This window comes from Prionailurus viverrinus, chromosome A2 (genome assembly GCF_022837055.1).
Source record: "Prionailurus viverrinus isolate Anna chromosome A2, UM_Priviv_1.0, whole genome shotgun sequence".
NCBI lineage: Eukaryota > Metazoa > Chordata > Mammalia > Carnivora > Felidae > Prionailurus > Prionailurus viverrinus.
In genome coordinates, this window is record NC_062562.1 from 162,488,304 (window position 1) to 162,733,832 (window position 245,529).

The 245,529-nt window shown below is 49.5% G+C and overlaps 6 protein-coding genes, 2 long non-coding RNA genes and 5 other non-coding genes across 27 annotated transcripts; 7 read left to right on the forward strand and 6 right to left on the reverse strand.

Moving 5' to 3' along the window:
• The first annotated feature begins 8,388 nt into the window (after positions 1-8,388).
• On the forward strand, positions 8,389-42,437 carry ZNF398 (zinc finger protein 398). Of its 3 annotated transcripts, none has more exons than XM_047848557.1 (6): positions 8,389-9,321; positions 14,335-14,730; positions 22,603-22,729; positions 23,277-23,390; positions 33,830-33,943; positions 35,033-42,437. In XM_047848557.1, the coding sequence occupies exons 1-6, from the start codon at positions 9,298-9,300 to the stop codon at positions 36,184-36,186; spliced, it is 1,929 nt and encodes a 642-aa protein (XP_047704513.1). In that variant the 5' UTR covers positions 8,389-9,297; the 3' UTR covers positions 36,187-42,437. The 3 variants fall into 3 exon arrangements, with proteins under 3 accessions (XP_047704513.1, XP_047704504.1, XP_047704499.1); XM_047848548.1 differs by lacking the exon at positions 8,389-9,321 and adding an exon at positions 9,355-9,938; XM_047848543.1 differs by lacking the exon at positions 8,389-9,321 and having other exon boundaries at positions 13,758-14,730.
• Positions 42,438-46,450: 4,013 nt separating this feature from the next.
• ZNF282 (zinc finger protein 282) lies at positions 46,451-73,192 on the forward strand. Its single transcript, XM_047843314.1, has 8 exons — positions 46,451-46,615; positions 48,907-49,326; positions 57,896-58,022; positions 58,545-58,664; positions 60,467-60,586; positions 61,831-61,944; positions 63,414-63,527; positions 69,942-73,192. The coding sequence occupies exons 1-8, from the start codon at positions 46,451-46,453 to the stop codon at positions 70,715-70,717; spliced, it is 1,956 nt and encodes a 651-aa protein (XP_047699270.1). The 3' UTR covers positions 70,718-73,192.
• A 5,760-nt stretch (positions 73,193-78,952) lies between these two features.
• Positions 78,953-95,713, forward strand: ZNF212 (zinc finger protein 212). Of its 2 annotated transcripts, none has more exons than XM_047843302.1 (5): positions 78,953-79,179; positions 90,570-90,959; positions 91,092-91,218; positions 92,815-92,904; positions 93,668-95,713. In XM_047843302.1, the coding sequence occupies exons 1-5, from the start codon at positions 79,156-79,158 to the stop codon at positions 94,522-94,524; spliced, it is 1,488 nt and encodes a 495-aa protein (XP_047699258.1). In that variant the 5' UTR covers positions 78,953-79,155; the 3' UTR covers positions 94,525-95,713. The 2 variants fall into 2 exon arrangements, with proteins under 2 accessions (XP_047699258.1, XP_047699261.1); XM_047843305.1 differs by having other exon boundaries at positions 78,954-79,179; positions 93,671-95,713.
• Positions 95,714-99,908: 4,195 nt separating this feature from the next.
• Positions 99,909-121,767, forward strand: ZNF783 (zinc finger protein 783). Of its 2 annotated transcripts, none has more exons than XM_047850245.1 (7): positions 99,909-100,268; positions 106,426-106,827; positions 106,915-107,041; positions 107,206-107,334; positions 115,502-115,630; positions 116,677-116,769; positions 118,567-121,767. In XM_047850245.1, the coding sequence occupies exons 1-7, from the start codon at positions 100,263-100,265 to the stop codon at positions 119,403-119,405; spliced, it is 1,725 nt and encodes a 574-aa protein (XP_047706201.1). In that variant the 5' UTR covers positions 99,909-100,262; the 3' UTR covers positions 119,406-121,767. The 2 variants fall into 2 exon arrangements, with proteins under 2 accessions (XP_047706201.1, XP_047706202.1); XM_047850246.1 differs by lacking the exon at positions 99,909-100,268 and adding an exon at positions 102,906-103,093.
• Positions 121,768-133,990: 12,223 nt separating this feature from the next.
• Positions 133,991-134,062, forward strand: TRNAC-GCA (transfer RNA cysteine (anticodon GCA)). Its single transcript has one exon. It is a non-coding gene; the product is annotated as a tRNA-Cys (tRNA).
• Positions 134,063-135,567: 1,505 nt separating this feature from the next.
• Positions 135,568-135,639, forward strand: TRNAC-GCA (transfer RNA cysteine (anticodon GCA)). Its single transcript has one exon. It is a non-coding gene; the product is annotated as a tRNA-Cys (tRNA).
• An 8,434-nt stretch (positions 135,640-144,073) lies between these two features.
• TRNAC-GCA (transfer RNA cysteine (anticodon GCA)) lies at positions 144,074-144,145 on the reverse strand. The gene has a single exon. It is a non-coding gene; the product is annotated as a tRNA-Cys (tRNA).
• A 2,367-nt stretch (positions 144,146-146,512) lies between these two features.
• TRNAC-GCA (transfer RNA cysteine (anticodon GCA)) lies at positions 146,513-146,584 on the reverse strand. The gene has a single exon. It is a non-coding gene; the product is annotated as a tRNA-Cys (tRNA).
• Positions 146,585-151,909: 5,325 nt separating this feature from the next.
• Positions 151,910-156,371, reverse strand: LOC125159542 (uncharacterized). Its single transcript, XR_007149814.1, has 2 exons — positions 156,266-156,371; positions 151,910-152,548 (listed from the first exon to the last, which is right to left on the reverse strand). It is a non-coding gene; the product is annotated as an uncharacterized LOC125159542 (long non-coding RNA).
• Positions 155,704-155,775, reverse strand: TRNAC-GCA (transfer RNA cysteine (anticodon GCA)). The gene has a single exon. It is a non-coding gene; the product is annotated as a tRNA-Cys (tRNA).
• Positions 156,372-160,994: 4,623 nt separating the features above from the next.
• Positions 160,995-163,201, forward strand: LOC125159529 (uncharacterized). 4 transcript variants are annotated; one of them, XR_007149809.1, is made up of 5 exons: positions 160,995-161,151; positions 161,586-161,700; positions 162,062-162,164; positions 162,261-162,477; positions 162,621-163,201. It is a non-coding gene; the product is annotated as an uncharacterized LOC125159529 (long non-coding RNA). The 4 variants fall into 4 exon arrangements; XR_007149810.1 differs by lacking the exon at positions 160,995-161,151 and adding an exon at positions 161,371-161,503; XR_007149808.1 differs by lacking the exon at positions 160,995-161,151 and having other exon boundaries at positions 161,371-161,700.
• A 5,972-nt stretch (positions 163,202-169,173) lies between these two features.
• Positions 169,174-197,474, reverse strand: ZNF777 (zinc finger protein 777). Its single transcript, XM_047847721.1, has 6 exons — positions 197,319-197,474; positions 192,441-193,292; positions 191,087-191,213; positions 188,911-189,024; positions 174,215-174,466; positions 169,174-170,788 (listed from the first exon to the last, which is right to left on the reverse strand). Exons 1-6 carry the CDS (start codon positions 197,433-197,435, stop codon positions 169,632-169,634), a joined length of 2,619 nt encoding a protein of 872 aa, XP_047703677.1. The 5' UTR covers positions 197,436-197,474; the 3' UTR covers positions 169,174-169,631.
• A 13,038-nt stretch (positions 197,475-210,512) lies between these two features.
• On the reverse strand, positions 210,513-234,162 carry ZNF746 (zinc finger protein 746). Of its 8 annotated transcripts, XR_007149786.1 has the most exons (8): positions 230,847-231,069; positions 230,381-230,680; positions 230,167-230,293; positions 229,048-229,161; positions 214,857-215,048; positions 214,246-214,371; positions 211,818-213,315; positions 210,513-211,256 (listed from the first exon to the last, which is right to left on the reverse strand). XR_007149786.1 is itself a non-coding variant. In XM_047847763.1 (7 exons), the coding sequence occupies exons 1-7, from the start codon at positions 234,032-234,034 to the stop codon at positions 212,258-212,260; spliced, it is 1,893 nt and encodes a 630-aa protein (XP_047703719.1). In that variant the 5' UTR covers positions 234,035-234,162; the 3' UTR covers positions 210,513-212,257. The 8 variants fall into 8 exon arrangements, 7 of the variants coding, with proteins under 7 accessions (XP_047703719.1, XP_047703714.1, XP_047703707.1 ...); XM_047847763.1 differs by lacking the exon at positions 230,847-231,069 and adding an exon at positions 234,011-234,162 and having other exon boundaries at positions 210,513-213,312; positions 230,167-230,248; XM_047847758.1 differs by lacking the exon at positions 230,847-231,069 and adding an exon at positions 234,011-234,162 and having other exon boundaries at positions 210,513-213,315; positions 230,167-230,248.
• Between the last annotated feature and the right edge of the window lie 11,367 nt (positions 234,163-245,529).

Genomic DNA, 245,529 nt, shown 5'->3' on the forward strand with positions numbered 1-245,529 from the left:
CAACAAAAAGAAATAAAAGGCATCCAAATTGGTAAGGAAAAAGTAAAACTCTCACTAGATGCAGATGACATGATACTATATATAGACTACTAGATAATACAACTATATATAGTATACTATATATATGTATAGTATCTATATATATAGTATAGTATATATATATACACTATATATGTATACTATATATAGTATATATACTATATATATACTATATATAGTATACTATATATAGATACTATATATATAGTATAGTATCTATATATATATAGATACTATATATACTATATATATAGTAGTATATAGTAGTCTATATATAGTATCTATCTATCTATATAGTATATATACTATATATACTATATATATATATCTATATATACTATATATATATAGATATAGATATATATCTATATATATATAGAAAGTATATATAGATACTATACTATATATATATAGATACTATATATAGTATATATATAGTATATATACTATATAGATAGATAGATACTATATATAGACTACTAGATAATACTACTATATAAATACTACTAGAACTGAGAAACAATTCAGTAAAGTTGCAGGATACAAAATATACAGAAATCTGTTGCATTTCTATACACTAATAATGAAGGAGCAGAAAGTAAAATTAAGAAAACAACCCCATTTACAACTGCACCAAAAATAGTAAAAAACCTAGGAATAAACCTAGTCAGGGAGGTGAAAGATCTGTACCCTGAAAACTATAAAACACTGTTGAAGGAGACTGAAGTATCCACAAAGAAATGGAAAGATATGCTATGCTCGTGGACTGGAAGAACAATATTGTTAAAATGTCTCTATTACCCAAAGCAATCCACAGATTTAATGCAATGCCCATCAAAATACCAACAGATTTTTCACAGAACTGTAACAGAGAGTCCTAAAATTTGTTTGGAAACACATAAGACCCCAAATAGCCAAAGAAATCTTGAAAAAGAAAAGTAAAGCTGGAAGCATCACAATTCTGGTCTTCAAATCATTAACAGAGGTGTAGTAATCAAAACATTATGGTGCTCGCATAAAAATAGACACATAGATCAACAGAACAGAATAGAAAACCCAGAAATAAACCCTCAACTACATGGTGAATTAATCGAGAAGTTAGTTGGGAAAATTGGACAGCAACGTGCAAAAGAATGAAACTGGAACACTTTCTTATGCCATACACAAAAAGAAATTCAGAATGGATGAAAGACCTAAATCTGTGACCTGAAACCATAAAAATTGGAGAAGAGAGCAGGCAGTAACTTCTCTGACATCAGTCATAGCAACCTTTTTCCTAGATAGGTCCCCTGAGGAAAGGGAAACAAAAGCAAAAATAAACTATTGGGACGACATCAAAATAAAAAGCTTCCACACAGCGAAGGAAACAATCAATAAAACTACAAAGCAACCTATGGAATGGGAGAAGATACTGCAAATGACATATTTGATAACGGGTTAGCATCCAAAATATATAAAGAACTTATAAAACTCAACAGCCAAAAAACAAACAATCCAGTTTAAAAATAGGCAGAAGACATGAACAGAGATTTCCTTAAAGAAGGAGTACACATCGGGATGCCTGGGTGGCTCAGTTCGTTAAGCGTCCCACTTCAGCTCAGGTCATGATCTTGCAGTTCGTGAGTTCGAGCCCCACATTGGGCTCTGTGCTGACAACTCAGAGCCTGGAGCCTGTTTCACATTCTGTGTCTCCCTGGCTCTCTGCCCCTTCCCCTCCCCCCCTTCTCAAAAATAAACGTTAAAAAAAGAAGAAGAAATACAGATGGCCAACAGACACGTGAAAAGATATTCATCATTGCTTATCATTAGGGAAATGCCAATCAAAACTAGAAGGAGATATCACCTCACACCCGTCAGAATGACTAAAATGACACAGGAAACGACAGGTCTTGGCAAAGATGTGGGGAAAAAAAAGAACCCTCTTTCATGCTTGTTGGGAAGGCAAACTGTTGCAGCCTCTCTGGAAAACATTATGGAGGTTCCTCAAAAAGTTAAAACTAGAACTACCCTAACGATCCAGTAATCACAGTATTGGGTATTTACTCAAAGAATACAAAAACAGTACCTCAAAGAGATACATGCACCCCTATGTTGATAGCTGCATTGTTTATAATAGACAAGATATGGAAGCAGCCCAAGTGTTCATTGGTTGATGTGAGCTAGGTTTGTGTGTGTGTGTGTGTGCACAATGGAATATTATTCAGCCTTTAAAAAGAATGAAGTCTTGTCATTTGCAATGACAGAGCTAGAGAGTATAATGCTATAATGCTAAGTAAAATACGTAAGACAGAGAAATACAAATACCAAATGATTTCATTCATATGTGAAATTTAAGAAACAAAACAAATGAGCAGAGGGGGAAAAAGAGAGAGAGAAGCCAAGAAACAGACTGTTAACTATATAGAGAACAACAACAAAAAAACCATATAGAGAACAAACATGCTTACCAGAGGGTGGGTAGGTGGTTGGGAGGATATGTGAAATAGGTGATGGGGATTAAGGAGGGCGCTTGTCATGATGAGCACTGAGTGATTAAAATAAAAACTTGAAAAAAGAGAAAATACCAACAAGCCAGAAAAATGCTTAAAATGTGAACAGTTCAGAGAAAAGGAAATTCACAAGGCTTTTAAGCTGATGATGTTCAGCTTTACTCATAATAAGAGAAATAAATACAAGTAATACTAAATGAGATCTCACTTTTTACTCATCAGGTTGGCAGAGATCAAAAAAGGTCAGGATACAGTGGATTCACGTGGGGAGTGAAACAGATACTCTTATACCTCATGGATATAGACCTTTATGGATATGACCTCTACAAGTTGTTGATATACTTCAACATTTTATGTATACATACCTTTTGACCTAACAAACATTTCCACTTCTAGCAAAGTTTCCAACAGACCTTATTATACCTATGCACAGAGAAGTATGTTCCAGGATATTTGGGACAGTATTGCTTACATTAGTAATATTGTCTAATTAGATTAGAAATAACCTCAGTGTTTCTCCATAGGGGATTGTTGTCAAGTAAGGAACTGTTGGTTCTGGGGTTTATCCGATTTGTAAATTCACAAGTTAGCCTGCTATAGTTTCCAGAGACGGTGGAGAAGACAGGAGACTCCTGGGTCAGAGATGAGGGACTTTATTACTCACAGAGCAGCAGAGAGCATAAGCTTCACATTCCCATCAGTTCGCCCATACAGACAACTCAGGTGGCTCAGGTGGCTGCTGTACACAGTGTGGTTCTGTGTCACAGCAGGGGGACAGCAAGCTTAGGAAATTCTCAACGTAGAGTTGCCAGAGTTAGCAAGTAAAAATACAGATGTCCATTAAATTTGAATTTCAGATAAACAACAAATAATTTTTAGTGTAAGTATCACACAGTCCACACTTGTTGTTTACCTGAAATTCAAATTTAACTGGGCATCCTATATTTCACCTGGCAGTCCTATCCTAATCTTATGAGGGTGATACTAGCATACTTGTGCAACTTCTTTATTTTTATTTTAATTTTTAAATTTTTAAGTGTTTATTTAGTTTTGAGAGAGAGAGAGAGCACACCAGCAGGGGAGGGGAGAAAGGAAAACAGAGAATCTGATCAGCATAAAGCCCAACGTGAGGCTCAAGCCCACGAACCATGAGATCATGACCTGAGTTGAAGTTGGATGCCCAACTGCCTAAGCCACCCAGGTTCCCCTACATGTGCAAATTCTGACCTGGGGGAAGACAGTATCTTTATTATCCTAATGAAGAAACAAATACGCCTTCTTCCCCAGAGGAAGACACTACCTCTGTTTCACAGATTATTTGCCAGACAAATATCCTGGCAAAACTTGTCCGGGATAAAAGGTGTCACAACACGTGTAGAGACACGTAAAATTTCACATAAACTGAGGTGTAACAACGGCAACATCTACCTCATGTGGTTGATGTAAGGATTCAATTAGATGATTGTCTAAAGTGCTCAATAAATACGAATCACCAGTTCAATGTTAGTTTTTTGTTTTTACAGACAGGTTTTTTAAAAACATCCCTTTTTGAAAAGTTTATTTTGAGAGAGAGAGCGAGAGAGAGAGATAGGAGCAGAGAGAGACAGAGAGAGAAAGAGAGAGAGAGAGAGAGAGAGAGAGAGAGAGAGAGAGAGAGAATCCCAAGCAGGCTCCATGCTGTCAGTGCAGAGCCCAACGCAGGACTCGACTTCACAAACCGTCAGATCATGACCTGAGCCAAAATCAAGAGTCTGGCTCTTAGCCGACTGAGCCACCCAGGCGCCCCTCAATGTTAGTTTACTTCCTGTTTGGTAATTGCCGTTTTTAATTCTTTCCATCCTCTGTTGTCGCTTCTGTGAGTTCACAGCTTGCAAGCCTCTCTCATCATGTGCGTCTGCGCTCTCCTCCCCACGATCCCACATTTTAACATCTAGCAGCACTGCCCCATTTGGAGTTCTCTGGACCTCCCTTGCCGAGCACACCTCCAGGACTTTGCATTGCTGGAATGACTGTGTTCCCTTCTCAGGACATCTGGTAACTTCTGTTTTTCCTTCAAGACTCAGCTATCAGGTCACCTGCTCCAGGAAGCCTTCCCGGAAACTCCCTGAAACACAGAAATACTACAGCTACTGTAGTGCAAGCATTTCGTGTTTGTATCTCTTGTGGGTGGAATTACGGAAATTTTCATCTACAACTCCAGGAATCTGATCACTGCACAGTTGCCCGATATTTCACGTATGCCTAGACGAGAGCTACATGCACTTGTACCAGGGGCGTGCTGACCTTTGGTTTTGGACTCAGAGCTTGACCAAATTCTGCCATCCGGGCTTGGCCATTGCAAGGTGGAATAGCTGAATACTTGCTCAGTGTCATTGCTGGTGTTCTTAGACCTGTACTTGAGTCATGACCGTACAATTGGGTAGATTTCTATCATGTCCCATTGGTGCTTCGATCTCAGTAGCATGAATATGGCATGTCACTTGTATTTATTGTTAATATCTGAATATCTACTTTCAAGTTTAGGTATTCTAAATTCTTGGTAACTTGGAAAGCTAAATTTGGTGATGTCCTTTATATGTTGTACTGCTAACAGTCAGTTGAAGTACATATGATTGGATTTTTAAAAAATGTTTATTTTGGGGTGCCTGGGTGGCTCAGTTGGTTAAACCTCCGACTTCGGCTCAGGTCATGATCTCGCGGTTTGTGAGTTCCAGCCCCGCGTCGGGCTCTGTGCTGACAGATGGGATCCTGAAGCCGGCTGCAGATTCTATGTCTCCCTCTCTTTCTACTCCTCCTCTGCTCACACTGTGTCTCTCTCTCTCAAAAATAAACATTAAAAAGATTTTTTAAAAATGTTTATTTTGAGAGGAGGGGGAGGGACAGAGAGAGAGGTAGACAGAGAATCCCAAGCAGGCTCTGCACTGTCAATGCAGAGCCCAATGAGGGGCTCGAGCCCACGAACTGTGAGATCATGACCTGAGCTGAAGTTGGACATTTAACCGACTGAGCTACCCAGGCCCAGGCGTTCCTGCCCAGATAACTTTAGAAAGAACACTGTTATCTTTTTTGAGCCTACAGATGTTTATAAAAATATAAATATGAACACAGGGCAAAATAATAGATTAGATTATATCATAATTCTAATTACTGTGGAATTCTTTGGTGCAGTGGCATTCATAACACTAAATAAAATCTGTAGAAGTGCTCCTGGCTGGCTTGGTAGGTAGAGCACGCAACTCTTGATATCTGGGTCGTGAGTTCAAGCCCTACAATAGGCATACAGCTTATTTAAAAAGAGATAATAAAATAAAATAAAATAAAAATACTTTATAAAAAATACGTAGAAACTAATGTCTGCTTACTTAATTCCATTTAGTCTGTGAATCTCAAAAAGCCCTATTTGGTAATTTTTCACATATTAGGAGGATAAATTAAAAACAGAATGTCGGTGGGGAGCGATGCCTGGGTGGCTCAGTTGTTAAGTGTCTAACTCTTGATTTCGGCTCAGGTCAGGATCTCACTGTTCCTGAAATGGAGCCCTGAGGCGGGCTCTGCCTGCTTGGAATTCTCTCTCTCTCCCTGTCTCTCTTTGACCCTCCCCAACTGTGTTCTCTCTCTCTCAAAAATAAATAAACACTAAAAAAAAAATAATAAAAAGCAGAATGTCAACATGGCTACCTCAAAATTTCACGAAGACAAAAACTCATATACAACAGATGTATGATAAATCACCTTTTTTTTTTTTTAAGTTTATTTATTTTGTGTGAGAGAGAGAGCACCGCTCAGGAGGGGCAGGAGTTGGGGGAGAGACAAAGTCCCAAGCAGGCTCCATGCTGACAGCCCGGGGCCCAACATGGAGCTCAAACTCACTAACCATGAGATCATGACCTGAGCTGAAATCAAGAATTGGATGCTTAACCAAATGAGCCACCCAGGTGCCCATGATAAATCATCTTTGCATCATGATTAAAAGTATAAAGACAGAATGAAAAAAAAAGAATTTTTAGATAAAATGAGACACCCAGAATACATTCGTTCTCTCTAAATAACGAACTATTCAAGAATGGTTTTAATAAGATAATACCTCATGGTTTGGGATCTGTGAAGGCTAATGCTTTTTAAAGCTTGTAGAAACAATTGCAATAGAGTAATAACCGTTTCTGCATTTGAAGAGAAAGGATTTTTGAGATTTGCTGAAGCTATGGATTGTAAATATTGATTTATTTTAGAAAACATTCCTAAAAACTGTTGCTGGATTTATATTTTGTTATACACAAAAAGGTTAATGAGAATGTTAAATATGCTCCCAAAGTATATGGTGTGACCTTTGGACACAAGGTTGGAAGAATCAACCTTAATTTTTAGATTTGACAACCAAGAGGATTAAAGATTAATTCAACCATGTTTCCACTTTCCTTACTTGGTGAAAGATTCTTGTGTCTCACACAGTGGATCTGACGTTGAGAAATATTTACGAAATATAAAATCATACAGACCAATGCATGAAATTATCATTGACTACAGGACACATACGGTAAAAGGCTATGAACACAAACACACCGTAATTTGTTTACACCCTTCAGTTTTACATTCATAAAATGGTCATGGCTTAAAAAGATGTAACAAAAAATGACTGGCTGCAAGCAGAAAGACTGTAGACCACTTCCATAATTTTTCTTCAGCCAGTAACAAATTATATGATATACAAGAGATTGTGAGATTGTCAGTTCATATACGAGATATTTACACAAGGTGGAATAACAGCTATTATGCTTTTCAAAGGTAATGAATAAGGCCTTAATTCTGTATTTCCCAAAGAACATTACCAACATAGCAAGACTTACTAATAACCAATGGTTAATTACATAGAAAGCAGTTTGCTTGTTGGAACTTGATGCATAAATTGATGTGGCTTAAGAGGGTAAGTATTTCCTGCATGATTCCCGCTGAAAAGATCTTCCTTTGATTCTACTCCAGGGAAGATGCTGAAATTGATGTGCATACAAGATAAGCTACAGACGGAACTTCGATTATTTTCTTAACTTGAAAGGTAATTAAATCGCTCCATTGTCACATTTCTAGATCCAAACTTTAAGGACAAATTCATCTCTGGTCACTGTGTATAGTGGCAAGAACAGACAAAAATATTACAACTTAGAATCTAAATAAATGAGTACAAGCATCTTAAAACCTGCTTCTGAAAGTATCATGCCTTTTCTTGAAAGTGCACAAAACTTTAGTCAGTGAAATTGCTTCAATGGAATACTGTCATTGCCCAAGAAATTGTCAAGGCCAACAATTAAAAAGGAATAAAGTCTTTACCATAATCAGTTCCTCTTAGAGGAAGAAACACATAATTGGTGGCAATATTACCATATTATACTGGCAGATGTAGCCTTGCTGCTCCTTGAAGCCCAGTTGAAAGTATCTTATTTGGTGATGCAAATGAACCTGTTTATTGGCCATAAGCATCCAGCAGTCGCCAGGGCTGAGAAGTTACTGTTCTTGCCTTACAAAGCCAAACTTTAACATTTTAACTGCTACGCTTTTAATGATAAAACCATAAAAACTGAGTTTCCAGGGAAGTTCGTATTTTTTTTCTTTTTTAAAAGCTCACTCTGTTATGGCGACATTCTCATTTAGAGAATAGCAATTTTTAATTTTTAACTATCAAACATTCACCACTTGACCAAAATAGATTTTCAGGTATAGCTCCAGTCTAAAGATAGTTTGTATGCTCAAGAGCAGGTGCCCCAACAGGATGGTTCTCATACTTTTGTGATTTAGCCTTACTTTGACCGTTACGGGCATTGACTTGATTCATTTGTTGAAATACAGGCTCGGGAGGATTTTCATTCACGTCGAGCATGTTTGAACTGAGGGCTGTGCTAGAAACTCAGGATTGTGTGGTTGTCTTAACTGTAACACCCACGACCTCCATAATAACACTCGGCTCTCTCCTGTTCATCAGCACAGACGCAGCAAATCGCAACCTCAATAATCCGAGACTGCAGACTTCACTTTTGGTCCTAACACAGGCCACATGAGACGTAAGCCGCTTCACCTTGTTAGCCACAAGTGCTATGTCTGCAAATGACGGACGTCTCTTCGTCGCAGATTTGTGCCTCTCGGTCACTCGTCGTAACGCACCGGCTCGCTCCGGCCGGTCTGGCTCTCGCACTCCGCCGATCGCCACCTTTCCAAACTGGGCTGTCTTCCCGCCGGTGCGCCTCCCGTCGTGCGGTGCCCGCTAACCGGGCCCTCAGGAAGAAAGGCGATCCCGGGAACGAGCCCTGGGTTGGCTGGGTCCTAAACTCCTCTCTGATAGATACAGCCTCTGGGGGTAAGCGGGAAACCAGAAGCCTCGGGCGCCGCACCTCCACCGCCGGGACGGAAGTGGCCGCCGGGGCCGGCAGGGGGCGCGCTGCGGCGGCGGGCGGGCGGCGCGGGCCTGCGGCGCGTCTAGGCCGGAGCCGTTTCCAGGGTGCGCTCGGTGGCCACAAAGCGCCAGCTGAGGGGCCGCTGCGGGCCGAGCGCCGCTGAGCCTGCCCGCCTCCTAAGCTTCACCGGCCGGCCGCCGTGCCTCCGCTGCGTCCCGGCGCCCCGAGCAGCCGCGCGAGTCCGGGCAGGGAAGGCAGAGCCGGGCGGGCGCCGCCTGCGGAGAGACCCGGGGCCGGCCTGCGTGGGGCCGCGCGCGGCGGCGGCGGCGGCGGCGGCAGCAGCGGCGGCGACGACGACGACTCCGGCCCGGGCCGGACAGCGCAGGGCCATGGCCGAGGCGGCCCCGGCTCCGGTAAGAGCGGCCCGCGCGCCGAGCGCTGCGAGCCCGGGACGGTCTGGGCGCCTAGGGCTCGGCGCCGCGGACCCGCGGGAGGGGAGGAGGTCGGGTCGCCCGGCCTGTCAGGCGCGGGGCCCCGGCGCAAGGGCGCTCCCCGGGTCCCGCCGGCGGGGAAGGGCCTGAGGCGCCGAGTGGGGACACCGACGCCGAACTCCGGCCCGGGACGGCGGCGCCCCCTCCCCCATCGTGCGGTCCCGGCGCCTCGGGTGCGAGGTCCGGGGCTCCTCCTTCCCATTCGGACGTTTAGAGCCGAGAGCGCGTCTTCCGCTAATGAAAGAGGAATGAGTGAAGAGGGGCTCCTCCCGCTCGGTGTCAGCCCCGCCACTGCCCGCCAGACGCGCGGCGGGCAGGAAGCTTGGTTGGGTGTTTCCATCGGCGTTCTCCGGCTCCGGCAGCCGTCCGCACGGAATCACGTTCGGGGCCGTCCGCCGGAGCCGCGCGCGGCCGCGGATGCGGCGCGGACGGTAGCCCCCGGGCGGGACGAAAGACTGCGTGAGCGCCGGGGTCCCCAGCGCCCGGTGGATGACAACGCGCGCCACTCTAGGCCCTCCGTCTGTGCTGCTGAACGACTGGTGCGGTTCCGAGGACCAGATAGCCTTATACGTGTTCATTCGTCCCGCGGCTATTTCCCGCAGGCCGGCAGCGAGCCAGGCCCTCTCCCAGTTGCTAGGGCCGCGGAGGTGACCAGCGTAGTCCCTGCGCACGAGAGCCACGTAGAAGGAGCAGGGACCGGCCCAGTAGCATAGGACTGAAACGGACGCCGTGCATTTTGTCAGCCAGGAAGCCTGTGGTCGCCCCAAGGAGAGCCGTTTTAGTGAGTCAGGAAACAGGATGGGCAATGGAGTGCCTGGAAAGTGAGGAGGGAAAGAGGGAGCAGGTAGCAATGGGGTGGGGAGTAGGGTAGAGAGGAACGCAGTGTCTGCCTTTGGATCCGTTTTCCTTTTTCCTTTTTTTTTTTTTTTTTTTTTTTACCAGGGTAGAGATGATCAAGCCTCAATGCCAACCCTATTTAATAGAAATAAAGTGGACACTACATATGTACCTTTAAATTTTCTAGTACTGGCATTTAAAAAATGCAAATAGATGAACTTAATTTTAATATATTTTATTTAATCCAAAGCATACGGAATATTTCAGTGTGTAACCAATATTGAGAATGTTTTTTGTGGGGGGCAGGTCCAGTCGATTAAGGATCTGACTGCTGGTTTTGGCTCAGGTCATGATCGCCTGGTTTTGTGAGTTCAACCCTCCCCCCCCTCCCCCATCTGACTCAGGCTCTGCACTGGCTGCATGGAGCCTGCTTAAGATCTTCTCTCTCCCTCTGCCCCTCCCCCACGTGCACTGTCTCTCAAATAAACTTAAAAAAAAAAAAAAAGAATTTTAGAATTTTAGAGCACACACTAGTCGGGGGAGGGGGAGAGAGGTAGAGGGACAATCCCAAGCAGGCTCCATGCTCAGTGCACAGCCTGAGCCAGAGGCAGATCGTCACCTGAGCCAAAACCAGGAGTCAGATGCTCAACCCACTGAGCCACCCCAGGTGCTCCCAATATTAAGAACTTACTAATGAAGTTTTCCATTTTCCCCCCTCATACTAAGTCTGCAGAATCTGGTGTGTATTTTAAACTTCCAGCACGTCCCAGTCACAATACCCACATTTCAAGTGCTAATAGCCACATGCGGTTCCCATTTTGAATGGTGGTGGCTCCCATTTTGAATGGTGCGGGTCTGCCTTTACCGAGAAGAATTAGGAGACATTGAACTACTGACCATAAAAAAGAGAAAAGAACAATGTCCCTAAAAGTGTGGAAAGCGTTGGCATTCAGAGCCTAAGTGGAGAGATTAGTTTTAAATAGGATGCGTGCAACCTTTTCCTGTGGGAAGGAAGGAAGAAAGCATGGATTAAGCTACTGATGAGTTTGAAGTGAGAAGCCAGTGTAATAGGAGAAAGTTGAGAGAGTTGCAGGCTAATTACTCTTTCTTCTCAAAGTAGGAGGCCATGTTGTCCCCTGAGGTTGAGGGGGCCTGCAGTGGACAAGGGTCTCATTGCCCCACGTGTGCTCTCTGCACCACCAGCATCAGCATCACCCGGCAGCTTGGTAAAAATGCAGAATCTCAATTTGCCTCCCAGGCCTGCTGAATCAAAGTCTGCATTTTTATTTCTTAGTTTATTTATTGTAGAGAGAGAATGCGCGCGTGTGCAAGCGAGCAAGCACGAGTGGGGGAGGGGCGGAGAGATGGAGAGAGAGAATCCTAAGCAGGCTCCACACTGTCAGCGCTGAGCCAGATGCGGGGCCGATCTCATGACCTGAGCTGAAATCAAGAGTTGGACGTTCAACCGTCAAAGTCTGCCTTTTAACGAGATCTGCAGATGATTCTCGGGCACGTTAGTTTGAGAAGTGTTGTACTAAAAGTTTAAGGGGTGTGTGTGTGGGGGGGTTGCAGTGGCTACTATATGGAATGGGAAGAAAAGCGTAGGGGGCACCAGACAATGTTGAGTTCCTGCTGAGCTTAGAGACCACTGGTGTGGGGTGACACCAGTTTTCCCTGTCGTGTGACTTCCTTTAGTAGGGTTTACCAGCTTGCTTACAGGAACAGAGAAGGAACAGTTAGACTGATTCAGAGCTGGAGCAGGTGAGGCAGAAAGACAGAAAGGGGTTGAAGGTGGTTGAATGATGCACCGAGGAAGGAAACAAAGCCTGTAACGGGCTGGGAAGCCAGGAGCAAATGGCTTGGGCAGGGGTTTAGTGGGATTGCAGAGCAGGTGGTGGGTGAGCTGGAGAGATGGGAGGTTGTGGCCAGGGAGCGGGTTGTCAAATTCATAGAGTCGCAAGGCTTTGTGGAGGTCATTCTGCTCCAATCTCCCCTATGTTATAGGACCTTCCTTCCTTCCTTCCTTCCTTCCTTCCTTCCTTCCTTCCTTTCTTTCTTTCTTTAATTTTGGAGAGAGAGAGAGAGACCATGAGCTGGGGAAAGGGGCAGAGAGAGAGAAAATATTTTAATGTTTTATTTATTTTTGATAGAGCGCAAGTGGGGGAGGGGCAGAGAGGAGAACAGAGGATCTGAAGCAGGATCTGCACTGACAGCAGTGAGCCCGGTATAGGGATCGAACCCAAGAACCGCAAGATCATGACCTGAGCTGAAGTCGGATGATGAGAGAGAAAATCTTAAGCAGGCTCCACGCTCAGCGGGGGCTGTGTCTCATGACCCTGGGATCATGACCTGAGACAAAAGCGAGAGCTGGACACTCAACAGACTGACCCACCTAGGTTCCCTGGAATTTCTTTTTTTTAATATACATTTTATTTCACAGCATTTTCAGTGATGGGGCAGCCTGGTATTTTCTTGGAAAGATCTAGTTTCAAAAATTATTTATGTAGGACAGAGTTTGCCTGCCTGGAAATTCCATGTTCTAGTTCTGCCCTCTGGAATAAATGCAATATAATATTTAAAATATCAAACATTAAATAAAAAATGATAATGTTCTGGGGGCACCTGGGTGGCTTAGTCAGTTAAGTGTCTGACTTCAGCTCAGGTCATGATCTCACGGTTCGTGAGTTCAAGCCCTACATTGGGCTCTCTGCTGCTCTGCTCTCAGCGAAGATTCAGATCCTCTGACCCCCTCTCTCTTTGCCCCCCCCTCCCTGCTCTCTTGCACATGCACCCTCTCTCTCAAAAATAAATAAACGTTGGGGCGCCTGGGTGGCTCAGTCGGTTAAGCATCCGACTTCGGCTCAGGTCATGATCTTGCAGTCCGTGAGTTCGAGCCCCGCGTCGGGCTCTGTGCTGACAGATCAGAGCCTGCAGCCTGTTTTGGATTCTGTGTCTCCCTCTCTCTCTGACCCTCCCCCATTCATGCTCTGTCTCTCCCTGTCTCAAAAATAAACGTTAAAAAAAAATTTTTTTTTTAAATTTTTTTTTTTTTAACGTTTATTTATTTTTGGGACAGAGAGAGACAGAGCATGAATGGGGGAGGGGCAGAGAGAGAGGGAGACACAGAATTGGAAACAGGCTCCAGGCTCTGAGCCATCAGCCCAGAGCCTGACGCGGGGCTCGAACTCATGGACCGCAAGATCGTGACCTGGCTGAAGCCGGACGCTCAACCGACTGCGCCACCCAGGCGCCCCCCCAAAAAAATTTTTTTTAATAAAATAAATAAACGTTAAAAAAAATTTTAATTAAGGGGGCTCCTGGGTGGCTCAGTCGGTTAAGCATCCGACTTTGGCTCAGGTCATGATCTTGCAGGTTTGGGGGTTCGAGCCCTGCATCGGACTCTGTGCTGACAGCTCAGAGCTTGGAACTGCTTCAGATTCTGTGTCTCCTTCTCTCTCTGCCCCGTCCCTCCTGCACTCTGTCTCTCTCTCTCTCTCTCTCTCTCTCTCTCTCAAAAATGAATAAACATTTAAAACATTAAAAAAAATTTTAATTGAAAAAAGTCTGTTCTGCCTAACATTTTAGAACCATCAAATATTTGAAAATATGTTTTCTCCATGCTCAATACTCTCAGCTTTTTAAAGTATTACAGAATGGTACGGTTGAGGTTCGTAAGCAGGGTGGTGGACAGGGCTGGAGCATAAATCAATAAAGGTTTTATCAGAGGGCAGTGAGTTCAGAGGAACCTAGAAAGATCTGGTGCACGTAGGCCTTTTCCAGAAATAGAGGATGCAGCAGCAACCCGAGCCTCTGGACAATTGGCTCTACAGCGTAACACCCCAGGGGATAGGCCAGGCTGGTTCTGAATCCAGTGTCCCTCACTGTCTGACTTCATTTATCCCTGAACCGCCAAAGCAGTCCTCTTGGCTTTTGCTGCTGACGAGCACCATAAAGATGAAGCTTTTGCAGGCAGTGCTAAAACTGTATTTAGATGAATCACAGCTGGTTAACCAGCTAACCAGTCCTTCTTTGATTTTAGTTTGGCTTAGGGTTCCTTCCAACACTCAGTGTCTTGTCTCCTCTCTCCACCGCGTACAGACTTCTGAATGGGATTCTGAATGCCTTACCTCCCTGCAGCCCCTTCCTCTTCCCACGCCCCCGGCAGCAAACGAGGCCCACCTGCAGACGGCAGCCATCTCCCTGTGGACCGTGGTGGCAGCCGTGCAGGCCATTGAGAGAAAGGTGGAGGTCCACAGCCGGCGCCTCCTGCACCTGGAAGGACGGACGGGGACGGCGGAGAAGAAGCTGGCCAGCTGTGAAAAGACAGTGGCTGATCTCGGGAACCAGCTGGAGGGCAAGTGGGCCGTGCTGGGGACCCTGCTGCAGGAGTACGGGCTGCTGCAGAGGCGGCTGGAGAACTTGGAGAACCTGCTGAGAAACCGAAACTTCTGGATCCTGCGACTGCCGCCGGGGATCAAAGGGGATATCCCAAAGGTAATTCCCTCGCCCCTTCTGGGTGGAAAGTGGTACCACTAGTCCATAGACTAGGAGTAAGGGATCCTGTTGGCCTGTCAGGCTAAAGGAGCAATTAAGTTGGGTTTTGTTCATCTATTTGGGAAACATTTCACGTTCAATTTAGCTGTGATTTGAATTGAAGTGTCCGACTGAAGATTAGAAACCTCTTTCCAATTCAGAGTTGGCTACCTGGCAGATAGATTTTGTTTTTCTCTTCAGCTTTCTCCTGCCCTTTATCTCCGAGTCCCTTTTGTCTTTGTTAACCTGTCTGCTTCGTTCTTGGTGCGGAAGCTAAATTAAATATCATTTCAATCAGCCCTTATGAATTTGTTGGTAATTCTGGTGAAAAGAGGAGTCTGGGGGAAGAGCTGGCAAGTAGATGGTTTGGGGCTCTCTGTAGGCCTAAGATTGGCATGATCCTGCCCTTTAGTACCCTTTACGGAAGTATGTTGTGGGTCTAGGGCCCAGCCCTTCTGCAGGGAGTGGCCCATACACCAGAAGAAAATAAACTTCATTCTTAATCTATGGAACACAGCCTCGAGGCATCTGGTTTTCCTGAGCACAAACTGTCTACTGAATATCTATATCCTGGAGGCACAGCACTGAACAATTCATGTAAGCTTCCCTGGAGCTTAAATTTTAGTGGAGAAAGAAAATATAAACAGACAAGAAAATAAATCCATTTAGGTGTGAGTAGATTAAAAAAGTGCTATTCGGTGATTTAGTTTTTGGTGGGTTTTCAGAGCAGCTCTCATAAAGGTGCTAATATTTAGTCTGAGACTGAATGACAGGAAGGACGCAGCTGTGAGAAGATCTGAGGAAGAACTTTCTAGGCGGTGACGATGCCCCGTGCAAAGTCCTGAAGACAAACAAACGTGGAACACTGAAGGCAAGGGGAAACCCATTAGCTGGTATGCGGTGAAAACAGGCCTGTGCCTAGAGAAATGGATGAGGTCACGTTATTTAGGGCAGTGTTTTTCAGCACTGACTGTACACAGGAATCACCCGAGGGCTTTTTCCATTTTGGTGGGCATCACACCTAGAGATTCTGATTTAGTGGGTCCTGGATGAGGCTAAAACACAAATCTTAACATCTCCGTGGTGGGGTCTAATGTGCAACCGGGGCTGTGAATCACTGATGTAGGGGTCTGAGACCAAGGTAAGGAATTGGTTTTATCTTGGGTATAATGGAAAGAAATTGAGGGTATTAAACAGAGGAGTTCTATCTGGTTGATATTTTGAACAAATCACTTTGGCTGCTCCGTAGGAGACGGATCGGGTTGGTAGGAATAGAAGCAGGGAGAAAACAAGAGGCAGCTGCAATAGTGGGAGGGATGAGAGTGGCTTGGGTCAGGGTAGCCGTGGTGGAGACGGATAGTGGGCAGATTCCGGACTTTTGGCGGAGATGCTGGGTAGGAGTCACGGATGGGAATTTGGTAATGAAGAACAACGATAATTTTAAATTTAGTGTGTGATAGGGGCGCCTGGGTGGCGCAGTCGGTTAAGCGTCCGACTTCAGCCAGGTCGCGATCTCGCGGTCCGTGAGTTCGAGCCCCGCGTCGGGCTCTGGGCTGATGGCTCAGAGCCTGGAGCCTGTTTCCGATTCTGTGTCTCCCTCTCTCTCTGCCCCTCCCCCGTTCATGCTCTGTCTCTCTCTGTCCCCAAAATAAATAAATGTTGAAAAAAAAAATTAAAAAAAAAAAAGTTTAAAAAAATAAAAATAAAAAAAATAAATTTAGTGTGTGATAATTTACGTAGAACTTGTTCTAAGTGCTTTGGTTATTTTCATAGGAACCCTAACTTGCCCAAGATCATTTAGTTACTAAATATAAGTAATAGAGTGGTATTGCAACCCAGCTGGCTCCAGAGCATATGCTCTTAACCACCTTAGGTTTACTGACTGTTAGGCTTTTGGCTCCAAGAACCCGATGGATGGTGGTGACATTTACTGAGATGGGGACTATCTTGAGGAGTGGGAAGGAATTAGGAGCTCTCTTTTGGCAGCATTAGGTTTGAGGTGCCCGTGATACAGTCAGGAGAGATGTTAAGTGGTCCCCGCAGCTCAGAGAGGAGTAATATTTGGCAGTCATGGGTGCACAGACCCTGTTGAAAGTCCTGAGACTGGAGGTGATTGCCTCAGGAGAAAGCATGGCGAAGCAGGGAGAAGAGTCCAAGGACCATGCTCCAGGGGCAGGCAGAGCTGGCAAAGGAGACCAAAAGGAGTGGCCAGCGAGATGGAAACAAGATAGGAGTGTATGTGGCATCACAGGATGAGGAGGAAAAGCATTCAAGGAGAAAGCTGTCATTTGGATTGCATGTCACTGAGAGATCTAGAAAGATGCAGACAGAGGATGATTTGGCAACACAGACCTTGCCGGAGACCTTGCTAAGACGCGGGGCCTAGAAGTCTGGGAAGGGCAGGTTGAAGAGTGAGTGGGAAGGGAGAAAAGGGAGAGAATGATGACCGATGCCTCTTTCCAGGTTTGCAGGGAGGGATATCAGAGTCAGCATCTGATAGAGAACCTTCCCCAGTGTGTTTTACTTGTGTGTCTGGAGCCCCTCCAGGAGTTCTTTGGGATAATTTATACTTAGTATTGCCATAAGATTAGTAGAAAAGGTAAGTTAAAGTGTGTACCCATTGTCTTACCTAGATAAATGGATAACGTTTAAACTCTCCATCTTAAACTCCAAAATCGTATAGAAGGCAATGTGATATTTCTTTAAGATATCTTCATGAAGTTAGAACATATTAGAGATTTATTAGCTTTAAATATGGGAAGCAAAATTTGCATCTTTGCTTTGTTGAAAATACTCTTCTTATTCTGTCTTTATTTTTTTTTTTATGTTTGTTTATTTCTTTTTGAGAGAGAGAGAGAGCGAGCGAGCGAGCGAGCTGGGGAAGGGCAGAAGGAGAGAGAATCCCAAGCAGTCTTCTCGCTGTCAGCACAGAGCCTGACTCAGGGCTCAAACTCATGAACCATGAGATCATGACCAGAGCCAAAATCAAGAGTCGGACACTTACTGACTGAACCCCTCCCCCCCACCCCCGCCGCCAGGTGACCCTGTCCTTACTTCTGAGTGCCAAGTTCAGAATAATCTTCCCTCAGTTTTCTTCTTACTTTCAATTTTAAACTGTGGTAAAATGTGCACAACCTAAAATGTACCATTTTCGCCACGTTTAAATGCCCAGTTTAGTGGTACTCAGTACATTCACATCACTGTGCAACTACCAACACCATCCATCTCCAGAACTTCCCAAACTGAAACTCTGTCTCCATTAAACGCTAATCCCCCAGCCCCTCCGCCCCGGCCCCTGGCGCCCACCATTCTGCTTTCTGTCTCTGTGAATTTGACTCTTCTGAGTCCCTCATATAAATGAGATCATACACTATTTGTCCTTCCGTGACTGGCTTATTTCACTCAGCACAATATCTTCCAGGTTCACCCATGTTGTATCAGCATTTCCTTTTTAAGGCTGAATACTCCACTTCTCTCAGAATTTTAAAGGCATCGGTCCTTTGTCTCATAACATCGAATGCCATTGATGATAAACCTTAATACCAAATCAATTCCAAATTAATATTTCAGCATTAATTCCAAATGAACACCAAATCCGTTTACAAGAAATCTGTTCTCTAGAATCTTCCCATTTGTACTTGGTGTTTTTTTTTTTTGTACTTGTTTTTCTAAAACGTGTTGAGGGTGTGTCTTCGTGTAGGTCTTTTAACATTTGTGTCACACACTTGGTGTTATCTTTCATTCGGAAGATGGGTGTCTTGTTCGGCTCTGGAAACTTTTCTTCCATAATCCTATTTTTAGAATATTTCATCCCCATTTCTCCTGTATTATCTGGAACTACCATCTGACTCATAGTGGGTTGTGATCTTTGTCTCTAACTTTCCCTTCCTATTATTCACCTTTTTCTTTTTTTTATTTCAAAAGAATTTTTTTATGTTTATTTTTGAGAGAGAGAAAGGGCGTGAGCAGGGAAGGGGCAGGGAAAGAGGGAGTCACAGAATCTGAAGCAGGCTCCAGGTTCTGAGCTGTCAGCACAGAGCCCGACAGGGCTCAAACTCATGAACTGTCAGATCATGACCCGAGCTGAAATCAGACACTTAAGCGACTGAGCCACCCAAGCACCCCCTATTCACCTATGTTTATTTACCTTTGAGACAGAGAGAGAGCATGAGTGGGGGAGAGGCAGGGAGAGAGTGAGACACAGAATCTGAAGCAAGCTCCAGGCTCTGAGCTGTCAGCACAGAACCCGACGCGGGGCTTAAAGGCACGAGTCATGAGATTGTGACCTGCGCTGAAGCCGGTCGCCCAACCGACTGAGTCACCCAGGTGCCCCTCACCTTTAAAATTTTTTTTTAAAGTTTGTTTATTTATTAAAAAAAAAAAGTTTAACATTTATTTGTTATTGAGAGACAGAGACAGAGCACAAGCACGGGAGGGGCAGAGAGAAGAGGAGACACAGAATCTGAAACAGGCTCCAGGCTCTGAGCTGTCAGCACAGAGCCTGACACAGGGCTCGAACTCACAAACTGCAAGATCATGCCCTGAGCTGAAATCGGACGCCCAACTGACTGAGCCACCCAGGCGCCCCATATTTATTTATTTATTTAGAGAGCGCACTCATGTGCAAGTGGGGGGAGGGGGAGAGAGAGAATCCCAAGCAGGCTCCGCACTGTCAGTGCAGAACCTGATACTGGGATCAAACCCACGATCCATGAGATCCTGACCTGAGCTGAAATCAAGAGTCAGATGCTTAACTGACTGAGCCACCCAGGAGCCCCTTGTTCACCTTTTTAGAGTTTCATCACCTTCCCTTCCAGACTTTCTCATTTTTATTTTAAAAATTACATATTTAGGGGCGTCTGGGTGTGGCTCCGTTGGTTGAGTGACCTGCTTCAGCACAGGTCATGATTTCATGGTTCGTGGGTTCGAGTCCCGTGTCAGGCTCTGTGCTGACAGCTTGGAGCCTGGACCCTGCTTTGGATTCTGTGTCTCCCTCTCTCTCTCTGCTCCTCCCCCACTCATGTTCTGTCTCTCTCTCTCAAAAATAAATAAACATTAAAAAAAAATTACATATTTAATTTTCAAGAATAGTTATTTCTATCTCCTTTTTTTGAAGCAACCTGAATTTATTTAAATGGATGTGATATTCAAATGTCTCTGGGAATATGTATTAGAGGCTTGTTTGATTTGTTCATTGTTTTTTTGTTTTTGTTTTTGTTTTTTCATGTTTGTTTATTTTTGAGACAGAGAAAGACAGAGAATGAATGGGAGAGGGTCAGAGAGAGGGAGACACAGTGTGAAGCAGGCTCCAGGCTCTGAGCTGTCAGCACAGAGCCCGACGCGGGGCTCAAACTCACGGACTGTGAGATCATGATGTGAGCCGAAGTCGGATGCTTAACCGACAGAGCCACCCAGATGCCCCTATTCACTGTTTTTTCTTCTAGGATCATTTGTAGTGTTTGTGTATCCTCACAGCATCATTTTTTTTTAATATTGAGTAAACCTAGGTTGTGTATCCATAAGTGACAGGCTCAACTGATTAATAGGTTAATGACAGGAAGCTGGCATGTCTCCTCGGCCACCGTGTGAGTCTGTTTAACCAAAAGATCTTTCCTTTACAGCAGAGAGCTGCCTCCGTTGATGCTAGACATAGTTGGGCTTTGCTTTGAGGTGCCCTGGTGAGGAGCAAGTAGGGGGTGCAGGGACCACCCAGAGACCAGGAGGGAAGCGGTACTCTGTGTCATCACATGCCCCCTGGAAGTGCATGCTGTCTCCAGGCAGGCTGGGCTGTTAGATGTCCTTAGAGGTGATGTCTGCCGTTTCAGCTCTGGGGTAAACGCTGCCGCTTCCTCCCTCTGCCAGGGCAGTGAAGGGGTCCCTGCTAGTCCCAAGATAGACCTTCAAACTCCAACCCATAATCACTTTTCTTCCCACTCATTCATTGTCTCTGCCGGCTTTGAGCTTGGAATTCTCTGGATTCTTCAACTGCAGTCTGTCCTTCGCGGAGTAGCGGAGCTGCGGCTTCCTCCCACACCCTGGACCCCAGCGCGTGCCCATCGTTTGGGTCTCGGTGCGAAACTCATCAAAAACTCTGGTCTAGTGATGGCTTCTCCTTATTCTTGGCACTGCTTTAGATTTATGGGGCGTCTAGGTGGCTCAGTTAAGTGTTTGACTTCGGCTTAGGTCATGATCTCGTGGTTCATGAGATCAAGCCCTGCATTGGGCTCTGCACTCCCAGTGAGGAGCCTGCTTTGGATTCTCTGTCTCCCTCTCTCTCTGCCCCTCCCCTCCTCAAAAATAAAAAAACATTAAAAGAAAAAAAGATTTAGTCCCTGCTGATCTTATTTACTGTCATTTCAGTAGAACTCAGGGAGGGAAGGAAGATACATATGTGTTTAGTTCATAGCCTTGAACCAGAATCCCATCCTGATCCTTTTTTTTTAATCATTATTTTGTCATGTGTTTTTGTTGTAAGGTATCAGAAATCTTTTGTGTAGTGACATTAGATACAATTATGTCATCTACACTTGCCCTCACCCTGGCTTTAGGTGCTGAGCAAGTGTAAAGTAAGTAATTTAAAGTTCTAGCCCCTAAAGAACAAAATTTCTAGTTGGAAAATGAAGCAATTAGAAAATAAACCCAGTTGCCTCATAGTATTGCATAGACCTTTGACCCTTAATGAGTATGTTAAGTTTACGAAAATAAATATGTATGGTTTTCATTGAATTTTTTAATTTTGGGAAAAAAATGTGTGTGTGTGTGTGTGTATAGTAGATACCAGAAATGTTTCTTCTTCTCTGATATTCCTTTTTCCATAGTATCCTGTTTTTATTTTATGGGTGGTGTAATATCTCTCAAATCTTTGTGGGAATACTAGTTAGGAGGTGGTGGTGGTTTGTTTTTGTTTTTTAAATTCTGTTGCCTGGGTATTTGTTTCCTTCCACATTTTCCTCCCTTATTTTAGTCTTTCTTGTTCAAGTGGCCGACTTTGCTAACTGGGCATTGACACTTAGTGCTTAGCTTGTATTTCAGAATTTAACTACAGGAAGCTGTCCGGTGACAGGAGGGTGAGCTAGCCTTATGATCAGCTAGATGCCAGAATGAGGCGATAGTGCCCGTACTAGGTACCTTAAATTCCCCAGGCAACTCTTATACTTCATTACAGAAGAACCTTCCAGTTTTTACCTAGGGAAAAGTGCCTAGCTTTGGACGAAACGTTGCCAGAGGGTGGGGGGATTCTGTTCTGCGTATGACCATTCCCTACATGAAGCCCGAGCTCCCAACTCGGCAGGCTTCATCATTGTCGTCTGAAAGTAAATTCCAGTTTTCCATGCTTACATGTTTTTCCTGTTCCCATTAGGCCTGTTAATAACCCACCAGAGCCCCATCTCTTCTGGACTCATTCCAGCCCTATTATAGCTCGATATCCAAAATTTCTGGCCCATGTCTTCAATTTGAATGTGACCATATGCTTATTTTGGGCAGAAACTGTATTTTTGTAATCTTGGCACTTAGGATAAAGCTTGTACGTGGTGGGTATTCAGAACATGTTGTATTGTGTGAATTATATACTGCTTTGCATCTGCGCCTCTCTCCGTGAGGGACTGTTTACAAGTCATGTGCTCCAACCTCCCAAAACTCGTCGCTCTAAAGTTTATTGCCTTTCTCCTTGAAAACATCTTCAACTCCTAGAGGTCGGGTCTGTGCCCTGTTTTTCCTGTATCCCTCCTGCATCCCACACAGTCTGTGTGTGACAAGTAGGCACTTAGTAAGATTGGCTAAATGACTGAATTGCAGTGGGAGGGACTAACTCCAATATGATTATAATTTCAGGTGCCTGTGACATTTGATGATATCTCCATCTACTTTTCCACTCCAGAGTGGGAAAAATTAGAAGAATGGCAAAAAGAGCTTTACAAGAATATCATGAAGGGCAACTACGAGTCTCTTATCTCCATGGGTGAGGCTAAGTTGGCGCCTTTTGAATGAGGGGACCCCAGCCCCACGGGGGCTTAGAGCAGTCCCTTTCCCTCCAGCGGTCCCCATTTTCCCTCTGTCCCCACACACTTCAGATTCTAGGTGCAAGCGAGAGATTTCCAGTTCACCCTTCCCAAGTAGGAAATCATCATCTCTCCTGCCAGTTCATCGGATGGAGAATGAAGCTCAGGGTTAGGGGTCTCCCAGTTGCAGTGGTTTCCATAGGTGTTCCTCACTTTGAAAGGGCCTTGTTCTCCCCCTTGAGGCAACTGTCCCTCTTCCTCAGTGAAAGTAGCAGGTGGGCAGTGCTAAAGCGGCACGCATGCCTTTCCCATCACCTCTCCTCTGTGTGCGTTCCCAAGAGATGTCATCCGTACAGGAGGGGAACGGAAGGGGAGGAGCGCTCTAGAATCTGAAACAAGTTCCCTGGGACTGTGGACCTCAGAGCCTACAATTCAGCTTTAATGGCGATAAGTTGTCATCCTCATTGAGCTCTTCGTCATACCTCCTTTCCCTTCTTCCTCTCCTAGATTATGCCATGAATCAACCTGATGTGTTATCTCAGATTCAGCCGGAAGGAGAGCATAACACAGAGGAGCAGGCAGGGCCAGAGGAGAGTGAGATTCCCACAGACCCCAGTGAAGGTAAGTAGGAGAGGAGATGATCCCCTCCTTGTCTCCCCTTCCTGGTCAGAGACGATGGGGCTTCTAGAGCCTCTCCCGTCTCAATCAGCTAGACTGTGAGTAATGCCTGACCCTCAGACACTTAAATAGGAGGGAGTATTAGAGATGGCCGGTCCATGGCCTGTCCCCACGACTACCGCACCTCTGAGGGCTGTTCATGGTGTTCCGTGACTGGTTCCCACACCTAATTATCTGGTAAAATTAACATCCTTAGATGGCAGGGGAAGCGGTAATGCTTTCCTGGAGGGAAGTGGCTTCAGTGAATATACACTGGGCGGGTCAGAAATGATGGGGGCGGTGGGCGTCCGCAGGGTCCCTCGGAGATGCACTTAACGGGCGGAGCCCAATGATGGCCACCTGGGCAAACTTCACCTGGTTTGGGAGCCAGCTGTCATTAATGAGCCATCCCTACTTTATTTGGTTGGCAGCTGCCTGCTGTCGTGTGCAAAGACTGCTCAGCCACGTACAGTTGTAGTGTTTGTCTCAAGTCCCACCTCTGCGGTCAGAAAAAGCTCACCATTTCGTTCTTTGTTGGACAGAAAGCTCACAGAAAGTTCATCCTTCAGACCACTCTATTAGATGAACTTTTCTTGGAACCCACCCCCTCTCCCGGGCACTATTTTTTTTCTAACGTTTCCTTATGAAAACTTCTAAATAGAAAAGTTGAAATAATTTTACAGTGAACACCTAGATACCTACCACCTAGATTCTGTCACTAACAGTTTACACGTATTTATCCATCTCTGCATCCCTATCAATCCATCCTATTTTCAGTGTATTTCCAGTTCAATACACACATCAGTACATTTCCCCAGAGGGGCGCCTGGGCCATCTCAGTTGGCTTGGCGCCCAACATTTGATTGCGGCTCAGATCATGATCCCAGGGTTGTGGGATTGACCCCACACTCAGTGTGGAGCCTGCTTAAGATTCATTCATTCTCTCCCTCTCTCCCCCCTCCCTCCCTCCCTGTCCTCCTTTTCTTCCTTCCTCCCTCTGCCCCTCTCCCCTGCTTGAGTTCTCTCTCTCTCCTTCTTAAAAAAAAAAAAAAAAAAATCCCCATATGTAGTTCAGTATGAATATCATTAGCCTAGAGTTCAATATATTTTTTTAAGTTTATTTATTTATTTTGAGAGAGAGAGAGTACGAAGAAGAGCAGGGGAGGGGCAGAGAAAGAGAAAGATAGACTCTTAAGCAGGCTCCGCACTGACAGTTCAGAGCCCAACACGGTGCTTGAACCCACGAACCACGAGATCATGACCTCAGCTGAAACCAAGAGTTGGACACTTAACCGACTGAGCCACCCAGGCGCCCTGAGTTTTTTATTTTTAAATGTCTGTTTCTTTATTTTGAGAGAGTATGTGAACAGGCGAAGGGGCAGAGAGAGAGAGAGGGAGAGAGAATCCCAGGCAGGCTCCACGCTGTCAGCACTGAGCCCAGCTTGGGGCTTTACCTCCCAAACTGAGATCATGACCTGATCTGAAATCAAGAGTTGGACATTTAACTGACTGAGCCACCCATGCACCCCAACAGTCTCTGAATTTTGAAGAATGTATATATCTGCCACACATTATGTTATTCTACAGTCTCTGTGGGTGGTGGTATTAAGCAATCAAACAGGTTGAATTTGATAAACCTTTATATCATGGATCTAAGTAATGAATCTAAAATCATATCACAAAGATGGGTGACTCGATTACAGAAATTATTGGAAATTATGCCGTAGTTGATGTTATTGGCTATCTAACATAGTTTTCAACCAGTATAAATCAGTGTGTCATCTTATTTTTGAGGATGAATGGAAAAGGTGTAAATAATTTGGTTTTATAATAATATATGAAAATTTCATTTAGTTGCCATTTTGTCTATTTTTACCATGGCTTTTTTTTTTTTTTTAAAGTTTGTTTATTTTTGAGAGAGAGGGAGCGCAAGTAGGGAAGGATCAGAAAGAGGGAGACACAGAATCCGAAGCGGGCTCCAGGCTCCGAGCTGTCAGTACAGAGCCCGACGCGAGGCTCAAACTCACGAACCATGAGATCATGACCTGAGCTGAAGTCGGATGCTTAACCAACTGAGCCACCCAGGCGCCCCTTATCATGGTTTTTAAGGCTCCATTTGTGGGTGGTCAACCAAATGTATTAATACATGTTTACGGAAAATTAACAAACAGTGTAAGCATTGAATTTCTTTAATGCTCTGGTTTGATTCCGTACAGTTTTAGCTTACATTGGTGATTATCAACCTAGGTACTTACTAGAACTTGAGGACAGGCTTCATATTATTTGGGCAGATCAGTATATAGCATTTTTAAAACCCCCTCAGATGTGTCTCTACTTTAGAATCCTTTATATTTCCCTGCTTATAGATTTAATCATATATTCATGCCTTTTCATTCATTTAAGCCTATTTTCTTTTGGTTGCTGAAATTGTCAACTTGGCAAGTGAGATGATTTTTAAATGGTTTCCTGTGTCTTTCCAGTACTGCCTCAGTACTTGTGTTCTTAAAAAAAAAATATGCTCCAGTCTATTCTGGGGGGTCCCCAAGGCCACCCCCAGGTTCGGTCCTTCACTAGGAGGACACGCAGGATTCAGCATAATGTCATGCTTAGGGCTGAGGTTTATTACAGCAAAAGGATACAGAGCAAAGCCAGCAAAGATAAAGGGTGCCCAGGGCAAAGTCTGGAGGGAACCAGGGGAACCTTCCAGAGTCCTCTCTCAGTAGAGTCTCACAGGACACATGCGGTTCCTCCAGCAGGGACTTGTAACAACATGCACAGCATGTTGTCTCCCAAAGAAACTTAGAGACTTAGCATTCAAGGGTTTCACTACGAGCTGGTCACATAGGCATCCTCTGCTTAGCATATTCCAAAGTTCTGGACTCCCAGAAGGAAAAGAAACGTTCAGCATAACCTCCACTGCACAAACAACTAGGCCAGGCGAAGCCCTCCTAACATTTGGGGGAAGTTTCCAATTGGTGTAGGGACGTAAACCTTGCAACAGGCGTTTCTGATGACAGCCAGGCTCAGGCTGTTGCCTTAACACAGGCCCAGCAGAGTTCTCTGCTCCTAACACACACACAAAATCCCAATTCCTTTCAGTGGAGAATAAACTGGTTTTTAGGGTGCATACAAATACTAGGCAGAGGTACTCATTCTAGGCCACTTTAGTGACATAACTAATAAAATATCTTTTTTTTTTTTTTTTTTCAACGTTTATTTATTTTTGGGACAGAGAGACAGAGCATGAACGGGGGAGGGGCAGAGAGAGAGGGAGACACAGAATCGGAAACAGGCTCCAGGCTCTGAGCCATCAGCCCAGAGCCCGACGCGGGGCTCGAACTCACGGACCGCGAGATCGTGACCTGGCTGAAGTCGGACGCTTAACCGACTGCGCCACCCAGGCGCCCCAATAAAATATCTTTTTGATAGATTATTCTCCATTTAGGTTTTGTTGTTGTTGTTGTTTTAAAGTAATCTCTACACCCAACATGGGGCTTGAACTCACAATCCTTTGGTCTCATGACCCTGAGATCAAGAGTTGCATACTCTACAGAGTAAGCCAGCCAGGCACCCCTCTTCCCTTAGAGTTCTAACCATTTAAATCCTATTTTCATCTTGTTCTAATGGAAACACTAATCATTTTTGTTTTGTTTGTTTGCTTTTTTACTTTTGTGCAAGCAGCTTTTCTTCCATAAAGCAACATCATATTTTTAAAAATCAATTTTAGGTGTGCCTGGGTGGCTCAGTTGGTTAAGCATCCAACTTTGCCACAGTTTGATCTCAAAGTTTGTGAGTTCGAGCCCTGCATCGGGTTCTGTCTCCCTCTTTCTCTCTCACTCTCTTTCTCTCTCTGCCCCTCCCCCCTCCCCCCGCTTGCACTCTGTCTCTCTCTTTCTGAAAAATAAACTTTTTAAAACTTTTACTTATTTTTTGAGAGACAGAGAGAGAGCATGAATGAGGGAGGAGCAGAGAGAGAGGGAGACACAGAATCCAAAGCAGGCTACAGGCTCCGAGCTGTCAGCACAGAACCCAACGCAGGGCTCTAACTCATGAACTGTGAGATCATGACCTGAGCCGAAGTCAGATGCTTAACCATCTGAGCCACCCAGGCACCCCTAAACAAATTTTCTAAATCAATTTTAACACATTGTATAATTTATTATTGTCAGTGTATTTATATTGGAATAATTGATGGACTCCTAGAAACCTTAATCTTCTGAAATAATTTGGATTTTATCCATATTTCTCATAAAATAAAGCCCATAATGTATTATTGTATTACATTTTAGAGCTTTAGAAAGAACTGTGCGTTATAATAAAAATATGTAGCTAGAATGGATTTGAGGATAGTAATGGTACCATGCGAGTCCCCTTCCTTTTTATGGCCAAATATCTTGGAATTAATGTTACATGCTGTCCCTATCACCATCATCTGAATCCGATGAAAGGAAAGAGAAATTGTTATACCTCCCTAGGGAATGGTCATGGATACCTATTGATGTGTTGGATAAAATTCCATACACTTAGTAGAGAAGAGTGGTGAATGGGAGAATACAGAAAAATATAATCTTGAGATTTTCTGAAGTTCTTCTTTAACTCTATTATTAGGGCCAAGTGCAGATCAGCTGTGGGGGGGGCGGGGCATGGCCATTATTTAGTCCCTAACGGTTTGAATATTGAACTCCCAAGTTTTTGCAATTCTTTGGAGAAAAACTACCCAAGAAGTTCCAATGGAATAATTACTGAAAGTCCATTATCTTTGTCCTTCTTCTAGTTCAGAAGCCATGAACTCAAGCAATGATTCTAAAATGACCCAAAAGTAAAACAAATTCGTTTTTAAGTCTTACACTTCTGGGGAGATCTCCTTGGTCATGGTTTCAGGTGCATTGCCATTAGCCCCTGTTGATGATGCCTGTTGACCCTAGTCCAGTGAGGCCATCGTTTCCTATACAAACTCAGTGATTAAAGCACATCCCAGTATGATACCCCTTAGATTTTGCTTTATCCTGTTTAAAAACAAGAATCATCCTGGGAATGATAAAACTCTGAGGTTTTAACTCACACAAATACTTAACACCTTCACCTGGCAACGTTTCCATTCCACACCTGTTTCACAAAAAGTTTTAAAAAATTTTTTAATGTTTATTTATTTTTGAGAGAGAGATGATGGAGTGCAAAAGGGGAAGGGGCAGAGAGAGAAGGAGACACAGAATCCGAAGCAGGCTCCAGGCTCCCAGCTCCCAGCTCCCAGCTGTCAGCACAGAGCCTGACACAGGGCGCGAACTCACAAGCTGCGAGATGGTGACCTGAGCCGAAGTTGGACGCTTAACCGACTGAGCCATCCAGGCGCCCCTCACAAAAAGTTTTAAAAGAAAATTTTTGTATTTTTACCAATGGTTGTTTCATGTATCAAGTATTGTTCATTGTCTGTTTAAAAAGTCAGATCTCTGTACCATTTGTAACTCAGTTTATAACACCTTTGTATATATCCCAAAACCTCAAGGTTCCAGCTCCTTTTCAGACGGCATGGGCCCTTACCTGTTTCACACACACACACACACACACACACACACTCACACACTCACACACTCACACTCCAATTTCCTCATAGTTAAAATAATATTTAACTGGTGTAGACATTAAATTTTTATATTTTCTTGTGATCAGCTTTTCTATTTTTAACTGCCTCTCAGACCTAGAACCTCAGCATTTTTTGACTTCCTCCTCATTGCTATTCAGGTTTTCTCTATTCTCTGGCTTTTCCAAAGCCTGCTGCTTGCACAAACCTACGATTTGACTTTCATTTTATGTTTCTGTAAGTATCCACCGTTGGGACTCCGCAGGCCTGTGAGGAATGTGCTCTGAAAGTTGTGGTGGCCCGGCCGGCAGCTGCCATACTGTCACCATGCAGGTTTCTGTCTCAGGCCATCACAGTATTCACGTTCTGCTCCTTTCATTTCGGGTCCAAAAGGTTCTCCGGCTACACTCCCACCACTCCCACTCCAGCATAGGACATACCACAGTATTCTTTGCATTCTGTGACTGGAGTGCCGAGACCGAATTATTTAACAAAATCAGTATGTCGTTATTTGTACTGATCTAGCTAAATGACCACAGGAACTTTTAGCATCATTATTCCACAGGAAAGGTTGGCTTCCTACGATTTCCCAAGTTCAGTGAAGATATACTTAGCCAGTGGGTTTTTTTTTTTTTAATGTTTTTATTTATTTTTGAGACAGAGACAGAGCATGAGCAGGGGAGGGGCAGAGAGAAAGGGAGACACAGAATCTGAAGCAGGCTCCAGGCTCTGAGCTGTCAGCACAGAGCCCGATGTGGGGCTCAAACTCATGGACTGTGAGATCATGACTGAGCCGAAGTCGGACGCTTAACCGACTGAGCCACCCAGGCGCCAGTGGGTTTTAATAAAGTGGAGAACTGGGTTTTTTTACCCTTCCATAACTTTTATGGTTAGCTGCTGACAAAAGATTGGACAGAATCCAAATGCCCATCAGTAGGGGACTCTTGAATAAACAATGGTATAGCTACCTAGTACAGCTCTAGAAAGGAATGAGAAAGATCTCTGTACATTAATTTATGTTTTATCTTTATTTTTGAGAGAGAGAGCGTGAGCAGGGGAGGGGCAGAGAGAGAGAGAGATACCGAATTGAAAGCAGGCTCCAGGCTCTTGAGCTGTCGGCACAGAGTCTGACGCGGGGCTCAAACTCACACACTGTGAGATCATGACCGGAGCCGAAGTCGGACGCTTAACTGACTGAGCCACCCAAGCGCACTACCTTGTAATTATTTTATATAATTAAAAAAAACAATTAGAATTTAAAAATCAAGCATAGGCTGAAATAATTAAACTATATAATTCATGTGTGACATAAATACATAAAATAGATTTCTTTCAAATGGCTTTAAAACATAATATTTGAGGTGCCTGGGTGGCTCAGTTGGTTAAGCATACGACTTCGGCTCAGGTCATGATCTGGTGTTTCGTGGGTTTGAGCCCTGCATTGGGCTCTGTGCTGACAGCTCAGAGCCTGGAGCCTGCTTCGGATTCTGTTTCCCTCTGTCTCTGCCCATCCCTCACTCATGTGCTGTCTCTATCTCTCAAAAATAAATAAACATTAAAAAAAAGTTTTTTAATAAGTAAAACGTAATATTTTAACTATATATCCCTAGAGGATATATAAAAGAGTCACAAAATAATCTCAAATCTAGTTCATATTTTTGTTTATAACATTGCTATTATTTTGACACACGTCTTCAGATAAAGCAAAGATTATATTAATGTCATTAGGAACCAAAATTTTCAAGGTAAGGGAGAGAAGATACAAGTATAAAATGAAAGGATTTAATGAAAGCCGTGTAATCTTATATATGAATCATGAATATGAATGTAAACTCATGACATTTTTTCTAAAAGGTATGTATTTCAATAGCTGTGTCCATTGAAAAGAGAAGTAACAACAACCTGTTAACTGTTGGCATCCTCATCATCCAGATTGCGGTCTCTAAATTCTGTTTCTCAGATCAGTGATTGTGTGCGTGGAACAGGAAATGTCCAGGATGAACCTGGGATAGTCTGTCATGCCAGAAATGGAAGAAACTAGATGTCTGATGATATGAAAAGACATGGAGCCGCTCTGAAGAGGCTCCCACTGGCCAAAGAAGGCACAATTTGAGCAATGGATTGAAACTCATCAAATATATTACACACACACACACCCCCCCCCGCAAAAAAAAAAGTCAAAACCACTTGAATCACATGTAGAGGTTTCTAAAGCACTGTTTTAAAAGTCTCATCGTTTTTTAACATTTATTTATTTTTGAGACAGAGAGAGACAGAGCATGAACGGGGGAGGGTCAGAGAGAGAGGGAGACACAGAATCTGAAGCAGGCTCCAGGCTCTGAGCTGTCAGCACAGAGCCCGACGTGGGGCTCGAACTCACGGACCGTGAGATCATGACCTGAGCCGAAGTCGGACGCTCAACCGACCAAGCCACCCAGGCGCCCCAAAAGTCTCATAGTTTTGATGAATAGTTCATCCTCTGGATGTCTGTAAAAAGACCCTCTTCGTTACACCTAGTCTGTCCCCTCCTGCTCTTTTCCATATATGTGTGTGGGTATAAAATCTGGAAGAAAAAAAGATCTGGTTAGATAGACTATGTTTAGTACATTTCAGCCTGTAGTTTAAAGCAGGAAGTTGGAAAGGCAACCTGCTGTGCGCACTAGAACCTGTATTTTCCTGGTCTTTCTGCATAACCTGAGAGTCTTTGGGGCCTTAGTCTTGTCCACCTCATATTTCTGCTTTAGGCACACCAAATTTCAGTGGACTCTAACTGATTTTAAAGGCACTGGGCAGAACAGTGAGTTCTCATTTGCTACAAATAAAACCAGAACTTACCTACAAGGCTTTTTTGAGAAATAGTATAGTTTGAATTTACTCTCTGTACCTTCTCAGTTTGCCAGCTTGTCCTTTTAGGCCAAAAAAGGCCATATAGGCCTTGGCTCAAATAGCAAGCACAGCTGTTTCTGTACTGACCAAATGAGGCATGTTATGTGCAAAGTGTTTGGGGGCTGTTCTTTTTTTCTTTCTAGAAGAATCCACTAGGCCTGAGGGACTTGGAAATACTATTCTTCCCTCTCCTGGGGGTTCAGGGAACAATGAGCTGTATCATTTAATAGGCAAAAGTAATATGATCTTGGGGCACCTGGGTAGCTCAGGTGTTTAAGTATCCAACTTCAGCTCAGGTCATGATCTCGCGGTCCGTGAGTTCAAGCCCTGCATCGGGCTCCACTGACAGCTCAGTGCCTGGAGCCTGCTTCAAATTTTGTGTCTCCCTCTCTCTGCCCTTCCCCCGCTCACACTCTCTCTCTTTCTCAAAAATAAACATTAAAAAAATATTTTTAGGGCCGCTTGGGTGGCTCAGTCGATTAAGCATCTGACTTTGGCTCAGGTCATGATCTCGTGGTTCGTAGGTTCAAGCCCTGCATCGGGCTCTGTGCTGACAGTTCAGAGCTCAGATCCTGGAGCCAGCTTCAGAGTCTGTGTCTCCCTCTCTCTGTCCTTCCCCTGCTTGCTCTCTCTCTCTCTCTCAAAAATAAAGAGACGTTAAAAAAAAATTTTTTTTTTTAATTTTTAAAGTACTATGATCTTTTAGAGCCTAGAACTGAGAACCTGAAAAGTATGTTTCTAAGGAGTCAGATCTGTGTTTAAATAGGCCTAAGTTGGGGCGCCTGGGTGGCTCAGTCGGTTAAGCGTCCGACTTCAGCTCAGGTCACGATCTCGAGGTCCGTGAGTTTGAGCCCCGCATCGGGCTCTGGGCTGATGGCTCAGAGCCTGGAGCCTGCTTCCGATTCTGTGTCTTCCTCTCTCTCTGCCCCTCCCCCGTTCATGCTCTGTCTCTCTCTGTCCCAAAAATAAATAAACGTTAATAAAATAAATAGGCCTAAGTTTGTAATTCTGGGAATGTATTTGTTTTTTAATTAACATCTAAGAAAAACTTGGTCAATCTTGTTTCTTCTGCCTTTTTCCTGCTATGTTTTAAAGCAGACCTTTGCTAATATGGCATTTCACCATACATATTTCCTTACTGGCAATTTATTTAACCTCTGGGGGCCCTCTCTACCGAAATGGAGAAAACATTCCCTGCTTTATTATTTCATTAAAAAGCTGTGAGAGGTGAAAACATTTTGGAAGTAAGAGTGCTAACAAAATGAAAGCACTACTGATTCTAGATTATGTCAGGGTGTCCTCTCCAAGGTAAAAACTCTGATTTGTTTTAAAATGAAAGTAGTGAGGGACACCTGGGTAGCTCAGTCGGTTAAGCAGGCAACCTTGGTTTTGGCTCAGGTCATGACTATCTCACAGTGTGTGGGTTTTAGCCCTGTGTCGGGCTCCCTGCTAGCAGTGTGGAGCATGCTTGGGATTCTCTCTCTCTCTCTCTCTCTCTTTCTCTCTCTCTCTCTCTCTCCCCCTCTCCCCCCCCCCCCTCCTCACTTGCCCTCTCTCTCAAAATAAATAAACTTAAAAAGTATTCTAGAAATGTGGGTGTGCCTAGGGCACTCATACTGTATTGAAAAAAAATGAAAATAGTGAATCAAGGGATGCTTGGCTGGGTCAGTCGACAGAGCATTTGACTCTTGATCTTGGGGCCACGAGTGAAAGTTTACTAAATAAATAAAAAAACAAAATAGTCAGGTTTCAGTATACCATGTAAAAATACATAAATATGGTTCTCTAGATGTATGCCTTTTTTTCAAAGGCTGGTTTAGTTTTGGTTTTCCAGTTGGAGATAAATATTTGGGCAAAACATAGTGTTCAGCAAGCCAACCCGATCATTTTCACTTTTGGAGTCAAGCCCTGAAGGCCATTCTCTTTTCCCCACAAATAGAGCCTGGCATTTCAACATCAGATATTCTGTCTTGGATCAAACAAGAGGAAGAACCCCAGGTTGGGGCCCCACAGGAGGCTAAGGAGAGTGACCCGCACAAGGGTGCCTATGCCGGTGAGTGAGGACTCGGAGATGCCCCCGTCCAGATTCTGCTCAGGCCAGGACTGACTGAGGAAGCGGCAGGTGGGGGCCGGGGCGGGGGGGGGGGGGTGTGTTGTGGAGGCAAGGACGGGGAAGAAGACGGGAAAGGGGGAAAAGGACACATTCAAGTAGGTGAGAAATAATGAAATCAAAGTGAGATGAATTTTATGTGTGAAAACACACCCTTTTAAGTGTAAAGACAAAGTCGATTTGTTAGAGGGAGAAAGATAAGTGCCCACAGGATGGACCAAAAGTAGGAGGATGAGGAAAGACCGAAGACCATCTGAGGATTGTGTAGAAAGGATAGAACAAAAAAGGGGGGAGGAGATGAGCCATAGAGACAAGAATGTCCTTGGAGAGGTGCAAGTGTTGACAAAGCTCTCCCGTGGGACAAAGTGATGGCAGAAGCAGCAAATAGCTTCCTTCCCAGAGATTTAGCACCATCTATATTTTGCCATCTGAATTGTAGAAGAGAATCTCAAGGTCAGAAGGAACCCATTCATATATATGACTTGATGCAGCCTGTTTGAAATATCCTCTATGCCCTGTGTTCCATTAGACTCTAGGAAACAAATAAAAAATACCAGTTGGTGCTCTTCCAGATATTTATATCGGACACCTCCCCCCCCCCCCCCCAATGCCCCAGGACTGGGCATGCCCACTGTTAAGTCTCCAGGGTGAGTGAGGTGGATGACTTCTATAAGAGAAATCAGGAGTTTGGAGAAGATCTGTCAGTTTTAGTTTAGGTGTTTAGTTGTGGCCTCCAGCCAGTTGTGAAGCCGGAATTGGGCCTTGCGAGATTGGCGTGACATGGTCGGGTGTGATTTGGGAAGATGGGAAGAGACGGATGGAGGCTACAAAAGGGAGGGCAGAATGAGCAAAGATTCAGAGCCAGAAATGACTGGATTTTCAGGCAAAGTAAAGAGAGCTAATAGTCATGAAGCATTTATCTGGCCGACCGAAGAGAAGTCAGAGTAGATGAATGTGTCATTTTTAGGCCTTGTACCGGGAGTTGCCATCAGACGACTATTGACGGGGGTGACCCTGAGTCCTTTCTTTCAGATGAGGAGCTTGTCATCAAAGCTGAAGGCCTTGCCCGAGCCTCCCTGTGCCCCGAGGTTCCCGTCACCTTCTCTTCTCCACCACCGGCAGCGAAGGACGCTTTTTCCGATGCGGCTTTCAAAAGCCAGCCGTCTGCGTCCATGGCACCTTTTGGACGTCCAGCCGCAGACCTGGCCGAAGCCTCTGAGGGACAAGTGACTTTCACGCAGTTGGGCAGCTACCCCCTGCCGCCTCCGGCCGGGGAACAGGTATTTTCATGCCACCACTGTGGCAAGAGCCTCAGCCAAGACATGTTGCTGACCCACCAGTGTAGCCACACAGGTGACCACCCCTTGTCCTGTGCCCAGTGCCCTAAGCACTTTCCCCAGCAGGCCGACCTCAGCAGCAGCTCCCAGCCCCACGCCAGTGACACGCCCCCCACCTGCCCGCACTGCGCCAGAACTTTCACTCACCCGTCAAGACTCACCTACCACCTCCGGGTCCATAACAGCACCGAGCGCCCCTTCCCCTGTCCCGACTGCCCCAAGCGCTTCGCGGACCAGGCCCGGCTCACCAGCCACCGGCGAGCGCACGCGAGCGAGAGGCCCTTCCGCTGCGCGCAGTGCGGCCGGAGCTTCAGCCTGAAAATCAGCCTCCTGCTGCACCAGCGGGGGCACGCGCAGGAGCGGCCTTTCTCCTGCCCCCAGTGCGGCATTGACTTCAATGGCCACTCGGCCCTGATTCGCCACCAGATGATCCACACGGGCGAGCGCCCTTACCCGTGCACTGACTGCAGTAAGAGCTTCATGCGCAAGGAGCACCTGCTGAACCACCGGCGGCTGCACACGGGCGAGCGGCCCTTCAGCTGCGCGCACTGCGGCAAGAGCTTCATCCGCAAGCACCACCTCATGAAGCACCAGCGCATCCACACGGGCGAGCGGCCCTACCCTTGCGCCTACTGCGGCAGGAGCTTCCGCTACAAGCAGACGCTCAAGGACCACCTGCGCTCGGGCCACAGCGGGGGCTGTGCGGGCGACAGCGACCCCTCTGGACAGCCGCCCGACCCCCCGGGGCCGCTCCTAACTGGGCTCGAGACTTCTGGCCTGGGCGTTAACACCGAAGGTCTAGAGACCAGTCAGTGGTACGGGGAAGGGAGCGGAGGGGGGGTTTTGTAAATCTCGCTCCTTTCGCGGTTCTCCGTGCCCGCTGGCCCCTGGGCCCTCCGCAGTGATCGCCGTGTGGCACGTCCGTGAGTTTGGGATCTTACACACTTGACTACAGACACGCCGGAATTTGGAACTTGACAACATTACAAGAACACCACACTTTGAAACCCAGAAAGACCTGGAAAGGGACCCAGCATCCCGATCGTTTCAAAAGTATTACCTAAGCAGAAGTTGTATAAGAATGTTACATACGAATGTTGCAGAGAGGTTAGGAAGCAAGATTTGTCCTCTGGTAATCCATCACAGGGTCCTAAGGTAATAATGATTGTGGCTCTAGGTAGGAAGAGCCTCCAAAGTTCGAAGCCCATCCTGAGGCATGAGAATGTCTCACCGAACCTCTGGTTAATTCCTTGATGGTGAGATGGTTGTTAGGAGGGAGTGCTGGAGCCTGGGTCGCGTGCGCCCCTTCCTGATACCAGCTAAAATCTGCTCCTGTGCTGATGTACTGCCTCTCCCGAGATGAGAATTCAAGACTGCCTTCCTAGGTTTCCTAGATTAATTCTTCTAATACGTTTTGTTTAATATCCGGGGAGCAAGAAGCCTGACTTTAAAAGCTTCTTAAGGAGAACAGTTCCTAACTTTGAATAGTTTGATTTGAAGAGTTCAGGCTCTTATTGGCATTTAAACTGCTAGGAGCCTTTGTGGAGGTCCTCGTTAAAAAAGCGGGAGCAGTGTCCTTAGCCCCAGCTTTAAAATCTAGAGAGCCCAGAGAAATGACAGAACAGCCTGAAATTTGTGCCTGAACCATGACATAAAAATTTATGTCAGATTTTCCTTATTTCCAAGCTAATAAGCTGGTTTTTCCGTTCCTGCTGTCTCATCTTCTTGACAGTCATCAGCAGAAAAGATCACGGCGCTTTCCAGAAGTGTTACGGAGTTTCAGAAAGTGCCCGTGGCTCTCAGCTTTCCTTTCCTCAGTAGTGAGATGATGGTGCTCTCCTGCAGCTTTCTTGAGTTACCAGTGTCTGCGTGCCCCTTCCGGCTCTCCCCATTGGCAGTGGGCAGACTGAAGGGCTTTGTGGGTCCCTGAGCACTAAGCACCAGTACAGACAAGGACAGCCCCTTCTTGCCTGTTCTGCTTTTAGGGACCTTGGCTCCCATGTGCTCGAGATCATTCAGTCAGAGGAGGGCATCGGAGTGTGGTCCTGCTACTAAGTGGCTTTGCAGTGGGACATAAGTCCCTTTCCCTGTACAGACTGCAAATTTTCATCTGCAAAATGATGAGGCTGGTGGAAGGAAAAAAAGTGAAATTAACAAAGAAATTAACAAAACTCGTGGTTCATTTCTTCTGCCAAAATTCTATCTCTAACTCTGGCTTCTCTCCAGGCGAAGCCAAATAAGACCCCCCCCAAATCCAAGCAGAGACGTTCTTGTTGAAACTTGACCAAACTCGATTTGTTTTATTCCGGCTGGGAGCCTGAGGTGGGAGAGACTGCCCTAAGTCTTGGGCTGTAACGCTGTTGATTCCTACCCTCTCTTGTTTCCCCTGAATCTTTCTCAGATGCCTGGAAACAAGGTCTGCAAGTACTTAGCACAGTTTCTTGATGAAATGATAAGGGAGGCACCCATTTTTCCCTTATCACCTAGCCCAGCCTTCACCCAGCCTAGCTATGCATAAACACCCTAGGAAAAAGGTTTTGCCCTGGCTAGCTTTGCTCCTGGGAAGGCTCTGTCTGAACATGCTGCCCTTAGAGGACAATTGCATTTATGAAACATCTGCTCTGTGGCATCCACAATACCAGGGATCACGGGAGACCTAAGAATGAGTGTGAGACCCGATTCCCTGCCATAACTTATAGTCTGAAGGCAATGAGAAAATCCAGTGTAGAACAAACCAGGACAACTGATGAAAAGAACCCCAGCATATTGGGATTAGTGCTTTCTAGTTAGAATCTAGACCAATACTATAGGTAAATGTAGGGGCTCTGGGGCTCCCAAAGCCAGGGTTCCAGCTTCACTGGTGACCTACTAGGAACTTGGTGTGAGATCCAGCTCTGGTTTGAACCTTGTCTCCTCATTAAAGGGGACAAGAATCAAAGCACTACCTTTAGGTGGTGAGTTCCCTTTTCTGGAAGGATTTGAATATTTGCCTGGGTGTGCTAGAAAGGGATTCCTACATTAGGTGTGGTGCTGGTCTAGATAACGTCAGAAACTCTCTACTCAAAGATTTAACGAGGGTACAGAGCTTGTTAATGAGAGAGACCTGTGGGTTAAAATGCTACATATACATCCCACAGTCTTTTCTGCAAGGAACTGTAGTCAGCAGGGACCCACACTCTGGCAAGAAGTTGAACACGGTTCAGATATCAATGAGGTGGTTCAAATGCCATGGCAATAGCCATGAAGCTGAATGACAGGGAATGGGCAGGGCCATGCCAGAAAGATGGAAGTCCGTGTTCTAATCCTCAGCCCCATACACACCAGGGGTTTTCGATTGTGCATTCTGGTCTCCTTTCCCTGCACCGATCCTCTAACAGGTAGAACTCCGGGCCAGCTCTAGACTTTGTTTGCTTAAGATTCCTGAGCGGATGCATAAATGTATCAGTGGAAAACTTAAGCCCAACAGAAAGGTTTCAGAGTGTGGAGAAACTTGGTCCATCGAGGGCTCTTGAGAGAGACCATTTAACTGCAGTTGAAGTAGCTGAGGATTGGTTGTCATGACCAGGCAAGATAGGAAAGACGAGAGCCCAGAAATGTGCTCTCCGTCAGTCTGCCCCTGGGCTAAGAGGTCTGTCACGTACAAATAGGCATATCCCCTTGGAGTAGATCCAGATACTGACTCTAACCAGATTCACTCTTTGCTTGCCAAGTTTTTCATCGTCACCATTAGATGAGCCTCTGTTTCAGCCACAGGTGTGAAAATAAATGGAAGTTGATTGCTTGTCTAGAAAGTGAAAGAAGACTCTGGTCCTTTCTGCTGGAAATTTAATATTGGAAACACGGTAGCTGGGCTCTGGCTAGAGCAGTGCTTTACGTAAATAAGACTGCAAGGTTCCAGTGGGAGACTGCTGGGCTGCTTTTTGGAGCGTTTTGGAAAGACTTGGGTGACCATGCCCATCTCAACCAGGATGAGATCGGATGGCTGCTCACTGGGGAATAACAAACGTTCACTGTCTCAGTCCGCAAAAACTTTGTTGATAATAAAAGACCCGGGTTCCTTTATTCATAACAAATGGGATGGAGAACCCAGTTTCTGCTCAGGTTTTCTCCGAGGAGAGTCAGAACGCCCTGGTCCTTCCCCCCCACCTTCCACCCCATATTGAAGCTTCTTAGACAACAAAAAGCTGTCTGAGGGCTGCTCAATAGCAATGAGTCAAAGCAAGTCTTTCCCCAAATGGCTCTTATAGATGAGGAACTCTGTTATCATCAGATAGGTTTCTTCTCTGTGTTTGGTGGATGCTTTGACCCTGTTCCGTTAACTCTACAAACTCACAGGGTCTATACATAGGACATCCTTTGAGTAGGGAAGTACCAGGTTCTTTAAGCAAAAGAACCTCAAGTTAGGTCAAACTGGCAGGGAGGGGAGGAGGGGGAGGGGGAAGTGCACAGCACCTTAACTAAAGGACACACGTGGGTTAGTAGAGCTTAATGGGCACAGACTCGGAGTCAGACCTGTATTCAAGTCCTAGCATCATCAGAAATATCATAACATATGCTATGTAACCATCATGAGCCTAGTTTCCTTATCTGTAAAATGGAATGACATCTAGGTCTCAAGAGGGTTTGGGGCTTAGAGGAAAAGGAAGCCTGTGTGAAGTGCTTAGCTCAGAGCCTGCCAACACAGGGGTCAGTATGGAAACTATCCAGAAAGGTTACGGGACCGACTGGAGAGACGATCCTAAGTCTGGGCTGCTCTACAGAAGCATTTAATTGCCTGATGTCTCAGCTTTTTGACTGCTGTCTTTTGCTTCTGTTTAACCTGTTCTTGTATTCTGTCTTTCCTGTACCTCCTGGTTCCCACAGGTTTCTGTGTACCTTGACCCCACGTGGCTCTGATTCTTTTGTTTTTTTCTTCAGATTCTAAAGCCTGCGATGTGGCCCAGCTCCCCTTTCTATACCAGGTCACACAGGTTTCCAGCCAACCCTTGGATTGGCTGCCCTTGGGTTGCACGCTCATCTTGGTTCAGTCAGCTGTGGTCAGGAGGAAACGTCCTGTGCTTCCTGCACCAGGGTCTGTGGGCCTGGGAATGGGCAAACGGTGGCACAGGGTTGTATTTCTGGCACCACCAGGACAGGGGACAGTCTCTGTTTCAAAGACGTCTACTTCATTAGGACTTTAAGAGACCAGAGCTTATTGTCCCTACCATAAGGGAACTAGAAGGTACTATTTATGTATCTTGCAACATGAGCAATCTCTTACCTTCTAAGGTGTTAACTCCTCCCTTTCTGGCCCGCTCTAGTTTCTTTTCAAATGTGTAACTCTGGCCATGATCCTATATATACGCATACACAATGACTTCTGTCAGCTAGGTCAAGTTGTCTCTTCAAAACAAAAAAGTATTTCACCCCTAGGGCCAATCAACCACTAAAGGAGGCAGAGAGATACGGCCCAATCAGAGAAGCCTCAGAAGCAGCGTGCTGCAATGCTCTCAAAAACTGCCAGGTACATTTGAAATATTTGATAAAGTCTCATTGAGCTATGTGGCTTTAATGGCAAAGCCATTATTTACTGTAAAATCTTGAAACTGGTCTAAAAAGTGAGCTAATAACCAAGAACACAGGCCATATCCTGTTTCGTATCCCTCACGGGCCACGTGCTGATAGGGACATGGGTGTTCAGTGCATAATCATCCAGTGGAAAGACCACCTGAGCAGGAGTTAAAAACGGGATTCTGGCCTAGCTGAACACTGTTTTCTTGATAGGGAGCAAGCCACTTAATTTGTAGGTCTCATCTTCCTAATTCTAATATGCAGACAGAACACAATGGTTCTTCCAACTCCAAAATCGTGGAATTTAAACATTTTACATCTGGGTCCTGTTTTCCTTGTCTGGTTTCTCCCCAGATTCTGCCCTGTTGAGAGATTGCATCTGACACAGTAGAATAAACACCTTGGAGAGGTATGCATTCTTAGACTCCTATTCTAACCATATTATAATTACTCCAAAGCCATACAAACTGACAAAATTCCAGCAAAACTATAACATTTTGTTTTAAATACACAGTACACATTCGACTGCATTTTACTTAAAGCACAAGAAAACAAAAAGAAGGCATACCAAAATAACAATGATGGATCTAGGGTGCTGGGGCCATTCAGTGGTTCTTTTTGGAAAGTGGGTTCTTCCTCCCCGTGTTTGTAATGTAAAATACTTTATGTCCAGCATCTATAATGCTTTTATAAGAATAAGGCTTATCGTAATGAAAAAGTTCTTGGAAAGGAAGTCAGGAGGCCAGAATTTGAATCTCATTTTGGTTTTCTCATTCCTAGTATGAGGATAATGCCCACTTTACTAACTTTACATAGGTCACTCAAATGAGGAAAGGTCTTTGAAAGCATTTTGAAACATACTGCAGGCCTAAGAAAGTGTCGACATCGATGCAGAATTACTTGTTGACCAGTTAAACAATTTCCTGGATGTTGTTGGTGCATCTTTTCGTTCAAGGCCAGGCAGCGGTTGTTTCTTCGCTTCCAGTCTGCCTGCCTGTGCTGGGGAGAAGCTGGCCCGAGACGGCAATTTGGGAAGCAGTGGGAAGAACAGTATGTGTGAGCAGAGACTGAAAACAAAGCTTGATGCAGAAAGTGTCAGACCTATCTATATAATGCGTTCACTTCTACCAGCAACTTATGCCAGATAACCAGTTTTATGTATATGAGGAATTGTAACAAATTAGAAAGGCGGGCACATTACTGGAGAGACCGGGCTAAACAGGCTGAATTCAAAATCAAGGAAGTACAGAAAGCAGTCTACATACGGCAGTTCTTGGCGTTGAATTGTAGTTGTAAAAAAATTGTGTAAGAGAAACAATATCTACAAGCCAAGCTCACTGAGTAAACAGCAGGATAAAAACAATGGACAAGAATAGTTCAATCAGTCCCATGTTTATTAGCCAATAAGTACTAATTCGGGATGCTCATTGCCACAGGGTGATCCTGTAAGGCGGAGACAGGCACACTGTTTTGATCTCGGCTGAACGTGAGACGAAGCCGGGGACCTTAAAAAATAAATTTGTGCCAGGGCCCACCCTGGCATGGTCTAATTTGCCTGGGGTGGAGCCTGGGTGTTTTGTTTTTTTTTAAGTCCCCCCCCCCCCCCCCCCCACGCGATTCTAATGTGCCTGCAAGTTTAGAAGATCCTAGAACAAGAAAGTGAATTCTTGGACTGGAAATGAGCAGTTAGCCTGCTTTACTGGAGCAGGGAGCTGTGGATCAGAGATTCATAAAGGGTCACTGAATCCACAACGGGCCGTCCTAATTTCGTAGGAAGTAAGGCTGTGGGCATGGTGGTTGAAAAAGTTCTGACTGATCGCAGTCGGTAGGACCTCTAGAGGCCGCGGGAAAAGCCGCATTCTCTCTCCTGCGCCCACTGCGGGCTCTGGCCAGAGAGACCGGGTGTGTGACACACTGTCAGCATACCAGACGAGCCCAGATGGGATCCGTTCTGGTGCCTGCAGCGTACCCTGACTCGCATTGTGACACTAGCAGTTTGATGAAGAATGAAAAGGGATCTTGGTGATGTCCTTACCGGCTCGGCTTTAACAATAATACGGGGTTTCACACCTTATTTGTCGCATTTAGGAAAACCAGTATTAACTCTGTAGGAGCACTGGACTTCATTTGGAATGAATTTTGACCATTTTTAGTAATCAAATCCACACTTAAAAGTTGAAGTGACGCCCGTCGGGAGGATTCAAGAGAGCATACTGCGATTGTTAACTTACCAACACAAAACCTGTCTTCTGCATGCACAGAGTTTCTAAGCCCTGGACACCTGTCGCAGTAGAACTGTTGAGTAGCTAACTCAGGCACCCAAGCAATCACATATTTATTGACACTGAGCAAAGTACCGTAGTCATTAAGAACTGAAGAAGAGCCAGGGAACTTCACTCATCTGCTGTGCCAAGACTTGTTAAGAAGGTGACGAAATGCCTACTTGAAGTAGGCTAAGAATAAACTCAGGAGGGAAAAAGTAGTATTTTCTCTAAACTTTCTGCAAAGCAGGAATTCTCAGAAGTTAGTGAGAAGGAGGGAATGTGTGTGTGCATGCACGCACACACTGAAGTTTGAATAAAAACGTTGGCAAAGGTGGGTCTGAAAGGGCAAGTGTGTTGGAAACTCATTAGCGAGAGCAAACTGACCTTAAAACTCTAGAATACAAAACATTTTGCTGTGACCCTCCCATCAGCACTCTGCCTCTTTAAGTAGCAGGAGCTTTATCACCTCGCCCCGCAGTGCCCGCCCCTCCATAAGCCCTGCCTGATTTTTAGTCACACTTAGGATATCAGCGACTTTGACACCCACAGGTTACCCTTCCTTGGAGGTTGGTAGCACTAGAGCCTAACGTGAAGACAGGAAGTTGTCACCACAGACACGCCAGCGGGTGAGGGGACCTGCCGCTGCTCTGTTCTCCTTCCCGTGGGTTACACTGTAGGCCCTAAGCCTGCTTGGTAAATTAGGCGTGGGGAGACAACCGAGATAGGAGTGCAAATCCGGTTACCGTGTTGGCTTCGCTGAGTGAATCTGGAGGTTCCCTTCCTCAAATAAAGCTTGTGGTTGTTGAAGGGGCGTGGAGTGCATGGGGGCAGCAGGAATACCTAGGAAGTGATAGACACACGTGTTGGGATTCTCCGGAGAAAAAGAACTAAAAGGGTATATGGAGATACATTCTAGGAATTAGCTCATGCATTTACGGAGGTCCCGAAGTCCTATGATCTGCCACTTGCAAGCTGGAATACCAGGAAGGCCAGTTGTGCAATTCATTCTGAGTCCAGAGGCCTAAGAACCCGGAGAGGTGATGTCCAAGGGCGGGAGGAGATAGATGTCGCAGCTCAAGGAAGGAGTTAATCTGCCCTTCCCCTGCCTCTTTGTTTTATTCAGGCCCTCAATGACTTGGATGAGGGCATCTTCTCCATAATCAGTCTACCTATTCAAATGCTAATTTTTTTTTTTCTGGAAACACCCTCCTAGGCACACCCAGAAATCATGTTTTACCAACCATCCGGCCATTCTTGGGCCCGACCAAGTTGGTGTGTAAAATGACCCATCACAACACATAAATGTTCTGGCATTTATGAATGCCCTCTCCTTTGGCCTCTCCCGCATCCTCTGGTTCAGCATCTATCACTTCAAACACCCTGGCCAGAGCAGTAGTTATGGAACTTCTAGTGAGGAGATGAAAAGCAGTTCCCACCAGAGAGACAGAGGGTCCACAGCCTGGGTCTCTTTCCCTCACAAAAGCTGTTTATCAACAACGATACTTGACATTTTATAATCCACATTGTCCAGCTGCTTACTCTGCCCCTCAATAATTTAAACTGCCTCTTGGTTACCCAGTGACTCAGAGAAACAGGTCTAATGACCAGACAGCCCTCCCAGTATGAGATCTCCCCGCCTTCCTGGCACAGCCCTCAGCCCCATCAGGCCATCGGTCACTGGCGTACCCATCAGAGAGGGTCTGTGGGCAGTGCTGCTCCAGCAGCCCCTTCCTCGGGCCCTTCTTGTTTTCCTTTTGGGAGGTGTCCCTGATCCATTCTCCCCCGCCCCGCCCTGCCTCCCCTTCCCTCCCTCCCACCCAGCTGTAGCTACCACTGGTTTTTGTGGCCTGTGGTCACCAAGCATGGTGGTTCTAGAATAATGCTGGTACAGTGAAAGCTGTACATTTAAATTGTTTGAGTTCAGTAGCTTTGAGCTTATCATGCAGGGAATAGAACCTTCACTAGCCTGTAAGCTCCTTGAGGATACGACTGTCCACAAGAGACTCATTCTGTATCTGGAAAGGGTGTCTAACAGAGAAACCACTTGATAATTATTCATCGGAATATGATGCTGAAAGCACAGGTCTCACCTGGGCCGACAATGCCCTTTATTTTACTAAGTGCAATAGGACCAAAGGGTACCAGTCTGGGGTGATTCTGTGGTAGGCCTGCCTCTACACAGGGCAGTAAGTAGCTTTGGAGATCTTGGTCTTTGGAAGAGAAGAACCAGTCCTTTAAAAAGACAAAGTAGATACAATTTTAAGGATAATTGTAAGACATCTTTGGGGGGTAACTACCTTAGTTGGGTGCCTATTACGTGCTAAGCACTGTTCTCGTCTCATTTGATTTTACAGCTGTGGAGTAGACATTTGCTTCATTTCTATAGGAAGAGACCGAGGGGAAGGTCAGAAGTTAAACTGCTCACGGTCACAGCTAGCGAGTGGTGATTTTGGAACTTAAACTCAGGTATATCCAACTGCAAAGCCCACCCTCTGCCTAAGCAGTACCGGGCACATAGTAGCTGCTCAGTAAATATTTGTGGAATGAATGAGTGAATTTCCCCCTCACCCTAATCTCCATCAGCCTACCAGGGCCTCCCCCTGGTTCCTCCTCTGATTTAGCTTGACCTTTCAAAGTGATGTTGACCTGTATTTAAAGGTTTTGGAAGAGGCTGCTATTAAAATACGGTGCACCTTACCTGGGAGGAAGAGTTCGGCCCTCTTCTGACACGTTGGCCCAGATCACTTCTCTGTCATCCAGACCAATGCAAAGGCCTGGAATCGGTCGCGGTAAATTTGGATTGGGAAGAGGGAGAGTGGGAGGTAAAGCCCGTGAAGGAACGAAGGAAGGGGAAAGGCCAGAAGATACAGTCCGCAGGCACAGTTACTCTTGCAAATTTTTCAGTAGGGTCAGACACCATTTCCCTTGGGGATGCCCAATACATATTTGCAGCATTAACAGAAATCGGGACGCGGCATTGTTTGGGACTCTGGGGCCAGGCATCCCACACGCAGGGATCCAACGAGCATATCCACCCAGGGCCACCTGGGGGGGGGGGGGGGGCGGCGGTGGGCGTGGCCCAGGCCCCGAAGTGGCCCCCGCCGGTCCCCGCGGGCGGGCAGGAGCTCGGAGGCCATTGGCTGGCGAGCTGGCGGCGCAGGGGCGGGGAGCGCCGCCGAAGGGGACTGTTTGCTCCTACGGGCTGTAGATGGAGCTGTCCGGCCCCGGCGAGGGGGAAGGCGCCTGGAAAACGTTCTTCTTCTCCCTGGCCGGCCCGAGCGGGGAACAGCACTCCCAGGATGCAGTTTGTGTCAACACGGCCGCAGCCTCAGCAGCTGGGCATCCAGGGCCTGGGGCTGGACAGCGGGAGCTGGAGCTGGGCCCAGGCTCTGCCCCCGGAGGAGGTCTGCCACCAGGAGCCGGCGCTGCGCGGGGAAATGGCCGAGGGAATGCCGCCCATGCAGGTGGGTGCAGCCCCCGCCCAGCGCCATGGCCGCGCCGCCTGGCCGTGGGGGCGGGGCGCGGGGCTGCGGGCGCCCGGGGGCCCTCGGCGTGCGGGCGCGGCATCGGAGGCCCCGGTGGGCCCGGGGCCCGGGCGGACTCGCGCGGCAGGCGGGGCGCGGCGGCTCCGAGCAGGCCCGGCCCCGAGTCCCGCGGCCGGCCCCGGCGCCCGAGCAGGCCCGGCCCGCGCGCGCCGCCGAGCAGCAGGCCCCGAGGCCGCGTGCACGGGGTGCGGGCGCCCGGAGGAGGCCCCGCGGGGAAGGGGGCCGAGACCTGGCGGAGCCGTGACCGCGGCTCACCTTCGCGCCTGGCGGCCGAGCGCTCGGCCCGCCGCACTCGTGCCCCGGCCCCCGGCGTGTGCGCACCTGCGTACCCCAACAGGTTTACACCGTAGCCACTTTGACAAAAAGATATTTTTGGATGTTGTATTGCCATCTTGCACCAAGTCTAACGAGTCATTCGGTTTTCCCTTGCACCGGGTGTGACGGAGGAGAGGGGCCGTCGAGAGGTGACTTTGCCTTCTTTTCAGCCGTTGGCAAACTTGGCTGCACGTTAGAGTCACCCGAGCGTTAAGACTCCTGACGCCCAACTTGGCCCCAACCCAGTGAAATCAGCGTCTCTAAGGTTGAGAGGAGACACCAGTCAGTTCTTTAAAGCTCCGTGAGGATCTCAGTGTGCAGAGGAGTTTGATAGCCAGTGCTTGGGAGCTGTGTACTGTGTAAAAGGCGAGGAGGTGGTGCCCATGAGACCTGGACGGGTCTCCCCGCCCCCGGAGAGTGTGGGAACCGACTCTGGGCGGATCCCCCAGAAGCCCACTCTGTTCCTGGCCTGCTTCTCGACCGGGTTCTGACAAGTTAGCCGGGAGCTGCTCCGTTGTGTTGGATCATTTTTCAGCCTTAGGTCTCCAAACCTTCCAAAAGCAAATTGGGCCTGGGGACGCTCTGAGCTTCCGCTGTCGGCCCTTGTCTCCTCCTATGGGCCCGGAGGAGTCAAGCCTAAATCTGCTCAGATGGATGGCTTTGATGGAAACATCGCCTCTTTCTTCTGCAGGGCCTGGCATTCAGGGCCCTGTTCCCCTTTATCCCAGGTCACCGAGCGATTCCCTGGAAGCTGTGGGGTGTTCCTCTGTGACGGTCACAGCTGCTTAGAGTTAGGGCAGTTGGCATGCCTGTCCCTAGCCTGCCCGGGTCACCCCTAAGCAGCAGGCCACCACGTTGCCCAGCCTGAGGGCCTCTTCAGCAGCAACAGGGAGAAAGGAAAACGATACCTCCTCCCATCGCACATGTAAGGAGAATTGGCTTATCATCCCTGCTGTTGTCCATTATTAAGCCCTGGTTGCTGCTATGGTATGGGGCTGGTTCCCAGGTCACCAATGAACTGTGACCACCCCCTCTTGGTCACAGGGTTTAGCTCCCAACTTGTACCCAGGCGGCCTCACCTTCTGGGGGCAGAGCTGCACCCTGGGGTGCCCCTCCTCCAGGAAGCAAGGACGGGACTGGGAAGTCTCCTCTTCCTCTTAGGCACGTCCTCCTCTCCCCTCGTCAGTGAATGTTTTCTGGCGAGCCTATTTTCATTTTAGAAAATATGAATAAGTAGTTGTGTATGGAAAACAGGCTGCCCTTCAGCTCACTCACTGGGGCTCTCTGGTGGCTCCTTGGGTCACAGCCCTGCTGGGTATGGTGGCACTTTCCTCAACTGTGTTTTTGTTCCCTGCGGCACCTAGAGCTGCCCCATTTGGCGGTGAAACCAGGTGCCATAGAATGACCACCACTTCTCCGTGCCTCAGTTCCATCATCTCGAAGGCGGAGATAATCATTCTTGCCCCAACCTGCTTAGAGATGGCTGGGAAGATTAGGGTCAGATGACTTACAAGAAAATTCTTACTCTGAAACAGAAAGCACTAGGCAACTCCAGAGAGAGAGTTCATCACTAAGTCTAGCCCCTGAGGAAAGCGCTGTTCTGTGAAAGCGATATGTGACATTGTAGGCGGGGGCGGGGGGGGGGGTTGTCCACAGCCTTGACCTGCCAAGGGTCGAGGTAGGTGAACCAGTGACCATGGCAGGAAATGGGAAGGTTGGCTGGGCTGTTTGAGCTGTCACTGGGGACATTAACGAACACCGTGGCCTGGAGGGTGGGGGCATGGCGGAAGGGCGAGAATCTGAGGCATTTGATTCGTTGTTTCCTGTTGTCAGGCCCCACTCCCCACTCACATAGGGTCTCATCCCAGGCTGTCACTTTCTCGCTCCGCACACAGGCTCAAGAATGGGACATGGATGCCCGGCGACCGATGCCTTTTCAGTTCCCGCCCTTCCCAGATAGGGCACCCGTCTTCCCTGACCGCATGATGAGAGAGCCCCAGCTGCCCACAGCAGAGATCTCGCTCTGGACCGTGGTGGCCGCCATTCAGGCCGTGGAGAGGAAGGTGGATGCCCAGGCCAGCCAGCTGCTAAATCTGGAGGGGCGGACGGGCACCGCCGAGAAGAAGCTGGCAGACTGCGAGAAGACGGCCGTGGAGTTCGGGAACCACATGGAGAGCAAGTGGGCCGTGCTGGGGACCCTGCTGCAGGAGTACGGGCTGCTGCAGAGGCGGCTGGAGAACATGGAGAACCTGCTGAGAAACAGGAACTTCTGGGTGCTGAGGCTGCCGCCGGGCAGCAAGGGGGAGGTCCCCAAGGTACGTAGCGGTCCGCGCGGGCAGAGATGGAAGCGAGGACCCGCACATGTGAACCACTCTTGATTTCAAATTGCCAGTCCTGCCCATGAAACTCTCTGGCTCCCCCATGTGGGATTTCAGTTTCTCTTAAAGCCTGCCTCCGCTTAAACAACCTAGTCTTGAATTTTCTAGCTCCGTGAGGCTGCCCTCTACCCATTGCCCGCGGAATCCGTGTGCTGCTTCTCTCTGTTGGCCTTTCCCGTCACCTTTCCCAATACCCCCAAGGTACCTGGGTGTCAGCAGGCTCCTGCAGCTCTTCACTGCTTGGGGTTTCCCCTTGGCACCTACAGAGGACCATGAGTCATTGGTTATCTTTGGATGAACTTATCCGAGCGTGGCTGAGACACACCCCAAACCATGCTAACTGGAATTGCTAGGAAGTTGTGACCGTCCCCTCTGTGGGCCCCTCTTGCAGCTCAGAATTCATGCTCCATCTCCCCCTTCCATTTGCTCTCCCACTGTCCCTCTGGATCCTCAACATAGCACGGTCGATTGATGACCCAGCCTTCTGGTCCACTGAGAAAATGGGAGTCCCCAAAAGAGATGCACGTGAAGCCACCACATTCATCCGATGCTGCCTCGGGCCTGCTGCCTTCCCTGTTCCTGCGGCCTTACTGGCCCACCCTTCACCGACCCCGGGGTTCACTCTGGCCTTCTCCCCCTTTCTCCTCTGGGTCGTCCACTCCCCCCTCTACTGGTTGCTCTAGACATCTTCGAACATTGCCTGTCTCTGTCATGAAACCGTCCCTAGACCCTGCCTCTCCCTCCAGCCCGTGCCTCATTTCTCTGCTCCTCATTAGAGCAGAATTCCTTAACCGAGTCATCAGTATTTGCTGTCTCCAGTTCCTTCTCTCCCTCCCCTTTTTCATCTTTTTATTATAGAAAATTCAAATATACACACAAGTAGATAGAATAGTGTGATGAACTGTCCTGTGCCCGTCATCCAGTTTTGTTTTTTTTTTAATTTTTTTTTTAATGTTTATCCTTGAAAGAGGCGGGGGGGGGGCGGGGAACAGAGCATGAGTGGGGGAGGGGCAGAGAGAGAGGGAAACACAGAATCCAAAACAGGCTCCAGGCTCTGAGCTGTCAGCACAGAGCCCAGCTCGGGGCTCAAACTCACGAGCCGTGAGATCATGACCTGACCTGCGGTTGGACCCTTAACCAACTGAGCCACCCAGGTGCCCGTCCTTTGTCCAGTTTCAATGGCTGTCAGCCCTTGGCCCATTTCCTCTAAATCCCTACCCACATCCCCTCCCATTTTATTTTGAAGCCAGTCTCAGATATCAGTCTTTTTTTTTTTTTTTTTTTTTTTTTTTTGTAAATATTTCAGTGTATAGCTCTAAAAAGTAGAGTCTTTTTCTGAAATAATGTCTCAATATTGCTACCACCACAAAAGCCTCAGCCCACTCAGACATCCAGTCAGTGTTCACATTTTCTGGTCTTCCAAACATGTTATCATTTGTTTTCTATTAATTTGTTTGGATCAGAACTTAAGAAGGTGCTATTTTTTTTTAAGTCTTTTAAAATCTGTCAGTTCTTCCTTCGTCTCTTTCATTTTTCCATGAAAAGTGTCTGTAGAGGGGCACCTGGGTGTCTCAGTTGGTTAAGCATCTGACTTCGGCTCAGGTCATGATCTTGTGGTTCGTGAGTTTGAGCCCCATGATCCCCTGTGCGCTGATAGCACAGAGCCTGCTTTGGATCTTCTGCCTCCCTCTCTCTTTGTACCTCCCCAGCTCGCTCTCTCTCTCTCTCTCTCTCAAGATAAATAAACATTAAAAAAAAAAAAAGAAAGAAAGGTGTAGAAGAAAGTAGGCCGTGTGTCCTCCCAAGTTTCTGACTGTCTGGATTCTGCCTCTGCGTCCTCCATGGTCTCGTTGAACGTGTTCCTCTATTCTCAGTATCCCAGTACCTTGGTAATTGGATCATTCTCCCTGGAACCTCTGCCCACCAGGCTTTTGCTGTCACCTCTCCATCCTGTTCATCTTGCCAAAGCCTTCATGATGTCCACAGTCAGTTCTGTCTTCGTCCTCTCTGCCCCGAAGGTGGCAATGCATACAGGAAGCCACCCCCTCCTTGAAACACCTTTTCACATGGCTCCCAAGTCACCTCTCTTGATTCTGCTCCTATCTACTCGTGGCTCCTGCTCAGTCTTCCGCACTGGTTCACCTCCACTTCCCGACCTCTTCTGTTTGGAGAGGTCCGGAGCTGGGTGTTGACCTTTGACTCATTATCTATGCTCCCTCCCTCATGATTTCATTTCGTCTCGGAGTTCTGAATGCAGCCTGTGTGCTGTCGGCTCCTGAATGCAGTCTCCCCCTCCCACACTCTCTCTCTGTCTCTTCCCCAGTCTTCCTTCTTAAATGCTAGATTCACATGTCTACCTGCTAATCCAGTGGTATTCAATTAGTATCTTAGATTTAACAGGACCAAACTGAACTCCCATCTTCCGCCTGAAATCTGTTCTAACCGAATCATCCTCGTCTCCATGGAAGACGACTCTACCCTTCCAGGTGTTCAAGCCAAAAACCTTGGGGTGACGTTTACTTCCTTTCTTTCTCAACCCTCCTTCCAATAGATTGGTAAATGCTGTCTGCCTGACTCTTCTTCAAAATACTATCCATGGTCTAATCTCTGCTTTCCATCTCCACTGCTCCCACCATCATCTGGTGGGAACCTCTGTCGCCATGGTCTCCTGCCTGGTCTCCATCCTCGTCCCTCACCCTGTACAGTCTGTTCTCAGCAGAGCAGCCAGAGCGATCCTTCAAAAATTTAACCAGTTAGTGGCACCTGGGTGGCTGATTTAAGCCTCTGACTTTGGCTCAGGTCATGATCTCGAGGTCTGTGAGTTCGAGCCATGAGTAGGGCTCCGTGCTGACAGCTCAGAGCCTGGAGCCTGCTTCAGATTTTGTCTCTCTCTCTCTCTCTCTCTCTCTCTCTGCCCCTCCCTCAATTGCGCATGTTCTCTCTCTCTCTCTCTCTCGAAAATAGACATTAAAAAAAAAAAATCAGTTACTTCTGCTTAAAACCCCCAAATGGCTCCCCCCTCATGCAACATAAAAGCCCCTGTTCCATCAGGAGCCCTGTCTCCAGCTGCACCTTTCTGACCTCCTCTCCCCTCCGCCCTTCCTGTCCACTCCTTCCCAGCCACGCAGTCTTACCTCAGGGACTTTCCTCCACTAGCAAGCTCCCTCCCTGAGTACCTACCTGGCCCCCTCCCATTGCTTCCATCCATCCGGGGGTCTGCCCTTCCATGCCCCTCCCCCCAAACAAGAAAACCACGCCCCCCCCCATCCCTACATGCTCTTTTCCCTGTCCCTGCTCTGTGCCATTGGGCACCGTAAGTATGTACTTTTTTTTTTTTGGTCCCCTTGGATGGTTTTCTCTGACCGGAATGTCATTTCTGCATGGTTCACTGCTGTGTCTCCTTGCCTATAGCTGTACCTGACTTTAGTCAGTATTCCAAAAGTATTTGCCGAGTGACTCTGTCCAGCTGGAGAGCTCCCACCTCCAAATAAGGGATTGGGTCTCCTCTGTCTCCATATCTGCTGAGGCAACCAAGGCAGTGACTTTGCCAGCAGAGTGGCGTGACAGCAATTTATTGCGGGCTCCTAGAACTGAGTTGTAAGAGTGGTTTGGTTCCTCCCGCGAATACCCCATCCCGCTGCGGCCACAGACGCTCCTTCTCAGTGTGGTTTGGCACACTGCTTATCTGGCCCAACCGGCATCTCTTCACACACTGCCCTTTCCCCTTCTCTGTGCCGCATGCTTTAACCCGGCTCCATGGCCTCCGGTGGCACCTTTGTGTGTTCTGTGCATCGGATCGGGTATTAGGCGTTCCAAGTTGACATATGCCCTCGCAGAACGATGGGATGGGTATGGGGTCTGGGATCAGAGGACTAGGGTGTGAATCTCGGCTTTTGCCACGTACTGTCTTCCTACACCTGCTGAAGTCTGTTTTTGGTTGTCGCGGAGCCTCCTCAGTCCCTCTTTTGAAAGAAGTGAAGGAGAAGTAAATGATTCTGTAGGTAAATGCCCAGCTGGTCCTTCTGAGTTTCAGTATTCTCATGGGAAATGAAAATGATGATACGTGTGTCGCATGAATTGTGAGGATTCATTGATTTTGTTGATGGGACAACACTGTGTAGCTCGCTGTGTGTTAGTTACCTGTGGCTGTGTAACAGATTACTCCAAAACTTAGCGTATTTACCATCTTGTGCTTTCTGTGGTTTAGGGATTTAGGGAGTTCTGGCTGAGTGGTTCTGGCTCAGAGTCTCATGAAGTTATAATCCAGTTTATGGTCACCTGAAGGCTCGGCCGAGGCTGGAGACCCTGTCTCCAGTATGGCCCACTCACTTGGCTGATGGCAGGAGGCCTCAGTTCCCCACCATGTGGACCTCCCAACACGCCTGTTGTGTCCTCACGACATGGCAGCTGTCCCCCAAGACTGAGTGACCCCAGAGAGAGACCGGCACGGAGCCGTAATGTCTTTTATGACCTGGGCTCAAAAATCGTACACATCACTGCTTAATTTGTTTGTTAGAAGTGGGTCACTGAATCTTCTGCCCACACTCAGGGGGAGGAGAATTGGGCTGTACTTTTGGAAGGGACGGTCACAGAATTCGTGGGCCTATTGTAAAACCCACGCCCGTAAAGCACCATGAGAAAGTTAATTAACGTTGCTAGTAATAGTTAGAATTCATCGTGTACTCTTGGCCGTGCTAAATGCATCCGCTTTGTCAGATCCAAGGAAGGCTGTTGTCTCTCAGATCCTCTGTGCCTTTTGGGTTCTATTGTGTCTGTTAATTGGCTGACAGATAATTCACAGATAGTCTTTTCTGTCTAGCCAGACTGTAGGCTCCCTGTAGTCTCCAGCCATGTCTCAGACTGTATCCTGGCCCAGGGAAGTTTTTATGAAGGGATGTCTATTTCCGACCGTGAGAATATGATTCCAGAATTGTGACTCTTCATAGAAATGATGAAGTGAGGCCGAGGAGTCGGCCTGTTGGAAAAGAGAATGAACTTGGTTTCGGATACATGTAGTTTGAGGTACCTAAAAGGCGACTGAATGGAGCCACTCAGAGGGCTGTGGAAATCTGAACTCTGAAGGCAACAAGGAAAGCCGAAGAGTGTCATGTGCAAAGAGGTAACCACTGAGGTGGTGCAGGGGATGAATTTGCCGAAGAAAAAGCGAAGGAACAGGGAAGGGGAAGGGCAGAGCCTTGGGGTTGGGGGAGGAAGAGGAAGCAGTAAGCTGTGGTGGGCGGGAGGAAGCAGAGTTGTGGAAACCAACAAGGAGAACATTCCAGAAAGGCGATCTGCCCTTTCAAAGAGGTCTGAAAGGGTGAGGGTTAACAAGAGGCCACTGATGACCATCCAGGGTGTGGTTTCGGAGTGTGAGGGGTTCATAGCCGGATTGTAAAGGGTTAAAGGAGGCATGGGGTGTGGAGAAGAAAGTGCCAAGTGTGTTTCAAGCGAAGAGGGAGGGTAGGGTCTCTTGACGCGGCAGAGTTGGGCTCATCTTAGGTTGGGTGACCCACATGGGAGAGCCTGGGATGTCAGAGAGAAAAGATTGTTTGGGTTGAGTTTCCCGGGCAGGAGATGGAGGAGAAATGAGGGGCACATTAGCAGGAGGGTTGGCTTGGTGAGACCAGCAGCTACCTGTGATCAGAATCTGGGACCGATGGGGGGAGGGGAGGGTTGGGAGGAGGGAAGAGTTTGAAAGATGCCTCCCAGGGAGCGCAGCAGATGTCAACAAGATCAACGAGAGTCTTCCAAAGCAGCCTTGGGACAAGTGGCACGAATGTATGGTGGGCGTCACCTGCAGAATTTTGTGACTTTCGTCTAGCAGCAGGAAATTCAAATGCGGAAAGTGGTCTGTGTTGGTTTTCCCAGGTTGGGGATTTGCCGAAGTCTGGTGGAAGATCCAGGAAATTAGGAGTTCTGTTCTGTCTCTAAAGATGGGTGATGCGTGAGCTATCACTCAGCGGGTGGCATATAGGTGTGCAGGATGCCTGTGAGGTTATGAGCACCCGATGTGAGAGCAGACAATTCTGTCGGTTTTTTTTAACGTTTATTTATTTATTTTGAGAGAGAGAGAGAGGGCATCATGTGTGAGAGTGGGAGAGGGGCAGAGAGAAAGAGGGAAAGAGAAAGAGAATCCCAAGCAGGCTCTGCACTGTCAGCATGGAGCCCGACAAGGGGCGTGAACCCACAAACCGTGAGATTATGAGCGGAGCAGAAGACAGACACTTCACCAACTGAGGCACCCAGGTACCCCCAAGACATTTTTAAATTATATAAAGCCTCTGCCCACTCACTGAGCTGGGCACCAGCGGGTCTGGTGTTTTTGTTTTTGTTTTTGTTTTTTTGAGAGAGAGAGAGAGAGAGAGTGCATGAGCGGGGAAGGGGCACAGAGAGAGGGAGACACAGAATCTGAAGCAGGATCCAGGATCTGAGCTGTCAGCACAGAACCCGACATGAGGCTTGAACTCGTGAACCACAAGATCATGACCGGAGCCAAAGTTGGATGCTTAACTGACTGAGCCACCTAGGTGCTCTCTTTTTTTCTTTTTTCTTTAATGAAAGTTTTTTTTTTTTTTTTAAGTTTATTTATTTGAGAAAGAGAGAGAGAGAGACAGCACCAACGGGGGAGAGGCAGAGAGAGAGAATCCTAAGCGGGCTCTGTACTGTCGCTGCAGAGCATTATGTGGGGACTTCATCCCACGAACTGTGAAATTGTGACCTGAGCCGAAACCAAGAGTCAGATGCTTAACTGACTGAGCCACCCAGGGACCCCTAGACATTTCTTCTTCTTCTTCTTCTTCTTTTTTTTTTTTTTATTTTTTAAGTGTTTATTTATTTTTGAGAGAGAGAGAGAGACAGAGCATGAGCAGGGAAGGGGCAGAGAGAGAGGGAGACACAGAATCTGAAGCAGGTTCTGGGCTCTGAGCTGTCAGCACAGAACCTGACTCAAGGCTTGAACTCGTGAACCACGAGGTCATGACCTGAGCCGAAGTTGGACGCTTAACCGACTGAGCCTCCTAGGTACCCTCTTTTTTTCTTTTTTTTTAATGGAAGGTTTTTTTTTTAAGTTTATTTATTTGAGACAGAGAGAGAGCGTGCACCAGCAGGGGAGAGGCAGAGAGAGAGAATCCCAAGCAGGCTCTGTACTGTCGCTGCAGAGCCTGATGTGAGGGTTGATCCCACGAACCGTGAAATTGTGACCTGAGCTGAAACCAAGAGCCGGATGCTTAACTGACTGAGCCACCCAGGGGCCCCTAGATATTTCTTCTTCTTCTTCTCCTTCTCCTTCTCCTTCTTTTAAATTTTTTTACTGTTTATTTATTTCTGAGAGAGAGAGACAGAGACAGAGCATGAACAGGGAAGGGGCAGAGAGAGAGGGAGACACAGAATCCGAAGCAGGCTCTGGGCTCTGAGCTGTCAGCACAGAGCCCTGTGCAGGGCTTGAACTCACGAGCTGTGAGATCATGACCTGAGCCAAAGACTGAGCCACCCAGGTGCCCCTAGACATTTCTAATTCATGTAAAGGCACTGCCCACTCACCGAGCTGGACGCCAGTGGGCCAGGCGCCCCGAGGGCTGTCCTTACCTAATGTGTCCAGAGGTGCCGCAGGGGCTTGCCTTGGCCGTATGTGCAGGTTCAAAGCCTGACCCGCTCCAGTTAGGGCCGGGGAGAATGGAGGGTGGGAGGCCAGGGTGCGAGCGATGGCGACAAGGCCGTGTGTCCCGGAGGGGAAGCTCAGATAATAAAGTCATGAAGCGAAACCATTTTGAAAGATTCGGTGCGAAGCTGGGCCATGCCGGTGAGCGTCCGAGGGGAGTAGAGACAAGGACCCTTGTCATACCGAAATAGGAGTCCTGGAGAACAGACTAGACTGGGTGGAATCACTAGGGAGCCGCACTGGCGATGGGTGAGCCAGGCTGCAGTGGACTTAGCTGCCCAGTACTGGCAACAGCCGTTCGACATATTCAACACACAGTTACTGGCTCCAAAGCAGGTGCCTCCAGATGCTTGGGATCTAGCGTTGAACCATCGAGGTCAAGGTCCTGCAGCTTTAGCACACGCCCTTAGATTTACGTGTTTTGGTGACAAAAACGTAAGTGTGTACCTCGAGCTAACCTGACTGGAAATACAGGTTTGGGGACAGGGACCCCCCCCTCTGAGAACCTTCCACACCTCCGACACCTGGAGTGCCAAAAGCAGCATGTGGATTTCAGCTCTGCCTTCAGGTACCCAGTTTACCTGAAAGCGAACTTACAAAGGATATGGTTAAGTGTGTTAAAAAAAGGGGGTGGGGCAATGGCATGTTGACCATCCTGTTTTGGAAGCATAAGAAGATCGGGAGTAGAGTGGACTGTCCCCACTGAGGTGGACTGGGCTGGGATCTGGGGGACAAGGAGCCGTGGAGATCGAAGGCCAGGCTCTGGGGTGAAAGGGTCCCCGTGGCCCCTGGAGGGGAGGCTGTGGGGACAAGCAAGCAGGTGCCGGACTGTGACTCTTGTCGGCCCAGGTTCCGGTGACATTTGTCGACATCGCTGTCTACTTCTCTGAGGATGAGTGGAAGAACTTGGACGAGTGGCAGAAGGAGCTTTACAACAACCTTGTCAAGGAGAACTACAAAACCCTGGTGTCCCTGGGTAAGAGCGCCCTCCCTCCTCTGGGGCAGGCAGCGTGTGCAGAGGGCAGTGAAACGCTTCCCAACTCACGTTCACACCACCCAGGCAAGGTGTTCGTGTTTATCCCTCAGGGAAATGCAAGAAACTCTGTGCTTATAATGCCCTAAAGATAGAATGATTCTAACAACACGATGGTTGAAAGCCCAGTTACAGGAACTGCCACTATAGCACTCAGCTCGGGGCTGCTTTGTTCTGGAATGTAGCCAAACCGCATCACTGGCACCTGACTACACGCCTCATCCCAATAGCCTTGGACGAGCCACGGTCTGTCTGCTGCTGGCTTTCAGAGTCCAGCTGTTTCTACACCAGAACCTGGGAATCCGTTCGCTGGTTCTCAAGGTTCCTCATAAGAGATTAGCTCGTAATCGAGGGGCCCTCTGGTGGGGAGGGCATCTGGGGTGAGGGAGACTTCTGCCAGCACCCTTGATCGGGATCCATTGGTCAACTTCGCTGTGTCCTTCCTTCCCCTCCAACTCATTCTAGACGCGGAGGGCGCAGTGCCCAAGCCGGATGCGCCATCCCAGGCGGAGCCCAGGGAAGAGCCTTGCGTGTGGGAGCAGCGAGACCCAGAAGAGCGAGAAATCCTAATGGATCCAGACACAGGTGATGGCAGCTGAAAAAAAGTCCCGGGCCAAGGTCAGGGCAGGAGAGAAGCCTCACCATCCTTGCTTGAGTTCAAGACGGGCTTCCCTTGAGTCGTTCTTGGGGCCGGTTCTGCCACCACCGAAATAATGGCAGTCACTTACAGGAAGAGGCTTCTGGGCCCAAGGAGCACCGAGCTTGTCTGTTGGGTCAGAGCCAGGCAGCTGTGGAGGCCCAGGTGAGCTGGGCAGAGAGAAGAGAGGAGCAGGCTCGCAGCCTCCCAGGCCTGACCTCCGCCTGCAGGGAGAGGCTGGAGGCCTGGGAGCAGCCGGGCCTAGCCCCGGGGCAGATGGGGAGCCCGCATGGATACGGGGTTTTGCTGGGGCCTCACCACAGGCAGATTCACACTTCACGCCTTCCTCACTGCCTTCCTTACTCAAGAGGGGATGTGTGGTCCCCAGGAGATCTAGTTCCTGATATGAGTAGGGGAGGGGGCGCGGGGACAGAGGATCTGAAGCAGGCTCGACACTGATAGCACAGAGCCCAACTCGGGACTCGAACTCAGCCATGAGACCGTGACCTGAGCCGAAGTCGGACGCTTAACCGACTGAGCCGCCCAGGCGCCCCTGAACTCTGTCCTTTTTAAGGAAGCTCCCTTAGAAGGTAGCGACCCCTCCTTGCCAGTCTGTTCTCTTCATTGAGATGTAATTCATGTGCCATAAAGTCACTCTTTTATGTATGTATTTATTTATTTTAAATTTTTTTTAAGTTTATTTTTGAGAGAGAGAGACAGAGTGTGAGCAGGGGAGGGACAGAGAGAGACAGAGACACAGAATCCAAAGGAGGCTCCAGGCTCTGAGCTGGCAGCACAGAGCCCGACGCAAGGCTCGAACTCACTAACTGCGAGATCATGACCTGAGCCGAAGTCGGACGCTCAACCGACTGAGCCGCCCAGGCGCCCCTAAAGTCACTCTTATAAAGTGTGTAATTCAGTGGTTCACACAGCTGTGTGACCGTCCCCACTGTCGAGTTCCAGAACATTTTCCTCACGGGAGACCCCGGACCCATGAGCAGTCACTCCTACTTCCCCTGCCAAGCCCCCGGCCCCCAGCCACCGGCCACCACTGCTCAAGTCTCTGTCTCTGGACAGTTCATCCGAGCGGCCCCTTCCCTGCCTTCCAGCGCTGCAGGCGTTCACGTTTCAGTCCGGTACATCAGCGGTCTCCCCGAGTTCTCATCCATCCCTGGGCGGGAGCTAGAGCCGTGATCGCTATGCCCACATAGTGGGGGGAACGAGCAGGCCGAGAGAGAGGTTGGGTGACTCGCCTGCTGGGCTGTGGGCAGTGTTGAACCCAGTCCCTCATCTAATCTGTCCCCCTCCACCCAAGCCGCCTGCTGCCGGGGCTGGTACATCATGCCATGGAACATCAGAAGGACCTGGCGCGCGCGTGTGTGTGTGTGTGTATCTGGCCACCTCTTTCTGACTGGCGTGAAAAGTGAAAATCAGTGACTCCTACACGGAGGTCAAACTTCTGACCTGGTCCTGATTAGCACCGAACCCAGCCTGGGCTGTTTCTGGAACTCTCTCCCGGCCTTATTACACCTCATCTTGTGGCCAGGCCTACCCCTTTGTCCTGAATACTGATTGTTTCTCTGCTCCCAGGACCTTCTGCTTCTCGGGGTCCCCTGCAGTTGCCCACCAGGAACCCGAAGCCCCCGTGTCCTTCCCTCACAAGTGCCGTCAGCCGTGCTCCTGACCCCAAGAACATCCGGGTGATGTTGTTCAGAAAGGACACCAAAATGACATGATTCCCTCTCCCCAGGAGCGGAGCCCCTGGTGCCTGCACAGGATTCGTCCTCTCAGGTAAAGCGGGAGGAAGCCCTATGTGTCCGGGGCCAGCGGGGCCTGGAGGAAAGAGCCATCCCCACGGAGTCCATTACTGGTGAGTGAGTCCAGGAGCTGCCCGAGCCAGGGAGGGAGAGGAAGGGCCCGGCATGGTCTGACGGCCCCCAGCATTGTCCATTGTGTGTGCCAGGCCAAAGGCCAGAGCTGGAAATGGAGAAGTTGGACCTCGGGCGGGCAGAGAGACAGGGTTTCCTGAAGGGGCACGAACATGGCTCCAGCAATCTGCCGCCCATCCGGGCTTAGCTTGTCCTGTTTCTTGTCTTTTTTGTATCAGTTTTCAACTATTTTAACTATTCCCGAGAACCCACAAGGTGAGTGTGGGTATGTGTCCGGGTGTGGAGAGAGACAGACTGATTGATTTTAAGGACTTGGCTTCAATGATTGTGGAGGCTGCCGTGTCCAGTCTGCTGGCTGGATCCCCTCTTCCTTTGGGGGTGCTTGGTCTTTTTCTATGAAAGCCTTCAGCTGTTGGCATGAGGCCCACCCACGTTGTGGAAGGCAGTCCATTTGACTCAAGGGTTCCTGATTTAAATACCAATCTCTGAAGAAAAAAAAAATACATTTACAGAAATATCTAGAATGACGTCTGGCCAACTATGTGGGTTCCATGGCCTAGCTGTCACAAAATTACCCATCACAGGATCTCGTAACATACTATAGCTCATTACTTATCCAGAGGTTAGAGTTCCACAAACCTCAGCCCCCACTTAGTCAGAGCCTCACGCCCACAGGTAAGGGATCACATCATCTGAGTGGGGGAAAGCCTGTTCCCTTTCCATCAGGCATGCTCCCAGACGGCATCACAGTATTAGTATCTTCAAAGAGAGCTTTGAGAGATAAGAAGACAAGAAAGAGTAAATGAGGTTGAGCAGACTGCAGAAGAGAGAGCATACATCTTAGAAAAATCCCAATAAAAAGGTGAATCTAAAAGGCTCATGGAAGGCCTCATTTTCCTGGAAAATCCCCTCGCGAGGAATACCTCTGGCCACGGTGGAGCTTTGTGCTCAAATGGGACTCTTACTCTAACGACTGAAGTTCCCGAAGCACAGAAAGACTCTCGAAGTCACCGGTAATGATGCTCGCCCCACAGTATCCACTCTGCCACAAAAGCTCCATTAAATGGGGACAAGCTGACTTAAACCTTTAATTAATTAGTGTGATTCAATTATGCCTGAATTTTAGGGGAAAAGAGATCGTTGCAGGAAATGAGAGATTTACTCAGAGCACAGACTTGCAGGCCCCCTCGTGTCCCCTGAGGCCTTTGTTGCTGTATCCCCACAGACTCACCAGCCTCCGCCCAGGACCTCTTGTCCCGGATTAAACAGGAGGAGCACCCGTGCGTATGGGATCAGCAGGATCTGGCAGAGAGAGATATTCCAACGGACCCCAGTTCAGGTAAGCAAGATACCAGGATGAATGTCAAGGACACGGAGACTCTCCCTGAGTTTTGTAACTGCTGGGAAGTCAGTCTGATCACTTTTGGTTAAAGGCCAGTGAAAGGCTCAGGGGATAGAATACAGCGTGTCCCTCAGTTAGCAACTTCATACAGATTTTGGAATCTAACCATTCGTAAAGTACAGAGGGCTTTTCTAAAAGAATCATTACATTGACAGTTTATTGCGTCAACGTAACTGACGCGACAGTTATTTCAGCAATGACAATTTTTGAGCAATAAATATAACCAGAAAGACTTTTAGAACTGGTGTATATTTCTGTGACAGAATGAAAGTAATTTACGTTTTTTGGAATTTTTCATGAGTGGACGCTAGTTAAATCTCTTCTGAGAAACTTCTGGGTACGGTCCACGCATACAGAACAGTGAAGTTGCACCTGTCTGGGACCTGTGTGTGTGTGTGTGTGTGTGTGTGTGTGTGCGCGCGCGCGCGCATGCGTGTATGTGTTTTCACGTGTGCTTGTAGAGCTGGAGAAGTCCCGTGTCCTCATATTTGGTAGCGATGACCCCAGGGTCTCAACTGACCCCACACACCAGGAAGACAAGATCAGACATAAAAGCTAGCATTCCTGGGGCGCCTGGGTGGCTCAGTTGAGCATCTGACTTCGGCTCAGGTCATGATCTTACGGTTCGTGAGTTCAAGCCCCGCATCAGGCTCTGTGCTGATAGCTTGGAGCCTGGAGCCTGCTTTGGATTCTGTGTCTCCTTCTCTCTGCCCCTCCCCTGCTTGTTCTCTCTCTCTCCCTCTCTCTCAAAAATAAAATAAACATTAGAAAAATTAAAAAAAAAAAAAAAGCTAGCATTCCTTGTTTCAACTTTAGAACTTAAAAAATTTTTTTTGTTTAATGTTTATTTATTTTTGAGAGAGAGAGACAGAGACAGAGAGAGGAAGCACAAAGAAGGGAACAGAGGATCCAAAGCAGGCTCCATGCCGATAGCAGAGAGCCCAATGCGGGTCTCAAACCCGGGAACGCGAGATCATGACCTGAGCTGAAGTCAGACGCTTAACCATCTGAGCCACCCACGCGCCCCTGCCATTGCTGGTTCTTAAGTCCTATTACTCATACCCCGGTCCCATGAGCCGTCAGACACCAGACCTCCCTCTGGCCTCTTGTGGACCTGCAGGCAGACAGATTGGAAGATGCAGGTTCTCATCTGGGTTCTGCAGTTGCACAGACTTTGGGCAAAGCCTCCTCCTCCGTGGCCAGCTCAATGTCTCGAGCACAAGCGAGATCCCATCCGTGAGGGCGCTTGGGAGGGTGAGGAGGCCAGGAAATGAGACAAAGATGCCCCACTGCCACGTGCCCTGTGAGCCGGGGCGGCGGGCCTTGCATGTGAGGGTTTTCTAACCCTTGATGGGCTGCTCAGTGGGAATGAACAGAATCTCAGGCTGCCTTCTTTCCACGAACAGAGTCTCTGATCTCAGCACATGACATTCTGTCGTGGATCAAACAGGAGGAGCAGCCATACCCGTGGGGCCCACGTGACTCCATGGAAGGAGAGCTCGGATTAGACTCTGGCCCCAGTGAGTAACGCGTCCCCTGGGGCCCCTGGGTATGTCGTCCACAGGGCTGGTTGCTTGCCTTGGCCTACCCCCTGACAGGGTGATGTTCTGTATCAAAGCACTGTCTCCTTTCCTCTTGGAAGACGGCAGGCATGTTTGTGTCCTTGTGCTGTCGTCTTCTTTTTTTTTAATGTTTATTTATTTTTGAGAGAGAGAGACACACACACAGAGCACGAGTGGGGGAGGAGCAGAGAGAGGGAGACAGAATCCACAGCAGGCTCCAGGCTCTGAAGTGTCAGCACAGAGCCCAGCGTGGGGCTCGAACCCACAAACTGTGAGATCATGACCTGAGCCGAAGCCGGCCGCTCAACCCACTGAGCGCCCCTCCTAGCGCTGTCTTAACAAGGCACCACAAACGGGGTGGCTTAGAACAACAGAAAGGTATTGTCTCCGTTCCGGAGGCCAGAAGTCTGAAATCAAGGGGTCGGCAGGGTCATGCCCTTTCTGAAAACCTCCTAGCTTCTGGTGTTTGTGGCAGCGTTTAGCATTCCTTGGGCTTGTAGATGCATGGCTCCACGTCTGCCTTTACCCTCGTGTGGTGTTCTCCCTGCGTGTCGGTGTCCTCTCCTGGCCGTCTTCCTTTAAAGACATAAGTTAGATGGCGTCAGGGCCCACACTACTCCAGTATGACCTCATCTTAACTAATTACGTCTGGAAAGAGGCTGTTTCCAAATAAGGTCACTTTCTGCAGTACCTGGGGTTTGGATTTCCACCTCTTTTTGGGGGGCTGTAGTTCAGCTCGTAACAGCAGGGAAAGGAGAGGGGGCTGGGAGAGAGCCGAGCCACTGGGGCCTGAGCAGGAGTTGATGACACCAGGTGGCTCACGTAATTAGAAGATGCTGGCCGTAGTCCCAAGCCAGCCCTGAGCTGACCTCCCGGAGTAGCTGGTAAAGATACTAAAGCTCCAACAGGCAGAGGGGATTTTTTTTTCCCCCAGTAGGTAAGGGACCAAACGTCTCACATGACTTGGGTCTCCTGGGTCTTTTTTGAAGTTTCACTTATTGGCCAGTGACCTTAGGCATATGTTCGCAGATCATTTAACACCCTTAGCGTCTGGCTGGCGTTCCTTGCCAGACTTAGCACTATGTCCTTGCCCTCGAGATGGCTGACTTAGTGTCTTCTGGTCAGTATGCTCCCTGTCCATACTCCTGAAACCCTCCAAGAGCCTAGAATCCAGGGAAGAGCTGAGCACATAGATGATTTCTGATCGGGAAGGCCCTTTAAAGCCCAGGCAAGTGGATCCCGCTCTCCGTGAGACCAGTTGAGTCCAGTCTGGAAGAGTTGGCTGGGGCTGGAGGACTGGTCAGGGAGCCGGAGAGGAGCCGCGTGTGCCCTTGTTGAAAATAGAATTTAAAGTGGTCCTCTTCCGACCTGCTGCTGGGCTGGGGTGAGACCGGGCAAGCCAGGGGACTGACTGAGGCCAGGAAGAAGTGACCGCAGTTTTCCACTCCCTTCTTGATGGTGCTGAGGCTGTTTCTGGCCTCGAAGACGTAGGTGCTAGTTCATCAAACCCCGTGCCAGGAATTCTGCCCAAACCTTCGTCCCTCAGCACGACCACTTGATTTCTCCAAGTTGCCTGGGGGTGCGTGGGCCTGGAGGAGCCTTTTCCTGGAGACCTTGTGTGGCCGTGGGAATGATCGAGGGGTGTCTATACAGAGACTGCAAAGCTTTGCAAGTGAGCAGACCATTTTACCTACTCGGTTTGGATATTCTGAGTCACAGAACGATTTGCCTCGTGCTGTTTTCTCTCTGGGAGGCCTTCGAACCTTGGCATTTGGGAGGCAATGCCCGGCGTTTGGGAGACGGGAGTGTCGGGAAATGCTCCCGCCGGCCCGGTCACCAGAGCCTCTTATCAGAGCTTCCTGACTTTCTCCCAAAGGGGGGGCCCGCCTTCCGCTTGTTCGTCTTGAAATTAGTATCTCACCTGTGGTATCGCTGAGGTTTAGAGAGTACACGTCCTTTCTCAAGGACAACAGGATGGACTTTTGGTGAGACGTGGGATCACGTCTTCTGGAGAGGGTTTGGGACTGGAGAGGGTAGTGGAATTAGAGTAAAACACAGAACCCTAGGATGCCCGTCTCTGCCAGCCTCCTTCCCCCTGCCCCGGGGTGTGCAAGAAAGACCTGGTATCCTATTTGACCCAAAGTCAGACTTCGGCCTGATTGGACACTACATTGTAGTAAAAGGGATTCCTCAATTATATCTGATAGCTAGTGTAAGACAGGAAGAAAAATCTAATTCAGCCAAAGGGAAGGGAGTGTGCGTGAGGCTCCATCGAAGCAGGAAGTCTGAGGAGGACTTTGGAGTCCCGTGGCTACCAGATGCTTCTGGAGCGAGTGGGGTCAGGAGCCTAGAGCCAGACTCCCCTACGCAGATGCCAACACCTACAAAATGCAATTTGAAGGCCCACTCCTGAAATTCCCACGTTGTTCGCTGCCTTGGGTTAAAGCACTGGTCCCCGCCTTTTTCAGTTTCTGTTATTTGAGAAAGATTTCCTCAGTGCCTACTCTGTGCTATGCAGTATTACAAGTACTTAGGAACAGCAGGGAAAAAGAGCCTGGGTCGCTCCTTATGTGGGAAGGTGATGGGGGACAAGCAAGTTCGAGAGCATACCAGATAAAGTCAGGGGCGGTCCGGGCTCTGAGGTGATGACTTGGTGGGGGGGGGGGGGGGGAAGCAGGCAGGTGGGGGTGGGGGCCAGGGGGGTTAAGTCAGGAAAGGCCTCCCTGGGGAAGAAACAGGTTAGTGACATGATCTGGTTTCCTTTTTTTTTTTTTTTTTAATGTTCATTTATTTTTATTTATTTTTGAGAGCGAGAGAAAGGGAGGGACGGAGAGGGAGTGGGGGGACAGAGAGAATCCCAGGCAGGATCCATGGGGTTAGCGTAGAACCCGATGCGGGGCTCGAACTCACACACCGTGAAATCAGGACCTGAACCAAAATTCCGTTTCCTGGAATGGTGAGTCCTGGGACAGAGCCGGTTCACTGTGTAAATCAAGTGCTCTACTTTGGGCCTGTAAGATCTGAGATGGCATCCAAGTAGGCAGATGAACACAGGAGTCTGAAGTACAAGAGAGAACTCGGGGTTAGATTCACCTGGGGTTGTAGGTGGCAATGACTTCTGACAGCAGCTCCCTGGAATTAGACCAGACTTCCCAGGTGAAGTGCCCTCCTCCATGAGACTGCTCTGACTTCAGACACCAGCTGCAAATTTGAGGGTCCCCAACCCACTCACTTGTGACCATCTGGGTACACATCCAGGGGTTCCCATTAGCCCCTGGGGTTCAGTTCACTAGAACAACTCACAGAACTCAGGAAGGCATCTATACTCATAGTTAGTTTTATTAGAGCAAAAGGATTCAAATCAGAACTAGCAAAAGGAGAGATCCACAGGACCAGTTCTGGAAGGGTCCTAAACATTGAAGCTTATGGAAGCTTATGTTGTCTGCTCCCTGTGGGATCAGGAGTGTCACCATCCCAGCACAATGATGTGTGACAATACACAGTATGTATTGCCTATTAGAGAAGCTCACTGAAGCTTCTGTGTCTAGAATTTTTACTGGAGTTTCTTTGCATACTTCTGATTGACTGAACCACTGGAGGTGAGGTTGAGATCGTTCTCCAGCCTGTCCCCTCTCTCCAGTCGTGGGGACGGTCTTACTGGCATAGGCAGCCCAGATCCTGAGTCATCATTTTTTGGCTTCCACTATCTAGGCACTCACCACGAATTGCCTCATTAGCATAACACCAGAGCCTACCTTGAATAAGAAAGACACTCCTTTCACCCTGGAAATTCCAAGGATTTAGAGGCTACCTCCTAGGGACCAGGGACAAAGGCCTGCTAAATTATTATACATAGGTTATTTTAAGGCTGGGGACTCTAAGAGATCTAGGGAGAGCGCAGACAAAGAATTAAAGAGGCACGAGGTATGAGCCTGGAGGAAATCCAGAGGCTAAGAGAAGAGACTCTCAAGGGAGGGAGGGTTAACTACAAACACAAAGGGGGCCTGAATATGCAGGACTGCGAAGAGGCCATTGGATTGGGCAACTTGGAGGTTGTTGATGACCTTGAAAAAGTTGTTTCAGCGGGGAGAGTTTGAAAGAGATCAGTAAAAGCAAGGGTAGATAACTCTTCAAGAACATTGGTATGAAGGGGCGCCTGGGTGGCTCAGTCAGTTGGGCGGCCGACTTCGGCTCCGGTCATGATCTCGCGGTCTGTGAGTTCGGGCCCCGCGTCGGGCTCTGTGCTGACGGCTCAGAGCCTGGAGCCTGTTTCGGGTTCTGTGTCTCCCTCTCTCTGACCCTCCCCCGTTCATGCTCTGTCTCAAAAATAAATAAACGTTAAAGAAAAATTTAAAAATAAATAAATAAGTAAAATTATTAAAAAAAAAAAAAAAAAAAAAGAACATTGGTATGAAAAGGACCAAAGATGAGGTGAGATGGGGTAGCAGAGCCTGGGAGCACATGGGGTCCGGGGAGAATGTTCTCTTAAATTGGGAGATACTGGACCACCGTGCCTGGTAGGCTGTTCTCCACTGCTTTAGACCCCTGATTGAAACTGCCCTCAACAATGAAGACATTTATTCCACTACGTAACTAAGAGGCAGTTGAGGTTCAGCCTCAGGTTGATTCAAGGATGAAGCTACGTTATCCGGGACCTGGGTTCTTTCCAGCTCTTTGTTCAGCCTCCTTGGAATGGCTGGAGCAAGATGGGCACAGCTCTTCCAAAGCAGTCACATCCAGACCAGAGGGAAAGGAAAGGCCATCTCTTTTCCTACACTCGAAGGAGTGAGGAAGCACCCAGAAGCCTCCTCCTCACGTGTCATCGGCCAGAACGAGGTCACGTGCCTAAGTCTGAATTCATTACTGGCCAGTGAGGGCGGGAACAACAGTTCTCAGGCTGGCGGCTGGAAGAGGTGGGATGTATGCCCCCTAAATCAGGGCACGCTGAGAAGTAGAGTAGGGTGACAGGCTGGGTGGGGGCCCCTTTTGAGATCTGTGCAATTTTTGCCAGCCGTCTTCAGCTGCTCAAGCATGGTTGCTGTGTTGGGGTTCCCCAGGCAAGCAGAGCAGAGGCATAAAGGGTGTTTCGTGGCCCCGTGACCCCGGTGCTGACCAAGGGAGGGCAACAAGGGGAGCGGGTGCATGACGGGAAGGTGAGAGCAGTGGATTGATGCGCACACCGAGTTGGAAGAATTATCAGAGTAGAAATTAGGACTGTTTCAAGTTGGGTTTCCTGGGAAACAGGCCCTGAAATGGAGGCTTATGTGCGTGTGGTTCCTTGGGGTCCCCTTGGGAATGAAGGGGTGAGAGAAGCAGGTTGGGTGGAGGGAGAAACAAGGCCCGTGGTGCAGCTGCGATGGAGGCCACAGCCCACGATCAGTCCTACAGGATTGAAGGCCTGGCACCCTGGATCGAGGCCGGGAGAGTTACTGAGGCTTTGGCCCCTGGCCAGTGTCCTATGGAGTTGGCTCTCTACCTCATCAGTTTTTTGGGGTTTTTTGGGGTTTTTTTTAAGTTTATTTATTTATTTTTGAGAGAGAGAGAGAATGCTTGGAGGAGGGGCAGAGAGAGAGGGAGACAGAGAATCCCAAGCAGGCTCCACACTAGCAGCGTAGAGCCGGATGCAGGGCTTGAACTCACGAACCACGAGATCATGACCTGAGCCAAAATCGAGAGTTGGAGGCTTAACTGACTGAACCCCCTCCCTCCCCCCCCCCCCCCCCATTGTCTGGTCAGTTTTGATGGGGACAGAGACGGCAGGCTGGGCCCAGTGGTCCGGGCACTGTGCTGCTGTTCAAGTCTGAAGGCCAGTGGCTTGAAAGAAACACGACTGAAAATGGCCGTGTGGTTCTGGTCCCCACTCCCTGCATTCCATTTCTGTAGGCCCCCAGACAGGCTTTCGCCTTGGATAAGTTCTGGTAAATTCTTTCCCTCTGGTCCAGAGATTCTCCTTAGATAAATTAGCATCAAACATCAGAATGCGGTTGTTTTCTTATTTCCTGGCAATTCGGCTTTCCAACGTGACTTCCACATAGCCCAACCCCCACCCCACCCCCCCATCCCTGCCCCTGCTTTCTGCAGGTGTTTCCTCTCCTAACTGAGTGCCACCTGCTGGACCTGCTTCTGGTGCTCTTCAGCCAGCGGGTGGCTTTGGGCATGTCAGAGGGTCAAGGAGCCCCGGAACCATAGGGAACATGCCCCCTGCCCTTGCTCAGTCCCCTCATTTTTTCGGAGAAGCTGAGGCCCAGATAGCCGCAGAGGAAATCCGTTAAGGGCCTGGGCCCCTCTCAGGGAGGGTGTGCGGGGGGGGGGGGGGGGACCCCGGACAGAGCGCCATCAGCATGTCACTTCTCCGTGTGTCCTCCTCTGCAGGTGACAGCCTGCTGCTGGTGAAGAACCCGCCCCCCGCCCCGCAGCAGCCGCAGCCGCAGCCGCCGCAGCCGCAGCCGCAGCCGGCTCCGCCGAGCCTGGCGGTGCTCCCGGCGGCCGAGACGGCGGCGGGCGGCGGGCCCCCGGACGACGGCTTCCCCGCGCTGGCCGGGGAGCGGGGCGCAGGCGGGGCGCAGGGGGGCGGCGGGGGCGCGGGCGGGGGGCCCGGGGGCGGCGGCGGCGGGGGCTGCGGCAGCTGCTGCCCGGGCGGGCTGCGGCGGAGCCTGCTCCTGCACGGCGCGCGCAGCAAGCCCTACTCGTGCCCCGAGTGCGGCAAGAGTTTCGGGGTGCGCAAGAGCCTCATCATCCACCACCGCAGCCACACCAAGGAGCGGCCGTACGAGTGCGCCGAGTGCGAGAAGAGCTTCAACTGCCACTCGGGCCTCATCCGCCACCAGATGACGCACCGCGGCGAGCGGCCCTACAAGTGCTCCGAGTGCGAGAAGACCTACAGCCGCAAGGAGCACCTGCAGAACCACCAGCGGCTGCACACGGGCGAGCGGCCGTTCCAGTGCGCGCTCTGCGGCAAGAGCTTCATCCGCAAGCAGAACCTGCTCAAGCACCAGCGCATCCACACCGGCGAGCGGCCCTACACGTGCGGCGAGTGCGGCAAGAGCTTCCGCTACAAGGAGTCGCTCAAGGACCACCTGCGCGTGCACAGTGGCGGCCCGGGGCTCGGCGCCCCTCGGCCTCTCCAGGCGCCACCAGAGCACGACTAGGGCTGGGCTGGGGGAGGGGAGGGCCCGGCCGCAGGAGCAGGGGGTGGGGAGCGGCCCCGGGCTGGGGCAAGTCCGGAACACCACCCCACCCCCCCCCCCAACCCGATCCTGCCCGTGGTTCGTGGTTCTCGGCGCGCCTTCCCTCCCTCCACCTGCCGCCCGCTGGAAATTGGGAAGAGGAATTGCACTCCAGACAGGGTCCTCCGGGGGGGGGGGGGGGGCAAGGGGGGGTTGGGCAGGGGGCCCCTAGACCTGTCCGGCCTGAACGGACGGCCAGCCCATCTCATAGGGTGGACCAAGGGGCCAGCTGAGCGTCTTCCCCAAGGGAAGGTGCCAGAGGGACAGTGAGGAGGCGACAGTCTTTGGGCACTCCCCTCAGACACCTGGCGCGCCCCATTGGCCGCGGGGGTCACAGACTGTGATCAGGGGAAGCAACTAGGGAGTCCCAGAAGCCTTCTGAGCGAAAGAAATGAGGTCCTAAGGTTAAGAGATGCCGAGTAGGTTAGCCAAAGTGTGTCGGTGAAATGAGGGATGGGCTAAGGGGTAACGTGTCTTACGACAGCACTGCCTCGCGTTCCAATAGCGCTTTGTACTTTTTTAAACGTGTTTTCTATCCGTCAGCCGTTTTTACCCTTAGCCTGTCCCTCTGAGGTGGATGGGGTAGGATCGTCCCCACTTGGCAACTGAGAGAAGAGAGACCCCAGATGGATGGCTTACCCAGGATCCCGCAAGAAGAGTGGCAGGGCTCCTGGGCCCCAGAGCAGTGTCCCCCACCACACACACTGCCTACCTCCCGTGTCTGAGAGACTATTCTGGCCTGGCCTCTCTCAGTCTCTCTCCTGCCTCCTTCCCCTGACCCACCAGAAATCAGAAGCAGCGGGGGGCCAGCTCCCCCGGTTACCCCGAGGCGGGGGACCAAGCAGCTCCGCGATGCCCTGGCTGGTGCCTCCCAGAAAGGCTCTTCCTGTGTAGGCGCTCCCGGGCAGTAGGTCCCCTGCCCCCAGCCTGTTCTTCCCACCTCCGGTCCTTCAATCGGTGCGTCTTTTTACTGCACAGTAGTGACCCGGCCCTCCAGAGGCAGCCGGTGCCCTGGGTCAGACCTCACTTTGTTGATTCACTCCAGTTGATTTATTCCCAGGGTGAAGGGGTGAGGGAGAGGCTGTGGCCGAGGAGCAGCAATCAAGGAAGTGAGTCTCTTCCCGGGAGGGCCGGGCAAGCAGGTGCTAGAGTCTGAGAGCCTCGGTCTCCTGCCCTGAGCCTCCCAACCGGTGCTATCTGTTATCTGACCATGCTCGTGGACAGCATACCCTACTCTGCCCCAGACCCTGCAGGCGCCTCGGGAGGCGCCCAAAGGACTCCCTTCGGTTGGTGCATCTGCTCCGTGGTCCTGAGGGGCCACGGTCTCCATTTCTGCATCTTGCATGACCAGGCACTGGGATGGGGTGGCGCGCCCCAAGACCCTTGTTTGCGTCAAGAATGACTTGTTCTGCCCCTCCCGTCGCTCCTGCTTCTGTCCCAGTCGGGGCAGCCCAGCCGGCACCGGTTTGCGAGTGTCCTGCTTCCACCCTCCCCTCATCTGCGCTGCGCTGCTTTTGCTCAGACCCCTTTCCGCCAGGCAAGGGGAGTTCTTGAAATTAAATAAAAGGTGTCCAGATTGCAGACTGCATTTTCACAAGGCCAGAGGGCTCTGCAGCATGGCTTCCTACGGTAAAGCCTCGAGGAACCGGAGCCCGACTGCGATTTTCTTTTTTTCCTTCCTTCTGCTTTCTGAAGAAGGCAAATCTTAAGAAGAGGAGTTGAAATGAGAAGTTAAACAGATTCCGTGGAGTTTTGGTAGAGCAGAAGGGAACCTTCTAGTCCAGTGTTTTCCTTTTGGGAGGAGGCAGTATTCTGCTTGTAAGAGCTTATGCAGGAAATCAATATTTTCAGAATCTAAATCATGGAGAATAAGACCAACTTTTTTCTTTTTCTTTCTTTTTTTTCTTTCTTTTTTTTTTTTTTTTTTTTTTTTGGCTGTTGAGAGTGTGAAGAAGGGGGAGAAGTCACTGTTGAGACATGGGTTTGAAACACCTGAACACATAGCCGGAGTCCCTCCCTTTATTTTAACCTCAAGGAGCTGATTCCCAAAGAGGTTTAGTGACTGAGCCAGTGAGGGGGGGGGCCAGGGCTGTCTGGTTCCTGCGTCCTGGTCTGGTGGACGCCACTGCATCAAGTGCCCCTCGGCTACACCACGAGACACCCCAGCATCTGGCACCGGCCTCGGGCATGTCCTAGAGTGAGCTCCACCCCAGGAGCTGATCAAAGGTGGTGACACTCAGTGTGGACCTCTCCCAGGCAGCAGGGGACCTCAGTGTGGACCCTGGAGTCCACTTACTGAAGCAGGACAAAGGTCAGGGGTCCTGCTTTGAAGGTGGATTTTTATTTTCCTTCTGACGATGTGTTAATTAAAATTAACTATTTTAATTTAAAAATTAATGCATGCAGTAAAACTTTAAATGGTTAAAAAAAAAAAAAAAAAAGACACAAGAGTAAAACTCTTTCCTACCAGACTCCCTGTTAAGAGATAATCCACGGCTAAGAGCTTCTGTCTCCTTCCAGAACTGGAGAAGTCACCGCTTGCAGGATGAGTTGGATGGGGCAGGGGGAGGCGAGGTGGGAGGCCATGTGGGGGAAGGATGAATTGAGATCACAAAACAGCAGTCTGGCCTGGCCATACCTGGGAGATGAAGAGCTGATCAGTGATGCAGTTTTAAGGTGAGTCAAGGCCAGGCCATGGGAGGACCTTGAATGCCAAGACTATTCCATAGACAGGCTGTCAATTAGTCTGGGGTCTACTGGGCCACAGATTCTTCATAGGACCGTTAGAATTCTTGGGAAGCCCAGGGGTGCCGGGCTGGTTCAGTCAGCAGAGCACGTGACTCTTGACCTCCGAGTCATGAGTTTGAGCCCCACGTTGGGTGTAGGGACTACTTTGAAAAAATACCTATTTTTTTAATGTTTATTTTTGAGAGACAGAGACAGCATGAGCGGGAGAGGGCAGAGAGAGAGGGAGAAGCAGAAGCAGGCTCCAGGCTGTGTGCTGACGCGGGGCTCAAACCCACAAGCTGTGAGATCGTGACCTGAGCCAAAGCCAGACGCTCAACCAACTGAGCTACTCAGGCGCCCCAAAAATCTTTAGAACTCTTTAGAAGCCCAGAGTGTATAGCTCTGAGAGGTCAGAGAGGGTGAAAATGGGACTCTTGAGATAGCAAGTTTAAGCTAGACCCCATTGAAAATGAGAAAACACACAAGGGGACGGTTCTCTTACCAGCAAGGATCTGGGCACCATAACTGACTCTGATATTCCAGGATATTGGGTGTTGTTGGAAAGTAAGGTGAAAGAGGAAACTTCACCCCAGGGTCAAGATGAACCAACCTATGCTTGTATTTTAGGGTATTGATCTCTGGTGGTTATCGTCAGGAAAACGTGTAATAAAAGCATCTTATCAGCCTGGGGCCCTGACGGCACCATTTGGGGGAGGCCACGACTGGCTCTCCATCTGCCACCAACTCAGGGAGCCACTGTGGAGGGATATCTCTAAAAGAGTAAAAAAAAAAATTATGTTTATTTTTGAGAGCGAGCAGGGGAGGAGCAGAGGGGGAGACACAAAATCTGAAGCAGCTCCAGGCTCTGGGCTGTCAGCACAAGCCCAACACGGGGCTCAAGCTCATGAGATCATGACCTGAGCGGAAGTCCTGAAGTCTAACACCTAACCGACTGAGCCAGCCAGGTGCCCCTCTAAAAGTAGTTCTTGAGAAGAGGGATCTTGGGTGTGAGGATCTCCGTCTCCCTGCCCACTAAGCCTCCTATAAGAATCTTCTAGTGTGATGATTGTGTCCTAAAGGTCAAGAACCTCTACTCAAACTTCTTTAGGTGTATTTTATTATTTTCATATTTATTTTTGAGAAAGAATGTGAGAGAGGGGGACAAAGGATCCAAAGCAGGCTCTGTGCTGAGGGCACCAAGCCCAATGTGGGGCTCGAACTCAGAAACCATGAGATCATGACCTAAGCCAAGGTCAGACGCTCAACCAACCGAACCACCCAGCTACCCCTGGGTGTGTTTTAAACCCACCTCACCCCTGACTGTAGTAATTTGTCTAGGTTTATTCTCTCCTGTTACAAAAGAAAACGATCTTTGATTAGTATCCCATTCAAGATTCAAGGGAGCTCCCATATCCATTCTTGGAAGTGAGAGCCAGTGTTGGTTACCCAAGCGTCCCCCCAACTTCCATCCCTAGGGGTCAATATCCTCTAACTATAAAATGGCTTAAGTCCCCATCCTACAAATAATGTCAAAACGAGCAGCCCCTGCCCCACATCTCAAGGATGTGGGACTGAGGAAAATTTCCTTTTTCTTCATTAGCCCACGCTTCCTGGATTCTGAAGTTCAAGTATGTCTGCCTTCATGCTGCTGTGTCCTCTCAGTTCTGCATTAGCCCAGGCAGCTCCTTCCCCAGATAAGATCTTATGTTTAGTAGACTTTTATACTTTGGTGGTTACAGAGAGGGTCTCATCTCAGCCTAGCACAACATATGGCCCAAAATTTAGACCTAAAATATCCACTATCTCTGTTCTTAAAAGACCTTGAACAATTTTCACCATCAGCAATTTCTCGGAATTCAATATCTCCCACTCTTGGTCTTGTATCACCTGCCTCTTGGAAAAGTAGCTCTCCTCCTCCTTTCTGAGGCCCCTCACCCCCTCCCGGAGTATCCAAGGAATTCCCCAAATCCTAATTGATTAAGGAGAGCAATTTAGGTGTTTTTTTTTTTTTTTTAATTTTATGTATTTATTTTGAGAGAGACAAAGAATCCTAAGCAGGCTCCCTGTTGACAGCGTGGAGCCCGACACGGGACTCGATCATGACCTGAGCCAAGATCAAGAGTCAGATGCTTAGCCGACAGAGCCACCTGGGCACCGCACCCCCTCCCCCCTTTGAGACCAATTTAGATTTTTGGTTTTTTAATGTTTACTTATTTTGAGAGAGCGTGTGAGCGAGTGGGGGAGGGACAGAGACAGAGGAGAGAGAGAATCCCAAGTAGGCTCTACACCATCAGCACAGAGCCCCACTCGGACCTCAATCCCATGAACCGTGAGAGCATGACCTGAGCCGAAATCAAGAGTCGGTGGCCCAACCGACTGAGCCTCTTAGGCGCCCCAAGAGATAGCAATTTAGTTCTATCTTTCCTTACCTTCTGACTTCCAAGCCATTCCCTGAGGCCTATTTTCCCACAATTAAAATGACCAGTAAAACTCTTTTGCAAAACAAAATGCTGTTTGCTCCCTAAGAGGGATTCTTCGGCACCAGGTTTTAATCCATTTATGGGGTTTTGAATAGATTTTACATTAATAAATTCAAAATGGGTAAAAGGATATGCTTTAAAAAAAAAAAAAAAAAAACAGACAAAACACAACTCCTTGTCACCCAGTCATTCAGTTCCTCTACCTGAAGCAGACTAGTCGACTATGGAGAAAGGGGACATTTCTGGAAGGAAGCTGGAATCATTCACACACTCAAAGGTACAGTTGAACAACGAATCCTGGACGTAGACAAAAATGTATCTCTCGTCTCTAATCTTTTCTATGTGTTGGGATCATTCTTTCAAACCACTTACCCCCCAAAATGGGGGACAAGACTGTTCCTGACTCATATATTTATAACTTCACCAGAGAGGAAAATAACCTGTCCTCTCAGCTCCAGTTAGAAAGACCCCAGGGAAGAACTCTGACTGCTCCAGCTTAGGTCATACGGCCACCCTTGGCTCAATCACTGTGGCCAGGAGGCTAGGGTGCTATGATTGGACTTGAGTCAGGTGCTTCAGCAATCACTGCCAGCAGCCTGCAATTGTCATGCAACAGGATGGCACTACCATTTCCAAGTACACATGGCTGGAGCCAAGGGAGGAGCCGTCCCCAAAGAGAAGAAGGTGCGTCTATGCCCAGAAGAAGAAGGGAAAAGTGCTAGACTGACAAAGTTAACAGATGTCCACTACACGTGGACACACTGTGTGTGTCTGTGTGTGCACATGTGTGTGTGTTAACTGTCCACTGTGTCCGTACACACATATATGGGGGCCAGAGGGTGGCATGCAGTTTGAACCAAGATGTATTCATTCGAGAATTCTCCCTGACCTGGAAGCCTAGCGTGCTCCCCAGGAGGGTGTTTATGAGCGAGAAGGGGCACACAAGACATTGTCTCTGCCATCTAGAGTCTTGCAGGATAGTAAGGGGAGCAGAATAGAAAGGGTCTCAACTAAGTGGAATAAAGCCACGGTCTATAACCTTTCTTGAGTAAAAAAAAATGTTTGGGCATATACACACATATATATGTTAATATGTAGGCTATAAATCATATGCATGATAGAAAATTTAAAGGACAAGACATTTCTGAAACATTATCTCAAACTTAATTTGTATTATAGGTGATTCAAAGGATACTTTTTTCTGTCACTAGAAATGAGGGGGTGGGTGAGATAATGTCTAAGGTCACCTTCAGCTCTGCATATTACATTCATATTTTACAGACGTAGAGATGACTATACTAAGAGATGAATATACTAAGTATATTTTCAGACATAGAGGTGAATATACTAAGTATATTTTCTTGGTTCCTTTGGTACCACTGCCACCAATGAGAACAATTATGAGCCTTATTTAAACGTTTATTTAAAGGCCTGTGTCAAGATGTGAGTGTCATTGGGAAAGGACAAATAGGAAGCTTCTAGGAGACCAGAGAAGGTACCATTAACCTTGGTGAATTCATTGCAGCTCTAAGCTTGGACCCCGCCAAAGCACAAATGTACCAAACAGGTGAGAAATCACCTGTTACTGAATGCTTGCTATAGACCAGGCATTCAGCTATATCAACACTTTACTTACACACGTTATTCCTTTTAATGCCGTGAACAACCCTCAGGTGTGGTGTTTGTATTCCCAGTGGAAAGATACTAATTTGTGTCAGCCTTCCCTGCATGTGGTTGCCCAGTGGCCACATGGGAACCTGCCTCATCAGACTGCCCGGTGAACACAGCAGCAAAATAGAGAGTTCTAGAACTGAACCGCTTGGTGACCTCAGTATCCTATGTCCTGACATGTCTGTCTCCACAACCATGATCCATTTTTTTTCTGGGTCTAAGTGTTTGTTGGTCTGAGAAAGGAGGTCAGACCCTAGACGTATGTCAACGGCTGACTAGTTTCCTCGGCTTGACCACCCTGTTGATCTGGTTAGCATGGATATCCTACCTTGTCTTGGAGGTGAGTTTATCTATTTCTATTCTCTGATTCACCATTCAGTAACCCAGAGATCTTTATGAGCACATCGGTGTGCAAGAAATGGCATGTACTGTGGAGGGACATTTTAGTGAGAGACGTAATTACCATGTAAACCAATGACAAGATGAAGTTACTTCAGGTAGTGATCATGCTGTGAAAAAATTTGATCAGAGTATCAAGATTGTGTGTTGGGATGGGCTATGGGCAGGGTGGACCGAGAATGTCTCTCTAAGGAGGTAAAGTCTGAACTGAGCCCTGCATGCTAAGAAGGAGTCAGTTACGTGTGAACATAATTTTCTGTTGATCTTAAGAGTTTAGTTTTCTGGGGAAGAGCCTCAGGCCTATAATTCAAAGTGGAAGTCCATTGCCTGTCTCTATAGAGACAATGTGGTACAAATTAGGCAAGTATGGTTGCACTCGTGTTTGGTATTGGGTGATCAAATGGAAATGCAGTCGTGCTTTCCAAATCAAAATTCCAAAGACCTCAACTAACAGTAACATGTGGACTGGATTAAACACTTGAAATCAGAGCCATCTTGGATTTTCCATGGCATGTGATTACCATAGTTAATAGGATACAGTGAGTTGGCCTGGGCACCTTGACCCCACACTGTTGATGTGGAAAGTGTATTTCTAGTTTCTAGAAAATCAAATGACAGATGAACTAATGGAATAAAACTACTTGCCATTTGGGACCGTATCTCTTTTCCCCGACGAAATGACATACTCTTCCCTCAGAGCAAAGTCTGACTTGTATACATTTTTATATCCCTCAAAGCACCTGGCCCAGCGCCCGGCACGTAGAAGAGGCCCGCGTTCGCCTTAAATTCTGAACCTACCCTTGACTTGGAGGGACAGAGCCCTTCTAAGGTCGCACAGTCTGGGCCCAAGGGCCGAGCTGCTGTTCACCCTCCGGCCGCACGGAGGCGCCCTAGAAACCCCGCGCGGTGAGGACGAGCGGCGGGAGCAGCTCTTGGCGCCGGAGGGCCGAACTCCCACAATGCACCTTGTATCAACACGGCACTGGTGGCGGCTTCGAGGAGGGGCAGGGAGCGCCCAGGGGACCGGCACGCAGCCCGAGGGTTATCAGGCGGGGCCCGGGTGTTGAGGGGCGACTGGCAGCCATGGCGGAGTCGGAGCCTACTCGGGTAAGGGTCCTCCTGGCACCGACTGGCGGGCGCGTTCGGGATGGCGGAGCTCCTGGCCGGGGCGGGGCTTCGAGGTCCGGACTCCGGTGGGGCTGGGGGTCCGGGGGGGCTCCCGGGCTGCTGCTGGCGAACGCCGACCTCCTCCCGCGACCCCCGGGCTCTGCCCTCCCCCTCTCCGGCTCCTTCCGCGTCGGGCCGGAGCCCCAGCGCCACGCACCGTCGCCGAGAAACTTCTCCGAGGCTTGTTTCGTGTTCTTGGATTTGCGACCGTCCCCACACTTTTTCGTCATGCGCTTCCAGGCTGGAGAGGTGGCGCGCTTTGGAAACCCCGGGTCGCCATCTCTGCCAGCGAGCGCGCGTGGTGCCCCGGGACCCCAGGACTCACGGCCTCCCCGCATGTTCTCAGCTTGGTGTGTTTTGCTCGTTCTTTCTGTCACTCTCTCCTGCTGCAGACTTCTGTACTTGGGTCGCGGCCACAGGGTGAAATCAGGCCGGGCTTCCTCCCTTTGGGGACAGGTATTACCCCACAGAGTAGTTGCTGCTTTTGCCTGTGAAGCTCTCGGATCTCTCCCCCTTTCCCCGGTCCCCATTCGCCCCCATTCGCCCCCATTCGTCCCCATTCAAGGGATGTCAAGACACGGAGCTTGGGGGTGAAGAAAATCCCGGTTACGGAGTCAGGAAACTGGGGAACTCGGCTCTCAAATACCCATTTGACTGGTTTTAGGCAACTGTGTTTACACCCTGGGCCTCCCTTTCTTTGGCTAGAGATGGAGAGTTTAGGACTGGTTTACTAGATGATCTCAGAGGATCCTTCTAGCTCTGACATTTTCTTACTAGCGGTTACTTTGGTAACACAAGGAGGTTTGCTCTGGAAAGGACAGAGGGAATTAAATTAGTTTTTGACGAAGCATTTCTGGGTCTAGAAACACTTTCGGAATGACGTGAGATCTTTGTGAGAATTGGGCGCTAAGGAGAGCCTGTGGTGAGAAGTTTACCATGAGCAGGTTAAACTTGCTCCTTTTTGATTCTTGTAGAAGGTGGGTGAGAACTAGGAGGGAAAGGATTGGAAGAGAGAAAGGACTGGAAGAGTCGGAGAAGGCAGTGTTTGCTTTCAAGAAGTTACAGTGGAATTGCAGAGACACAAATGTTTATAATATTTGCCTCCTCTGACCCTTTTCATCTCAGCTGTTGTAGTCAAAGACTTGGCTTTTCCTCAAGACCAAATTGGTACTAAAGTGGGGCAGGACGACAAGGTTCTAACCTCCAGAGTACTTCTTTCTGACTCGTCAGTGTCAGGGCACCGTTCCGTGCGTGTCACCAACAGACCTTGTCAAAAGAGCCTTAAAAGATCCACCAAAATCCCATAGCGCCCTTTAAATAACTTGAAGATCTGTCATTGTAGAATGTATTTAAATCGTTTCGTCTGTTCTCAGATATTACCGCTTCAGATGAGGATTCCGTACCTTTCCTTTGACACTGACCAAGTAGGCACCCTGATGAAGACAGCTAGAAACAATGGGGGTGTGTGTGTGGGGGGGGGGAACACCACTTAAATATATCAGAAATGTAAGTTAATAAAGAATACTTGGAGCCCAAAGATGAGTTCTGAGGCCAACTTGGAGGGCATTTGCTAAACATTCATCTTTGGTGTTTATGGTCCCAAAGGACCTGAAAACCAGGAGACAAAACTTAAGGGGCGGGTGTGTGTGTGTGTCTAAGAAGCTTCCTGCCCCAAATCCTTAAAATGGAGACTTCAAAGGGCAGCATTCAGCATGAACTGAACGTAAGCTCTTAACTCCCAGTATTACACAGAAAATTGTGTGAAACCTTGGTGCTGGGAGATAGATGCAAGATGTCCCTTGAGAATTTATGGTGACTCTGATATGGGTTTATTGCCTGAATACATGCTACCTGGATGGTCTAAGAAACCTCAAGCCAAGAATGTAGTTTATATTTACTTAGTTCTTTTTTTTTTTTTATTTTTTTTAAATTTTTTTTTTTTTTTCTTTTCAACATTTATTTATTTTGGGTACAGAGAGAGACAGAGCATGAACGGGAGAGGGGCAGAGAGAGAGGGAGACACAGAATCGGAAACAGGCTCCAGGCTCTGAGCCATCAGCCCAGAGCCTGATGCGGGGCTCAAACTCACGGACCGCGAGATCGTGACCTGGCTGAAGTCCGACGCTTAACCGACTGCGCCACCCAGGCGCCCCAATATTTACTTAGTTCTTATTTTAAGTAGACTCCATGCCCAGTGTGGGGCTTGAACTCAAACTACCCTGAGATCAGGAGTTGCATGCTCTACTGACTGAGCCAACCAGGCGTTCCACCCCACCCCACCTCCCAAGAATGTAGTTTAAAGTACTGCTGTGTATCAGAAATAAACACAGATCTTCTCTGGAGGAATCTGCATTTGACTCCGACTTCAAATAATTCCCCTATATAAAATTACAGGAAAATTGAATTTAAAAAAAAACATTACCAAATAAGCAATGAAAACTACAAGGAAAAGGCAGTAAAAATAATGGACAAAAGTAGACCTTCAAAGATTCTGGATATTGAAATTACATAAGAAAAACATATTAAGGGGTGCCTGGGTGGCTTAGTCAGTTAAGCGTCTGACTTCAGTTCAGGTCATGATCTCAGGGTTTGTGAGTTCTAGCCCCACATCAGGCTCTCTGCCATCAGCTCAGAGCCAGCTTAGGATTCTATGTCCCTCCCCTCTCTCTGCCCCTCCTCCGCTCTCTTGCACATCTTTTATATCTTTTGCGCTTTCTCTCTCAAAGTACGTTAAAAAAAAAAAAAGAAAGAAAGAAAGAAAAACACTGAAATTCCAGAAGGAAGGTGCATGCACACTTAACACTTTGCACTGAAGGCTATATTTGATAAATAGCTAATGACTGAGGCTATTTAGGACCGATGCAAACATTAATACATTAGAAACCCAGGGGATCCCAATCCGGATAAACGGAAAAAAATCTCGGGGCGCCTGGGTGGCGCAGTCGGTTAAGCGTCCGACTTCAGCCAGGTCACGATCTCGCGGTCCGTGAGTTCGAGCCCCGCGTCAGGCTCTGGGCTGATGGCTCAGAGCCTGGAGCCTGTTTCCGATTCTGTGTCTCCCTCTCTCTCTGCCCCTCCCCCGTTCATGCTCTGTCTCTCTCTGTCCCAAAAATAAATAAACGTTGAAAAAAAAAATCTCTACCTAGACACATAATAGTGAAAATAGAGAATACTAGACAGAATTCTTTTTTTTTTTTTTTTAGACAGAATTCTTTTTTTTTTTTTAAATTTTTTTTAACGCTTTTATTTATTTTTGAGACAGGGAGAGACAGAGCATGAACAGGGGAGGGTCAGAGAGAGGGAGACACAGAATCTGAAACAGGCTCCAGGCTCTGAGCTGTCAGCACAGAGCCCGACACGGGGCTCATACTCATGGACCACAAGATCATGACCTGAGCCGAAGTCAGCCGCTCAACCGACTGAGCCACCCAGGAGCCCCTAGACAGAATTCTTTTAAAAAAAAATTTTTTTTTAATGTTTATTTATTTTTGAGACAGAGAGAGACAGAGCATGAACGGGGGAGGGGCAGAGAGAGAGGGAGGCACAGAATCGGAAGCAGGCTCCAGGCTCTGAGCTGTCAGCACAGAGCCCGACACGGGGCTCATACTCATGGACCACGAGATCATGACCTGAGCCGAAGTCAGCCGCTCAACCGACTGAGCCACCTAGGCGCCCCTAGACAGAATTCTTAAAAGTAGCTGGAGAAAAGAGATTACCTTCAAATGAAGTGTCACTAGATTAATGTGGTCCAACTTCTCAACAGCAACAATGGAAGCCAGACAAACTAGAATGATGTTAGTAAACTGGAAGAGAATAGCTGTGATCCCAGATTTTTATACTCAGTAAAAGATCTTTTAAAGACAAGGGTAAAAAAAATATTTTCAGATGGGGGAGCCTGGGTGGCTCAGTCAGTTGAACGTCCAACTCTTGATTTTGCCTCAGGTCATGATCTCAAGGTGGGATTGAGCCATGCGTTGGACTTCACACTGAGCATGAAGCCTGCTTGGAATTCTCTCTCTCTCTCTCTCTCTCTCTCTCTCTCTCTCTCTCTCTCTCTCCCCCCCCTTCCCTACTTGTGTGCCATCTCTCTCTCTCTTTCTCTCTTAAAATTAAAGTTAAAAAGTATTTTCAGACAAAACTGCCATGTTACTACCAATACATTCTCAGTAAAGGAAATTATAAAGGGTATACTTCAGGTAAAAGGAAAATCTTCCCAAATGGAAAGTCTGAAAATGTAAGAAAGTATGATGATCCATGTAAATGGGTAAATCTGAACAAATATTGACTAAATAAAACAATCTTTTGTGAGGTTAAAAACAAAGGCAAATTAAAATACATGGAAGCATTCATGTAAACTTAGAGATCAGAATTCAGTTATTCAAAAGCCTTTATAAGTATGCTTACTGTAATATCTAAGATATTTGCTAAAAGACTAGAACTTGCCTGTAAAACCTGCAAGTTAGAAGGGAGAATAATAGAATAAGGAAAAAAAATCATCTACAAGAAAACAAAGACAATGAAAAGAGAAGAGAAACAGTACAAGGTAAAAATCAATAAAAATAGGTCAACAGTTACAATAAATGTAAGTGGACAAAATGTTCTAGTTAAAAGGCAATATTTGTCAAGATGAGAAAAAAATCCAACTATCTAGTTTATAAGAGATACAACTAAAAGATAAAATTACAGGAATGGTTGAACATAAAAGAATTTGAGGGACGCCTGGGTGGCTTAGTCAGTTAAGCATCTGACTTTGGCTCAGGTCTTGATCTCATGGATCTTCAGCTCAGAGCCTGGAGCCTGCTTCAGATTCTGTGTCTCCCTCTCCCTCTGTCCCTACCTCACTCATGCTCTGTCTCTCTCTCTCTCTCTCTCAAGAGTAAATAAACATTAAAAAAAAAAAATTGAAAACATACCAGGCTAATATTAATCAAAAGAAAATTAGCTCAACTATATTAATATTCCTAGAGCTAGAGGGGTACTACTACTTTTATAATTGTCAAGATTCAATTTACCAGCTTGATATGACATTTCTAATATTTTGCATCTAATTACATAGCCTCAAAATATATAAAACAAAAGCTGACAACTACAAGGAAAATTCACTAGCATAGTAGAAGACTAACAAAACTTTAGTTTTTATCAAGCAGAGAAAAAATTAGTAAGGTGTGGCACATCCAATAGAACTTTCTGAGATTATGGAAATACTCTGTTTTGCATTGTTAAATATAGTCACTGTTCATATAGTCATATATATATATATATATATGGCTATTAAGCACTTGAAATGTAACTAGTATGGCTGAGAAACTGAATTTTTAATTGAGTTTCTGTTAATTTAGATTTAGATAGCTATGTGCTTCTAGTGGCTGTCGGACAGCACAGATATTTTTTTAGCCATATATCTGTCAATATATAATATCAACATACAGGCATACCTCAATTAATTGAGCTTTGCTTTGTTGCATTTTGCAGATACTTTGTTTTTTTTACAAATTGAAGGTTTGTGGCAACCCTATGTCAAGTCTCTCAGTGCCATTTTTCCAATACCATTTCCTGACTTCGTGTCTCTGGGTCACAATTTGGTAATTCTCACAATATTTTGAAGTTTTTCATTATTATTATGTTTGTTGTGAAGTTCTGTGACTGGTAATTATGACTTGCTAAAAGTTCAGGTGATGGTTAGCGTTGTTTTTTGCAATACAGTATTTTTTTTTTAATATTATTTTTGAGAGAGCGCAAGCAAGAGAGGGGCAGAGAGATGAGGACAGAGGATTCGAAGTAGGCTCTGTGCCGACAGCAGTGAGCCTGATGTGGGGCTCAAACTCATGAACCGTGAGATCACGACCTGAGCCAAAGTTGGACGCTTAACCAACTGAGCCACCCAGGCGCCCCAGTAAAGGAAACTTTTTAAATGCACAAATAAGGAGACAATATTTGCAACACATATAGCATGGATAAAGATTAGTTTCCAGAATTTTCAGAGAAATTCTGACATGGTAAGGAAGTCAGATAACCCAAAAGATAAATGGATAAAAGACTGAGCAAGTAGTTCACTGAAGAAACTTGAATGGCCAATAAACATTTAAAATATGCTTACCCTTAGTAATCAAGGAAAATGGAGATGGAAACCATGAGGACATGTCAATTCAGACCTGTTAGGACAAAATACTAGTTTGACAGGAACACATAATTGGGGAACATCTAGAATATGCACATACTATTGATAGGAGTGCAATTGATACAACCACTTTAGAAAACATTTGGCATATTTACTGAAGTTCAAGATGTTTACCCTATTAGCCGACAATTCCCTTTCTAGGACTATACCCTCAGGAAACTGGGCTGTGTCTGTTAGGAGCCATGCACAGTCTGGTCCATTGCAGCACTGTTTGCGATGACAGAGGTGGAGGACATGTCAGTAATGGGACGGAAAAGTAAATCGTGGTATCGGCACATTGTTATTTAGAAGTGAAAATGAATTAATTACAGCCATCTGCAACAACAGGATATTCTTAGGAGTTGTGAAATAAGGATTCTATTTGTGTAAAGTCCTAAAATATGTAAAACTAAAGAGCATACATTGTTTTGGAAACAAACATTTGGTGAAAACATGAAACAGAAAATAGTGAAAAATCAAATTCAGGATAGTACTTCAGAGAGTCATACCGAGGACTTCAGAGGCTATATATCTGTAACTGAGTGGTAGTTACGTGCTTTGTTGCCACTACATAAGATGTATAAGATCTTATGCATTAAGTAGTTTATTTAAACTATTCAGTATTTAAAAATCATGGTATCTCAGAGTTGGAAGTGACCTTAAATATTATTTAGTCCACCTTAATCAAATACCACTTTAGGATGTTATTTCATTATTTTGTACTTCAGTCAAGCAGATTGCAGGTTCCTTAGCAAGGACTGTGTCTTATGCTTAATGGTGACGGGTTTCAGACCATAGCTGCAGTCCCATTGTATGAGACTTGATCTCAGTATAATAGAACACTCGAGCAGGACTGCCCTGGAATATCCAGAAGTATGGGCAACATACGAGTACTGGTTGGTTGGTTGGTTGGTTGGTTGGTTGGTTGGTTGGTTGGTTTTTAATGCATATTTTTGAGAGAGAGAGAGAGTGCGAGAGGGGGAAGAGATGGGCAGAGAGGGAGACACAGAATCCGAAGTGGTTCCAAGGTCTGAGCTGTCAGCACAGCCTGACATGGGGCTGGAACTCATGAACCACAAGATCATGACCTGAGCCGAAGTCAGATGCCTAACTGACAGCCACCCAGGCACCCCAATAAGTGTACTTACTGTATTTTTCACTGCCATCAGGAATACTCTTAAATATGGAAGTTCTGTAAAAAATAAATTACAAAAGGGGCGCCTGGGTGGCGCAGTCGGTTAAGCGTCCGACTTCAGCCAGGTCACGATCTCGCAGCCCGTGGGTTCGAGCCCCGCGTCAGGCTCTGGGCTGATGGCTCAGAGCCTGGAGCCTGTTTCCGATTCTGTGTCTCCCTCTCTCTCTGCCCCTCCCCCGTTCATGCTCTGTCTCTCCCTGTCCCAAAAATAAATAAATGTTGAAAAAAAAATTTTTTTTTAAAAATAAATTATAAAAAAATACATGTTTATTGTCGAAGTCAGACGATAGTTGACAAGGAAAGGTTAAAATCCCTCCCACTCATCTCCTTGAAGGTAAGTGGTGTTAACAGTTTATTGAGTATCTTTCAGACCTCCCTGTGTGCTGAAACAAACATATACTTGTATATCTTCTCTTCTTTAGGAAAGTGGGATCATAATAAATATATTTCCCGGGGAGCCTGTGTGGCTCAGTGGGTTGAGCTTCTGACTCAGGTTCAGGTCATGATCTTGTGGTTACTGGGTTTGAGCCCTGCATTGAACTCTCAGCTCTCAGCACAGAGCCCACTTCAGATCCTCTGTCCCTCCTCTCTCTGCCCCAACCCCCGCTTGCACTCTCTTTCAAAAATAAACATTAAAATAAGTCTCTTTCCCTAAAAGTTGGATTTTTAACCAGCAGTGTATGGTGAAAACTCTACTGAATCATACACATAGATCTAACTCATTATTTAAAAAAATTTTTTTTCAATGTTTATTTTTGGTACAGAGCATGAGTGGGGGAGGGGCAGAGAGAGAGGGAGACAGAATCTGAAGCAGGCTTCAGGCTCCGAGCTGTCCAACAGAGCCTGACTTGGGGCTTGAACCCGTCAACTGCGAGATTATGACCTGAGCCGAAGTCGGAAGCTCAACCGACTGAGCCACCCAGGTGCCCCTAACTCATTATTTTTAAAGGTCCTGTTTGGTTGTGCCATAATTTATTTAACCATGAACAGACATCTGGATTATTTCCAGGCTTTGACTATTCCAAAGGATGTTACCAGTGATCTCTGTGTGGATGTCAGTAAATAATGCCATTTATTTTTGTAAGATGGATTCTGGTAAATGGGATTGCTAGGTGAGAGGGTTTTTAATGACTTTTATGAGATATTCTTCCCTGAAGTTTGTAGTAGTTTTCATTCCTTCTGGGAGTGTTATGAAAGTGCCAGTTTTATATCCTAGTCAGCTCTGAATGTAGCTCCTTATCCCTCTTTTTCAAGTTTGTCAGCCTGGTGGGTGAAAAGCAGTTTTACTTGGTTATATTTGCACTCCTGACTGCTTCTTGACCACTTGCGTTTCTGCGCTCACAATTGCTTACTTTGCAGTTTTATTTTGGGGTTGTTATCTTTTCCTTCCAGTTCATACCCTGTTTACATATATTCTCTCCCTGTCTGTTTTTTTAGACTTTGTTTATGGCGTCTTTCATGGCAGCTAACATTTTCTTCTCTCTTGGCGTTCTAAGTCGTGCTTACTGAGATGCAATTTACATCTGGTAAAATTCGCTCTTCAGGCATACAGTTCAGTGAGTTTTGACAAATGTGTAGCTATCATCATGTTACCAAAATATAGAATATTTCCATCATCCCAGAAAGTGTTCCTTTGCATTCACTCTCCTTCTCCCCTCCAACCCCCTTACCCCCCACCCCCACCCCAGCCCCTGGCTACCACTCCTCTGTTTTCTGTCTCTGTCATTTTGCCTTTCCTGAATGTCATGTAAATGGAATAGAGTGGGTGGCATTTTGTGTCTGGCCTTTTTCACTTAGCATAATGATTTTGAGATCCATCCATGTTGTTACATATGTCAATAGTTTGTTTCTTTTTATTGCTAATGTATGATTAATACGCTAATTATTAATATAGTAATAATGTATTAGTATTCTATCGTATGTACCCTAGGGCTGCTGTAACAAAGTACTGCAAGTTGGGGGGCTTAAACACCAGAGGTGTATCGTCTTCACGGTTCTGGGGGCTGGAAGTCTGAAATCAGGGTGTCCACCGAATTGGAGAATCAGATATTCCAGGCTTTTCTCATTGCTTCTGGTGCCCCAGGCGTTTTTTCTTGGCTTGTGGCAATAGAACTCTGACCTCTGCCTCCACCGTCTCGTGGTTGTCTTCTCCCTGTGTGTGTCTTCACATCGTCTCCCCTAAGTACACGTCTGTCTCTGCCCAAATTTCCCCTTTCATAAGGACGCCAAATCATATTTGATTAGAGCCCACCTAATGACCTCATGTAACTTGATTATCTCTGTAAATATTCTTATCTCAAGATAAGACCACATTCCGGGGCACCTGGATGACTCGGTTGATGGAGCATGAGACTCTTGATCTCGCTGTTTGAGTTCGAGCCCCATGTTAGGTATAGAGATTACTTAAAATAATAAAATCTTAAAAAAAAATAGTTACACAGATAAGATCACATTCTGAGATACGGGTGGTTGGGACTTCAACATACCTGTTTGGGGAAACAAAATTCAACCCGTAACATAAGAATGGACCCTAGTTTGTTTATTGATTCACCTGATCCGTAGACATTTGAATTGTTTATTGATTCACCTGGTCCGTAGACATTTGAATTGTTTCCATCTCAATAGATCGTTCCAAACAGAAGTAGCAGCTTGCCTTAACCACTCTTTTCAGCCTTTTGTTATGTACGAGAGGAGAGGAATTACTCCTTTGCTCAGATCCTGACCCACCTGCCCGTCTGCCTGAAGTGCTCAGCAAGCTGCAGAAAGCTGGCGGCAGAAAGGCAAGAGGGGGCTCCACGAAGCTGGAGAGGAGCGAGTGAAAGTGAAAAGCAGAACAGGCGATGAAATGAGTCTGTCCAAAAGCCATGTATCGATCTTTTAGGTTAAACTTTCATTTAAATCTTTTTTAGGGGCGATAGTTCAGCTTTTAACCCACATGTTCCATAATGAACTGAGTTGAGTAACTGGAGTAGGTCACGGCCAAGCGTATGTTTTGAGTTTGGGGCCCATCGGTTGCATTTTGGCCCCTGTTTCTCCAGACCCTAAGTCCTGGCCCCAGCTGTTCTTCCAAAGATACTTCCTCTCAGTGTCTTGGTCTCAGTGGATGGAGAAGCAGCCTTGAACAAAGTGTATGCCATATAAAAGAACATGAGCCTCTGGGGGTTTCGGACTGAGATCAACTTGCAGTGGTCCAAGGGGGGGGGGCGGAATAAGAGGGAGTGGTGGGAAGACTTCCCAGATGTTGGTTTCAGTCATGTCGAGCTTCAGCTGTAGTGATTTTCCTGCTGTTGGGGACAGATCATAAAAACGAGAAGCGTAAGGCAAATGTCAGTAGACTTCATCACGTCATGTCAGTGAACATATATGAAGGATTTAGGAGGTGTCACTGTGCTAACCGCTTGGGCACAAAGATAAAGGAGTTGAGTCCTGTAGGTCCTACTGGGGATTTGTGTCTTTGTTGGTCTTAGAGAATATGATAAGAGTGAAAAACAGGTAACAAAATATTATGTACAATATAATTTCAACTTTGTGGAAAAATAGATAAGTTAAAAGATTAACAAAAACCTTACAGGGGCGCCTGGGTGGCTCAGTCGGTTGACCATCTGACTTTGGCTCAGGTCATGATCTCACCCCCCTGCTTCGGATTCTGTGTCTTCCTCTCTACCCTCCCCTGCTCATGCTCGCTCTCTCTCTCAAAAATAAATAAACATTAAAAAAAAACCCTTACAGAAATACACCAATTTCTAACAGCTTACTTCTGGATGGTGGTATTTTACATAATTTTTTTCCTTCTACTTTTCAGTATTTCCTCATTACAACGTACATGTATCATTTGCAGTATCAGAATGTAAAAGAGCATGCTTTAAAAAAAACAAAAGTAGAAACTAGGTAGCTCTAAACACTCTTGGACCCACTGGACCCATTGTTTCCTTTACGTGATGTTTGGAAACGACACTGACCCTGTGTCTGATTCTTCAGCACAGGAGGAAACGCCGCTCCACACCTTTGACTCCTTCCATGTTGCCCCCACAAGAGACAGAGAAAAGCTCCTATTTGCAAACCACAGAGATCTCACTGTGGACCGTGGTGGCCGCCCTTCAGGCCGTGGAGAAGAAGGTGGATGCCCAGGCCGCCCGGATACAGAGCCTGGAAGGGCGGACGGGCACCGCCGAGAAGAAGCTGGTGGACTGCGAGAAGACGGCCGTGGAGTTCGGGAACCAGCTGGAGGGCAAGTGGGCCGTGCTGGGGACCCTGCTGCAGGAGTACGGGCTGCTGCAGAGGCGGCTGGAGAACATGGAGAACCTGCTGAGAAACAGGAACTTCTGGGTGCTGAGGCTGCCTCCGGACAGCAAGGGGGAGGCCCCCAAGGTAGTCCCCTTGGGGATTAAGAATTAGGCTAGATGGGAAGTCCTGCCTTTTCTTCTTTAAGATTCTGACTTGCTGGCTTTTCTTTCGTAGCCGTGGCTGGAGGCGCTCACTGCGCAGTGTTTGTGATTTCAGGTGCCCAGGTCACTTGAAAACGATGGAGGGTGCTTTTCGGAGCAGGAGTGGGAGAATCTGGAGGACTGGCAGAAGGAGCTTTACAGAAATGTGATGAAGAGCAACTACGAGGCCCTGGTCTCTCTGAGTAAGTAGCAGTTTCTCCCTGGAATTCTCTTTCAGCATCTTACATCCCTGGCCAAGTAGCTTGTGACTCAGACCACACCTGTGATTCTAGTCGGCTTTGGCTCCTCTGTCGATCTGGGCCAGGTCGAGAAACCGGAATCTCCAGGTCCTCAGTTCTTGAAGACTTTTAGAAAGGTCTTGGTGTTGCATATTGTGTATTTCTTCTCTCCGGTCACATAGTCTGTTCCTGACAATATTTACTAGTAGATAAGATGTCATATGCATTGTAGTGTAGTGTGGCCAGGGCTCCTCATGCTGTTTTTAAAACTTAAACTGTTTGACAAGAAATCCTTTGTTACCTAAGATGAGGCAGGCAGCACAGGCTAACCAAAACATTTTCTTGGCATTTGGCTGGACTTAGATCCAGTCACTGTGAGCTCAATGTCTATTTTGTGTTAATTACAAGTGCTGCTTAATAGATGTATATCTTTATATATAAAAGACTAGCTTTTACTTAGTAAGTAGATTTTGGTAAACAAAATCTTTTAAAACTGAAGTCCATGGGGGGCCCTGGGTGGCTCAGTCTGTTAAGCGTCCAACTTCGCCTCAGGTCATGATCTCACAGCTGGGGAGTTGGAACCCCACATCCGGCTCTCTGCTGTCAGCCCAGAGCCCGCTTTGGATCCTCTGTCTTCCTCCCTCTCTCTGCTCTACCCGCCCCCACCCCCAGCTCTCTCTCTCAAAATAAACATTTAAAAAAAAAAAAACACAAGAATGTTGTATGAATGTCTCCCTCTTTCTCTGCCCCTCCCCCACTAGGGCTCTTTCTCTCTCTCTCTCTCTCTCTCTCAAAAATAAATAAACATTAAAAAAAAAAAAAAAAACAACTGAGTTCCATGGAGGAATGTCAGAAAGACCAGTGTGTGGGGCGCCTTGGTGGCTTAGTCTGTAAGTATCCAGGTTCGGCTCAAGTCATGATCTCATGGTTCGTGAGTTTTAGCCTCGCCTCGGACTCTCTGCTTTCCTCCCAGGGCCCGCTTCAGATCCTGTCTTTCTCCCTCTCTATCCCTCCCCCACTTGCACTCTCTCTCTCTCTCAAAAATAAACATTAAAAAAAAAAAGCCAGCATGACTGGAGCAGAGAGGGAAGTAGCAAATGGGCCAGAGAAGGGACTGCTTGACCTCGGCTGTTATGTGTTCTAGTGGCAGGTTCCTCGGCTGTCCTAGCTGGGGATAATGGTGCCTGCCTTACCTTGCAGTATGTCAGCATGGTTGAAATTAGATACCCTGAAAGGAAGCAGCACTTGAAACCCTGTACAAGTGAGGGCAGGGTGGTGCTGGGGGAAGGGGAGCGGGCTCCAGAGGCCGAATACTTGAGCCATGGTAACGCATGAAGGAGCGTGGAAGGCAGCAGCAAACTGAATAGATCTTTCTAATCGTCTCTAATTTTCCAGTTGTCCCAAACTGCCAGGGGAAAGTGGCAAGAACGGTAGCCCTTTCATCTTTTCAGCTTTTAATATCAACCCTCTGGCAGTGGTCACCTTGTTCGTTGGCAAATGACCAGTGCCCAGTGAGCTTTTACTCTCTCCTGGGCTCACACTTTGCCTATTCCAACGCAGAGGTTCTTGGCCCGCCAGAAGAAGAAGCGGAGTTGGGTACAGGGATGCTGGGTGACTTGGAGGAGGAAGGCCCTGGTGATGTCCACCCAGGTGAGTGGAACCAGAATATTCCATTCCTCTCCCTACTCCCTGCAGCCTGTAATGAGCTTTCCTACTGCTAAACTGCCAAACATTGTCAGCAACCTCATCTGGTATTACTTCTTTTAGATTCCTTGATGATTTTCATTAGTTCACCTGCTAAGGAGTCTTAACTCCTTACCGCTGTGAAGGTCTTGAGTTTCGTGACCATATCCTACCTCATGCCTGCTCTACTGTAAGAGTAGTGTACGTAATAGTTCTAGTTAAAACCCACTGAAGATTGAAGATAGGGTTGGTCAGATCTTAGGAGTTGGTCAGATCTGGGTGAGAGGCAGGCAGAGCATTTATAAGCCAGGTAATTTGGGGGGAATGTGCAGGAAGATTGGGGCTGGATACGTGAATATTGAAGCTTTAGGTTTAAGGGTTGTTTTTTTAATCATTCACATTATTTTAACACTCTTGAATTAGTACAGTTTTTATAATGTATTTTGCCATTTTTCATAGAAATTGAATACAAATTTGTGGACAACCTTAGAGAACTATCATTTATAACATTGTTCTAGAAAAATAGTATTCAGATTTTTCTTCATGAATATAGGTTTAGTTTTTCAGGTCTTAGAACCCAGTCTCCTTCTCCTCCAAATTATCCTAATTCCCTTGATCCTGGGATGCTTTGATTTGAGCCCTTTTGAAATTCACGGATGTTTGTTTAGTTCTGAAGAAACCGAACGTGCTAGAATGTGATCTTTTTTGTTGATCTTCTTTCTCTTGGCAGCAGAAGGGGTTATGATCAAGCAGGAGATACAGTATACTCAGGAAGGCTCTGCGGATCTTCCTGGAGAATTCTCAGGCATTGCAGAAGAGCACGCTTTCCTGAGCCCAGAACATACTGAACTCTGGGGTGGTCAGGGTAGTTCTGTCTTCTTGGATCCAGGCCCTGGAGACACTAATCTGGAGGATCCCATCGAGGGCAGTAGAGACTCTGGCAGTGGCGGCACTCTGGGCTGCCCCCCGAAGCAGGAGCCTAGTAGGCAGGTACAGCTGGAACAGCAGTGTGGCCAGGGCGTAAAGCTGAAAAGGGATGCTTCTGGCCCTTACGAATGCTCCGAGTGCGAGGTCAGCTTCCGCTATAAGCAGCAGCTAGCCGCGCATCTGCACACCCACTCGGAGCCGGGCATGGCCTCGGAGCCAGAGGAGAGCCTTAGACCCAGGCCGCGACTTAAGCCCCAGTCCAAGAGGGCAAAGCTGCATCAGTGTGACGTGTGCATGCGGAGCTTCAGCTGCAGGGTGAGCCTGGTGATCCACCAGCGCTGCCACCTGCAGGACGGGCCCAGTGCTGGCCACTCTGTCCAGGAGAGGTTCTCGCCCAACAGCCTGGTTGCCCTGCCCGGCCACATCCCTTGGAGGAAAAGCCGGAGTTCCCTCCTCTGTGGTTACTGTGGCAAGAGCTTCAGCCACCCATCTGATCTGGTGCGGCACCAGCGCATCCACACGGGCGAGCGGCCCTACAGCTGCTCAGAGTGTGAGAAGAGCTTTGTCCAGAAGCAGCACCTTCTGCAGCACCAGAAGATCCACCAGCGGGAGCGGGGCGGGCTGACTCTGCAGCCGGGAAGGCCCAACGGCCTGCTTTAAGGGTGCCGGCCCCTCGTCTGTCTGGGGGGCGAAGGGGCTGGCATCGGTCCCCCTGAAGAGACACTGTGCAGAGTCAGGGACTGACTTCTTCCTGAGGGGAGTCGCGTTGATTTGCCTTCCCTTGGCCAAGCACCAGGCCGAGCCCAGACACTGTGCTGAAAACTGTGGAGGAGGAGGAGTCGGGGGCCGCGCCTCTCCCTGCCGTCTCTACCCTGCTGTGGAGCTTGCTGTCTCGGGCACCTTCACGTCTCTGGTTTTCTCATTCGGGCTGATACTCGTGGGCTGGGGTTGGCCCTCTGACCCTGCAGGGACCGGTGGCTGCTTCTAGGGCCTGTCCCAGCATCTCAGGTCTTCCCGGGAGGTTGGGTCAGGTCAGTGGAGCGAGCAGGTGGGCAAAAGTGTTCTGGGAAGCATATAACCCTCTCTTTCCTCTTCTTTTGTAGTCTCTTTGTTAATAACAAGTAGAGGACATAATTTAAATGACTGCTTACCCTGTTCTGAAGAAACTTTTTTGGAATTAGATTTTAGTTGATTTAAAAAAAAAAATACAGTCTGACCTTGTTTTCTAAATTTCCAGCATTGTAGAGGTTGTTCCTAACATGGGGACTGGGCCTACCCTCTAGGAGGGATTTGTTTATGGGGCTCTTCTAGCCCACCCACACTTAGTTAGGCCAGAGATCAGGGGGCAGAGTGCTGGGCTCCCTGTCATGGGGGTCCTTGGCAGTCTCACAAGGGGCTACCTGAAGCCAGAGGAGCCAGAGGAGGAGAGCGGTAGGAGTAGACCCCCAAAGCCCCTGCTGAGAACAGAGTCCCTCATGGAGCCAAGAGCTCACTGCTTGGGAATCCCGGTCTCTCACCGTAATCTTCCTCTTCCCACTGGTCCTCGCTGGGTTCTGCAGCCGCCCAGGGTAGAAGACTACTTCGTTCCTTATGGTTGTCTGACTCGTTCCGGTGGGTGTTGGAGTTTGTTCTTACTACACCAGTTGTTGAGATTGTGCAGATTACACATGTTCCAAATTAGTTCTGGGATTGACTGTTCCAGAGACGGTGGAGAAAAAGCGCAGAAATGCTTATTTCTCAGGAGTGTTGAATGCTTGCCTCACTGTTGTCTGGGGAGATGGGAGTGGGCTTCTGGGTCCTATGTGAGTGTCCCCTTTGATGATTTGCAGTTGCCTAGAATAAAACTTGCTACTAGCAAAAAAAAAAAAAAAAAAAAATGCTCATGTTGGATATTTTTCTCCCTTTGTCAAGAATACCGAGATGGAGGGGCGCCTGGGTGGCTCAGCCAAGCGTCCGACTCTTCATCTCAGGTCGTGGTCTCATGGATCGTGAGTTCAACCCTCGCTTGAGATTCTGCCTCCCTCTCTCTTCTCTCTGCCCTTCCCCTGCTCTCTTTGTGCCTCTGTCTCAGTCTCTGTCTCTCTCTCTCTCTCTCCCTCTCTCCAGACAAATAATATGGAAGAGGTGGCTGACCTGGAGCAGTGACAGAGGCATAAATTCACAGCCTGACCTGCATTTTACTTCAGTTTAGGACAGACGAGAAGAGGGCATGTACGAGGATATTCATGGGACCTTGTTTGTGATCGAGGGCCGCACACAGTCTGGGTGTTGGTTGTTGGGAGATGGAAGGAAGAGAGGGCAGGTAGGGTGTGATCTCAGGGGGTACTGGGTAGCAGGAATGTCGGCTTGGATATGCATGTGGCCACATTGGTGGTTGATCTTAAACATGCAGTGCCGAGTGGGAAAATGTAAGCAACTGGACGAGATCTACGACAATACCATTTATATGAAATGCACGTACACAAAACATTTTGTAAGAACACCTGGAAACCAAAAGTGACACCTTAAAGGCATTACAGTTGCCTATGGGAGCGGTGAGAGGGACGTGGGGATAAAAAGGAATAAATAAATAGATAAAAATAAACGCAGGTCGCTGTAAGGTGTAGGACTGGCTTGGTGGAGAAATTGAACATGAAGGGAATGCAGGCGCCGTGTTCAGCTGAGGTGTCGGGCTTCGTACATATATGTAGGAAAAACCTCTGGAGCTACTCCAGGTTCCTTCTACAGGCTCCGGCCCCCAAGCTTTTTTGCATCCTGGATTCCCCTAAATCCCATCCTTGCATATCCTTACCTGCCAGTTGAGTGTCTTAATGTGACCAGTCTTTGGCATTGTGGGGAGAAAAACAAAGGACAGGATAGGATTCTGGTTCTCTGGCAGCCTTTAAGTTTTCCCTGAGGCAGGAGAACAATTTATCAGGCCTTTGGACTACTGTAATAATGGCTGATAATTGCTGAGCCCTCATGTGTGAGGCACTCTTTTAAAAGTGAACTCAGCCCTCACACCAGCCTCTTGGGGGGTACGATTATACCCCGTTTCACATCTCGCATTCTGCGAGATGAAGTGACCGGCGGAGGTTGCTGGCAACCCAGGCCATCTTGCCTCAGAGCCCATACACTTGACCATGGGTGCTTCTGGTTGACCGTAACCAAGCACCTCGGGTCCAGGCTGGGTTCTGAGTCTTTGTTACCCAAAGCATGGGTTGCACCAGCGGCATCGGCATGGCCGGGGGGCTTTGTAGAAATGCAGACTCAGACCCACCGAAGCCGAGTCTGCAGGTTTTAACAAGATCTCCGGGTCTGTGTCTGCGTCTGTGTCTGTGGTGCCTTCTTGAGTGTGATACAAAATACCAACCTTTTGCCGGCTCTGCTAGGTGCCGGGAGGGAAACGGGAAATGGAGCTGTCGGAAGGACAAGGATGATCAAGTTAGAAAGTTTTAAATCGACAGTAAGGAAGAATTAAATGCCGAACATTAGTGACTCTCATCTGTCCTGTCTTCTCTCCTTCCTTTCCTACAGATTAGGGTCCCGATTGTTGCCCACCTAAACTGTCCGGTAGCCTAACTGCTCTCCTGCCCTTCACCACATCCTTTATGCTACCAGAGTCATTGTCCTGGCACACGAATTGGAGAAGGGCTTTCCTCCAAGACAAAGAGCCGGCTTTTTAGTATAGAACTTACACTTTGACCGCCTAAAACCTAACCTGCTCCGAGTTTCTTCCCCTTTCACTCTCTAAAGTATCCTTGCTGCTGCCACATTGGGCTGCCTGCCACTTAGTGAATAAGCTGTGCCTTCCATTTTCCAGGAATTCCCTTCTTTGTGAACTAAATACTATTTATTTTTCGCTGCTCAGTTTAAATTTTTTTTTTTTTTTAATGTTTATTTTTGAGAAAGAGTGAGACAGCGCGAGCAGGGGAGGGCCAGGGAGAGGGAGACACAGAATCCAAAGCAGGCTCCAGGCCCCCAGCTGTCAGCACAGAGCCCGACGTGGGGCTGGAACCACGAACCGGGAGAACATGACCTGAGCCGAAGTCGGACGCTCAACCGACTGAGCCACCCAGGCGTCCCTCGCTGCTCAGTTTATAAGCCCCCTTGTGTGAACGCTTCCCTCATGTGTTTCTTTTATTCAACAAATCTATATCACACCTGTCATCTAGGCACTTTTATTTTTATTTATTTTTTTAAATTTATTACTTTTTTTTGATGTTTATCTTTGAGACAGAGAGAGAGAGATGATGTGAGCGGACAAGGGGCAGAGAGAGAGGGAGGCAGAGAATCCGAAGCAGGCTCCAGGCTCCGAGCTGTCAGCACAGAGCCTGACGAACAGCTGGAAGTCAGACGCTCAACCCACGGAGCCACCCAGGCGCCCCGAGGCACTTTTAAATACTTGGGATATTTAAGTGTACAAAACAGATCTTTGCCCTAGTCGAGTTTGTATTCTATCAAAATCTGTCTCCTCCTTGTGCTGTGTGTTTGCATAACCCTTTCCCAGACTGGTGCAAGATTCCATTCCACCTGAGAGTGTGTCCGCTCACAAGTATCTGAGTAGCCTCCGGGTGCAAGGTCTGCAGAGGATGTGGACGGTTAAATCAGACAGAGGTCTTGCTCTTGGGGTTTACAGGCTGTTAAGGGAATCTAATACAAGGTTAAATTGTATTTCCCAAGTGAGGCTGAAGGTCTGTTAGAATTCAGAGAATTCTTAAGTCGGTTAAGCATCCAATTCTTGGTCTTGGCTCAGGGCTTGATCTCTGGGTTGTGAGTTAAGGTCCCGAATTGGGCCCTGGAGTGGGTGCAAAGCCTGCTTAAAAGAGAATTCAGAGAACAATTACATTTAGTTGTGGGGGTTGAGGAAGGCTTTATGAGAGGTGAATTTTTTTTTTTAATGTGTGTTTATTTTTGAGAGAGAGAGAGACAAGAGTGCAAGCAGAGAAGGGGCAGAGAGAGAGGGAGACAATCTGAAGGAGGCTCCAGGCTCCACACTATCAGCACAGAACCCAGCGTGGGACTCGAACTCACGAACCACAAGATCATGACCTGAGCCAAAGTCAGACACTTAGCCGACTGAGCCACCCAGGCGCCATAAGACAGGACTTTTGGACTGGACCTTTAAGGATGGGAAGAAGGATGGGGTGCCTGGGTGGCTTAGTTGGTTGAACATCCAATTCTTGGTTTCAGCTCAGGTCATGATCTCTCACAGTTCATGAGTTCAAGCCCCGTGTCTGGCTCCACACTGACAGTGTGGAGCCTGCTTGGAATTCTCTCTCTCTCTCTCTCTCTCTCTCTCTCTCTCTCTCTCTCTGTGCCCTTCCCCGCTCACTCTATCAAAATAAGTAAGTAAACTTAAAAAAAAAAGGATGGGAAGAAGCAACATAAGCAAAAGAGACATTATAGGGCATGTACAAAGAAACACCAATTCATAAGATTTGGCTGGAGGGTGGGATGTGAGAAGAGGAATAGTCGGGGATGTGGTTGGAAAGATAGGTTGCAGTCGGCCTCAGGAGTTTGGATTTTATTGAGTTAGTAATGGAGAGCTCAGAGTTTGAGCAAAATGGTGAACTGATTCTAGCTGTGATTTGGGAATATTAATGTAATGAGAGTTACATCATGTGGGGTGGGGTGGGTTTTTTTGTATTCTTTCTTTTTTTGGTTGGGGTAAGGGGATATGTTAGAAAGTTTCTGAGGCCAACAAGAGCCAATGAAGACCTGACGGTACAGCTGCGATGGGAAGAGAGTGACGGACAAGGATATTGGACGAGATCGCTAAGGTAGAGTCAACAGGATGTGATGTGTTTTGAAGACAGGGACCAGACTCTACAGCTCTGAGTACCAGGGCTTTGCACTTACATGCTCACCACGGTTGTTGAATGATTCTGTATAATGGGTATTCCCGGGATAGGGAGCTCAGTATTGTCTACACTAGGCTCCCGGGAGAAGGGGGGGGGGGGGGGGGGGCGTGGTTATACTTCTGGTCTCCCTCTGCTAATACTTCCCTTCCTAATGCTTTATAATTCTGCATGGGCCCATTTCCTAATCTAAGTTACAAGCTTGGAAATAGGGTGTGTGTGGAGGGGGGCACAGGAATTCTTTTTCTGAGCTGTGCCTATCCTTTGGCTCATAATGTGCCGATAGGGCACTCGCACTTGAGTATCTTGACCCCAAGCTGAGTGACCCTAGGTGGTGGTGTGGTGGGCCTCAACCTCTGACGATACCACCTTCTGCAGGAGAGGCCTGAGGATACACTGTTTCAGAGTGACCTACACCTTGGCAGAGTCACCCCTGTTCCTCCAGGGTCTGCGCCGCCATTTTGGAAATCCGGTGTTGTCAGCTCACCGAGAGGTATTCAGGCCCAGGAGATCTGATCCAAAAAAGAGCAAACTCACCAGAAACATTAATAATTAAGGATGCAGGTAATTGTAACTTCTATTAGAGCTGCACAAGGGGGTTCCTGGGTGGCTCAGTTGGTTAATCAAGAGTCAGACTCTTGATTTCAGCTCAGGTCATGATCTCCTGGTTCATGGGTTTGAGCCCCACGTTGGGCTCTATGCTGACAGCATGGAGCCTGCTTGGGATTCTCTCTCTTCCTTTCTCTAAATAAGTAAGTAAGTAAGTAAGTAAATACATACATACATACATACATACATACATATATACATACATACATACATACATACATACATACAAAAAAGCTACACCAGGCTGGTCTGCCCAATAAACCACATCGTGGTGTAAAGTTTTTGTGTTTTTTGTTTAATGTATTTATAAAATCCGAGCATGGGAATGGGAGGCAGCTGTGGGAACCTGATAAACAGGGCAGTGATTCTCACAGTATGATCACCACATCAGTGGAATCAGCATCACCGGGGAGCTAGTTAGAAAAACAGATTCTGGGGGCGCCTGGGTGGCTCAGTTGGTTGAGCAGCCGACTTCGGCTCAGGTCATGATCTCGAGGTCTGTGAGTTCGAGCCCCGCATCGGGCTCTGTGCAGACCGCTCAGAGCCTGGAGCCTGTTTCAGATTCTCTCACCCTCCCCCGTTCATGCTCTGTCTCTCCTGTCTCAAAAATAAATAAATGCTAAAAAAAAAAAACAAACAAAAAAAAACAGATTCTGGTCACCCCCACCCCCACCAGCCTCAGACTTGGGTTCATGTCTCAGACTCCGAGACAGGTGCCCAGCAGTCTGTGTCTTAAGCGCACCAGGGGAACATGATGCACACTGAAGGCTGGCTACCACGGACTTCCAGAAACTTTCTAAGAATCTAAGACGGCTGTCAAAAATTAGAGCATTCTTCCCTGAACAGAGTTTGTTAAATACTAATGTTTTCTTCTCCAACTCATCTTCCAGACTCTTTCTGTTTGCATTGGACATTAATTCTTATTTTATAAGACCACAGCTTACCAGGATTTTATAATCCTTAATACATTTGTCTGACCAACCCCTGATGAGATGCTAAGGATGCTCTTAATGTTTTTCAGCACACATTTGCAAATTCTTAGGCTGGGTTATCTCAACAAGGATCTCCACAATGAATGAGGCCATATATTAACTTGATTTTTTTTATTAAAATGACACTTCCTGTAGCACCTGCGTTGCTCAGTCGGTTAAGCGTCCGACTCTTGATTTCGGCTCAGGTCAGGATCTCACAGTTTACCGGTTTGAGCCCCCCACTGGGTTCTGTACTGACAGATGGGAGCCTGGAGCCTGCTTCAGACTCTCTCTCTCTCTCTCTCTCTCTCTCTCTCTGTCCCTCCGCTGCTTGTGCTCTCTCAAAATAAAGAAACATTAAAAAAAAAAAAAACACTTCCTAAAAAAATAAAAATAAAATAATGCTTCCTAACCTTGCCCCAAATTATAGGGGTGCACCTTACTTGGAGAAAGTCAGTTCTTTGTTGTAGGTCAGTTGACCACACTTTTGCTTGGATCAAATATATCGGCAAATAATTTTCTTTCCTCCCTCCAAAAACAGGAAATACTAAAAAAAGAAAGAAAACTGCAGAGTAATTTCTAGTGGGAACTGTTTTCCGACTTGAACAAAAACTAGGATGAATGGGAAATGCAGAAAAGATAGAGAATAAAACTTCAACTGCATAAGCACATTTTACTTTATATTCAGTGGTTAACTAGATGAGGAAAATGGGTCCCAGATTGAGTGGTTTACTCAAGATGTGTCAGGGCCTGAATTAGCGTTCGATTTACTCTTGCTGCACACCCAGTCGGGAGCCAAAGCTACAGAAGATCCCCAGTTGGTGGCTGATGGGCAAGTGAAGACTGGGTGTGGCACAGAAGGCTCCAGAGAGCTCTGCAAAGCGTGCCTGAACTGACGGAGTGTCTGCTGGGGAAGCAGGCCCCAGGGAAGGAGGAGGAGACCCAGGATTCCCCGGGGGGTGGGGGGGTAGGTGGGTGTTGGGGAAGGGATGGAGAGCTTTTTGCCTTTTCTTTTCTTTTCTTTTCTTTTCTTTTCTTTTCTTTTCTTTTCTTTTCTTTCTTTAAATGAAATAATTTTTTCCTGAGGGCCTTCTATTTGCTCTGGAAAACTAAACAAGTAGTTATCTGTCCCACACTACCCCACCGCTGGGCAAAACGTGTATACCAAACTAATAGTCACTTTCGGTCCATTAGAAGTGTTAAAATGGTAAATCTGCATACACTTCAGATTCCCCGCTGAGGACGGCCCTTCCTCCCCCACACAAAGGGAAACTCCCACATTTTCTTAGTGTCCTGAAAGCTTGTTTCGTTAGTAACCTGATCCGATTCTCCCAAGAGGGACGCTGGGGCCCCAGCGTCCTAGAGGGGTTAGGGGCCAGGGCTGGGTCCACCAAGCTGCTCCTGCACGGGGTCCGCGGGTCGCTCCCCCTCCCGCCGAAGCCGGGCTGGAGGGGCCCGCGGCAGGTCCGCCGCCCGCGTCCACTCCCGCGGCCCAGGCCAGGGCGGGCGGCCGCCCTCCCCCGGGTGGGCGCGCGGAAGGCCGCGGGCCGCGGGCGTGCGGTCCTTCGGGCTGCAGGGGGCGCTGTGCGCACCCTCGGGCCCGGCCGCGAGCACAGCTCTTGTTTAAAGGGCCGGCGGGGCACGTGGCTCGGACGCAGCTCGCGGCCGCCCGGCAGGAGCTCCGAGGCTGGGCGGCTCCGCTCCGCCTCCGCCGCCGCCTGCGCGCTGCGCCAGGCCCGACAGGCCAGGCCGAGGAGAGCCGCCGAGAGAGGGACGCGAGCAGCCATGGCTGAAGCGGCGCCCGCCCGGGTAAGCGCCCAGGCGCGCAGACGCCCAGACGGGCCGGGGCCGCCGCCGCCGCGAGGGCCCGCGAGGGTCTCGGCCCGGCCGGCGTGGGGCGGCCCCGCGGCGCGGCCTCCTGGCCCGCCGCGCGGCCTCCTGGCCCGCCGCCTCCGCCCGGGCCTGCGCCCGCGCCCGCTCGGTCCGCCCCGCCGACCCCGTCTGGCGTCCGGGCCGGGCTTTCGGGCCGACCGGCAGGGCGGCCCAAACGGGCAGGCGGGGCGGCGGGCGCCGGCCGGGAGGCCCGACGGCGGGGGACAGGCCGGGCTACCCAGTAACACCTCAGATGACAGGCCTCACATTAGAACCGAGTAGCTGTTCCCCCCCTCCCCCCCCCCCATTGTCTTCCCGGAGGCGCGCACGGAGGACAGGGTCGCCAGCCCCCAGCACCATGTGGTTCTGACAGCCGCAGAGTCTGAGGGAAGGGACCCGCCCAAGGTCACTCACCTAGTCGAGGCCGCGGCCAGGACTTTGGAATTACGCCCCCTCGGAGGTACCCAGTGTTCTACTTTTACCTGAGAGACAGGTATTGAATGCTGCTCAGGAGAGGAATTGTAGGTAGATTTTTTTTTTTTTTTCTACGATTAGCCTGTTGGATTAGATTACTTGTATTCTTTTAGAATATTGGCCGATAATGTGCAGTATGCCCAATTCGGAGAAAGGAATCCTTTGGCTATTTTTGACACACCAGAAAACCACTTGCAAACAGAGCTCAATAAATAGCTTCTATTAACGCATCTCAGTGAACTTTTTGAAACTTTGAGTTTTGTGGATCCTTTTACAGGAGAAACTTCCTCTCCCTCTTCTTTAATGAGTTTGGTGTGTGCTTCCCTTAGGGTTCCCCGAGTGCAGGGGAGAGAGAATGAGGGTGCCAGTACTGTGGTTACCAACCCCCACCCCCACCCGCGCCCCCCCCCCCCCCAAAGCATTTTTGTGACGACACTGGTGACAGCACCAGCTCCCACCCAGCCCAGGGCCACTGCCTCAGAACTTTTTCTGGCCATTCCTACCCACTCCCTCCTTTCCCTCTGCCATCATACAGTACCTGAGATTCCCCAGAAACTGCCCAAACAGGACAGAGTTGCCCCCAACTCTTGTTAGCCCATCATATACTATTGTTTATCATGACGGTTTCTGTACGGAATTTTTCTCCCGGCGAAGGAAGAGCCACATCATTTTTTCTGCCTTCCCACCTTGTACCTTTGCAACGACAGGTGTTCAGTAACTGTTAATTAATGTTGTTTCATTGTGTAGTCCTTCATTCATTCACTAGGTATTAATTGAGCATCCGAGGTGAGAGAGGCGCTCTTTTAGAAGCCGGAAATGCAACTGGGAATCACAAACACACTCTCGGGAACTCATGTTCTGGGGGAAACAAACCATAACACAGATAGATGGGTAGAATCATCACGGGTTATTAGTGCTGTGAAAGAAGGAACCCACCGCGGCGTATTTTAGATGTGTTAGTCGGCGAAGGTCTCCATGGGGCTTTGAGCTGGAGCCTTAAAGATGAGAGGAAGCCAGACGCGGAGAGGTGCAGGGAGAGCCAAAGCCGACATGGAGGAGGGTTATGTGTCCCAGGAATCCAAGGAGGCCGGGGTGGCCGGAGTGTAGTAAATAAGTGAGGTCGGGGGCGGGGGGGGGGGGGGGGGGGCAGGCTGAGGTCTGAGAAGCTTAGATTCTGTTCTAAGTACGCTGGGAAGCTGTTGGAGAGTTTTGAGCAGGGGGCTAAAATGGTCTAGCCTGTTTTTTAATGCTTACTGACTACTCTGTGGAAAGTGTATGGAGGAGAAGGGGAAATTAGCATTGCGGCAGCTGTCTGGGTGGACCGGGTGACGGCAGGGGAGAGAGACGGAGCAAAGAGGGTGGGTTTAAGTTTGGAAGTGAAATGGATAGGACTTGATGGTGGTTTGGCCGTGAAGGAGGAGTGAACTGGAGGAGTAAGAGGTCAGTTCATCCTTCCAACAAGGCTTTTAGCACCATGTACCGGGACCAGGCCATTGCACGTGCTCCAGAAAGGCTTGTGCACCAGGCGCTGAGCTAAGGCGCCACAGGCTTTCAGGACAAGGCTCCTGTCCCCTCTCCATCTGGGTTAGGATGTCCGGTTTAGAGATAACCTAATCTGCGCACAGAACGGAAACGGATTCCACACCGGGGCGCCTGGGTGGCTCAGTCGGCTGAGCATCCAGCTTCGGCGCGGGTCATGATCTCGCGGTCTGTGAGTTCGAGCCCCGTGTCGGGCTCTGTGCTGACAGTTCGGAGCCTGGAGCCTGCTTCGGATTCTGCGTCTCCCTCTCTCTGCCCCTCCCCCACTCGTGCCCTGTCTCTGTCTCTCAAGAATAAAGAAACATTAAAAACAAATTTCTAAATAAATAAATAAAAAAGAAGCTCTTTCCCAGGGTGTCGAAGGATGATGAAATGAAAGAGGGGGAGAAAAAAGCCCATGAGAACTGTTTCATGCTGTGTCCCTGAGCCCAGAACCGTTATCATTGTCAGCATCCTGATCATTATCATCTTAGCTGAATCAACATAGGGCGCAGGCATGCATGCACGTATTGGTATTGCGTATTGCGTATATGATGCGGTGCTAAGTGCTTTCAACAAAGATTGTGTCATTAATTCTCAGCACCCTACCACCTGAGCACTATTATTGTTCCATTGTCTAGATGCGGAAGTGAAGTTGAAAGATGTGTCAAAACCTTGCCCAAAGTCAGTGGGCGGAGTTGCCAGTTGCACCCAGGCTCTCTCACTGCAAACCTCATGTCCTCTGTGCTTTAAAGCCTGTGCCTTCATTTGTAGAGGAGACTAAGACCCAAGGTGGAAGTCACCTGAGACCCATGCCTTTGGCCATGTTTTTTCTCCTGTTTCCCACTTGCTAACACCTTGGTCCAGCCGGTGTTTCCTGTCCCTGAGGCTATGCTAACTGATGTCCTAACTGATGTCCCTGCCTCCCATCCCACACTGCTGCCTGGCTGGCCCTCAGGATCCCAGACGGGGCTTTATCAGGGCAAGTGTTATTGTGAGGCATTGGATTGTGTATATTTTTTTAATGTTTATATATTTTGCGGGAGAAAATGTGTGCACCTGTAGGTGCAGAGCGAAGGGCAGAGGGAGAGAGAGGGAGAGAGAATCCTAAGCAGGGGCCTCACTGTCAGTGCAGAGCCCTATGTGGGGCTGGATCCCCTGAACTGTGAGATCATGACCTGAGCTGAAATCAAGAGTTAGACACTCAACCAACTGAGCCACCCAGGCGCCCCTGATCGTGTTGTTGTGATACCATCTCCCCTTTCTCGTGTGGACAGGCTCCAGAGAGGGACAAGCAAACAGGGGACGAAAGCCCTTCGACACCTTCTCTGTCACCCCAGCCAGCTGCTGAGAAGAACTCATACCTGTACTCCACGGAGATCACACTGTGGACGGTAGTGGCCGCCATCCAGGCCTTGGAGAAGAAAGTGGATTCCTGCTTGGCCCGCTTGCTGACCCTGGAGGGGCGGGCGGGGACGGCCGAGAAGAAGCTGGCGGACTTCGAGAAGACGGCCGCGGAGTTCGGGAACCAGCTGGAGAGCAAGTGGGCCGTGCTGGGGAACCTGCTGCAGGAGTACGGGCTGCTGCAGAGGCGGCTGGAGAACATGGAGAACCTGCTGAGAAACAGAAACTTCTGGATCCTGCGGCTGCCCCCGGGCAGCAAGGGGGAGGTCCCCAAGGTATCCCTTGGGCACTGGGGGTGGGACAGCGCGTGGGGCCCTGCCCGTAAGCGTGTGGGTGAGCGCACGTGGTGCTTGTGGTTCCAGGTGCCCGTGACCTTTGATGACGTGGCCGTGTATTTTTCCGAGCCGGAGTGGGGCAAGCTGGACGAGTGGCAGAAGGAGCTCTACAAGCACGTGATGCGGGGCAACTACGAGATGCTGGTGTCCCTGGGTAAGGCTGCGTAGGTGGGGATCTGTGTTCACAGATTAGCCTCCGGCAGGGCAGTCTCTGTCTTCGCTTTGACTTCGGTTCTGCTCCGTGTCTCTCCATCTCTGTGGGTAGCCGGGTGGCGGGTGTCCAGTCTTGACCCAGCTCTCCTTCCATTCTGTGCGCAGATTATGCTATCTCCAAACCAGACATCCTAACCCAGATGGAGAGGGGAGAAGAGCCTTGTCCTGAAAGCCTGTGGGGTCATGAGGAGGGGAGTAAGAGAGAGGCAGCACATCCCAGGAGGCCAAGCCCTGGTGAGTGGGGGCGGGGTGGGGGGTGGGCACACCGAATTGGAGCCCTGCTCTCCGGACGGGCTTTCCAGATGTGCTGTGAGGCCAGGAAGGGAACACAGGCCCCTTTACCCAAAGCGGGGCCCACTCTGTCCTAGGCCGGCCTGGTCACAGGCTGTTGGGGGGGAGGGGAGGGCTTTCGCCTTAGAGCCACAGGGGCCGGCAGTGGTTGGTTATTGTGAGGACCGCGTGGCAGACGTAAAGTAAAGCGCACGTGTGCTGCGCATCGTGTCAGTGGGGCCTTATTCCTGACAGTGACCCTCCTGGCACCGGTGCATCACGGGCCTCCCACCTCTGCTCCCCGACCTAAGCGGTGGCTGCGAGGCCTGTGGTGCACCGGCTTCCCTTTGTGGCGACGGCCGTCTCGGAAGGGCGGCCAGGGCGGGACCCTAGCTGGCCAGCTGGCGCGCTGTAGGACCGTGGTTCTAGCAGGTCAGAATCCTCTGGAGGGTTGTTTTTGTTTGTTTGTTTTTGTTTTTAATAAAACGAAGAAAGTAAAGTCGAGAGAAGGGCAAGCGCACCCCCCGAATGACGGTCACGCACATTCAGCAACGATCGGGAGTTTGCCACCTTGGCTCCATCCGTCTCTTTCTTTCCTTTCTCTGAACATAAACACCAAAATACCACTGTCTCACACCCAGCAGATTAGGATCTCCTCCCAAGTCCGTGTTCTGATTTCCCCGATTGTCTCCAAAATATTTCCTATAGGTATCGGGTTCTATTTCTAGCCCACCAAAGTCCACGTGTTGTATTCGGTTTATAAAAAAATCCGTAAAACAGCCTGGGAACACCTCCTCCTCCGCCATTTAGCAGCTTTACTGAGATATAGCTAACTTGCCAAACCATTCGTAGACGACGCAGTCCGTGTTTCTACTGCATTCAAGGTTGTGACGGTTGTGACCATCACCACCGTCTGTTTTTAGAACTTTCTTGTCCGCCAAAGCCGAACCTGTAGTTGTTAGCGGTTCCCTCTGCTTGCTCCTCAGCCGGAGGCCAGGCTGCTGACCTGCTTTCCATCTCTGTAGATTTGCCTCTTCTAGACGTTTCTTGTCAATGGAATCCTGCTGGGTGTGACCTTCTGTGTCCGCCTGCTTACACTGAGCTTGTTTTCCAGGCTCACCCACCTCTGCACTGTCCCCGGGCCCAGCTGGGCGGGTGTATATTACACATTCTGTTCCTTCCCGCTCTTCAGTTGATGGACCGGCCCCACCTCTCCCTCTTTAACGTCATTTATTTGTTTGACCTTCTAACATCATTTATCTTTTGAATAGTTTTGTGTTTTTTTTAAAGTTATTTATTTCGAGAGTGAGAGTGCACATGCACGAGAGCCTGGAAGGGGCAGAGAGAGGAGAGAGAATCCCAAGCAGGCTCTGTCAGCACAGTGCCCGACGTGGGGCTCGACCTCCCGAACCGTGAAATCATGACCTGAGCTGAAATCAAGAGTCGGGGGCGCTTCACTGGGCCACCTGGGTGGCACAGTTGGTTAAGCTTCCACCTTCGGCTCAGGTCACGATCTTGCAGTTTGTGAGTTCGAGCCTCCCCCCTGCTCCTGCGTTCTCTTCTCATAAAGAAATAAACATTAAAAAAAAAAAAAAGAGTCGTGCACTTAACACATAACCGACTGAGCCACCCAGGTGCGCCACGTCATTTACCTTTTTAAATGCCACTATTTCCCATATTCTGGATTTGGTGTCATTTATTGTTCTTCCGTTTTTTTTGCATTTCCTATAAACTGGTAGATCGGGAGGCCTGTTTGGGTTCCGGCAGACTCTTACAGGCGGGATTACTTCAGAGGTGGTGCTGTGTGCTCCATGCTGCCCGTCAGGAGGCACAGAGGCTCCGCTCGCCTGGCTTTCCAGTGCTTTCCTTCCCCTGCTCTTCCAAAGCTCCCCGTCACCAGCTCACCTGATGACATCAGTAGTCACTGAACATGATTGCCCGGATTTGTTATTCCATTAGGGGTTGCAAAATGGTGAAATCCTGTCCTCCTTATGCACCGAATAGCTGAAATTCTTTTGTAAAGAGTAATTTCCTGAATCAACTCTTTTAGTTCCCCGGAAATGCAGTCTGTACAGAACAGGCAGGAGAGATGCTGAATTCTTTTCCTTCGTCATTTTTTTTTTTTTTAATTTTTTTTTTCAACGTTTATTTATTTTTGGGACAGAGAGAGACAGAGCATGAACAGGGGAGGGGCAGAGAGAGAGGGAGACAAGAATCGGAAACAGGCTCCAGGCTCTGAGCCATCAGCCCAGAGCCCGACGTGGGGCTCGAACCCACGGACCGCTAGATCGTGACCTGGCTGAAGTCGAACGCTTAACCGACTGCGCCACCCAGGCGCCCCTCCTTCGTCATTTTTCAGGATGAAGGGCTATTGCCTTAGAAACCTGCAAAGGTGACCAATACTTGAGCTTTTTACGTTATTATCATCATTGTCGTTGTTGCTGTTGTTACTGTGACTTCATAGACTGTTGAATATGTTATATGTGCCAATCCTTTGCAGTCATTATTTTTTGTGCTTAAATTGTCCCATCTTGGGGCGCCTGGGTGGCGCAGTCGGTTAAGCGTCCGACTTCAGCCAGGTCACGATCTCGCGGTCCGTGGGTTCGAGCCCCGCGTCGGGCTCTGGGCTGATGGCTCAGAGCCTGGAGCCTGTTTCCGACTCTGTGTCTCCCTCTCTCTCTGCCCCTCCCCCGTTCATGCTCTGTCTCTCTCTGTCCCAAAAATAAATAAACGTTGAAAAAAAAATATTAAAAAAAAAAAATTGTCCCATCTTCAGCTCACAGCAGCCCCCTTACGTTGGCCTGTAGGTCATTTTGGTGTGACTTCAGTGGCTTTTCAGATTCAAGATGTTCTAGAATCATTTCCTACCCCAGACCTGGAATACAAATTTCTCCATGGAGTTTTTTTTTTTTTTAATTTTTTTTTTTTCAACTTTTATTTATTTTTGGGACAGAGAGAGACAGAGCATGAACGGGGGAGGGGCAGAGAGAGAGGGAGACACAGAATCGGAACCAGGCTCCAGGCTCTGAGCCATCAGCCCAGAGCCCGACGCGGGGCTCGAACTCACGGACCGCGAGATCGTGACCTGGCTGAAGTCGGACGCTTAACCGACTGCGCCACCCAGGCGCCCCCTCCATGGAGTTTTAATTCCTTTCAGTGATGAATGATATTTGGAGACCACAGTATCAGTGCTGGTAGTGGCTAATTTTTGGTATTACTTCTAAACCTTTTCAGAAAATATGTGGGGTTTTTTTTTTTTGAGAAAACGGCTATTTTTGTAAAGAAAAAAAATCATGAGTTCATAGTGATATTTCTAACTCAAATTTAATGTTCTTTGATCTTATACTTGTGTGTCACTTTTCTTTTACATGGGAATGTTAAACAATTACACTTTTGATTAAAGCCTGATTTTTTTTTTTTTTTTTTTTTGTGTATAGCTCTTTTGGTCTTCTGAATGCATTCCATTCGGGACCTACAGACAAAATAATGCCTTTTAAGGTCCCTTGAAATAATTATTTTCTCTATGTGGTTATGTCATCAACTTGATATACAGTTAAGTTCATTTGCTTCTATTTATTTTTAGATTTTTAGAAATGGCTCTTTTTACTTTTTGATTTAGCCATTTGAGTATGTAAGGCATGTTGTGTTTGCAAAGTCATATTGGTTTAACAGGATACATTCAGGGAAGTCTTATTTCCATCGTTGTCCCCGATTTGTATAACGGTTTGGATAACGATTTGTATTAGTTTCTTGTTGGTACTTCTGGTGTTTCCTTTTGAAAAGGTCAGTAACACAGAGATACATCCCTGTCTTACACAGTCTGCCCTGGGCATCGCTTCACACGTGTAGGTAGAGATCTTTCTCCTTTCTTTTGTGGATGTGGAATGTTCTGTGGCGTGATATACCATAGTCCGTCTACCCAATCCCCATTGGCGGACCTCTGGGTATTTCCAGTGTTTTACTGATAGAAATCATGCCGAAGGGACCATGTTGTGCCTAAGGCAGTTCGTATTTTTGCCAATGTATCTTTGGGATAGATTCCTAGGAACTGTGCTGCAGGGGAAGTAAAGGCATATGTAAATTTGCCAGAAGTTACCACCAAATACCCCTCCGTGGGGCTTTACCATTTGCATCTCCCTCAGTGTTGTGAAAGAGAGCCTCCTTCCCCACTGGCCCGCTAGCAGAGAATGTGGTCAACCTTGTAGAATTTTTGTCTACCTAATAGGTAAGAAGTATGTCAGTGTAGTTTTTTTTGTTGTTGTTGTTTTAAATAACAGCTTTATTAGATATAATGAACTCCCCACGCAACTCACTCATTTAAAGTGTCCAGTCCATTGGTTTCTAGAATGTTCATAGAGACGCGCAACCAGCAAACACGGCAGTCAATTTTACAAAACTTTCATCACCTCAGACACAAACCCTGTACCCTGCAGCTATCACCCCCAACGCTTTCCCAGCTCCCCCAGCTCTGAGCAACGACACATGTTTCTGACGATACACTTGCCCTGCCTGGACGTTTCATATAAAAGGAATCTTAGAATCTGTGGTCTTTTGACTCTGGCTCATTCCCCTTAGCATAATGTTTTCAAGGTCCATCCGTGTTGTACTGTGTATCAGTATTTCATTTCTGGTTTCTTTTCTCTTTTTCTTATTGTGGTCAAATGCATATAACATAAAATTTACCATCTTTGCCTTTTTTGGGTGTGCTGTTCGATGGTATTAAAAACATTCATAAAGGGGCGCCTGGGTGGCGCAGTCGGTTAAGCGTCCGACTTCAGCCAGGTCACGATCTCGCGGTCTGTGAGTTCGAGCCCCGCGTCGGGCTCTGGGCTGATGGCTCAGAGCCTGGAGCCTGTTTCCGACTCTGTGTCTCCCTCTCTCTCTGCCCCTCCCCCGTTCATGCTCTGTCTCTCTCTGTCCCAAAAATAAATAAACGTTGAAAAAAAAATTAAAAAAAAAAAAACAAAACATTCATAAAGGCGCGCAGTCGTCACCTCCACCCATCGCCAGAACTCTCTTCACCTTATAAAACTGTAAACTGTAAAACTGAAACACTATTCCCGTTAAACAGTACTCCCTCCTTCTGTCCCCCTCCCCTAGCCCCTGACAGCCACCATTCTACTTTCTGTCTCTATGATTTTGTCTACTCCGAGTCGCTCGTATCAGTGGAATCATACCGCATCTGTCTTCTTGTGACTGGCTTATTTCACTTAGCATGATGTCCTTAAGGTTCACCCATGTTTTAGCCTGTGTCGGAATTTCTTGCCTTTATAAGTCTAAATAATATTCTGTTGTATGTGTGTACCACATTTTGCTTAGCCATTCATCCCGTCGATGGACACTTGGGTTGTTTCCATGTTCTAGCTATTGCGAATAACACTGCTACGATCGTGCACATACAAATACCTCTTAGAGACTCTGCCTTCAGTTCTTTTCGGTGTATACTTCTAAAAAATTTTTTTTAATGTTTATTTTTGAGAGAGACACACAAAATGTGAGCAGGAAAGGGTCAGAGAGAGAGGGAGACACAGAATCCGAAGCAGGCTCCAGGCTCTGAGCTGTCCGCACAGAGCGCGACGTGGGTCTCGAACCCACAAACCGTGAGATCAGACCTGAGCCGAAGCTGGACACTTAACTGACGGAGCCACCCAGGCGTCCCTCGGTGTATACTTCTAAATGGAATTGCTGGATCATATGGTAATTCTATTTGTAATTTTTTGAGGACTCTCACACTGTTTTCCTTAGTGACTGTACCATACACTCACCTACAGTGTGCCAAGGTTCCAGTTTTTCCATGTTCCTACCAAGTTACTATTTTATGTTGTTTCTTTTTGATAGTGGCCATCATTTCCCTGATGATGGGTGATTCCAGGCATCTTTTCATGTGCCTGTTGGCCATTCCTATATCTTCTTTGGGGAAATGCCTATTCAAGTCCTTTGCCCATTTTTGAGTCAGGTTGTTTGTTTTTCTGTTGTTGAAGTTTTTTTTTTAAGTTTATTCATTTACTTTGAGAGAGAGAGAGAGAGAGAGAGAACACCAGTTGGTGAGGGGCACAGAGAGAGGGGACAGAGGATCCCAAGCGGGCTCTGTGCTGACGGCAGAGAGCCTGATGTGGGGCTTGAACTCACGAGCTGTGAGATCATGACCCGAGCCGAAGTCGGATGCCCAGCCAACTGAGCCACCCAGGTGCCCCATCTGTTTTGAGTTTTAGGACCTCTCTATGTATTCTGGATATAAATATCTTGTCAGATATGTGATTTGCAAATACTTTCTCCTGTTCTGGGGATTGTCTCTTAACTCGATAGTATGTTTTGATGCACATATTTAAAAAGTTTGCAGGAAGTCTTGTGTGTCTCTTTTTTTCTTTTGTTACCTGTGCGTTTGGTGTCCTGTCCAAGAAATCATTGCCAAATCCAATGTCCTGAAGCTTTTGTCCTATGTTTTCTTCTAAGACTTTTGTGTTCTAGGTCTTATATTTAGGTCTTTGATCCATTTTGAGTTAATTTTTGTATATGGAGTTAGGTAAGGATCCAACTTTATTCTTTTGTGTGTGGATGTGCGATTTTCCCAACACTATTTGTTGAAAAGTCCTTTCCCCATTGAGTGCTCTTGGGACCCTTCTCAAATATCTTTTGACCAGATATGTGAAGGTTTATGTCTTGGTTCTCTGTTTCTTTAGGCTGCATAGTAAGTTCTGAAATCAAGAAGTCTTTCAACTTTGTTCTTTCTTCTCAATATTATTGTTGCTATTTGGGGTCCCTTGAGACTTCATATGAATTTTAGGGTGGGTTTTTCTCTTTCTACACTTGATCTTAGCCAAAAGGCTGAGAAGTGATGGGGTTTTCTATTTCTGTAAAAAATATCATGGAGGCTTTAATAGAGATTGTGCTGAATCTATACATCGGTGTGGTAGTATTGATGCCATAATATTAAGTCTTCCCGTCCAGGAACATGAAATGTTTACATTTATGTATGCGTTTAATTTCTTTTTTTTTTTTTTTTTTTCAACGTTTATTTATTTTTTTTGGGACAGAGAGAGACAGAGCATGAACGGGGGAGGGGCAGAGAGAGAGGGAGACAGAATCGGAAACAGGCTCCAGGCTCCAAGCCATCAGCCCAGAGCCTGACGCGGGGCTCGAACTCACGGACCGCGAGATCGTGACCTGGCTGAAGTCGGACACTTAACCGACTGCGCCACCCAGGCGCCCCGCGTTTAATTTCTTAACGCAGTGTTTTTTTTAATGTTTATTGTATGTATGTATGTATTTTGAGAGAGCACAAGTGAGCCTGGGAGGGGCAGAGAGAGGGAAAGAGAGAATCCCAAGCAGGCTCCATGGTGTCAGTGCCGATCCCCACATGGAGCCTGAACTCACGAACTGTGAGATCATGACTTGAGCCGAATTCCAGAGTCATATGCTCACCTGACTAAGCCACCCAAGTGCCCCTCTTTCTGCAGCGTGAGTGGGGGGAGAGGGAGACACAGAATCTGAAGCAGCCTCCAGACTCTGAGCTGTCAGCACAGTTCCAGCGGGGCCGGAACTCACAAACCATGAGATCGTGACTTGAGCCAAGGTTGGAAGCTCAACCGACTGAGCCACCCAGGCGCCCCATACAACAGTGTGTTTTTAATGGTACCTCTCTCATTATGAGTGTGGTCGAATATCTTTTTATGTTTTCATGGGCCATTTAAATTTCTTATTCCATAAACTCTTTGTTCATCTCTTTTGCCCTCGGAAGCCTTTTTTAAAAATGAATACTTTCTAGGCCTACCCAGAAGTCACGGTGATGAGAATCTTGGGGTGCTTCCAAGGGGATCCTTATACATCAGCCTGGTGTAGGACTTGTGATTGGGAGCCACTGTAGTACCGTTCTGAGCTGGGAGTCTCCGAAAGCCAGATCGTTGGCCCTGCTGTGTCGTGACCTGTCTGGGACTATTGCACGAGTTACTGTGCTGTCCCTTTTCCTTCTCTTTTAGCCACTAATGGTCAGTGGAGCCCACTGCATGATCATAACCTGGGTTTGACCCGACGCCCCCCGGTCCCAGTGACTGCGGGTAGCCGTTCCTCAGAGGCTCCTGCCACGTGGGGGATCCCTGTGTTGTCCTTAGCATCCCTGATTTGCATTCTCCAGGCCTCCCTCCACATCCAGAGCACATCCTCAGCCCCGTCAGCCCTGCCCAGGATGAGCCAACAGAAGGGCGGGCCCCCAGGCACCAGCAAGACCCAGAAGCAAGGGGAAGCATGGACGGAACCATCGCTGGTGAGAGAGGGCCGCCTGGCAGCAGCGCGGACGCCACCTCAACAGCGGCCCCAGACAGGCGGTGCTGAAAACGGGGGCTAAAGCTGGCGGCTGGGAGGGGTGGTGGGGACCGGGCTGCCTGGAAAGGGGACCCCTGAGGCAGGCCTTAGAGGAAGAGTAGATTTTGGCTGGGAACCGAAGGCATTTTCAGCAGACGATGGTCTGAGCAAAGGCGTGGGTCCCTAAGGCCTGGCTGGGCTGAGGGGAAGGGCACACGGGGGCAGGCGCTGGGCCTCCTCAGGCTTCGCACACGGGGCACACGAACTGGGCAACCTGTGTCATATGCCTGGAACAGCCCTGGCATGGGCATTCCTCCGTAGATGTCCTCTTTCTGGAGCCCGTGAGGGGCTCTGTGCCTTCTGTCCCCCCTTCCAGTGATCTCTGCCTGCTTATGTTTGAAGGACATTTCTGTCCATCCATTCCCAGAAATGGAGTATCACGCAGAAGGCATGTAGCATAACGTGTGGCATACCAGAGCCTTGTTCTCTGCTTCCAGACTGTGCTTCGCCAGCTCCCGCCCCCATTCCTCCTCCTCCTCCAGGGGCCTGACTCTTCGGGCTGGGTCACCTTCTCTCCAGTCATTTCTGTGACCCTCCCCCAGTGAATATGAGCTCGCTGAGGTTGGAGGTGACCCTCCCTCCCTCTCCCGAGTCCCTCCTTCCCGGCCAGTGTGTAAGGAGAGGGAGGACCTTCTCACTGTCCTTGTTCCCCTGCAGACCTGGCACTGTGCTCCAGGGGCCTCCCCACACCCTCTGGGTGACAGGGAGTTGTCAGCATTGACCCAGACGGGAACCGGGGCCATGGCCTTCTCGGCCCTCCTCTCACCCCTGACGCAGAGGCCGTGCCGTGGGCAGTCCTCCAGTGGATCAGGCAGTCCTTCGGACAGAGCCCTGGAGCCCCCTCTTCCTGGCAGGTGTTCGAACATGTCTGGGGGCTGCTTAGAGATACCTTTGCTGTCCATCAAGCGCCCGCTGTTGGGAAAGGCCCTCACGGAGTCTCTCTCACAGGTCCACCAGCCTCGGTTAAACAGGAGGAAGAATCTTCAGGTGGGGAATCTCCAGCCTCCCCTCCCAGGGACAGCCTGCCCAGCAGGGGGCCAGGTGAGTGAAGGGAGAGGCCCCGTGGCCACAGCAGAGCCTCGGAGGATCTTGGGGGCCCTTGGGAGTGGGGTGGGAGGTGGCGAAGTGGGACCTGGTGAGGGGCTTCCTCCTGAGGGGTCCCTTCCTCATCCCCGGGTACTGGTGCCCTGGGGCTCTGGCGACCCAGACCACGTAGGTCCTGGTTTCCCCCCATCACATGTGACCTGGTGGAAAGGTGCTGCTTGAAAACAAGCTGTGTGCACCCGGTCTGCGGTCTGGCGACAGAAAGGCCTCCCAGCAGCCCTGGGAAGTGGTCCAGGCTCACAGCTTCCAATGTCTCCCAGTTTGTATGTGGTAGCCTGTGACTTAAATTTCGTTCCCTGGCCTCGAGTCCGTAAAACCAGGCTTACAACCTGATGAGCAGGAAAAAAGAGAGCAATTGTTGCCCATTCTGGCTTTGGGGTGCTTTTCTGCCCTAATAGAAAGGGATCCGGTTCTCACCTGGTTCCACCCTGGTACCTGCTTTGGTGGGAGCAGAGGTGAGATTTGGGCCCACCTCGGGGTGGTGGCATGGTGGGAGTCCAAGCTGGGGATGGGCTTCAAACCAAGAGATCTGGGACCCTTGGCCTTCACAGGGAATAGGGCCTGAGACCCCCAGTTGGGCCATTTCTAGTACAGAAATAAAGTTCTGTCAGGAATTATCTGTGCGGGTCACCAGGAAGCTGCATCAGGCAGGGAGCTGCAAGGTCCTGACATCAGGAGGTTCAGCAGTTAAGGGTTCACTGCATTCTGCCGGGGTGTGGTTTCAGTTCATGCTTCAGCAAGAATAGAAATCCCTCTTGTCCCTTGGATGTTTCTCGGAAAGGGCTAAAGGTTTCATCTTAAAGGGCCCAGGGTAAGGTTCGCTGTCAGCTTTTGAGCCTCAGCTGAGCTCCTGGGTGCTGGGGGAGGTCAGAGAAGCCAGTAGTTGGGGCTTATTCCAGAGAAGCTCAGAAGGGAGCGGCAGGTAAAGGATTTGGAAGAATGCAGCGTTCCAGCAGGGCTTGTGGCCGGAACCTTCCTTCCCAGCACCAGGGACCCCCGAGGGCTGTTGCTGCGACCGCTGTGCTGCTTCAGGTCTCCCTTCTCTCCTCTGTTCTGGCAGTTCCTATGCCTCAGTCCCGCCTCAGAGTCCAGGGTGACCCACACTGAGGCCCAGCCAGGAAGCCCAGGTCCTCGCGCCTCCTGCCTGTCACTAGAGAGCAGGGCGGCAGGCAGGTGGCGGTTGCTCAGTGTAGATTTGTTATGTCCATGAGTAGCTCAGGGTGTGGCTACGACATCCACCACTTTCGGGCCTGAGACTTCTTACTTAGTCTGGCTGCCCCAGGGTTCACTGTCCTTCATAGATGGGAACTAAAGTTGTCAGAACTCTTGGGGACCCTGCATGGCCAATGTATCTCAGGGTCCACAGTCTCCCCTGCCCCCACCTACCTATTGTCTTTCATTCCGCCTGACCTCCTGGGTCCTGGTTTTGCGGCTCTGTCTCCTCTCTCCTGATGTCCTTAGCTTGGCCTCCCAGGATGGGCCATCGGAGCCTCTGGGCTACGTGACAGTAAACAGACTGGACGATGTTAGGAGGCAATGCCTGCTTGCTAGGGCCAAGCGAACAGAGTCCCTGATCTATGCTGTGAGCTCGTGGAGGAGAAAGGACTCTGTGCAAGTAGGTGCAGGACGGGTGCAGATGTGGCCAGAGATGTGCCCGGAGGCAGCACCGGGTCGAGTGGCCTGGGTGGGGGCCCGTGTGGCCCACTGGAAATCAGTGGAGATTCCTCTGTCCAGGTGGTGGTGGCGTGGTCATCAAGACAGAAGCACAGTCTGAGGACGAGATGACGCCTGAGCGGCTCTTCCTGGGGGAGTCCCGGAGCCAGACCGTGTGTCGAATGCCCAAAAGGCCCAGGAGCAGGACTGGGGGCCCTGGGCGGCTTCATGCCTCCGGGGTGCCACGGGTGCGGGCGGGGAACCCGCGGCCTGGAGGGGCCGCCGGGGAGCCACCCCGCATCCTCCCTCGACGCCGCGAGCGGACCTTCCCCTGCCCCGACTGCGGGCAGAGTTTCCGCCTGAAGATCAACCTGACCATTCACCAGCGGAGCCACGTGGAGGAGGAGCACCGGGAGGCCCCGGGGAGCTCGCCCACCGGCTGGGGGGAGGACCACTCCACACTGGAGCCGGGGGAGGTGGTGGTGCCGGGCCCCGTCATCCGCTGGCTCCCCGACGATCCCGGAGTGCGCCGCTCGCTGGCAGGCCGTCCGTTCATGGGACGGAGGCCGGAGGCCACCAAGGTATATCACTGCAGCGAGTGCCTGCGCTTCTTCCAGCAGCGGAAGACCCTGCTGCTGCACCAGCGCCTGCACACGGGCGACAGTCAGGGCTGGCCCGCCTGTCCCTACTGCGGCAAGGCCTTCCGCCGGCCGTCCGACCTCTTCCGCCACCAGCGCATCCACACCGGCGAGCGGCCCTACCAGTGCCCTCAGTGTGGCCGGGCCTTCAACCGCAACCACCACCTGTCTGTCCACATGCAGACTCACGCCCGGGGCCAGGCGGGCCCGCACTTTCCCGCTCTCTCTGCCGTCGCGGGGAGTCCACCCCGGCCCAGGCCCAGCCACACTGAGGAGGGCTGACCCGGCAGGAGCCCTGCGGGGGGCGGGGGGGGCCCTCTTCTCTCCTGGGCACCCCCAGCGGGACTGCTGTCCGCCTTCAGGCCTTTCCCCTGGTGCCTGACGCCCGGTTCCTCATTCTGGGAAGCTTTGGAGAGGTTATTTGTTTGTTTTCGTTTTTCATTCAGATGGGAAGCGGTGGCCTTTTTGGTGACTGTCTGTGTGTGGCCAGATGCCTGAATTTCCTAAGTTTCCTAAGTTTGTCATTCTTTGCTGCCTTTTCTACATTCCTGACTTAGACAGGATCCTCGAAGGTTTAGAGGATGTCCAGTTTCGGTGAGAGCCTTTGGCAGGTACGGGAGGCGGGCGGGGGGACTGGAGACAGTGGCCCTTGCAGGTAGGGAGCGACGGAGACACCGAGGGCCTGCAGTTTTGTTATTGTACACAGAGGTCACAGCAGAGTGGACAGTTGGAAGGGTGGGCACTGGAAATTTGAATTTCCTACTTTTGTTATTTGAAACCTTCCCCAACCCCCCTCCTTATGGAGCTTTTCTGATGCTTTTGTAAGTATTGTGTGTGGTTGCAAAGGGGACCAGGAGCCCCCAGGGGCAGGAATTCTCCTGCCACCTTGCGTGTGGGGACAGCAGGGGGGCTCTCCACATCAGCCAGGGTGTTGACAGGGATTCCTTGGCTGCTGCCCTGGAGACCAGGTGCCTTCCCAGGTATGTGAGTCCCCGTATTCCAACATCCATGATTGATTTCGGTTATTAGTTGAGAGCGGGAAACAAGTCGAGAGTGGATGACACCTCCTCCAAGGTCTCAGTGTTAATGGGTATGCACGCTCCTTGCTGGGAGGGGGGTGGTGGCTGCTTTGAGGGGAGGGATGCAGACCCAGCCATAGGAGGCTCTTCCCCACCAGGCAGATCCCGGTGTGGGTGAGGCTGGCCAGTCAGCCTGGACTTCTGGGCTGCCGGGCCTGTCTTGCCACCTTAAAAGAGGGCTCTGTTTCCAAGAACTTGGGGCCGGTAGCAGAGAAAGGCCAGATCTGGGTGAATTTTTCTTAACCACTTCCATTTCAGGTTCCTCACTTGTCAAAGGGGGTAATGACCCCAGCGCATCCTACCTCACCTTAGGGTTTTCAGGGTCATAAGAGATTTAGAGGCAGTGGGGCAAACGGGGAGTGTGGTTTGATCCTGCAAGTTCAGGGCCCCCTCTCTGTCCCATTCCAGCCCTTCCCCCCCCCCCCCCCCCCCAGCCAGAATCCCTCAGAAAGGACCTTTATTTTCTGGAGTGAGTGGAAGGTCCTTTGGGTGCAGAGTGAGGTGAGACATTCCCATCGGCTACATCCCCTAGGAGCCCTTTGTATTTCAGCGGAACGAATTCTTACGACAGCAAGGAGGTTCAAGCAAGGAGGTTCAAGCCGTGGAAGCTGGAACAGCGTCAGGCCTCCTGGAAACATCGAGGGCAGCTAGCATCTTGTGCCTCTTAAGTAACACCACCGTGGGTGCTACCTAGAGACTAGCTCTTGGTTTGGGTGATTTTCAAACTGGAGTAATGGGTCCTTCGCTGTTTTGACTGTTGTCTTACTTTTCTGGCACTGTGTGAAATGGCTGGCATTCAGGCCTGCTTCCCGGTGCCTGGGTCCCTGGCTGGGCCACTTCTTGTGGCCCCCTCTGCCCTCACGCCTCTCCCCAAATCATGAACGGAGCTGGGGGCAGATGGGAACATTGCCATAACCTTTGGGGCAAGAACGAGTAAACAAGTCTGTGCGAGCTCAGCCACACTCCCCTGGGCTTTGGAAGAAGGGGTGCCACCCTTCCTACTGTGCATTCTTGCTTCTCTGCTCTGACACTCCCAACCCTCTCCAGGGGCCTCACCAGTCAGGACTGGGCTCTGACTGGATATGGTGTAAAGGTAGCTGCTCTGAGCCTGCCCCTTAGCGCTCAGAGCTGGTCTCCGGTGTTTCCTGGGGATGCCTCAAGGGCTCCGAGTTCCTAGGCCTTTCTAATGCTAAATGCCCTGTGTAAATACTGGGACTTCAGTGGTCGCGCGAACCCGGGGTGATCCGGGTGATCGCAGGGCACAGGCTCCCCCTTCTTCCAAAGCTAAGGCCTTGGGAGTTCACCTGGCACTCAATCGGTGTTCAAGGATCATTCTTTACACCAGATGAATCAACGGATGCTGCGTGGTGCAGAAGCAGAGGGGTGCTCCAGAGTCCTGGAGACTAGCACTTGGTTTGGCTCTTAGACTCACTCCTAGCTCTGGGTCTCGGCTTCCTCCTTGGTAAACAAGGAAGGGTGGGGTCCTGGCGCTTAAAGGTCCTTAAGAACTGTGACGGTGGCGGCCCTTTGCCTTCATGGGTGCTCAATAAATATGTTGGACTCAATGAGTGCGTGCGCATGACCTGCTTCCTGCTTTCCGGGAGTCGGCCCTACGGCGCAGTCTGTCCGCCCGGCTGGCGAGCAGCTCCGAAGGGCCGGGCCTGGGCCTGCATTCGCGCACGAGACCCCGGTACCCGCGTAGACGGGGCTTCCGCCGCGGGGGGGCGGGGCCTCCTGGGCCAGCCAGTGGGGGACGGGCTCCCAGCCCGCGGGGACTAGCCGCCCGCGCGGGCCGGGGGCGGAGCTTCCTGGGCTGGCCAATGAAGAGCGGGCTCTGGGCCGCGGGGCGGGTCCCGTACGGGGCTAGTGGCGCCGACTGCCAGGGCCGCCGCGACGCGCCGCCCTGGGCCGCAAGGTCTCCGCGCGTGCCCGTGGCAGGGGGGCCGGGGCCGGTAAGGACGGCCCTCTCGGAGGATGTCCTGGAATTGGGGAGACTCAGCCTGAGGGGAGGGATGACGACCGGGACGCTTGAGGCCGCAGCGGCCAAGGGGAGCTGTCTGAGGTCGAGGATGAAGTATCCTCTCCTTTCTTGGCCCCAGTTTACTAGTCTACGGACGTAGCCACAAGATTTCCGAGGTTCCAGCCAGCCCTGGTGTTTGGTGGACCAGCTCTGTGGGGCAGGGTGTTGGGCGGTTGGACCGTGAACGTCCTCACAGGAGACACCCTCCAGGGCTTTCCTTTTGGACCTGTCCTTCAGCCCACCCACCCTGTCCCCAACACTGACACCTTAGAGAGACCATCACCCCATCCTCACCCCCTTTTCCATGCTGAGACCAGTTGCTGTTGTCTTGGGAGGTTATTTTCAGGCCAGTCTAGGCCCTCGCTTTTTTCCTGTGGCACAGTCTTGCACCTGATTCTCGGGATCCCATAAAACGCTAGGCCTGAACTCTGACTTCAGTGAGGATGCATTTGAGTGCCTCCTCCCTCTTTTCCAAAATGCTCCGAGAAGTCCTTCCTACTGCTACTGGGAGGGGGTCTGCATTATAGAGGAATTTTGGTTCTGTGTGTTTCAGCTCGGATTCCTCTTAGTCCGTCCCTGGCCTGTGTGACAAGAGGTGTCAAGATGAGATTTTTCTCTGTCTCTGACGGTAGGGTGTCCTCCCCTGGTAGAAATAGCTTGGAAATGATTTTAGATACATTCCTGGGTGTCACGTTTGTGACAGGGCATTACAGGAATATAAAATGTGCATCCTTAGTGTGCGAAGGCCGGATCTTCCTCCACCAGGCTACACCTTGTACTGATCAGAGGCCAGACTCAGAGACAGAACAATTATGCTGTGAAAGAGAGAAGGAAGTACTGATGTCTGATGACCAGTACCTAGTATGTGTTGGACATTTTGCTAAGTGCTTTTTGGAGGAGGTCGTGGGGGAACCCCAGTCACATAGAATTGGACTAATCAGTCTTTGGTTCCTAACACATTCTGATTGTTGGCCCACAGCCTTTTATGTCTATTTCAGTAATAGAACATGGGCCAAGGCAAGTAACGCGCGCTGAGTGATTTTCTACACCTTTAGTGCACTGAATCCTCACAACTACCCCAAAACTTGCAGGAGTCAAATGGCAGGAGAGGTACTGAGTCGAGTTTGTAGAGTTCCATTAAAAAAAATTTTTTTTTTAATTTTTTAGATGTTTATTCATTTTTGAAAGAGAGAGAGAGAGGGAGACAGAGCATGAGTCGGAAAGGGGCAGAGAGAGAGGGAGACACAGAAACTGAAGCGGGCTCCAGGCTCTGAGCGGTCAGCACACAGCTGGACGTGGGGCTCCAACCCACGAACCGTGAGATCATGACCCGAACCGATGTTGGATGCTTAACCGACTGAGCCACCAGGAGCCCCAAGAATGTTTCTGTTATACCTTGGCCATCTCTACTGAGCCATTCCTGAATTTCTTATTTTATTACTTCTAGTAATACATGATCAATATTCCATGCCCATGCAGGATATGTTTTTGAAATATGTCTTTGTTCTAACTACTCTTAAGGGCTGGCTTTCAACATTTTCTAGCTTTATTTCCTGGCAGCCAGGACCTGGTCTCCTAGTGCGGAGGGTGCTCTGGGGCTGGTCAACAAGGCACCTGGGTCACAGGGACCTAATGTCCCAGACAGGTCAGTAGGTCACAAGCCACTGAATGTCAGAGTGGGAGGGCCTTAAAGATACCAAAGCCAGAACAACAGAGCCTTTCCTCTGAGTCCTGAGTATGGGGTGGTGTGCTCTAGAACACTCGATGGCTGAAATAGCATTCTGAGTGTGCATTGGTCCCCTGGGAAGTTTTCTGGATCTGACTGTCTCACTCACTTCCTGGCTTCTGCTGGGCTGTGTTCCCAGATGAAGAAAAAAGGTTTGGTTAAGTCATTACCTAAGCTAATGTCACTGTTAATGTGGCAGAGCCGTGATTCGAATCCATTACACTCTGTCCATTTATGATGGTAGTGCTTTGTTATTTCATTTTCCATTGCCCCTGGGTCTTGGTTCAAGATTCTTCCCATGAGGGCTCTGTAGTGCCCGGTGTCTGCTGTCTCTGAAAGTCGGCCAGCTCGGGTCTGTTTGGGGGTCTGACCGGTGAGGTCTTCTGGTGCCCAGAACAAGTTAACCCCGTTCCAAAGGACCCTGGCATTCCTGTAGCTGGGAATGGCTCTGGTACCTCTCTTGTGGTGGCTGACCCACCTCCTTGTGTCTAGTTGCCATAATGGCGTATGGGGACTGGCCTCCAACCAGAGGCCCGGATCCAGTCTGCAGAGATCTTCCTTCTGGCCATCTTGACTGCCGTTCAGATTGTGGAGAGGATGGAGTCCCACGGCTGCCAGCTTCAGAGCTTGGAGAGGCAGACAGAGACGGCGGGGAAGAAGCTGGCGGACTGTGAGAGGACGGCCGTGGAGTTCGAGAACCAGCTGGAGGGCAAGTGGGCCGTGCTGGGGACCCTGCCGCAGGAGTATGGGCTGCTGCAGAGGCGGCTGGAGAACACGGAGAACCTGCTGAGAAACAGGAACTTCTGGGTGCCGAGGCTGCCCCCCTGGGCGACGAGGAACTTGGTGCCGGTGGAGAGGGCTTGCTTGCCTTCAGCAGGGTCCTCAGACTCGTAGTGGGGGGAACCCCATGTCTGCCAATGCTTGACCTCCTGGCTCTTAATGCCAGCCACGAATTGACTTGAAAGGGGTCGAAAAAACCTCAGAAGATAAGTGACACAGCTGAGACGTCTCTGCCGTGGCAGACGGCGCAGGGTTTGTTGGGAGGGGTACGGTTGTGCTTGCTGCTCCAGAAGGGTCTCTGAGGGTGAGGGCTGGCTCAGGTAGGGGAATCACAGAAGATCCATGTGACCCTAGGAGAGGGGACGAGCACCCAGGAGCCCGGGTCCCGGATCCTTTCAGCCGCTGGGCCCTGCTCTTACCTGAAGCAGATGCGATGGAGATGAGACGGTATTTGCCCAGTGGTTTGGCCAGCGATGCCCTGTGGCCTGGGGGTAGGGAGAGGAGCTGGAGCTGGTTTGAACCATTCTCCAAAATGGCACTAACCCATGTTGGCGTGGGCGGCCTGTACTTCAGGTGTCCCTGACTACTGAAGATGTGGCCGCGTGTCTCTCAGGGCAGGAGTGAGGCAGCCTGGAACACAACAGAAGGGGCCCTGCGAGCACACGAAAAGGAGCCAGGAGACACTGGTCTCCCTGGGGAAGAGGCTGGCGCCTGGGCGCTTCCAAGCCCAAAGTCCTTGGCTTTATTCCTTTATTGAATCCAATGGGCCCCTTGGATTTGAGAACCCAGAGCACTTTGAGATCACCTGATCAGCTGTCTTCAAGCAGGAAGCAGGTATTCTTAATTCCCATTTTTTTCGGTTTAATAGAATGCAGTGCGATGCAGGGAGGTTCAAAGACTTGCCCAAGGTCTCACGGAGACTAAATGTGAGTTGGCAACTGCTCTTGGCCACACTGCCCTTCCCGTGGCCTCAGGGGCAGCTCGTACCCACACATTTACTTGCCAGCCTGTTCGTTTCTGGTGGGCGGAGGCCGCCCCTGGTTTGTACTTGCACGTCTAGGACTCGCTGCACACTGTGAGTTCTCAGGAAGCTGCTGCACGAAGGGTTTATTGTGGGCCTGCTCTCCAGGGGTGCCCCAAGTCCAGAAAATGAGGTCCAGTCCTGGAACACGAAGTTCTTCGGGCTGTGGGCGGAGAGCCAGTGCGCGGGTGCTCGCGCGTCGGTGTGGGGCACGGCTGGGCCGGTTTTGTCTCTTCCACACTCCCCTTCCGTCTCAGCTTGCACACCTGAATCCTCCCACTGCTTTGAGCGGCTCAGCAGTTAGCTTTCTGTCCTCTCTCCTCCTTGGGAGGCTGGGGCCCAGAGCCTCCCTTCCCTTTGCCTGGCCACAGGTTTTCCTCTTCCAGAAGGTGGACCCGGGGTGCTGCGAGGCCTCCGGCTGAGGGGAGCGCGTGGAAGGGAGGGCCTCAGTAGACCTGTGCCGCAGGGTACACGCACCGAGAGCTGACCTCCACGTGGGACTCGCTCCCCGTCCCGGGCCTCTGTCTCCCCATCTGGCAAGTTGGGTGGCTGGACCAGGTGACTTTGGGTTCTCCCTGCCTTTCTTGGATTCCACTTTGTCCCCTGTGGGGCAGCAGGATCAGAGCCTTCTTCCCGGCCTGGTCACGCGCACTGCCTGCCTGGGGAGCACCGGCGCTCTGCTGCGCCCCAAGCTCAGTGCTGTCCTCCACACATCTTGACGGGGGTGGACCCTACTCCGAACCTCCGGCGGGCACCCTTTCCCTGCAGGGCCTGCGGAGGCGAGCCCCATCACCGCCTTCATGCAGCCTAGGCCCCCTTTCCTCCCTCCTAGACTGTGCCACCACCAAGCCTCTGGACCCCAGGGGAGGGGGAGGCAGAGCGGCGTGAGAGCCCCCACAGCCTGTCCCCTCAAGACGAGTGCAGGCCCAGCCCCCACCCTCACCTGTACGGGCATTCTGGTATCGGGAGTCCCCTCTCCCCCCCCACCCCGTGTGGAGAAACAGAGACAGAGGAGGGTGCAGTGAGCTGCCGACTGGTGGGGCCACATCCGGGTGTCATGGCCACCCTCCCCGGGACCCTGCACGGCCCTTTGGGCAGTTAAATGAATGATGAGCCAATAGTAGCTCGGTTTTCTTTCTCTCTCAGATGACCACAGTTCATCTGATCAATATGCAGTTTTCAAAGCCTTTTTTGGGAGGGGTGGGGTGAGGAACCCTTGATTTGAATGACAGCTGGGAACATATAACCCAGGGCAAGGCGGGACCGCTCTGGTTGAAGCAGGGCACAGTACCCTGGAGGCCCCTTCTCTCCGAACCCCAAGGTCATGCATGCCAAGACACCTATTCCCTGCTTTCTAGACTCAGATATTTTACTGGGGAGAAAGGCTGACTTTGGAAGCAGGTCCTTTGAGGAGGCGAATGAAGTCACATTGACCTCAGAGCTGGAAGAAGGCGGAGACTGAGCAGGATGCCGAGTCTCCTGTAAGATGAGAAAGGGGAGCCTAGTACCTGGGCCCTCTGCAGCGGGACGAAGAGTGGGAGAGCGGGTAGGCCGTGCTTTCCGTTGGCCTCTGTGAGCGCTCCCACCCCAGGAGCCTGGGGAGGTGGTGTGGGGCTCCCGCGGCCGCCAGGCTGGGCCCCTGTGCCGTTGCGGGAGGACTGGGCTGTTCCTAGGCCGCGGCAGCCACGGTTCCAGGCGGCGGCAGCTCGCAGGGAGGTACCCCTGTGCCAGAGGCCCCAGCCCCAGCTCTGCCAGGGCGCTGGGGTTTGCTCCTTAGTTGGGCTCAAGTGAGCACTGGGGAGGTGGGGGAATGAGGTCCTCGGGGGGCACTCGGGTCTGTCCTGAGGCCTGAGAACTCCCTGCCGTTTGGACAGTTACTTTCTTGCATTCCACCTTCTCTGTAAGCTTTTCCAGACTCCACAGGAGAGAGCTCTGTTTCCTCCCTGACCCCCAGGACAGGCTTTGCCCTCTGGGGCTGTTTTTGTACCCTCTGCTGTGAACACGGGGGCGCCGGAGACCTCTTTATTTACTGGACGCTTCCACAGGCAGGTTCTTCCTCTGGAGTCCTAGGAAAAGTGCAGATGTGGTTCTCGTTCAGTACGTCTGGGTGGGGTCGGGGTTCCCACAGGTTCCTCAGGGAACCCCGGGCAGGTCCACGTTTGAGAACCAGGGTCGGCCACCTTGAACAGAGACTACCAGCCTCTACCCTTTGCACGCGTTTGCATTTTGACTCTGCAGATGTTTTCTCACAAGAGAACATTCTCACGGAGAAATGCAAAGGGTGCAGGTGAAGCTGACGGGCTCTCTGTGGTGGCCGCCCTCCCCACCGCACCCCTCCCGAGGGCCCCCACACCGTCACTCTGCCGTGTGGCATTTCGGGCTCCTCTGTCACGCAGTTTCACACACGTGGGAACGGGGGAAAGACACAGAGTTGAAACGACAGGGAGGCAGTGCCGTGGGTACCGACCTGCAGCTTTTCACTTAACAAAATGTCCTAAGAACCTTCAGGAAAAGGTGGGGTGCGTTTTGATCCGCGTCACTCTCTGGGAGCCTGGGCCGGCCGCACGGTGGGAACTTGGTGTCCGGGGCCCGGTCCGTCGTGTAGCCAGCCTGGTGGCCCTGCTGGCCGTCTCCCCAGCATGACTGTGGCACCGCAGAAGGGGACACACTGAGCCCTCCTAGTCCTAGGGGCAGGATCTGGCTCAGCCTTGCATGGTGTGGATAGCCATGAGACACTGGTGGCCTGGAATGTTCTCCATTTGCTCATTTATGTAACAAAAAGTGAGCCTACCCTGATGCCTGAGGCAGGAAGGAGGGGCAGGAATGACTCGCTGTGCCCACCTTGGGTCTTAGAGATCTTAGAGACTGGTGCCCTTGGTGAGGTCACTTAGCCCTCCGAGGACATTTGCTCCCCACCACTGTGGCATGCAGGCTGTGTGACGGGCTGAATAAACAAAACGAAGTAATGAAACAGCAACTTAGACAAGGTAGTGGTGACTGGTGCTGTCCCCGGACAGGCTCTTGGTGTCACAGGCCCAGGCTGCTTCCAGTTCGTTGCCCTATCCTTCCTCAGATGTGGCTTGTTGCCGTGGTTCAAGACGGCTCACTCCCGTGTCTGCAGCCAGTAAGAAGGAAGCAAGAAGGCAGGCGGTGTTCTTGCCCTTTAAGGTCAACGTTGATTTTTTTTTTTATTTTAATTTTTTTTTCAACGTTTTTATTTATTTTTTGGGACAGAGAGAGACAGAGCATGAACGGGGGAGGGGCAGAGAGAGAGGGAGATACAGAATCGGAAACAGGCTCCAGGCTCTGAGCCATCAGCCCAGAGCCTGACGCGGGGCTCGAACTCACGGACCGCAAGATCGTGACCTGGTTGAAGTCGGACGCTTAACCGACTGCGCCACCCAGGCGCCCCAAGGTCAACGTTGATTTATTGCTTGAAAAAAAATTTTTCTTTTAGTTTTACTTTTGAAAAAAATTTACATCCAAGTTAGCATACAGTGAAACAATGATTTCAGGACTAGATTCCTTAAAGCCCCTTCCCCGTTTAGCCCATCCCCCCTCCCACAACCCCTCCAGTAACCCTGTTTGTTCTCCATATTTATGAGTCTCTTCTGTTTTGTCCCCCTCCCTGGTTTTCTATTATTTTTGTTTCCCTTCCCTTATGTTCGTCTGTTTTGTCTCTTAAGGTCCGCATGTGACTGAAGTCGTACGATTTTTGTCTTTCTCTGACTAATTTCACTTAGCGTAAGACCCTCCAGTGCCATCCACGTAGTTGCAAATGGCAAGATTTCATTCTTTTTGATTGCCGAGTAATACTCCATTGTGCGTGCACCACATCTTCTTTATCCATCCATCCATCAGTGGACATTTGGGCTCTTTCCATCCTTTGGCTCTTGTCGATAGTGCTGCTAGAAACACGGGGGTGCATGTGTCCCTTCGAAACAGCACACCTGTATCCCTTGGATAAATGCCTGGTAGTGCTGGTTGTAGGGTAGTTCTTTTTATTTTTTATTTTTTTTTAACGTTTATTTATTTTTTGAGAGAAAGAGACAGAGCATGAGGGGGAGAGGGACAGAGAGAGAGGGAGACACAGAATCAGAAGCAGGCTCCAGGCTCTGAGCTGTCAGCACAGGGCCCAATGCAGGGCTTGAACTCACGAACCGTGAGGTCATGACCTGAGCCAAAGTCGGATGCTCAACCGACTGAGCCAGCCAGGCGCCCCAGGGTAGTTCTATTTTTAGTTTTTTTGAGGAACCTCCATACTGTTTTCCAGAGTAGCTGCACTAGCTTGCATTCCCCCCCCAATTTTTTTAATGTTTATTTATTTTTGAGAGAGAGAGAGAGACAGAGTGTGAGCAGGGAGGGGCAGAGAGAGAGGAAGACAGAATCCGAAGCGGGCTCCAGGCTCCGAGCCGTCAGCACAGAGCCAGACGCGGGGCTCGGACCCATGAACCGTGAGATCATGACCTGAGCCGAAGTCGGATGCTCAACCGACTGAGCCAGCCAGGCGCCCCTATTTACTTCTTATTTAATAAGCACATATTTAGTACTTACAATGTATTTTATCGGTCCCGACCAGGTGAAGCCTCATTCCAACCTTTTGTTTACTCACATTATAGATAAAGAGACCAAGGCGCAGGGCAGTCCATTGTCCCGTGTCACGTAGCTGTGGACGCAGAGCCTGTCACATCGCACCGATGACCAGCCACACACCGCATCTGCTTTCAGGGGAGGCCCGGAAACAGGGTCTTTAGGTGGCCACGTGCCACATCTCCACCGGGAGGAGATGCCACCTCAGGAAGCCGCTTTCTTTGCCCCTCCTCGTCCGTCCAGGTTTCATCCTGAGATGGCGGCGACCCCGTCCCCTCTTCAGGCTCCACTTGTGATCCCAGTTCTCTTGCCGTTTCCACCGCGTCCGCAGTGACGTCCTCCGCCGAGGTCCTGAACCTTCCATTTGTGAAAGACAGGATCTGTGAAGCACAAGAAAGCAGAGCGCAAGAAAATGAGATCGGCCTGTACGGAGAATCAAAACACGGCTGGTACAGTCTCCCCCAGAACCTGGAGCTCACAGCGGCCTTGGTCCCCACGGTCCCACCCTCCCTGGGACCCCAGCAGACCAGGGAAGACTACCGGTGGCGAAGCATGGCCTCTGTGTTGGGTAGGAGGCCGGAGGGAGGCGGGAAGAGCTGAACAGCGGGGGGAGAGGGAAGGAGAAGGGCGCAGGGAGGAGGGCGGACGCCGTGCAGGGGAGGGTTAGAGATGAAGGTGAGTGAGGACGGGACCTCCAGAGTTCCAGCTTCCGCGTGTGGGTCCCAGCTGTGTGTCCTCCGGCCACGGGGGAGCCGAGGTCAAGGCACTGAGGGACCAGGGATGGGGGAGGCTCATCACCACGGATGCACAACCAGAGAGCAGAGAGGCCGAGGCCCGGGCCATCCGGGCCGGTGAGGAAGCATCCTGGAGGCCGCGCAGGCAGGATCCCACCCAGACCCCACGCTCGCCACAGAGCCTGAGGCAGGGCTCGATCGCGCCACCCTGGGATCGTGACCCAAGCCCAGTCAAGAGTCGGACGCTCAACCGACTGAGCCACTGCTGTTGGCGGCTGGCCCAGGCTCTACCCACACTCGGTATGGCCAGTCTTCAGTCTTCCTGATGTGCGTTCTAATGTGACGCGGTCGTATCTCGTCGTGGCTTGTGTTGTCGTCGGTGTCGTTTCTTAGCACAAGCTGGCGTGGGGGTGGGGGTGGGGGCGCAGGGGGAGGGAGAGAGCGAATCCCACGCCCCGCGCAGAGCCTCACTTGAGGCTCCGTCTCCCAACCGTGAGATCATAACCGGCGCCGAAATCGAGAGTTGGCCGCTTCACCGACCGAGCCGCCCACGCGTCCTGATCTCATTGTGGTTTTACTTTTTATTTCCCTCATTACCAATGATGTGGAAGATGCTTTTCTGTGCTTGCTGCCATCATACGTCTTCTTTGGTGAGGTGTCTGTTCAGGTCTTCTGTCCGTTTTTCTTCATTTGGGTTGTTTACTTCTGACTCCGTTTTGAAAGTTCTCTGTATTTAATGGCGCAAGTTCTGTGTCAGATACGCGGCTTCCAGACACTTCCTCCCGGTCTGTGACTTGTCGTTTCACTCTCTTAACAGTGTCTTTCAAAGACCGAAAGTGCTTAATTTTGATGAATTGCAGTATATCAAGTGAGCTTTTGGTGTCATGTCTAAGAAAATTTTGCCTAACTTGGGGCGCCTGACTTGCTCAGTCGGTGGAGGGTGTGACTCTTGATCTCGGGGCTGTGAGTTCGAGCCCCGTATTGGGTGGAGAGATTCCTTAAAAATAAAATCTTTAAAATAAAGAGAAAGAAAGAAAGAAAGAAAGAAGAAAGAAAGAGAAAGAAAGAAAGAAGAAAGAAAGAGAAAGAAAGAAAGAAAGAGAAAGAAAGAAAAAGGTTTGCCTAATTCAAAGCCACACCCCCGTCTCTCAATCTCAGAGAGAAGCCAGTTTTCTTTAATGGTTGGAAATACCACATATCAGGAAACGCTTTATGAAATTTTCCACGCAAGAACCCGAATATTTCTGTTTTATGGCATGACGGTGTAAAAAGTGCCCGTTTCTTCCTCAACACGATGCAGCAGGAGCACCACCTTTTGAACATTTTGTGTCACAAACCGGTCGGGGAGCCTCCCCGTCCTGTCATCTCTCCCCGCGGCTGTCGTGACCCCGTTCTGTTAGAATTCGCGTCACCGGGTTGAAAACGGCACGGCCCTGCCCTGCTTAGAACCCACCTGCCCTGCTCTCCTGAGTAATTGGACATTTTGGCCATGTTTACGTGGGGTTTCGTTCTCAGTAAGCACAGTTAACTCAAACAGTGTCAAAGAACCGCCCCTTCCCTCTCCCCAGCGCCTCTGCCACGACTGTCCTCATAACGTCTGTCTTTCTGGCCACCTCCCGAGGGGCCAGGCCTAACCAGAGGCCTCTCTCCCCTGCACCCACGCCAACTCCTTCCTCCTCCCTGTCCTGCCAGCCCCAGGGCGCACACCGTTGGCTCTTTCAGCCCTTGGAGCCACTTCTGGAGCAACTGCCTGAACAAGCCTTCTTCCCAGAGGGCGCTGGCGTGGCACCCGATGTCACGGGGGTGGGAAGGGAGTCCGAGGGGCGGGAGACCCACGCGGAGCGGGAGCCAGCCAGCAGCCTCACTGCCGGCCTTCTGGCCGGGGAAGGTGCCCATCCGGCTGGGCTGGCCTGGGTTCACGGAGGTTCCGTAGAGGCGGGGGGCAGGCCCCAGGACGCCTAGCCAGGGACCAGGTCCCCCTTGGTCCGCCTCAGGTTGCCACCTCCTTCCCCTACAGTCAGTTGGAACTAAAAATATCACCCCCTTGGGTCAACGGGCCGGTGGCCCCGATGGAAGGGGTCTGCGGTCAATTTTGGCGTGTCCCGGCGGCCTCAGGGGGAGAGCACCAAACGTGTGGACTCACTTCGGGTGCTCGGTCACTTTGCACAGCAGCCCGGGGGCTCTGGGGCCTGCCTCAGTATTTCTGCCCTAAAGGGCTACTTCCCCAAAGTCCTGCGAGCGGCATAGACTATGGAAGACTCCTTCTCTGGGGGAAAGGCACCGGGAGGGGTTGCTAGGGACTCAGGTGGGTGGGGGCAGGGTGGGAAGAGCCTTCTTTGGCTGGGTCCCCCCACCAGTGCCCAGCCTTTCAGATCAGAGGACCGTCCCTCCCCTCCCCTGGCCGCTTCCCCGTTGTCGCTGCCCACACGGAGCGACCTGGCTTTGCTCCGGTCTTGGGACCCGTGGCTTTCCATGCCCTGGGGGCTCACAAGCGATCCCGGAGGACACCCCTCCTTGAGCGGGAAGCTGGAGCTGGTTCCCCAGATTCCCGCACGGTATTTCGGGGGCTGAGCGGGTGAGCGTATGGTGGAAAGGGAGAAAGGGGTCCTCTGCGTCTCGGGGAGTGGTGTCGGGACCAGCTTCTTGTCCCGGACCTGCTCTTCTACCCGGACAGAGACCCCCTCGCCTCAGCGCCCCAGCTCAGGGAGGAAGAGGAAGTGGGGAGGCGAAGGGAGGACCAGCCTGGCACGCGGGAGCTGGTTAGTAGGTGTGGAGATGTGAACGCAGGAGTCAGATGAGAGGGAGAGCCGGGCTGTCATCGGGCAGGCTGCCCGCCTCCAGGAACTTGGCTGTCACAGTCCAGGGACAAGTCAACTGCACAGTCCAAGAGGTGCAGTTAAGGCTCTGAGGCAGGCCTGGGGGTATAGCTCAGGGGCAGAGCATTTGACTGCAGATCAAGAGGTCCCCGGTTCAAATCCGGGTGCCCCCTTGCCGAGGTCACTTTTGGCCGTGAAGTCTCAAAGAAGAGGCCAGCAATTCTCATGCCTGCCGCCTGGTGTCTGGGTCCTGTTCTGTCCTCATCTCTAGGGTGGCGGTGAAGGTTCCGTGAGGGCACGGCTGGTCATGCTGTGCCACAGGCTGTCCCCCACAGGCAGTGTCCGGGAGCACCCTCACTGCATTAGCAGGAATCTAGACTTCCAGAATGTTTCCTGGCACACCTTCCTTGTGACCTCGTTCTCCAGCCTCACTGATGTGCAGATACACCTGACCCAATCTTTTTTTTTTTTTTTTTAATTTTTTTTTCAACGTTTATTTATTTTTGGGACAGAGAGAGACAGAGCATGAACGGGGGAGAGGCAGAGAGAGAGGGAGACACAGAATCGGAAACAGCTCCAGGCTCTGAGCCATCAGCCCAGAGCCCGACGCGGGGCTCGAACTCACGGAGTGCGAGATCGTGACCTGGCTGAAGTCGGACGCTTAACCGACTGCGCCACCCAGGCGCCCCTGACCCAATCTTTAAAAACATTTTTGGGGGTGCTGGGTGGCTCAGTTGAGTGTCCCACTCTTTTTTCTTTTTAATGTTTATTTTGAGAGAGAGGGAAAGAGGGAGAGACAGACAGCAAGTGGGGGAAGGGCAGAGAGAGAGAGAGAGAGAGAGAGAATCCCAAGCAGGCTCCGTGCTGTCAGCACAGAGCCCGATGCAGGGCTCGAACCCACGAACTGTGAGATCATGACCTGAGGCGATATTGGGAGTCTGATTCTTAACCGACTGAGCCACCTAGGCGCCCTAAGTGTCCGACTCTTGATTTTGGCTCAGGTCATGATCCCATGGTTGTGGGATGGACCCCTGCATCAGGCTCTGCACTCAGCATGGAGCCTAAGATTGTCTGTCTGTCTGTCTGTCTCTCTCTCTCTGCCCCTCCCCCACTCTCTTTCTAAAAACAAAAAATTATTAAAAACATTCTTTGTTCTTGGGGCACCTGGGTGGCTCAGTCAGTGAAGCGCCCAACTTTGCCTCGGGTCGTGATCTCACGGTTCGTGAGTTCGAGCCCCGCGTCAGGCTCTATACCTACTTACAGCTAGGAGCCTGGAGCCTGCTTCCGATTCTGCTGTCTCCCTCTCTCCGCCCCTCCCCTGCTCAGGCTCTGTCTCTCTCTCAAAAAAAATGAACGAACATTAAAAAAAAATTTAAAAACAAAACAAAAATCTTTGTTCGTACTCCTCCCTTGGCCTTATTCCTCCTTGGCCTCCTCTACTTCTTCATGTAGCGGGCTCCTCCTTGCCCATGTCCTCCAGAAAGTTCTTTGTCCGTGAATGAATAACACAGTGAGCACCTTCCCCGAGGCTTGGAGTCGGTAGGAGGCTCTCCCTGGGATGAGTGTGAGGTTCCCAGAAACAACCACACTCATCCCGATGAGAGCAAAACACAGGCGCGCAGAGATCCTGAGTGCGGTGCCTGGGTGGAAAGGTGATGATGGGAAGCCATAGGCAGGTGGGGGCATAGCTCAGGGGTAGAGCATTTGACTGCAGATCAAGAGGTCCCCGGTTCAAATCCGGGTGCCCCCTCTCCTCCCTTTTAAGTTACTGAAGCAGGTATTGGAATTTCTGCCTCCATTAAGTTAATGCTCTGTCTTGGGATGAGAATTTAGGATCTGCACCAAGACCAGCCCCAAGAATCTGTCCCTGAGCATCATCCAGACAATACCTCCTGGGATCACATTTGACTGAAGAGGCTGACGAAATTGGCCCCGTCCGCTCCCACCTACCTGGGGACTCTTGACCTTCATGGCCTGCGGGGGGACATCACTTTCCTTCCCTTAATGTCTCATTTTTCTCGACCTTGTTATAATCTCCAGAGAGAAGGCGGTCTCTTTGTTCTTATTGCCTCCACGTGTGCAGGATGGACATACATCTTCCTACTCCCCGGGAGGGACTGTGCGGATGAGAGAACATATCAAAAGCAGAGCCTCTGTTCTCTCCCTGGGGATTTCTCAGTGGTGCTATCTCCACCACAGCCTTAGACCCACTGCATCCTCCCTGCTCCCTCCTTAAAACGCAGGATGGGCATGAAGAATCCTGCAGAGGGGCGCCTGGTGGCTCTGTCGGTTAGGCCTCCGACTCCGGCTCAGGTCATGATCTCGCCGTTCGTGAGTTCGAGCGCCGCGTCGGGCTCTGGGCTGCTAGCTCGGAGCCTGGAGTCTGCTTGGGATTCTGTGTCTCCCACACTCTCTGCCCCTCCCCCAGCTCACACTCTGTCTCTCTCTCTCTCTCTGTCTCAAAAATAAAAACATTAATTAAAAAAAGAATCTTGCAGAGCAATCTCCATGTTCCTTAAAGAGAAAAGTAATTTGAAATGATCTTTCCTAGGAGGACAAATGAAGAAGCTGGGAAATATTGCCAAACAGCTCATTAAAAGCCTCAAAGGGCTTTGGGACGCCAGGGTGGCTCAACTGGTTAAGTGTCTGACTCTTGGTTTCGGCTCAGGTCATGACCGTGCAGTCTGTGAGCCCGAGCCCCACATCGGGCTCTGTGCTGACAGTGCAGAGCCTGCTTGGGATTCTCTCTCTCCCCCCCTGCCCCTCCCCAACACATGCGTGCATGCTCTCTCTCTCTCTCTCTCTCAAAATAAATTAAAAAACTTAAAAAGCCTCAAAGAGCTCACTGGTTAGATAGGAAGTAACTGGTTAGATAGCTAACTAGTTAGATGGGTGGAGATTCAGAACAAATGTGAAACATGGGGCAGCTGGGCGGCTCGGTTGATTAATCGTGGGACTTCGTCTCAGGTCACGGTCTTGCCGTTCGTGAGTTCGAGCCCCTCGTCGGGCTCTGTGCTGACAGCTCAGAGCCTGGAGCCTGCTTTGGGTTCTGTGTCCCTCCTCTCTCTCTGTCCCTCCCCCACTCCTGCTCTGTCCCGCTCTGTCAAAAATAAATAAATGTTAAAAAAAAATTTTAAACAACAAATGGGAAACAGAGAAGCTCTACATGAGAAGCTGCTTTGGGCCTCAGTCCAGAAGAGGCAGGGGAGAGCCTAAGTGAACTTCTGGAAGTCTCTCAGGACCAGGGGATAGAAGTCAGAATTCTGGGCCCACCTAGAGGGTAAACTGAATGAAAATAGCTCCTGTAAGAATTTGTAGCTGGTCTTTGTGTCATTCAAATGGCCCAGAAAACTCAAGCCTTGAAATTATGTTAAGGTATCCTGACTGCTAGAGCCCCTCAGATACCTGCAAAAAACAAAGGAAGGATATTATCATCTCCACCTGGCTTCAAATCAGTCCCACAAATACATTTCTGAATACATTGTTCAGTAGGCAGTCAAGAATAACTATTTACACAAGGAGGCAAAAACCACCAATAAAAATCAATAGAAACAACAGGCCGCAGAACTAAACACAGGAACTTTTGTATTAGAACATCCAGAAACACACTATACAAGGATAATGCTTACTGTTTTCAAAAAGGTAAGAGACAAGCTTGAAAATTTCAGTAGGAAGCTGGAAAGCATAAGCAATAACTAAGAGGATATGAAATGAGAACATAGACATTTTATATCTACAAATCAATAACTAAAATTAAAATCTCAATGGGGGTGCCTAGGTGGCTCAGTCACTTAAGTGTTAGACTTCAGCTCGGGTCATGATCTCATGGTTCGTGAGTTTGAGCCCTTCAGTGGGCTTTCTGCTGTCAGCACAGAGCTGGCTTTGGATCCTCTGTCCCGCCTCTCTCTCTGCCCCTTCCCCACTGGTTCTGTCTCTCAAAATAAATAAATAAACTTAAAAACAAAAACCTCAATGAATACGTCCATGTTACTCTCAGTGAATAGTTTCAGCCAAAGAGAAAATCGTGAATTAGAACATTGGAATGAAAAACTGTCCATTAGAAAGCATGCAGAGAGAAAAGCATAGCAAACACAGAATAGAGAGTAACAAATTTAGAGGATACAATGAGAAAGTCTCATGTACATTGAAATGGACTCCTGGAAGAGAAACTGAAGTAGATGGAATATTTGAGGAGACAGAGGCTAAGACAATTTTGCCACTTAGGAGTTACTGTAGTAAAATTGCAGAAAATCAGAGACAAGAAACTCACAAACGTCATGAAAAGAAGACCCATTACTTTCAATGAGTTCCAATGAGACACAACAGTGAGTTTTCAAGAGCAACAATGGAAACCAGAAGGCAGTGGAATTGCATCTACTGAAATACCATAACTGTTAACATAAAATTCTGTACTCAGGTAAAATATCCTTCATGAGTGAAGGTAAAGTAAAGACAATTTCAGGCAAATAAAAACGGAAATAATTCATCCACAGTCTGCATGCGCTAAAGGAAATTCTAAACGGTATATTCTAAGCAGCAGGGAGATGATTTGGATGGAAGGACGGATGTAGGAAGGAAGACAGAGGCAGAGAAACAGTAAATATCTGAATACATCTAAGTGAGCGTTGACTGTATTAAAAAAAACAATAATGAGGTTGACACAACTTATGGAATAATGAAAAAGGCAAAAGCTGCATATAGGTTGGGAGGAAAGTAAATGGAGTTAAAAGTATTGTAAGATGTTTGTATTATCTGTGTAGAGGGTAAAGCCATTGGTTAGCCATATACTTTGAGAAATAGCTATGCATATGGAGAAGAAACATCATTTATATTTTTCAAACTATCAGGGGGAAATAATAGCATTATAAAAATCTCAGTCAAACAAAGAAAGAAAGGGAGAAAAACATAAATAAACACTATAAATTGAAAGCATAAAATAAGGAGGTAGATTTGAATACAAATACATCAGCAATTACATTAAAAGTAAATAAGTTTAGTGCCCCAGGTAAAAAGACAAAGATTATCATATTGGGGTTAAAGCAACCGATGAACTATATTCTATTTACAAAAGATACCAACTACAACCTAAGGTTACAGAAAGATTAAAACCTAAAAGGATGAAAAATATATGACTGCAGAATATTAACAAAAAGAAGGCAGACAAAATAGACTTTAAGACACGAAATATTGCTCCCACCCTGGATTTCAAGGATCAAAGAGCACCTGCTTGGACCACCCACTTCAGATTTCCCCACCAGTGTCCCAGACTCCATCACTACAGTGACTTCTCAGTGACAGATGACCTTTCTCCATAGAGGTACGACTTTACTGTCCATGTTGGATTCAGCTTCCTCTGCCTTTTGTGACTCGCCTGTACATTTCCTGACTGACCAATGTGGATCCATAGGTAGGGACATCTCTATGCCCCTACTCAGCAGGAAGAAGCGACAGAAGATGGGACCTTTCACCTTCAACAACCTTGAAGATTTAAGGGTCAAAATTTTTCAGGGGGAATATAATGAGGAACCATAAGGGAAGCTGAGGGCCAATCACAAGCTAGCACGACCCCCCCCCCCCCCACTCAGGTGGGATATATGTGATATTCCTCAGGCACTCCTGGCTGCCCAAGGACAAAGGAAAGGACAGAAAACAAGTGGTTAAACTTATGGTCTCCATCAGGTTACAAATATCTCATCAGTAGCCTAATCTCCAGGAACCCCCTACTATCTTAATGATAATGCTTTGCTAGAGGGAAAAACAACCTTAGCTTGGCAATAGCTAGGCCTCCAGTAATCTGTAAATCCTCTTTAGCATATGGAAATCCCTTTTAGAAACTTTCTCTTGACTTTACCTCCCCCAACTCCATAGTGTCTAAGCGGTCACTCTGCACAACCCCAGTGCAGCTTTTCTGGCCCATGGGTCCTGTCTTTGTGCTTTAATAAAATCACCTTTTTGCACCAAAAAAAAAAAAAAAAAAAAAAAAAAAAAGACACGAAATGTTACTAGAGACAACAAGATCAGTTATTAATAATCAAAGGCTGAATTTATCAGGAAGATGTAAGAATTCCTAATCTCTATGCTGCTAGTAACACAGCTTCAAAATATGTAAGGCAAAAACTTGACAGAATAACAAAGAGAAATAAACAAATTTAGAATTTGAGTGGAAAATTTTTACATACCTTTCTCACTCATGAACAGAAGGGAGCAGAAACATCATGAATAATTAAAAATTTTGTTTAGTTTCTTTCCCCCATAGCTTTATTGAGGTACAACTGACAAATAGAATCGTAATATATTTAAAGTGTACAATGTAATGATACGATTTACGTATAGATTGTGAAATGGTTACCACAATCAAGTGAATTAACACACCCATCACCTCAGATAGTTACCTTTGTGTGTGTGTGTGTGTGTGTGTGAGAGAGAGAGAGAGAGAGAGGATGCTTAAGATCTACTCTCAGCAACTTTCAAGAATACAGTACAGTATTATTAACTATATTCACCATGCTGTACATTAGATCTCTGAAACGTATTTATCTTATAACTGAGAGTTTCTACCCTTTGACCAACATCCCCCCATTTCCTCCACCCCTCAGCCCCTGGCAACCACCAATCTACTCTCTGTATCTATGAGTTTGACTTTTTAAAAAATTCCACATATAAGTGATACCATACGGTACTTACCTTTTTTTTTTTTTTTGGCTGGCTTATTTTGCTTAGTACGATTCCCTCCAGTTTCACTAGATGGCAGGATTTCCTTCTTTCTAATGGCTGAATAATATTCCACTGTGTATGTATAACATTTTCTTGATTCATCCATTGATGGACCCTATATAGGCATTTAGAGAAATACGTATAGCTTTGAGCAATATGCTGGAAAAGAAGATTAACAATAAACTAAGAATCCATCTCAAGAAGTTAAAAAAAAAACTGGATGAAAGAGCACTATGAGAGGAGAAAGAAATAAAAGAACAGAAATTAATGAAATAGAAAGCGAACACACAGTGGACAGGATTAACAAGGCCAAAGTTGGTTTTTGAAAAGGAAAGATGGATTAACCTCTGGTGAAACTGTTAAGAAAAAGAAGAAAGCAGAAAAAGATAAAGCAATATTATAAATCGAAAAAGAAAAACTGCAGATTCTTTAGACTTTAATGAGCACTATGAAAAATTAATATGTACAAAATTTTTAAATCTAATAAGCATAAACAAAGAACTTACTGTGAGGCAGGCATGATTTTATGTACTTTAAAGATTATTAATTTATCTAATTTTTGTAACCTCTCCACAAACTAGGCACTATCATTGTACTCATTTCTATTATCATGCCCATTTTATATATGGCAAAACTGAGGCTGAGAGAGTTTATCAATTTCGCCAAGGCCCCTCTTGTTAGAACCCAGAATTTGAACCCATGCATTATGCCTTAAGAGTCCAAGGACTTTGCCACTGTGCTATGCTGAAATTGATCAAGGACTTAAAAATACTACAACTTAACAAAGCTGACACAAGAGAAAATAGAAAAACTGAATAGTTAGTCATCTAAGTTTTTAAATAGTTCTTTTATTCAAACTGTTATTTGAAACCTTTTGATAAAAAAATTCAGACGAGATGGTTTTACTGGCGAGTTTCGTCTCATACTTAAATAAGCAATAACTATTTTTACGTAAAAATCTGAGAATAGAAAAGGTGGATACATTCTACAACTCCTTTTGTGAGACTAGCACAATCTTAATACCAAAACCCGGGGCGCCTGGGTGGCGCAGTCGGTTAAGCATCCGACTTCAGCCAGGTCATGATCTCGCGGTCCATGGGTTCAAGCCCCGCGTCAGGCTCTGGGCTGATGGCTCAGAGCCTGGAGCCTGTTTCCGATTCTGTGTCTCCCTCTCTCTCTGCCCCTCCCTCGTTCATGCTCTGTCTCTCTCTGTCCCAAAAATAAATAAACGTTGAAAAAAAAATTTTTTTTTTAAAAATACCAAAACCCAACGAGGATGGTATAAAAAATGCATAGACCAATCTCATAAAATATAGGTATAAGAAATTAAATAAATTATTATCTAACCCAATTCACAAATATATAAAAAGGGTAGGACTTCATGACCAAGTTGGATTTATATCGGAAATGCAAAGTATGTTTAATTTTAGAAAAAGCAATAAGTGAAATTCACTATGTAAATAGACTAAAAGAGGAAAATCGTATGATTATCTCAATGGATCAAAGGGGAGGGTTGATAAAATTTCACATCAATCCATGATAAAAAAAAATTCTTTTAAACTAGAAATAGAAAATTCCTTAATTTGATAAAGACCACTTATTAAAAGTATAGTTCATAATAGGTACTTAATGGTGAAATGTTGAGAACTTTTCATTTGAAATCAGAATGAGTCAAGGTATCTGCTATCAACATCCTATTCGACATTATACTGGAGGTCCTAGTCAGTATGAAAAGGTAGAAAAACAAAAAGTAAGGATTGGAACAAGGGAAATAAAACTTCCAAACTACTTCGATGATACGAGTATATACATAGGAAATTAAAAGAATCAACAAATGAATTATTAGAATGAATGCGTGGTTAGCAACACGAGTACCATGTACCCTCCATTCTTTTATCCCCTTTTGCTTGGCAAAATCACTCTTAAGAACAATTTTTTTTTTTAACATGTATTCATTTCTGAGAGACAGAGAGGGACAGAGCACAAGCGGGAGAGCGGCAGAGAGAGAGGGAGACGCAGAATCCGAAGCAGACTCCAGGCCATCAGCACAGAGCCTGAGGTGGGCCTCAAACCCACAAACTGCGAGATCATGACCTGAGCTGAAGTCGGAAGCTTAACCGACTGAGCCACCCAAGCGCCCCCAAATCACAACTTTTGAAATGATATACTAGAAATTTCTGTATTCAAATCTTAAAATTCTAAAGTTAATCAACATCTTTATCTTCCTCCCAAATTACATAAACACTGTAACTCTTATGACTCCATTCTTTATATGTTATTATTAACCAGTATTTTTGTTTTATCTTTTTTTTTTTTTTTAAATTTTTTTCAACGTTTATTTATTTTTGGGACAGAGAGAGACAGAGCATGAACGGGCGAGGGGCAGAGAGAGAGGGAGACACAGAATTGGAAACAGGCTCCAGGCTCTGAGCCATCAGCCCAGAGCCCGACGCGGGGCTCGAACTCACGGACCACGAGATCGTGACCTGGCTGAAGTCGGACGCTTAACCGACTGCGCCACCCAGGCGCCCCTGTTTTATCTTTTTAAAAGAACTATAAATTAGATCTTAGTATTGTTTTAAATTTTTTTTTAACGTTTATTTATTTTTGAGACAGAGAGAGACAGAGCATGAATGGGGGAGGGGCAGAGAGAGAGGGAGACACAGAATCGGAAGCAGGCTCCAGGCTCTGAGCCATCAGCCCAGAGCCCGATGCGGGGCTCGAACTCACAGACTGAGAGATCGTGAGATCGTGACCTGAGTTGAAGTCGGACACTTAACCGACTGAGCCACCCAGGCGCCCCTGATCTTAGTATTGCTTTAAATGGCCAATGATTTTTAGACTTATTTACATATCTTATCATTTCTTTGTTTAACATTCCTTCTTATATCTTAGACCTCCCATTCTGGGATCATTTTTCTTTTCTCTAAAGTAGATACTTAAAATTTGCCTTAGCGAGGGTCTGTTGGCAGGAAACTCTCTCAGCTTTTGTATGTTCTTGAAGAATAGTTTGGCTGGGAATAGAATTCAAAGCTGACTGTGATTCCCTCTCAACATACGGAATGTGTTATTGTGCTGTCTTCTGGCTTCCTCTGCAACTGCTGAGAAATCACACAACAGTCAAAATATTGTCCTTTTAGGGGTGATCTCACATTTCCCTCTGGCTACCTGCAAAGGACAGAGTCCTCGCCCTCAGCCAGGAGACCAAGTGCACCCTGGAGAGTGCGGGGACCAGCTGAGGGGCGTGTGGGAAGATGGGAGGAGGGGACAAACACATCACCTGAGCAGAGCTGCCCGCTTGGGTGTGTGTGATCTCTGCTTCTGCACCCTTTGCAGGAAAACTCAGAAACCAGCTTCTTGGGTGTGTGTGATCTCTGCTTCTGCACCCTTTGCAGGAAAACTCAGAAACCAGCTTCGGCAAGAGGAGAGGAAATTGGAACTTCTTTACCACCCCTGGTGACCAAAACGCTAGGGGGCACCCAGATTTGAACTGGGGACCTCTTGATCTGCAGTCAAATGCTCTACCCCTGAGCTATACCCCCCACTATACCAGTAAGGCCCAGTTAACACCCTTTGCCTCCACAGCCACACCCAGGGCTTAGGCTCCGGGTGCCTCTTCAGCACGGTTGGCTGAGTGGCCAGACCTGCTTTACCGCTCACTCCTCTCCCCGCCTGCGAAGCAACAGCTTTCACTCACAACTCTGTCCCGGGCGAGGGCAGCAACTTGGGCAGCATTCCCCGACTGCCGGGAGGACTTCTCGGAACATCCGTCTTGTGGGTTTCGTGCTGAGCACCTGCAAACCGAGAATCAAAATGCCCAGTGGCTGGCCAAGCATGAACACCCTGAAAAAGGGAGAAGACACGCTGACTGGAGAAGGGGTCGGAGCTCTACCCTCGGACGCAGGCTCAGGCCCCTCTGCTGGCCTCGGATCTCCACGTATTCAACCCTTTTAACCGCCTGAAGAAATGATTGGGGAAATGATGGCCCCTCAGTTCCAAGTCCCCCTTTCTGGGCCCCGCTCTGCGATGCTGGCTCTGGGACTCTGTAAACCACGCTTATCCTTTGCCAGGGGGCTTCCTGACTGTTCCCCTGAAGGGCTCTTCGGGGGAGCCCGGAGGGTGGGAGAAGGAAGAAGCCTGCGTTCTGCCCGCTGGGGCTCCTGTCGGTGTCACCGGGCAGCGACAGTCCGTCCCAGGAGCGTCCGGGATTGCCACCTGTGGTTTGGCGTTCATGGGACCAGCCTTGCCCCGACTCTTCAGGGCCACCGGTGCCTCCTTAGAGATCTGAGCCGGGGGCCCACCGAGATCCTCCCCCAGCCTGTGAGATTTAACAAGTTCCTCCTTTTCTGTTTGCTCCCCCAGCCCTAGAGTGATAGCGGCCTCTTGTCTTCGAGTTCTGGTTGTCTTCGAGTTCTGGTTGTTGTGGGTCGAATTGTGTCCTCCCGAGGAGACATGTCACCGCGGCGGTGTGTCCCCAAGCCAAGGAACTCGAAGAACTGCCACCGGACACGGAAAGCTAGAAGACACGAGGGAGGACCGTCCTTTTCAGAGAGGACGCAGCCCTGCCCACACCTTGGTTTCAGACTCCGGGCCCCCAGGGCTGTGAGACAATACGTTTCTGTTGTTCTAAGCTTCCCAGCTCGTGTCTTTGGCTGCAGCAGCTTTTGGACCCTGATGCATTGGTTAACGATTATTATTATTTAAAAAAATTTTTAATTTTTATTTATTTATTTATTTTTAAGTTTACATCCAAATTAGCTAGCATCTAGTGCAACAATGATTTCAGGAGTAGATTCCTTGATGCCCCTTACCCACTTAGCCCATTGCCCCCTCTAGTAAACCCTCTGTTTGTTCTTCATATTTAAGAGTCTCTTATTATTTTTTTTTTTTTAATTTTTTTTTTTTTTCAACGTTTATTTTATTTTTGGGACAGAGAGAGACAGAGCATGAACGGGGGAGGGGCAGAGAGAGAGGGAGACACAGAATCGGAAACAGGCTCCAGGCTCCGAGCCATCAGCCCAGAGCCTGACGCGGGGCTCGAACTCACAAACCGCGAGATCGTGACCTGGCTGAAGTCGGACGCTTAACCGACTGCGCCACCCAGGCGCCCCAAGAGTCTCTTATGTTTTGTCCCCCTCCTTGTTTCTGTATTATTTTTGTTTCTCTTCCCTTAAATTGATCTGTTTTGTCTCTTAAAGTCCTCATGAGAGTGAAGTCGTACGATATCTGTCTTTCTCTGAGTGACTAATTTCACTTAGCATCATACCCTCCAGTGCCATCCACGTAGTTGCAAATGGCAAGATTTCATTCTTTTTGATTGCCGAGTAATACTCCATCGTATGTATAGACCACACCTCCTTTATCCATCCATCCACCGATGGCCATTTGGGCTCTTTCCATCCTTTGGCTCTTGTCGATAGTGCTGCTAGAAACATGGGGGTGCATGTGTCCCTTCGAAACAGCACACCTGTATCCCGTGGATAAATGCCTAGTAGTGCAATTGCTGGGTCATAGGTAGTTCTGTGTTTAGTTTTTTGAGGAACCTCCATGCTGTTTTCTAGAGTGGCTTCACCAGCTTACATTCCTATGATTATTTCTATTAAATACTCTGCTCAAATAATGGAGGCAGCTTTTGTTTCTGGACTGGACCCTGGATGCTACTGAAATTGGTACCATTGTGGTCCTGGGGAAACAGACCCTCAGAGAGGGCACTGGGGATAGATTCGGTCTTGTCCTTGGTCTTCAAGGTGGTGCTGAGAGCCTGACTGGCCCCTGCACCTATGACGTGGCCATAAATGTGCTGGCTCGTAGACTCTACCTGCCTCGTCCTGTGAAGGGAACTAGAATTTGGTGTCCATACAACTCGATTTCGTCCTCTCAGTTCAAGGAGGAAAAAAGCATGCTCTCGAAGGGGGCACCTGGATTTGAACCAGGGACCTCTTGATCTGCAGTCAAATGCTCTACCACTGAGCTATACCCCCACCTGCTAGGGGAGCTGTGTAATTAATAAACTTCTTCCGCTTCCACACGCAAGCTGCTCATTCCGACTCAGAGAATTGCTAGTTCTGTGCAACGATAAATGCACTGTCTCGTGCCATAACTGTCCTCCTTTTCACGAGACACCATCCCTTCTTGGCATCAGCTTGGAAGATCACTGAAGGTTCCATCTGAGACAACGGAGTCTGTGCCTGGCTTGGTATTTGGGCAGAAGGTGAAGCCCAGAGGTAAAGCTGCTGTTTATTGAACAGTGACTAGAATGTTCATTGCCAGCTTTTCAATTTTTGTCATATGAAGGTTTAAATTTCGATATGGTCAAGTCGATCCCTTATAGTTTTTCATTTGGGGGCTATGTTTGAGCACCTGGATGGCTCAGTTGTTTGAGCGTCTGACTTTGGCTCAGGTCATGGTCTCATGGTCCGTGGGTTTGAGCCCCGCGTTGGGCTCTATGCTGACAGCTCGGGGCCTGGAGCCTGCTTTGGATTCTGTGTCCCCCTTCTCTGTCTGCCCCTCCCCTGCTCGTGCTCTCAGAAAGAAATATTGACTTTTTTTTTTTTTTTTAAAGAAAATATCCTTCCTTGGGTCAGGATGGCATCCCTGTCCTCCTTTCGGGCTTTGCGTGTTCGATACAGCTGTGACGCACCTGCTGCTTTCTGGTGGAAACAGAGGCTGACGCCCACTGCTGGCTTGTGCCAGTGGGTGCGACGGTTTCTTCCGCATGCCGGTTCTGCAGCTTGCTTCGGGACATTGCTCCTAGAAGTTTAACTCGGAGACTCAGTTTCCACCACTCTTCCCTAGTGAGATCTATATTCGTAATGAACTTTAAAGGCTCAACCTAGCTTCTGTTGCCGGTACCTGAGGGCCCTGACTGCCGCGGCGAGCCAAATCCCCAAGTGCCTTCTGTTCCACACGGCCAACAAACGCGTCTCCAAGGGGGCGGAAGTGAAGCAAAGCCTTCCCAGCTTTCTGCAGTGAAGCGTCAGCTTTATTTTTATTTTCTTAAAATCTGTCATGGCTCAATACCAGTGCAACAGACTTGGCTTTGAGACCCTCCCTCCAGCCCCACACGACGCCAGAGCTGGCTGCCATCGGATCATTGTAGAATTTGTAAGCATTGACACCGAGTTCACGGACAACACGTTGAGTGGCACCAGTCCCAAGGACATGTTGACCGTGAACTTCTCCGGAACAGAGGGATGGCTTCACTGCTCTGTTAGGATAGTTATGGGACCCCTCTGTAGAACCACCTTTTCCAACGGGCCGAAGATTCACACTCCACCGGTTAGGAACTGCGTTCAGCTGCTGGTAACTGACTAGAAATGAGAGTGCTGTTGTGCTAAGGGGTGCACACTCACTCACTACGGTATCGTGCATTCCTAGCGCGAAAGAAAGGAAGTTCCTGGGGGAACTTATAGGCAAGGAAGCTGCCAAATGCACATGGCCCCTGAGCTCTCTTTATTCCACAGAGGAGTGGGTGTGGACCAGGTAAAGTTGGGTGCACCGGGGAACGTGCACCCATAGAAGGACCTTTCCTTGGGCTGCTCTATATTGTCATGGGGGAGCTAGGAAGGCCTTGGAACAGCTGCTTGCCCATAACGATGGGAGATTCCTGGTCAAGAAAGTGACCGTGTTAGAAAAGCCTCCTTCTCATGACTAATTCGGACCAACTGAGCTAGGGGCTTGATATGTTGTTGATGGGGAAAGGGCACGAGCCTTCAGAGTCATCTTGATTTGTGGTGTAAACAAGCTAGACATATACACCTTTCTTTTGGAAACCCGACATGTGTAGGGTGAGCAGACCAGGACTGGCATGGCCACTCTGGGATGTCTTTAGGGACACAGGCTCCTTTTAGCTCTCTGGGCAGCCTTTCTTGAAATGTGGATCCCATCCTCAAGGTCGACCCATGGTGCAAGTTGGCAGCTGGTGCTCCAGCCATCATATCTATGCTCCAAGTGGGAAGCAGGAGTAAAGGCCAAAAAAAGGGACATGTTGTGTTTGTCTATCTCTTAAGCTTTCCCAGAAGTCTTGTCCAATGATTGCTTCTTCTCCCTCATTTCCTCCCGTAGCCAAAGAGAGGCCAGGAAGTGTGGTCTTGTAGGAGGGACATAACTGCTGGGTAAAAAAATCAGGGGTCTGTTACTAAGGAAGAGGGGAGAATGTATATTAGGTAGTTAACTGACGAGCTTTGCCCCTTCCACACACACACACGTATCTGTGTGCACACACACACACACACACATGCGTATAGCACAGTTTCTACTTTTTTTTTCTTTTTTTTGGCAAAGGGGGTAAAATGTAGCCAGTACCTAGGGTCACCCCGTTGCATGACCGCAGGGTGCTATGTAATTGGTGGAATCGTATAATACACACCCTGTATATCTCTACGTGGCTGCCCTATCCGTAACCAGCTTGGAGCCCGGAGCCTGCTTCGGATTCTGTGTCTCCCTCTCTCTCTGCCCTTCCCCTGCTCACACTCTGTCTCTCTCTCTTGAAAATAAATAAACGTTACATTTTTTTTTTTTTTTATTGTGGTAAAAGACCCCGGACATAGAATGATTTACCTTAACCACGCTTAAGCGCACGGTTCAGGGGCATTAAGTACACGCACACTGTCGTGTACACAGCACCCCATCCATTTCCTGAACTTCTCCATCTTCCCCAACTGAAAGGCGGTCCCCATTCAGCAATAACTCCCCGCCCCTCGCCCCCAGTCCCCGACAGCTACCCTTCCACTTTCTGTCGCCATGATTTTCACCGCCTCGTGTAAGTCAGCCCCTTTTCATCCTCGTTTGAGTGGCTGGATTTTTATCATATCTTTTATTGCAAGCTGCCTCGGATTCATTTTTTTGAAGCAAGCTTGGGCTAAACAAATAAAACCTGGGTGGTAATAATTAGGCACGAGGGAAACACCCAGAAAGCCTGGGGCAGACTTCCTCTATCCCTTTGGGGAATGAGCTCAGCTGAGGATGTAAACATGAAACACAAGAGAAATGCCACAGGGGGAACATTCGAGTCTTTTACTACATGTTGGAAATCTAGATTCCAGGAGGCTGGGCCTCCCGGGGGGCAAGGAGCTGCCCTTCCCCTGGAGTGAAAGTCCCGTGATATAGAGTCACTTGGATTTGAACCAAGCACCTGTTGGTCTGCAGCAAGGAAAAGCCCAGGGGTGGGCGCAGTGGGAGGGCCGGGGACTGGGCACAGGATGCTTGCTCTCAAATAGCCCTAGCTCGACGGCAATATATTTTTCTAGTACTGAGCCATCATTGTGTTTCTGTTTGACTCTTTCCTGGTTATGTTGTCCTATACTAGTGGACACGATTTTCTATTATTTTTTCTAAGTTTATTTATTTACTTTGAGAGAGAGAGAGAGAGAGAGAGCACGGGGGGCGCAGAGAGAGGGGGAGAAAGAGAGAATCCCAAGCAGGCTCTGCACCGTCAGCACAGAACCCGACGTGGGGCTTGAACTCACGAACCATGAAATCATGACCTGAGCCAAAACCAGGAGTCAGGTGCTCAATCGACTGAGCCACCCGGGCGCCCCAGGATTTTTCTGTTATTGTATTTAAATGTCTCTGAAGTGAGATTGGCCTTCCCCGGTCCAGGAGGACAGTTCGTTGCTCAACAGCATCCGAGTAGCTGCGGTCTGTACTAGAACCTCCCCATAAGCTCTCAAGGTCCCCGTGTAGGAGGATGGAGGCTAGTCAAGCTCCCAAGACACCAGACACATTCAAATGAGGTTCTATATGTGGCACTTTCCCTTTATTAAAAAAAAAACAACTCAAGAGTGTCGGTAAGTGGATGATTTTTTTCCCACGGTTATCAACAAGGCTTTGATGAACGTGAACATAACCCGTTGCCCGCTGCTTGCGGTTTCCCGAGGACTGATTCCTAAAAGTGGCACGTCAGGCTCCAAGGACGTGGCTCACGGCAGTGCTTCTCAGCAAGCGTGGCCGGTGGCTGTCCTGTGCTCTCCCCTTGTCCCTCCCCTGTGGTCCTGCCGGGTTTCCACATCGACTCTGCCCCTTCCAGAGGGTTCTCCGTCGGCCCCGAAACAGGTGTCCAGAAATCCTGAACTGGCAGAACTTCAGTGTAGTATGGAGCTTGGCTCCCAGACGTGCATACCAGACCCCTGAATTTATAGATGAGACCTGATTTGACCTGGCCCTCAAGACCCCCCCTAATTAGACTCTCCAAGACAGACACCGAATAAGCCAGAATGCCCTCCAGGTTACCTGGGAAACCAGATTAGCTCTCAGAAGGTTGCTCAGTGAAGATATGCAGTCAGAGCAAAGGAATCGAATGCTCCTGAGGGTTTTTTTCCTCAGGCCATGGAACATTTTCACGACTTATTCCTGTTCCAAAGTACTGTCCCTTCTCTAGAGGCCACATCCTCCAAAGTGGGAATCTCGGTGTGTCCTCAGTGACTTGTGCTAGGTCGCTGCGTCCTGTCACCCCCTCTCCTGACCACATGCACACCCCCCCCTTCTCCGTCTAGTCTCTCAACTCTGTGACCTGCTTCTGAATCAATCTTGTGACCTCTGTGTATCAACCTGGGTCCACAAATCGAGGGCTAGAGGATCCATCACTTCATTTTTCTGTGAAACAACTTGATGTCTCTTTTGTGTCCCATCCTGCTGAATGACAGAAATTTAGTCACCCAACTCTGGGGCCCCGCACAACTTCCCCTGTGCTGCACTTAAGTTCCGCTGCCTGGAGAAGTCACTTTGAATGATCTTCCCATAAACACGACTCTCTGGGTCATTTCCGCTGATGGCCAGTCCTATCCATTTTTTGCCGATTCTAGTTTTGCTCCCACGGGCCAATATTATCAAGTTTCAGGGGTATCACCATCCCAAATATAAACAAAAGTGGGAGGGGGTCCCAGGAGTTGGAGGGAAGCACTTTCCCCTAATCTCTGGGCAAGATGAGTCATTTACCCAATCCCCAAGGTGGGGACCCAGCTGGGGCGGGGGGCACAGAGTAGCCAAGGCTCATGAACGTGCCCCGTACACTTGTTACCTCGCCCTCTGTTGCTAGCGATGCTCCTGATGTTAAAGGAGCCCGAAACCATAGCGACTGGTTCTATGAGCGGGCGTCTTTGTTTCTCCCTGCTTGTCAGCAAAGTTCCTTTTGAGAAGTCGGCCTCTCTCCGTGGCGCTAAGAGGAATAAAGAACATTGTCCCCCTCACGCCAATGCACGGCTTGTTAATGTCAGATGCAAACCCTAATCGGAACCAGAAAATGAAAAATCGTATTGTTTTTTTCACTGGGGGGCACCATTTCCTCCTGTTATATTCAAAAACACTTATTCATGGGAAAGGAATTTTTAAATTTTTATTCTGGAACATCTCAAGTATATACTAAAGTAGTGGCATCCATCATCCCGTGTATGGGCCAGGGTTCTCCACAGAGACAGAAACAGAAACGAGAATGAACGGATTCTTAAATGCATATTTTATGTGTTTCAATCAGTTACGCTCGTTTCTCTTTTGGGTCCTCCAATTGTCCCACCTTTGGCTCTGTCCACGTGACACGCTTCTATCAGTCTTGGGGAATTTCCTTGTTTCCCGTGGGGGTGAGTGTGAGGGTGTGTGTTTGCGTGCGTCTGCGCGAGCAAACTGAGACTGCCAGGCTGGGCGGGCCGCCTTTAAGGAGGCATCGAGCCCCATCACAGAGGCTGACTTGAGTTTGCAAGGTGGAGGGGGGTGGCCCCCACTGGACAAGCGTTGGCTGGAACTTGCCAGGCTGGGAAGGACAGGTTCGGGTTGTGGAGGAGCTTGACTCCCAAGAGAACACGGAGTCTTTGGAGAGGACTCCTGGAGACCCTCGAAGGACCAGGGCTCAGGCCCGATGGAGGGGAGTCCCACAGAAGCTTCTTGCCTGGAAGTGGCTGGGGCCGACCTGGCCAAGGAGTGGGCCTCAGTGCAGACTTTCCACGCTGGAGATTCTGGCAAAACACAGAACAGAGCAGGACATTCAAACGGACCCATGCTGGGTTCCCCTCCAATCTTGGTGGGTGAGACCTCATTTGTTTTATTTTTTAATTTTTTTCAACGTTTATTTGTGGGACAGAGAGAGACAGAGCACGAATGGGGGAGGGGCAGAGAGAGAGGGAGACACAGAATCGGAAACAGGCTCCAGGCTCTGAGCCATCAGCCCAGAGCCCGACGCGGGGCTCGAACTCACGGACCGCGAGATCGTGACCTGGCTGAGGTCGGACGCTTAACCGACTGCGCCACCCAGGCGCCCCTAGACCTCATTTGTTTTAAAACCGTAAATTATAGTGGGGGCACCTGGGTGGCTCAGGTGGCTAAGCGGCCGAATCTTGATTTCAGCTCAGGTCATGATCTCGCAGCTCATGACATCGAGCCCCGCGTCAGGCTCTGCGCTGCCGGCGGAGGGCCTGTTCGGGATTCTCCCTCCCTCCCTTTCTCTCTGCCCCTCACCCGCTAGCTCTTGCTCTCAAAATAAATAAACAGTAAAAAAATAAAACTGTAGATTGTACTTTTGAAAGGTAAATACTGAAGTCACAGGGTTCACATGACACGATGTACAAAAGGCACAAAAAAGTATGCGTGGAAAGGCACTGTCCCACGTGTCCAGGTCACGAAATGTTAGTGCCTAGACGAAATGAGCTAACAAGCCACGGAAAGACGTGGAGAAAGCTTCGACGCCTAGTACTAACCGAAGAAGCCAATCTGGAAAGGGTACATCCCATAAGGCTTTCCAGAAAAGGCAAAGCTATGGAGATGGTAAAAAGTTCAGCGGTTGCCAGGGGGTTCAGGGATGAGGAGAGAGATTAATCAGGCAGAGCACAGAGGATTTTTTCCGGGGGTGGGCGGGGGTGTGTGTGAAAGTACTCCGTGTGATCTTGTAGCAATGGGTACATGTCGTGGTACGTTTGTCCAAACCCGTGGACAACAGCCAGACTGAACCTTCGGGTCCACCGTGCACTTGGGTGATTGTGTTGTGTCCCTGTGTGCTCATCCCGGTACCAGATGCCCCACTCCGGTGAGGGATGTTGACAGCGGGGAGGCTGTGTGCTGGTGGGGGGTGGGGAGGCGGGGGTATATGGGAAATTTCTGCCCCTTCCTCTCAATTTTGCTGTGCTCCTGAAACTAAAAAAAAAATAAGATCTTAAAAATAAATAGATTTAGGGGCGCCTGGGTGGCGCAGTCGGTTAAGCGTCCGACTTCAGCCGGGTCACGATCTCGCGGTCCGTGAGTTCGAGCCCCGCGTCAGGCTCTGGGCTGATGGCTCGGAGCCTGGAGCCTGCTTCCGATTCTGTGTCTCCCTCTCTCTCTGCCCCTCCCCCATTCATGCTCTGTCTCTCTCTGTCCCAAAAATAAATAAACGTTGGAAAAAAAAAACTAAAAAAAAAAAAAATAGATTTAAAGAATAAAATGAGAAAAAAGGCATGCGGTGAAAATTCTCCCTCTTACTCGTCTGACAAGCCTCCCGCTCCTGGTGCTTGGAGGAAAGCCATACTAGCCGTTTCTTTTACAGTCTTCCCCGGTCTGTACATGTAATTAACCCATAGGCTCTCTCGGATTTTTTTGATATAAACACAAATGGTGGGGGGACCAACACACTGTATCGCCCTTACTTTTCTCATGTAATTTAGTTTTATATAAATAATGGCGTTCCTTGCCAGCAACCATTCCTCTCCATAGGAGGGGAACTTGTCCCCCCAGGTGGGACAGAGCCTCAAAGCTCTCAGGAATGTCATTATGTGACAGCAGTGAGTAGAAAGAATTTTGGGGATAATTGTAAGGGACCAGGGACACCCAGACTTGAACCGGGGACCTTACAATCTGCAGCCAAGCAACTTGCCCCTGAGCTATACTCCCTGCTAGGATAAGCTACCTTGCTCAGGACTTTTCACTTGGGTACCACACCCAAGACCCCTGTGGAACTGGACCTAATGTTTACTGAACATTTCTAGTGTGCCAGATAAACTATTCTAAGGGCTTTATATACAGAGAGGTAGATAGGGATCTAGATAGGTCTATACCATTTAAAAACCATTTGTGCCTGTGCTGTCGCCCCCCCCCCCCCCATCAGCATCCTCGTCGCGGATGATAATGACACAGGAGATCAAGGCAACTTGCCCCACCTGACAGAGTAAATGACACAACGAGCGTTAACCCCCACTTTACTCAGACCCCTACCTCACACTCATCTGAAGAGCTTTGTCTTCTAAATATTTTTGTGGCAATATCTGTCTTCTAAATGCTGTGTGGAAGAAACATACTTTGAATGGACGCAAAAAGACCCTATGAAAATTTTGTGACTAAAATATTTACATATGGCAACACACACACACACACACACACACACACACAAAGAAATTAGCACCAAGAATATTCTAATTAGCGTATTTTGCCCCAAGCTTCCCATTTGCCTTGGCACCCTTATTAAAGCATTTTCATTAAATGTACGAGGGTCTGCAGAGAAAATTGAAGGTGGCTGTCCAGGGACCTGGAAATCCGTGAGTTTCCTCCACCTTCCCAGAGCCGCCTGCCTACTACTGGGGTCTCTTCTCTGTAATTGGGGGAGCAGCCCACCGCACTGTGGGGAGCAGAGGAGCCTCTCTGTACCCTGACCAGCACACCCACCTATCCCCTCCAAACTGCTAGAAGCAACTGGAGGCTTCCCCCGCTCAGGAGCTGCCCACCATCTGCATACAGGTGGCTGGTTCCAATCAATGGGTGCCTGGGAGGAAACTGCACACCAGATTTCAAAGAGTCCCCAAATCCCACAAAACATGAAGTGGCGACCCCGGGACTTCCTTGTGACCCCCTTCCCCCCATCGGGCCCTTTTCTGCTTTATTTAAAGTGCCTACTAGAAAACATAAACTTGGAAACAGTTTGCGTTCTACTTCCGGGCTGGGGTAGACCTGGGCCTCCGCAAGGCCGACCTCGCTGGTGGGCGTTGCCTGTGACCCCAGAGCCCTCCCCCCTCCCCCAAAGCATTGGCTCCGTGTTTCTCTCTGGTCTGGAGCTCTGGGAACTGGGCAAGAAAGGACGCCGGTGGTTGCTTTCAGCTCCACGTCGCAGCCAGGACGCGCCAGGACGCGGGATAAAACACACGGCTCACACAGGGGGCACCCGGATTTGAACCGGGGACCTCTTGATCTGCAGTCAAATGCTCTACCCCTGAGCTATACCCCCAGGCCTGCGTGCTGCGTCTCACGCACGCTCTTGTGCGCACGCAGCCGCACCCGGCCCCGCCGGCCTCGGCGCCCTCCGCGCCTCCGGCTTCGCGCCAAACTGGCCTTTCTTCCCCGAACCCCCGCTCGCTCTCTTGCCCGAGTTAGGTGGCTCCCCTGATCTTGCGCCACAGCCGGAGGCAGCAGAGGTTCGGGACCCTCTCCTCACCTAGACCCCGAAACCCAGGCCTCCCGGAGCCCCTCGCCACGCCCAGCGCCGGGTCTGAGAGCGCGGGTCACCTGGGTTTTCGCCTAGCAGCTTCTCTCGTCTGCCCCTTTCCGCCCTTTCTCCCCTTTGCCCTGCTTCTCTCCTCTTCGCCGCCTGTCCCTCCTCTTCCCACTGCTCTCTGATGTCACTCACGGCCCTGCGCACCACTCTCCTCTCCTAGTCACCGAGACCTCGTGGGCCCCTTACCAAATCAGGTATTGCCTTCCCCAAGCTAACACCTTACCTGGGCTGTATGTAAATGGCAGACCAGGCCCAGTAAATACAACGGGAACAGGCTGGAAGCTACGAGAACTGTGAAAGTAACAGGTGCACCACGGGAGGACTTGTCCTGTTAAATACTAGAACAGCTACTGCAACACACCACTGAAAACAGCCTAAGGACAGAAACACCTGAAACCCGGACCTGGGAATCCACGTGGTATAGACACAAATGTCACAAAATAACCGCAGATGTTTACCGAGCAGCCATTATGTTCACGACAGCCCCGTAAGGTTAGGGCCTATGAGTCTTATCCCCATTTTACAGATGAGGAAACCGAGGCACCCAGATGGTACATAAATAGCCCAACGTGAAATGACTAGTAAGTAGGGTTGCCAACTTAAGCAGTCTGGCTCGCCCACACGCTTCGCCACGGTGTTTTACTTGCGTGATGGCTACGGCAGTCATAAACGCATAGGGGAAAGGAAAGGTCATTTGTGTAAATTATACTAGGAGAATTCAGTTGGCCATTTGGGAAAAATAATTAAAGTAGCAACTAAACTTCTCTTTGTATAGCAAAATAAAGTCCAAGTGGACTAAAGCATTATGTATAAATAAATGAAAGCACAAGGGTGTAAATGGATATTTATACTATGAATATCAAACTGATTTCTGAACAGCAAGGAAAGCATTTCACTGGATAAGTCCCAACAGAAAATACCGATTGATTTGGCGATATAAGCATTAAAAGTTTGGGTATATGAACAAAATCAAAAGGTTAATAGCAAGTTGGGAAAATATTCTCATCATTTACGATAGGCAAAATATTACAAATTGATATCCTTCACATGTAAAGAGCCCACATATAATGAAAAGGCCATCAAGGATGTGTTCAATCTCAGTAAATCAGAATACATCTTAGTAAAAGCAAAGAAATGCAAACTAAAACAGCATTATAATATTTTTTCATCCATCAAATTAGAAAAATATTTTTCTGCAATAAAATGTGTTGCTTTCAAAATCAGAAAAACCAAGAAACATTACAAACTTAAGACTATTCCCTTCTAGTAACTGCAAGCAACACCGTCTCTGATTGCCATAACTAATAAGTAATTGCTTTAAGATCAAAAGAATCAGTGGAATGCTAATTTGGGAAATCTGCCTTATAGTTCACATATAGCTCATTTCAGCTTTCGTAGGAATCGTTACTTCCGTCCTGAAGATGACACAGCTTCAGAAAGTTTCCAAAAGACTCAGTTTCAAGACCTTCTGGCCCAAGTCCATGGCTGTTCCCACCATACCACACTTCTCCCGTCCTTCTGTGGGGAGCGGTGGGTAATTGGAAGAACAGGAAGGTGGAATCGCGGGAGGGTGGACTGAGTTACCGCCTCATCTGCCGTCTTGCCCCCATCCGTGTTAGGATGTGTGCCAATCTAAAATACTAACAATGGCGCCGATATGTTGAGTGTTGGCTACGTTGGAGGCACTCACGTACCTCTTCTCATTTAATCCTCCCAAGGACTCTTTGAGGTAGGTGCACTTACCATCTCCTGTGAAGCAGCTAGATGCCCCCATTTTGCTGATGAAGAAACACGAAACCAGAGGGCTTAGATACTTTCATTCATTTAATGAATACTCAGTAAGTATCCACTCTGATCCAGGTTCTAGTCTAGCACTGAGGGCTCAGCAGTGAACGAGGTAAACTAACAAGGTCTCTGCCCTCCGGGCCCCTGTCATTTCCAAGAGGTGTGGGGGGAACAGACAAGCAAACAAATAAAGGAACCAGATCGTTGCAGATACTGACGTTACAATAGGAACACAAAGCAGGGTGATGTGATGGAAGATGATGGGGGGTGGGAGGGAGGGGTCAGGGAAGTGACCGTTTGAGTGGAAGTCTGAATGACCAGCCAGCGGGTAAAATGCGGATGCAGAGCATTCCAGGCTGTGGTACAGTGACTGCCAAGGCGTGAAGGCAGAAACTAGCTTGGCAGGATGGAGGGGTGTGAACAGTGCCAGTGTGGCTGCGGCAAAGGGACAGAGCAGGACAGGGGTTCAAGTAGAGGTCAGCGAGGTGGGGGAGAGTCAGATGGTGGGTGTTATTTCATGTGCCACCAAGGGAAGGGTGGAGCCTGGACTGAATACAGATTGTCTCCTCCCGGGGACGGGGCCACTCAGAACTTGCTAATGGGCTCCCCCAGGTGGTCTCAACACGGGACCTGTCGTCTCTGGCACGATTGCAACAGGCTTCCCGTGTCAGTCTGTCAGTCCCTTTGGCTACAAATTTAGGTTTGTTATTGTTCATTCAGTCCACCTGGTCCCTGTCCTCATGGAAACAACTTTCTTTTTTAAAGACATTTAAAAAAAAAATGCTTATTTTTGAGAGAGAGAGAGAGCACAAGCGGGGGGAGGGCAGAGAGAGAGAGAGAGAGGGAGACACAGAATCCGAAGCAGGCTCCAGGCTCGGAGTTGTCAACACAGAGCCTGATACGGGGTTCGAACCCACGAGCCGTGAGGTCATGACCTGAGCTGAAGTTGGACGCTCAACTGACTGAGCCACCCAGGCGCCCCAGGAGACAACTTTCTAATGGAGGACACACACATGTGATCAGAGACGTCTTCAGCGGTAATCGTGATGACTGCCATGGACCCACGTGGGGCGGGATGACCCTAGTCTGTGGGACTCCAGAAGGTTTCTCTGAGGCAGTGACATTTCCGTAACACCTTGCAGGTAAAAGGGAAGTTAGGCGGAGATGAGCCGTCCAGGAGGACTGTGCAGTTCAGCTGGAGGCCTGAGCCAGAAGAGTGAGTGAAGGCCGGGGTGCCTGAGACAGCTTTTTGTGGGTTGAATAGTGTCCCCCCAAATTCATGTTCGTCCAGGAACCTCAGCATGTTGCATTATTCAGAAATACGGTCATTGCAGGGGCACCTGGGTGGCTCAGTTGGTTGAGCGTCCGACTTGGGCTCAGATCACAATCTCACGGTCCGTGAGTTCGAGCCCCGCGTCCGGCTCTGTGCTGACAGCTCACAGCCTGGAGCCTGCTTCAGATTCTGTGTCTCCCTCTCTCTCTGACCCTCCCCTGTTCATGCTCTGTCTCTCTCTGTCTCAAAAATAAATAAACATTAAAAAAAAAAAAAGAAATACGGTCATTGCAGATTTAATTAGTTAAACTAAGATGAGGTCATACCGGATTAGGGTGGGTCTTTAATCTAATTGGACTCTTGTCTGTATTTTTTTTGCTTCTGTTTATTTTTGAGAGAGAGAGCCTGCATGAGCAGGGGAAGAGCAGAGAAAGTGGGGGAACAGAGAAAGAGGGTCCCAAGCGGGCTCTGTGTTAACAGTAGAGAGCTGTATGCTGGGGTCGAACTCACAAACCGTGAGATCGTGACCCGAACCAGAGTCCGACGTGTGCCCCAGGACTGTTGTCTTTATAAAAGGAGAGACACATGAGGAGAACACCATGTGAAGACACACACATGCACGGAAAATGCCATGTAACGACAGAGGCAGACATTGGAGTGATGTGTTTCTAAGCCAAGGCATGCCAAGGATTTCTGGCAACCGCCAGGACCTAGAAGCGAGGAACAGATTTCCCCCTCAGTTTCTGTTGGGCAAAGTCACCGGTTTGTGGAACTTTGCTGTGGAAGCCTTAGCAAACGGATACGTGGCCTCAGTTCGGGCTGGAGAGCTGGGCGGAGCCTAGTGGGCCGTTTTGGGATTCTGGATTTTTACCCTAAGAGCAACGGGGGAACCGCTGCTCTTAGGGTGACCCACAAAAGAAGGCAGTGATCAAATCTGCATTTTCAGAGGATCCCTCTGGCGGCTCAATGTCTCAAAAGCATTCAGTCCATCGAGGGTGGGGCCCCACAATATGACCCAGTCCCGGCTCCAGTGCCTTGCCTGGTCACACGGAACCACACACCGTTGGTAGTTCCTCAAATGCCAGGTGATTGTTAACCTCCCTCCCCTCCCCGGCAAGAGCCGACCTTCCCCCGTCTGAGCCGGGCCCGCAGGTACCCTATCTACTTCCTGCAGATAACGAACGAGGTGGACATTCTGGGAAAAGGTTTGACAAGATGCATCAAAAGCCTTAAAAAAAAAAAAAAAAAAAAAAGTCCATACCCTTTGACAGGGCAAATCCACCTCTTGGAAATAACCAAATATTTGAAAATGTATAAAGAACAGACAGAAAGTCCAGCTGCTCGTCACGGTGCTTCTCAAGGTCCACCTCCGCGTGGTGCAGATCCATCGGCCTCCAGCTTAACCGACTGGAGCTTGAGGCGAGTGGCCAAAAGGCAACGCTGCCCGCGAAAGGGCTGGTGCGGCCCGCGGCTCCCGGGGTCCCGGGCGCCCGGGATTCGCTCCCCGCCCTCCCCGGCGGCGGCGGCGGGCCTCCGGGGTGGCGCCCGTCCCCGCGCTCCACCGCGCGGCGAACCCGGGGCCTGCCCTTTGTGTTCGCACCCGGATCTGCACAAAGCACGGGCCCCGCGAAGCTCGGGAACGGGGCCGGGCAGGCGGGGCGCGCGAAGCAACGAGAACACCAGGAAGGGCTGGTCCCGGGAGGGGCGGCCTCGGAGGGAGAGTCCCCCCTCCCCCCACGCACCCCGGGACCCCGGGGACGGCCCCCCGGTAGGCGCGCGGCGGCCGCCCGCGCCACCACCGAGAGGCCGGCGTTCCTAGAGCGGCCGCGGGCGGCCAGGTGCGCGCGGCGGCCTCCGGGCTCCGGCCGGCAGGGGGCAGCACGGCGGCGGCCGCCCCACGTGGCGGGGGAGCGGGCGGCGAGGCCGAGGGCCGCGGCCGGCCTGGGGGCGCCGGACGCCTTCTGCGACCGGGCGGGCGGCTGCCCGGTTCAAGTCATTAGGGATTAAATTTACAAAACGCACGCGCACTCATTTAAAACAAGCCCAGAGAAGTAAAGTTTTGAAAGGAAACGCTGCAGAGTGGCTCCCCTCCGGCCCTGGCTCCATCGGCTCCGCCGCACGGCTTTCAGCGCCTGGCCCCGTTTCCCCGGGGCGCGCCCGGGGCCCGGGCTGCCGCGGGGTCGCGGAGGGCTCGGGCGGGAAGGGAGGGAGCGGGGGCCGCGGCGGGGCGGTCCTCGGTGGGGGGGGTGGGGGCCGGGGCTGCACGGCGCGGGGGACGCGTCCCGGGGCCGCCGCCGCCGCCGGGTCTTAGGCGGAGCGGAGAGCAGGAGGACGCGGAGCCGGGCCGCTGGAAGCCGGGGAGCCTCGGCGTCGCCGCCGGCCTGTGCAAACAGACGGACGACGGTGACAGCGCGCAGCCGGCGGGGGAAGGGTGGGAGGGGCCCCCGGGTGCCGGGGGAATCCCAACGGCTCCATCTCCCCCCAGTGCAGCTCTGCTGCCCGCAGACCCTTGGACTCAGGAGGCGGCTGGGTGACCCTCTTTCAAAGGCAGGGCAGCCCAGAGGATTCCTGCCGTCGCCCCTAGGTACCCTGCGACCGTGGTAAGAGGATTTGGCAGTGACTCGGGGGCTCTACCTAATATTGGGGCTGAAATATCGGAGGGAAAGATAAAATGCGATTTTTAATATCTTTTAAAGAATTTGGATTAGCTTGACGAGAAAATCGTCGGCAGCCCCACCAACGGGGCAGAGATTTGGGGGTGTCACCTGTGTCTCTTCCTGCACAGGGTCACCTGTGGCCCACTCACCCAATCATTTTCACATTTACCGCGCCCCTCGCGTGGGTCAGCCCCGGGGGGCCAGATGCGGGAGCAAACAACCCGCCCCTGGGAAGACTGAGGACAACTGTTCCTCTAACCCCCCCCCCCCCCCCCCCCCCCCCCCCCCCGCCCCACGCCCTCAGTGCCAGCCCTGCACACAGAGCCCAGGGAAGCCCGGAGCGGCGTTGTGTGGCCCAGTGTCCTGCAGGCGTAACGTGCACCTGGATCTTCCCTTGCCTTCACCGTGTACGCATTTGCTGTAAAAATTTCTTTGGGGATCCTTGTAGCTTCTGACGGGGCTTTTCTGGGACATCTGTGCTGCTATTTCCCCCTGCCTTCCAGGGATTCTTGGAGAGTGTCACCTCTGCTAGATTTCACTGGGACTCGCCACTGTCTGATGAGAACATCTGCCCGGTATTGTAGAGGTTATAGAGAATGGAAATGTTTATAGCCCGAAAGGAAGAAATAAGAAACCGTGTGTCCTGTCAGAGAATGAAGCAAGCATGGAATGGGTCTCTGGATAAATCAAACACACAGAGTTTGGATTGAACTGGGAAAGGTGAAGTGAGAAGGGTCATCAGAGACTCGGAGGGCATCCCGAGGGCCAGGGGAGGGCTGATCAGGTGGGCTTAGTACCTCCCTGGCACCCTGCCCCCCATTATTTTACTTGTTTACTTTCTGAAAATGGCTTTATTTAAACAGGATCCTGGGCTAAAAACAAAAGCCTGAAAACACTGACAGATGAAGCCCAGAACATTTGGCTGATCGTTGTATATTTGATGAAGATTTTGTGTCCTTAGTCTGAAAGACATTCTAAAATATTATAGATTTAGTTTCTGCCGATTCAGTTTCTTCCAAGTAATCCGCTTATTTCACAGGTGTGGAGGTGGTTAGAAGTCCTCATACTGGGTGGTAAATAAAATGATTTCTTCTGTTACATTTACTGTGGAGACTTGATGCCTTCTTCTGAAGAAATAAAGGGCTCATTCAATTTTGAGATAAACTTTTATTGTTGGGAACTCAAAAATTCCTTTCACAGGAAAAATAACAATGCTATTTTCAGTTGGGGGGAAAAGGGTTTTAAATTAAATTCTAAAATCCTATTATGTGCTTATTACATACTAATGTGAGTTCATCTTTCTGGTAAAATGAACACCCAAGCATGTTTGTATGCAGTTTATGCCCGTTCCAAGACTCTAAAAAGCTGGCACAGATTCGGGCAAGAAAAATGTGTCTATTTCCTCTCAATATGTCTACTGTTTGAATTAAATATACTGGAGACTGGTGCAATTTGGTCTGGATATTGACTTGTTTTTTTTAGCAGTGCTCTGAAATGTTTGAGGTTTAATTTTTTTTTCAAACTTATTTCAAAATGTATTACAAACCTTTGACTTGGTAAATCAGTTAATTCAAGATAAGCTAAGGAAACCACTGCCTTAAAGTGGGAAGGGAATAATAGTAATTTTAGTTGGATACATTATTAAATTGTGCAGAGGGTAACTATGCAAAATCAATGTACTGCTTTTACTTTTGGACAAAATTAATGTGACTTTCAACGATGACGATTAAGTTGCCAAGTAGGCAACACAAACTGGGTGGCTCCGTTGGTTAAGCATCTGACTCTTGGTTTCAGCTCAGATCATGATCTCATGGTTTGTGAGTTCGAGCCCCGGGTCAGGCTCTGTGCTGACAGCATGGAGCCTGCTTGGGATTCTCTCTCTGCCCTTCCCCCATGCTCTCTCTCTCTCAAAAATAAATTAACATTAAAAAAAAACACTTAAAAAAGGACAATACATACATAAACATTTTATCTTAGATTTTAGAATTTACATCAATAATTTGCCTGCAGAAAATTCGATCATGGAGCCATGTGGCTCTTGGATCATCCCCTCAGTGGAAGAATGGCAAAAGTCAGGCTTCATAACCTGTTTAACTTTCTGCTGAATTTAGGTTAAATCCAATCAATTTCAATCCTTTGAGGGCACCACCTTTGTGTTTCTGTATCCTGTAGATAAAGAACTGATGGAATACCGTGCTTAAAAAGGTATAGACTCTTCTGATTCTAAAAGGAAACAGTTTGTTATCCTGATATTCATTATTTAAGTGATAGAAGTTTTCACTGGTATATTTCGTCATTAAAATTCAACTTTCCCTTTCTCTGGTTGATAGACAGTAGTTGGCTCCTTCCTATCTTATACTCGAGTTAATTGGGAACCGGGGTATTATTTACAAAGAGAAGCCGTGAGTTTCATTCATGCGGCTGGCAGGAATGGCGAGAAGGAACAGTGACTACCACAGGCAGTGTCGCCTGGAAGAGGAGAGTGGTATTTTATTAGGGAGCAGGTGCATTTTCTTTGTCATCATCTCCCTCGCCCAGCAACTCTGTTAAACAAATGGCTTGTTAGGTCCTGACTTCAACAAACAGAAGGGGAGCCCCTGGCCTTAACACACAGTTGTCTTCCCAAACGCCTTAAGCAAGAGAGAGAGTTTTAAACGGGTGGGGGCGGCGGAATTCCTAGCTGGGCAGTTCAGCCACTGAGGCCTCTGCAGGTGAGCTGGGCCTCCCAGGGGGGCCGGGTCCCAGGGGGGCCGGGTCCCAGGGTTGCAGGCCAGGCCAGGCCTGGCTGAGCTAAGCTGGTGGGCCAGTGAGCCCTCTGCTTTCAGCCAGATGCAGAGCTTAGGTGCAGTGTCCACAGGACGGTCAAGGCTGCGAATCAGAGAGAAATAGTGCTCTTTGCCTTTTTTATTAAGGATCCATGCTGAAGAAATTGGGAGGCAGTATGGAACAGCAGTTAACAGCACACGCTTTGGGTCCCAAACGCTTAAGGGTCCATTCTGGTCACGTGACCTTGGACTAAATGCTTGACCTCTCTGGATTTTATCTGGAAAAGGCAGGGACGAATACCGATTTCACAGGTGGGCACAAGAGAAAATGAAATGAAAGCATTTTGTTAGCACAGTGCCTGGAACATAGGAAGATCGCTGAATCGTGGTGATGATTGTTACCGTCCCTAAAACTCAAGGCTGGGCTGAGCGCTGACCGGAAGTCAGTCCTCCAGTAAGGCCAGCGTCCGCAGTACTCGATTTCATTTTTCCTTTTCTCGTTCTTTCTTTCCTCTTCCTTCCCTCCTTTCTTCCTCTCTCTCCCTTTTCTTTCTTTTTTAAAAAGGGTGTTAGCCTGGAGTTACCTCTTGTAGAAAATAGAAATAAAAGGGTTAGATTCTATTGTATTTTAATAAAAATACTCGTTTTAAGGAACCCAACTAGAGGAGGTCCATGAAGACTTTTTTTTTTTTTTTTTTAATTTAAATCTAGAAGTTCCCGCTATGCCTGGGAAGCAGTGAGAGGCTTCAGTAGCCAAACAGCTTTCCAGAGCTGGAGGAGAGGCCTTGGCCTGACTCACCGTTGCCCTGGCAACAGGAGGGCCTGGAGGCCTCCGGCCCTGATCCCTTAATCTGAGGAGCCTCCACCACTGTGCCTCGGGAAAGGTCTCCCCCGACACCTGGCTGGTTAAAGCACCAAGAGGAGATGGAGGCGGGGCTCTTTCCTGGAACACAGCTGCCTAAATGTGTCCGAGAGGGTCTCAGCTTTCCAGACCCCCGAAGGCTTGGTCTAGAGGACTAGGCCTCCGAGTCTCCAGCATGTCGAGGAAGCAGATGGCTTCCCATCCTTCTGTGTTTCTCCATGGGGCCCAACACAACCGCTTTGCACACGAGTGGTGCTTAATAAGTACCTGGGGCGGTCCCCAAGGGACCAGACTCAGGTCCTGCTCCGCTGGCTGCCCCCCACCCCCAACCTGAGGAAGTTGCATGAATTTCTCCAGCTGCAATGGCATAGAGTCCACACAGAGGCCTTTTTTGCCTCTGCAACTGTCTTCTCTGACGACGTTCATAATTTTGGCAAACATATGGCTCAGGGCATGTTCTGCTCACTATATTCTATTTCCTCAAATTTTGTCTTACATCTGAGGATACAATGGAATAATTTGAAAGAGGGGCTGGCTTTCCTTTTCCAACAACCATTCAGATCCCAGGGAAAGGCCTCTGTGGTCAAGCACATGGGTTTGGGAGTCAAAAAGGCTTGAGGTCAGGCGCGCTTGGGTGGCTCAGTCGGTTGAGTGTCCGACTCGGTCATGATCTCGCGATTCCTGAGTTCAAGCCCCGCGTCGGGCTCGGTGCTATAACGGCTCGGTGCTAACAGCTCGGAGCCTGGAGCCTGCTTCCAGATTCTGTGTCTCCCTCTCTCTCTGCCCCTTCCCTGCTCATGCTCTCTCTCTCTCAAAAATAAATAAATGTTAAAAAAAAAAAAAAGACGAGTTCAAATTTTGACTGTACCATTAGGTTGCTGGGTGACTTTGGGCCTAGTTAACCTCTCTGAGCCTCAACCTCTTCATCTATAAAAAAGAGTATAACTAAGGTCTTCAACAGTAATTAGCATTCAATTAATGGCAATTGCTCTTCCTGGTACACAACTCCATGGGGCCCATGGCAACTGGTTTCAAAGTCTGCCCTTCTAATTAAATTAAGGGCGGGGGGGGGGGGGGGGAGAGCACTGTGGATGACGACCAGATACTCAGAACGGTGGGGTACAGCCCACTGCAAATTCTTGCTTGCGGCGGACAGGCATGTTTCAATCCCTGTCCACTCTGACATCGAGACCAAGAGTTGCTTGTGTGCTTTTGAACTTCTTCACACCAAAAATAACTTTCTGCTTCTGCCTGTGGGGGAAAATCTCCTTCTTGGAGATTCATTCTTTCAGAATACAACACGAGCCGGCTACCTACCTGAACTTCTGTTTTTATGTAAATTAAGCCGTCTTTAATTATGAGCTAATAATGAAAAAAGCAAACTTTTACCGAGACCTTAGTATGTGCCAGCCTCTTTGCTACTTATTTATTCTTTACGTGATTTAAGCCTCCGAACAGTGGAGCCTTATTTATCCCCATTGAACGGGCGAGGAAGTTGATGTTCTGCTAATTAGCTGGTTCAAGGCCATACCGCTGTCAAGTTTAAAGCCACATCTGGTCCACTCCAGAGTCTGTCTGCACTTCTGTGACCGTCCTCGAGAGCTGTTGGCCTCTGACGCCATGGAGATCGTGGTGGATGGAAAGTGACAGTCACCATGGTGTGAGCGAAGAGATACCGTGGAGCACAGCCTCCCCCCCCCCCCGCCACCCCCCAAGACGCTTGGAGAGGGGGTTAGAGCCAAGAAAGGGAAGGTAGAGGCACAGAGAACCCCCAAAAGCCCAGCCGAGCCCCACGCAAGAAGTACGGGTCCCTGGCTATATTTAATCCGTTACAGCCAGATTTCCTAGGAAAAGAAAGGCTCACCATTGCCACGTGGCCCTCAATGCCCCGAGGATGCCCTGGTAACTGTGTATAACAAATGAAGTCACTCTGAGCCTCCCCAAACCACCGTGGTCTCCTCAAGTCTGAACATCTCCGGTACTCTTGGTCCTCCAGTTCCGGGACCAGTAAATTGGGCACCAATGGCCCTCCACCAAGTATCTCCACAACGCCTCTAACATCCCTTCCAGGCCTCAAATATCCTGGTGTTCCAGAGCACCGGGTCCTCCGGCATTCCTTCAGCCACTAGCCACCAGACCCATCATCCGTGGCCCGTCTGCTGCACACGGCTGCTTCCCCCAGATGTCTGACCACGTCCCGTTTCCCTCCCGGTCCGCTTCGGTCTCCTGCTATCTGTCCGTATCAAGCCTCTCTTGCTTGGCAAGGGTTTCCCACACGAGAGCAAATCAAACCCCACCGTCACGAAGTCTTAGGTCCAAAACCCCCTCTGCACGCAGAATTTGCTTCAAGCCAACCTTTTTGACCTTGGTTTCCTACCCAAGCCCTTTCTCCAGCTCAGTAGGTTTCATCAGTCACTGCTTAACATTGGAGCTCATTTGCCATACCTCCCCCTTTAAGGATCCCGCCGCCGAGAAGGCCTGGCCCATTTCTCTCCTCCGTGGAATCCTCTGCAGCCCGGGATGGGCTCCGTCACCACCCTCGTGGAGAAGCTCTTCTGACTCCTCCAGGATCCTCCCCCTGTGGTCTGCCTCACTGCCTGCTCCTGGATCTGACTGCTCTTCAGCTGGTTCTGCAGCCCAGGACCAAGGCTGGCCTTGCAAGCCCCTCGCACTAGCCGCGGCCTCCTCCCGGCCTCCAGCTGCTTGTTCTAATGTCCTACCAGCCTTGCAGAAACTTTCCAGAAAAGTCAGATCCTTTCAAATGTGAGACCTTGAGCATCGCCTCCCCTCTCTGTGCCTCAGTTTATGCATCCTGATAAAGGAGGCAGTTGACGACCTCTGGGTCTCTGCAGAGCCAATGACAAGGCACCTTCTCCCTCAGATTCCCTTTTCCGATCCTCTTGTCCACCATCCGCTCCTCTCCACCCTGACTCACGGCTTAACCTGCCTCCCCCGAGCACTTCTTGTCTCGCCCGCTGTTCTCCCCATTTTTCAGCAGAAGCCTGGCCTCCCCGGTTTACCAGGCTGAGCTCGGCCCTCTGCTAGCCTCCATGAATTGTCCCTTCAAATTGTCCGAATTCTCTCTGGGTCACTGCCAAGCCCAGGAGCAGGTGAGAATAAACCGCTCTGGTGGGCAAAGTAATGCACCTGCAGTTTCTCTCTGGGCGCCTCACTGGGGGGTCATCGGAGATGAACCAACACCTACAACCAGGGTGCGTTGGTGCATTTCACAAACCCAGAGAGTAGCTTTGGTGCAACATACACATAAAAAAGGTCTGACCGGAGCCTTTTGTGGTTCCTCCAACCACGGGCACCAGGAGCCTCTGCACCCCTTCCCTACCCCCTCCCTGCACCCCTGGCCCACTATCCCCCACCAGCTGCATTTCAAGCTGGGCGGGAGATCTGGCCCGGTCCCGAGGGAAGCGCCCAGCTTTTGCCGTAGAACTGTCTCTCCAGCCCATTCCAAACCTGTTACCCTCCCTGACCATTCTGGTCAACCGGGCCCTACCGCTCCCTCGGCTCCCACTGTCCTCCCCACACCACTGCGGGCGCCAGGGTCCGCAGCCAGGAACGTCCGCCCTGCCGTCCAGGGATTCACTACAAGCTCGCCTCCTTTTCCATGTTCTAATCCGCGGGCTCCGCGCCCCCTCCACCACCCAACACAGGGAGTGGGCACAGAAGAGGGGCTCCACAGAACCTATCAACTGACGCTAGGCACACGCCCCTCGGCCACCTTCTCAACCCTCCCCTTCAAAACCAAACAAAAACGGCAAACAGGAAACGCTCGTCTTTTAAAAATTACTCTATTATTATCAAATAGAACCACAGTATCCAAAAGGTAATTATAAAGTTCTATTCCCCAACTAAGTGGCCCTACACCGCCCCTCCGAGTGGCCGGCGGCCAAATCACTCCCCCCGTGCTGATTGGTTTCATCCATTTTATTGTCAAGGAAATTAACAGCCCGAAGGGGGTTCCCCAGGTCCCCGCACTCCCCACCCGCCCCCCCGGGGCCCCCGGTAAACACGGTAAACACGGCAGCAAGCGACCTGGTCTCACTACCCCCGTGTCCTTGGGAGGAGGGACGAAGGGAGGGAGGGGGGCTCACGGCAAGGGGGCTGGGGGCGCCCCGCCCCCGCCCGCCCGGCTCGGGCCTCGCGGCGGCGGCGGCGGCCGGGCAGGTGTCCGGGGCGGGCCGGGCCGCGCAGCTGGCGGCGCACCTGGCCGGGCGGCGCGGCGGCGGGCGCGCTCACTCGCCCGTGTGGGTCCGCAGGTGGTACTTGAGCGACTGCTTGTAGCGGAAGCACTTGGCGCAGTGCGTGCAGGGGTAGGGCCGCTCGCCCGTGTGCGCGCGCTGGTGCTCCAGCAGGTGGTGCTTCTGCGTGAAGCGCTTGCCGCACTCGGCGCAGTGGTAGGGCCGCTCGCCCGTGTGGATGCGCCGGTGCTCGAGCAGGTGGTGCTTGCGGATGAAGCTCTTGCCGCACTCGGGGCAGGCGTGCGGGCGCTCGCGCGAGTGCACGCGGCAGTGGTTGGTGAGCTTGGACTTCTCGCTGAAGCTCTTCTCGCACTCGGGGCACTTGAAGGGCCGCTCGCCCGTGTGAGTCCGCTGGTGGCGCAGCAGGTGCGACGGGCGGCTGAAGCTCTTGCCGCACAGGCTGCAGATGAAGGAGACCTCGTGCTTGCCCGCGTGCACGCGCTGGTGGATCACCAGGCTGATGTGCAGGCGGAAGCTCTTCTTGCACTCGGGGCACGTGTAGGGCCGCTCGCCCGTGTGCGTGATCTGGTGCTTGGTCAGGCTCGACTTGTGGCTGAAGCTGCTGTCGCACTCGGGGCACTTGTAGGGCTTGGGGCCGCCGCCGCCGCTGCCCGAGCTGGGCGACTTGGGGCGCGGCTTGAGCGTGTGCTTGGGGGCGAAGCCGGGCCCGCGCTCGGGGGACGCGTAGCCGCCGCGGACGCGGTGGATGCGCTGGTGCAGCGTGAGCTGCTGCTTGTGGCGGAAGCTGATCTCGCACTCGGCGCACTCGTACGGCCCCTCCTTGATGTGGTTGCGCTGGTGGATGATGAGGTTGATCTTCAGCCGGAAGCTCTTGCCGCACTCCATGCAGGTGAAGGGCCGCTCGCCGCGCCGGTTCCGCTGCTGTTGGCTCGAGGAGCCGCGGTTGTCGCCCGGGTGCCGCTCCCCGTGCGTCGGCGGCGCCAGCCTCTTCACGGCCGGCTTGCCCAGCTGCAGCGGCGGGGGGCTCTCCTCGCCCTCGGGGGACAGCTCCCCGGGCAGCGGGGTCTGGTACATGCCGGCCTCGTAGCGCCCCGACAGCTGCCCGAGGGCCTGCAGGTGCTGCGGCAGCTCGTCCTCCTCCTCCTCTTCCTCCTCCTCCTCCTGCTCCTCGGTTTTGATCACGATCCCCTCTGCTCCAGGGACAGGGAGAGAGACGGAGAGAGGTCAGCTGTCGCCCGGAGCCTCCGCCCTGGGCGCCGGCGGGTGAGGTGGCTTCACCCTCGCCCACACACACTGCCTGTGTCTCACCGGCCCCGGTGCCTTCTTTTGGGAAAACGCTCCTTTCCACTCCCTGCCGCCCCGCGGCCCCCACCTCCACGGGGTTGGGTGTCTGACCCAGGTGGGCCTCGGGGTTGGGTCAGGAAGGAGCCCAGGCCCCCAGTGGCCCGTGGGAGCCCTCTCTGGGAATTCTATGCAGAGGGAGCAGGAAAGGGGCGGCCCGGCGCCCATCTCCCCAAGCTGCTAGCGGGCAGTTCTCAGCAGGAACGAAGGAACCCAGCATGCGGAGCCCCCTGGGGAACCACTACGGTCCCTGGTGCCTGAAGCTGGCATGCTGGTGGACCTATGGATTCCTATCGTGGGCCAATAACCACGCCTTCCGGTTTTCACTTAGGCTGCTTGGGGAGGTGGGTTTCTACCATCTGTATGGAAAGGGCCTTGACTCATCAGGCTGTCACTGTTTTCTGGCTCCCAGGTCTCCCAGGTCTCCTTTCCTGAGCGCACCTCTGGGCTTCCCTCAGGTGCCTTTACTCGCCTTCCTCCAGCAACTGCTCCCTCCTCTCCATGCCTCCAAATCACCCGGGTCACACAACACCCACCTCCAATCCTGTCTTTGCCCTAAAACCTTCCTTGACCTGCCCAAGCTGCAGCCCTCAAGCGCCCCTGAGCGCACAGCACAAGCTGGTGCGCCTCCCCAGGACTTGGGGACCTCAGGCTTCTCACGTGGCACCGCGCACGCACAGGTGGGGGACTCACCTGCGGTGGCTCTACCGACCCTGAAGCTGGGGTCGGGGGGGGGGGTCTCCTCTGCCTCTCCCCCACGCTCTGCTGTGGGGGTGTTCTGCGAACTCCCGGACTGGACGATGTGCTCCTCCACCCCGCCCTCCACCCTCTAGGCTGGCCCTTTAGGGCCCAACTTGTTAGCTGTTCTGCGTGGTGTTCTATAGTGTTCCCCGAGCACCTAAGTCCTAGAGGAAAGGAGTGGCCTCTGACTCCTGTTTGCATTTTCTCAGATGCCTAGTACTTACTTGGCAACCCCCTAAACACTGATAATTGGTGTCACACACTGTGTGACATGAGAAAGGCACTCACCTTTCTAGGCCCACCTGTGAGGCGGACGCAGCGATAGTTGGCATTTGCAGGATTCTTAGAAGCAAACAAACGAGAACTTTTTCAAGTTCTCGCCTGACAACTAGTGTCTTTTTATTTACTATCTCTTAGAGGGTAAGTCGAGCAACACAGACGTGGGGCATCCACCCCAGAGATACCAAGTGACAGTTCCAAATAAAGTAAGTGCAGTCAGACCTTTTCAGAGCTTGCAACTTAAGGACCACCTAGTCTGTCTCCTCAGCTGACGGGGAAACAAGCGGGCAGCATGCGCGAGCTGGCCAAGGTCTTGGCCACAAATTCGTTAGTGACCGCCGGGCCACGGCCCGTTCTACTCCTCTGAACCCAGGACACGGCAGGACGTAAGTGTGCCAGTTCCCGCTCAGGCTGGACAACAGATTCTCAGTAGCAAGGGGCCCAGAACATCCTCAGAACAGGATGCTTAAAAGATCAGGAAGGAGGAGGCAGCTTCAGAGATCGGTAATTAGCTGTCCCTGTGCTTATCCTGAAAATGAGGGTTGTTTCTGAAAGACCCAGGGAAACTATGGGCGCCTTGGGACATTTAAACTCTCCTTGAGGGGCGCCTGGGTGGCTCAGTCGGTTAAGCGTCCGACTTCGGCTCAGGTCATCATCTCACGGTTTGTGGGTTCGAGCCCCACCTCGGGCTCTGTGCTGACAGTTCAGAGCCCGGGGCTGCTTCGGATTCTGTGTCTCCATCTCTCTCTGCCCCTCCCCTGCTTGTGCTCTGTCTCTCTTTCAACAATGAATAAACGTTAAAGAAAAAAAAAAACCTCTCCTTGAGCATCAAAGTTTTTGTTTTTGTTTTTTCAGTGAAATGAGAATGAAACAGCCCTAAAACCCAGGACTCCAAATCCCACCAAGTGCCATTCAGTAATTTCCTAAGGTTCCCAGTAGAATTAACGGGAGTGCCCAGAGGGGACTCTGGCCTTTCTATTGTGAGGCTTTGCTGTGGCACATCCTCAGAGTTTGCCCCATGTCTTTCACTGTTTTCCAGAGACAGCATATGGCATATTAGAAGGATTTCTGGAATATCATGCAGTTCTTTAAAAGCAAGGAGTTAGATCCACATCTTTTGCCTAAGAAAGATGTCCGTGCTATTTTATGACGTGCAAAAAAGGCAAACTGCAAAGGAATCATCTACAAAGTGAACAAATTTTTTTAAAGCATCAGCATAATACTTTAAAAAACCTATTAAATGAAAAATGGATGTGGACACATTTCTCAGTACAAACAGCATATAAACCGATAGGATAGCTAATGACTCTTTTGCACATAAACAAAACATCTAAACAAAAACCAGAACCTAAGTGTATTCCTTAAAAATTCGGTAGAACTCACTTAATTCCTACCTCCCACAGTAGATGAAGAATGTGGGAAAAAAGAGCAGAAGCTTCCCAGTTCAGCTGGTAAGTAGAAGATCATTTTATTTCCCAAACTAGACGAGGGTGGCTGAAGAAAGGTTCAGGCTGATTTGCTTTATGAATAGAGCTGAGAACTCCTGAGCAAAACAGTAGCTAACTAAGCCTAATGGTGCGTCTTAGAAATACACCATGATGACAAGATGGGGATTTTCTCAGGACTGCCCGGACCGTTCAGCATCAATCAGCCACAAAAGATGTCCTGAGCTCAGGCTGCTGAGGGCGACACTTCCTCACTGTTCTTGAACTCCCGAGGAGCAAGAACTCCCAAGTGTGCAGAAGGGTGACCCAGAGGTTTCACGATCAAACACAAGTGATGGCTCGATTCTACCGGGAAGGGACCGCTTAGTCCGGCATTTTAAAAAGCATGCGTTGTGGGGGTTGAGATCTCCGGGTCACTGAGGCTTCCAGAGTGACCTAAGAACCATCAAGGACACACCGGGAGACGGAAATTCTAGCTTGGCCCCAATGTCGTGACCTTGGGCAATTGCTCTGACCTTCTCTGCCTGTAGAAGGAGGGGAGCTGGAGGGAGATGATCTCCGAGGTCCCTTTGGGTCCTCATCTGACCTAGTCTTTGGCTGTTAATACCTTCTGCCCAGGCCAGAGACCGATTCTTACAAATCCTGAGGCAGGACACCTGCACCTGAGACCACGCCGGGGGACGTCACACCTATCCACTGATCACTGCCACATGACCTTCCGGAGAGAAACTCCAACTTTCCCACGAGGCAGGGGCCTGCCCGCGGGCCTGATGGCAGCCGCTCCCCACGCCTGGACCCCCTCCAACTGACCTGCGCAGTTTCTCTGCTGCACCAGCATCTGTTTGAGCTCGCTGAACTCGCTGGAGCCTTCGGTGGACTCTTCCAGCGTATTGTCCTGTTCTTGCATGTCCAAGTCTGGCTGCTCCGCACACGGGTCGCCCAGCTCGGAGTCCTGAAAGCCATGCTCCTCCACCTGTCCCATCAGGGGTTCCGGCGTCTCCAAACTTTCTGAGCCCTCGTCGTTGGTCTGCACCTCGATCTTAATCACGATCCCGTCGTGTGCTGGGAGGGCGGGGAGGGGTAGGGAACGGGGGTGGGGGAGGGAAACAAAAGAACCCAGAACATGGTCATTGCACGGCCAAGGTTTCTGCAGCCTAGATTTTACATTTCAAGAATTCTGATTTTAGAGACCGTGAGGAAATACAATGTTGAGTGAGTAGACAGAATCTTCTGGACATTTTGTACGAACTGGAGTAAAGTTAAATAGATGCAGAGTTTGTGTTCCACAACCCCTACAGTTTTTAAAATAGTATTGCCAGGGTTTAAAAAGAGATCTTAATTCCCTTTCCCGGGTCAGGCCAGCCAAAGTCGACAGTTTCTCTCCCTTACATTCAAGGTGAATAACGAAAAGGCCAACCATCTCCTCACCCTGCACACCCTTCCAGCCCATGCCCCAGGGGTCCGGCACAGACAGACCAGAGCCCCCCGAGTCCCCCCACCACCCCGGCCCACAGTTAACAAGCACGAGCACATGTACACTCGGAGCTCTTGGGTTTGTTTTTAGTTAAACAGCATCTGATTACACACACTGCCCTTTTTTTCAACTTGCCGGTAGGCCTGCAGGTGATTTCAAATGTCAACACACACACACACACACACACACACACACACACACACACACACACACGGGCATCATGTTGCCTAAGTGGGATCTCGCACATACTCTTTTAGTGCACAGATTTTTCTCTTTTGATTTGCCCTTCCCTTTCCCTCAATTCCCGTCGCAGCTTATGGCCCCCCCGGCAACTCCTGTAGTTAACCCAGTATTTTTCTCTATGCTTCTGTGGTTATTTATTGCAACAAGTTGATGCGTATCTGTTTTTATTTTCTGGCCATTATTGGTTTAAAAAAAAAAAAAAAGAAAATTGCCATATACCTCCTCTTCCCTCTCAGGTATCCTGTAGAAATTCCTGCGCGGCAATTTCTGCACAGCTAATGCACTCCTCCTAAGTGCTGCGTGTGTGTACAACCACTCCCTTCCCGCAGGAACATTCACTTTTTTGTTTCTGGTCTTTTTGCGTGATCAACTGTGCTGCAATCACATGTTGATTTACATGGCCGCCTATCAACTAGGGATTTTATTTCCGTGAGAGCCCCAGGAGCGGGGGCCGCGGAGTCAAAGGTGTCGTTATTTTTAATCTGGTAGAAGTCGTCAGGCTCCTTTTGAGCCAGGCTGTAACAATTCGTATTTCTATGTGCATGAGAACATCCTCTTCCCCACACCCCTGCCAGTGACAGACACCTAAAATTTTCCTCACTCAGATGGGGGTAAATTGACAATTTACTGATACTCTCCTGACTCGGGTGATCTGAGTATTTCTTTTACTTATTGGCCTTTTCTAGTTGATTCTGCATGAACCGTGTTCTGTTTTTGTCAATCGGTAAGGGTCCTTTGGTTCCTGTGCTAAAGATAACCCGTCTTCCCTTAGCAGCATTTCAGACACTCCCAAATCTAACGTTTGTCTGTTGACTCTGTGCCACCTCTTATCAGACCGCTTTCTTCACGTTTTCACGTGGTCACCCATGTCCCTCTTTCTTTCATGGCTTCTGGGTTTTCTGTCTTAGTTAAGAGGGTCTCCTCCACCCCTGGATGGTTCATCTGGTCTCCTGGATTTTATTTCAAGGTTTTTATGGTTTTATTGTTTACATTTAGGTCTTTGCTCCATCTGAAATTTATTTTGTGTAGAGTGTGAGGTAGGGATTCAGTCTTACTTTCTTCCATATGGAGAGAGCTGTGCCGGCATAAACTCCCTCACGGTTGAAAATCATTTTGTTAATTAAGGAACTTATAAATGTATAATGCCAGGGCGCCTGGGTGGCTCAGTTGGTTAAGCGTCCGACTTCGGCTCAGGTCATGATCTCACTTTGTGAGTTCGAGCCCCGCGTCGGGCTCTGTGCTGACAGCTCAGAGCCTGGAGCCTGTTTCAGATTCTGTGTCTCCCTCTCTCTCTCTGACCCTCCCCCATTCATGCTCTCTCTCTGTCTCTCTGTCTCAAAAGTAAGTAAACATTAAAAAAAAATTTAAATGTATAATGCCTAAACATATTCATTCATTCATTCGTTCATTCATTCATTCATTCATTCAGTGCATATTTACTGAGCACCAACTATGGGCGATGGGATGTTCGAATGGCTTGGGATACATCAGTGAGCATAGCAGAGCTTCTCCCCTCCCTCACACATCTCACCTCAGGCAATAAACATAATTAATAAATTATATGGTAAGCTAGAGGGTGATAAGTGTTGTGGGAAGAGAAAAGAAACCAGGAAACTCGTAAACAAAGCCAACAGTCCCTGCCCCTGTGAAGCCTCCTGGCTGTTAACCGCGGGCACTGGTGATCCCCAAGCTCAAAGCCGGGGAAAGCGGAGCCACCGAGTGCACTTACTGGCAGCTGATGCCACGGGACCCAAAGCTGCGTTCTTCCCGATGCCCGGCAACCCTTTAATCCTCTTCCACGCAGCCAACCTGTCTCCTGCCAGCGGTGGGGAGTAGCGGCAATATAAGGCAGCTCTGATGGTCCCTGACGCCCTGTCCGCAGCCTTAAACACGGATGTGCCTACCTCTCCCCCAACAACCAAGTCTCCAGAACACTTTCATCCTATTCTCTGTCTCACAAAGAAGATGGAGTCACACACGCTCACGTCGGTGCCTTGCTTCTGCTCTAGCTCAGTCATCCTGCTTCCTCCCCTTTCCTCTCCCAATGTGGTGGTGGGGGGGGAGGGGACAGTGGCCCCTCTGCTCTTTCCCTTAACCCTGCCAGTTTCCAGTGTGCACGGGGCCACCGGCCACCGCGCTCCACCAGCAGGGCCCGCTTCTCTCTGCAATCCTGGTCTCTGTGCTAGGGTCACAGGCACGACCGTGACTCCGGCACCAGGAGAAGATCTTCCCTGACTTCACAAACACCTGAAAACATTTTGCTTGCCTCCTCCCTAAAGTAGTCTTTAGGGGCGCCTGGGTGGCACAGTCGGTTAAGCGTCCGACTTCAGCCAGGTCACGATCTCGCGGTCCGTGAGTTCGAGCCCCGCGTCAGGCTCTGGGCTGATGGCTCAGAGCCTGGAGCCTGTTTCCGATTCTGCGTCTCCCTCTCTCTCTGCCCCTCCCCCATTCATGCTCTGTCTCTCTCTGTCCCAAAAATAAATAAACGTTGAAAAAAAAAATTTAAAGTAGTCTTTAAAAAAATTTTTTTTTAAATGTTTATTTATTTTTGATGGGGTGCCTGGGTGGCGCAGTCGGTTAAGCGTCCGACTTCAGCCAGGTCACGATCTCGTGGTCCGTAAGTTCGAGCCCCGCGTCGGGCTCTGGGCTGATGGCTCAGAGCCTGGAGCCTGTTTCCGTTTCTGTGTCTCCCTTTCTCTCTGCCCCTCGCCCGTTCATGCTCTGTCTCTCTCTGTCCCAAAAATAAATAAACATTGAAAAAAAAAATAAATGTTTATTTATTTTTGAGAGAGACAGACAGACACAGACACACACACACACACACACACACACACACACACACACACACACAGAGTGCGAGCAGGGGAGGGGCAGAGAGAGAGGGAGACCCAGAATCCAAAGCAGGCTCCAGGCTCCGAGCTGTCAGCACAGAGCCCGACACGGGGCTCGAACTCACAAACTGCGAGATCATGACCTGAGCAGAAGTCACACACCTAGACGACTGAGCCACCCAGGCGCCCCCTTAAAGTAGTCTTTAAAAACTAGGTACCCCTTTGCACTTTTTTTTGAATAAACATATCAAATGCTTCAGTAACTGCAAAAGATGTCATTTCTGGAATACTGTAAATATTGATGTTTTAAAATAAACTTTTCCGTCACTTTTTAATGTCACCAGTGGCATCTAAGGACCGCAACAATTTTAAACCCACTATTATTCACTTAAAAAACACACAAACAAGTTCTTCTTTGATACTTGCAATTTTTGTATCATCCCTTTGCACCCTGAACTTCTGCCCACAGAATTTTATCCTAATAGAATATATTTTTATGCTTAGAAGACTTTCACAGGTCTCCTCGTCTACCATTCTGCCACAAAAATGTGTATGTAAATTGAAAGATTAATCTTGCTTTCATTTCTACTAACCACAGGGCTCTCTACTTGTTGTCTTCCTGGCTTAAGTTATCCTTAGTTATTATTACTATAGAATGATACACGGTGGTTATTCAAGATAGAAAACAAAAAATGTATTAGAAACGTCTCTTAGAAGGATGGGAGGAATTTTTTTTTTTTTTACCAATTAGTTTGCTTATCTGAGAATGAATATTCTTTTTTTTTATAATTTTTTTTAACATTTATTTATTATTGAGAGACAGAGAGACACAGCGTGTGAGCAGGGGAGGGGTAGAGAGAGGGGGGAGACAGAATCTGAAGTAGGCTCCAGGCTCCGAGATGTCAGCACAGAGCCCGATGTGGGGCTCGAACCCACAAACTGCGAGATCATGACCTGAGCCGAAGTCGGTCACTTAACCAACTGAGCCACCCAGGCGCCCCCTGAGAATGAATATTCTTATTGCTTGATTGAGACACAGTTCAGAATCAAATATATTCCTAATTTTCATTTTCATAAATACAAGCATTGGGAAAGCTCATTTACAAAGATACGTGGATGGGCTGGCGGGAGCTTTGTTACGGAATCATCACTTGATTCTTTGAATTTGTCTGAATTATAATGCTATGAAAGCACACATGGTTAACATACCATCAAAAACTGTTTCTAATGACCTATTAGCTGACAACTTAATTAGGTTCTCTTTCAATTTTGTTGAAAGCAAAGTATTGCAAATGATCTAACTTGCGAAAGAATTTGCCATATGGGTCCCAACGCGATGCACTTGCGGCCATGTATCCCTGCGTTCTGGGTTGTCTGTGTGACCCACGGGGCTTCTTATACCTCAGAGAAATGCTCCCTCCTAAGATGGGGAGGGGGGGCGGTTTGTGGGATTTGAGACCTCACTCTGCCAAACTTCCTACCATGCTCTCAGCTGAATGTAACTGTACTCCTCTCTATGGCGTTTCTTTCTTTTTCCCTCAAAATGTGCCATGTTTATACATTTTCATGCTTCCCTTCCATTTGTTAGACAGTAGGGAAGCCAGCTGTCTCCCATCAAAAAGACTTCCCCACCCCAAACAACTTTTGAAACAGTATTGACAACCAAATTGCATTTATAAGAAGTAATTTGTGGGGTGCCTGGGTGGCTCAGTAGGTTAAGCATCCGACTTCGGCTCAGGTCATGATCTCGCGGTTCGTGAGTTCAAGTGCCGCGTCGGGCTCTGTGCTGACAGCTCAGAGCCTGGAGCCTGCTTTGGATTCTGCGTCTCCCTCTCTCTCTGCCCGTCCCTCACTCGCACTCTGTCTCTCTCAAAAATAAATATACATTATAGGCAGTAATTTGTTCTTCCATTAAAAAAAATAATAAAGACATATCCCTTGTAGGACTATAGTTTATGACCAATGGCAGAACAGTAAGGAAAAGTTTTAAATAAATGGAGTGGGAACAAATGAATGAATGAATGAATGAATGAATGGAGTGGAGACAACTGGCTTCCCAACAAGACAAGCATCTCGACATCAAAATAAATCACTGATGAAACAAGACTTTAGACACGATGAAATCACATTAGTATTAGAAGAAGAAAGCACAGCTTCTTCCCTTTCCTTTTTTCTTTCTTTATACAACTGTGAGGTGTGGAAGAGGCTCTACCCCACGCCCTCTGGGACTTCAGATACTCCTTCTGGAGGCCGTCTGGCCAGCCACGCCAAACGTGAAATGTGCCCAACACATACCCACTCTCATTTTTAGCTGTAACTTGTTTTGGAAAGAATTTCTCTAGTTTTGCCTGGACATTGTTTGGTGATGAGGGACTTCTTTAATATGTGCTTGGTTTGTGATCTCTGTAAGTACAATTCTTCCTAAGAACCCCTGCAAGATGGGAAAAAAATACTATCCTACAAATGGTTTCCAAATGTATGGTGGGTCTGTGAGCACCACATTTAATAGTTAAGCTGAAATAATGTTATATTTGCAGACACTTAGTTAAAATGTGTCATTATGTATATTCTGCGATTTTTTGTTTTCTGGAGCAAAAAAATATAGTTTATTTCAGATTTCAAATAGTTTTAGAGGCTTTTGAAAGCTCATAGGCCCAAGACCTGTGATCATGTTTACTAAATAAAAGGGGCTGAGTAAGTATTTCTACACATAATGTGAAACCCAGTCACCATAAAGAAAATAATGGGTAAATCTGAATACGCAGAAACTTAAAACTGATAAATTTGGGGGCGCCTGGGTGGCTCGGTCGGTTAAGCATCCGACTTCGGCTCAGGTCATGATCTCACGGTCTGTGGGTTCGAGCCCCGCGTCGGGCTCTCTGCCGACAGCTCAGCGCCTGGAGCCTGTTTCAGATTCTGTGTCTCCCTCTCTCTGTGACCCTCCCCCATTCATGCTCTGTCTCTGTCTCAAAAATAAATAAACGTTAAAAAAAAAAAACTGATAAATTTGAACACACAACAATTTAAAACAGCCATACCCACCGCCACACAAATACTATATACAAAGGTAAACCATATATTTATATACATAATAAGACCTAATACCCTTAACATTTAAAAAGCTTTCACGAATCAATAAAAAGATGAATAATCCCAAAGGACAATAAGCAGAAGATAATTCATAAGACAAGACATCCTGGTGATCAATAAAGGTAGGAAAATAGGCTCAACATTGCTCTTACAGAAGTCAAATGAAAGCACCAAAATATTGTCTTTTCTAGCCATCACTTTGGGCAAATAATAAAAAGATAAATAATACCTAATATCGGCTTCAGTCTGGGGAAAACAGGCAGTCACATGGTTGTGTATAAAACCGAAGGTGTATAAATTGGCACAATTGTTTTGAGGGACTTTTTTTTTTTTAATGTTTATTTTTGAGAGCGCGTGCGCAAGAGACAGAGTGTGAGTGGGGAAGGGGCAGAGAGAGAGGGAGACACAGAATCCGAACCAGGCTCCAGTCTCCGAGCTGTCAGCACAGAGCCTGATGCGGGGCTTGAACCCCCAAACTGTGAGATCATGACCTGAGCTGAAGTTGGACGCTCAACTGACGGGGCCACACAGGCACCCCAGTTTTGAGGGACATTTTTAAAGTATGTATCAATTTTTTTAAATTTATTTTTTTAAATGTTTTTATTTATTTTTGAGACAGAGAGAGACAGAGCTCCGAGCTGTCAGCACAGAGCCCGATGCGGGGCTCGAACTCACAGACTCTGAGATCATGACCTGCGCTGAAGTCAGATGCTCAACCGCCTGAGCCACCCAGGCGCCCCAGTATGTATCAAATTTTTTAATGGTCTACCCTTCTATCCACAAAGTCTACTTCTAAACAACTTTCTGACAAGTGCATAAGATTTACTTACAAAGGATCTTTAGTGAAGCACTGAAACTTGTAAACACTCTAAATGTACATCATTGGGAGTTCATTTAAATAAGTTATGAGATCAATACATAGAATACTATAGTCTGCTACTAAAAAAAGATTTGTATGTTCTTACATGCAAAGAAGTCAAAGAGACGCAATTGAAAAAAGTGAGTTCCCAATGTACGTACTGCTATATATATATATATATATATATATATATATATATTTTACAACGAGAAGGTATTTATGTCTTATATAATTAAAGTTGTGTATGTGTTATGTGCACATAAATTAGAAGGAATAAACTGTTGTCTTGAGAGAGAGAACTGTGTGGGACTTTCGCTTTCTCTGCATTCGTTTTTTGAATTGCGCTGATGAAACTTCAGAGTTTTACTGGAAAGTAAAAACGGGTGTTGCCACGTTCACCTTCCCTATCAGCTCAAAGCAAAGCAATGATGGTCAACACTAGCTTTCCAACCTTCTTACAGCTGCACTTTCTGTTAGACTTTAAAAGTTTTTGGCATATTAATTTTTAAAATCTTAGAGGCGCCTCGGTGGCTCAGTCAGTTGAGCGTCTGACTTTGGCTCAGTTCATGATCTCACACTTCCTGGGTTCGAGCCCCACGTCCGGCTCTGTGCTGACAGCTTGGAACCTGGAGCTGCTTTGGATTCTGTGTCTCCCTCTCTCTCTGCCCCTCCTTTGCTCATGCGCGCGCTCTCTCTCAAAGATAAATAAAAGGTTAAAAAAAAATCTTAAAAAAAAAACTTATATATGTACCCAGGCCAAGGGTTAGTTTTTCAAAATGTGTTTTTAAAGAGCTCCCCCCCCACTCCCAACCACTATTTCCTGCTCCCCAGAGGCAACTCCAGCTGATTCCTTTGTCATTCTCCTTCCTAACTCTAAGGAACAGACTTCTATTGATACTCCTTGAGTTTTCAATTTAAACATCACCTATTGACTTCCAAGAGCTGAACATGAAGACCATCCCTCCGCATCCAGGCAAATCTTTTCCAAATCCCTCATCCTTCCAATTTAGGTTGCAACTCTGGCTGGATTAATTTCAGGTGTTCACATGACTAGACGACATAAATGTTATGTAAAATCGAATGTGTAGTATATACCACAGTCACTTGTCTGTCTGCGAACGTTTTTGCTTTCCCTGGAGTTGATCATTTTTTTCCCTTGGCTTAGCTTACTGTTTTCATGAAGTGGGCTCTAAACTCCCCAACCTCCTCTGTAACGGTCTCTTCAAAACAGTCAGATATAATGGGCATTTCTTACTTTCATCTACTTGAAGAAAAATTTTCTAGAACCTTCTGATGTGCTCCAGTCTGGACTGGTTGCCTCCAGGTGCACAGCTGTCTTCTTGGGATCCCCCTTCGGCAGCACCCCAGGGATCTGCCTCGCCTCGCTCACGTTGGAGCTCCTAACACCTCTTGCTCGGCTTACGTCCTCATTTCAGCAAAGCGCCTCCCCCACTTTGAGAGAGGGTGCGCACAGGAGACCTTGAAAACGTCTCGATTTCATTTCTCACATTAATTAGAAGGGTCTGGCTGATATAAGTCCCTAGAATCGTTGGAAAATATTTTCCAGTTTTAAAAAAATGTTTATTTATTTTTGAGAGAGAGACAGAGTGTGAGCAGGGGAGGAGCAGAGAGAGGGAGACACAGAATCTGAAGCAGGCTCCAGGCTCTGGGCTGTCGGCACAGAGCCCGACGCGGGGCTTGAACTCATAAACCGCGAGATCATGACCTGAGCCAAGGCCGGACGCTCAACCGACTGAGCCACCCAGGTGCCCCAAAACATAGTTTTTTAAATTTCTCTGCATGGTCCATGTTTCTTTGGAATCTATTTTTTCTGCTTTCTTTTCCTTTGGCCTCTGTATATTAGAGGCTTTCCCCAAATGTCTGTGGTTCTTGGTTTTCTATTTATAAGTAGAATACTCAAATGAGATTTAAAGTTTGGTGTATTTAGGTAGGGCTTGCTAGTGATGGGTTTCCCAACAGGATGACTTCACGGAGTCATTTCACTGGGAAATACCTTGGGCTGGTCCCAAAAGTCTCCGGACAAGACTCTTCGAATACACTGCCCTGAGGTCTCGTCCTGGATGTCAGTATCATTTTGGAGTCCGGTTAGGGAGGAAGGCTGGAGATCTCAACATCTGTAGGTCAAGTTTCACTGATTCCCTTGTTTTCAGCATGGTGCCCACTCTCCATTGTGCCTGGCGTCCACGTTCAGACATCCTCGTGTTCGTCTTCTCCAGGGAGTAAGCCTTGGTTGTCCACCAGGGTTGGCAGAGGCAGATGCCAGTTGTAGGGATTGAAGGGGGCAGCGGAGGGGATATGGTAGTGTTTAAATGCCTCTTTAAAAGATCTCTGACTTTGGGGCGCCTGGGTAGCTCAGTTGGCTGAGCATCCGACTTCAATTCAGGTCATGATCTCATGATTTGTGAGTTTGGACCCGAATCAGGATATCAGTGGGAGCCTGCTTCGGATTCTCTGTCCACCCCCATCTCTGCCCCTTCCTCATTCGTGTTCTCTCTCTCAAAAATAAATATTAAAAAAAAAAAAAAGATGTTTGACCAATCTTCTGTTTTTAACACCACTTTTGCCCCCATTTCCAAAGATACCTAGAGTCTCTGGTACTGCTGATTCCCAAGTCTTGAGTAGGGATGGGGGGTGGAGTGCAAATCGAGTTTCTTTTCTGCTTTCCCCAATACCAATTTTGGATTTAGCTTTCTAAATCAGTAATCACCCAGCCATCTGCTTTCAGACTTCCAAGATTTGGTTGCTGTTGTCTCCTTGTCCATTCCTTTTAAAAGTCCCTTCGCTCTTGCTTTAGAAGGATTCTGGGAGGTAGGAGTAAACACATGTTCAACCTGCCATCTTTAACTCGAAGTCTTTCTTCATGCATTGTTTTTGTCAAAAATTATTTTTACTCAATAAGAAGTAATATATACTTACTTCAGAACATTCTACAAAGCACACAAAAAATTGGAAAAAAAGTCAAGTGGAAACATAATGAAATCGCATTTCTTCATTGAATTTTTTTTTTTCCTATCCTTTGTTTACATCCTGGACTTCATGTTACATTTACATTTTCCACTTCTGCATCGTTAACTTCCCCTATCAACTGGATCACTGCCATCAGTATCCCTCCTCGGCGTTAGCGATCCCCATCTTAAGGAGACAGGGTCCGCTCCCCCAGCCACTGCCCCCTTATTTCCACTCCCCACTCACTGATGGTGGGCGCTGCCTCCCTCCCCTCCCATTCTCCCCTCCATCCACTCCATCACACCGCCAACGCTCCTCCTGCCGAGGTCACTGGTGGACACGGCAGTTTCTGCCTCACTGAGCTGCACTGCAGGATCCAACATGGTTGACCACGCTCCCTGCTTCTGGAAGCGCCCTCCTCTTGAAACACCCAACAATGCGCTATCCGAATTTTGCATCCTCTACCGACTGAGCCAGCCGCCTGCTGGGCCCCAACTATCCTAATTTTTTGCTACCTTTCTGACCACTCCTTCCGTTTCCTTCGGTTCCTCTGCTTCATCCTTCCTTTTTCAAATCCTGGCTGTGCATGAGAATCATCTTGGAAGCGTTTTAAAGAATATTAACGCCTAGGCCCCACCCAGACTGATATATTCCAAATCGCCAAATTTACTCTCAAATTCAGGGCTCCCAAGGGCATGGCCTCTGCTCTTTCTCCTCTCCCTCTCCAGACTGGGCCTATGCTACCAATGCCCAGATGTCTGTCTCTAGCTCACATTTCTGTTTTTAACTCTTTATTCAGCTGCTTTCTCAACACCAACACTCTCTCCTGGAACCCCTGCAGGGATCTCAAACCTGACATGTTCTTGTCGTATGTCTAGGTCTGCATCTCCTATTGTCCTCCATCTAGTGTCCTACTGCAGTCACAGGCGGGGGGGCGGGGGGGGGGCGGGGCAGGGGGACAATCTCCCTCCGTCAACACCCGCCAACTGCAGGTTGTCTCGAAGTCTCTACTGCCAAAACAGATCTCGGAAATACCCGCTTCTCTCCTGGGCTACGCCACGGTCGCCTGCTTGGACTACAAAAAGTCTCCGCCTGGTCTCCTAGCTTCCAGACTTCCTTCCTTCCAGTAAGTTCTCCCTGGGGCAAGTGGAACTCCTACTTGCTCTTTAAGTTCCCACTAGACATTCCACTTGCCAAAGAGGCCTCTTCTGCTCTCCTATCTCAGTAGAGTCGATTGGGCTTGGATGCTTGCCTCCACAGCTCTCCCACTGTTCCTTACTGTAATTTTAAATGCGGGGGGTAGAGGGGGGCTGGTTATTGCTATAAGCCTCTTGACATATGCAAATTGATGAACTAAGTAATAAACACACAAATGAAACATATGGTATACAAACTTCACTTATGATTTTAGTGGCTAAGAGACTATTGTCATGCAACAAAATATTTGTACATCTTAATCCATCGTTTGGATTCTCTTCTGTGCTATAGACTCTCAGAAAGGGAAGGAAATGATTAGGTCAAGTATATGAACACTTGAAATATTTAAAACGTATTTACAGACTAAAAAAAATATCAAATTGCTTTTTAAAAAGACTGAGACCTTGGATCTCAGCCATGCCTTCTGGTCTGTTTTACTCTCTGCTCATCTGTTAGGTGAAAACGGCACCTGGCTTCGCCGGGCCTCTATTGCCCCCTCATAGGGCCACGAATGGGAGCCCGGGCTCTGAGTATTTGGAGAGCAGAGTCAATATCTGAATCATTTTTGGATCTCCTTGCCCTCAGGGATCCAAACCATAAATAACAGTTTACTGAATAAATTTTACTTAGCCAGTTCATAAAATTGTCATGTTCAATGCATTTGGAACTGTGAAAAATTCTCAACGTGCTAGGCTTTTCCTCACCGGTATCACACCACAGCTGGTTTTGCAGCCACCTTTCTCAGGGAGAAGACACGAGAACAGGCAGGTTACCACTAGCACGTCTGGGGCTCAGATAACCACAGATTCACAGAACAATCCCACCGTCCAGAGGCCAGGGCCTCTGGTCTCGCACCGGGGTGCGAGTTCACAGCCAGCCCTGTGTGACGCTGGTTCCCACGTCCTCCCCTGTCCTCCCTCCAGTCCAGGCTCTGAGACGCCAGAGATGGTCAGTGGAACAAATGGCACATTCCAGCCACACAAGGCAGCCTCTGTGAGGCGGCCGCTTCCCACGGAAGCTCGGGCCACAGATGTGCGTGTGCCAGAACAAACCCGGCCTGAGGCAGAGTGGGTTGAGGTGATTTGCTTTCAATTCTGGCCCTACCCTGTGGGAGGCCCATCTGTGATGAGGGTGTGAACACATCGACGGGGTTCGGGGATCGATGTCATCCCAGCGCTTCTAAGAAGACGCTAGAGAAGCAGTGCGTGGACCACAAAATCCTCCTGGGACGTCAGACCGGACCTTAGGGCATTTACCATAAACTGCTCTCCCGTCTTCTCATTCTCAGCCTCCGAGGCCTTCTTTCTCATTTCTTGTGCTTCAGATATGTTTCTTCTTCTCACCTGACCTTCGTTTTTGGCTGTGGCCACGCGAGCCTTTTAGATACGCTTACTTTCTTCCAAACCAAAGGACCCTCTGCCAGATACTATACTTTGTCCCCAAGCCCCCGTTCTTGTCTACTTTTAAATCGTCTTTTTTGTCTGCCAGAATGAATTCAGAGGAGGCTCTACTCTCAGTGTGAGTCTCTAGGAAGTAAGGCCACTGGCTTTCTCTGAAGGATGCCAGCACCCATTTTCCACAGGCTTCTGTCTCTTCTGTCAGTTGCTGTTGCTTTCAGTCCACGGGGTTGACGTTGCTCGGTGTCTCTGGGCCTCCTGCCGGAAGCCGGCTGACAGGTCCCGGAATCGGCGACATTACTTCATAACAAGACCTGGCTGTAGGCTCCAATGAGTTCTCCCGCGAGACTGTCATCTTTTTCAAAAGATATGATCACCAATGATGTCTGGCTGCGAAGGACAAGCATCAGCTTCGCTGCAGACCTTCAAGGTAGATGATACGAGCCCAAAGGCGATTCCAGAGCAGGAACTCCAAAAACAGACTGTGCACCACGAAAGCACCCGCAGGGCAAGCATGTGGGCCACGGATAGGGCGGCTGGGGAGGGACAAGACCCCATGCAGAATGAGAACAGCTGGGGTTTACTGGGCCACTGGTGCACGCCAGTCACCCCATCAGGCCCTAGGTATTGTTCCCAGTACTATTTTGTAGATGGCGAAAACAAGTTTCCAAAAAGGCTGAGTAACTAACATCAAACCACGAGTGACCAGAGAAGCTGGGATTCTAGGGCAGGCACCTGACACTGGAGTTTGTACTTGAGAATATGGCCAGTCCTGCTTGGCACCTTTCTGCTGCCTCCATCAAACCGTCCCATCTAAGAAATTCTTTTTAATCTTTATTTACTTTTGAGAGAGAGAGAGCAGAAGAGAGACAGGGAGACACCAAATCCGAAGCAGGCTCCAGGCTCTGAGCTGTCAGCACGGAGCCCGACGCGGGGCTCGAACTCACCGCGAGATCGTAACCTGAGCCGAAGCTGGACACTCAACCGACCGAGCCACCCGAGTGCCCCTCAAACGGTCCCACCTAGACATTGTCCTGCATGTTGCACAACATTCCCGGTCAAGTCTGCCTGTCCCTATCCTTCCACTGACCGGCTGTAGGACCCAGGGTGTGGCCCTTCTCTGGGGGGCTCCAGAATGCATGATCACTAGCATCCCGCCAAGTGACCACTTTTCTTTCAGTTCTGGTTTTGTTTCCTGCAAGAGTGAGACAAGGCCAAACACTCCCTAAGACGATGAACCCAGTGGCATTTTTATTTGTTAGCCACTTGGGCCACTGGGGATTGAGGAGGCCTCCAGCAGGCCCCAGTACCTGCAGGCCTCCTTCCCGCACACAACTTGCTGACACATCCCTCCGGGGTCTACTGTGGATTGCAACGCTCCATGCTGGGCCCCCTGAGTGCTGAAAGATCTAGAAGGCAGAGCTCCGGGCCACCCAGTAGCCACTCACCAGCACTGGGATCCGCGGGCGTCTCGCCTTCCTCGGAGTCCTCTTGTTCCTGCATGGTCGGCCTCTCCCCACGCTCCATCTGCGACATGAGGTCTGGTTTGGAAATTGCATAGTCTGGGCAGAAGGAAGGAAAGAAGGCATCCTGTGTGGTGAGGTGTCACCTGGGTGACCGGGACCCTAGGAGCAGCCACCCTACCAGGGGCCGTGTTGGAAGAGAAACGGGCCAAGTTCCCAGCCCTTCTCCTTAGGGGCCCTGGTGTGTGTGGGCCTGCACGCGTGTGCGTGCATATGTGCGTGTGGGCCTGCACGCGTGTGCGTGTATATGTGCGTGTGGGCCTGCACGCATGTGCGTTAACCAGGGCCTCCCACGAGGGAGCCGCAGCAGGCACCGCCTTCCACCGGTGGAAACTGGCCCTCTGTCATCTGTGGCTACCGTTGCCGCCAATGCCTGCTCAGGTTCTCATGACAAAGACCCAAGAGATTTGAAATCTCCTAGAGTGAAAAACTAATCCTGATGAAACCTAGAAGCCATCAAACTCGATAGTAATAGTGTGCCTCACATTAAAAAAAGTTTAAAGCTCTTTGGAGACAGACTTATGAGATAAACCTGGAGGAAATACATGTGCACGTATTTGTCATAGGTGAGGCTTCTATACTAAATAGTTAACGTCCATCATTATATATAAAGAGCCTCTACAATAAGTGAAAAATAAAAAAGGAAATTTAAGTACGTAATTCACAGAGGAAATGCAAGTGGCCAGCACACGCAGGAAAAGATACACCAGTTCACCAGTCATCGAAGACAGACATACTTAAATAATGAAGTGTTATTTTCCACCCGACAGAAAAGACAAGTATTTAAAATGGAAGGACATCGGTTCGGGCCAGGGCACGGTGAGACGACATTGTCACACTCTGTGTTGTAAACACACACAGCCTTCTGGAGGCAGTGGCCGTGGTATTGTAAACCTGCACTCTCCTTACTCGGCAAACCTCCTCCTTGGAATGTGTCCCATGGAAATACTCACGGAAGCACACATAAATACACAGAGATGTCGATTACGTTTGGTGGCAGTGAGAAGACGCAATCGGCCTGCCGCTCATCGACAGCAGAAAGGTCAAATGCCCAGAGGTTCACCTGGAATGCTGCCCCGTCTTTCTGAGCTGACATGGAAAGCTGTCTACAGCCTACTGCTCGGTAAAATAGGTGAACAATCCCATTCGTGCACACCACAGACTGCATATACACGAGTACCTGCCTCGTGTGTGCGTGCATGTGCATGTGTGCGCGTGTGTGTGTGTGTGTGTGTGTGTGTGCGCATTAATACCTGCCAAAGGGTCTGTGGTGGTTTCCTCTGGGGAGAAGTACTGTGGGGAGGGCAGGGATTGCTCCTTACTATATAAATCTAGATTGCTGAATTTTCACAATTATGTATATACTTTCAAAAGAAAAGAAAAAAATGAAAAAGAAAAAAGTCCTGTCGGGGAGGTATGTGTGCAGAAAATTAACGGTTCTGACAAGAATCAAAGTTTCTATGCAACAGCATATATAATGTTTTTCTAACTTTTTGTGTGTGTCCAAAAAGTTTCCCATCACAGAGAAAAGGATACCTATAAAACTAAAGTATATTTTCCCAGGTTTGCCTCCTTAAATACTCTTATTAAAATGAAAACAGCAAGAATCCACAAACTTTGGGGTATTAGAGTTCTCAGTGAAATTGTGACTTTTTGGTAGGGATCTGGCATGAGTATTAAACTCCTGGGTCACAGCCTTCTCTATGCACAGTGGAGACCAGAACCCGGGGGACATATGCCCTCCATCAGGGACAATGTTCAGTCAGCTGGATGGTCCAACGGGAGCACTAACACCTGTCCTGTCTCCCTCACGGGAGAGTTGGGGGATTAAGTAATGTGCTTCTCAGTGAAGCACCTCGCACTCTGTTTAATAATAGTTTGCTGGACAAATTCATTACACACACATGCACACACACACACACACACACACACACCATGGGGAAACTCATATAAAGGTGAGACCCTGATGTCTGTCTTCCCCCTCCTTGCCCCAGTGTCCCTTGTTTTTGACTATGGGGAGCACTGGAGCACAGAACTCCCAACGTTTCCAAACCCCAGGCCGGTGTCGAGGAAGCCCCCCATAAGCGAACCTTCTCCTTACCCATAGAAACCAGAGACTCATAGTTGCCCCTCATCACGTTCTTGTAGAGCTCCTTCTGCCACTCCGACAGGTTCCCCCACTCCTGCTCTGAGAAATGGACGGCGACATCATCGAAGGTGACAGGGACCTGAAACCACACAAGCTCAGCTTGGACCGACCGGAAGGCAGTCACAGGCCCTCAGCTGCCAAATCACAAGGCGGTGAAAGGCTCCACTCTTCCCCTCACCCACCGCCCTGGCTCAAACACCTCTTCTTAGGACTGGAGTGGGCAAGGCCCAAAGGCACAGCTGTAGGTATTCACCACGGATCTCTCTAGAAACCTGGCCTGACTTTAGCCACTGTCCTGGCCCCACAGAGTAAGGGCCTCATTTTATCTGGTCCGTTTTCTGTCTAGGATAATCCTTGCGGCTCTAAAAGCATGGTCTGCAGACCAGCACCATGGTACCAGGGAACCTGCTAGAAATGCAGCCCCTCAGGCCCGCTGTAGGCCCACTAAATCGGATTCTGCATTTAGTAAGGTCCCCAGGGGATTCAAGTACATAAGAACATCTGAGAAGCACTGGCCTACAGAATGTTGTCCAAGTCTCTTCCCTACGTAAGGCTGTGAACAGGGACAACACACAAAAGAACAGAAAGAAAACCAGTTCACGTTCAAGTTCTATCAGGATCTTCTGGGACATAATATTAAAACCCAACCACTCCCTAGCCTTTTAGGATACCTCTTGAAATCACATTTTTTTACTGGCATCAACATAATTTATAAGTCAACTGATAAAAGCGTCGGGCCCGACAGAGCCCTGGAACATTTCACCAAGTTCTCCGTCCACCTCAACAGTGAACCACGGGTTCACACCTGTTGTGAATTGAACACCCTTCCAAATCGACGGTCCCTGGTCACTAGGATGTCATCGGACGTTCTCTTCTATTTACGTAGGGTTTTATTAATGGGACAAATCATCTGAATTTGGGCCATCTTGGGTTTAGTGCAGCAATGTTGGCAACTAGGTATCATTGTATTTGTTTCCTTTTTTTTTAAATTTTTTTTAATGTTTATTTTTTGAGAGAGAGAGAGAGAGAGCGCCAAGAAGGGGCAGAGAGAGAGAGGGAGACACAGAATCTGAAGCAGGCTCCAGGCTCTAGCCGTCAGCACAGAGCCTGATGCGGGGCTCGAACCCACAAACCGTGAGGTCATGCCTTGAGCTAAAGTCTGGCGCTTAACCTACTGAGCCACCCAGACGCCCCCAGTATTTGTTTCCTTCTTAAGCATCTCTTTTCCCTTCTTTTATATGAAATTCCTAGAACACGTCCCAGTTCAGATCGCTCCTTGGGAAGCCCCAGCTGGGATAGCTCTTACCTTGGGAACTTCTCCGTTGCTGCCTGGTGGCAGCCGTAGGATCCAGAAATTTCGGTTTTTCAGCAGGTTCTCCATGTTCTCCAGCCGCCTCTGCAGCAGCCCGTACTCCTGCAGCAGGGTCCCCAGCACGACCCACTTGCTCTCCAGATGGTTTGCAAACTCCACGGCCGTCTTCTCGCAGTCCGCCAGCTTCTTCTCGGCCGTCCCCGTCCGCCCCTCCAAGGTCAGGAGCCGCATGGCCTGGGCCTCCAGTTTCCTCTCCACGGCCTGGACGGCAGCCCACACGGCCAAGCGGGTGATCTCCGCTGTCGGGAGCGGTGTGTCCTTCTGGGCTGCCGAAGAGATCTGGAAGGGGGTGTCTTTTTGGGAAACTGGGCTCTGAAGCAGGGGGTCCATGTCGGTCTCGGGAACTGTGGGGGACAGGGTCAGGGGGTCTTTCTCAGGAACTTCAGGCGAGTGGAGGAGGGCTTCTTGGTGGGGGGTGGAGTGGGACAGAAGTGATATTTCTTGTTCAGCAGCAGCTGGGGGTGGATACTGGGTCTCTTCTTGAGAAGCCGGGCGACCCTGGAGACGAGTCTCTTGCTCAGAAGCGGCAGGATACAGGAGTGAGGGTCCCTTCTGGAGAACGTGTGGCATTCGGCCAGAAGTCTCTAGCTTGGGAGTTTGGGGCAGGGAGGCTTGTCGGGGAATGGGGGGAGACGAAGAAGGAATTTCTTTGGGGGGAAGAACACGCGATTGGAACAGAGTTTCTCGGGGGGGTCCAGCAGGGGCCTGACGTGGGGTCTCTTCTTGCAGAACACTGGGGAAGGACAGAGGTGAGGAGCGTTGGGTCTCCATGTCCAGCTGCTGGACCTGTGGTCAAGGAAAGAAAGGGCAGGATTGAAGGCCACAGTCTCCAGCTGGCAAAATAAACGCCAAAGTTAGGCACCCACATAAAAAAGGGTTTCTGGTTTATTGGCAAGCAAGATCTGTTCCACGGACACGACTCTCTTCTTGAGAACCTTACGCTGATTCAGAGATCAGTTACAAAAGCACAACTAACAACCAAGAAAGGGCGGCCATGCCACCTTCTGCTTTGATGGAGGCGTCTCTTTCTTCACAACAGATGCCTCACAGGATCACCCATGACCAGCAGCGTATGAGACGGACGCTGGCCTTGGCTTTCGGTCCTGTCCACACGGACCGCTGCCTGGTTACTCGACCTGTTCGCAGTGTCCTCACACGGGAAACAAAGACCACCTCGCTGAGTTTGAGCACTGAGCATAAAATGAAATAAAACCTGGCAAAACGACAGAGCAGAGTTTTATCAGTGCCGGGCACTGTTACTACCCCAAGACTCCCAGCAAGGTGGGAGGAGACAGCGGTGGGGCCAGTGCTGTTCGAGGACTTACCTGGAAGATGAACGTGCCATCTGGCCCCACTGCTTCTTACGTGAATGATCAGGTAGTCCCAGCCCTCTTCATGCTTTCCCTCACTTACTCTAGTAGTGAGGACACACAATTACCTTGTTTCCCAGGCTCTTTGATAAAAGCTTACGGACTTAGCAATGGCATTTTTCAAAGGATTTATATGGTATAGGTTTGACTTTGAGACATGTTATATGGACCCAGCCCCTCCTGGAGAGGCTGAGTGGGCTTCTGGGCAGTCCAGGCTATAAGCAAAGAGAGAAGAGAGACCCTCAGCCAGGCCAGGGATATGGCAATTCAGCCACTTGTACGGGAGGCAAAGTCCCCGGGGCAGATGGTCCACTGAGGTAGGTGCACTCCTGGTGGTCTGGGTTCCTCCCTGTGGTTTGTGAGATGGGAACTGAGGAGCCAAGGCCTGGACAGACTGGAAACAGAGCCGAAGTCAGCCAGTTCTGTGACTCGCCTCAACACTGGTGGGGACTAGAACCAAAAGAAAGATCTATTCCTTTTGAGACTTTCTTTATTCACTCTCTTCCTGTTCCCCACCTTGCTACATTCACATTGAGAGAATTCTTGTGTCACTGGGGAGGTGAAGCCAAGGTCTTCTGAATGACTAGCTCTGTATTTACGTATCCAGACAATCAATAGCTTTATTGGAGCTGAACAGAATTCCTTCTATAACATGTTTGTCCATTTCCTCATAATCTTCCTTCAGCGAATCTGAATGGCCTGTCACTGTGCCACACACAAGCGATCTTTAATACAACTGAAATGCCCCTTCTCTTTGTTTGAAAAGGAGTATATCCCTGGTGTCCAGTCTGACATGTAGTACGTGCTCAATAAATGTCTGCTGGATGAATGAACAGTATACGTGATTGGGTCACAACAAAAACAAAAATGACGCTCCTTCGGTCACCTGTCAGAGCCTAAACCTATTTACGTTTCCTCCCGCTCTCTTTCCTTTATTTGCTCATTCATTCACTCACGAGAGCCTTAACTGAGACAGCACCACACTCTCAAGCCAAGAACTGAAAACGTAAGGCCTGTTCAGGCAGAATGTTTTCCGAGGTAAGTACGATCCGAGAGCTCTGCAGCTAGCCAGATGTGAGAGCCTATTAGTCAGATAACAGCTAACAATTACTCAGCACTTACTGTGTGCCATGAACAGTGTAAAGCATGTTAAAGGGTTATCCCATTTAATCCCCAGGAAACCCTATGAAATAGGGACTCTGAGAACCATTCCCCACACTTAGCATATGAAGACGCTGAGGCGTGGAGAGGCCAACTCACTCGGCCAAGGTCACACAGCGGGCTGGCCGCAGAACCTGGGCCTCCGGGCAGCTGGTCGGTAAGTGTTCTGAATCCTCTCCACCTCTAACATCCAGAGGCATGGAGACTTCCCAAAGACCTGGGGGTAGGTTCTATGTTAGGGAAGGCCCTGCCCATAAAGACAGGGCCGCTGAAAGCCAGGGGTCAGGGACGCCTTTGAAACCCTAATGAAAGTTAGGGATTCTCCACCCGCCCCCCGCCCCCCCGAAAAAACACACACTGGCCTACACACAAAAGTCCGCAAACACTTTCAAGGGCTTTGCAGACCCCTAGACCTGAAGACTCATCAACAAGTAAGCCACCTCTCAGCTCCTCACCGGCGAAGGCAGACAGAGGCCAGGCCTGTGGGATGGGAGCCTCAGACACAGGGCAAGTGACTAGCATAATGCAACACAATGAGCCCATCAGGGCCCTGTGCTGGGAGGGGGATTAGGGTATTTGTCTACAACTACTAGGAAGAAGGGAAAATCCCCAGGGGCCAAGTTAGTATCCCTGAGTGATATAGGGGTTTAACTAAAACCATGACAAAAAGCCCCATCCAGTACAGTACAGAGAGCCAGCAGGCTAAGATATCTTTCCCAACCAGTCTCATCAGAGCTCAAGGAAACTACCATTTCTTTGCTCTCTATTATTAGCCTGGCTCTTCCCATTTCCAGATTTGGAGGACTGCTGAGGGATGAGGGGGCCACAGGAGCACACCCCCTCCTCTAGCCCCAAATTAAAGCCCCTTGCTATAATGTCGTCAGTACCAATAAACCTGTGGCTTGATTTTACCCTAAGCATAAAGAAATGGCCAAGGAGAGGGATGGAGCTGTAAATATAATATCTAAGATGAACAAGCTTGCATTCTCAAACCATGGGGGGTGGAGGGGGGCAGAGAGGATTCTGGACCTTTATCCCAGGATTTAACCGACTCTCCCTGCCTCCTGTATCCCAAGTGGATGGGGGTCTCCAGGCTTCATTTATCTTAGCAGAATAATACAGAACCATTCCTATCAATTTATAAAGAAAAGAAAAGAAAAGAAAAGAAAAGAAAAGAAAAAGAAAGAAAGAAAGAAAGAAAGCAAGCAAGCAAGCAAGCAAGCCGTGCCAGTTTCTTGTATGACCCGGTGTGGTTCACTCAGAATTATACACCATTCAAGGGCCCTGGAGACCTCAACCCAGAGGTGGGCATTTTGAAATCTCCACTGTATTTTGTTTTTCCAAGAGATGATGATGAGTTGTATTGAACCGGGAGGCTCTTTAGGAAGCGTTTATCCCGACCCCTTCCTGTACACACCAGTAAACTGAGGCTCAGAGGCACTGACCCTCATGCAGCAATCCTGCTCCCAGGCACAGCCACCGCATCTCAAAGAGCAGGTCTGCGGGGAGATTTTAGGACCGATTTTTGAGAATGGCCCATTAAAGAGGAACATCAGCCACCAAACCCCTAGGAGCTCGCTCCCCCGACCCCATCCGTCTGGACACCCAGAATTTGGCAGGGGGCCCTCCGGAGGCAGGGGCTGGAGGCCCCAGGCGCCGGAGCCCGAGGGTCACCTGCTCCCCACGACGCAACCGCTCGGCCGGGCGCTGCCCGGCCTCTCGCCCTGCCGTCACCTCCCCCCCGACGGGCCGCGTCCACCGCGAGCCGGGCCAGGCCCCTAATCCAGGGCAGGCCGCCGCCAGAGCCGCCCCCCTCCCCGTCCAGGCCCGCCGCCCGGGAGGCTGGCATTTCTGGGGACGCGGGCAGCGGGCCACGGATGACTCGCTACGTGACCTTGGGGCAGGCCGGCCGGGTCGCCGCCAGGTGTCTGTGCCTCAGTGTCTCCGCTCTGCGAAATGGGGAGAGCCGCGTCAGCGCCGCGCTCCGGCCGCGGGAGGCTCGGCGGGGGCGAGCTCTGCGGAAAACGTGCGGCGGCAACCCCGACGGACGCAGCGCCGGCTCCGCAGGGAGCGAGGCGCGCCGCCCCGGGCGCCCACCTCCAGGCCCGCGAGCGGGCCAGGCCCCGGCGTCCCCGCAGCCTCGCCCGGACGGCGGCCGGCTCCTCGGCCCCGCTGCCATCCCGCAGCCCTCTCCGCCCCCCCCCCACTCCCGTTAAGGGGCGCGCGAGCCCTCCGGCCCCCCACCCCCCGCCCCCCACGTCGCGGCGTTTGTGTCCCTTACCGAGACCCCAGGCCGGGCCGCCGAGCCGGGGACGCGCAGGCCGTCCCCCGGGCCCCGAGTCCGCGCGTCCGTGCGCGCGCGGGCCGCCCTCACCGGAGCCGGGGCCGCCTCGGCCATGGCCCTGCGCTGTCCGGCCCGGGCCGGAGTCGCCGCCGCCGCCGCCGCCGCGCGGCCCCACGCAGGCCGCCCCCCCTCCCGGCCTCTCCGCAGGCGGCGCCCGCCCGGCCCTGCCTTCCCCGCCCGGGCTCGCGCGGCCGTCGGGCCCGGCCTGCTCAGGGCGGGCGGGGACGGAGCGGCCGAGCCGGGCGGCGGCGTCGGAGCGGGGCGCGCGGCGGTGCGGGCGGCCGGGCGGGCTGCGCCCCGGCCGCGAGCTGGGCCCCGGCCCTCAGCACCGGCCCCCGGCCCGCGCGCGGCCCCTCTGCGGCCGCGGCTGCGACCCCGGCTCCGGCCCCGGCCCCGGCTGCGAGCTGCGCTGCCGTCCCGGCGCCTCTTCAGCAGGGGAGCTGCACAGCAGCTGCCATGTTGATACAAACTGCATCCTGGGAGGCATGTCCCTCTCAGGCCGTTTAAAGAGAAACACTCCGAGGCTCGTCGGAGGCTGCAGGAACCCAGACAGCTCCATCTACAGCCGGTAGGAGCGAACAGTGTCGAGCGAGCAGCCAGGCGGCGACGGACACGCCCTGAGCCCCGGGCCAGCCCGTCGTGGAGCCCGGGCCGAACCGCTCGGCCTCCCCCCCGGGGTCCCCCCCTCCCTGGCCTCTCACCTGGGGTCCTCGCCTCCCCGGGCAGCCTGGGGCGAGACCCGGAGGCGGGAGAGCCGAGCACAAACAGCCGCGCGCAGCCAAGGCGACGTGCTGGGGTCTGGAGGCGGCTTGATTGGCTCCGACAGCCTTCCTCCCGCCGGATCCCCCTGCTCCTCTCAAACCCAGAACCCGGGTCGTTCCCTTTCAAAACCTGCGCTCACAAAGGGATCTAAGAAACCCGGCACGGCAAAGAAAGCCCGAGTTCATGTGACCGGCTCTGTGCAGCCCGGGTTCCAGGGAAGCGGGCTGCGTGGTTCCAAGGGTAACAAGGGGGCTGGGTGCTTTTGTGAAATGCCCGAGTGTTGTTTTCGACATGAAAGGACACAATTCCGAGAATCATAGAGTGCTGGGGCTGGAAGGGGCCGGACCCGTCGTTTGGGAGGAAACTGAGGCCGAGCGGGAAGGGACTTGTTTACCCTAAGTTGCTGTGCCAGCCCCTTGTCGGAATGCTCTTTCTTAACCTTCAGGGCTCCCCCAAAAGAAATGGTAGAGCTGCGAGCTCCTTTTGCTGGACAGGTTCACTTATCCGCATATTTATGGAATACCTACCAGGTGGCAAGAACTGGGGGTGGGGGTGGGGGGGAGAAAGCAAGAAAGTATAGGCAGGCCTCCTGGTTACAAGTGACGAAAACCCAACTGGAACTTAAGCGGGGAAGAAAAGTAGAATATCTTTGTTCACCTAATGGGATCCCTGGGAGGCCAGGGGTGGAGCTGCCTTGGAAGGCGACAGGATCAGGACTCAGTGCGCTGTCCGCTCCTATGTCTCTGTAAAAATGGAAAGTTATGGATGTGGATGAGGCCAGTGCCTCTGTCGGAATCTATTTCCTTCCCTTCGCAGAGGTTGGACCTCCCACCTATATGTCTTGATGCATTTCCTACCATGCATCAGCAAACAGCGCATACCCCTGCTTTTTGGTATTTTAAATGTGTGTGTGAATGTAATTCAGTCCATATCAGGTTGCAACTTGCTTTTTTTTTTTTTTTTTTAGTGCATCATTGTTTTTGAGATATAGTCGTGTTGAAACGAGAATATCTGGTCCATTCCTTTTAACCACTATATAGTATTTCATTGAATAAATACACTCCAGTGTACTTTCCCTCCCCCTGCAGAGCAATGAAAACAAACTTGCTGCCGGGAACATCTGCTTTCACCTCTCGCTGTGTCCGACGGAGTTTCTCTCAGAGAGACCCCGGGACACTGAAGACTGGGTGACAGGAGCCCTTCCTCTTCCCTAAGTTCACCACATTGCTCACCAGTGAGATGGTGCCCAGCGACACTGCCACCAGCAGTGCACGGGGTCCTGTTTTCAGAGCCTTGCCGACACTTACTGATAATGGACCTTGAACTTCGTCAGCAGGATGAGTTTGAAACTAGTAGTCATTATTTTACCTTGTATTGATGTTTGCATTTCCCTGGTTATTAAGAGGGTTGAACATCTAGACATTTGGTTTCTTGCACTTCAAGTTTCCTCTTCCTAGCCTTTGCCAGTGTTTCTGTTGTGAAGTCTTTTTCTTACTGGTTTATAGGTGGTTTTAGAACACATATTGTGGCTATAAACTTTGTCACCAGAACTTAATGTGCTTACTGATAGGATTGCAATTTTTTACAGTTTGTTTTTTTTTTAATGTCTGGGTTTGAGTTTTTTTTTTTTTTTAAGTTTATTTATTTATTTTGAGGGAGAGACTGACCAGGGGAGGGGCAGAGAGAGAGGGAGAGAGAAAGGGAATCCAAGCGGGCCCTGCACTGTCAATATTGAGCCTGATGCTGAACTCAAGAACAGTAAGATCGGGACCTGAGCTGAGATCAAGAGTTGGACGGATAGGACTGCATTTTAATCTACCACCTTGCTAGTTGTTTTCTTTGTGTTCCAGGTTTTCAGTACTTTCTCTCCCTCTTTCTTTCTTTGCCTGCTTTTGGATAGAGTATTTTTAAAGTAATTCTATTTTTCACTGTACACTTGTTATTTATACCTCATTTTTAAAGGTTGCCTTAAGTTTTAAAATCTACAGCATTGGGGTGCCTGGGTGTCTCAGTTGGTTAAGCGGCTAGCCCTTGATTTTGGCTCAGGTCATGATCTCACGGTTTGTGAGATCAAGCCCCAAGTCCGGCTTCGCACTGACAGGGCAAAATCCGCTTGGGATTCTCTCTCTCCCTCTCTCTCTCTGCCCCTCCCCCGTTTGCTCATGCGCACGCTCTCTCTCTCTCTCTCTCTCTCTCTCTCAAAATAAAAAAATAAAATACACACTTTTAATTTTTTTTTTCAACGTTTATTTATTTTTGGGACAGAGAGAGACAGAGCATGAACGGGGGAGGGGCAGAGAGAGAGGGAGACACAGAATCGGAACCAGGCTCCAGGCTCTGAGCCATCAGCCCAGAGCCCGACGCGGGGCTCGAACTCACGGACCGCGAGATCCGTGACCTGGCTGAAGTCAGACACTTAACCGACTGCGCCACCCAGGCGCCCCTACACTTTTAATTTTTAACAACTCACTTCACATGAGTCATACCACTTTATTATGGTTCGTTAATCTTACAACAGGTTGCCTACCATCCTTTGTGCTATTGTTAGCATACTTTTTATGTTTCCAGATGTTATAATCAGGAAGCGTGAGTCCCTCTCACTTTGCTCTTCTTTTTCAAGATTGTTTTGGGCCATTTGGGATGCCTTGAACTTCCATTTGAATTTTATTTTATTTATTTATTTATTTTATATTTTATTTATTTTTGATAGGTAGAGAAAGACATTGCACAAGTGGGGGAGGGGCAGAGAGAGAAGGAGACACTGAATCCAAAGCAGGCTCCAGGCTCCGAGCTGTCAGCACAGAGCCTGACGCGGGGCTCGAACTCACAAACTGCGAGATCATGACCTGAGCCGAAGTCGCACCCTCAACCCACGGAGTCACCCAGGCACCCCTCCATTTGAATTTTAGGATCAGCTTGTGAATTTCTGCAACTAAGCCAGCTAGAATTTTGATGGGGCCAAGAGGTCAACTGATCAGCTAATATCCCACTAAGAAACACCTAGATTAATGAATGTATTATCTTTCTTTTTCAGATGACTGAAAGATGAGATATTCAGCATTAAATTTGGCTTTTCTTGTTACCAAAATAAAATGAAAGACTTCAGCCACCCAAATAGTTAACTGATTGGATTTTTCTTTGTCTTCTAGTGTATATGAAAAGTGGAAAAATAAAAATATACTTTCCATTTGACATGTTTTATATGAATCTACTTTTACAACTGTACCCAGTCTTGGTATATTTTCCTCCTCAAGAGTACTAGTTGTATATTTGATACATTAATATTAAATAAATATTCTGTAATCAGCTGCGATTTTTTGTTATAAACTTTTTACAATAGGAATTGTTCGAAAAAACAAACATGTAAAACAGTATTAAAATGTGAGACGGGGCATCTGGCTGGCTCAGTCGGTAGAGTGTGCAACTCTTGATCTCGCGGTTGTGAGTTTGAGCCCCATGTCATTAAAAATAAAATCTTAAGGGGTGCCTGGGTGGCTCAGTCGGTTAAGCGCCCAACTTCGGCTCAGGTCATGATCTCACTGTTTGTGAGTTCGAGCCCCGTGTCGGGCTCTGTGCTGACAGCTTAGATCCTGCTTCTGATTCTGTCTGTCCCTCTCTCTCTGCCCCTCCCCCACTCATGTTCTGTCTCTCTCTCTCTCTCCCAAAAATAAATAAACATTTAAAAATTAAAAAAAAAAATCTTAAAGGGGTGCTTGGGTGGCTCAGTTGGTTAAGTGCCCTACTTCAGCTCAGGTCATGATCTCACTGTAAGTTCAAGCCCCACGTGGGGCTCTGTGCTGACAGCTGAGAGCCTGGAGCCTGCTTCGGATTCCGTGTCTCCCTCTCTCTCTGCCCCTCCCCACTCTCAAAAATAGATAAACATTAAAAAATTTTTTAAAAATCTTAAAATGTGAGCAAAAGCTATTTTTTTTCCTTAGATGGTTCTTTTACAAATGTTTTGTATGTCATTTTATTATTTCCAATTTATTACACTGTGATTATAAAAAGGAGTCTGAATAAAATTGGTTATTTGGAATTTGTCGCAATTTGTTTTGTAGCCAGTTTTTGTAAATACTTCGTGTTCTTGAAAAGAACATAAAACCTCTAATTGTTTGGATAGAATTAGTTAAATATGCTTTTCAACTATTCTATATTCTCACTAATTTTTGTTTGTTTTACCAAATATGGAGAGCTATATAGAAATCTCCCATTGTGATTCTTTTCAAATTTGTCCTCAGAATTCTGCCACTTTTTGCTTTATATTTTTGAGTCCATGCCATTAGGTACATTGTACTTTATTTTGTTCATAATGTGTGACCCTTTTTACCTAGAAATGCTTTTGGCATTAAAATCTGTTTCGTCTAAAGGTATTCCTGGTCCATTTTCTTTCAGTGAGTGTTTGCCAGTATATATTTTCTGCCCCCAATTCTTTACTTTGCGCTGTGTGTCGTGCTGTTAACTTTTAGGTACGTCTTTTGTAAACATCATGTGACAAGATGTCAAGTGTCATTTTGTCCTTGTCTGGGGATCGAGGCGAAGGCCCAGAGCCAAGGACAAAAGGCATAAGCTACCCCACCATTTACTTTTGTGTGGCCAGTGGGACAATCACTCACCTACAGAGCCTTGCTGGCAACCCCCAGCTCAGAGCCTACCCCCCGCCACACACACATGAAAAGAGGCCTAGAGAGAAGGGAGTTCTCGGCCATCCTTCCCTCTCCCTGTGAGAGAGCTCAAAGTGTCTCTGTGGAGCCCAGCACTGTGGTCGCTGCCCTTTCCGGGCTCCCTCTTCCACCACAGGGAAGAAGAGGAGTGTACGTGATACGTGTCCCCTGAAGTTTGTGAGCACAGGGAACATGGCAGCAGATGGCTTTTAATGCAGAGATTTCTGGAGGCTTAAAGACATCACAAGGGAAAGGTGGGGCTACTCCCACCTTGTTCCAGTTCCCCTCGTACCCCAAGCGTGCGATCTAAGACCCAAGCTGTTTCCTGGCCTTCTTGTAAAGGAGCACAGCATTTGGGGGGGTGGGGAGACCTGTGATGCACACACATTGCCACAGGCCACATAATGGGTGGTTACGCCTGGAAAGAGTTAGGGGCAGATATTTCTTGCCACCCCTCAAGGAATTCTTCTCCATGTCAGAGGAAGTCAGGGTAAAGCTGAGTACCACCCCAAGACAACCTCACATCCCACCCGCCTGGAAACCACCGTACCAGTAAAGCCCTACAGTCCCAGGTTAAAACAAGCTGAACGAAGTTTCTAAGGCAACTCACATGAGCACATCCTCCTTCACATCTTTCACCCCATGCTTTGACCAAAGTGAGGCTTTGCGAAGGCCTAAGCTGGAGTCTGGAAGGATCGGAGAGAGAAAGGAGGAAGGATTTGAGGAAGAGACTCTGTGCTCTCTCCACCCAAACTCCTGGTGCCCCAGACAGATCCAGCCCAAACCAGAGTGGAGGGGACACAGGCTCTGACCAAGTTTGCCACTCAAGTTCAAATATGGTTCAGACAGGCTGGAATGAGACTTTTCTGATAATGGAAAGTGATGAAACATTTTGGAATTTTGGCAGAGGTCATTATGGTACCGAACAGCCAGGAAGAGAAGGGCTGACATAACACCACTACGGGGCCGTAGTTGGAGGAAGGAAAGTGCATGCCCCAAGGAATATTGCTCACTAAAACTTCAAAGCATAGAGCTGGATTTCTGTATAGTTGTACAATCTGACAATGTGTCTTTCGACTGAAGAGCTTGTTTTCTATTCACAGTGAATATAGATATATTTGGGTTTTTTCTAGCATCTTATTTTGTGATCTTGGTTTACCATAGCTTTGCTTCTTTCCCCCTCTTCCTACCTTCTAATAGATGAATCGAGTTTTCCTATTATACTCTTCCTCCCTCTGCTAGGATCCACTCTACTTCTATTCTTTTAGGGGCTATGATGAACATTTAAATGTGTATGATTGACTTACAAAGTCTAAATGTAATTGCCTTTCTCTTGAAATCACAAGGACAACAGGATGCTTTCACTGACATCATACTCCACCCTTCTACACACTGTCTAGTATTTTAATCCCACTTTGTTTTGTATCTCCCAAACTTATCTTTATTATTGTTTTATAAAGTCCACGTTACTATTTACCCGTATTTACTAGTTTTTTTTCTCATTATTCCCCTTATGTCCTTCTCCTCCATCCTGTGTTGGAGTTTCTTCTTCCCAAAGGACAGCAGTCTTCAGCAGTTTTTAAGTGAGGGTTTTTATTTTCTGAAAAAGTCTTTATTTGGCATTGCTGGTGTGTGATAATTGAGCAGGGTACAAAAATCTAGGTTGGCGGTTATTTCCTGTCACCACATTGCAGGTGTTCACTCATTGTCTTCTGATCTCTATTTTTATCATAGAAGAGTCTATGGTTAGTTGAACACCCTTTTCCTTTGATGTCAATCTGTCTTTTTCTCTGGCTGCTTTTAGGATTTTCCCTTTGGTTTTGGTGGTTCTAGTTTCACCACAATATTTCTATGTGTGGATTTACCTTTGGGCCTCTTGAATTTGAGGATTTGTCTTTCATCAATTCTTGAAGATTGTCATTCTTTTAAAATATTTATTTCCTCTTAATTTCATTATTTTTGTGTTTTTTTTTTTTAATTTGAGAATGAGAAAGTGAGAGTTGGGGAGAGGGAAAGAGAGGGAGAGGGGGAGGATGGAGGGAGGGAGGGAGGGAGGGAGGGAGGGAGAGAGAGAGTGACAGAGAGGGAGAGAGAGACGATCCCAAGCAGGCTCCATACTCAGTGCAGAGCCTGATGCTGGGCTCAATCCCATGACCTTGGGATCATGACCTGAGTTGAAACCAAGAGTCCAACACTCAACCGACTGAGCCACCCAGGAGTCCTTCCTCCTAATTTCTTAATTATCTCTTTGTAGATGAGAATATCTGATTAGATAGATTATGGTAGGTGTTTCTAGTCTATGCTCTTAAACATATTATTTCCGTGCATCATTTTCTCTCTGTCCTTCATTCTGAGTATTTTTGTCATCTATATTTCATTTCACTAATTCTTTCCAGCTGTATCTAGATCTGCTGTTTAACCTGTCCACTGAGTTTTTAAAATTTCAGTGGCTATTTTATTTCCAGACATTTTGTTGTTTTTCAAATGTCACTTTCTTTTTAATAGTATCTTGATTTTTCTTATGGTTCTTTTTTGCCCCGTTTATCATGCTTTCCCCAGGCTGCTTCTTCCACTTTCTGCCCTCTGTTAGTTTTATGCCTTATAAAACTATTGCTATGACCTTCTATTTTGGATGATCTTTACATGAATTCAAGCTCTTGGACTTTGATCCTGCTGCTTGTTACAGTCTCACTAATGGTGGACTTCTTCCTTCTGGGTTTGCAATTTGCAATTGTGAGCTTATATTGAGCCAGGCTTGTAGTGTGGATTGTGAGCTAGTTCCTCCTCTTTTGGGGTTTCCTTCAGCCAAAACTGTCAAGCGCTATCATTGACCTAGGTCCGGCTTTTACGTCAATTGATCAGCCGTATGGGTAATGTAAAATTGAATCCCAACCTCCATGAGGTACTGGCTGTCGTTTTGGATTCTCAAGGAAGATATCACCCCATCCACTACCATCTTCCAGGGCCCAGCCTGAGACATAAGTTTTTTGTCACTGCGGCAGCCGTGGAGTTATGCCACTTGGATCTTTAAGAATTTACCATCGGCTATGAGAAGTGCAGTTAGCTGTCACCTCCAGTTATTAGCACCTTCAGGGCATGCCCAGGCTTTCAAGCTAGGGCCACACCGTCCTTGGGCAGCCCCAGCCAATGAGTGAGCAGGTGGGGGTCTTAGGGCCTGGACATTTCTGCTCAACGCAGACCTCCTCTAACAGGAACTATCTGCTCTAGAAGCCTTTGACTGCTTGGCTGAAACTCTGTCAGAACTACAGTATGTTCTGCTCCTGCCGCTCAAACCTGCTTGCCCGTCTCTTTCCTTTCATAGATGTTGGGTCTGTGTCCTGGTCTGAGACTTTGCCTGCAAAATCCTGCTCCCTCCTGCCTTTACCTCTTATAGGCACTATTCCCCAGTAAACCTCCTGCACTTCAAACTGTGTCTCGACATCTACTTCCCGAGGACCCAACTAACATATCATCTTTTAGCGCTGGGTTGCATTTTTTCTGAACCATGTATTGTCTGAAGATGGGGCCTTTAAGGGACTTTCTCTGGAGGAGGTGTCGGTTCTAACCGTGACCTTCCTGGGCCCAAGGCCCGTACACCCTTCTTTAAAAAAAAAAAAAAATTTTTTTTAATGTTTATTTATTTATTTATTTTAAATTTTTTTTTTCAACGTTTATTTATTTTTGGGACAGAGAGAGACAGAGCATGAACGGGGGAGGGGCAGAGAGAGAAGGAGACACAGAATCGGAAACAGGCTCCAGGCTCTGAGCCATCAGCCCAGAGCCCGACGCGGGGCTCGAACTCACGGACCTCGAGATCGTGACCTGGCTGAAGTCGGACGCTTAACCGACTGCGCCACCCAGGCGCCCCAATGTTTATTTATTTTTGAGACAGAGACAGAGCATGAGCAGGGAAGGGGCAGAGAGAGAGGGAAACACAGAATGTGAAGCAGGCTCCAGGCTCTGAGCTGTCAGCACGGAGCCCGACACGGGGCTCGAACTCACGGACTGTGAGATCATGACCTGAGCCGAAGTCGGATGCTCAACCGACTGAGCCACCCAGGCGCCCCCACCCTTCTTGCCCCCACCTGCTCGGTGCAGCATCTATTCACATGCTTACAATGCCAGGGTTGTTTTGTCTTCATTTCTGGTACACTAGGATTTCCCTTTATTCCTTTCAAGGCTCTGTATTTAAAATTATGTTTATTATATCCCATCTGGAGTTTCCAGATGTTTATATCAGGTTTTTAAAAAATGTTTATTTATTTTGCGAGAGAGCGAGCACGAGCAGGGGAGGGGCAGAGAGAGAAACCCAAGCAGGTTCCGTGCTGTCAGTGCAGAGCCCAACATGGGGCTCGAACTCACAAACCGTGAGATCATGACCTGAGCTGCAACCAAGAGTTGGGACACTTAACCAACTGAGCCACCCAGGTGCCCCCTTATACCAGGTAACACAACCCCAAATATTCGCATTTATTACTTTTTTGCCCAATTTTTAAAATAATTTTTGCCCAATTATTTCAGTGTGTATATTTAATGTCCAAATTGTGCTTTTAATGTTTTATTTCTTTTTTAAAAAATACTTTTAACATTTATTGTTGAGAGACAGAGCGTGAACAGGGGAGGGGCAGAGAGAGAGGGAGACCCAGAATCGGAAGCAGGCTCTGGGCTCTGAGCTGTCAGCACAGAGCCCGACGCGGGGCTCGAGCTCACAAACTGCAAGATCACGACCTGAGCCGAAGTCGGACACTTAACCGACTGAGCCACCCAGGCGCCCCGTGTGCTTTTAACGTTTTTAAATAATCATGTGTAAATTGTACAATACTCAGGGCTAAAAGGAACTTGACAATTATGTCAGATCAGGAACTTTGCTTATAGCTGTCGGGGAATAAAGCCTTCTTTATGACTTGTGAGCGCACCGCCTTATCTTTATACATACACTCTTATACACATTTCCAGCCACACATTATGTATGAAGTAGGGGACAGTCTAAGAAGAGGAAAGAAGGAGACTGAGCAAGCATCTGTGGGAAACAGGGGAGGCATCGGTGCCACCTGCAGAGACCAGGGACAGCTGGGTGATGCTGAGCCATGACCTGAGGGGTAAGGAGTGTACCGGGTGTGGGGGGGGGGGGGGCAGGGGCAAGGAGAGGAGGACATTGCATGCGGTGGGAACAGCGTGGTGCCCAGGGAAGACGGGCAGTTCAGTTCATCTGCAGGATGACACAAGAGCAGTCACAGGAGATGAGGACGGGGAGGAGCCGCCTCCTGGGGGGGGTGGTGGCGGGGTCAGCCATGCGGGGCTGCAATTTGGATTTTCAGCAGTAGGTGATGGGAGTCATAGGAGGCCTTTAAGTCAGGGAGCGAGGATGCTCAGATTTCCTAGTTAGAAAGGTCACCCTGGGCCAGAATGAGGGATGCAGCGGGGCGGGACAGGGTGGGAGTTACACCCCGGGAGCCCGGGGCTCTGCCAAGCCTTCAATGGTGTGGAATGAAGTCGGATAAACGACAGAGAAAAGGAAAGAGAGAAGGAGACAGGAACCTCGGAGGAGCGTGGGTATCTTCCCAAGAACGGAGGCATAAAAGAACAGCCACAGGGCCCAGCACGATCTTCAAAGATCTTGACGCTGCTGGACCGGTTAAGGCACAGTTGACCCTTCTTGACTTCAGTCTGCCCGGGAACACGACAGAGACGTGGCACTGCTACTTAACAACGGGAAGTCGGAAGGGATGGGGGCCATCTTTGGACGCATCAGGAATAGAACAAAGTTGTAGAAAGATGAGGGTAAAGAAAGATGCCGGGAGGAGGCAGGCAGCAGACGGGTACCCTTCTGTGGGCAACAGTGGGTGGCTGAGATGAAGAGGCGGCTGGGCACGACGAGCCTCAAATGTTGTCGCCGAAGCACGTTATTTCGGTGCCAGAACACGGGAGCATCCGTGGAGGATGTGGCCTGGCCTCAGGTAGGAGATGAGAACTGTCCTGGGATTTGGCAAGTGTAGTAAAGCCAAAAATGCTCCCCTCGCCAAGATGTCCACATCCTAATCCCTAGAACCTGTGGATATGTTACCTTAAGTGGCAGAAGGGACTTTTGAGGGCGTGATTAAATCAGGATCTTCAGCCGAAGGGATTATTCTGGACTAGCTGGGTGGGCCTGATGGAATTGCAAGATTCTGAGAGGGAGGGGCGCCTGGGTGGCTCCGTCAGTAGGGTGTCAGACTCTTGGTTTCACCTCAGGTCGTCATCTCACGGTTTGGTTTGTGGGTTCGAGCCCTGCGTGGGGCTCTGCGCTGACAGCACAGAGCCTGCTTGGGATTCTCTCTCTCTCTGCTCCTCCCCGGCCTGTGCTCTTTCTCTCTCTCAAAATAAATGGATAAACTTTAAAAAAAAAAAAAAAAAAAAGAGAGAGAGAGAGAAAAAAAAGATTCTGAGAGGGAGGCAAGAGAGTCAAAGCCGGAAAAAGATGGGATGATAGAAGCAGAGGTTGGAGTGACCCCCACTGAAGATGAAGGAAGGGGCCACGAACCAAGAAAGGCAGGGGGCTTCTAGAAGTTGGAAAAGGGGAGGCAGTGGGTTCTCCCCTGGAGTCTAGAAGGAACGCAGCTCTGCTGACACCGAGTTTAGCTCCGTAAGGCTCGTTCTGGACTTCTGACCTCCAGAGGCATAAAATAGGTCTGTACTGGTTGAAGCCACAAAGTTTGTGCTCATTTGTTATAGCAGCAAAAGGACACTCAACGAACAGGGACCACAGTGCTCCGACCTAAGGCTGATGCTTCCCAGCAGTGGTGGGGCCCCCCGCCCACGTGGCTGGCCTGGTCTCCCTAACTACTGATGGGGGCACCCCTTTGGATACTGAACTTCACCCCCCTCCCCCCATGCTCTGCCCGGAGAGCCTCAGGAGTCGGCCCTGGAGTGAACCACTAAATGGCTGGGGACTTTGGCAGGGTCCTCGGGATTCGTGCGCACAGGGCGTGTGGCAAGAGGGCGTGTGGGGATGTCCCCGTGCGGCGGCGGGGCGGTGGCACGGTGAGCCCGGCAGTCACCAGGATCGTCCCTGCTTGATTTCCGAGCACCGGGGCCACGTCCAGCGGGGGAGGGCAGGGCTGCCAGTGAGGAGCGCGCTGCCATCGTCACCTCGACGCCACGGGACACCCACTCTCGCTTTCGCCCCGTCCCACTCCCAGGCCCTCGTGGCAAGTTTCCGCAGGTTTTATTGTACGTTTTCATTTTCTTAAAAAGACAAAGATCAAGATGAAAAAGACCGAACACACGAGATAGAACATTCACAACCGTTGGCTCTGGTTGTCGGGGCGGCCTCCACCCCCGGACCAGGAACACAGCAGCTGCGGGCCCAGCAGAGGCACGAGGCGAGGAGAGAACACCCGGCATCCGCTTTTCTCGGATGCTCTGCAGTTCTTCTCCCAGACCCGGTCTCACGCACCTCGCATCGCATTACATCAAGCCGGACGACACAAAGCAGGACTCTACTCTGACGCAAAGTGACTGGGCGCGTTATGGTTTCCCCTCCATGGAGTCAGACTTCTCTGGGTTCTTCCACTCCTAGCTCTGTGGGCCGGCGGCCTCCCTGGGTCCGAGGTGACCACGTGTAGGAGGAGAGCGCCCAGGAAGCTGGCCACACGGCTCCCGTGGGAGGAGGGTCTAGAGGCATCAGTGCCCAAGACACAGGTCTAAGAATGGAACCCGCCAAGCCGTCTTGGTGCTGGTTAGGTTTTATTTTAACAGGATGTTTCCTCTTCATCCGTTTTTCAAAATATCAGTTATATCAATATTAGAAGTGTAAACGGGTACAAAATATACAGTACATAGAAACAATTTTCCGAACTAGTCTATTGCCTAACAAAAGGACGCATGAGGAAGCGGACTGAAAGGAAGCCACGGTCTCTGGTTCCTCAGGGGGGAACAGGTTACCCGTTGGGGGCAAGGGGACCAGTGGCTGTGCCAACGAAACAGGAACGGACACTTGTGTGGTAGGAACAGCATTGCGGCAGAATCAAGAAACCTGGGCTGTTTCTAATTCTACCTCTACGATGTCAGAGGGGGAATGAACAAGCACTTGCCCCTCACGCAGCCTCAGACCTGCCACCCGGCACCCTCCCCCCGCCCCCTGGGGAGAATGGGTGCACACTCCAGACAGGCCAGCAGAACCTTGCCGCCTAATGATTTTGCTCGGCCAGCGGTGGTACAGATCTTCAGAGGGCAGCCGCAAGTACCTTCTTTCCCCCAAGCCGGTGGTGCTCCAGGACGACCAGCCTGTCTAATCCGTGGCCTTCCTCGACTGCTGGCACGCGGCCTCGCACTCCCGAGTGAGGCTGGGAGGGGTGCCCTTGGAGGAGTTTACTTCCTCATCTCTAACAACACTCGTCCCGCGTGCTTTACAAGGTCACAGTAATCAAATGAGACGCGATGTGAAAGCGTTCTGACAACGAAGAAACACTCACTACACAGAGCAAAGGAAAGAGAAGCATTTGGCTGGAGAGGAAAGTGGCCCCACATGGGGTTCGTGGGGTTCGGCAGGCCAGGCTTTGTTCCTGGCTCCGCCGGTAACTGAGGGTGAAAGGTTGGGCCTGCCCACCTCTGCCTCCTCCCCTGCGCAGCCCTAACACTGTGTTTTCAGGTGGCTCTCCTTTATGAGGCCCTGAGTCCCATAACAGGGTGACACCACCCAGATCCCTTGCCGTTAGGGGCAGCAGATGGCCCATAATGGGCCAGCACTTTGGGTGGGGGGACTTTTCAGATGGAGGGGCAAGCTGGGGAACGGGACTGGCTGCCGGTGGGCGCGTCCTTCTCCCTGTGGACTCTGACCCGTGGTGGGGGTTCCACACCCTGGAGGGGATGGGTGATGGGAGGAGCTTGGAGCCCCAGGCCCAGACCTGCCCCACCACCAGGCCAGCTTGGTGGCCAGGTGGGGCGGGGGTTTCTCAACTCTGCTGCGCCGCCACCCCCACCGGCCCCTCCCTAGGAGTCAGCGGGGCCAGGGCAGGTCCGGGACCCTCCTCACCTGTGTCCCCAGCCGGCCAACTCACTGTCGGACTTGGTACGGTCACAGCCCACACAAACGCACGCTCCGGAAACCGAAAGTACACTATAAAGTTTAAACTGGTGCTACGACTATTTTCCAGCGTTTTCGTCAAGAATTAAAAAAAAAAAAAAAAAAAAAAAAAAGTCTCCATAATTAAATTACTTAAAATTCTATGCTGCTCAGTTCCACAATCAGAGAATTCTACTTTGTTTAGAGGTGGAGGCCGGATCGTTTGATAGTTTCTCTCCCTCCAGCGATCAGTTCAGCGGCTGGGAAACCGGCTTCCCCGGGCTCCGTTCCCACCACCGCCCTGCCGCCTCCGAGTGGGGCTCTCCTTAGGCGCGTGGCCTGCAGCGGGGCCAGGACACCGGGGCGCCCCCCCCACCCTCGCCAGCTCGGGCGGGGGAGGGCGGGGGGCGTCACAGGTCCGCGCCGTCGCTGGGTCCCAGGACGCTCAGGCCACAAGTCCAGTCGGTCACTAGGTCTGTGGAGGCCAAGGGTCCTTTGGAGGCCGGGCTCTTGAAGGGGTCCGGGGGCCCGGCCGGGAGGGGCGGGAGGGGCTGGCCGCGGGCCGGGCCCTTGGCCCCCGCCGCGTGGTTGCGCTGGTGCTTGCGTAGGTGGTCCTTGCGGATGAAGCTCTTGCCGCAGACCGTGCAGGTGAAGGGCCGCACGCCCGTGTGCGTTCGGTAGTGGTCGATGAGCTTGGAGCGCTCGGTGAAGCGCTTCTCGCACTCGGTGCAGGGGAACGGCCGCTCGCCCGTGTGCAGCATGCGGTGGCGGATGAGGTGCGCGGGGCGCGTGAAGCAGCGGCCGCACTCCCCGCACCGCAGCGCGCTGCCGTCCCGCGCGCCGCCGCCCGCCGCCCCCGGCGCCCCCTCGGGCGGCCCGCAGCTGCGCTGGTGCGCGCTCAGGCTCACCTGCAGCTGGAAGCTCTTCCCGCACGTGGCGCAGGTGAAGGGCCGCCCTCCCGGCGGGGCGGCGGGGTGCTTCTTCAGGCCCGGCTTGTGGCCGAAGCCCTTGGTCCGGCCGGGGTATTTACAGGGGTCGCCGAAGGGTCTCGGGGCCTGGCTGGGGTCCAGCACGGCCTCCCCGCTGTCGGGGGAGGTGTAGGGCACCCCCTCGGGCCCAGTCCTCGGGTTCAGGCCCACGGGGGGCTTACACCGGAAATTCCAGCCCCACCGGACCCCCCCAAAGAGCCAGTCCCCCGGCGGGGTCTCCTCCTGGGCCACCGCGGGGCTGAGCTCGCCCATGTCCCGCTCAGGCCGGGCGGGCTCTCTCAGCCCCAGCACAGGGTCCTGGCTGGGGAAGGAGCCGCCCTGGTTTTCCCAGGCTCCTTCCTGGACGGGACTAGGGAAAAACCTTGTGGCTTGGCCTGGTCCAAACAGGGTCCCGTGAGCCTCCAGGTCGGTAGGATGCACTGGCGTGGCCACCACCTCCTCTTCCTGGACTTCTGTTTTTATCACAATTTTGACATCTGCTGAGAAAGGCAGAAGGACCCGGTATCGTCGCGTCCCGTACCTGCTTAAGGGAGGAGCCGATCCTTCCGTCTGGCTGTTCGGCAGCTACTCCGCTCCACCATGACGGTGAGTCCTACTCTCCCAAGCCTCAGGATCCCGTTGGGCAGAGCCCCCCCACCGGCAGTCATGCGGCCAAACCCTGGGCGAGGACCTTCACAGGTAAAGCAACCATCGCATTTGCTCACCCGGGTCTCATTTTCGCTTTGGTTATTAAGGCTACTCCTGAGTTCATCCTAAGGCTGACCACTGGTGGGCACGTTTGGAATGCAGCAAGCATTCTATGTGGCCCGCCGGCTAGTGAGAAAAATATTAGCCAAACAGTAAAACTGTGTTTGATTTTATATAAATGTACTTGACTCTCACATCCTGAAGTTTTATATCAGGGACCTGGGCTTTTAGCACAAATATGACAGGAATGAGGAAAGTAACAGATAACTGGCCTTCAAAACAGAAGTAAATGGAAAACTAATCCATAAGTTTGGTAGTCGTTCTTCCTGATCCTGGCCTTCGGACGCCTGTCTTTGGTAGTGTTGATGGGTCACAAGCGGCTCTGGTCTGGTTTGGTTTTTCCCACGCCAGCAGAGAGCCAGGGCGGCTGAGCCTGGGCAGGCGATACGTCCTCTCAAGGGATCAGCTTTAGCAGGGTTGACTGGTTAGGACCATATATGAAAGGGACAGTCGGAAACACATACGCTCTCAAGAAAGGCTGTTTGAGCTTAAGAGTTTGGAAGGAGATCAAGGACAGACTATAGAGTCCTAACGCCACAGACACCTAAAGGCCTGTTGGCTGAGAGGTCAGGGAAGTTCGGCAGTAAAAACGAGGGCCCCGGGCCGAGGCAGCCTTGCAGGCAGACGTGAGCCTTTCCCGCCCCCTCTCAGCCGCACCATACCTTCCGTGGAGGCTGCTGTGTTGAGCTTCAGTGTCCCGTCCGAGCATGCTGAAGAAGGGTGATGGGGAGGGAGGTCCGCCTGCCAGGAAGTGGGTGGGATCGTGGTGGAAAAGTTGGAGTGGACGCCTGCAGTGAGGACAGATCAGAGCCCGGGGGTTAGGGGAAGGAAGGGCAGGTGAGACTCTAAGATCCCACCTGGGCCTTTTCTGCGGGAGCGTAACCACCTCTCGTCTCCCGCACCCAGTTTTCTGTGGCCCCCTTCTCTGAGGCACCAGGAAGCTCGATGTCACTGCTTATTTCATGCAGGCCTCTGTAATGCGAGGCAGCTGGCAATTTGCCCTGGGGCGAGGACAAGGCAAACAGGAGTGCAGTGGACCGAGGTCAGGCAGAGAGGCTCTGAGACGTGAGCACCACCAAACCCGGGGGGGGGCGGGCACAAGGTATCATTAGGCACAGCCCCCTCCCTTCATGGGGGAAAACTCCCCAGTGGGTCAGGCCGGATGTCCAAGATCTGGGAGGCCACAGCTCCACAGTGCTTCCAGGTCCTTTCCCACACCCTGCCGTCAGCCCCCACACTTGTCCCTGTGTCTGCTTTAGCTGCGGCCACTCACCAGAGGCGGCATCTGTAGAGACGTCTCCTGCTCCGGAGTCCAGCTGGCTGAGGCCCCACGGCTCCTCCCCGATATCCGGCTGTCCGGCTGCCCAGGCCTCTACCCCCAGAGCCTGCTGCTCCTGGAGCTGGAGCTCGCCCTCCTGCTTGATCTGCATTAAGAGGTCAGGGGCAGGAACCGGGGGCCCCGAGCCTGAGAAAGGGAAAGTGCATGAACACACAGCATCAGGGCCCCTCGGCCCCGGTGGGGGACACACATCCAGCCAAGGAAATGGACACGGGCGCTTACAAGGCTCAGATGGCAAAAGAGCCTGGTGGGAACGGAAGGCCAGAGCAAGCAGGGGCAGCGGGGCCTTCTGGGCAAAGCGTGAGGTCACACGGTAGTGAGCATAGGGGAGGGTGGGAAGGGGTGAGGAATATGACCGTGAGTTCTTAGGGCTGGATCTTTGGTCCCTGGGGAAGGCCGCGCTGCTCTGGGGAGGTCCTGCCCTCACTCTTAACACAGAAACGTTACATAAAATGTAAGCCCGAGTATCCCCCCAAACCATACCCCTCTGCCCCACCCCCCGCACATGTATGAGTGAGCATAAAACAAAGATTCCAGATATAAGAATCAAAGAGCAAATGCAAAGTCAAATCAAGAGTTGGAACAGAGGCCAGGTGACCCAGGGAGTTGCTGGAACAGGACACAGGCCTTGGAGGCTGGGCTTTGATGTCCAGGTGTGGCGAGACAGTGCTGAGCTGCCTGCGTGAAGCCAGGAGCCAGGAGGCTCTGTCCCTTCGGTGAGCTGGGAGCTGGAAATAACTCCATCCACCTGAGGGCGCTACAAGGAAGCCGCCACCTGTCTAGAGCCACGGGTGGGACAGCCACCCTAAGAAACGGGAATTTCCCCATGTCCACACCGAATTCATACTGCCTACGTGGTACAGAGACCCTAAGCTGAGAAATTCACAGAAACGCTGGCTGACCACCACGGCGCCCAGGCGGCCCCCCCCCCCCACCCGCCCAGCACAGGGAATGCAAACCTGCCCATGGGGACACCCCCCCCCCAACTCAGGCCACAGGAGGTCCTATGAAAATAAACTCAGGCCACAGGAGGTCCTATGAAAATAAACTTACAAACCAGGAGAGTGGCCAAACAACACGAGAGTCGTGGCCAAACTCACTCCCAAGAACTATGGAAAAAAGAAGCTGAAGGATATGGTGTCTTAAGTATCAGCGTGGGAGTTGACACAGCACAGCCTGTGCCCGAGGGTCACTGGTGCCAGGTCACACCACGGAGTGGCCCGGAAACCTCCAGGCCAAGGTCTTGGTGGCCCCAAGGACCAGCAGAGGTGGACAGAGAGTCTCAGGATGACAGCATCTTAAACATCTTAAATCTTTCAGGGGATGCCTGGGTGGCTCAGTAGGTTAAGCGTCTGACTCTTGGTTTCAGCTCAGGTCATGATCTCACGGTTCCTGAGATCGAGCCCCCTGTCGGGCTCTGTGCTGACAGCGTGGAGCCTGCTTGGGATTCTCTCTCTCTCCCTCTCTCTCTGCTCCTCCCTGGCTTGTGCCCACGCGTGCGAGCTCACTCTCCGTCTCTCTCAAAGTAAATAAATAAAATTAAACATGACAAAAAAAATAAACACAGTTCTCAGACATTACTGAGCTCACAACTACAAATCGCCACCTCAACCAGAAAAGCAGCTGCCTCAGTGGGTCAGCAGACCACACACTGCAGCATCTGCCCTGCAGAGATGTTAGGATACTGGAATTACCATATACAGAATATGGACCTTAATATATTCAGAAAAATAAAAAGGGAGAGCATCTGATGAGAGTATCAAAACTGATTACAGGAGGGGCGCCTGGGTGGCTCAGTCGGTTGGGTGTCTGACTTCAGCTCAGGTCATGATCTCACGGTTTCTGGGTTCAAGCCCCGCGTCAGGCTCTGTGCTGGTGGTGTGGAGCCTGCCTGGGATTCTACCTCTCTTTCCCTCTCTGCGCCTCCCCAGTTCGTGCTCTCTCTCTCTCTCAAAAATAAAATAAACAAATGTTAAAAAAAAAATAGTAAAATAAAAAGAAACAGGTGGAATTAATTTTAACAATATATTTTACTTAACCCAATATATCCAAAATGTTCAGCATTTATGTATCTCATCTTTATAGTACTTTTTAAGTCACCAACAGCCACATGTGGCTAGTGCCCACCATGCTGGACATTTAAAAGGTAAAGATGATCGGACTAAAAATGAACAAGAAACCTAACTATATGCGGTTTGCAAAAGACACGCCTACAACAGAAGGCTGCAAAAGCAGTGTAAAAGAATCAAAGCCAGAATAAAGAAAATTTTTAAAAAGATGCAGTTATCCCATATCTGATGAAATAAAATAAAAAAAATTTTTTTTTCAATGTTTATTTTATTTTATTTAAAAAAAAAAAATTTTTTTTTTCAATGTTTATTTATTTTTGGGACAGAGAGAGACAGAGCATGAACGGGGGAGGGGCAGAGAGAGAGGGAGACACAGAATCGGAAACAGGCTCCAGGCTCTGAGCCATCAGCCCAGAGCCTGACGCGGGGCTCGAACTCACGGACCGTGAGATCGTGACCTGGCTGAAGTCGGACGCTTAACCGACTGCGCCACCCAGGCGCCCCTCAATGTTTATTTTTAAGAGAGAGAGAGAGAGAGAGAGAGAGAGAACAAGAAGGGGAGGGCAGAGAGAGAAGGAGACACAGAATCGGAAGCAGGCTCCAGGCTCTGAGCTGTCAGCACAGAGGCCAACGTGGGGCTTGAACTCACAAACCACAAGATCATGACCTGCACCAAAGTCAGAGGCTTAACCGACTGAGCCACCCAGACGTCCCAAAATAGATTTTTTTTTTAAATGTTTATTTATTTTTGAGAGAGAGACACAGAGACAGAGCACAAGCAGGGGAGGGTCAGAGAGAGAGAGGGAGATGCAGAAACTGAAGCAGGCTCCAGACTCTGAGCTGTCAGCACAGAGCCCGACATGGGGCTCGAACTCACAAACTGTGACATCATGACCTGAGCCGAAGTTGGAAGCTTAACCAACTGAGCCACCCAGGTGCCCCGTCGAAATAGAATTTAAAAAGAGAAATATTCACAGAAATAAAAAAAGGACCACTGTGCAAAGTTATATTGGCCAGAAAGAAAAACTAATTCTACATTTTTAATCTAATAACTTAGCTTTAAAATAATACAGCAAAACTCCAGAAGAAATAACTCCCAACTTCTCAGTGGAGTATTTCAACATACCTGTTTCTATAACTGATAAATCTAGCTGACTCAAGGTCATAGGATTCGAATACACTATTAACAAACCTGATCAAATGGACACAGTAGAATCTAAAGACAAGGAAAACTCAAGTTTTTTAAGCCACCCCGAGCAAGAAGGAAAAATGAACACTTTCTAGACCATAAAGCAAACTTTAGTCAATTTTTAAAATACTAATCTTTTAAACACTGATTTTGTAACTATAACATTAAGTTAGAAATCAATAACATATACCCCCAAACTCCCCATACCTACTAAAATTTAAAAATATCTAGGGCGCCTGGGGGGCTCAGTAGGTTAAGCGACTGACTTTGGCTCAGATCATGATCTCACAGTTTGTGGGTTTGGGCTCCACGTTGGGCTCTGTGCTGACTGACAGCTCAGAGCCTGGAGCCTGCTTCGGATTCTGTGTCTCCCTCTCTCTCTCTACCCCTCCTCCACTCACACTCTGTCTCTCTCTCTCTCTCTCTCGAAAATAAACATAAAAAAAAAAATCTATGTTTTCTAAATAATTCAAGACTCTAAGGAGAAATCACAATGAAAATTAGAAGATATTTGGAACCCAATGCTAATGAAAATATAATTTATCAAAATATGTGAGTTGCATCTACAATGGTACTTAGAGGGAATTTTATGACCTTGTATATTTATATTAAAAAGAGAAGACGGGTTGAAAATTAAGGGTCAGGGCAAGATGCTGGAAAAGAAATGACATGCACAACAAAACCCCTTTAAAAACTAGAAGACAGGGATGCCTGGGTGGCCCAGCCAGTTGAGTCTGGCTCTTGATTTTGGCTCAGGTCACGATCTCACAGTTTGTGTGGAGCCTGCTTGGGATTCTCTCTCTCTCTCTCTCTCTCTCTGACCCTCCCCCACTCGTGCACACACTCTCTCTCAAAATAGATAAACATTAAAAATAAAATAAATAAAAAGTAGAAGACAGGCAACAATACAAGAGCATAAATTAATAAAAGAGAAAACAAAGATAGAATACAGAGAGCCAAAAGTTGGTTCTTTGAAGAGACTATTAAACCGTTACGTCTATTAAGAAAAAAAGGAGAAAGCACTGATAACCAACATGAAGAATGGAAAAAGAACAGAATTATAAACACAGCAGAGATTAGAAGATGGTTTTATGAATGTTACTCCAAGTCATTTGGAAACTCTGGGGAGGTGGACAAATTTCTTAGAAAAACTAGAATTTGCTAAAACTGACTAAAAAGTGATAGAAAACCTGAATAGTCCTATCCCTATTAAAGAACTTCAGTCAGTAGACCAAAATCTCCCCCCACAAAGACCACTTGAGGCCCAGATGGCCTCACTGGTATTCTCTACTCAACATTCAAGGAACGGATAATTGCAATATTACACAAACGCTCTGAGAAAATAAAAAAGGAGGGAATACGTCATAGCTTATATCAAAACCAGACAGACAGTCTGAAAAAGTAAAATAGGCCAGTTTCACTCATGAACAAAGATTCAAAAATCCTAAACAACTAGCATACTAAATCCAGAATCCAGCAGTGTATATAAAGGTTCATGACTAAGTTAGGTTTATTCTCAGATCACAGGATTGATTCAACAATAGAAAATCACATAATTTGCCGTATTAGCAGGTTAACGGAGGAAAAATCACATAATCATCTCAACAAACACCAGAATAGCATTGTATAAAAATTCAACATCTTTCCTTATTAGAAATATCTCATCAATTGGAAATACGGGAAACTTCTTTAACTTCATGAAGGGTACTGATAAACAAAACCTTTAACAAACGTTAGACTCAATGTGAAAAGTTAATAAGCATTCTCTTTAAAATCATGAACCAAGGATACCTGCTATCGCTACTTTTATTTCAGCCAGCACAATAAGACAAGAAAAAAATTAACCGTAAAGATCTGAAAGGAGACAAAACATTCTTATTACTCATAGATGATAGGATTATCTTTTCAGGAGATCTGAGAATCATCAGACAATTATTAGCAATGTTATTAGCATTAATGAGAATGTGAGCAAGGTTTTTAGGTGGAAATATCAGTAAATGAAATACAACTGTATTTTTGTATGCTTTCCAAAAGGGTTTTAAGGGAGCCTATCAACTACCATTTTTCTTCCCTGTCGTGGATCTTAACAGAGAAAATAAAACAAAAGAGGAAGTCAGGTGAGGGTAAACTGTTTTTATTACATAATGATAGCTGAGGATTATCGTCCACAAGAGGGGTTCCTACTACTGACTCTAGGACAGGAAGTCCCCTACCTGACCGCAGTGAAGGAACCTGTCCCCTGTGGGTGACCAGCTGCCCCAGGGGAGGAGGACAGACAAACAAGGACTGTCCCTGGTGGGCCCCCTGGAGGGGATGCCTGGGGGCAGAGAGGGATGTCACATAACTGAGCCCCTGCGAGAGATAAGGTGCCTGGAGAGGAGTGTTTCCTGCCCCGCAGCTCTAGCAAACATCGGCAACAGATAGAAGAAGCATGTTAACAAAAGGCACCACTGGTAATAATGATTTAAAAAAAAAAAAACGAAAGGGGCGCCTGGGTGGCTCAGTCGGTTAAGCATCTGACTCTAGATTTCAGCTCAGGTCATGATCTCACAGTTCGTGGGTTCGAGCCCTGCATTGTTCTCTGCATCTCTCTTGCTCTCTCTGCTCCCGTCCCCCCCCAACAACTCATTCTTTCTCTCTCTCTCTCTCACAATAAATAAATAAAACTTAAGAAAAATACAAGAGAAAAAACTAAAAAAAAAAAAAAAAAAAGGAAAGAATAAAAATAAACACCAGGAACCTAGTAACATACCTAATAACAACAAAAACAAGATCTTTTGGGGGGAAAATTCTAAAACTTCAATGAGAGAGTACAGACGAGCTGAACGGAGGGGCTTCAGACATTCACAAATAACACGAATAACGGCAAAGGAGTCCGTTGTCTCCAACGGGCATAATAGACTGAGTGCAACTCCAACCACAATCCCAGCTGGATTTTTCACAGAACTTATTATAAGGCAATTGAGAAGCTGATCCCAAAGAACAAAGGAAAAGACCCGAAGCACTGGTGTGGAGGGACCAGGCTCCCGCCTCCCACCGCCAGGGAAATCCAGCCCCGACAGACTCAGCGCTTGAACGCGGAAGGCAGAACCTTTAGAAGAAAATGTGAGATGGTGTATCGCAACCTCGAGGTAGGGAAGATTTCTTACTAGTTTACGACATAAAAAGGACAAACCATAAAGGTAAAAACTAGTAAATCCCGGTACATTAAAATCAAAAGCATCTGTTCTTTAAAATACACCGTGACCGGAGAAGGTATCGGCAATACACATACCTGACGAGAAGATTAATACTCAGAACATGAAAGGAGCGCTTACAAATCGGTAAGGAAAGGGAAAACAACTTACAAGAGAAATGGACAACAGACACACTCAACAGGCATTTCACAGAAAAGGAAAGGTAAGTGGCCTGGAAGCGGGGGACGTGATGTGCAATCTCACTAATTAGGAAAATGCACGTGGTAAAATACGACTTTTAACCCGGTTCACTCCCACCAGATGGGCAGAAGTGAGGACGCAGGCATTTCCGGGGCTGGCGAGGATGAGGTGCCGCGGACGTCCGGGCACCGCTGGCGGGTGCCTGGTGGCAGTGCCGCTTTGAACACTCAGACGTCACCTGGAAAAGTCGAACATGCATCTTTCCTAGGCCCCGGCAGTTCCACGCCCGGGTCTACAACTAGAAGAAGTTTTGCGCACGCGTAACGATGTTCCCAACATCACTGTTCCTAAAAGCAAAAAAGTTAGAAACAAGACAAACGCCCATCAGCAGAAGGAAAAAATGCGCTGTGTCATAGTCATAAGAGAGAAACCCATGAAGTGGTGAAAAGGAACGGACGTCAGCTGTACCGCATCAGCAGGGACGCCGCTCAGAATCAAGGTCAAACGAAAGGATACGGATGGTATGATCTGCACCAAGTTCAACTTGAAGACTAGAGATGGTGTGGTGTCATTCAAAAAAGGTTCACAATGGCATTTAGGAATATACACACAAGGAATGAAAAATGTAAAGAAAACCAAGGGACTGGTCATATCTACTTCTGAATTTTCTGTTTATCTGTAAAAGGAAGGGGGGGGGGATGGGATCAGAAAATGACAATGGGGCCATGGAAGGTTCTGGCTGTGTTCTATTTCTGATGCTGGGTATTGAGACTATGGGTGTTTACTATGATTCTCCAAGGGTCACACGGATTTTGTTCTGTATGTATTTGCTAATGTTATGTATGATATACGGTTACAATGTTTTAAAGAAACAAAACAATATTAAAAAAGAAAAAAAGAACCCATTTGATACAACATAATACTTGCTCACAATAGCTTTAGCCAGAAGTGGAAGGAAACTTCTATAAACTTATAATAAGAGTACTATCGAAAGTCTATGGCAAAAACCATCCTTAACTGCTGAGACCTTCAAAGCACCTCACAGATAAGGATGCCAGCTATCTCTGGAACTGCTCGGCAATGTCCTAGCCAAACTGCTGGATGAGAAAAATAAAGTTACAACAATTTAAAAAGAAGAGATAACTTTTGTGTTATCTGTGGAGGGTACAATTGCCTACATTAAAAAAAAAAAAAAAAAAAAAAAAAAAAAAACACCAAAAAAAAAAAAAACCCAAACCAAAAAACCATGAGAACCTAAATTGGCAAATCATTAGAATAAGAAAGTTGAGTAAAAGTTGTTTTTTACTAAAGAAAGTCAACAGCAGAGCTGTGTACCTGTGATAACTATTTAAAATGTAGGGAGGGGAGGGTAGGTGATGGGCATTGAAGAGGGGCATCTTTTGGGGTGAGCACTGGGTGTTGTATGGAAACTAATTTGACAATAAATTTCATATAATAAAAAGTGTAATTAATGTAAAAACCCCATTCACAATAGACACAACGATCAGAGAAAACTGAAGCCTTCTTCAAGCACACACAGAAGCCTTCGTTAAACGAGTCTTCCCATGGGTAGAGGGGCTCATATTGTAATAAGGGTAATTCTCCAGAAATGAAATTATACAGTAAATGCAATTCCAATCAGAATGCCAGCCGGATTTTCTGAGAACTTGACATAAAGATTCTGAAACTCATATAGGAGAACAAAGGCCCAAGAAGAACAAAAGCCACGGAAAGTTCTGGAGAGCAAGTAGGGAAGGCTTAGTCTTCTAGGTACGAGGGCTTATTATGAAGCTAAAACAGTGCGTGTTGGCGTAGAGACCAAGACCCAAAACACAGAATAAAGAGCCCAGAAAATGTGCCTGTGTGTATGGGAACCCGGTTCACGACCAAACTGGCAGTACAAATCATTGGAGAAAAGAAAGAATCCTCAGCAAACTTTGTTGGGAAATCAGATACCCTTGTGGGGAAAAACATTTTTCATTCTCCCTTGCAACCTACACATATATTAATTCTTGATAAACACTTAAATGTGAAAAGCAAAACTCTGAAAGTTTTATAAGAAGGTAGAGGCGAATGTCCTTCTGACCTGGAATGAGGTAGGGAAGGCTATCTTAAGATAGAAAAAGCAGATCGTAAAGGAAGAAATGGGTAAGTTTGATTCGACCCAAAATCAAGGCTTCTATACAAGGCACTACAAACTTAGAAGACCTGATACAGACTGGGAGATGTTTTGTAATGCAAATAACAGACAAAGGGTTAGTATCCAGAACCTATGTAAAGTCTGAATCGATAAGAGAGTGAAAACCAGAGAAAGACAATTTGCAAAGAAACCAAATAAACGTGAAAAGGAGGCTCCATCTCCCTAAGAGTTGGGGAAATGCAAATGAAAACCATGCCGTTCATTTCAACCTCCATCAGACTGGCGAGAGTCTCAGGACGAAAGTGGGCAAAGCTGTAAGAAAACAGGTACTCAGAACTGCTGAAGGGAGCGGGACACGCTGGTGTAACCATGGCAACAGCAGAGGTGTAGACAAGTGTGCCCTGTGATGCAGGGGTTCCTCTCCGGGTCTATTCCCCAGAGAGTCTGCGGCTCATGGACACAGAGAGACAGGTGTAAAACTGCCCACTGCAGCACCACTTGTGAGAGGGAAAAATCACACACAGCGGAAGTGCAAATCAACAGACCAGTGGATAATAAATGTAATGCGGTTGCTTTGGGGATAGTAAGCATCTGTTAAAATGAATGGACTTGATCTATACGCATCAGTGGAGATAAACCTGAAATACCAAATATTGAGTGATAAATATAATGACATTGATATAACTTTCCAAAACCTGCAAAACCACATTGTGTATTGTTTATGGCTACATATACACATAGTTTTAAATAAAAGTTTTAAAGTGGGATGGATGGGCAAAAGACATGAGTAGACACTTTTCCAAAGACATCCAGATGGCTAACAGACACACGAAAAGATGCTCAACATCACTCATCATCCGGGAAATACAAATCAAAACCACGGTGAGATACCACCTCTCACCTGTCAGAATGGCTGACATTAACAACTCAGGCAACAACAGATGTTGGCGAGGATGCAGAGAAAGAAGAACCCTTTTACAATGCTGGTGAGAATGCGAGCTGGTGCAGCCACTCTGGAAAACAGTGTGGAGGTTCCTCAAAAAGTTAAAAATAGAACTACCCTACGACCCAGCAATTGCACTACTAGGCATTTATCCACGGCATACAGGTGTGCTGTTTCGAAGGGACATATACATCCCCATGTTTATAGCAGCACTATCGACAATAGCCAAAGTATGGAAAGAGCCCAAGTGTCCACTGATGGATGAATGGATAAAGAAGATGTGGTGTGTGTGTGTGTGTGTGTGTGTGTACACGTATATACACATATATGTATATATACATATACATATATATATGCATACATACATACATACATACATGGAGTATTACTCGGCAATCAAAAAGAATGAAATCTTGCCATTTGCAACTATGTGGATGGAACTAGAATGTATTATGCAAATGAAGTAAGTCAGAGAAAGACAAATATCATATGATTTCACTCCTATGTGGAATTTAAGATACAAAACAGATGAACATAAGGGAAGGGAAGCAAAAATAAGATAAAAACAGAGAGGGAGACAAACCATAAGAGACTCTTAAATATGGAGAACAAACTGAGGGTTGCTGGAGGGGAGGTGGGTGGGGGGATGGGCTAAACGGGGGATGGGCATTAAGGAGGGTCCTTGTTAGGATGAGCACTGGGTGCTATATGTAAGTGACGGATCAGTAAATTCTATTCCTGAAATCATTATTACACTGAATGTTAACTAGCTTGGCTTTAAATTAAAAACAAAAAATAATACAAAACATAAAATGTGGATGGAAAGGATAAACACCAACTTTAGGACAACTGGTTACCATAGGGAGGAGTGAGTCTAGGAAATCTAACAAGGAATTTAACACACATATTTTAACACGCAGATATTTTAAATTACATAACACCACAGACACTCAACAAATAACTGTTGAACTCCTACTCTGTGCTAGGCGGTATTCTAGGTGCCTGTAATGATCATATGAACCAAAGACATACAGGTTCTTGTCCTCGTGAAATTTACTGGCCATACATAAAATCTGTAAACATGAAATCCATAATCTCTATGTGAAATACATATAATATCTGTATCTCCATCAATTCGGTAAATATGAACTATATATAACAATCTAGAAATATACATAATAGATGACACCATCTGCTACGGAACAAACCAAAGCAGGAGAAGGAGACTGGAAATTCTGGCGGGGGAAAGGGGCCACAATTTTCAACAAGCAGAGACCCAAAGGAGGTAAAGGGTGGAGCTGGGAAGTATCCGAGGGGCATTCCTGGCAAGTGCAAAGGCTTGGAGCCTGGAGCAGCCTGCGGTGTTGGGGGAAAGCAAGGATGGTGTGGCTGGAACAGAGGGAGCGGGACATAGAGAAATGAGCCAGAGTCTCTGAGTCAGTGGGAAGCCAGTAAGGGGTTGTGAACAGAAGAGTGTAAGGCTTGCTCTGGGGGGTTAAGGCAGGAGCAGGTATGCTGGTTGGAAGGTGACCGCAGGAGACAATGGCCTCAGAGTAGAGGCGAGGCGGGACGGCACTCTGCACAAGTCTGAAGGGGGTGCCAGCTACTAGGATTTCCCGATGGATGTGGGTGTGAGAAAGCGTTGGGCTGACTCCTGGGTCCTGGCCTGCACCTGCAGGGTGGACAGCTGTCTATATTGTGGCAGGGGAGAGGAAGACGTGTCTGCTGGGGGTGGGGGGGGGAGGAGGTGGAGCTCAGCGGGGTGTGCAGAATTGAGGGAGGGGTGAGGCAAGAGGCACACCGGTGGCACGTGGAGCTCTCAGAGCCACTGCTGGGATGGCAGAGCAGGGGCATGGGCGGAGGTGGGAGGGCACCCCAACGGTTCAAGGTCAGAAAGAACACCAGGGATAGCACAGGAAAGGTGTTAAGTGCGGCAGGAGGAAACCAGGAAGGTTTCCTGTCAAAGAAGTGAATCTGGGAAGAGAGTGATCAATGGTGACAAATGTCCCAAAGTAACGCCACGAGGGTCCCTGGTGGCCTTGCCAGGAATGTTGATGGAAGGGCTTCAAGAGCAGGAAGAGGAATGGGAGAAAGCGGGCACTGGAGGACAGCGACTGTGGGCAGTGTGACACGAGGAGCGCAGAAGTGGGAGGGCAGGGCTGTGGGGTCAAAAGTGGTCTGTTTCCAGATCGGGCATCCGACGGCAGAGACAGATGCTGGTGGGAAGGATGAGGGAGGAGGCCAGACTGGATCTAGCGTCCAGCAGAGGCAGGCCTTTGGCGGGAGGGATGGCCACAGCAGCGAACACAGAGAACGGGGCACAGGTGAGGCAGACAGGCTGCTGGGGTGGGAGGGCCACGAGGTTTGTTTCTTTTTGTTTCAAACAGTATTTTTTCAACATGAAAATCCTTCTCAGTCCAGCGGCCAAAAAAAGAACAGACGGTGAGTGATCCGGCCTGCAGGCCACAGTTTGCCAACCTCTGGGCAACTGAGTGGACCAAGGAGACACCGTGCGACCCCGGAGCAGTGCTGAAGCCCCCAGGTTGCAGGTGAGGAAGAGAAGGCTCATGGGGTTTTCTGCAGCCACATGCAGCTGCGTGGGAACAGGTGCACCACAGGCAGATGGATCTAACCGGGATTATAGTTCTGCCAGGTGAACACACAAGAGGCGTGACGGGGGGATGACGCCAGTGGACCAGAGCCCGGGCTGGGCAAGGAGAAACTGAGGACTAGCTGGGCAGTGGAAGGGCCAGATGCTGGGGTCAGGGTACCGGGCAGAGCCATCTGCAAGGACAGGAGGAGCACTAGGGCGCCGGGTTCAAGTCAAGAAGATGGGAGGCCTGCCTCAGGGGCAGGACCTCCGGGTGGGTGGTGGAGAGCGAGTGGAGGGTGGGGGCAAAGGAACAGAGAGGCTGCGGTGCTCAGAGCGCCATCCTGGGGACGTGCCATCGCTAGCAATGCTGGCAGGGGCGGAGATGAGGTCCGCGGAAGGCGGTAGGAGGACGGGAGGCGTCTGATTGAAAGGTGGGGGTTTGCAGGGAGGAGGGGAGACCAGCACAGGGGCAACATGGAGGCGCAGGGACACCGGTGCCTTCCGGGCCGGGGCTGAGCGGGACGCGGGGCAGGGGCGGGCAGCAGCGAATGCAGGGCCCGGGGAAGCCACCCGAGCAAGAATGGGTGGGGACGCTCCGGGAAGAGCGTAAAGATCTGAGGTCTTGCTGGGGACGGAGTCCCCACGAAGCAGGGCGGGAGAATTTAGGAACTGAAGCGGAGACGAGGTCTGTCGAGGGCATGCCCAGCCCAGAAGGGGTGAGGAGCGAGTGGGGTCCCGCCAGCAGCCACGGTATTTCCGGGGCCCCTCTTCCCTCTCGTGAATGACGGGGTGGAAACCAGAGAGGCCCCCGCGTAGATGTTATAAGGAAAATGAACAAACCCACGGTGGGCCTCCCCCGCAGGCTAGGAAGCCGGGCAGGTGTCCGATCCCTCATCTCCAACCACATGGCGCCCCGCCCAGTCGCACCGCTGTGCTCCACTTCCAGCTCTGCCCTCGGCACCTAGCAAGGACTCAGGGGCCGTCCGCGGGGCCGTCCGGGGAACTAAACTGCTGAACGCTTTCCCGACACCTCTACGCACCGCCTGCTCTGGCTGGGCGAACCTCTCATTGCGATGGAGCAGCAAACAGGGAAAACACATTTCGTTAATCACAGATTAAACACAGGTAGACTTTTCAGTAACGTAGGGGTTCGGACCACAGGGGATCCTGAGGCAGGTGGGACAGACGAGGCGGTTCTGTGGAGAAAGCAGGCTCGAGCCTGCACAGGTGGGGTCTCCCGGTCAGTGAGGGACTGTCACCCCTTACACCTGTCTGGGGCATCACGCTGGTGATCAGGCTCTTCTCACGCATCCACCTGTCCTTTCTTTAACTTTCAAAGGTGCTGACTGGCTCCAGGAAAAGCTGAGACCGTGACCCAGGGTGTCCAGATTCACCTTAAATAAATCTGTGGTTCTAATCACGTTGAAACGTGTGACCGGCCGATGAGATCGGCTCTTGGATGGGGGTAAGGCTGGCTTTTCATAAAACTGAGAAAGAAATTTTGTCTTCGACACACTCCTACCTTCCCTCTCAGTGACTTCTTCCCTCTTCCCCTAATTCCGGGCCCTGGCTCTATCTGTCTTCTGGAAAGCTAGGTTTCCTGCCTGTTTCCCCGCTGGGAAGTATTCCTAGAGTGTTTGTTTGTTGAGCAGGCTGTAGGTCATAACTCAACTATTAAAAAACAGATTTAAAACATTCGAGGCTGAGGTTTCTCCTTGGCTCTTCGTGGAAAGAAAGTCATGCCCTCCCTGGCCCTCTACTTTCCCGTTCCCACCTGATTGCCTGGCATCCCTGGCCTTCTCTCAGCCCCTCACCTGGACTCGGGTCCACAGGAACATCTGGAACCTTCGGGGCAGTGCGACGCCAGCTGCACGGCTCCTTCCCCTGTTCGGTCTGGGAGAGGACCTCAGGCTTGGAGATGGCGTAGTCTGAGGAAAGATAGGAAGGTTAGCTTTTGCCACGTGGTTCCATTCACAGCTGGGGACAGGCAGCCTGGGAATCCAAGAATGGCCAAGAAATGAAATTTCTAGATTAGTAAAGAGTCCTGGTTCTCAACCATGGGCAATTTTGTCTCCTAGGGGACATCTGGCAGTCTGGGAGACATTTTTATTTTATTTTAATTAAAAAAATTTTTTTGTAATGTTTATTCATTTTTAGAGAGAGAGAGAGAAAGAGAGAGAGAGAGAGAGAGAGGGGCAGAGAGAGGAGACACAGAATCCAAAGCAGGCTCCAGAATCTGAGCTATCAGCATAGAGCCCGATGCAGGCCTCGAACCCACGAACTGTGAGATTGTGACCTGAGCCGAAGTCAGATGCTCACTGAACCACCCAGTCGCCTCCCTTCAAGCTAAAATCTAACGTCACACTTGCGCCTGTTCCCATCCGCACTGAGCGTGCCTTATTGCCTTCAGGTCTGGGTCACGCAGAAACCATCCCAATAGGAAAGAAGCCCAGGAAGAAACAGCCTCTTGGGGTTACCCCATGTGGAGAGTGACAGGGGCCCTGGGAGTCTGTGGGGGCAGAGGGGAAGCATGGTCTGCCCGTATTGTCCACTAAACTGGAGGAGTGTCACCATCAAGGCCACACGCCCCAGTAAGAGAAGGCTAAAAGAAAGTGGATCGATTCCTTCCTGGACCCGAGAACGGTCAGAGGTTTTACACTCCGCCTCAGCAGGACAGAGACGTCCATGCTCCATGCCTGCTTAAGAGAAACACAACCACGCCTCTCTGTCCGGCCACCCGTGAACTTCACCAGCTAGAGGAAGCTTTCCACTCAGTCACCCGGTGCTCCTCTACGGTGAGAGGAGGTAACGCCCGGCATGGTCAAAGCTTCTAGTGATTTACGCACCCTTGTGGCGAAGCCCGCCAGCACGAGGAGAGAGGTTTGGGGACACTCAAAATCACATTTAGCAGAAAACTGAGCATCGCGCCTTACCCAGGGACACCAGCGTCTCGTAGTTGCCCCGCATCACGTGCTTGTAGAGCTCCTTCTGCCACTCGTCCAGCTTGCCCCACTCCTGCTCAGAGAAATACACGGCCACGTCATCAAAGGTCACGGGCACCTGGAACCACAAGCACCACGTGCGCTCACCCACACGCTTACGGGCAGGGCCCCGCGCGCTGTCCCACCCCCAGTGCCCGAGGGGTACCTTGGGGGCCTCCCCCTTGCTGCCCGGGGGCAGCCGCAGGATCCAGAAGTTCCTGTTTCTCAGCAGGTTCTCCATGTTCTCCAGCCGCCTCTGCAGCAGCCCGTACTCCTGCAGCAGGGTCCCCAGCACGGCCCACTTGCCCTCCAGCTGGTTCCCGAACTCCACGGCCGTCTTCTCGCAGTCCGCCAGCTTCTTCTCGGCCATCCCAGTTCGACCTTCGAGGGACAGCAGGCGGGCAGCCTGCGACTCGATCTTCCTCTCCATGGCCTGAATTGTGGCTGCCATTGTCCACGGAGAAATCTTTCGGAAACAAGGAGAAGTCCACCATCATCCGTGCCGTCCACCGTGTGCCTTGAGCCCATCTCTGCTAGGGGTGGGGGGGCTGGGCCGGGGGGTGGGGGTGGGGGGTGTGTGCGGAGCACAAAGGGAAAGCGGGGACGCCCTGTGCCACACGCCAGATCGCGACCTGGTGATCGGCTCCTCTGGGGGACTCAGACACCACGGCTGTTTGGGCTGGCGCCTTCCCTCCAGGCCTCTGTAGCACACCTTGCACACCCGGATCCCAGCGTTCACTGCCCTGCCCATTAATCTGCATCTGCCTGCGGGGGCTCTCTGGAGCATCTTCCGCAGCACAGTGCGCGGCCCGCGGAAGGCGCTCAGTGCAGTTCTGCTAATAAACAGTGACTTAGCCCTGCTGGCTCATTTCAGCGCATAAATAGTAAACTGCAGATTTACTAGAGCCCAGCCTGCACTTCCCATCGTAATCGCACAGGAACTGTCTACTGATGATGACCTAGCAACACACACACACACACACACACACACACACACACACACACACACACAAACAAAAAACAGCTGGTTCACTGAACCGGCACAAACATGAGCATTGCTCAACTGCTTTTTTTTTTTTTTTAAAGTATCTCGTGTCTCTCTTTTTTTTTTTTAATTTTTTTAATGTTTGTTTATTTTTGAGAGAGTCAGAGCACAAGTGGGGGAGGGACAGAGACAGAGGGAAACACAGAATCCAAGGCAGGCTCCAGGCTCTGAGCTGTCAGCACGGAGCCCGACCCGGGGCTCGAACCCACCAGCTGGGAGATCGTGACCTGAACCGAAGTCGGACACTTAACCGACTGAGCCACCCAGGCGCCCCTCGTGTCTCACTCTAATAAACATAAAAATCAAACAGCTAATTCCTCTCCCTCCAGTGCAATCTGATTTTGTCCCCTCCCCAACTGCTCCTCCTTAAACTAATAAAAACCACCGTTACTGCAAATCTCCACCAGCCAAGAGTTAGACTCTTTGACACAGGTGGCATTGGTGGGTCAAAGGGTCAAAAGGGGTCAAAAGCAACCCAGGTCCCCTGGGTCCCTGGAGAGTCTGATTTTGTCACTCGTGGTATCCAGCCCCTCCCAAAGGGAGAATTAGTCTCAGACATTTTTGTAGCCACCCCAGAATCAATGACACACCTGACAGATTGGGGAAGAACGTAAAAACATGCCATGAGGTTAGACTTTTACATCCGATAACCGTCATAAGGCTTCCCCCAAGCAGTGACTTCCCTGTTGCTGGAAAGTTCGCATGGTAGCCTGAATGACCTGATTGGCAGCTGGGGACCCTGAGGAAAGGGCTCATTTTGCTTTGGGTACGGGCTGAACCACCTGACTGACCCACATCTGAAGGTGGGACCGGCCGGTCAGAGGTTTAGATATTTGTGCCTCCTTCTGGCGGTGCCTGAGGACGGACGGCTCCTTACAACGTTCTGGAAACCAGTCCTCAACAAATGGTCGGTGCCTAGCAGGAACGAGTGAGGGCTCCTTTGGAGAAAGTCACTGAGAACAACATGGGTGGACGCTTCAGATAATAGGGAGAGGAGGAGAGTGTGAGCAGTGATGGGGGAGGCGTGGGGGGGGGGACTGTCAAGCACCCTCAGTGCTTCTGTGGCTGTTAGGAGGCCATACCAGATGACCTCTGACCTGAAGAAGGGCTTCACCTGGGTCTCAGAGGATGGGGAGGAGCTGGAGAGGCAGAGAACCATTGGAGGGAAGCTGGATGTGGGCGGGACTCTAGCTCTCAAGGGGTAGGTGTTTCTGCCTCGAGGCTATAGGGGCTGAACTGGGCTGGCACCTTGGGCCACCCTCCATGACGGCGACCATCCCTTCCCTTGCCCACGTGTCCTTTCCTATCAACCACCGCCATCTGACCCCAGCCTCCCAAGAGTTTGCTCCAGAAGCATCCACTCACTTCATCACCTGGCTCCCCAGCTCCTGAAATCCTACTCGGCATCTCAGTGCACTTGACTGCCAGTATCCCAATCTTTGCGTTGCAGGAAAAGGACATCTGCGTAAACTACTTTACGACCAGCAAGGCACAGTTTTCTTACATTTTAATGGGGCAGGGAGCCCCGTATAAGGGCTTCAGACTATTTAGTGGGAGGTGGTGACTGTTAGTGCTCAGGCCCAGCTCCTTACTGACCGGTGGGTGGATAATATGGGGCTGTCCTCAGACTCCTGCCAGGGAAGCGGAAAGTCCATGCTTCAGGGGAGCGGATGGTAAGAGAACTCCAAATCCTTCAAGGAATTCCCACCCATATGATGAAGTCCAGGCATCAAAACCCCTTCCAGCCCTTCCTGCGGCCTTCTCTCCCACCGCCTCCCTACCAAAACCGTCTTCTGGTGCAGGGGGCTGCCTTCTGGTCCTTGAACACGCCCCCCCCCCCCCCCACCGCTTTCTCTCTGTGCTCCAGCCCACCTCCCGACCTGGAAAGCTCCACTGGTCCGCCCAGCCTGATGAAATCCTAGCCTTCCCTAAAAGCCCAGCTCAAATCACAGAAGCACAAGCCAGGGAGGGGTGCCAGTCCCTCCCTCTCCTTCCCCTGCACTCCCACAGCCCCTTTCTACTTCAATGCAGGAACCACTCACCTCTGTTTTGCATCCTTAACACCAGTGTACCTGTCTGCTTCCCCCAAAACACAATGCGGCCCCGAAAACGGAGCAACTGTGTCTTTTCACACACTTTCTAGCTGTGCGATCCCAGGCAAGTTAACTTCTCCAGGCCTCGGGTTTTTCTTTTGTATGACAGAACGAGCACCTACCCCACAGGTTTGTTGTGAGGACAAAATAATGCCTAACAGGGCTGGTGCCTGCCTGCTTCTACGAGAGGGAGCAGCTGTCTTCCGCCCCGACCTCGATGGAGCCGGGCACTCGGTGTGCGCGCCATCCAAGCCGCTTCGGACGCCTCCCAGGTGCCACCAGGCCGCTGGGGGGAGCTGGGGGGTAGGGAGCGCCGAGGCAGAGCGGTGGGGAGAGAAAGGAGCCGCGGGGTGGGGGGCGCGGAGATGGAGGGGCCGGCGGATGGGGCGGGGGCAGGAAGCCGCGGAGGGCTGCAGGAACTCGGCGTGCGGCGGCCTCCGCTGCGGGGACGGTCGGTTCCGCCCTGCTCAGGCTCGGCCGCGAATGGGGGGGCCCGGCCGGCGGGCGCCGTAGGCCCCGGCGGACCCCGCGCCCCGCTCGCCGGAGCCCAGGCACGGAGGCCCGGCCCGGCCCACGGAGCCCCTCCCCAGGGCCTGCGGCGCCGTGTGCTGGGCCCGGGCCCCGAGTCCGCGCGTCGGTGCGCGCGGGCCGCCCTTACCGGAGCCGCGGCCGCCTCGGCCATGGCCGTGTGCTGTCCGGCCCGGCCCGGAGGAAGTCGCCGCCGCCGCCGCCGCCGCCGCCGCCGCCGCGCGCGGCTCCACGCAGGCCGGCCCCCGGCCTCTCCGCAGGCGGCGCCCGCCCGGCCCTGCCCTGCCTTCTCCGCCCGCGTCGCCGCGCTCCTCGCTGGCCGGCCCGCGCCGCTCCGCCCGCAGACGCGCCGCCGCCGTCAGCGCCCGGCCGGTCCACACTGCATCCTGGGAGCCGGCGCAGGCCCGTGAGGCTTCCTGGAGGCAGCGCGGCCGCACAGCCCCACCTGCAGCCCGGAGAGGCGAACGGCAGGCGCGGCGCCCGCCCCGCCCCTCCCCGCCCCTCCCCGCCGCCAGCAGACCCACCCACCCACCGGTCCACCCGCCCGCGGGCCCCTAGAGCCCCAGACCCCCCGCCCCACCGGCCTCGCGCCTCCCCGACTCCCCGAGCCCCCGAGCCCCCGACCCACGGGCTTCCCGACCCCCGACCGCCCGACCCACCGGCCTTCCCACTCTCAGACTGCCGGATCCCGGACCCACTGACGACCCGACCCACCGGCCTCCCGACTCTCCGACCGCCCTATCCCGGATCCACTGACCTCCGACATACCGGCCTCCCGACCCCCGAACCCACCCCCCCCGCCCCCCGCTCCCGACTCCTCGACCTTCCGATCCACCGGTCCGCCGGCCCGCCGACCCACCGGCCTCCTGACCCCCCCGACCTTCCGACCCCCCTATCCACCCGCCCACCGACGCTGTCCGACCCACGGGCCAGCCGACCCACCAGCCTCCGGACCCCCTGAACCACCCGGCCACTGACGCTGCCCGACCCACAGGTCTCCCGACCCCCCGACCCCCTAGCCCCCCTACCCACCAACGTTGCCCGACCGACCCACTGGCCCCCGACCCCCCCCCCCCCACTGGCCTCCAGAACCCCCAGACCCACTGGCCTACGGCGGGGCGCGCGTTGAGTCACCCCCTGAACCCCGAGCCGGACCTGCATCCTGCTGAGAGCCTCACGCCCTGGACCCCACGTACCCCGAGGGACTCGCTCACTAAAAGGAAACTCCGGCTCCAGGGACCAGCCCGGCCGGCCGGGTGACCGCGGCTACAGGGCCGCTCTCCCTTCGAGCTTCAGGAGACCCGTGCCTTCTCCCACAGGGCATCCGCCACGTCGCCTCTGCTGCTCTAGGTCTTGCCAGACGATTTGGGTTTTTTATGTATTTATTTGGACAGCTGTAGCTCACGTCTGTCTTGGTTTGAAATGGAATAAATCCTTCCAACAACAGGAAAATAGTTGGGTAAATCCCGGTAGGGAGCCACTTAGAACTTTCTGTTGTGTGCTTATTATTTATAACAAATATTTCTAAATGGAATGAACACAATGCCATATTTATAATTATTTTGGTGAAGAACTTGGTGTGGGAAGATGTTCGCGGTATTTTAAGAGGAGAAGTCTGTCCAGAATGATCTCAGTTTTGTGTAAAAGAAAAAAACACACGCAGGAGTCTGGAAGCATGTATATCAACAGTCTAAGCGGTTTTTCTCTAACAGTGAGACCACAGGCGGGTTTTGCACATTGTCTAACTTTTTTTTTTCAATTTATGTTTTTATTTTGTAGTAACGAGAATAGAATTTTTAAACAAAAAAGGAGGCAAAAATTAAATAAATAAATAAATAAATAAATAAATAAATAAATAAATAAACTCCTTAAGAGGCAAACCCAGGCCGGGCGGGGGGAATGGACGGAGCCTTTGAATGGGGCCCCCATGTGGCCACAAAGAGGCATTTCCTTTCAGAATTCCCTCTAAGCGGGACTCTTCCTGAAGAGGGAACCTGTGCCCCACGTGGTCCAGACTTCTGGGCTTTGGGGTCTAGCCTGCAGGGGTCTTCATATGCCCTTTGCTTTCTCCCCAGCAGCCCCCGCTGGATGGTACAGAATGGGGTCATCCCGGATGCATTCCTCATGTGTAGAAATGGAATCTCTCCAGGAGTGGGGGTGGGGGGGACGCTTTCCTCAGGAGTCTGCTCCCGGAGCCTGATTTCTTTTTTCAGGATGCCAGCCCAGCTCTTTTAGGATGCCCCAAGCTCTTGAAGGTTGTTTCTCGCATGTAGGGATGGGGTGGGGGAAGGATAGGGGTTCTCCAGCTTGGAGCCCCTGCCACCCTTTTGCCTTTTGGAGTAAATCCCTGAAAGGGTGTAGTCGATCCACTGACTGTAGGAGAATGTTCCTGAACCTTCCAGTGGTCCTTTTCCTATATATATATATATATTTTTTTTTTTTCTTTTTTTCCCCTCTAGCTTTGCTTCCACATGATTTCTTCCCCTCCCAAATAACATTCCCTCTGCCAGGGTGGGCCCATGTTTTATGGGCTTGAATCTTGAATGATTCCGGGAATATTATTAAGAAAAAAACTTCACAAAATTGCAAATTTAAAAGTAGGTATGGGGGGCATCTGGGTGGCTCAGTCGGTTAAACATCCAACTCTTGATTTTGGCTTAGGTCATGATCTCACGGGCTCGTGAGATCGAGCCCTGCATCAGTCTCTGTGCTGACAGTTTGGAGCCTGCCTGGGATTCTCTTTCTCTCTCTCTCCGCTCCTTGCCTGCTCATCTTCTCTCTCTCTCTAAAAAAAAAAAAAAAAAATAGGTACAGAGCTGGTGCAAGGCAGGTGATCTGAATCTTAAGGTTTGTTAGTTTCATGGTAAAGTCCTTGATTAAAAAACAAAAACAAAACAGGGGCACCTGAGTGGCCCCGTCGGTTGAGCATCGGACTTCGGCTCAGGTCATGCTCTCATGGTTTGTGAGTTCGAGCCCTGCATCAGGTTCAGCATGGAGCCCCCCCCCCCTTTGAATCCTCTGTTCCCCTCTCTCTCTGCCCCTCCCCCACTCATTCTCTCTCTCTCCCTCTCTCTCTCTCTCTCAAAAATAAAAATAAACATTAAAAAAACAAACAAACAAAAAACCAGCCATGGGAACATGCCCAAGCCCGTGGTGTAGGTTGGGACGTGAACCCTGGAGTATTACGGGAGGCGGGGGGAAGTGGGAGCCAGAGACTGGAAAGTCATGCCATTAGCTGGCACAGATCTTCAGGCAAGACAGCCAGCCTCTCAGACGGACAATGAGGACATTGGACTGGGCTGTTCTGTAACTTTCCGGGGTCTGGCTTTCCCTTCATGCCATTTCCTTCCACCCAACTGAAGACCACTATGTCTGCTCTCACTGTGACCTATGTGCTGGGCTGTGTGAGAGAGCTTGCTCATGTTGTCATGAGACCACGGCTTGGCCAGTTCCCGGATTAGCTTGGAGAAGGGGTGGGGGCTTCTTCCTTCTCAAGGAAACAGAGGTGGTGATATGGCCCCTCGGGGTCCCAGCTCTTCCAGCAGGAAATATATTACTCGCCTCACAGAGGATGTGAGCAGTGTGGGACTGGGTGCAGCCTGCGTGTCTCTCAGATGAATTCTTCCCAGGACAGCGGATCTGACTCGCTTGGTTCTTACTTCCAATAGAGAGCGCCCCTTCTGAGCAGAGTTGAAAGCCAAGGCTCCCACAGGGGGTTGGACTCATCCATCTTTGTATTTCTGAAGACTGGCAGATAAGTGTGTGTGTGTGGGGGGGGGGGTATTATACACATATATGGTTTTCTCTTTTTTCAAACAGGGCAGACCCTATAAAGTAGATCAAATCTGAACTGGATCTTAATAAGCAGAGGGCATTGCAGACCAGAAGGTGGTCGTAGAAGGGTTAGCTAGGGAACAGCTTAGAAAAACAGGGGGGTAGGAAGGCACAGGGCACATTGAGAAGGAACGCGATCCGGTTTGCCAAGACTTGAAGCCACGAGGGAAGACAGGCTGAACCGTGCTGTGACCAACTTTCCGCAGGCTGGGGGGCTGGATTCGGTGACTGTGGCTGAGCAGGGAATAAGCCAGGTGCCATGCCGAGCGGGAGGCTTACCCGATGGTGGTGTGTACAGGGAGGGGTCGAGGGGGTGAGAGATGAGCCTGGGAAGAAGGTACTGTGGGGTCCGAGTGTGAGGCGAGGAAATGTCTGGCCAAGTGTCGCAGGAGCGGGAACAGAAAGGAAGGAGCAACCGAGAGGGCTGGCAATGATACGCAGTGAGAGGTGGCGGCCAACTGGATGTGTAGTTTACGTGAACAGAAATTCCGGGAGAGCGTGGAGGTGCTGGGGGGGCAGGGGGAGGGGAGTGTGCACCTACAACAGAAACAAAGGGACTAGGAACAGGAACTAGTTTTCAGGAATGTGATTTTAAAAATTCAACTCCCCAGGGGCGCCTGGGGGGCTCAGTCGGCTGGGCGTCTGGCTTCAGCTCGGGTCATGATCTCACGGTTCGTGGGTTCGAGTCCCGCATCGGGCTCTGTGCGGACAGCCCGGAGCCTGGAGCCTGCCTCGGGTTCTGTGTCTCCCTCTCTCTCTCAAAAATAAATGCCCATTAAAAATTAAGAGAAAATCTTTTTAATATAAAAAATAAAAAAATTCAACTTTTTTTTTTTTAATTTTTTTTTTTAACGTTGATTTATTTTTGAGACAGAGAGACAGAGCATGAACGGAGGAGGGTCAGAGAGAGGGAGACACAGAATCTGAAACAGGCTCCAGGCTCTGAGCTGTCAGCACAGAGCCTGACACGGGGCTCGAACTCACGGACCGCGAGATCATGACCCGAGCTGAAGTCGGCCGCTTAACCGACTGAGCCACCCAGGCGCCCCAAAAAAAATTCAACTTTTGATGTGTGCCACTTCTAGGTAGAAACTGCCCATCACAGTGGATTCTCAGACGAGCTGTCACTGCGTGAAAACTTGTGAAGGGTACAGATTTCTGGATCCCGTCCCAGATGACTGAAGCAAAATCTCTGGGGGTAGGTCCTGAGTATTGCGGGGGCGACTTTTAGAAAGGAAGATCTATTTTTAACATACAGTAAGCTTATAGTAAAGGGTGGGTGTAGGGAGGGGTAGGGCTGGGGTTCTGATGTGCAGCCAAGTGTAGGAAATCATTGACTGGCCCAACCTTCTGCCTAAGATAAGAATCCATTGTGGGGGCGCCTGGGTGGCTCAGTCGGTTAAGCTTCCAACTCTGGATTTCGGCTCAGGTCATGTATGATCTCACAGGTTTTGGGATCAAGCCCCACGTCCGACTCTGCTCCAGCAGCCAACTTGCTTGGGATTCTGTCTCCCCCTCTTTCTGTGCCCCTCCCCTGCTCATGTGCACAAACACACTCTCTTTCAAAATACATAAACATTAAAGAGAGAGAGAGAGAGAGAGAGAGAGAGAGAGAGAGAGAGAAGGTACATGGCCACTAAAAAAAAAAAAAAAAAAAAAGAATCCACTGCAAAGTATCCCTGGTCACTGACCTTCCAGCCTCTCCTTGCAAAAAGTATAAAGTGACCCCCCCACACACACACACACTTAGATTAATATTCAAGACCTTCTGTAACCTCTCCCTCCACTTCCAACTTTATGGTGCAGTCTATTCACACACGTGCAAAGAGCAGGCGTGAGGATTTTCATGCCTGTGCCTTTCCTCACTTCCCCTTTTATCCACGTGAAGCCCCTCATCTGCCCCAGACCGCCTAATTCTCCCACAAAGCCTTTCCATTCCAGTCACGTCTGCAGTGAATTCTGCCTTGGCCAAGCTGCTAACTTAATATTGGTACCATTCATTTGCCGTTAGAGAAAAAGTCTGACACAAGGTAATAGCGTCCTAACCTGCCTCATAGATTATAAGCTTCTTGCGAGCAAGGGCTATTTCTTATGCCTCTGGGGTCCTCTACTCTGCTTGCTAGAGTGTAGGTTTACAGAACATAAGGTCATCACTTGGTATTAACGTTGACTGATCTTTTCGTGCGGGTGTGATGAGCTAGGGTCTCATGAGCTCATCACTCTCTGCTGGTCCATTACCCATCACCACGCTCCCATCACCTCCACGCTTCCAGAAAAATCCACGGTTGGGGTAGTCGTTGATCATCTGCAGCTCGCCCAGCAGGAGGGGGGAGACTGGTGAACATGAGACCGTACGCCAGCCCAGGTGATGGGGGAGGCCTGAAGCACGTGGTCCAGACGGTTCAGATGCAAGGGCTACTCACCCAGAAGGCCCTGTTGTACTTCCTGTGCCGGGTCAAGTACAACAAACAGTATGCATGGATCTCCCTTTTTCCAGCTGCACCCTTAGGCCTAAGGTTTTCCCTTGGGACCAGGCACATGGCCTAAAAGTCAGTCCCAGGCCTTTGAAAAAGGTTGTGGCAGTCATCACCAAATATTGTTCCCCAAATATTTCCAGTTGGCTTCCCAGAGGGACGTAGCTGGATTGCGTTTCCTGGCCTCTTCTGGTTGGGTCTGGCCAGTGAGTTGTCATTTCTGGGCCGAACATTTAATTATAAGTTGGGGCTTTCCGAAGATTCCCTTCCCTCCACTCCGGCGATCAGCGAGATTTGAGAGCGTGGCTGTAATATTAGCCTGCATCCTGGAGGGAGGAGACATTGACTAGGAGACATTGACAGGTACACATGTCCCGGGAGCATAAAACAAACCTTTGGTGGAATAAGTCCCACAATTTGGGGGTTGAGTGCTAGCACAGCTTGACCTAGTCTATCCTCATTGATACCGAGAGTTGGGGGTGAAAGTTGGCCAGGCACGGGGATAGGCATCCTGGGCCCCAAGTGGGGTCTGTTCAAGCTTGACTTCTCGCTCAAGCCTTTCTCCCACCCAGGGAAAAGAGGGGACGAAGGAAAGGCTCCCCCAGAGAACATTGCCCCTCAATGGGGCCTCTCTTTTGTGGCGGTGGGAAGGTCCGTGCCTCAGTTCGAGAGAGCTAGCATCAGGGCCTCTGGTGTTGCTGTTTCAACCGTGATGACATCACCCTCAGCCAACCTGGAGGTTAGCTCCTGAGGAGGCTTTCGAGAGCTGGGGTAAGGTGGGCGTGTGGCAACTGTGTGGAGGAAGATTCAGTGCCCTGGCCTCCATGATGGCCCTTCATGCTTTCTAGAAACTTCCGTGGCCTCAGTTATTCTCATATGCTAATGTAAAACTTGCCTACGCTGAGGGTCCCAGTGGCCGATGACGGCTTGGAGAGAGACCCATCATCCCAGGGCCCCTGCGTCTTCCATGGGGTCAGAGCTTTGAGCCTCAGGAATGAAGTCTTGAACCCGAAGACATTCCAGGCTTCCTCAACAAAGGGAAAGGCTCTGGGCCTGGCCTCTCCCAGGGCAGAAGTCAAGTCACCTGAAGCTGGTAAAGGTGAGGAGGGTACAGCAAAAGAATGTTTGCTGATTTTAAGCAAACTCCAAATATGGAAAAATCCAGACTTATATGAAACAAGCATCAGAGTTGGCTTTTAGACTTACTTAAAAAATTCAATAACTAAAGTTATTGAATTTCCCCAAAACTACGTTCCCCACGGCTTTTGACAATAGTTACGAACATTAGATTTCTCACCATGTACATTAAAGAACACTTACTGTGCAGAACACGGCCCACCCCAGCAGTGACATTATTAATTATAATAGAAACAAGCTTATTACTAGATTCTGACTCATTTTTATGAGAGATTTTGAAGTTTTATAAGGCTGACCATTGAGTCATCAATTTCGGATGACCTCGTAACGAATACAACACTGCCTAATGGCTTTCAGGGCTTGGGGAGGGGGGACCCTGTCACATCAAAGGCGAGTCAGCTGACATGAGGAATATTTTATAGGGGCACTGAGTTATTTCCAGCTTGGCCAGGGACAAAGCCCAATCAGCAGACATTAGCCAACAAGTCCATACTGGGTACCTCGCAGGTCCTTAGCCTGGTGTTGGGCATGAAGACTATATAATCAAGGGGACCATATTCCCTAAACCAAAGCCCCAGGGTTTTTCGTATAACAAAGGACTTTCACATCCCTTTTGGTGCTAAGAGGGAGCCTGGGAGGTGTGATTCAGGCCCTAGACGTCGAAAAATCTGGGACAATTTATAGATTCCTATGGATAAAAGGGAATATCTGAAATTAAAACTGTCCTAGGAAAACAGGCACACAAGTGCATTTGTTCAACAAAAACTGCTCAGGGTTTGGCACAGGGATGAAAGATGTCTTTGCCTAAAAGGAGCTCCCGTCCAGCGAGAGTCAGACATGCACGTCACCAACGACAGCAGGATCAGTATGGAAACAAAACCCAGCAGAATAAAGGAGTGCTACCTCTTGCCTGGGGGACAGGGAAGGCTTCCTGAAGCAATAGCGAAGGGTCGATAGGAGTTTGCTAGGACGACAAGGTGGGGCGAGGAACATTCTAGACAGGAACTAGAATGTCTGAAGCATGGGGGGGATGGAAAATTAGACAATGTGCCTCTGATTTTTTTTTTAATGTTTATTTTTTGAGAGAGAGAGAGAGAGAGAGAGAGAGAGAGTGCAAGCTGGGGAGGGGCAGAGAGAGAGAGAGGGAAACACAGAATCCAAAGCAGGCTCCAGGCTCCGAGCTGTCAGCACAGGGTCCAATGTGCGGCTCAAACTCACGAGCTGTGGGATCATGACCTGAGCTAAAGTCGGACGCTCAACCGACTGAGCCACCCGGGCGCCCCTAGACAACACGCTTCTAAATAACACATAGAAATCAGAAAAGATTCGTGGATGGAACTGGAGGGTATTATGCTAAGTGAAATTAGTCGGAGAAAGACAAATATCATATGACTTCACTCATATGAGGACTTTAAGAGACAAAACAGATGAACATAAAGGAAGGGAAACAAAAATAATATAAAAACAGGGAGGGGGACAAAACAGAAGAGACTCATAAATATGGAGAACAAACTGAGGGTTGCTGGAGGGGTTGTGGGAGGCGGGATGGGCTAAATGGGTAAGGGGCACTAAGGAATCCACTCCTGAAACCATTGTTGCGCTAGATGCTAACTAATTTGGATGTAAATTTAAAAAAATAAAAAATAAAATGAATAAAGAAGAAAAAAAAAAAGAGAAACCAGAAAAGATTTCGAAGTGGATGATTATGAAAATAGAACATAGGCAAAGTTTGTAGTTTACAGCTCAAATCACACCGAGTTAGAAATTGAAATCCTTAAAAGAAGCAAGGCTGGGAAATCAATACTATAAGTAACGATTTCAAGAAATTAGAAAAAGGACAATAAGTTAAACCCCCCAATGTAAAAAAATGAATTCATAAAGAACGCAAAACAAACGTTCACAGACAACATCCACAAAGCCAAGTTGATCCGTGAAAAAACTAACAAAATCGATAAGCCATTAGCAAGAGTGATCAAGAGACAAAGAACGAAGGTACTTATGGGTGATACGAAGGATGACAAAGGAGGGGTCCCTGGCTGGCTCAGTCGGTAGATTTCAGGGTCAGGGTGCAAGCTGCACATACGGTGTGAGGCCTACTTAAAAAAAAAAAAAAAAAAAAAAAGACAAGTGAAAGATTAGTTCAGGTCCTGAAGACAGCAAAGAGACATAAGAGGAATATTGTGAACAACTTTATGCCAAGACATCTGAAAAACTAGATGCAATTTTCCAGAAAAATGTCAAAATGCTTGAAAAACACAATTTATAAAAACTGACCAAGAAGGAATAGAAAGTCGAATATTTTCTTACCTATTGAATAGACTTTCTAACTAGAGACTTTCCTAGAAGGAAAACTTGAGGCTCAGATGGCTTCCCTGGTGAACTCTTCTTCAAAATGTAAGGAAGAATGAATACTACATGTATATACAGCCTTCCAGAGAATTAGAAAAATAAGGGATACTTCCCAACATATTTTATGAGGCCAGGATAACACTGATATTTAAATCTGAAAAGGTAAGAACGGAATAGTAGAGGCTGATCTTTCTTACGAACTAGGTGAATCTGAGAATATCTAAAAGGATAAAACATCATGACCAGTGAGATTGATTCCAGGAATCAACGGTGGATTTCACATTTGAAAATCTATACAATTCATCACATTAACTGGGTAAAGGAGGAGAATCACACCATCATCCTAATAGATGCAGAAATAACATTTGAAAAACTCAACATCTCTTCAGGATTAAAAAATACTTGGCGTACTATTCACAGGTGGTGTAGTTTCTTATGGCTGCTGTCACAAATAATCACAGGCTTGATGGCTTAAAACAGCCCACATTCATTATTTTGCACTTCCGTAGACCAGAAGTCCAAAGTCAGTTTCACTGGGCTGAAATGAAGGTGTCAGCAGGCTCCCGGGGGAGAATCCACTCCTTGCGTCTTCCAGCTTCTCGTGTCTGCATTCCTTGGTTTGTGGGTCTGTCCCTCCAAACTTCGCCTCCATGTCTGTGTCCATATTGCCTTCTCCTCTTTTGTCTGTGTCAGATCTTCTTCTGCCTCTCTCTTGCAATTGCATTTAGGGCCACCCAGATTATCCAGGATAATCTCCCCATTCAAGGTCCTCAACCGCGTCTGCAAAGACCCTTTTTTCCATATAAGCTGACATTTACAGGTTTCAAGGATTAGGACTTGATATCTTTGGAGGCCATTATTCAGCCCTCCATGGAAGGCAATGTTATTAATCTGATATAGGGTGTTAGAAGACTGTCATGGTAAGCATCACATTTAATGAGGAGATACTGGAAAGTTTTCCTTTGAGATTGGGAAAGAGGAAATGACATGCAGAGTTATCGCTTCTATTCAGCTAGGTTTCCAAGGTCCTGGCTGGTGCAATAAGGAGAAAAAAAAAGGGGGAATAAAAAGCATAAAGAATAAGAAAGGAAGAAATAAGACTGTCATTAATCACAGTTGATAGTATTGTGTGTGTAGAAAATCCAAAAGAATATACGATGGGGCGCCTGGGTGGCGCAGTCGGTTAAGCATCCGATTTCAGCCAGGTCACGATCTCGCGGTCCGTGAGTTCGAGCCCCGCGTCAGGCTCTGGGCTGATGGCTCGGAGCCTGGAGCCTGTTTCCGATTCTGTGTCTCCCTCTCTCTCTGCCCCTCCCCCGTTCATGCTCTGTCTCTCTCTGTCCCAAAAATAAATAAACGTTGAAAAAAAAATTAAAAAAAAAAGAATATACGGATGAACCGTTGGAATTAAGTGAATTTGCCGGGTCACTAGATACAAAAATACAAATACAAATACAAATATGAAAATACAAAAATCAATCCTATTTCTACATGGCAGAAATTTAAAAGTTAGAAAAATTGCAAACAATTCTATTTCCAATAACATACAAAAAACCAACTACGAGGGAAAAAAATAATCAAAGGCGTACAATGTCTCTCTATAGAAAGCTATAAACCATCACTGAAAAAAATTAAAGACATCGAAAGTAGTGAGATAATGGGGACCTGATTTATGACAAATTCAGTGCACAGAGTAGTGAGGGAAAGAATAGTTTTTCCAATGAGCGGGGCTGGGTTAGTTGGATAACCATGTGGAAAAGGCATAGATTCTCACCCCCTACACCAAAATCAGTTCCTGGTAGACTGTAGCTCTGAATGTAAACAACGAAACAATATGCTTCTAGAAGAAACCTTA

Bases quoted from the DNA above. Each gene is read 5' to 3' on its own strand.
- ZNF777 (XM_047847721.1), bottom strand. From the start codon at position 197,435: ATGGCCGAGGCGGCCCCGGCTCCGGTGAGGGCGGCCCGCGCGCGCACG. The intron at 174,467-188,910 runs GTGAGTGGCTAC...CCGCCCTCCCAG, and splicing joins GCCCGCGGATCCCAGTGCTG to CACACGACGGGATCGTGATT. The intron at 170,789-174,214 runs GTCAGTTGGAGG...TCCCTGGAGCAG, and splicing joins GCAGCAGAGAAACTGCGCAG to AGGGGATCGTGATCAAAACC.
- ZNF746 (XM_047847730.1), bottom strand. From the start codon at position 230,975: ATGCAGATTAATGGGCAGGGCAGTGAACGCTGGGATCCGGGTGTGCAA. The intron at 230,294-230,380 runs GTACCCCTCGGG...TTGTGGTTCCAG, and splicing joins GCAAGGGGGAGGCCCCCAAG to GTGCCCGTGACCTTTGATGA. The intron at 229,162-230,166 runs GTAAGGCGCGAT...ATCTTTCCTCAG, and splicing joins CGAGACGCTGGTGTCCCTGG to ACTACGCCATCTCCAAGCCT.
- ZNF783 (XM_047850246.1), top strand. From the start codon at position 103,070: ATGGCTGAAGCGGCGCCCGCCCGG. The intron at 103,094-106,425 runs GTAAGCGCCCAG...TCGTGTGGACAG, and splicing joins CTGAAGCGGCGCCCGCCCGG to GCTCCAGAGAGGGACAAGCA. The intron at 107,042-107,205 runs GTAAGGCTGCGT...TTCTGTGCGCAG, and splicing joins CGAGATGCTGGTGTCCCTGG to ATTATGCTATCTCCAAACCA.
- ZNF282 (XM_047843314.1), top strand. From the start codon at position 46,451: ATGCAGTTTGTGTCAACACGGCCGCAGCCTCAGCAGCTGGGCATCCAG. The intron at 49,327-57,895 runs GTACGTAGCGGT...TTGTCGGCCCAG, and splicing joins GCAAGGGGGAGGTCCCCAAG to GTTCCGGTGACATTTGTCGA. The intron at 58,023-58,544 runs GTAAGAGCGCCC...AACTCATTCTAG, and splicing joins CAAAACCCTGGTGTCCCTGG to ACGCGGAGGGCGCAGTGCCC.
- ZNF398 (XM_047848543.1), top strand. From the start codon at position 14,026: ATGCAGCAGCAACCCGAGCCTCTGGACAATTGGCTCTACAGCGTAACA. The intron at 14,731-22,602 runs GTAATTCCCTCG...TTATAATTTCAG, and splicing joins TCAAAGGGGATATCCCAAAG to GTGCCTGTGACATTTGATGA. The intron at 22,730-23,276 runs GTGAGGCTAAGT...TTCCTCTCCTAG, and splicing joins CGAGTCTCTTATCTCCATGG to ATTATGCCATGAATCAACCT.
- ZNF212 (XM_047843302.1), top strand. From the start codon at position 79,156: ATGGCGGAGTCGGAGCCTACTCGG. The intron at 79,180-90,569 runs GTAAGGGTCCTC...CTGATTCTTCAG, and splicing joins CGGAGTCGGAGCCTACTCGG to CACAGGAGGAAACGCCGCTC. The intron at 92,905-93,667 runs GTGAGTGGAACC...TTCTCTTGGCAG, and splicing joins CCCTGGTGATGTCCACCCAG to CAGAAGGGGTTATGATCAAG.